General features: G+C 37.1%; 4 long non-coding RNA genes across 9 annotated transcripts; 1 reads left to right on the forward strand and 3 right to left on the reverse strand.

Moving 5' to 3' along the window:
* Positions 1-23,187: 23,187 nt before the first annotated feature.
* On the reverse strand, positions 23,188-60,399 carry LOC125323970. The gene is made up of 3 exons (XR_007202733.1): positions 60,188-60,399; positions 25,667-25,736; positions 23,188-24,036 (listed from the first exon to the last, which is right to left on the reverse strand). It is a non-coding gene; the product is annotated as an uncharacterized LOC125323970 (long non-coding RNA).
* A 24,195-nt stretch (positions 60,400-84,594) lies between these two features.
* On the reverse strand, positions 84,595-227,515 carry LOC125324043. 4 transcript variants are annotated; one of them, XR_007202763.1, is made up of 6 exons: positions 227,322-227,515; positions 148,536-148,621; positions 136,374-136,440; positions 132,436-132,500; positions 87,282-87,467; positions 84,595-85,497 (listed from the first exon to the last, which is right to left on the reverse strand). It is a non-coding gene; the product is annotated as an uncharacterized LOC125324043 (long non-coding RNA). The 4 variants fall into 4 exon arrangements; XR_007202765.1 differs by lacking the exon at positions 136,374-136,440; XR_007202764.1 differs by lacking the exons at positions 84,595-85,497; positions 87,282-87,467 and adding an exon at positions 132,045-132,172.
* Positions 146,150-159,490, forward strand: LOC125324042. Of its 3 annotated transcripts, none has more exons than XR_007202761.1 (6): positions 146,150-146,501; positions 149,310-149,373; positions 151,435-151,514; positions 152,661-152,719; positions 155,776-155,858; positions 156,769-159,490. It is a non-coding gene; the product is annotated as an uncharacterized LOC125324042 (long non-coding RNA). The 3 variants fall into 3 exon arrangements; XR_007202760.1 differs by having other exon boundaries at positions 151,438-151,514; XR_007202762.1 differs by lacking the exons at positions 155,776-155,858; positions 156,769-159,490 and adding an exon at positions 153,028-154,257 and having other exon boundaries at positions 151,438-151,514.
* A 3,017-nt stretch (positions 227,516-230,532) lies between the features above and the next one.
* Positions 230,533-236,694, reverse strand: LOC125323378. The gene is made up of 2 exons (XR_007202508.1): positions 236,663-236,694; positions 230,533-232,895 (listed from the first exon to the last, which is right to left on the reverse strand). It is a non-coding gene; the product is annotated as an uncharacterized LOC125323378 (long non-coding RNA).
* Between the last annotated feature and the right edge of the window lie 18,046 nt (positions 236,695-254,740).

Consider the following 254,740-nt stretch of genomic DNA (forward strand, 5'->3'; position numbering starts at 1 on the left):
TTTGGAGCAAAAGTCCTCATCGCTTCCGTCTCTCCCTGTTCAAACTTCTCATGAAATTACAGCTGCGTCAGCATCTGCCTATCTCAATGCAGGTGCTTTTGCTTACGAGTTGAACACTCCACCCCCCATATCTTCATGAAATTACAACAGGATGCTCTGATATATCATAGCTTCACAACAGAATTTCAGCTTTAAGCATCTCCTCTCTCTCTTCCCTCAGGTTTTCAGCTCTTCACAGCAATAAAAGGGTTAATCTCACCTCAGCCTTGCAGCTTTGCAGCTGGAATGTTGAATTTTTCTTATCGCAGTGGAGAGGGGGGAGCCGAGCCGCTCCGGCTGCCCACGGCAAGGCAGTGGGGGGGGTTCCACGGCTGGAACAGGTCCATCGGCTCCAGGATGGCCGTGGCCCGGCCCGGCCTGGCCCAAGCAGGGCCTGGCCGGGCCCGCTGGCCCCCACACGGGCCCCGCAGCCACCTGTGCCAGCGCCGGAAACGAGAGAGAGCTTGGAGGGGGAGTTTGCCTATTCTTAAATGTGGATCACAGAGGCGGTCACAACTTTAAGTGGCTTAGAGAATTGTCCATATCCAAACTGGCCAGCTGATAGGTTCTATCAGTTCCCAGAGGAAACTGTAAGCACCCCTTAGCAAGGACATCCCTTCCGGGACTATGCTTGCTGACCTATGACACAAATGAGTAAGGCAGCACCAAAACCAAAGAACAATAATGATTCTGCTCGTCTGAGAGCAATGATATTGTCTCAAAAACAAAATACAAGAAAAATACAAGCTGTGGATGCTGCATCCTTGAAAGTGTTCAAGGCCAGACTGGATGGGGCTCTGAGCAACCTGATCTTGTGGAAAGTGTCCCTGCCCATGTCAGAGGGTGTTGGAACCCTGAGTTCAGAGAATTTCAGTCTTTCAGTGCTGACAGGTAATGATCCTCAAAAGCACACCGCACTTGGCCCGAGGCCTTGGGAAAGGCTTCCCTTTTTTGGTGATGGCACTGAGATTGTTGCTGTGTAATTAAAAAGAAATTTGTTATGTCACTGTGTGGAATATGCAGAGATGTAGAAAAATTAGGTTTATGGGCTATAGTAACAATATGGAGGATTTGGGGTGTGGATTAGTCCTTCTTCTTTCCTCCTACTTCTTCACAAATCTGGGTGTTCTGGTATTGGTTCAAAAAACCCACAGTGCGGAACATGAATAATTAGTTATTGGATTATAAGTAAAAATAAATTAGTTGGCATTCCATAATTGGATAGATTGGACTTTAAAAAACCTTGGAAGGTAGCACTCGGGGGCCATTTTCCACCTTGTCAACTTAGAGGCACATTCCGTGAAGCTGTGCTTTAGATAAGAAATAATAAACATCAATTAGAAGAAGAACCCTGCGTCTCTTGCGTTTTAATCTGAACTCTGAGTAAAAGAACTTGTGAAACAGAGGCAAAGAAGAAAAGAAACAAAACAGAGAATTCAATAACAGGGGTTGGAATCTGATGATCTTTAAAGTCACTCTCAACCCGAACTGTTCTATGACTCTATGATGAAAAAGGGTGGGCCACCTGTCACAGCGATGTGCACAACCAGACTTTTGCCTCGGGCCATATCTCTTGTCTACCTGACATAAATAACACAGCTAACTGCTGAGATAAACACATAATGTTCATGCACCATGCAAATAAATAGCAGAAGTTATCCATTTCTATTGAATTATGGCACCAGATATGGAACAGGATTTTTTACTTATTTTACAAGTTTTACTCTTGATGGCTATTTTTCATGGTAAACCCAGAGGTCTTGCTTCCAGTCCCCCCCCAAAATTTTGCATAGCTGTATTATAGATGCTCTGCAGGCAACTGTGTTTTACAGATTTTGAAGACTGACTGTGAAAATACCTGTCAATATTTACTCAAGAAGGTTTTAATTCCAAGGTTTAAGGGTGCTGTGCTGTCTCTCAAGACAAAATCTCTGAGATTTTAGAAGTAATGAGGTGCACATATTTGATAGATAGTCAAATACAAAGAATTTAAGATAAATACGAAAGCACAAAGCAGCATGGATTTATAAAATGGCACTAAAGGTGAAGAGGTAGGGCCTCAAACACGAGCTATGGACTTTGATAAGTGTCTGAATAGTCCTGTGGCATGATCACTAACTGAAAGGTCCCAGAAGAACATCCCTTCATTACAAATAAGACTTTGTGACTGCACAAAACCAGCTCTGCACATGGTTAAAAGGAAACTTGACATGAATGACCTACTTATCTAGGACATCCAATAGCAAAATAATAATAAAACTGTTGTCCTGAGCCAGAGTTATCTGATTTCAATAAATGACAATGTTCCTTTTCCTATTCTCCTGCACAGAAAACATGAGTACTGTCTAAATAATGTAGTGTATGCAACAGTAATGACACAGGAAAAAAAATATATTAGAACCTACCAAGGCAAAAATCAGTAAGTTTAAAAGTTTTGCTGAACATCGGATTTTATTTTTATTTTTGATTTTACATTTAATTTTAATTTTAAATTTCATTTTACATTTAATTTTACCTGGTTAACATCAATTATGAAATAAATTTAGCAGAAATAAATTTATCCAGAAGACATTTTTAGAAAAAGAATGGATGTATTATGGTCTGATCCAATGGCACTAAGGACACTGGCAAATCATCCTTTCAGTTCAGGGATACAGAGTCAGACCTGTGGCAAATGAAAGAAAAAGACACTACCTATTAAAAACTATGTACTTCAGAGTAATTCCATGTTCCTGTAAATGATTTTATAATTACGCAAAGTATCTCCAAAAATAGTTTCACTTGCTGTTTCAGATCCCACCATAAAACCCTTTTTAAAAAGCAAGAAGTCATCAAGAATATATCCAGTACTTTCATAATACTGATTACGTTGTCCTTCAACTTGCAATATATATTTATGTTGTCACCACAACTGAGCAGCTGTTGGAAGAAAATTCCCAGGAATATTACTTCACAATTTATTGAAATATGTTCTACCACATCTATGTCCCTTTCTGTGTTGTATCTTACATATATATCTTACTAAGTAAGAACATTAATACAAATAGAACTTTAATTACTAGCTGTTGCCACAGCTTCTTGTATTTTTAAATTAATAGGCTGCATTGTAGTAACAGGTGCGTGTTCTATAAGTGGCTTTAATTGTTGAATTCTGAGAAAAATAATAAATATATATAAATACAGTTTTTCAAAATATTAAAAAATAAAATTTACAGTCTAGTTGCTACAACAGAGGAGATAATTTTGAAAATGAGGCTTTTATGGGTTTACAAGAAACACACAAGCTTAACCTCTACCACTAAACTTTCTGTTAGCCTCCAACACAGAATGACCAGGTGAACTACTTTTGAAAAGAGTCTCCACACTGAGATAATGCCAAAACAGTGCTTGATATGTATTTGGAGAGTGCTAACTGACTCATGCCAAAACCTTTTAAATAATTTAACCATTTAATGGTTGAACCACTTGAATAATTTAACAATTTAAATGAGAAAGTTCCAGTAGCTGGAGGCATGCCCTGATGGTGTTTAATTTTCCAGAACAGACAGAGACTTTAAGTTTACAAACCTGTTTTCACAGATGATGACCAAAGACCACTACTGTGTGTTACCATCACCTACTTTGCAAGTGTCAAATGCATTTTAAAGTAGATAGAAATGCAGAATTAATATGTTAGCACTTGAAAGCTAAAAAAAAAAGTATAGAAAGGACGATACAGGAGAACCCCCATTAAATATTCACACGCAGAATCATACTGGCCACTCTACACATGGGAGGGTGATCTCCTAAGATATCACATTTATAGACAATTATATCAATTATATAGACAATTATCACAATTATAGACAATCTAAACACTGCTTTATTTTGGAGACCTAGAAGTTACCATGCCTTTAGAATCTGGTTTTAGACTGTTGCTCCTTAAATTAAACTAGAAAACAAGGAAACGAGAGAGAAAATATTCTTGGCTTTGTCCCACCTCTATCAGTCTCTCCCATCCTCTGCTCTTGAATGCAAACACAGAGAGACCAGATTGTTTTAATTTCCAGAACAGAAGTTACCACAACTGCATTTCATTCTAGCATGAGAAAAGTATGAAAATTAAACGGTAAGTTTTGCATCTATATGGACATATCAAGAACAATGACAGTGTCTACAGCAAGAGAAATGGGCATGTGTATGCACTGAAGATCCCACACGAGGGACTGCTGGTGATTGAGGCTGGTCACCTCATCCAGTAGCCTGGTACCTTGACCTAATTATTTATATTCCACTGAGCTGTACACATGTTAAAGGTAAATCCTTGGCACCACCTGTGTTTCTGAACATTTCAGAGGACAACTGCTCATGACTACAGCACACATACACGTCCCTTAATAATGACTAAAATACATGTGTGAGTACTCCTGAGGAAAGGAAAACAAGCAGCCCATGAAATGTTGTGACTAATAACTAAGTTGGCTGTACAGACTCTCAGAAATCAAACTATATCAGTCTGTTTCTAGTGGCCTACAAGGAACTAAAGGTCTGGTGCATGCATGCAGAAGAAATTCTTGACAAGAATACCAATACATTACAGATTTCTTCTTACCAGACTACCTTATTTTTTCTACAGAGGAAGAAATGGCAGGAAGGATGAACCTGAATGTTTTATTCGTTTTTGTCTTCTGAGCTGTATCTGGTTTCTACTCCTGATTCCTCAAAGTAAAGCACTTGTTTGAAACTCAGAGTTGTAGATAGAATTAAGGCTCTTCTAGTGTGGGATAGGAATAATATTTGGAAAAAAAGCATTTTCTTCTGCAACCTTTAAAATGAAGGCTTAAATCTATAGTTTTCTTGAGTCATCTTCAGCCGTGTGTGGTGTTTTTCTGAGCTAACAGTGAAGCATTATGTTCAGCAAAACTCACCGATCTCCTTAGATCCTTCTTTTACTCCTGTACCCTGTTTGAAAACACAAAGAGCAAACTGTGTCCACCCAAAGGTTAAGGTATTAATGTGAAGAAGTTTGAGGCACATTACAGCCATCATAGTTTTTTTCCCAATTCCCTCATTCTGTGCTCCTGGACCTACTTCCAGGAAAGAAAGGTCAATGTAAATTTTGTCAAATGGAGGACTTTTGCTGTTTGCTGCAATAAGTGTTTTAGAGTCTTATCTATAAGACTTATCTATTCTATATTTGTGTGACTGTGTTATGAAATGCTATATATAATACTTCATCTGAAATTTTTTAGTAAATCAAAACTTTAGAAGTAAGAAGTAGCATGGACCTGCTACACAAATACCAAATTTGCTCTTGGTTAATTGTAATCATCAAATGGATTAATATCTTTGCAGACTTGGCAAATCGATTAAATAAAAAAGACAGACAGGAACTTTAAGAAAAGTGTTGATCTTCTATCAATAAAAAGCATATGAGATTAACAATGAAATACTGATTTTAAAGCTTTGTTTGATCTAAGGCAAACTTGACAAAAAAGAGACAGAATAATAGCTTCATTATGAACAGGATCTTGTAGGCAGAATTAGTCTCCTTCTACTTCAGGCATTTATATCTTATCTTTGTATTTGATGGCAATAGATACTTCTGGCATGCAGTTAAGCTGACACATTTCAAACATCTACTTTAGGACATATAAATACATACCCAAATATGATCTGTCTCCTCCACTGCCAATAAAGACAGTCTAAGCTATCTAGATATTTAACATTGACTTCAACTGATTAAATGTAGGCAGTTAAAAGAATTAAGGAAGATCCTAACTTATATATCTGTGGCTAAAAACTATTCAATGAGATTACAAAACATGCGACACTTAAAACATTTCTAGCAATTTCAGGAGTGATTTCAGCATCTTACTGCATTTTGCATTAGGACTTTTATTGTCTCAGATCAGACATCTGTATAATGAGGTGAATCCTGACTTCCTTTCTTTTTCCCAGGGAAAGAAAATTTTTCAGTTGACAAGATGCATATTCAAAATTTGTTTTCATTGTCTTCCAAAGAACTGCAAAACCTCTGGATGACTAGTTATTTGTTATTGAATAATAAGCTAATTTATCAACCTGTGAGAGGTCATTATACTAGCAAACAATCAGAAAAAGAATAATAGGAAAGTAGAATTAGCTAAAAAGGCCCACAGTTTTTAGTATAAACATTTTTTGTTTTGTTTTTTTAACTCATTAATGTTCTCATGAGATACATTTATCCTAATACAGTTGGCTCTGATTATACCTCAAAACAATATTTTACATTAATGATAATATACACAGCAAATATGGTAATACAAGAGTTGATATTATTTTTATGATGCTTTCATTAGTTACCTTATGCATTGACATCAGTATGGAAATCAAAACAGCGAAATAATGTTGATCAGATACTTTATATGAGAGTCATGCTGCCCTTATGCAGAGGAACATTAATGTCAATGCCAAAGCCATACTGCATATAGTATCAATATTGATGTTCCTGTGAACCTTGTTTCTTTTTCATATTGCAAATGGCATGATCAGAAAAAAGTAAAATACTATTTGCAGTGTAAGCATAATGAGTACAAGAAAAAAAAACTATATGAGGATAAGTAACACAGCTGTAACCATGGTAACATTGCAGAGTGAATAATTCACAGCAAATAACATACTTGATGAAGTTAGCCTACTTTTTGCTGCAGTGGAATGACTGCTAGCAGATTGCAATTTTCTCTTCAAATGTGCTTCTAACTCAAAAGTACCTGGGACATACAGGAATATTTTTTATGTGATCTTCAATGTCTTAAAATTAAGTTGTTTGGTAGTTATGACCGGAGACCAGACTCTTTTTTTATGCTGCCTGATCAGATGAGTAGCTATTCCCAGTTTAATCCAAGTTCCATTAAATTCAGAAGAAAGAGATACTTATCACATTGATGTAGAACTGGATCAATAAGGAGTTTGAATGTATGTTTATCATGAATGATTTTTGCTCATAGAATTGAATAACTGGCCATAGAACTGGGGCTTTCTGTTCATGAAAGAACTTACATCTTTTTTTTTTCTGTACATAGACAAGAAAGGATGTTCTGATTCTTTGGCATTGTTAGGAAATGTCTTTTCAACACACCTCTTGATCAACAAGCGAAATGTGAAGGGGATTGGGAATGGTGTGACCAAAATTCCACTGGCTGCTCCTGGCTTACCATGCATGATTTAAGGCATATAAGATTCAGTAGCCAGCAGCACACCAGGTCAGTAAAGAAGCAGTAAAGTTAGCATCACATCCATCTCTCTTTAAGTCCTCAACCCAGGCAGTTGTTCATTTACAGCTGGATCAGCTAAGGTAGTGGGATTTACAGCACTAGCTCACTGCAAAGTCCGCATTCCCATCCATGGATCTTAGCCAGAAGCCTCAAACACTCTGCTATCATGCTATCTCTTTGTTGCAGTGGGGATCCTGCAACACGCATATATCAAACCAGGAGTCCCGTGGAAAGGAAATATATATGGACAGACAGATTCTTGATAGCTGTTTCAGAGAGATGTTTATTTCTCCAGCCGCATGGCCGGAGCTCTGCCGAGGAACTGTTCCAGTCACGGGACCAAGGGTCCTTCTGCCCGCGCAGGGAACACAAACCAACCAATGGGAACGAGGCTGAGCAGGGGCAGGGAAGCCCCGTGTCTGTGCCCTCAGGGCCCCTCTCCCAGGGCTACACAGCGGGGGAGGGACCCCAACACCTCACCCGTTTTATTTTAATAAAAGGAGAATGAAAACAACTGGATAAACATAACAAGAACAGTTTCAAAACAAAACAAGCCACCCTCCTGAGTCTTTAAATGTCCAAACAGATTCTCTGGAACATCTTAGGGCTGACAGAAGGGAGACAGAATTCTCTGAGCATGCTTTGTGGGGAAACTGAGGCAGGAGAGGGTTTAACTTCTTCCCTCCCCCTTTTCATCCCCCACTCGGCATTGGAAAGGGATTTTTGGGGACACAATTGGCAAAAGCATGGTTTTGTGAGGGAAACCATGGGTGAAAAAACGGATTGGGAATACACTGGGGGTAATAGGACATAGGGTAAAAGGGAAAGGTGGGATTAGGAAAGGGAAACTGTAGGGGGGGCTTACAATGGAGATACTGTCTAACATGACTACGATTTTTTGCATATATACTGCCTTTTACAGGAACACCATCAGGCCCAGTGACCTGCGATGCTTGTAACCCTTTTCTCCCTAGTACAATATTAAATTCCACCACCTCTCCATCTCCCAAGCTTGGGATGCATTTTTCAGGGTTATTCTTTTTAATAGCAGTTCTATGCATGAATATGTCTTGCTGGTTGTCACACCTTGTTATAAAACCATAATTTTGCTTAACATTATACCATTTTACTATCCCTAAGGTCTTAGTTGCTATGATCTTTTCCTTTTTCCGAGTGGCTGCTGTTTTCTGTCTCGCTGCGTCTTTGCTCTCTCCTTCGGTCGCTCCCGTGTTGGAATTGTCGGGGCTGCTGGTGCCTGCGCGCTCTTCCCGGGGTCGCGTTCGGGGCTGCGCGGGCCGGGCCGGGCCACGCCGCTCAGTTCTCCGTGCGTCGCCTCCTCTGGTCGCAGCTTCGCTGCCGCTGCCGGGCGCTGCACCCACGTCTCGGCCGGGCCCCCGAGCGACGACTCCCCCGCGCCCCGCTCCAGCGCGCGTCTCGGCTGGGCACGGCTCCGTTCCACCGCCATCGCCGCCAGCCGCTGCCCGCGCGCCGCCCCTCTCGGCCGGGCGTTCACGGGGCTCGCTCCACCACGCACTGCACAGGACCGGGCGGGCACTGCCGGGTCCCGCCGCGTCTCGCTCCGCCACCGACACTGCGGCTCGCGTGGCTCCGCCCGCGCGCGGGAACTGCCTCGCTGCTGCTCTCAGAGCGCTCGGTGCACGTGGCCTGGGCCGCACGGTCCCTGCGCCAGGCTTCCCTTTGCCAGGACACAGCTGACACTGCTCAACAGTCTCGGTAACTAAATAATATTCACGAAAATATTCTTCCATCGGCATATATTTTGACTCTAGTATTAACTGTGTCCAAACGGTTTTCCAAAAGCCCTTGGTAAGAATTAAATCCCAAGAAACATAGAAAAAGTTCTTAAACAACCATGCCAGGAAGTGTTTCAGTTCTTTTTGAGCTTGAATCAAGCTAAAATTTACAAATCGTTGTTCAAGAATCATTTTAAGTTTAAGATAAATGTCCATATGCGGCTCTGAGAGCCAAGAGTCTTCCCACGGTTCCTCCATAGTTTAGATATGGAATAGCAAAGCAAAACCAAGAAGAGGAATCCAAAGTTTCCAGGGTTTACTCACACAAATCAGTCGCTTAGGGATCGGGGATCGTTCTGCTCACAAATCTCCACCATTTGTTGCAGTGGGGATCCTGCAACACGCATATATCAAACCAGGAGTCCCGTGGAAAGGAAATATATACGGACAGACAGATTCTTGATAGCTGTTTCAGAGAGATGTTTATTTCTCCAGCCGCATGGCCGGAGCTCTGCCGAGGAACTGTTCCAGTCACGGGACCAAGGGTCCTTCTGCCCGCGCAGGGAACACAAACCAACCAATGGGAACGAGGCTGAGCAGGGGCAGGAAACCCCGTGTCTGTGCCCTCAGGGCCCCTCTCCCAGGGCTACACAGCGGGGGAGGGACCCCAACATCTCTTCCTTCTTTAATCTGTCTTTTTGGCGTCCCTCAGGGTCTGCACAAAACCTCAGACTCAGTATTTATGTTTTATTTATATTAGAGTAGTCCCTCAGGGCCAGCTCAGAGAGGAAAACTACTTCCCAGGAAAGAGCAGATGAAGTCTTGGCCTGGTTTCATCATCAGTGTCTCTTTGCCCTTCTTTCCTTTCCTCCCTCCTCACACTCCCAGACCTCTAATTTCTCTAACTTGCATCCTCTGCTAGCAACTGGAGAAGAGATTGTGCTTCACTGCGGCCAGTGGGAGAATCTTGCTGAACATTTTGCTCCAGTGTGTGGTGGAGACTTTAAAGATAGAATTTGATGTAAAGCTTTAAGTTTTCTTTGAAGGCAGTTTTCAGTTGGTCATTGAATAATCAATCATTTAAATCCTAATTTAAATTTATATCTTATAGACTTATGATCATAAGTCATTCCACCTGCTTATTTTAAGTTATAACATAATTTTAATGAGTCCTGCACTGAAGTAGGTTCTGAAAAGCAATTACATATGAACAGAATTTTTCAACGCAGAACAACTTTCCCATTGTGTTACATATATCCCCAAAATATTCTGCAAGCACAAATTTAGCCCTGGTTGCAATCAAGGTTTTCTATTTTTTATGGATATTTTTAAAAATTACCCATCAGCAAAAGAAATAACAATTTTTTTAAATGGTGTTTTCTTTGCCCTGAACCAATAATATCACCATCCCTAAAATCTTCAGCTGAATTTGTAGGAAAACAGATAAGGTGGAAAGGATTTCAGGCGTGAGAAATAAAAGCAGGTTTCAGAAAATAAGGCAGAAAAGAAGTTAGGATTTAGCTCTGGCTGTGAAAAGATAGAAGATACAGTTATACAGTAGCAAGGATATTAAAAACAATGGTTAGAGTTTCTAGGCTTGGTCTAGATAGATTTTGGAGTTGCAAAAAATATGCTTAGCAAGATAGATAAGTTTAAGCCTTATAATGGAATATTGTGTATTGTTAAGGCATAACAAGCCAGCATTGTGTTTAACAGTTGTACGTGTGCTGCTGTGGATTGGTTAAGACAGTTGTCTGTAACTTTTGGAAGCATGCTGATTGGCCAAAAAGCATTTAAGAATGCTCTGCGACCAGGAAGGTTTTGGATGCCCTTGATGGCGTGAGCGCTGTACCATCTCTGTCTCAACTCGGTATGTGAGACTGATAATGGAATAAAATGATAAAAGGCTCCTGGAGCGCCTGTCCAGGCTTCCTGTCCCATTTGTTGCCAAAAACGCCGACAGAATTAGCCTGAGTTTTTTTGGAGGCTTGCACCAGCTGTCCCATTGCTTTGCATAGGGCATGGAGAATGCCAAGGAGTAGTAATGCACCTTATCCATGGTAGCGTATGACTTGGGAAGGGGTTCCACTGCCAACCTATACAATTTAATGCTCCTTTGAGAGGACTGCCTTTGTGAGGATCGTAAGAAAAGCAATACCCTCACAACTAAAACTTGACTGGACTGGCACAGAGTTTAAAGGACCTTTATGCCTATTCCTCCTTTTACAAGGATAATACATCTGAGCTCTCAAGTTTGCAACTCCTCTGGTCAGTAAACTCCTGCATCTACCAGGAGGCCAAAGAAAGCTCTGATAGATTGGTGACACCAGCTGGACTGAATAAATCACCAATTTTGAGTCTGGGGTGAGACAGAGCTGTATTTCTAGCTATTTTTGGCTGTGCTTTTAATTAATTTAGCATTTTACCTCATACAGCACTTTGTAAAATTTTCTACTGATCACTGAATATGAACAGATAGATTTAATTTAACCAGCATGTGAGATTTTCAATTTATTTTAGAAACATGATAGTCTGTTTACTGGTTTCATTAGTGACTAAGCTCTTGGCTAGCTTAAGAAAAGACTGTAAAAAATTGATTGACCTAAATTTCTTGCAAGATACATTTTTCATTCTTTCCTATTTGTATGTGCAAAAGGCATTGGAGAATTTTTCATTTGGAAGACTGGATAGTAGCTTATAATTAAACTAAATTTTCCACAAATATATTCTGCTTTCTGTTGCTCTACTATGTGAAATGACTGAATATCACTTACTGTGAGAGAGTTTTTTCTCAGGATAGCCTGAATTTCTAGTAACTAGACATATTTTTTAAAGGCAGATAGCTAGGTTAAAGAAAAGCTTAGCAGAGTATTCCTTTGTTTTGAAATGCTATGCAAAAGTTCATTCATTTCTTTTGCACTTGGGAGCTATACAAACTAACTTTCATTGTATGCAACACCAGTTCTCAGGTGTCATTAGTACCAGTGCTGTTGCTTCATTTTTATCTTCTTTTACAATAATGATAATGATGCTGAAGCTTACAAACATGGATTTACATTAGACATCAAATGAAAGCCTCCAGTGAGTGGATTAACATATCAGGACAGTTGGCTGATCCATTTCAAGCAGCCTCTGAATTATATATGGCCCCCAGTGCCCTTATCATTAGGCAAAGATGTACTTACAGTTCATTGAATGGGACAGGATAAGTGAAATAGGACTGCTTCACTGCATGACTGGTAGAAGGGTGTTACACAGCCAGATGAAATGGATTGTTGATTACATTCTGTTTTAAAGTTCAATAAATTCATCCCCAGAGCCTATATTGGTGTTAAAAAATAATGGATTACTCAGTTGGTGCACTGTCATGGTTGTATTTAATATGGTAGAAGCCTTTATGAGACGTTCAATAGTCATAGATTTATACAGAAAGGGAAAATAGCCTTTCACTTAACGGGAAATACTTAGTCTATGCAGTATTTTAAAACAATCACAAACTTTCTTAGCCTGAATAGATTGCTGATTGCTGAAGGTGCAGTTTACTGGTCCTCTGACAAAAGCAGTGGAACTGTAGATCAATTAAAGCAGAACACTAGGCAGAGAGTTAAAGAGAATGGGCAAAAAATTTAAAACTCATTATATGGCTGTTTGGTGTCTGTTCATGTTTCCTTAGGTAAGATTGAATTTCTTTTGCATTCAATTGGGAATTCAGTCTTTTTGTTTTATATGAAAAATATAATCTTGTCTTTTAGTCTCATATTAAACTTGTGGCACGTACTCTTCTCATATGGAATAAGTTTCCTGAGAACTAGGAATTTAACTTTTCTAAAGTCATTACTTTAAGGTTATTAGAAATATTGCATGATGAATTTGTTTCTGGGGCTCTTGTCCAGTAATTTTATGGTGGTTTTTTACATATAAGGACCTAATTAAACAATTGGAATTAAAATGATGATTCTATATTCCAAGCTTTAAGAGTAAAATCCCAATAGTGTTGCAATTGTTATGAGAAGCTTTTTAAAACCAGGAAATTCAGCTTATGTGCACATAAAAGACATCCAAATGTATCAGCAAGAAGCCCAGACTTAAAGTGTTCTAGTAGCCTTAACACTGCCTTGTGGGACAAGAAGTTCAACATAAAAAAAACAACGGAAGGTAAAAATCTAAAACAATATCTAAGAATCGGTGGGTTACATTGTTTCCTCATGGTATACCTGCAAGGAAAAGATTGTGTAGATATCTCTATATACAAATGCTTTTGGTTTTTATATGAATATACTATATTTTCTCATGTTAATTTTTTGATAAATTCAATATCCTTTTCACATTTCTAGGCCAAGAATGTTGACATACATTTATGTAGAGTAAGGTCAGTAAGGAGATACAATATATTTTGTTAAACAAACCAATACACCTATAAAAATGAACAAGCATGTACAAATATAGATAGGCTTTTGGTAACACTAGAATATCAGCAAGATTTCTGAGTCCAAAAACGAGTTTTCCCCAATAAAAATTAGTTTGTCTATTAGAAAATGTTAATCATTAATAAGCCTTATTTTCCTATACTCTTTAAAAAAAAATTACCTAATTACTATGTATTAGTTATTTCTGTCTTGAAAGAAAATAATTGCATTTATGAAAATCATTGCACTTCAAAGAGACATTCAGCAAACTTAAAATTTATCAAACATAAAATACTGAATATTTTGTTAACAAAGGCAAAATCTTGGCTTCTGCTGATGGAGCTGGGGCAACAAAAGATGCAGTAAGTAGTGATGTCACTGCTGATAAGCAAACGTCCTGACTTTTATGTCCTAACAGAAGATGTGCAGCACTGACTGGAACCACTGCATGGTTGCTGATTGCTGCATATTCTGCAATCTCCAGCTCCATGATCTGCTGTATTTTCAAGAATGACTCACTTAAGACAAGAAATATTAGCAGAATTCTTATGAACAGAAACAACAGATTGTAAGTATATTGTTTTCCATACTGAGCCCAGAGAAAAAAAATTTTTTTTTTTGTGTTAATACTTTCTTCACTCTTTCTTCCTCCTGTTTTCCCTTTGGTAAGAGAGTCAAAAGAAAAGGAACTGACTTCTACAAACTGTCAGCCACTAAATAGGCTGCTAAGCAAGGTGGGGGGAAAGGCAGAGCTATTGTCACTGGTTTTCTCTAACAGTCCAAGAGGTGTTTCAACAAAACACTTGTGTTATAGCTTGTTAAGTATAGAATCTGCACCTTGTGCTTTAGTGGTTCTGCAGACAATAAAAATGGAAGAACGTGAAGCTCCAAACAGAAACCAAGGCCTTCCAATGTTTCTTGCTTGTAGCAGCTTGATTACATGATTCCCCAGTATCTGAGAAATCATCATGTGATTAGGTTATTGCTACTGCAAGAAAGGAAGAGATTTGATATTGCCTGGCTCCCTAGACAAAAGAGACAATTATCCTTGTTATAAGAGTTGTAAGGGTAGCAAAATGCATGAGGTTTTACTGCCTCCTTTCCCTTTGGCATAGCCTGGGAAGCCCAGGGAGCTGCAAACACTACGAGGGTGTTGTAGCTGCAGGGAATGCCAAGAATGGAAAGTGCTGCACTGAACCAAGGCAGCAGTATGGGTCTCCTTTGTCCTTTCCTCTGACAGCAGGAACAGCAAACAGAAGTGATGCTTCTGGTTCTCCTCCTCTCTTTGGTCTTTTCTCTTTCCATGACAGTAACAGTTAAATCCTGGCCTAACTCTCAGCCTTGGAGTGAAAAAATTGACATTTGCCTACATTTTCTTTGTCAGTTTTAGGTAGGCTGTACCATGGGGATAAGTGAAACGTTGTGCATCTGCTTCTACCTATTACATTTATCAGACTAATATTCTGAGTCTCTCCTCCATATCAAAGCCTCTCTCTTACACATTCCTAATAACCTGTGTCCATACACTCAGGTTTTGTACCTATGGTGTGGCTGTGAGCAATCAGGCAGAATGTTCAGAAAAAAAAAGGCTAACCTGAAAATTTTGGATTCACTCTTTCAAGAGTGGATGCATAGTCCTCCCTATCTGCAAGCCTGGTGCTTTAAAGTTGGGCTTAAAATATGCCCATAACTTTAAGATTCCAACAAGCCATAACCTGTATTCTTATAGATTACATTACACATATATAAGAAATATAGGGGGGAAAAAAAAGTTGGAAACATTTACTACAATATAAGTACCAAATTTCATTATTCTTAACAAGAAAAATAATTTTAAAACCCTGAAGCATCCTCCAAAGGTTTTGTATTAATATATTAGCAAGTTGTTAATATAAAGAAACTGTCCGAATAGTCACAACAGACCATAAAGCAACATTCCAAGAAGTTACCAAGCTAATCTTCTGTATAAATGCAGCTCACCCTATTATAGACAAAAATGATTGACCAAACAAAAATATTTCTGATGGATTTTACAGAGAAATGAAAGCAAATTCCAGATAACTTCACGTAGTGAATACAAAAACTATTGCAGATTTTAAAAACCTTATCAAGTACATGACATGGTAAACGAGCTTCTAACCACTGAGAGTTGAATTGAAGAGTGATGATATGATCGGTATGTGCTAATTTTCTTATGACACTCATGCACTGATTACTTGGGTTGCAGTTCCTGAATAATGGTTTCAGGGCATAAAAAGCCTCTTAGCCACATGACATAGAGGGCTGAGTAGGAAGAGTATCAGTCTGGCATATTCATGGTTACTAAAAAAAACAATCAAGGGGTTCATTTAAGTTTAGGTGAACCTAAAGTTCACTTAGTTTTGCCAGGTGGTTAATCTTGCCTCTAATCTGTTTCAATTAGTTGGTCTTCAATTTGCAGTCCCATTTTCTTCCTTCTCAGTACAGCCTTGTAGGACAATGCCCTGCTATGTATTTCCTAATACTCAAAAAGCTGTGGATTTGTTCACATATTCACTACCTTCTGTAACATCAGCTTGTTCCCTGACAACAGCAAGGCAAAACTAGACCCTGATCGAGAGACAGATATCAGGAGCCACCAAGGCTGAAAGTCACATTGTGTTCCTCACAGTTGTGGTCCACAGACTCTCTTCACTACAGATATTACAGACATGCCTGGACCAGAGTGTCTGAAGTGGGAACAGAAATATCTGTGCAAAGAACTCTTGTTGGGAAGTCACAGAACAGTCACTAAAAGGCCATGCAGATATGACACAGACATATTTTTCAAGCACAGTCTGTGAGAAGGCTGGGACCAGGTCTCTACAGTCAGGCTGTTTGTATATGAGATAGAAACAGGACACAGGTTTAGTCACTGTCACAGTCATCCATACTGTCTAATGTTAGCACACTGCCTGACTCATTCTTCAGCCTTTCTTCCTGGAAGGGGTCTGGCAAGGCAACACACACAACTCGGTAACTGTTCCCAGCAAGCATTATGACTAAGATCTCTATGTTTTCTTCCTTTGAGCAAAAAGAATTTAATTCTCTGGGTATGAGCCATGCTGTGACACCTATCGTGAGGATGAGACAGTGAGCCTTGATTAATTTGTCATGAAGAGGGCATCTTGTATCTCATATTCCTATCATGTGGTTAACACCAAAAAAGTTGTTCAAGGTTTTGGAGCAGTAAGGAACCCCTTCAGAGCAAAAGCAAATAGTCCTCAACACCTTAGTATGGAGCTGCAGCTGCAGCTTGGGTACCCACAAGAATTCTGCTTTGTAACTTCCACCCTCTACCATTTCATATCTCTGCATAATTGTATAAATTCTGCACAGTTTTTCCTATCAACTCAGTTCTACTTTCCTATTCTAAAACCAGATGCAGATACTGAACTGGAACATCAAACAGATTTACCTGTTGGGATGAACCCAAGACTATTTTTAGAATATTCTCTTCTTTAATTTACAATATAATAAAAGGAGTACATGCAATCTCACACTGAGAATTTCAAAGTTGACTGTGCATTTATAAATGAAATTTCTACAAAATAAAAGGAAGCTTCTCAATTCTTTGCTGATCCTCAGTGGGCAAGAGTTACATGGTTTCTTCCAGATAGTCAGAGCTCTAACATCTTTCATAATAATGCTTCCAAAATCCCTTGGAAGCAAACCCCAAGTAGTAGCTGCCTGTGCCATATGGGCATGTACTGAGTATTTGTTCTTTTTGACTTGGAAGCAAGAAACTACATATCCCTTAGAATAATTGTTAGCTACAATATTGTTCTAAGGCTCACTTGCTGAAGTTAAATGGTATTTTTGGCACTTATACATCTTTAAAATCCAAGGGACTCATATGATTGGCTGGCTTGACTTCCTGTACAAACAGGCCTATGAGCAGTCCCTGGAAATCTCTACATTAGACCTGTCATTTCTATTTGAACTATACTACATCTTCCATTGATATATTCAGTTATGATGACTTTTTAAAGTTGTGAATTGAACTCATCTCTTGGGAAACTGTTCCAGTTGGTAATTATATTTCTCCACAAAAGCCTGATGGGCTGTGCTCACATTTCACCTAAGGATTTCATATTAGCTTTTATGTTTGTTTTGCCAAATAGGATGTCTATGACTTTAAGACCTGAATTAATTTATTAGACTCTGAATTTTTCTTATGGCTCCTTTAGGACCCACCTCCATTTTTTCAACATTATGTTGTGTGATATCTCTCTTAAATCCTACCTGATATCCTTTTCTATCTCCCAAGACATTCCAAAGAACTGATTTCAAGACAGTCTTTTAGGCTGCATCACACAGCTTATGTGAAGCAATGTCAACACTACTCATACTTGGACATTCAGTGCCATTGCACATTAAAGAACTTTTCCCAAACCAAGTCTAAATCAAATTAGCTTTGTGAGAAGCATTGTATCAAGTATTTCTTACTAAAAATATAAATGCTGATCTGATTTATTAATTAAAATTGTGTAATTTGCCTGTCATTATTACTTATCATTAACTAGTGAATTTTTCAACACCAAGAAAAAAAAATTCAGTAATATTTTTTTCTTCCATATCATTTGTATTGTTTAGAACTAAATACCCCCTTAAACCATGTTTTATTTCAAGAAATTTGCTCTGAGGGATATTTTAGTTTAGCTCAGTTTTTCTTTACAGAATTTCAACAATATTATCCCCAATATGCTGAAAGATACTCATTTTGTATTACAATTAGGCAATGATCACATTCTAAATGAGAGATTATCCTTCCCTATTTACAGTAAATAGATACAAGTCAAAAGAAAATAGAAGCTCTGTTCATGAATGATTTACATGCTGTTTCTCAAGGTTTTGTTTTATTCAAGTCGAAACTTGTACCCAGAATATTAAAGACATATTCTAATTTGGTGTACACAAACAAAGCTGACTGCTTGCAGTAGTTTCTTTTGAATCAATCTTACCATGGCTATAAATTTCCTCACCTCTCTTTGAGGGTCTGATAGAGGAAATCAATAAAACTCCAAAATGCATATCCAAATCAGGTATAATAAGATTAACATTATTTTTGGTAGATATGAACATGCATGGATGTGTATGTTCCAATGGGAAAAACAGTTTCTTTGGTATCTAGAAATTATTTAATTTCCCTATAGCTAAATGAGCAAGTAACTGTGATGGTTGTCTTGTTATTACTTCCTACCTGAGAGCAAATTAGCTTTTTTGAATGTGATTAATAAAAATTTTAAAATTTGTTTTCCACCATTTAAAACAGTCTGTTTTATTGAGAAGTTAACTCAAGGAACTAATTGAAGCTACATTTCAGGAAAAAAGAAAATATTCTGAAAGACACCTTGCAAAACTGGCCATCTGTAAGAAGAAAGGATAACATAGTATTTTTTCAAGGACTTGGAAGCAGAATCAAAGTAATAATGTTTGATACCTTGTCTGTCCCAATAACTTTGTAATCCATTTGTCTGCCCATAAATTACATAAATGCTTACCAAATTAAAAAATATCATGTCATTTGGGTTTTCATCCCACCTCCTCACCCCCATTTTGTGTGCAGAGGAATTAATTACCTTGGCAGAAGGAGAACTGTGTAATAGTGACTCACCAGTGACAGCCACATTGTATTTGTTATCTCAGGAACTTTTAGCTCTCACCCATATTTTGAGAGGAAAGCTTGCAGAAGGACTTGAAATCAGAGAAGAGAATAAAATCTGAATTTCTATTCTCATGTCACTACATTAACCAGTCCTTCACATTTTTTTCACAGTCCAACAACATGTAACAAGATCTCAAGGAACTTCAGTGCCTAATCTGTTCAAAACCTTTTCCCCCAGTAAAGGTCTGAAAATTAAAGGTGAAAAAGAATAACTAATTTTTTTAGAAAACAACCTCAGTAAAATATTTGGGTTGCATTGATCTGATGTTCCACTAGGGTTTTGGAAGTAAATACTTAAAAGAAGGAACAATGTCCTAAGTCATGGACTTCAATTTCTGAAATTTCAGAATTTCTGTACAAGAGGTAGCAGCAGGATCACCCTATGTTAACTAACCAATACTGTGACTCTGAAGGAGCTATTGTGCAGTTACCTTTCCCTAGCTCCTATCTTCACTTCAAATGTGTTTTCTAAGTCTCTAATTTTTAACTGGTGAGTAGGGAAAGTGAATTCAGAGTTAGCATTCAGTTATGCTTTACTGTACAGTCAGAGATTTACTAAAACCTTGAGCTCTCTAACCAGTGATGGGAAAGGTAAATAAACTTGGTTTTGAATAATTTACTGATGTATGAAGCAATAATGTAGAAAAACGGCACAGAATGATCTTTAAGGGTTTGGGGTTTTTTTACTTAGCATTAGAGAAAGCAAAAAAGTAAAAAAAACTGTATAAAAAACTGGAACATATATAGCCCAAGCAAATTTAGTTTTCTTCATGCAACATCTGCCGATTTCTCTTTTTTTATATCCCTAACTAGAAGAATAAATAAATAAATACATAAATAAAGAAATAAGTTAAATAAGGCAGTCTTGTAAGTATTCAGTCTAATAAATTTGACAATATTGATGAAAATATTTATTAACTTCTCAAAACTCCTTACAAGACTCCTACCAAATTCAATAGTTCAGAATTAGTCTCTTGAGTTTTGACTGTACTTTTATTCCAGTATCAGATTAATAGAATTTAGTTAACACAATTTTCCACTAAAGGCACAAAGAGATGCTGGAGATGTGGAGAGAAAAAGAGTAAGCAAGGAAGCAAGAAACCTGCATTATATGGGCATTAAATAAGAAAGTTACAAATGTATTTTGTTTCCCCATATAGCTCCTATTTAGCTCCCTAAACAAATCTTCTAAGAAAAGTCAAGAATATTTTCAATAAAACTGGATAAAAGTAAAAGCAATCCATCTGTTTTGTAACTAAATGCTGACAAACAGAAGAGAATGCATATGTTTCTTTATTGTTAAGTCTCCAGGGCAGATTTTTGGCTACTTAGAGGTTGCTTTGCTCCATGCTCCTAAAATACTCTGGGGCCTGATTTGTTTAACTGACCTTAAAAAGATACTGTCAGGTTAGGAAACCTTCTATAGTCTCAGGGCTACACAAGAGTTCTTTTGATCCTTCACTAATTAGCCTGATTTGGAGTAGCCTTTGTAATGCTCTAATTTAATCTAATGACTTACATGTTTATATGCATTTTTTTGTTTTATGTGTTATGTTTAAAATATTCTTAAGCCCTTCTCACTTGATTTTAGGCAAAACAGTACATAGTATCTCTTTGAACCCATTGACTAAAATCCAGATATTAACATTTTGCAGTTGCCTAAGAATAATAAAGATTAACAATCCACAAAAGATGAAAGGAGAATAAAATGCTGTATTTTTCTGTCATGAAATATTTTGAAATTATCTTCTTTAAACCTTCCTATTTTTAAAAATATATTGTTTCTATCTCTTCTGAAAATATCTGACACCCTGTCCCATAATAATTTAGTGTTTTAAGAATAAAGAATATTTTCATTGTAAAAGTTTTGTCTAAAATAGAATAATTTAATTATGGTTTCATCATAATGATCACCTTAACCAAAAGGAAGGTTATTATTATACAGAACAACACTGTTTGCCTATGGATTCCATACAGAATATTTTGTTTGTGATAGTGAAATATCAAGAGATTTTTGATGTTTCCTCTTGGAAAGAACCTTATTTATTTTATTTTTTTCCTGCTTCAAATTTTGCTAATAAAATGCTAATAAAGTGTTAATAAAATGCATTATATTTAACTAATAATATTGAATATTTTCTGTGAACTGTATGCAATTTGGATAAGTCAATAACTGTATGTAAACTGGAAAACCTCCAACAAGGAAAACATTGAAGATAAATTTTTGGTCATAAAGAAAATGTCACAATCTTCCTCCCAGAACTGTATTTGAAATATCTTTCTAAATGAACTAAAACAGAGAAAAGGATGGAATAACGATGACTGCACATTGCAGCACTCTACTCTGCATATTCTCAAAAGCTTCATAACAACAACTGTTGATAAAGCAATTGTATGCCTGGCTATGAAGACTGAACAGGAGACTGAACACCTTTTTCTGCTTGAAGAATTGAACCTCTATATGCCACATAGGCAAGGAAGTGTCCAACACAACTACCGTAAATAAAAATAGCACTCGTAGTGATATTCATGTGATCAGAAACGCTGACTTGCAGAACATCTCTCAAACTACAGTAACTGAAATTTTTATTCCTGCCTTCCTTCTGAAGCTGTTGTGAAGATTAAGCTGGGGAAGAGCTGAGGACAGTGAGATTTTCCTGTACTATATTATCCTAATTTTATCTCATGACCTTTGAGCTCTCTAGTGTCACCACTGTTTGTATAACATACCTTGGATTGCTCTAATCTGTTTGCCTGAAAGAATTTCCCACAGTGGGATATTGTTTGATTTATTCCCAATGTTTATACTACTGAGAAGTGACCTACGCAGAACTGGAGGCCTGAAGTTGTGTCAGGGGAGGTTTAGGTTGGATATCAGGGAAGGTTCTTCACCCAGAGCACTGGAACAGGCTCCCCAGGGAAGTGGTCACAGCACCAAGCCTGACAGAGTTCAGTAAGTGTTTGGACAATGCTCTCAGGCACATGTGATTTTGGGGCTGCGCTGTGCAGGGCCAGGAGTTGGACTTTGATGATTCTTGTGAGAGCCTTCCAACTCAGCATATTCTATGAGTCTATTTTATTTGGAAGGGAAAAAAGAAAAAAAACCACATAAAAATTCACACTTCTTTACCTGAATATTAGTACAGACCTACACAAGGTCTGATAATCTTACAGTAGCAAATAGAACATGTCAGTGAACTTGATTTTATCCTCACCAGCCATACCAGGCTTATACAATCTATTTTTGTAGTATGTTTCTTCCTCTTCTCTTTTTTCTCCTTATATTTCTATGAAATTAAAAGCCTGTTTTAAACTCCTGGGGTGAATCTGTTTCTTCTGTCAGAATTCTCCTGTCAGAGAAACATCTTCTCAGCTTTAGAGACAAAATAACTCTCAGTAGATATTGTTATGTAAACATAACATATTACTCTTAGAGACCCAATTTACTATATTTTTTTCAATGAATTTTTCTTTTATTAACTGAGTTTGAATTAATTGAATAGGGAAGGCTTCTAGATTTACAAAGACAAGCTACTCAAGATGAGCTACAGTGCAATGGAGTTCCAGAAAAATTAAACAGCTTCTTTGCTGGAAGATTAAAATCACAGTTTTGTTGCGTGGAGGTTCTTTCATTTGACTGTTATCTTCTTATTTATTTTTTACCCAATAATGCTATTAAATTTGGGTGAGCTACATGACACAAGTATAGTATAGGTGAGGTGAGAAGACACCCAATGTAACATAGCAGTCGTGCAAGTAGTTTGTGCACCTTACAAATCAATTTTTACATAAAAATACAAAATTAAAGATATTATCTGATTTTCAGTTATAGATTTGCATGGACAGTATAGCCTGCAAAAGCTACCACCTCTATGGTACTTGTCTTGTTTTCATCAGTAACCCCTTCATTTAAACTGTGTCTAAAGTTTTAACATGATGTTGCTTGCAGTTTGAAAGAAACACATCAAAAACTAAAATTCTATGATTCATCTATTGGATTTTATGCAACCTGATAGGTTAGAATTTGAAAAGAGATCAATATATATATATAAAATGTAAAACAGGAGACAAAGAGTAATGCGTGGTTCAAAACAACTTGCTTTCAGCTTAACTCTGCAAGAAAAAACTTGACCTCAAATTGATCTTGCTGCACATAAAGTGAAAGGGGCCATTATGTGAAAGAGCACAGCTCCAAAAAAAAAATAATTTAAGTGATGAGTTCAACCGGCAGTCATGAATCTTTGCCAAATGAGTGAAAGATGCACTTATCATTCCATCACAGATGAATATCATGCTCAAAATACCGAAATAGAGTCTGAAGAATTTTGACCACTTTAGAATATAGAAATACATATATCCTCCCTAATGCCAGTGGTTGATAGAGATTCTTGCCACATCGTAAATGAAGTTACCAGTTTCTTAGATTACTTTCCTGGATGTCCAATGTTTCCAAAGTCCTGGGTAAAGCATGAGTGGGAAACTTCACGAGGGCTTCTAATTGAAAAGGAAAGAAAACACAGAGAATCTTCATCAGGCTTGGAGGACACAGTTGGATCTTCCAGAAAGTGAGTAGAGATGTGAATTTCCCACATTGTCCAAAATATATGTCTGAAAACCTATACCTTTTTTTTCACATTCTCTCCCATATTCGTTTATTTAAAACTTGTTTCCTTCAGAATTTAGCCCTGAAACAGTGATTGCTTGCTAGGCTGGTCTCCTGAAAGAGAAGAATAACCACGCCTTCAGGGAGAACGTGTTATTATTTTGATTCATTTTCACTATGGTATTCAGAAGTCTTTTGCAGCCAATGAGAGTGTTTAGATGTAAATCACTTCCTTAGTTAATTGTATTAAAGTTTTATGAAAGACGAAACTGGGTAGAGTTGTTGAGATCTGCTCTTCAGTGACATTGTTTTCCTGAAAGGTGTTGAAAAATATGAATATTTAATATTTCTTCACATACAACAAATCTTCTAGCATGAGTAAAGTGCTATAAATAAGTAGGAAATAATTTCAATAAAGTTTTTAATGAAAAAAGAATGTATTTTGGGAAATGTAACATATACACATAAGAAGACCTGCCCACTTATCATCCCATACTTTTAAGGGAATTACTAAAAATACATTTATTAAACTATTAGAAATTATTTTGGAAAATTCAGGAAGGGCTAAGGAGATGATAGGGAAAATTGCAATGATGACATTTGAACAATGCAAACCAGATACTGGTAATTATTATCTTAATGTTTCAACTGAAAAATCCTAGTAAAATAAATCATCTGCCTTTAAGAGAGAAAAATGCAGTGGCACCAAAACCAGTAATGAAACTAATCACTAAACAAAAGAATAAATCTTGCCATTCAATAACTTCTTTGATCAAAATTAAATAATCAATAAGCAAAGTGTAAATTAGTGACTAGAATAGAGGATTTTACTGTGGATGTATATACTTTCAAATTGCAGATCACTTCTGTGTGACACTAGTTATTTAACTTTTTAAGTAATGGTCTTCTCTATCTCCATTCTTATTGTTTTAGAGCCCATTATGTCCCTACCTTTTAGGTGCTTAGTAAAGAAAAAGCTCATTAATGATTACAAGATGCCCAGATAAAACTCTGACAAGGGTCATAAAACTGACCAGAAAGGTTATTAGCAGGGAATGCATTATCACACATTAAAGTTGAATGTAATATTATATGGATACATGTAAACATAATGCCTAATAATAGCCTAATGCTTAATTTTGTCTCTATCTAGGCCTTTTGACAAATTAAAAATGTCTTGTGCAGCAAGCATGAGTAAATATACCTTTGGCCTCTAAAATTTCAAAGTTCTCTGTGAGAGTGGGTTTGGTAATATATTGGTCTTATTGGGAAGAGGAAACAGTACAAAAACAAGTACAAAACAAAGCTTAATTAATCTAGTCTCTAGTTCAGAACATAACACAGTACATTGAACTGTTCAGTTGTATTGCATAGACCCCTTGGTTCAGAAGGAACATTTGTGTAAAGCATAAAGCATTTGTTTAAGAGTAAGATGGAATCAGGGACCCAATTATTAAAGACATCAGGAAAAGAAATGAGTGACATATTTCCTGAACAGACATGTTTTATTCAAAGGTCTTACATGTATTAAATGAGATCACACAAAGGAGAATGGAGCTAAAGAATTTAAAATCAGGATCAAACATAAAAAATTCAACTAATTGCAGGTAATTATAATGATATTTCTTAATCCTGCAAAAATATCTGGGTATGCTAGGCAGCTTAAGTGATATATTTAATTTAATGGGTTACAGAACATGCATATAAAAGTATGGCCTGTTTTGTACAAGGCTACTACATGAGCTTTGAAAATTATTATGAAGCTAAGGTTAACTTTCAGTATCTTTAGGCAAGTCTGATAACATTCAAACATAATTAATTTTCTGTGTTGTTTTTCTTTAAAACAGCACTAAGCCAGTAATCATGAAGCAAAGAGAGGAGAAGATGCAATGTAAGAGATGTAGGTGAAGGGTCACTGATATCATTTCACTTCTTTATACAACCTTTTTTAAGTAGCTGAGTACTCTTTTCCCATGTGTGGTTTCCTGTCATGAATTTAAATTACCGGGGTCCCTGTAATGACAAAGGGATACATGAAAAAAACACAGTTACTGAAATACATGGCTCTCTTATAAACACACACAGATTTAGCTGTATTTCTGATTTTCTCGGTAAATTATCATTGACTTTATTAGTGATTTTTTCCTATATGACCATCAAAACCATGTTTACCATCTTTATCTTTCATATGTTTGGTCTAATTCAGTCTAGTTCTCTTGGTTAAACTAGAATCTTCTGTGTAAGGAGGGGGGATGTTGGGTTTCATTCAGACGAATATCACCTGTTCTATCAATTTTTGACAAGTATGGTCTTAAATTGAAACATCCAGTGCTTTCAGATGCTAGCATGAGAAGTGTGAAGATGTACAACTCTAGGTAAAGGAGATCATTGGGGTCTATTGTAAGCCACAAAATAATTTGGATCCATGACAATAGATAGAAGAGATTATAAGAAAAAGCAGACAAGCACAACAATTTTTGTGGTGCTTCACTGAAGAAGAAGATAAATAACCTGTTTATTTTCTCACAGTTGGCTGCATACTTGAGGTACAGACATTCAGCTCTGACACCATCCACTGAACCTGTCACTGTTCAATGTTCTTCCCTTACCCACAGATGAACAATTGACCCTCTTGTCTGAAATTGGGTGCTGTTTTGCCAAGGAACTGTGGTACCAAATTGCTTCATACCTCCTACTCTTACAAAAGATGTTAAAAATTCCTTTTTCCTCTCATAGTTATGTCTGTGGGAAAGGACAATGAGCCATTGGCAGCATTCTTGCCTTCTTCTATACAGTGGATTTCTTTACACTCTAATCTTCCAATAGCCCATATTTACTGAAGTTAAGGGAAAATTTTTAATGAATATTTTTTGTTTCACTTGGTGTACATGTGTTAAAAAGAACTGCAAAAAATGAAGGTCACTTTAAAGGAATAGGAGGATCTGAATTGCATGATGGATTTCCAAGTGCTTAACTCTGTTTAATTCCATTACACAAACCTTGAGCATTTTCTTGATCATTGCTAATTAGATCACTAAATACTCTGCAAGTAAAGGCAGCCATGTCAATGCAAGCAGAGAAAACACAAATATTGCATATTGGGTTTTTTTCTTCTTGTTCTGCTATTCTCAATCTAAAGCAATAGTCCCCTAAAATTAAAATGTTGATTTTTCTTTGTACTATTTTTGTGCTGAAGTTAAAACAACATCAAAATTTTAAAAAGTAAAGTATGCTAAGTTAAATTGCACCAGGGAAAGTTTCTGTGTGACAAGTCACGAGAAACTTTGGGAAAGCTCAGCTTTTCCTAAGCTACAATGGCATGTATCCTGGAGAGAACATTCAGCAGAGAGCTCAAGATCAAAAGGGCATCAGGGCACTGAGAATGGAAAACATTTCCAGTTTGATCCTATTCAGGGTGACAGGATATTATATTTATGTAAATAAACAAGATTTTGTTTGCTATACAGTTTAACTATAATTTCTTCTTAAAGGCAATCTACAGGAGATAAATTAAGCTTGCTTGTGTCTCCAGAAAAAATGCATATATGTGCAAAGTGGACATATTTCTGTCATTATTCTGCTTGTCCATATTTTCTGAGATGTTCCATATTTATTGGTAAAAAATGCTATTTATTTAAATGTGAAATAGTGACAATTATGGCAGTAAAATTGCGACAACTATGGCAATAAAATTGGGACTTTTTACTAATAAAAGTGAGACAGGTCCATATTATCTATTAAATATTCACACTCAGCCTGGCAGATAAATAGGACTTTTTTTCTGAGAGAAAGGGAAAATGGTAGGATTTCTCAAACTGTCCTAACGAATACAAATGGTATCTAGGAAAAATACAGTACCAATGGAATATGATTTTAATACCCCGAACCAAATGAAAACTAGTATGAGTGGATCACTCTTCTATTACAGTTTTCTCAGAAAAAAAAAAAAAATCAGTATATTCAGACTGCAGTGTCGACTGAAAGATTTAACTCATGTTGTTCCCTAAGGCCACCTTGACATTTTGACTCTGAAAGTTTTCATTAAGATGAAGGTCTGTTTTTAAGACGAGACATTGTCTACCCTCATAACAACTTGCAAAGAAAATGTTTCTAATCAGTACACTAATTTGTTTTGTTGAATTCAGTTATTACAGCACAGAACATAAGGACACTGACTGACATGTCTTATTTGCCTTACATAAACATGAATTAAATGTCAGTTCTCACGATACAAATAGGATGATGCACTTGAACATACTTCTAATTTTCATTAAACAGAGAGTAGCACCAAAAGTACTAGGAAGAGCATTTGTCAAATCTTATGTGGATACTCCTAAGAAGGGAGCTTCATTAAATCTAGTGTTATCATCACAATACCCTCTTCTGAATCATCAAATGCAAGTAGAATTATCTGTGAGGAGCAAATGTAGTCTGACCAAAAATATTATAGTAGTGAAGAACAGCGGTTCACATCTGATTTTATTATATTTCAGAATAATTGCTTCATTTTTATATAAGATTTTTCACTGCAGAGTTGTTTCTTGCTTGTGCACTGCTGCTTGAACAGCTTCTCAGTCCAACATAGAAACACCAGACCCAGAAGTAAGCAAGTTCTGCCATAGTGATGTTTCTAGAAGTTTTGTGTTAGGGGGGAAAGCATATACACAACCTGCATGGAATGCCCCAACAGTACCACCTCAGCAGATAAAAAATGCTCTTGCCTTATCTAGAAGCTAAATAATCTCTGTACTTAAAGAAACCTGAATTGGTGCTTTCTGTATATTCTATCTGCCTCTATATTCTATTCTATTCTATTCTAGTCTAGTCTATTCTAGTCTATTCTAGTCTATTCTATTATAATTTCGTTTCAGATGAAAACAGAAAAAAACCTGATATTTCTTTTTATCCTTCCGTAATTTGTAACAGTCTTGTGAAATGCTCCTTCCAAAACACCTTCTTGTACTAAAAAAGTGTACTCTTGAAATATTGTCTCAGAGAACATAGACATAATAGTGCTGAGCACTGAAGTTACTGACTCCCAAATACCATGCTTTGTCATGACCCCATCAGTCAGGTCAGTTGCAGAACTATTTTGTTTCACCTACTCATGACATTTCAGACTTCTTGTCTGTCTTAATCTGTAGCACCAGCTGTCCCCTCCTATAAAATGACTATCAATGTTATTAGGGACCACCTTGAAGTTCAATGTTGCAGAGTGCCTAGAGAATTGAAATTTCTCTTTTCTTTAATGTATTCACATGCAATAGGTTAAACATGTTTTAAAGCTTTGGAATTAAGTGATCCTGTACCATGGAGGACTGAATCTCTGTGCTAGACTGGGGAAGAGAGATGTGACCAGTATCTTTTTGCTGTCCTTTCTTTTGTGAAAGGACATACTGAATTTTTAGGAGAATGGGAGTTTTTAATTAGATGGTTTAGTTTGTTCGTGTTAACTGAAAGCAAAGAAAACAGAGAGCAACAGAGGGAGTACTTCTAGGATTACAGGTTGATGTGATATAAGCACTACGCTCACAGTAATTAAAGTGCAGTGGGCAAAGGGAGTGAAGTCTGCAGGGGATAGATGCCTGAAAGAGAAGATGGACTAGATGTTACAGAAACACAATCATGAAGTCCCCATCCCTGCCAAGGGACAGGCAGAGGGGTTTTTTTTTCAGGACTTCTATCTATTTTAATCATCAATTTGAACACTTGAATTAAAACAGTTAAATTGGTACAGACAATAGAAAGAGGAATTTTATAAGGTTATATGAGCATAGTTTGTCTTGGTTCCCACCTGGGAATAATTATATCAGTTTCTCTCTAATATATCAACAATAACATTGTTATACCTGTTTAACTAAAACAGGTTTGAGTCCTTGCATTTCAAAATGATCCAACTCTTAGAGCTGAATAAATTTAGCATAACACTACTCCACAGCCATGTAGGTCAAAGGGCACAGTAAGTCATCCTATATATGATAATTCATGAAGTGGCAGTAAATCTGACCAGTTTCACACACATCACCATATCTTTGAAGTGACGTAGCTGTATAATGAGATTGCTCACTTCTGATATATATATAGGTACTTACAACACTCTTTATAAATATCCATAAGTAACGCTGTGCAAGAAACCACAGATGAGAACAAATGGTTGGCAGCTGTGTGAAAAAGTGTCAGTACTTAGAGTTTTAGAATTATAAAAGATGATCCAAAAAAGCTAAATAACTAGACACTGGTAGTGGACAGACAAAGCTCCATTAAAAGCAGAGCAAAGAGAAGAACAGTTGGAACTGAAAAAAAGGCAGAGGTGAGCAGAAATAGAAAAGGCTGCCGATTAAGAAATTAGGTCTCAATCTACTGAGTCAAACTGAAGGCATAATCTCAGAGTACACTAGTAAAATGAAATTAAAACCAAGGAAATGTATATTATACTTCCAGCTTTTCAAAGTACAAACCGTAAAACAACACACTTAAAGCATATATATTTACTACAGCCAGGTCTAAGTATTTTCACCTATTTATAAAGAAAAATTGTATGTATCTTCCAATATATGTGCAAAATCCATATAAGTCTAAAATAATTTTCAGGACAACCCCAAAATCTGATTTTTCACAGCTGAAGATAACATTCCATTTGCATGACAAGAAATCAATTGCTAGCAACCCAGCAACGGTGAGAGCTGCCTTATTCAAAGTGTTACTGTGTAAAAATGCTCAAATGTCACCTGGTTCAAATATTTGGCTTATCAAACACTGAATACCTGGGTTATTTGCTAACACGATAGTGGCCTGGTATTAATGTGCAATGAGTAGCCTGCATGTGAAAACTGGGGTAACTCATGGACACTGAGCTGTCTGCCAGCTCCAGAGAGCAGGAAGGCGCCTGCCAGAAAACAGAGTGTTGGCCCCCTCCAGTGTCACAGCAAACTGAGTGTACCAGCTGAGGTGTGTCAAACCAATGTGCCTGATAGGGACTCACTGTTTCACACTGCCCTGATCTCATGGGGCCACTACAGCAGATAAAAATTCTGATCAGCAGCAGCTATACTTGGAAAAACAAAAAAAATCCATGTTAAAATAGTGGACAACACTCCGTGGTTATTCTACTCTTAGGAATACAACAAATAGTTATACTTCAGGGAACAGATTTAAATGAGAAGCTAGTAAATTACATGCAAGATATGGTCAGGGTTGGAGTAAATCTTTCTGTCCTGTTGTCCTTTTTTGTTTCTATTCTATAATGAAGCATTTTCTCTACATCTGAAAACTTTTTTAAAAGATTATTAAACTTAGTAGAATCCATTCATTTCAGCTGTCTACCTACATGAACACTTCCATACATAATACTACTGCCATTTTCCCCTGTACAGTGAACAAAATACTGAATTAAGAAGAAAGCAGTGAAAATTGTTGTGAAGATACAAAGAGTACACCTTATGAAAGTGCTTGCCTCTTAATCTCTGTCCCAATAAACTAACTTCACATAGTGAAAAATTAGTGGAGCTTACTTTAGAATATCATGCTGCTTCTTGGGCCTTACTGAGAAGGGCACCATTGTGAACTTCAGGCAACTGAACCTGCCCCAGTATGCTGAAATCACCTTCCTGAGCTCAGTGGACCAAGGCTTTGAGAAGAGTTCCTCATAAGAAGTTAAATATGTATCCTTTCTCACTCATTTTTCTCTGCAGTTCTTGCCACAGACTCAGAGGAAATGCTTAAAGAAGACTGCAAATATTAATTAAAATACATGCCTCTTTCTCGAGGTTGGGAAATCCAGAGAGCTTTCCCACTACTTGAAGAAGGGCTGGCAGATCGTGGTGAGCTCCTTTTTACAGTATCTTTCTCTAGAGCTGTCATTGCTGCCTCTACTACCAGCATATGAGGTTTGCATTTCTGGAAGCCATGTCACCCAAATTCAACTGGTTGCACAGCACAGTTTGACAAATGACCTAGGACCATCTCTATCTCTCTACACAACCTAAAACATTTCCCAGAGCTGGAAAATCCTGGCCAACATATACAAAATGGCAATTGCAGAGAACAAGATATGGCTTCCCAAACTCCTCCTAGCATATCTGCTGGCTGACAATAGATTTGGATAGGAGCAATTTCTTCGAAAGGCACACAGTTGTTGTCAAAGATTGGAAAGGACTTCTTTCAAAATGTATTACACTGGTACAGCTTCATGAATAAGTCACCCAATACACTTTTTCCAGAACTAAGACTATGAAAATTTCAAAGGATTTTCATTTAAGTTTACATTCAAGTACCTTGCCTTGCAATTGTCCGTGAAGTCCAGTTGTCAATCTCATTCCAGAGTGAAGAACAAGTTGGATAATTTTCTTCAAAACCCTTCCCACACTTGATGTAATTATATTAATGCAGGCACCTTAACATCAGCAAGATCATTGATCTCTGTTCACTTCCTCTGACAGGTTATAATTATGGCTTTTTGGGTTTTCAATTGCTGATTCAATGCAGGTGTTGGGATGACTTTTGTGACTGCTACTGTGTTGTAATGATACATGAAATGGGGACTCTGTGGCTTTGTCTAAGCTAAATGTTTCTTAAAGGCACCTGCTAGTCCTTCTAGTGCTGTAGTCCTAAATACCAATCAGGTTTTTGTCAGCCAGGAATGGGAGAAGTCAGGGTGTGTTCAGGGTGTTCCAAATCTGTTCTGCTTACAGCTGCAGAATCCTCTGGAACATTTGCAGCTCTTCAAGTGGCCTTGCCTCCCAAAAGGAGCCACCAAAGGAGGGGGCTTTACCAGCTCCTCCCAAAGGAACTGCTGCTAAACCTGGTAGTGGGCAACAAATGAGGTTGCCCAAGGTATTACTATTTTGTTGGTTCAGTTAGTTGGTTTGCTACATATGTTTTAACTCAATAGCAGCATGAGAGGGGAGACTGGTAAGTAAAGCAGCAAAGCTAAAGTCAAGGCCAAACTTCAAAGGCATCAGGCAGCTCTGGTTACTTGAGTTTAGCTGTGGTGATGGGTGCCCAAAGGATTATATTCAAGTGATAAAGATTCCATCCCTCTTCCAATGTTATCTTGTATTTTGGCAAAGGGCATCCCCCTTGGCTGATATTTCCTCTAAATCTGAATGGGTCTTTCTACAGATTTTGCAGAAAGTAATAAAAAGTAGAGAACACACAGCATTTGTCTAGTACAGTTTCCCCTCAAAGGATTTTGTACATAGAGGATGGTAAGAAATAACTGTCTGTTGGAAACAAGGGTTATACTTCACTAAAATTTTGGCAGGTTTTCATTAACTGAACGATAGACTAGGACTGCAGTGTCTTTCAAATGACTACTGCAGCCAGATGGATTCCAGCATTCTAGGCAAAAAAAAAAAAAAAAACGATTAGAAGAAAGACATAATTGGCTGACATCTGCTGGCTGCAACTGTGTATCCCACCACTAATTCTGTCATGTGACAGAGGACATACAGTGGGCTTTCATGGAATATTTATATTTATATATAAGACAATAATATGAAGTACAGAGCCCTTCGGGGAAAGGTAAAATGCTATTATTTTTCTAAACAAGTGTTTTTAATTAATTTAAAATCCTTCCCAAACTAATTCTACCTTCATCGAAACATATAATTGGTTTTATATTTTCTCATTATCCAGTAACTAGTGTTTTTTAAAAGACACTAACAATTTAAGGGAACTATAAAGTACAGACTGGATATAGAAATAGGTTTCTTGGCAGAAATATGCAACTTCTCTAGCACTTGAACTGATTAATTGGCAATAAACTATCCAATAAAACCATGTTATGCCCAATAATAAAAAAAGTGTTCTACACAGAAATGTAAAAAGTATGGGGAAAATGAAAGAGTCATACCTGAAGAGAAGCAAATACATTTTTTAAGAGAGAGGATTTTTTCAGTCTGCTTTCTTTTAATTGATTTATTATTATGCCCAAATAGTTCAACATTATCTAAGTTCCTGTGATAAGAATGCACAGTACATTACATAACTGATTAAACCCATCAAAACATTATGGAATAGGACTATTTTATTATAATACTTTCAATAGATTAGTTGCTCTAATAGTGCTTTGACTTTGGGTTTTTTTGCCAATGGCTCACCGACAACCCATTCACAAAATACATTGAGCCATCATCTAATGAAAAATCCTGCAAACAGTAGGACCACATATCTTATTTAATTCATGAATATTGTGACTATTGCAAAAGATAAAATGAAGACCTTACCTTATGCCTTTAAAATAATTTTACTGTATTTATTGCTGCTATTACTCACTGATGGGTTACTATTATTCAGTGACAGTTAACATGATTTAAGATAACTTCCATTCTTAATAGCATTTCCTAAAAGAACCATTATTACTATTAAAGTCTTAAATAATACTTAGCCAATGCAGTTCTGTTAAGTGAAGTGCTAAAGTGAGTTGGTAAAGGAGTGCTTTAATAGTTGTACAGTTTAAGCCAATCTGTAAGGTAGACATATTGATACCTGACATCAAAACACCTTTTAAGCAGTATCAAAACACATAAAATACTTTGTGACTACGTAAAGAAATCTTTTGAAATTCAGAATCTTGTGGTGATTATGCAACACTTATGTAATTAAGCATACAGTTAACCCTGGACCAGTGTCATATGAGTAATTTAATTTTATATGCCTAAATTTTGCCTGTAATTTCCCAGCCTGTAGTAGATTAATGATACTATGCTTTAAGCTACTTTCCACCAGTGGGTGATTTCAAGGCCATAACAAACATCTTCCACAGGGGTGAAGATAGCATCTGTCTTCAAAAAATAGGAATGTTTATCCGTAAAGTCTATTTTAAAGCAATGAGGCCTTGGTCAATAAAATGTACTTGGAACTTTCTAGCAGGAAATATGCACTGCAAGTATAGAAAGATATGGTGTAATTACAGGATTAACTTCACCTTCTTAATGCCTTTATTTAATATCAGTGGAGGAGAATTATAATAGATATGCAGTATGATTTCTTACGGTTTATAATTATGAACAGACATCCATCTTAGGCTTCAGCCACTGCCTTTTTGCGTTTATTCCTATACAAGGTGCATTGAAAAAACTGCTACTTTTGCTCTCTACAGAGATCTTCTAAGTGGCACATAAGCAGGAAGATGCTTTTTCTGTCAGCCAACTCTTTTACCATTCCAAATATATTTCTCCTGCCATGGTTGGATGGCACCCTGCTTCTCTCCTGCCCCATTATCCCTTGTGACAGAGGCAACTGATTGCTCACTCCCCAGCTGGTGACATCTAGTACAAAAAGTCAGAGAGGGGAAAAAGACAGTCAGGCTGTTCTGCCTCCCAGCAACCACACGATTCTCCACAGCAGAGCTAGACCATGGATCACAGAGGGTGGAAGTCGCTCCCGTCCTGTGGCTGTGCTCTGTTGGGTCAGCCTCAGCCACTGAGAAGCTGCTATCTTAGAGTCCCACAAAAACCACAGTGGAGTTGGAGGTATCAATGGGTTTGCAGATTTTGTTATGCATCGTACATTCCACATCTGTATATTTTGATGACACACAGTGATGACAGAGGACAAGGTGCAGAACTGCTATTTATTTCCCTTAGACAGGTAGCCAGAGGTATGTCTTGGCCTCAAAAACTAAACCATAGGCTGGTATTTCACAGGGTGTTTCAAGGCACCACTATGCATCAGCTTTTAGAAACCAGCTTGTCAAATAGTGGTCTTTACAACTCATTTTGCTTTCTCTTTTTGTTTGTTCTTTTCATGTCATGAAGTCAATATTCATTACTGATGCATTACAGGATTTAAGCATTTCGCTGTTTTCTCTTTCCAGATATAACTTGCTTCAAACACAAATTAAGTGTTTGAGCTAAGTTGTCCTTTCAAATTTGCTATAAGGCAATTTGACACTCTTCTAAATCCAGAATAAAAATAGAACCAAGCTTTTTGTTTCTTGCAGACAGCTTTAAAAAGTCTATTCCAGGCTGAGAGGCATGTGCTGAGAATTCCTGAGTTTTATAGCAGCTTGTGCCAAATCACAGTAGCACCTCAGAAGCAACCTTCCCACTCTTCCTTAGCACGATGTGTTTCACATTAATACAGAATAATCTGCGTGAGAACTGCAACACTGCCAAGAGGAAACAGTGAAGATTGACACAGTGGAGCAAATAAATAATATTTTCATATTAATATATACTTGTTTGCTTGCTTTCTTTGTATGTGATCTGGCTGCAGATAAGTACATCAAGAATAGCTCATAATGAGCTGATAGAGAACAGTCCTAATCACAAAAAAATTGAAAGCATTGATCATTTTCCTTTCATTGTGAGAATTGGATGTAACTTTTAAAGCCTGGACAAAATTACAATCAAGTAAAAAGTGACACTGAGTGCACCAGAATTCCCTTCCATCTAAATTAACTTAATTTTCACGGTTGTCAAATTAGAAAAAAAGTTTTTAGTAAGAAAGTGTTTACAGTTCTCTATTTAAGCTTACTTTCCTGAAATATTGAAGGACAGAGGGGTTTTTTTCCTTATAAAAAGAGGTTATAATTGGTAGTTAAGAGTGGACATATTTAGGAATGGACTATGTATTCAGATAAATAAGTAACAGCTACTTGCAATGTGCACATAAATTTTAGTGAAAGAAATAAAACTGGAAGTCATTTGTCCAAACATATTAATTCATAAAATGTGAAAAATAAATTCTCCTATTTGTAATAACATTCCAAGTACTCTAAACATACTTCTGGATAGATTCATTAGAACAAAGTATATTACTACAAACAAGCAGTTCCAGTATTTGGAAATCAAGGGTGTCATTGCTTTCTTCTTAAATTGTTGGTGATTGACTTGGGAGCTGAGGTCGCTATCCTACCATCAACCCATGTTTTCTAGACAGATGGCAACTACAGATATTTTTGGGGTGAAACAATGCACTGATGTAAGGCATAATGAATATGTGACAAGAATAATAGCGGGTGCCAAGACAATTCACAAGACAGTTCTAGAACTGCTTCTCTAGGGAAAAGAAATTGTCCAAGTAGTTTGAGAGGAGGACTTGCTTTAAATCTTGTCAAAATCCCAGATGGGGTAGCCAAAATAACGTGTGTTTCATTTTAGCTTGTGGGGGAGTTTTCTGCTCAGTCTGCTTCTGAAACCAGGACAAGCTGTGGATATCACAGATGAGATCACAGTAAAATAACATATTTCTGTTTGAAGACAAAGGCCTTTCATCCTATAACTGTCTTTAGGGGTTGCTTCAGTGAACTGAGCTGTCAGTCTGGGGCCAGGGGTTGGGAATGGGTGAATTTGAGGGCTGCAATTCAACAGAATGGCTTTGCTTTACATAGCCATAAACATTTAGTGGTTAGCTTTTTTTCTGTCTCACCCTTTCATAGTCTATATATGTACTATATGTACTGAGGAGTCGCTTCAGTGCTGTAAACACGTTGTACTTTACCACTGTAGCCCCCTGGAGTTTCCCTAAAACTCCTTTATATAAACTCACTATCATTGCTGTAAACCAGGGTGAAATCTAACATGGCCAAATTTGAAGCAACCAGGGAGACGAGCCTTAGGCCTAAAAAATTTAAGATCTTAAAATAAAGGTTAATGTAGTGACAGAAAAACTTAATTCCGACTTATTTATTTTAGTTTATGCATGCCTGGAGGCTAAGCCGTGAGCTAAGGGTGGTACAAAATCTGAGGCTCACTCCTTCTTTGCTTTTGTCTCACTCCGGGGAGGCAATAAATTACTATTTGCACTTCAAAGGCAGAAAGTCAACCTACTCCTTTGGCCAGGAAACAGGAGGTCTATGGATAGAAACAAGGATTATCCCTTTTTTCCTCTGCCTCTTCCCATCCAACTTGACTGTAGTAAGAAACGCATTTAGAGCATCAAGGTACAAGAAAAAGTACTACCCAAACTGTCATCAGTGGGATACAGAGGTAAAGACATCCTGGCTATTTCACTGTTTCTGACTTTCCTCACCTCCAGCAAAGCCATAGTATGCCAGCATATGCTGGCATATACTGGGTGGGCAGCGTACGCTCAAGTGGCAACAACCCAACACAAACATCATGACTGGGAAACAAAGGAATGTGTGGTTCAAAGTATTCTAAGAATTTTCTTTGTTGACCAATGATAATAATAAGAAAATTATAAATAATTTTAAATGCCCAGATGAGTTGGAACACTGATTTGAAATGCCAACCACCATACACTTAGATTTTCAATTATTTAACTTGAATTCAGAACATTTGCAGAATTTTTGGGAAATGGATGGGAAAGGGCATAGTGCTACTGAGACCTTATCTCCATCTAGTGAATTTCTGTCCTTGCTTTGATTGCTGCTGTTGACCTTCAAACATCTTTTATCACATTATATCCATAAGTTTGTTTTATTATCTTCACTTGGTCTAATTACCTGGATGATTCTATACTGTTCCCTACAGGGAAATATACTGCTGAAGTTTGGGTTTTTAAATACTAATTAAAAAATTCATTAGTGTGTGAATTAATTTCCACTCTTTGTATTTTCCTCTCTCTCTTGATAGCCATCAGAATCTGATAGCAGCATAGCTGTTGCCATACTTTAATTATACTGTTAGAATTCCTTTATCCACCTGTAGTATAAGGAAATAAACTTTATTACACCCAGTCTAAATGAAAAGCCATCTAAACTGTAGATCTAAGAGGTCTAAATAAATAAATAAAATTACTTTGCCTTGTACAAATATTTCAACTATGTTCCTAGCGTTTAAATATGTATTTAGTGTGTGGAACAATACTTTAAAATATCCTTCTTATAAGTATTCTCAGGCACTATACTGAAGGCTGGGTCCATAAATCTTATTTGTTGAGATAAATTGTATACAAATACACTGTAAATGAATGTCAAACCACCCCCAGTTCCTTACTCGAGGCTGATGTTCACTCAAGTCTTACATGGTTTGCACCCACTTAGTTTCATGAAAGTGACTTTACATTTGTGGGTACATTAGTTGTGGCTTTTTGTTCCTATAATTGATATGTGCAAGCTAGTGTTCACTGACTGAGTAATTGGCCTGGCTTTAATGACATAAAATTCACACTTGTTATGAAAAAGTACAGGTATTGCATGACCATTGTAAAAACAAAATTAAGAGAGAAACTGTTTTGTAAAATCATATGAAAATACTTTAATAATAACATCCATGCCTACTGAGCCTCAGAAATACCACTATGTCCTAATTGGTTCATGAGGAACACCTATGCATTATATTATTTAAATGCTATTAACTACAAAACCAAGCATCTAATCAGTGATGTGTTCATTTTCCACTCTGCACAGCTTCATTAATTTTGCCTTTTGTTTTTACAGTTGTGAAGTTGAGTGAAAAAAGCAACAGAAGAGTTCCTTTATGATGTATTTCATTCAGATCTCATCCAGCTGATGTCCATCAGACTGTATTTAGCAGAAATTTAAAAAGTAGTTTTTTAGGTTAGGTCATCATTCATAGTCCTCATATTAAAAAGATGGAAATGGGTGTCATAATTCTTGTTCCACTAAGGCTAAATTAATTTTAAATTGCAGCCTTATCCATTGCGGAATAGAAAAGTTTTTCAAAATTCATGTAGGAGGGTGGGATCATATTGGTGCAACAACGGAGTCCAGCAGTAGTAACTCAGGTCCATAGTGTGAACTCTGGGTTGATTGTTTCTGAGTTTGACAGTGGAAAATTGTAGAATTGCTGCTGCTCTTGCTTTTTCTTATTCTGACTCCTGTTTCTTGACTTGGTTTCTGTGCATACACAGAATCTTAGGAAAAGTTAAAGCTGCAGATCCATTGCCCAAGAGTACAAATTAGAGATCTGGAAGGAGGACTAGAGCCTGGAGTTTTGCATTCAAGATGCAAATGACTACTTCATTTGTCAGGATGTTATAGGCATATAATTACAAGAGGGTTTTCCAGGCTGTAAATCCTAGCACAAGCCTCAAAAGAGAAGGGTTCCAGTCACTTACTGGCACCTCTTGTGGGCAGTTTAAGCATATCTTTGCCACTGCCACCTTTTTCAAGTACTGGCTGAATTATCTAGATATGTAAAGAATTTAGAGAAATAATTTGCATTTTAGGCTAAGAACAACCTAGATGAGGGGCTATCTAGATGTTTCAGTGTTATGTGTGATGATACTAAATGTCAACATTCCCAAGTTCCTTTGTTTAACTGACTGTATATCCTTTTGTAGCTGTGCTTCAACCCCCCCAAACAGACTACCTTTTGCAGAATTAAGTAGCTCTGAAGTCTCTCTGGTTTTTCAGAATCTGTATAAACACTTTGTAAAAACTGGCTTCAAGAGGACAATTTGAGTTATTTGGTGACAAATTCAGAAATATCAAGATCACTCTCATTTCTGAAAATCCACAGATACATGTGTATCTTTATACATACACATACATATAGAACTGTACAAACATTTCCCAGTACACACAAATATAACTTCACACACTTAACTCACTCTTCCTAGAAAATAAATTTTCAATGTTTTTTAATGCTGATACATATAATTTGGAAGCTCATGAGGAAACAAAGTGAAATATCAACAGTTAGATCCTGCACACTCTTATTAACAAGTTACTAAATTAAGGTTTCAAAAGACCAGACTGTCGATGATGGTCCTTCTGCTGTTGCCAAAATACAGAAAAAAATTAACTGTAAGAGCATGTTTGCATTCCTTCATATCAAGTTGCATTCTCACTATCACACAAAAGATATGCAATGTCCTCTTATACTGAACACAAACTGGTATGTTTTAGTGATGAATGTATGCAAGTCTAAAGAGAGGATTTCAGCTGGTTGTTGTCTAGCTGGGTCAGGGTTTAGATAGGGAGGCACGAAAGTCAAAAAGAGACAAGCAGCATAGGTGGCCTGTGGATAAAGAGGTTCATTCTTCTGGGCAATCAATCACATGAGCAGAGAAAACAAATATATATATGACTGAGAGGGTGAAACTAGCTTTGAAGAGAGATAGCTACATTTGACTGGGTAGTGGCACACTGGCTTCTTAAACATCCTCTTTAGTCTACAGCACATAAATGCACACTCAAAGGACCATTTAGACTGGTGCTTTTCCACTTTCAGTGAAAAATCCTATTTATAAGTAATTATTATTCAGGAAAAAGCAATTGTATTCTCATAAGACAAAATTAATGGATTTAAAGGCACTAAATGAAACAGAAAATACATTGTTCTATTTGCAAATAATATAGGGTTGGGTGAAAAAAATACAAAATAAATTGACTAGCTAATAGCCAGGTTTTTCCTGGGGCTTGTGCATTCTTCATAAAAGTGCAGCATTGAAACAGATTTCAAAAAACTACTTCTAGTACTAAAATTTTGAAATCTGATTATTCAAAGATAGACCTTGTACTGATGTCCTGACACATGCGTGAACAAGCAAACCCCTTTATTTTCTGCAAGATTGGAGTCGGAGACATCTATTGCATAATCACAGCATAGATGAAGCTGTCAGGGATCTCTGGAGGTCATCTGGCCCAAGCCTCCCTGCTCAAGTAGGACCACACAGAACTGTTTGTCTAGGACCATGTCAAGACATGATTTTTATCTCTAAGGATGGAGACTCCTCAATCTGCCTGGGCAACCTGTGCCAGTGCTGCATCACCCTCACAGTAACAAAGGTCTTCCTGATGTTCAGACAGCAGCTTCTGTGTTTAGGTCTGTGCCCATTGCCACTGGTTCTGTCGCTGGGCAACTCTGGAAAGATCCTGGCTCCCCAGGTCATTGTTTCACAAAGCTGCTTTCTGGATGGGTGGTTCCCAGCATGTGTAATTGTGCCCAGGATTGTTTCACCTCTGTTACAGGACTTTGCACTTCCCTTTGAAGTGCATGAGGGTCTTGTCAGCCCATTTCTCCAACAATGTAGATGAGTGTGAGGACTCATCCCTCTAAAGAAATCTGGGATTAACCAACCCTTCCACCTCACAAAAGCTGAGGAAAAGATGATCCTCCACAAGGAAAGGATTTAGAAAGAGTTGATTTGGGAAGAAGTCACAGAATGAAGAATGTAAATTTATATGTGCATAAAGACCTCGGCACTGGTTTTCAATCAGTAAAAACAAAAATCTCCTTTCATCCTTCCAAAACCAGGAGTCAATTCTGTGCCCAAAGTACTGAGAAGGAAGAAAAGAAAATTCTTCCAGGTTGTCATTATGTATGATTTTCACTGTTTTTAAACATCTGTAGCTCCCACTAAAAATCTGGAGCATCCAGATACAACTCCATTCTCCATAGCTGGGGTTGCCACCATTTTGTTCCACTGCAAGTCTGGAACCCCTGTAAAAATAAAGAAATAAATCACAGAGGATGATGCTTTAACTTCAGAAGTGATTACCAAGCTGTACCATTCATCAGAAAACTTGTGATTATGGTTAAAATGGAAAAAAAAAAAAACCACCAAAAATGGACCGTACGTTTTATTTTTGTCTTCATTGCATTCTGCCTGCAAAGATGCACAAAAGGTCATATATATCTTTGAACAGGAAATGATTGCTCTTGACATAGCAGTCAATATAACTTCTAAAGCATGAGGAGATATAATGTGACACAAAGATCACCCTGAAAGTTTCTCCTCTCAGTTCCTCTCTAAATTTAATTTTCTTACTTTATATCCTTTGCCTATTTGAATGTTAAGATCCTTTAATTAATTTGCCTACCACACTAGAAAGTGTCTTATTTGGTATCTCTAGAGTTTAAAAAACAAAAATAGTGAATCGTAGTTCTGAAATGACAGTCATCAGCATATTTTTTCTTATCAAAATACAAGTAGATTAACTTCATATCCCATCCCAAATGTCATATCTGGGCTGTTTTGGCTACATGTGAAAATACCTGTCTGGACTGAAGAATTCTAATAGCAAAAATTCTGCTGGAATTCCTCTCATATTTATAACAGTGACAATATGCACCTTTCTCAGAGACAAGTGTTAAATGTATATCCTATCTCTTTCACCAAAACTATAAAGAAGAATGAGGGTATATCTAATCTGAAAAGGAAGTGGCATAAAAGTTTATGTGGGTGTCTAAGGTGTAAAAGATGAACAAAACGAAAATTTAATAATACTAAGATTGTCCTCAGTTACTAAGATGAAGACACTTGGAAATTGAATTTTTATGTACGTCAGTGTTAAAGAACAAAGCCAAAAAATGCACTCAAAACTAAAATACTATGTTAAACCTAGAACAAAACTTACTGACAGCAAGTAGAGTTCAAGTAAAATCTTGGCAGCATGAAGGAACAATTTGACAAGGGAGCCACCTTTTCAAGACTATGATCAAATTTCAGAGTGACTTCAAGTGCTGACAGTCTTGGACTGTATTGCACATCGTCTCCTGAATGCTAAAAGGATGGATTTTATGATTGGGAAGTTCAAAATAAACCACTGTTCTGTGCTGGCCTACCAAGGACAGCAAAAAGGATTTTTGATTACTATTTCTGTGAGATGACAATACAATATGCAACACTACCATATCACCTAGAAACAATTGCCAGTGCTTTTATATTGCACACAACACACTAACAGAAGCAGGCCCAGACATAGTCCTTACCAGATTTTCCAGTGTTAATGTAGTTCCATCTATGCTTGGCTCTCCTCTGTGTTCTCATCTAACCATACATCACTACAGCATTCACAGCAGTGCCAGGACAGGGGCATAAGGGCAGATGTTACCAATACACCAAAAGCAACACCATAATAAATAAATAATTTTTTAAATAATGACAGATAAACTCTGTACAGGGTACCATTCAAACTGCAAAATGATGAAGGTCATAAGAAAACACAATTGCAATACGTGAAGTGAAATTTCAGTCTTAGAGTGAACAAGAGAGTCGAAAATACAAACCAGTTTTCTTCTAGATATTTGACTGGTGGTATAAACCGTCATATTATGATTTAAGATTCTGTTTCTACTTCAGTTACACAAAATCCTTTTTCATTGTCTAGTATATATATAAAATGAGGTAATAAAGATAACTATTGCAGGAGGATCCTATCAGCCAGTCATTAAAACACAGAACATCTGAATGATAAACTAAGACCAGGGTTTTTAGTAAAAACAAAAAACACTGTGAAAAAGATCCATGCAGCTATAGAGGGAAACATTTAAATCACTATAAAAGTATTATAATTTGCTTGGTCTGAAGATAGTTAATATTTGATTAGGTAGGTGCTTGGAGTTAATGTCCTTCTTAATTAAATCAGACTCCTCCTTCTCTACCCCAAGAGAAGAAAAAGATTGATCACGCTTTTTTTCAAATGCTAATTAGTATAAGCAGAGAAAGTCTTAAATCAGAATGCTTTATTCAGTCCTGCTGCTTCATCCATTTGGATCCTGCTCAAATTTCCTTGGGAGGCCTGCTCTTTTGTATCTGTGAAAATAAGCACAGATGTTGGCTCCACCTCCCTCAAAGCAAGTTTTGCCTAATGACCATTTTGAATGTATACCACTTGCACCTGTTCAGCATTTTAAAGTAAAATAAAGCACTTGATTGACTCCAAATATCTTGTCCAGATTTTCTTAACTTGATTATGGTGCCATAAAAGACAAGAGATTATTTGAGCAGCAGCCACAGTATCAGCTGGAGTAAGGCCAACTTCATCATTCCTGGAAGCACTTTTTTGTTGCTGTTGAAAGTCTGACTTGGGAGATATTGCAGATTAATTAGAACATTAGATGGCACTACTACAACACTGAGGTACACATAGAAGCAAAGATTACCATATGCAATTATTTATAATGTGCTAAGTACACAGAAATGCTGATATTAAAATGGTCACATTGATCTCAATATGACATTTCTGCAGAATTGTTCTTTTTTTATCAGCAGAATGCACTAGCTATCCTATTTGGTACCTCCTCCTGCCACAGAAACCATCAAGTTTATTTTCATCTATTATACCTCTTTCCTGTTCCATTACAAGTGTCTGAATAGCAAATTGGGGTTTTTTCACGGAATTCACCAAATCCTACCATCATTAAGTTTCTAGTCAGCCTCCCAAGGCTTTCAGCAGTCTGGGAAAAATACTTTCATTTATACTTTCATAAATATGAATAAACTTTTCTGAAATCTATATATCTACTCTGGTTTCACAATACACAGTGAATCTCATAGAATCATAGAATGGTTTAGGTTGCAAAGCACCTGAAAGGTCATCTAGTTCCAAACCCCCTGCTTCACTAGACCAGGCTGACCAAGGCCCTGTCCAGCCTGTCTCAAACCCTTCTAGGGATGAGGCATCCACAGCTTCTCTGGACAACCTGTTCCACTGTCCCACCAACCACACAGTGAAGAATTCCTTCCTAACCTCTAATCTAAACCCACCCACTTCCAGTATTAAGACATTCTGCCTTGTCTTAACTCTACATGCCCCTGTAAATAGTCCCTCTCCAACTCTCCTGTACCCCCTTTAGGTACTAAAAGGTCTCCCTTGAGCCTTCTCTTCTCCAGGATGAGCAATCCTGACTCAGCCTGTCTTCATAGGAGGAGACATGCTCCAGCCCTCTGAGAATCTCTGTGGCCACTTCTGGACTCACTCCAACAAATACACATCATTCTCGTGTTGGGGCACCACAATTTGGTCTTTCCTATCAAGCAATGTATATTACCAAGTCATTATTATCACTATTTAAATTTGCACAAACCCATTGTTTCATAGCAAATGAGACAATTTTTTTTGTTTGATTCCACAGTTTCACAGTTCTGCTTGGAAATTAATTCCTTTTATGAAGTGATGGCAAAAAAGACACATGATGAAATGGAAAAAAATGCAATTTGGTATTTTAAGCACATATGTGACACAACATTTAGGAAATAGAATGAGAAAGCCATGCTGCAAAGAAAGTATTAGCATTTTGTTCAAAAAAAAGTGAGACCAAGATAACTTTTTATTACCAGGAGGCATTTTCTTGACTTTTCTTCTCAGTTATTTTGAAACAATTCAAAATAGTGAAATGTTACAATTTTGAGTATGTCATACTCCTTATTGGAAGATGGTTTTGCAAATCACTGGTGAGGTAACCAGAGTTACAATCTAAAGTTGCTCAACTTTAGATTTTCTATCTAATTAGAAAACTTTGATTGCAGTTGCTTAAAATTTATGATTCATTTTCTTTCTCCACAGCATATCAAATAAAGGAATCTTATATCTCTTTCTTGATTTTGTAATTCCAACTATTTTCTAACAGACTCCTGTCATGTGAACTTTATATTGCACAGTTCTGCATGTATGTACAAATTATATATATGTGTGCGTGCATGTGTGTGCATGTACATTTCAAGGAAAAAATTATTTTATATTGCATCAGATAATAGGGTACAAACTCCTAACATATTCACAGCATAAATTCCTTGGGTTTTTTCTCATGAGAATTGAGTATAATGCAGAATTTCTATGAATTCCTAACTATTGCATAATTTAAATTTTTATCTTATAGCAAGCATACAAGAACAATGAACCCCTTTCATAAAACTTACAGCATTTCCTGATTTGATGCTTTCTTTTGTTTCTTTTAGCATGCTCCCCAAAATAAATTAAATGCCTATTGGTACACATCAGATTTACATAAATTATCTAGGATTTCATAAGCCACCACATATTTGAATTAAGTGCTGACATGTCATTACTAAAAAAAATAGAAAAGGTGCTGTTCTTTAGGTGATAAATGGATAAAGCCTGATACTAGGACATTTCTGTATGCTTCTCTAAATCATCTCACGTCTTAATGCAAGTAAAAATCAAATTATTTACATTACAAAACAATATCATAATGCAAACTATAAGAATTTTAAAAGATTTTTTATTGATGTCAAATTTCTCTTAACCAATGCTATCATTTGTTATTATAAATATATAATATATCTGACCATTACAGTGAATATTTCTACTGAAATTCTCACATATGAAGAAAGACAGAGGATGTGTTGTGATTTGGTCCTCCTGTGACTGTACGTAATTTAAAATTATATCTGCTGAAAAATAGTAATGATCCTATTAAACACAGAATAAATGCATTATACTGGCCAAAAATTATTCAAAACTACACTGACACAGAAATTAAAGTGTCACTGGCCAATTATCAAGCTGCACCTTAAGCAGCCAGTTGAACATAATACTCAGTAACACAGCATGGTATTTCATTCTAGACATTCCTTTAAATTAGATATATTGCATCTTCAGTCTTCTGTTAGCTGACCTGACAATAAATATGATGTATCACTAATAGTACATAAACACAAGATTATTACACAAAATTATTTTCCTTTTATTTTTGTCTTCATAGATGGTTGAACTTATATGGCCACAGACTGCTATAATAAATATCAAAAACCTGAATCAAGATTTTCAAATTATATTTCAAAATTATTTTTGAGTATGATATTTTTTATTCAAAACTGAACTGCAAAAGACTCTAAACAAGAGTGCAACATAATTCATTAAGAGAGAGAGGTTATTTTAAAGCATATGTATGTTACAGGAACCCAACAAATGCAGCCAGACATTTAAAGCCTACGGGTGAAACCCATGTCACACCACCTTTTTTACACAGACGAGCACAGGGCAGCCAGATTCTCAGATGGATTAGTTTGACATAGCTCCACTTTATTCAACAGGAATAAATAGTTTCACACAAGCTAAGGATCAAATGCAGAATATAGGGAATTATTAAGCAAAAAATAATGTAATCATTCCCTTTCTTATCTGCGATGAAGATCAGCTTCCAGAACTGATGCACCTTTTCCATTCTTATGTCATCCCATCCCTCATTTCAGTGCATACCCATTATCTTTTCTGAATGCAGACAGTTTCCTCCACACAAATACAAGTTTTCACAATCATAAAAATGCTTGATAGGCAGGATTACCCCAAAATCAGATCAGGTTATATTCTCAAACAATCTCTCAACTGCAATAGTGAAGACTTCAGCATCAGCCATTTGTGTTCCATGATGCTTTGTCAGCAATTGATCCCTAGAACTACCCAGTTAAACTATACCTTGAAGAAAGTCCTCTTTGGTTAGCTTTTCACCAGATGATGTGTTAGGAAAAGTCTAAAGATGATGAAGCTATTCACACAAAGCAAGCAAAAATTGCATGTACATAGCGGCAGTCAAACGTGCAGCTGGCACAGTCCCTGGATTCTGTTAGCTGGCTGGCATGTCAAATTGCCATCTTAAGGGGATGGTTTTAGAAACATTACTTTGTTTGGTTTTTTGACATTGGGGGTTTTTTTTTGAGATTGTGTTCTGATTACTCATGTTCCTATATTTCATGCAAAGCATGCTAAATTTTCCTAGAAAGGAGTCTTCATGTGTACATGAAAAAAATCTATATCTTTGATGAGAAGAAATCCCTACATATTCTTAGAGGTCATGTGCACAATTTGTTACTGATTTGCATAACTCCATTTCTGCAATTATTCATTTGGATAAACTTTATTACCAGAATCCTGTAAGGGAAAATTTCAGCTGTGATCTCTGAGCTGAAATGCCTTTGAAACAGCATTAGCTGAGAGACCTTGGAAACAAATCATAATTTTCAGCTATTTGAATGATATAAAGATAACTGAAAATACACCATTCTGTTCAGTCTATGGTACTCTTCACAGAAACAGTCAAAAATCTTCCTTTGAGGTTGTACTGAGATGCCTTCTCAAGATAGGAACACGAGTTGCTTATCAGCCTTGACCAACTAGAACAAAAATACAGAAAATTGGTGAATAAATAAATAAATAAATGTAAATTCTTAAAACCTAATGGACCATTCAGTCATCTAGTCTGACTTTTTTATATCACATAAAGATTGAATTTTATCCAGTAATTCCTGCATAACACTTTCTGTTTGTAGAAGTATATATTCCAAGAGGGTATTTGGCTTTAGTTTGAATTATGAATTATAATCTTTGAACTATAATACCATAATTTCTAGTATTTTTTCCTCTGCAATACTTTAAATAAGAACACAAAATTTCATTTTGTGGAATTTATCAAAAGTAGTGAAAAATGTCCATATAATTAAATTATGCAAATATTTTGCACAGATCTTAGAATAAGTGCTCTCTATGACAAAAACAGAAAACTGAGATCTAAAAATGGAAATTATAAGAAAGAAATTGTGTTATTGAGCCAAGAAAATCTTCCAGGAGAGTTTAAGCAAACCATAATTTTCACAGTGTATCTGGTTAGGTGAGTATAAGTATAAAGGAGAAAAAGATTGTGATCTCCCAGAAAACATTACTGTCATCTTTGTCTGCCTTGTCTCTTAAGAGTTCTTTCCCAGAGATTCCTGAATTACAAATCCTAATTATATATGTTATTAATCTTATTCACATGAGAAAAGTTAGATATGTGCACAAATATTTGTTGGATTAGAGCCATAATATGCTTCTGGTAGCCTGTTTGGGGCATAAGATCCTTTTAATTTTCTAATTCATTGAATGCACTCCATTTCATTATTAGAAATCTTTGTTCCTGGTTGGTTTTATGATCTTTTTTTAAGTGTGTTTAGTTTCTTTTTGCCCATGATTCAATTAATATGCAAAATGTTGCCCAGTGATAGTGAAGAAAATAAATTTATGCTGGAACTAAAGTAATGCTGCTAAAACAGATGCGGCTTAATAACTAAGGAAAGGGGTTCAATCATAAGGGCTGAAAAACTTTTGCCTTGTAAAAAAAATAAAGCATCTCCAGGTGAGGGTGGGAGAGTTGAAAAACTAATCTAATACTGATGAGGGTGGGTTTTAATAAAACAAAAATAGTCACGGGTCCTGCACATGTGGAAAGAGTTGCATCTAAACTACTAAAATGCTGAGACTGTTTCTGAATCCCAGTGTGCCTGTTGGCTTCATCCCAAACTGTAACAGGACAAAATCTAAAATACACAGCCACAGGCACACACTGTTGCAGTGAGGATTCTTGCAGCATGTGTATCAGACAGTGAGGCCCATGGAAAAGAATATATGGACCGATTCTTGGTAGATATTTATGTTTAGATGTTTATTTTTCCAGCCGCCTGGTCGGCGACTTGGCCAAGAACTGAACAATCACGGGACCAGAGGGTCCTTCCTGGGCAGGGGAACACAAAACAACCAATGGGGAACGAGGCTGACCAGGGGGCAGGGAAACCCCATAGGCCCTGCCTCTACCCCGGGGCCCCTCTCCCAGGACCACATGGCAGGGGAAGGGACCCCAACAACACACCCTTCATTTCTCTGTGTACTGATTTCCATAGAAATTTAATATTGGAAAGAAACCATGGTGAAGCCCAGTCTCACATCTGGAGAACCAGGAATCAGGATCCAACTGAGAATCTGACATGCTATGAAGTCTAGTTGTATCCAGAGACACCTGCAAACAGAAGCACCTATTTGCTTTTTATAAACCCATGATAGTAAATTGGGAGCTCTGGTACTGCTTCCTAGAATCAAGAAGGTCAGAAATAAATCATTTGTAAATTACTTGTCCTTATTTATACAACATCTCGAGTCCTTTAGCACTCAGCTCTGTTTTCAGACACTTTCCCTTTCCTAGAAGTGGCATATGACTATGTGAACACAGAGATACCATCAACTAAGATCAACTATCAATCTTTGTAATTAACGACCTTTACACTGACTCATATCTGATTTATGAATTTCAGCAAAAATACTAAATTTAAATGCATTTCAAGGCAGCCATTGATTTTTTTTCCCCTTGAGAAATTTGAAATGAGCAATCACAGCTCTTAATGGTTTAAAATAATTATAGCAGACCACAGGAAAGGACTATTCACCAAAGTTCTCATACAAGAAATGTATCCTAAGAACAAGCTAACTTCAATACTCTAACCAACTGAAACAGAAGGGAATGTTTTTCATTTTCTATTTAAGCAGCACTTAATGCTAATGTACATGCAGCAGAAATATTCAAGAGTAATCTAGTTTTTATGTTGACAAGCTATCTCCAACACGTTATTAATTTTTCTTACTACATTTTCCACAGTGGGGAAGGTCTCTAGGCACAGTGCTAAAACAGTAGAATCATAGAATCATGGAATGGTTAGGGTTGGAAGAGGCCTTAAAGGTCATGTAGCTCCAAGCCACCTGCCATGGGCAGAGAACCTTCTACTAGACCAGGTTACTCTGAGCCCCTAATGGGATGGAGAAAACAATAACACAGTGGTTGTTCAGTAGCTTAAATATTGCAAACAATAGTACCAGATGGACCTTTAGAAATTTCACCCACCTTCCTTATTTTCTTCCTTTTAGTTGCCACTTGCTTTGTTCTTTACAGCTGCGATTCCCACAGAAACAACATGGATGGAATTGTGAGCTCTTTTGACATTTGTACCATGGTCAGCACTATCCACTTTCACGATCCACCTCTTCTGCTATCATTTTTTAAAAAGAATTCAGTAAAACCCCTTTAACACATAAAATTTCTGCCCCCCTCAGGCAAGTCTCAAGAAAACAGAAGTTTTGTGATGATTATTTCCATGCTAATGAATATGGTATTCAAACCACAAAGAGTGAAACGCCAAAATATAGACATCAAATGCATGTTGACCGCAGGATTGAAAATGGGTGTAGATAACTTTCTTTATATCCATTATGTATATGTGGACAATTATATGTATGCACATATTCTTCCAATAATGAATGTGAAGAAAAGTTCTTCATATTCAGGATCAAAAGAATGGCTTTTTTTTACAGCAAGACTGCAGAGTCTGGGCTGTAAGAGATTAGATATATATTTGCAAATACACACCCATCATTCCTCATTTTTCTATAAATACAGCCTTCAAGCATTTTTTTGATTAGAAATTATTTTTCACGTTTCTGCATATGAAAAATGGCTCAGGCTTTTTAAACTTGTTAGCATTGTATCATTCCATTTGTTGAAGCAGTATTTTAATTGCTAAATTACTTGTCATTGGTTACACTAAATATATTCTCAATTCCATTATAACCATGAAAGACTTTCAAAGGTTTTATGGAACTTCCTCTATGATAAAGGTATTCACTTTTCAAAGTAAATATTATGTCTGTATATTTCACAGGAGATACAATGTCATACAAGAGAAAACCACTGACTATATCTGACATAAGAAAGCTGATGTATATGACAGAGCAATGCATTCAGCCTGAATTTTGTTTACTGTGTATCTCTCATTCTGATGTTAACTTTCCATATAGCCCCTGGTTTTGCTTCTCTGTTCCTTTCATATTTCTATATCTGCAAATGCATCATGGGGCACAAAACAGAACCAAAACGGAACACCAAATGGATATTTCTGTTTAGATAGAAGTCAGTGCTACAGCCTGAAGAATTTGACGAGAGATGCCCTGACAAGAGCATGGTCATCACATCCTAGACATGGCATGTCAGCTGCTGAAAACAGATTTGGTAGCAGTCTTAATTCTCAGACAGAAGACTGCCAGCATGATTGCAGGCCAACCCTTTCTTAATTGAATTTTCCCTTCACTACTAAAATACCTAAAAAGTGTATAATACTAAAGGAAAATATTTGATTCAGTAAGAGATACAAGGCCCAGACACACAATTTAGATTCAGGTATACTGATATTTCTCACTTTAGTTCTTATTTTTTAAATAACAGTGAAGTTCACATCACCCAGACTGTACAGGGAGGTGCCTGATAGGAAATGATAGATGATAGGAAGTGTTGGGAGCATGAGTTCACTTTCACATGTCTCTTCAGATTAAGTGGTTTATTTAGGTGAATGGAAAGTTCTCCTTCTGGTCAAGGTATTCAGCTCAAATTGTAGGAGGAAGAGCCTATCCTTCCTATTCCAACATGGCCAGAAAATAAGCTTGCTCTTCTCCTGTCCAATTGTTCAATACCTTTGGAGATCTAGCTCAAATTTTTGGCCACACTCAAGGACTTGTAACTTGAATCACCACTCTCAAAGGAAAGTAATTAAATAAGATTATGCAATATATTGAAATGCATGTCAGCAAGTAAAATACCTTGATTGAAGTAATTTTACTTCACGGGAAATAAAGTATTCATGGAAGTAATTTCAAAGCATTTCATTTGTCATACTAGGTTGAATAAAGGGGACTGACATCCACTTAAAACTCTTTCCACAGTCAAGCCTCAGATGAAGTACTTTCTTTGGTTTAGTCAATGCACTTCAAGAAAGATGTTGGATACACACCAGAAGAGAGCAATGGGAACAATCAGAACTCTAGAAAATGCGTGGAGATGCTAAGCCATCTGAGGTTCTTTATGTTAGGAAAAAAAAAAGTAAACAAAAATTGCAATTGTCCAAAAATAATGTGAGAAATATTGGAAAGAAATTATTCCTTGTGGTTACTTTGGATAGAACACATGGTTCAGAAATTTTCAGAAATGTGGACTTACGTAAGATATGAAGGCATAAGAATCAGCTTCTGCTTCACATTCTTACATTTTAGTGATGAAAAACAGGCATCCACACCTCACCTGGGTAGCTAGACTACCATCACATTCAGTGGAACTTAGAGAGCTGTTCATCTTAGCCAAAACTTGACACTAACATGTGCTCAGCTGACTAAGTCCCCAGATGTTACAGTGCGGATACTGTAACACGCGTATCAAACAAGGAGGCCGGTGGAAAAGAAATATATAAGGACCGATTCTTGATAGGTGTTTCAGAGAGATGTTTATTTCTCCAGCCGCATGGCCAGGATCTGCCAAGGAACTGAGGCAATCACGGGACCCGAGGGTCCTTGCCCGCGCAGGGGAACACAAAACAACCAATGGGGAACGAGGCTGACCAGGGGCAGGGAAACCCCGTGCCTCCCCCCTAGGGCCCTTCTGCCAGGACCACATGGCAGGGGAAAAGGGACCCCGACATTTCACCCGTTTATTTTTAACAAAAAAACTTAACATTGAAAACAACAAGGACAGTTTCAAAACAAAACAAACCACCCTCCTGAGTCTTTAAATGTCCAAACAGATTTTCTGGAACATCTTAAGGCTGGCAGAAGGGAGACAGGACTCTCTGAGCATGCTTTGTGGGGAAACTGAAGCAGAAGAGAGTTTAATTTCTTCCCTCCCCCTTTTCATCCCCCCCTCGGCATCGGAGAGGAGTTGTAGGGAAAGGGAATTGTATAGGGAAGCCATGGGGTGAAAAACGGATTAGGAATAAACTGGGGATGGGGTAAATTTAGGAAAGGGTTCATATTGGGTGTAGGGTAAAAGGGGGAAGTAGATTGTGGGTAGGGAAGCTGCTGGGATGGATATTGTTTATAATTTTGTGCATAACGGCTGCCTTTGACTGGAATACCTCCAGGCCCAGTAACATTCGCTGCTTGAAAACCCTTCTTTCCTTGCACTATATCAAATTGTACAACTTCCCCATCTCCTACACTTTGCAGGTAATTTTTAGGGTTATTCCTTTTAATGGCAGTTCCATGGATGAATAAATCTTCCCCTGTATCATCTCGTGCTATAAATCCATAGTTGTTTTTTACATTGTACCATTGCACAGTTCCTGTGATTTTTGTTGCTACAACTCCTCCTATCACGTGCTTGCATGTTTGTCGTGGCTGCCGGTCCCGCGTGGCCGCTGCCTCGCTGACTCCAATGTCTTGGCCAGGCCCCCGCGTTGCGGCTGCTCCGTGCCCTCCGAGCGGCGCTGCTCCGGGTGCGTGTCTGGGCTCCGCATGGCCCCGTGTTGCCATCACCGCTGCCTCCACGCCCTGTGAGCGGTTCTGCTCCGCCAACACCACGCTGCTTTGAGAGCGGCCCCGTTACAGCTCGGCGCTGCGCTGCGCGGCTTCTCGTGTCGCTGTGGAAACCGCCGCTTCTCCCACCACAGGGCTCTCCGAGCCGTGTGCTCAGAGCAGGCTTCCACGCTGACCCCCGGTTCCTGGCTGCTCGTGCGGCCGCTCGTTCCATGCCTGTGGCGTCGCTCCCTCACTCGTGGTTGAGCGGCAGGGGACCCCAGGACAGGGATGGGGTTTGCGATGAGGCGTGCGCTCCCGAGGGGGTCAGGCACATCCAGCGCAGGCACCTCCGCCGGCACGGCTGCAGTCACGCACTCCTGGGATGGCTGCTGCATGGTCTTGGCCACGGGATTATGGCCATCCTCTGCTCTAGGGGTAATGAGACCATACAAATGCTCCTCAAGAGCTTCGCTGATTACAAGGGATGCACGGAGAGGTTCTATCACCAGTGTATGTTTTGTTTGATCCCTTATCTCATTCCAGATGTCATGCCAAAAACACTCGTGATTAATTCCAGTAATTCCAGAGGATTAATATCAAAAAGTAAGTCTCGAGAAATATAAAAGAAATTTTTGAAAAGCCAGTTAAAAAAATGTTCTAGATCTCCCGGAACAAATACTTTCTTGTTTTGTTGTTCAAGGATTCCTTTAACTTCTAGATACATTTCTTTCTGTGATGCAGAGAGCCACATTTCCCACGATTCTTCCACAGTCCAGAGAGAATATCCAAACCAAGGCGAGAAGAGAGAGATCTAGAGTGGTTTTTACTCACGAATTTTCTGTCCTTAGGGATCAGGAATCATTCTGCTCACAATTCTCTACCATTTGTTACAGTGCGGATACTGTAACACACGTATCAAACAAGGAGGCCGGTGGAAAAGAAATATATATGGACTGATTCTTGATAGATGTTTCAGAGAGATGTTTATTTCTCCAGCCGCATGGCCGGGGCTCTGCCGAGGAACTGATGCAATCCCAGGACCCGAGGGTCCTTGCCCGCGCAGGGGAACACAAAACAACCAATGGGGAACGAGGCTGAGCAGGGGCAGGGAAACCCCGTGTCTCCCCCCCAGGGCCCCTCTCCCAGGACCACATGGCAGGGGAAAAGGGACCCCAACACCCGGACTCCACAGACTCTATTGACTAGATTTTCACTGAGTATAACAGCTGCTCACATGCAGATGTCTCCTTTGTGTATACTTAAATAACCATCTGAATTGCAAGATGGACCATGGTGTAAGAAAAACTCTGCAGGTGAGGATGAAGTTCTGGAATAGATTGTCTGTGCAGATTTTCTCAACCAGTAACAGCAGAGTGTGGTTTATGCAGAGTTGACCTTTCCTTGGGGCAAAGGCAAAGCTATTCTGTAAGCAGAATAGCCTAGCTCAATAATACTTGAAATTATAACTTCTGTACTACTGTTAAACAGTGCCTACAGCAAGCTCTGTTCACTGCTTCTTCTCTGGGGAGCCACAGAGCATGTGGCAGAAATCAGAGTTTTTTCCCCTGTGCGTGTCCAAGCAGGGATAAACACAGATGACACTACATTGCCTGTTCCTGGGACTGATTCTATTAACTAGGCAGAAACTCTGTGGGCAAAAGAAAGTATTAAATCAGGTTCCTTCCTACACTTGTCTCTGAAGGGCAGCAACAGCTTTATGTGCAATTTTGTTTGAGCAGAGTCTAGTTCCCAGCTCAGGTAATCCTTAAATTAACCTCTTGTAGATATAGGTAATAGAAAGAGAAGGCTGTGGATCTTGGTAGGGTTTAGGTACATGATTATTAGCAAATTACTCAATACTGTTAGGTTTATTCTTTAATTGATTCATCCACTATATTTATGAAGGTTTTTCAATTTCACACATATTCATATTATTAAGTTTTCCTTATGCAACCCGATGTCTATAGAGTGTTACACATCCACTTCCATGTTCAAACTGCAAACTCATTTTCATTTTGTTAAATCTAAAATCATTTATATCACCTTGGAGGACCATAGTTCAATTCCCAGAGAATAGTGAAATGGCAGACTCAGCCTGAAATGTGAATTTCACCTCATCTAACTTGAGAATATTAGACTAAGAAATCCATTTGGCTTCATCTGTCATCAGTTAAGAGAGACAGGTTCCATATGGATAGGCATCCATATGGAATGTCTAAGACATTAATATGATTACCACCACTGCTTTCTGCAAATGGAGTAGGAAACTCAGTAGATATTGGGAGATAATTTTTCACTGACATTGTTTAAGTGCATACTTCAAATGTACAATCACAGATTAAAAAATTGACAATGGGTTTGGTGAAAATGTGCTCTTTGATTCACTATGGACTGCTGAACAGAAAACTTCAGATAGTTTTTCTTTGATAATGAATGTCAGCCTGTGGTATAATCATTGCTGACTGTGGATGGAATTATAGACACACAGATCTGTGTTATCTCTTGTCTTGTTTATGTTTGTTAATTCAGTCTTTCATATAATTATCATATCACAGACTGCAAGACAAACACAGTTCCCAATATGAGCTGGTGTTGATTCAGAAAAGTACAATGTACAAACAATGACATCAATGCTGTCATCTGTTCTGTAGTGTTACACAGTACCACACGACTTAGACTATGCAAACTTCCTTTTCAACTGACTGAATGGGTTTTAATTAATCTTTCTAAAAATACTTGGGGTAAAGGGAATATGATTTCCTTGGTTAACTTTCAAAATATACTATCAGTTACAAATGGAAACACACATTAGATCCGAGTTCATTAATTGATTCTGTGTAGAATATCTGCAGTTCAGCAAAGTATATCCTGTTGGTTTTACTTCTAAGCTGCTTTTGAAAAAAATGTAGGTAAGTGGGTTAAAATAACATGTTAAATATTGTTAGGTTTCATAAATAGTATTTTAAACAGTTGTCAAAACACATGCTTGAGAAAAAGGATTTGGAGTTTAAAACATTAAGGTTTATTTGGTTTGTAGACTCAATTTGAACAGTCAGAATACCTTTATTAAAATTTTCCTTTCTGTTTATTTTCTTTCTTTGTCCTCAAAATGAATGAAGAAATAAAGCATACAGAAACAGCTGATTTTTTGCAGTAAAACATTCTGTTCCTAAGTTTATTTATGTTGCTTAAAGCACTTTGTTTCGATAGTATTAGAGAAAATGTGGGCTAAATTGACCTTTAAGTAAAGAAAAGGCTTCAACATGTAGTATATTATTACTGGTCCAATGGGCTTTGAGTCACCAATTAGTACTTCTTTTTTTTTTTAAAATTATCATAGGCTTAGTCTATCAGCTGGACAGTAAACAAGACTCTGCCATCTTAGTCTAGTGTCCAGTCTAGTTAAATCATTTTCTAGAAACAACCTGGCCTGAAGGTCACTCATTCCAAGTCTCTAAGTGCGCTACTTGAACTTAACTGGCAAGAAGAAAGATTTTCTGTTAATTTGCTATGTATGGGTGAGTGCACACATCAGTACCACAAAGAGCTCCATTATTGCCATATCAAAGTAAATAACTGAAAAAAAGAGTCAGGCAGATGAATGATGAGTTAAGTGTTAAGCAGACACTGAGTGCAAACAGTAAATATTACACAGTTGCTCTCAGAAGGAATGTGGCATCTCTTAACTCCTTAATTTCCACTGTGATAGATCTGGTTTTCTGCAGACCTTTTTTATCCTGCAGGTCCTTTATTACTCATTTTAAGGAGAATTTGTAAAATGTTTTAATAAATTAATATAGCTTCTGATGTCTGGAAAAAGCTTTCCCACATTAAAACCCATCTTAACCAGGGTGTATTTTTTGCATGTGAGGTTATGTTCATTGCCAGAAGATAATGTTGCTTTGACCAAAACCAGTCTAAGCTCTGAATCTTGTTTGCAGGCTAGCATGGGGCCAACAAGATTTATGCCTCCAGGAACACTTGAGAAATTTATCTCTTCCCACATTCAGGTCTTGGCAAAAAGGAATACCTCACAATTTCCACCTGCACCACCTTTTTACCTACAACCTTCATGACTAGGTGAAATACGGAAGAGAACAGTTTGTCCAAATAGTACAGGTATTACAATTGTTCCGGATATTGCATTGCTTTTTTACTGTATTCCAACATTCTCAGCATTGAAGGGCAAAGAGCAGTCTAGCTCTTCTGACTTTTTTACATCAGAAAATTAAGTAATAAAACTGGAGGTAGTACTCTTTTACTCACATTTCTTAAGAGTGTACTACAGTCAAGGTAAAACAGATGTTAACCTGGTCAAACAAAAAATCTATAGAGTCCTTCGAAAACTTTACATTATTATCCATTGTAACTGCATATGCCCTTGCAGATTTAAACACCACCTAGTTCAGTTACCAAAGCCAGATATTCCACAGTTCATACAAGTGTTTCATTAACAGTAACAATTCTAAAAGAGCGAACTTGCAAAAAAGCAGCAAAGTAATAAATTGCCTTTGAGCAGGTGTATATCTTTCTCTGAGAATATAATTGATCATTGTACAAATTTAGATTTCAAAAAGGTAGCTCTCACATATTTGGATTTTTATAAAATGCCATGTGGGACCCAAAAAACATCAGTTAAATATAAAAGTGTAAGAAACAGAAATTTAATGAAGATAAAGGAACTTCTGCAAAAGAAATGTAAAGTGAGTGAAGAGTAGGATACAGGAAAACTATTTATAAGAACTGAAATGAAACAGTTTTCAGTTAAAGTACTAAAGAACTATTTTTAGGACTTAGCATACTTAATTTTATCATTATTTATCTTTGCAGAAAAAGGAAAATGTACTTAAGAAATGCATTGATAAGCTACAATGTAATTAGAGACGACAGTTAAGTATCATCCAGAGACAAATCTGGTGTTGAGAACTAATATAATAAAAACGTGAGAAATGCACTGTTGTGCATTAGGGAACAGAGATAAAACTGTGTAAAGTAGGGAATTCAATCAGGTGCAAAGGCAGAAGGAATAGCAGACATGAGTGCATGAATTACTCACTGAAAGCACTAATGAAAAAAGATACTTATTGCTATGTTGCATCAAGTGATTTATTTCTTGTCATACCAAGAAAGCAATAGTGTTATTCTACAATGAATGGATAAAAAGTACTCTAGTGTTGTACATATTTGACCACAAATATTGAAGAACCCTTTGTACAAATAAAATTAATAAAAAAAGGACTGCTGAGATAAACACAGAATATAATGTCTGTCGTACAAGATGGACTAAAAGAGCTTGGCTTCTTGAGCCTGCGCAGATAAAGTGGCTGTGACAATCTTCTTCAAGCAGTCAGGATGTGCAATGCAGACACAGGAAAAGAGTGGAAGAGAATATTGCACGAGACAGTAAGCTTCAAGGATAAGGAGTGCAAGCTTATACAAGCACTAGAAAAAATTATTATATAAAATATATTTACATAATAATTAATAAATAAATTTGACCAGTAATTAATAAAGATCTGCAAATATTCCTTAGAAAGCACAAAAACAGTCCAAAAAACCTCCAAGCTGATTCTTTTCAAATAATTAAAAATTGTGTTCTATGGATGTGTGATTTTGGTCTTTAAAACTTTCACTTCAGATAAAGAAAGGGGTTATCAAAAGTGTCTGTTAATACAAAAAGCAGTCCCAGAGGTACAGGATCTCTTAGGGGACAGATGCCAAAAATTAAGAGAGAGAGGAAGATCACAACAAGCAATACCTTATGTACCTGAAGGAGTGATCTACAGATTGCAGCTGGATATGCTGATGCACAGGGTTAACATTGCCAGACAGCTCGTGGGTGCATCAGGCTCTGCTCACATAGCTTTTAGTAAGTCTTTTCAGTTGTTTCCTTTTCCTACTCTGCCACAGTACCAGAAAGTGAATCTGTGACAGTGGGTTGAAATTATACACATCATTGAACTGCAGAATAATTCTCTTTGGAAGGGATCTAAGAATGTCTCTAGCCCAGCCTCATGCTGAAAGCAAAGTCACCTTTGCAATCAGACTTGGTTGCTCAGAGATTTATCCAAGTATGTCTTGGAAAATCTCCAAGGATGGAAACTGCACAACCTCTTTGGGCAACCTGCCCACTGTTTGGCTGTCATGGTGAAAGAGTTTCTCCTTATCTTCAGACTGAACCTCTCTTGTTTCATCTTGGGCCTGATGCCTTTTGTACACTGACACATACTGCTGTGTGAACAGCCTCCGTCTGTTCAGTCGCTGAGCCCCCACAGGCGCTGAGGCTGCTGCTGGGCTTCCCCAAAGCCCTCTCTGCTTCCAGCTGCGTGAGCCCAGCTCCATCAGTCTGTTCTCAGAGGGCAAGTGCTCCAATTCCCCTTGACCATCTTGGTGGCCCTTTGCTGAACTCACTGCAGTTTATCAAGGAGTTTATTGAAGTGGGAGTCCAACATTGCATGTAGCTTCCTAGAAATGGTTTAACAAGTGCTGACCAGAGGGAGCTAATCACTTGGTCCTGATCTCCTGGCCATGCTTCTGCTAACAGAATCCAGGACAATTTTGACTTCCCTGTTGCCAGGTTTTACTTCTGTCACAGGCTCAGTTCACAGCCCACCAGGACCCCCAGAGCTTCTTCAACAGAGCTGCACCCTGCACAGATAGGCTCCCATCTGAATCATTGTCAGGGAGTCTTCCTTCCAGCATGCACAGCTCGGCTTTTGTCCATATTGAATTGTGTGGGGTCCCTGTCAGCCCGTTCCTCCAGCCTCTCCACCACTCTCTGCAAGGTAGGCAGTCTTCAATACATCAGCTGTCCCCCTGCTATTTAATGCCATCTCTAAACTGGAGGAGCAAGCACTCCATCAGGTCCTCCAAGTCATGGATAGACATATTACATAAAGACAAATTCCTGCACTCACACTGGAGTCCACTTTTTTATCAGTCTCCTGGAAAAGTATGATCCACTAACGTGTACTGAAATATATTTTTTTAATTATTTCATTAATTTTTTGGGAAATAAAATCTGTTTCTGAAAGCAAATATAAGCAATTTCCAAAAAACTCGGAAACTTCCAAATGAGAAAGAATCATGTCACAAGTTTAATTCTCTGATCTCTCTAAACTCGGGACTTCAGAAGTATACTTGGAAAAAAAATTTCAGTAAAGAGTTTGCAATCTAGGTTCAAATTTTTAGTCTATTTCAAATTAAAGTTGAATTTGCAATAATTCTCGGATATAGCCACAGAAATAAATTGATGAAAAAATGTGGGTGTGGCTCTTTCACTGAAGCACAGACATAGAAATAAAGGATAAGAAAAGAAGACATTGGATCATTTAGATTAAAACAAAGTATGAGGGAAGAGGAAAATATAGGAACTACCTAGTCTTCATTACGCATATATATAGCAACATCTGAACAAGGCGTCATCTGGGTAAGACTGGCTGTGCCATATTCAGAAGATGTTAAATTAAAAGGTATTCTGAGAGAAAAGGGCAGGTTGGAGACCTGTTCATAAAGGTCAAGCTTGTGTACTCACTGACAATTTGATCTATTGCTAGGTATAACTGTGAAAGCTGGATCCTCAAGGCAGCAAATGTGAAGTTATCGGAGTCCTTTGAGATTCTTTGTGGCTAATATACATTGAAGACATCAGAGCAGCAAAGAAGACAAATGAGCATACATTGCAGCGGTGCAGAAAGAACCATTACTGCTCCCAGAACATCAAGGAGAGCAAGCTGAAATATTTCAGGGACATACCAAGGAGAGATGGAGATCGATCAGTAAAAACAATAGTGTAAGGCAGAGCTGCAGGCAGAACTGGAAGCATGGATTGGGTCAGCCACGAAACAGAAGGAAAATTTCCGCAAGCAATGAGGGGATGTCAGGTCTTGTGAATCATGATGCAAAGGGCCACTGACCTCCAAATTTAAGGCAGAGCTTGATAATGATGGATATAGGTAATTTATCAAACAATAATGTCGGCTGGTAAGCAGCCTGGTTAAAAGACACATGAAATACAGCCTCATGTTTCTGACCCCTCAAACACCATACAAATAAGATGATGTTTGCTTCTAATAGAAGCTGTAGATTTCATATATCAAAATTCTACTTCATGCGAATCCATAAAATATATTTAGACACTCCTTATATATAAACAGACATGACAAACATTCTTATACAATGACAAATATAAAATTATATAAATTAGCTAGAAAATTTTTACAAATTCTGTTTGAATATTCTTATAATCAATAGTTTCATTTTACATGGCAGACTATTGTTGGTTGTTCTACCTGTTTCCTGAGAACTAATGAAATATGGAAATATTCCATTGTTTGTGAAATCCTCACAAATTCTTCAAGAGATCTTTAAAGAATTTATTTATTTTTACTTCACTCTATTATTACATTTTAAAACATCTGTTACTTTTCCCTAAAAGACCTGCTTTGGTCTTTTTCAGCCTAACATTTCAGTGTCTATCTGGACTATGTTCATTTACTTTCCATCTTTCCCATACGTCTGAACTCAGTGTTTCCCTGTGTGACCAAAAATGGGCTTCTTCACACCATCACATGCAGCCTAATAGCTTTAAACAGGATTTAATCCCCCAAAAAACCTTGTAAACCTTAGCCAACACCAAGCTTCTTTCCACACCATGTTACTGTTTCTTTCTGCACCACAGACAACCAACAAGGCATATTCTTATTTTAATCTGTAGAATATCTCCATTGCCAGACTAGTCATTATCTACCAAATTTATGCTTACTCTCCCCTGTAGACTTCTGAATCATTATCACACCCAGCATGAACAAAGATCTAAAACAATAAATTGGGTTATATATGCATCATTTAAATAATCTCCTACAATCAGATTTGTTATACAAAGGTTATGCAGAAAAAAACATAATGAATTGCATTTGATGCAATTGATTAGTTACAGAAAATAAAAATAATGCTTTATCAGGCTTAATAAACTGTGAAAAAGATTTTATATGTGGCTAGTATTTCTTTATCCACAACCTGACATTACCTCTCTGCAAAGCAGTATCAGGTTTATGAAGAAAATAAACTTCTTCCCTCTGCTGTGCTTACTGCAGTGTCTTAAATAGAAAAATACTCTGGGGATGTGCTAGTTTCTCTTTTCACCTAAAAGTGACAAATTAGAGATGCAAAAATTGCTGATGCTCCCAAATATTGTAAATGGGCAGCTGTATATGCCCTTAGTTAAAAGGATCCTGAATAGGAGAGGATAACATTCAGTTCACTGCATTAGCTGCACCAAGCATATTTCTCTATGTACATTGCACTTGATAAATTGCAGCTTCTAAATCTGAATGAACCGCTTAAGCTACCTCTGTCTACATGTCATGACTCCTTGAAAAGCAAGATATATTACTTCAAAGATTTCCGTGTGGTTATAGATCAAAACTAAATAACACTCTCTCATTTAGTTAAATAAAGTGGGTATCTATATAAATCAAGAGTCCTCTCATGCTTTCAGGAGACGAGCTGGCAAGGCATATACAGTCCTTTACAACCAGAGTTTGTAAGTTCATGGCACTTAAAACAGGCATGTCTTGGGAAATAGTCAAACTCCTAGGTATTCTGCTTGAAAAATATTTAGTAGCACAGAAATTTTTCAATGAGAAGCAAATCAAATTTGTGAACAGGTGAAAAAATGTGTTTAATCCATGCTCAGTGTTGATGGCAATAAGTCAATCACTGGAATTTTCTATGCTCAGTTCTAGCCAGCAAGATCTGACTCTCACAACCCTCAGTAACTAAGGCAGCTTTAGCCTTGAGAGCACTTCTAGCCTATTAATTACCAATGCTGCATTTTTAAATCACGTTGCAAAACAAACTTATAAGGAGTTTTGGTTTTCTTTAAAGAAGAATTTGTAACAGAGAATTCTTGGGAGACACATGGCTATACTGCCTCACCTTGCATCACTTCACTGTCAGTATTTTTGAACAGATGAAAAAAGAGTACAACAAAAGTATTCCTAGGTTGGAAAACAGAAGAAAAAGTGGATAAGGTGGAGCAATGTTCATTTATATGAGTGAATGTCTTGCAATAACCTTTGACATGCATTTCCATATTTTATATTTCCACATCTCTAAATTTCTTTTTGTTCTTTACATTGAGTGACATTTGTTTTAATGTAATTTTAACTTATAATTGGCAATGCATATACATAATTACTGTTGGTCTAATCACATAATTAGAGAACATATATTTACATAGTTGCAATACTTTATTAGAAAGTGTAGTTGCAGTCTTAATGGAATTATGCTTAATGTCATCCTAAAAGTCCACATGAATCTATGGGAAAATGACATATGAAAAAAAACTATAAACACAGTTTAAAATTTCCTAACTTAGCCCTCCCTCTCAGTGTTGTATCAGCAAATACACATTAATTTCATTATTATAAATAGAGATTCGCCAAGACTAATAATCATTTTTAGAAGTCCAGAACTGAACTATGGAAATCTGTTATAAAAAAGACTTAAAACCATCTATTTATTTAACTAGGGAATGCTATTTGAAGTGAAAAAGAACAGGAGTCAATCTTTAAATAATATACTTCTAGAAGATTCTGCCCTTAGTATTGCAACAGAAAGCAATAAGACAAATTAAACTCTGCAAACACCTCCTAAGCAGAGGAATCTAATAAACTGGGGACTGCTCAGATGGGTTATATTGATCAAATTTTATTTGAAAGAGGAACCAAAATCCTACTGTAAGTCCTATAATCAGCTCAGTCTTTCTTTCAGTGTTAATAAATATTTGACTTCTCAACTCAGGATACTTTTATAGTAGTTTTGTTCCTCCATTGACTTTAAAGGCAAACAAAACAACCTTTGACTTTTGCCATTGATTGCTCAAAGAGTTCCTAGATGGAGTCACACTAAAAGATTTCTTTCTGTCCTCTCCCTTTCTATTTTTCCTGAAAACACAGTTGTATGAAATGCGTACCTGTCCTGATTGTCAGATAATACACTTGGAAAGAAGATGCCTTAAGACTACAAATAATGGGTGTTTGGCTGTTTTTGGTTTTGGCTTTTTATTTTGTGAGACTTGGTGCTACTGAATTTAATAGTAAGTCATATGAAAAATATATTTTTCCTATACAAATACATGTACAAATATGAATTATATTCAAGCAGAATTTCATGGTTTATTCCTAAACATAAAGCATTAATTTAAAAGAGGCATTATTACAGTAAGTATTTAGATGCTGCCTAAATATTCTTAGGAGAACAGGTTGGGCTGAATGCCCACAAAACATCGTCCTGTATGACAGTACTTTCTATGCTTACATGCCTGTTACAAACATATTAAAAGTTACAGCACTGCAGCATGACTCCTGAGACCTGTTCATTGAAGTGACTATCTGTACATATTCAAGAGAAGTTTATAATTACGGACTTTGTGTTCAAGAAACACTATAATTTGACCCCTCCTTATCTGAAAGATTCTTGTCTTGCCCAATAATGACAAAGATGATCCATTACAGCTATTGTTTCTTTTTTATGCAACTGATGGAAGTGTTCAAGCCATGTTTCAGATCTGGAGAAGATAAAAAGGGAATTTCCTGAGAATACCGTTCCAGTGGCAGGATGGCCATTTCTCCATTTTGTGAGGAAAGACAACTTATGTTCTCAGTTTGTGGGGATGGAGATCTACAGCCTTATTTTCCCTGAAATTCATAAGGGGACAGACTAAAAGTTAGAGAAGGTTATATTGCAGAGTATGTACATGCTCTAAATGCATGCTGAAATTGCAAGTGTATAAGTAGAGGGAGGCTGGCAAATGGGTAGATATGAGACCAGTGTTTCAATTAATGACTTTAGGTCATGTGGACCTAAGCAGTACCACGTAACTGTACAAATATTTACTTAGCAGATTAAATTATTAGATTAAGGCTTTAGAAAATGGTATCTTTTTTGACTACTTGTGCACACTTGCACACAAATCCCACCCAAGCTGTGATTTGAAATGCACCTCTGGCACGCTGAGGTGTTACACCTGTAGCACAAAAATTGGGGTGTTCTGCAGAGTGCCGATGACTACTTAGCAAGTGGTGACACCCGTGAGAATAGGACTGTAGTTTTCCCTTTTCAGATTTGGTATCCCACATTTGAAAGCTGCTTGCAACACTCACCAGGCTCTGTCCCACAGCCCTCAAATGAGGTGAGCAGAGCAGGTCAGCAATGGTCAACCAAGAGCCCAGTGATCTCCAAATAGGTTCATGGTCATGGGGAAAGTCCAAGTCCAGTCAATGAGTCAAGCTGTGCTCAGGACCAGGGAAGTCCAGGTCCAGGCACAGGCATCTGCCCCAGAAAGGACTGTGGGCATGGTAGCATAGGTGAGGACAAAGGATGACGATCTGAGCTGGCACACAGCTCACAGCTCAAAGAGGAAACCCCAGGTGCTTCCAGGACAAGCTACCCTTCTCTTTCCCTGCCCAGTTGTCTTTAAAAGCAAAATAAACATAGTCAGGGCTCAAGTGTGACCATGGCTCACAGTTATCCCTGCTGCTAAATCCCTGAGCTGTACCCAGGCATGATTTTGGCTCAGACCAAACAGCACTGGTGTGCCCCAAACAGCAGATACACACAGTTTAGGGGCAAGTTTAGGGCCACACAGGCTAGTGACCACTCCCACAGCTGCTGATTTAGGGGTCCTACTGGTTTGGGAAGGAAGAATGGGAGTAGGATTTATTTGCATAGACACAAGCTAAGCTGTGGCCATCAGACTCCTAGCCAGAAAACAAGCCTTGTTTTCCTTTCCATCATAGATAAAAATCTGTCTTTTTAAAATTGTTTTTATTTTTTTAATGCTAAGCAGTGACATTTCAGACTACAACATAGGGGTTTGGACCACAGCCTTAGGGGAACGGGTTTGGGTCTTTTGGGGTTTTTTTGTGATATACTTTTGCTAGCAACAAGGGCATAAATCTTACAATTCCTTGTCTCAGTTGCTAAAGGGAGAGTTTACAATGGGATCTAATGGACATAGTCCCAGGAATCTAAGACTGACAGCAGTACACATCCAACTCACCTGCATACAGCAGACCAACTGCTGGCTTGTTCTTCGTCAGGAGTAAACTGATTTTGTGGGACTCAGAGATTTAATAATCTAGGATAGTGTTTAGCTTCTTATTCCATTAAGGAGGACTTGAAGTTTCATCCTTTGAGCCTTACAGAGAGACACAGAGGTTGTCAAACAGAAATTTTACAGTAATGTAAGTGCTTGAGGATTATTCTAGATGTCTCTAAGAAAATTAATTCTGCCAGATATGCAAGAAAATTGCACTTCAACTAGCAGTACAGTGTTATGAGATTTTAATCATTTCTCTGTTGGCAATATGCATAAAAATAAAAGGTATTGCAGGAATTTGCAAGAAAAAATTGCAAAATTTTAGTAGACAGTGCATTAAAAGACACCTGTGCTTCTCTTCAGTATCAGCGTGCTTTGAAGGAAGCCAGTATTTTATAGGGCTTAGAATGTGAGCAGTAACTGCATACAATTGTATACAAATTAATATAAATCATAGACCTGGTCAGTTTTTTGTTGTTGTTTTAAAGCTAGCCATGAAATTGTTCACAATCTCTCAAAGTAAAAATAGTTGTGGAAAATACATGTTTTGACAATTTTTTTGTTCTTTTCCTTCAGAACTCAAAGACATTCACTATTCTGTATGTGGCAACGTGTTGTGAAACTTAAAGGGGTAGTCAAGCAAAAATTAAATCTCTGTGTTTATTTGAACTTAGTATATCTGAGCAGCCTCAATAATGTATTGTTTTGAAAATGTAAAAATCTAATAATTTATAAATGTGAGATTGAAAAGTAAACTTCAGAAGTGTGGTTTTCTCACATGCAAATGTTTGGCATCAGTTATGCTCACAAACAATTTTAAGTTCTTTGTGATATCCTTCCTGACCTTCAGCTACCACACTAAAAATGTGCCACAGGCCTGTCAACTTTGTGCAGAAGCCTGTGAAGTTTAAATGGCATGAGCAGCCTACCTCACCTTACATATCTGTTTTGAAGATTTTTTCACCACTGAAAACTGCACTTTAGGTACTCTCAAGCCCCGGGACTCTAATACATAAATAACCATGAAACTGGAAACGAGATGCAACTTAGAGAGTTTTTTCCCCTGATAATTCTGCATGAATTTTTGCAGTCTAGAAAAGTCAAACATACAAAAGTAATAGAAAATTTTAAAAATATTGAATGGCAGCTTGATTTTGTGGCAAATTTTTTATCTAAAGCAAATTATTAATATTTATGTGCCAAGTGGTATGTGCTCAACCAAGAAAATGGCAGCTCTCAAAAGCTATCTCTTTCACTGAGAAGCAGTCATTCAAAATTACCTCAAAAATAAACTAAAATACTTTAATAGCATTTTATAATAGTTTAAAATTTGCAAATCAAACTTGATATAAGGAGGAGGCATTTAATTTCTTTCTAGATTCAAATCAATAATCTGCAGCCTTTTTTTGCTTTTATCTTTCAAGCAAATTGGATCTTAAATATTGTTTCCTTCCACCCTATAAGAAAAATAATTTAATTTTACAGCAGTACTTTTTAAAAGCCAGCCTCTTTCATCACTTGGCTATAAAAATCCAATATGCTTTTTAAAACATCTCAGTTTATGGTAAGCTCTCCCAAATTAATGAAAATTCTTACAAGTTAATATTTTGGACTGCCTATTTGAACACAAAATTCGTGAAATGTTTAAAAGGATAGAAATGATGCGCCTAATGTTCTTTATGAGTACATTTATTCTGTTATGACATATCAGCTTCTCTAAATTGTCAGATATCACTGCAAGCATACTAGGTACTCAGTATACTACTGTAAAAGATTTTCAAAAATATCTTGAGTTCTCTACTTTTCAACAAAAGAAAAAAGATAATTTGTGTATGCATCATAAAAATCCCATAGAGTACTACAACTAATAATAATAATATGCAACGTATTTCTCCAAATTTGCCAAGCCCCAAGGAGATAAGGGGTTTGAAAGTAATGAAGTCACCCATCTTTAAGGTATTTTGAAGTTAATGTTATAAAAGACAAATAGATATTCATGTGCTGTGCCAGTTTTTGTTGGGGTAGAGTTAATTTTCTTCTCAGTGGCTGGTATGAGGCTGTGTTTTGGACTAGTGCTGAAAAACAGTGTCTATAATTCAGAGATGATTTTGTTACTGCTGAGCAGCACTTACACACCATCAAGGCCTTTTCTGCTTTTACTGCCTGAACAGTGAGGAGGGGATGCACAAGGAGTTGGGAGGGGACACAATTGGGACAACTGACTCCAGCTGACCCAAGGAATATTCCATACCATACGGCATCACTCTCAGCATATAGAACTGGGAAAAGAAGGAGGAAGGGAAGACATTCAGAGTGGTGGTGATTGTCTTCCCAAGTCACTGTTACGTGTGATGGAGCCCTGCTCTCCTGGAGATGGCTGAACACCTGTCTGCCCACTGTAAGTGGTGAATTAATTCCTTGTTTGGCTTAACCAGGTGTGAATTTTGTGTAGTATCTGTACTGTGGATTTCATTGCAGCTCAAGAGCAGACAAAACACATACTCTCTTATCTTCCACTTAGATTACTGCCAGAAAAGAAGATCTATGACAGATAAATTAAGACTTATGAAGAAACATAAGTGCAAAGATGTAAGCAAAAGGATATTTGTATGCTTAAGACATGCATCTAGGACTTTGAAAGTTTGCATTTAAAACCTAGCTCTGCAGCATGCCTCTTGTGTGAGCCTGGGTCACCAACTTTGAACCCAATTTTAAAAGTCATCATCAGAGTTGTAGCACTTCCCCAGAGAATAGGCTGCAAAGCCTGTTGGATATTGTGCTCTTCTGCAAATGAGGTAATAAGCATCAAAATGGAAGATGATAAACATGACACCATGCTCAAAATACCCCCCACGTCATCAGCTCTAGCCATCTGTTAATGAAGACGACCTACAACACAATCTTTTAAATAAATTGTTATAGTTCCACTGAAACAAATGAAGATTTTGCCTTCTTTCTTCTAGAAGACTGTTCCAAATTTTCACAGCATTCACATGAAAATCCCAGGTTTCTCTTAATTTCACATTTAAATTAATTTATGTACTTGTGCCAACACTAATTTAACTCAAATACATCTTCCCTCTTCTGCCCACTGGTGATTAATCACACCTTTTTTCAATCTCCATTTTGCAAGACTAAGCAAGCAAGCCTCCTTTCCAGCCTCTCCTCAAGGAAAAGTTTCCTGGCATTTGACAGTCTTTCTTTCCACCTGTTCCTAATTTTGTAAATGTATCTTTCTCAGTCTTGAACACCAAGACTCAGAGGTCTTATGAGACAAGTACCTGTCTACTACCACTAGAAATGCTTTGCTCAAATGCTCAAAATCTCCTCAGGTAGCATTCATTCTTCTCATGTCTGCTTTTGTCCATATTTTTTATTCTGTCTTGTATAGAAAAAGAACCATTACCATAACAACTTTCAGTCCCTAACTCATGACTACATTCCCTGTCTATTAAAACTCTTTCCTAATAAAACAATTGCTGTCAGTTCTTGTGGTCATTCAGTTTTCCTACCAAATTATATTCTCTTCCTGCTTTTTTTTAAGGTTATTTTGTGACCTTAGTAATTTTTCTAGCATGTGTCTAGTTCTGCCCACTTTATTTATGACAATATTAAACAAAACGGTCTGAAGATGGATCTTTGAGAAACTTCTATGTAATGACTTCCTTCCAACACAACAGTTTCCCTTTCAACTTCATCCAACATAGCCTTTTTTTATCCAGATATGTATACACATAGAACTGCTGTTGAACTAATAACCTCTTGTGAGGCACTACATTCAAAGGCTACATTGTCTTCTAGATAGATGAGATCTGCTGCAGTTCACTTGTCTGGAAAATCAGTTATCTCCTCTTAGGAAAGTATCACATTAGCTTCACTCATTCTGTATTTGTTAAAACCATGTTGTATCTTACCTCATTTTTATTGACTTCCTCATCTGAAGAGCTTCTTCACTTTTGTAACTGTTCTAAAATGTTCTGTATTATTAAGGCTATGCTGCCAAGTCTGTAGCTAGGAAGTCAGTATTATTTTTTGGTTTTCTTAAATGTAAACACATATGCACACTATATTTTTTTCCACTCATACAGACCACTTCCAATTCCACAGACACTATAATATATATTCTTGACAGCAAATAAGCAATTTTACATGGACATTTCTTCAAAGCTCTAGTCTAAAGGCCATCTAGTCCTAGACACAGAAGTATGACTCCAAATCAAGTATGTAAAATAGAAGAGATTTTTCTGCTGATAATCTGACATTGACTACTGATGATGAATACTGTACTCATCTCCAAAATAGTTGTTTCCTCTAAAATAGATTTAATCTATCTATAAACAAGAAAATAGATAATAAAATAAATCCTTTTTTGTCCTACTACATCTCTAAATCTTTCAAGTTCTCATGCATAAAAGATTTTAGAAATATTTCACAAATGGATTCAAAATTATTTTAAGAATATACCTTATAAAAATGGAATTACAAAATTAAATATTATTTTTGTGCATTGTTAACATTAATTGTTACTGTGCATAATTAGAAAAACAAGCAAGCAAACAAAAAAGAAAAACACTGAAAGAAGATCTGATTACAGCATTGAAGTACAGGAAGAATTTCAGACCTTGAAATACTTGAGCAAAGTAAAAAATGGTAGTGACTGAAAGTCAAAGCAAATTGATTTAAATTAGAAACAAGATGCATCTTTTAGCAATGAAGGTGGTTAAGGAATGGACCAAAACCTCAAGAGAAGCAATGAATTTTCTGTCTCCTAATGTCATTAAATTAGAACCCTCGTGGTATGGCAGAACAGAGCAGTTGTGACTTTAACACCACGTGAAAATGATATAGAGTCTCTAATCATGTTAGCATGCTGTTAGCGCCAGAGCTGATGAGTTCTGTCACATTTTGGAGAGCCAGCAAGGAGAACTACAGTGATCAGCACTCTCCAAGAGATGTACTTGCCTAAAAATTTTGCAGTTTGTACTAAAGAACATTTTTCAAGGAAGCCAAAGTAGAAGGAATTTCAGTCTAGGTAGCATAGGAGCATTTCTCCCTTCACTTCTCTAAATACACCTATAGTAAAGTGGCATGTTAATTAAATATACAATAACACACTTATTAAATTTACAAAAGGCTGAAAGATCAGAGATTGCCAGTATCGACTAACAAAATAAAACAAACAAACACAATATCAACTGAGTGTTTCAGAAGCAAAATAATCCAGTAAAGTACAGGTATTCCAGAAAGAACACTATAAAAAATCAAATATTCTTGAAATAAAGCATCAGAGAGCATGCAGGAAATGAGAAAACAGATCTTTATGAAATACAGGTCCTTCACATAGCATAAAATAAAGTTTTTAACAAAGCATTAAAAATTACAGTGTGTATTGGCAATGCCTATCAAGAAGAACGACAATTAGAGCATCGTGTTCTCCAGAGCACAGAGATGTGATGATAAAAGAACCCCATCCATGAATGCATTTCAGCCCAAATGACTACCTGTGTGCATGTAAGATGCTACATCTTTTCTGTTGCATAAGGAGACAAAAGATTACCTGTCAGAATTTTTACCACATTTTAACATGATAAAACCACTGACACCCTGTTTGCTATGGTTGCATGACCATGTGGAAAGGAACGATAGCTCCTGGTTATATCCATACTGAGAAATTAAACAGTGTTGGAGATATCTCCTAGTCATTCATTTTCTTTGCTGTTAAACTGCTGCTACCAGAATTTTGGCCTGTGCTGATATGCTGATATGTGCACACCCAAACAGTTCTTGGACACAGTTTGATAGTTCAGGCCAGGGATATCCCCAGACAGGGACCATTCTCAAAAGATAGGCTGGATGCAAGCAACCTGCTTTGGACCTAAGAGATTTTAACAGTGTGGACACAGACTTTTCTATGCCATTTTTTAACAGCATCTCTTCCTTAGTGGTAAAGGGATACTAATGCTAACAGGATTAGAGATTCTAAATCATTTTAGCATGGTGTTTCAGCCAGAACTGCTGTGCTCTGCCATACCAAGAGGGTGTTGACAATGAAGAACTTTGCTTCATTGTTTCTAATTCATTTTTTGCTAAAAGATAATAAATAGGATTGAGTGAGTGTCACGTATAATATCTTTGAAACACAGAGGGAACATCTGAACTGCAGAGAAATGGCTGTTCTCTAAAGCAAAAAGAAAGTAAATATATAGACACAAGTAATGGAGAACTCAGAAAGAGATTCAATAAGAAATTGCTACATTTTAATATAAATTAATCAAATACAAGTGACATATCTGCAAGAAATAGTGATGAGGATGTAAGACCTAAGATATGTGTGTGTACATTTATGTGAAATGACATAGCAATATAAGGTTTTCAAACTATTGTTGTGCTTTACTTATGCTAAGGGAATGTTAAGTACCCAATGTGCTTAATACCTGGATCAACATCTTGAACACTCAAATGGATGTACTGAAAGTAGTAACAGACTTAGTGATCTTTCTGATGTTATAGCTTAGGTTCCATCTGTCGATCTTCTTCCCTTTGTGACTGCTCTTTTAGTTATTTAAAAAATACACTGAAGTTCAAGTTTGATTCTTTTCAAATCTATTCAGAGGTTGTAATTAGAAGTTAATCACATTAGTCACATACAAAAATATCTTCTTTGTTAAAGCTACACTGTACCTGTGGCAATATCTTAATTCTTTTCGATTGTTGATTATATCACCACAGGTTTTATTCAACGTACAGAGACTTTCCCATGATAGAGTTTATTGTTTGGGCTGGAGAAGACACTACATTGTTGCTAAGACTCTGCTTGGAAGTGATAAAACCCCATTTAATTGCACAGACAGCAGAACACAGCAAGCTTCCCATTTTTTATCCCTGAAAACTACATTTCTGTGTTTCTGTGTCAGCTGCCCAGCTCAGCTTCCTGGGCCGGATGCTGGGATAATGCACAGAGGTTAGCAAGCATGAGCATAGGGCCTCTTCCTGGCAGGGCTCTACTAGCAGTTTCATGTCTCTAATTCAAGGGAGTTTGATGTTGAAGACCTCTAGAACATCAGTAGTACAGTGAACAGTGCATAGATTTGAGCCTTATTTTGCTGTCATCCACACTGTTCAATTGTTAGCAGGCTTCTTCACACTGATGTGGCACATGACATGCCAGGCACGGAGGAACAGCTTGTAAAAGAGCAGGAGCAAAGGGCTCATAAGGGGGCCATTCACAAGGGGTGGAATACGTTAATTCACTCTGGTGGGGGGGGGGGGGGAGGGGAAGATTTTAACCACATAGGTGTAAGCCTGACCACAGCACTTAATCTTAGAGGCAGAGTGAAACCTCTGCCCCACGCTATCGACTAGCTGAAATACAGTCCTACTGCCTTTAGCTGTCCAACAAGAAGGAACAAGTAGCCTCCATGCAAAACGGAAATGTCTCCTGCATCTTTTGATTATGACTGATAAATACAGTTCCATTCACCAATTTGCTGCTGTCCTTCCTGGTGCCAAGGTCTCTGATTGCTAATCTAAGCATAACCACTGTTCATAAAGACATGCTGGCAACATATGAAAGGTGCAATATGATGGGAGAGAACTGGTGCTTCCATTGCTTCAGATCACTCTTTTAGGATAATGCTACTCTGCATGGTCCAGCTGGATGCAGGATTATGATAAACATTATCTTGCTTCAAGTGTATCCAAAGAATTCCCACGCTGGTGCTTGACGTATTCCTCCATGTAAAAGCACTTAACCATCCAAGGCTGCTGAGGAAAGCATGTAAACAGTCACACAAATCAAGACACCTTTGTTATAAAAACCTCTACTGAAAGGAAAACAAAGCAAAAGAGAGAACTGACCTTTTGGTTCCTGCCCCTCCCACTGCAGAAAGACAGAACCAGGCCAGGGATGAATTCTGACACAGCTGGTGGACTAAACAGGATATTCAATACCAAGATCTGGGCAATATTTATTCAAGCATTATAGTGTCAGCCTCTGTCCTCTGCAGCTGTTCTTCAACTCTGGAATTTAATAATTTCCCCCATTGCTCACTTTTAAACTTCTGGTTATGCTGCTGAGATATACTGTATTTATAAAATATTACTGTTCATATCTATGACAATCAGAAATACAGCATAAATACTGTATAACCATTATAAGAATTCACCACTGGTTCTGTATTTGAGTAAGGCAAGCAACAAATTTGATAAGACATGATGTAGATGAGGCATTATTATTTTAATAGCTCTTTAGTTCATTTCTTAGTCATAGACCACAAACTTTTTACATTGGACACTATGAAAATATAAACAAACTGTTGTTACAAAAGCCTTGCATTTTAAATAAAATAAATCATAATAGATAGACCAGCAGTGACAGTGATTCAGAAGAAAAGTCACAGAGATGGTAGCTGAGAAGTCATCTGGTCCCAATACAATCTCCACACAATCCATGTTCTCTTAATTGCAGGAATTGAAACCTGATCTTTATTTATCTGGGTGCTATTTTGAGTAACACTTATAATGTTGGATATTTTACTCAATCTTTGTTTACAACATGTCATAGTCCATAGAGTGGCATGCTTCAAAATCAAAGCTCTTCAAAAAAAGCTCTGATGTTTGAACTAAGAGCTTGTTCTGAAAGGGGCAGTGTAATGAAGAGGGCCTTAACCTTTTCCTCATAGAACTGAAATACAGTGTAGCAAACTTTTTATGCCATTATTTGCAGCTAGTGCTGCCACAATTTATCTATCAATTAAGGCTGGGAAAAAGAGAAGGGCTTAGAAATTAACTTGATCAGTGTTAAGCTCTGACCAGAACTCATTCTTGGAGGATAGCTGCCACTTTATGCCACATTATATGTACTTGCAACATCAAGAAAGCACTTTAACTCTCACTATAATATTATTTTTAAAAATAATAATTTTATTGTATAAATAGATGAACATGCTCTTTACAATACTTCACTGCTCTGTTACGAGATGAAAGGTACTTCCAGGATCATCTTGATTTAGACTATCTTATAGCCATCTGCAATTTTTCTTCAAGACTATGAGACAATAACCAGATGTCTTTAGATAGCTTTTACTTATTTGTCAAGTGCAAGCGTTGAAAATATGTTGACAGAAACAGCCAACTTAAGTTACAGTTTCTGAAAGTATCACATAAGAATTCATGCTAGGTGTTAATTAAATGAATGAGAGAATCTGGATCTTTCCTGAGCTCCTCATGCAGTCTGTTACTAAATAAAATGGTCTAGGGCCCACTGTTTGGCCTGCAGGCAAAGAGCACAGCGTAGCTTGAGCTCTATGCTGTCCTCCTTTCTCTCCTCAGCCACAGAGAGGGTGGCCCATCCTGAGCAAGAACAGCACACTGATAGATAAGTCATAGTGTCAATCATGTGCTAATTATCAAATTTGTGCCTGGTCTTGTTTACTTTTCTAGTCCAGATATAGCTCATATAAAAGTATTACCTTTTTCAGTGGAAAAAAACCCCAAAAGGTTTTGACTTCAAGGCACCTTTTCGGCTAAATGAGCATCTGGTCTTCCTACAGCCTTATGCTTACCTCAACCAGAACAATCCAGTCTTTAGCAAATTATAGAGATATGAAGTGGTAATAAAAACAATACAGCTGGCTCCTCACATGACCATGTCTCTTCAGCATCACAGTCCATTGGAAACTCATCAGACCTCCATTTTGAATTTGTTAGCTGCTACTGGAAACTCCCAGGAGTCAGAAGGCTGACAAAATATTGCGTCATCTCACACTCCTATCTACACACTACCTGAGACTGGGATTTAATCTACTATCACTTTATGTTTCATAAATTTTATAAAACGAAAGAAAGAAAATGAATAATAAAACCAGAAGTAACACATGAATAGTTGCTTCCCTGTCTCAGTCATCCTCTTGCTATTCTTGTACAACTTGAGTGTTTAAACTCCTTATTTCAGATAGAACCCAGACATGGTAGCCTAGCACAAATTGCTACCCATGAGGCCATCAGTCATGTTAGTTCACATGAAAAGACAAACAGCATGGGGCCAAATTAAGTGTGGAGCTTCATAGACTGACTGCACATGTCTGATGTCACCACTGATTTACTTATATGTGCTGTCAATCTATACTGGCAATATATGAGACGTAGGAAAACTTTTGGAGGCAGCTTAATTTACAAGTTTGGTGGTACTCTGTTTACTTAGACACAAATGCACAGTAATGGGATAAGTATGTGCATATTTCCTGTGCTGATTAGCTTCCCATGGGCTTGAATTTCAACTCAAGTCAGTGGGAATCTTTCCGCTTTCTTCAGTGGCAGTTGGCCTACATCCTCAACAAGAAGGATACTGCACTGAGCAGAAGTTGTTCTCCACAAGAAAAATTATTATAGGATTAGAGTCTACAGTGGAAAAATGAGCATAAAATGTCCTACAAGCATGCTGACAAGACAATCGAAGTAAGAAATGAGTCTGAATAAACTGCAAGTCTCATTTGGTAATTTGTAAACGTAGGGAATTCAAATTAACAAAGTAAAACATGTTACTTGTTGCACTGAAAACTTGATAACGCTGTTGGCAAATTTATTCCTTTCGTTTAGATGAAACTTGCCTGTTCCAGTTTAATAGTACCTTCACCTTATTGATCAGGTAGTTTCAGAGTGATTTTTACACACATATCAGTTTTAATAGTGAAATTGATTTTGTCCAACTGGAAGGGATTGGGGATGCACTTTGGGTTGAGCTAAATTGGAACAAATGGGGCTTTTCATCACTGAAACAATTAACTAACAACAATTGTGGCTGGAAGTGGAAGATTAATTTTCACGTGCCTTTAGTTCTCAAATGTTATTTTGGCAATAAATAATTCATGCTCAGAAAAATGCTGACAAAACCTCATTTTTGGTCAATACAATTCACAATATCAAAATTATATGTTCTTCGACAGGTTAATTTTATTAAAATTCTTCCCTCTCTAATCACCACAGATTAATTGCTAATATTTATTTACTCGCCCTGTCTCAAAATTGAAAGGAAAAATCCTGCCATCTACACCAATAAAAGACTACTACGGAAGGCAACAAAAAGTGCAGTGTAGTTCTGTGGTATTCTGAAAATTAGTTTAGAAGAGTTATGTACCCAAGCATGATTAATAAGGAGCAAAATTCAGGTCAGCAGGCAAAACTCTGGGTCTGAAGTTTATGTATGCCATACTACTCCATATATCATGGTATAGAACAGCCACCCAAAAAAAAATATTTGGAAGGCCATCTAGTGTCATCCAAGTGAAATGCAAGATATTTAATTGCTTAAAATGCATGCACCTGTTTGTTCTTTCATACAACTAAAAAATTCACAAGTATTAACTTTTGTTTTAAATTAAACTGATCATCACCATCTCTAGAGCATCACTGACATTTTACAAGGAAAATGTACTCAATTTAACTGTCACAAATATATGAGATTTATATCATAAAATGATGGAAGACAATATTACTAGAAGGAAAATATACACAGAAAGTAAAACAAGTGAAACTTCTGTCATTGTAGAACTTTAACAACTGACATTAAAATTTCAAGATGTAAAGAAATATAACTTTGCAAAATAGGAAATCAGGAAGATGGTGTGATACCAAATCTGTGTGAGGAAAGACAAATTCATCCAACACAGCAACGGGAATGTGTTAACTGCATATATGTTCTGGGCCTGAAAGGGTGTTCATTTTATAGCTGTTCTAAATATGAGTGAATAAAGAAGTAAATAAATACTATCTAATCTATCTTAATTTCTATCCACTGAACTCACATGCACAAATACCCTTACTCATCGTAAGGCCAGAAGGAACTGTTCTGATTACCTGCTCTTACCGTAAAAAAAAAAATACAGGCTGCAGAACTTCAGTGTACTCATCATACATACAGCATGTATAAGAAAATAATGACTTTCACACGTCTTTATCTTTGTTTTGTCTGCATGTGAAAAGACTTTCATACATGTGATAATTTAACTTTCTGTTTTTCAGATAAACCATTTATTCTTAGTAAGAAAATAAACTGAAGAAGTCATTGTAAAGCAGTAAAAACTGTTTCTTTTGCAACATATAGCTCACTTTTTCTGTGATACTGTACACTCTTTACTTCAGAAATGCTGGGAGGCAAAAAAATTACCTTGGTATTTATCTGAGATTATATGCCAGGCTAATGGCTACAGCAGCCATTAAGTTACTTAAATTAAGGATTTAAAGTTTACAGCTCCAGGCCTATGATGGTATATAAAAATTCCTGTTAAAAATTACAACTGCTTTCTCATTTGACTAATGAACTCACAGTGGGATTTAAAGTGTTTGTAAAACTTCTTTTTTCTTCCACATTTATTCATAAGTTATATAAGATAAAAATCAAATACAGCTTCAGTAGTCAGTGCCACAATTTAATATAGTGTCATTTACTTCATTTAACTTTTTCTGTTGAAAATTATCAAATTCACATTGCTGTATCAGTGGCATTGTTCAAGTATGAAAACATCTGAAGACAGGAAGAAGCATTCTGTGATGTTGATGGCATGGTAAGGACTCTTTTCCATTGGTCTGTATCTGTGGAGATCCTTCCCAGATGTACCTTTGTCACAGGACAGACATGGGTCACAATAATCTGGAACCATGCCATTTTCTTATCAGATTCAAAACTAATTAAGTCACTGCTTTTTGGCTCCAGTCTGACAAGTTGAAAATTACATCTGAAGAATTTTACCATTAAGATACAAAAAAAGAGCAGGTAGAAAGTTTTGTACCAAATCTGAGTTTAAGGCCTGATTTCACCTTTAACTCAAACAACATTTTCCTATCTAGATCCACATACTACTGAACTCCTAAACCATTGCACTGGTTTTTGATGAAACTACTACCAAAGCAATAAAAAGGTCAGGGTTCTTCCTTCTGAAGCAATAATAACACAAAGCCTCACTCCCTGTGTGTTCACACCATAGACGAATCCCCAGAGTGACCCCTCCTTTGGAAGAGCCAGGCTTTCCCTGACAGCCACAGTGATGAGCTACCATGCTGGTGCAACAGCCACTCAGGCCAATTATCAACATACACAGCATCCACCTCCCACCCACCCTTTGGCTTACAGGGACAGCTGGCACTCCCAGAAAGGGTCTCCACTGCCATAACCCAAAAACAGGATGCAACAATCAATTCTACATATCACACATGAGTCAAGGGTAACACCAACCATTTGCACCAGGGACTCTGCCCACTTCCACAAGCCTACTTTCCCATCATCTTGACTGCAACCTGCTTCCATATCCCAGTGGATCCTCTGCCTGCTCGGTCCTCTTTGCCCTCTCCCGTCAGCTGTAAAGATCAGACCCATCATTATCACAGCTCTGCTCTCTGATGCACATGAAAGTAGTCACCTACTTATAGAGGCTGAACACCTACAGGAGTGGTTTTATCTAAGTAAAAAATGCTAACTCACATCCATTTTCTCCCCTGTATTTCTCCCCACTAACATCTACACAATTTTCAGCACTATTCTTCATTCTCACCAAGTGTTCATCATCCCAGAGAGTTTTGGCTGTTTGCCACAATCAATACAAAGTTCATAATGAAAAATGAGGTAGGGGTATCAAAAACTTTGCTGTGCAAGAGTGACCTCAGGGCATCAGGACAGAAGAGTCTCCAGGGTACTTGACCAAAGCAGTTTGGGAACAGGCTTAGGACTGGTTTCAGATGAGAAGATCTGCTTCTGTGCTATATAATCCGTGCTATATGCCAAAGTACAGGTGTACACCCAAGTGCTATTTTCAGTAGCTTCCTCACTGCTTCTGAGCAGCAGGGTCCTGCTGGAAGAGCTGCAGCCCTCCAGGGATGCCAATTTAACAACTGCAGCATTTACCAGCCCAGCCCAACTGCTCTAGGGAGGTGCCACAGTGCTCTGGCAACCACCACACCACAGCAAACCCTGAGAGAACTGGAATTGCCCAGAGGTACACACCTCTTCACAGGATATGTCTGAGATTGCTCAGCTTATTGCTATCTAGACTGAGTCTCAGATGAGGGAACCTGGGAATTACCAACCTTTAGACTGACTATCCAGATGACAAGGACTATTTGGTAACATAAAATGTTTGGCTTTGAACTAGCAACACTGGGCCATGTTCTACAATGACTGACTATGTTCAGAATATTTTAGGTTTGCATCATAAACAGAGGCCCCTTGAGTTTTCTACACATCACAGTGGAAAAATGAAGCTGAGCAGTAATATCTTGCCTGACAGATGTGTTTGAGAAGAGCACATACAATATCTCAGAGTATACTCAGATAGTATACTTACTGTGAATAATGACTCTAGCATCTGACATGTATTTCATAATCTTCTGTTGCAGATTATTGTCTCCAGAATTTCTATTGTTATCATGCCTGGGTTGTGAGTTTGATGCCATAAAGATTTTTTGCCTTTTCTTTTATACCCGTTATACCTTTTTACAACTTCTGTATTCCTAGTGCTTTTTCCCTACATTGTTGGACTTGTTTGTCAAGCTAAGAGACTAAACATTTTAGAAGCTTCATAGCTAGGGATCAGTGTGCCCCAGACCCCAAGGTCCTCTCCAGAACACATTCTGTAAACTAAGATAGAACTATCCAGGGGAAGGCTCCTTGGGGAGGGGGGCTCACTTGAGCCTCTCACTGGGGAATCTTTGATAGATATGATAATTAGTAAAACCTATAATGTTACACCCGATCTTTTGGGGATACTCGGCGGGGTGCATTTCGATGCATATGACCTGGATGTGTGTACCTAAGGCTCCTTAAAATAAATACCAAGGTAAAATCCCTTTTCCCTTTCTAACCATGTATGACTCTTGATTTTAAGACCAGGAAAAGTTGCATCAAGTTGAGCACAGAATCTTCCTGACAGGTTTTCTTCCTTACAGGTAAACACACAATTGGACAAGGATGTATCATATAAATAAACTTTGAAGACAGGTAAAATCTACAGAGGTAGATTTCCAAAGATCTTCTGGGCAAATCACAGATGTTCATGTGGTATCATGTACACTTAAATCTGTCTATGCAGACAGGAACACCAAGATTGGGACCCCTCTTACCATTGCCTTAGTGTTGCCCTGTTGCATAATTTCATTGCCCCGTAGGATTGTAAGATAAGACCAGGAACCAAACCACTCATGGTTGATGAAAACTTTCAACACAGAGGGATCCAAGCTGTGTAGCTTTCTAAATTCATAGTACATAGTGTATCATTATATGCAATAAAAGCAAATGGATGTATAATTAGTTCAGCAATATATGTACCATAAACATAATCCATAACTATAGCCTATATTTCTTTCAAAGTTGTAGTGGAATTTTGTTTCCGCCAATAAGCAGAGGTTTGCAGGATGTACATTGGTCTCTTCAACCAGCATACAACATTGCTGCATACAACAACAAATGCACTGTTCAGGTTACAAATATGCTCCATAGTCATTTAAACAGGATTTTGGACATTTGTGTAGTCCTAGCAGCAACCCAAGCAGTAGCTGCCCATGCATACAAGGAGTTATTTCAGTCTCTGGTACCTACCTGTGCAAGACAGGCTTGTGACAACACCGCTAAGTATCCTGACAGCCCCTCAAATCCAGGACTGCAAAGGCTTCATCATGGGATCTCCCACTACACAGGGGGCAGCAGGGATCACAGCTGATTCTTTCCCTGGCTCCAGACTTCTTTGAAGGAAATGAATAACTGAATCCAATTGCTGGCACCACTTCTGAAGTCATGCTATCACCTTCTCTGTGCTATTCATGTATGATGACATTTTTGAGTACTAATGCCTTAGTATTCTGCACTTCCCTTTAATCATGTTAGAATGAAATAATTCCTGTTTTGACATAACTTCTTTATCATCACATTGCCAGAGAGTTAGGAAAAAGCAAAAGTTCCAAAGATGTGGCATATCTCAATGTTCATATATACACAAAAATAGAGAGACTAATAAACCAAAAGTTATGCCTCTGTTATTTGCAAAATAGTAAGTTTTTGTCAGGAACTGTCACACTGAAATCTGTTTCATTCCATCCTTCACTTTAAAGGATGTCTTAGAAATAAAATTTTATTTTGAATACTGACAGGGTTTAGGAAAAGTATTCCCCAATTTAGTGTTCCCACTGAAACACTGAACCGTGCACAGTTTGCCTGCTTCCTGATTTCAAACAACTATGGCCCAGTACCAAACCCTGGGCTCTACCCCTAGTGACCAGCACCCAGCTGGTCTTTGTATCACCAATCATAATCCTTTAAGCCAGCAGTTCAGACAGTTTTCAGCCTGCCTTGCTGTCCTCTTACCAAGTCTATACTTCCATCAGTTTGTCTATGAGGATGTCATGGAGGACAGTGTACAAAGTCTGGTTAAAGTCAAGTTAAATGATATCCCGTTTCTCCCATTTCCAGTGAACTGGTGATTTTGTCATGGAAGATTATCAGGCATGACTTCTCCTTCCTAAACCCCTGCTGACTATTCCCAGCCATTATCTTGTCCTTCATGGTTTGGAAAGTTTTCATCATTATTAATTCCACCACCTTCCCAAGGATCAAAGTTAAATCTGAGAAGCCTGAAGCTCTCCAAATCCTTCTTCTTCAAGCTTGAAATAACACTTAGCTCTCCCAGTCCCTAGGAAGTTCCCCTGGTTATTCCCACTGAGTATTTGTATCTAACTCTGCTGCTGCTGTGATTCCTAAATAATTGACCTTGACCTTAAAAATATCTTGTATTTTAATTCTTTGGCTAAAACACCATGGAGATTAAAAAACACAAGAAGAAAGTTTCAATTACGTACTTAGCAAAATTAATTTTAAGAAACCAGCAGTGTAGAGGCCAAAAAAAAATGAAAGAACAAGTTTTTTAAGTAAGGTTCAAATTCACAGGGTATGAGAAAATTCATCCTGCATTAGAGAACTGTGGCTTGAAAATTTCTGAATCAAACCAGTTTGTAAACATCTGGGAAATAAGATAATAAATGAAAAGACTCAACTATTATGAATAGAGCACAACTTTTATTTTATGGTTTAACTTAGCTGGTGAATGACAGGAAATGAGTGGTTGTGGTATATCTTAACTCTTGAAGAGTTTATGACACCCCATCTTATGACATTATCACAAGTGAGCTAAAGAGGTAAGATCTAGCTTTAATCATCCATGAAAGCATGAAAACGAGAACTTTCTTGCAACAGCTCACAGTTTGATATGTAGCTGCTTCCGATATGTTCCCAATGTCCTTTTTCTGTCAGGTGATGTTGATAGAAGGAAACATCTTATGAGAACCCTCATGAAGGTGATTTTGTGCAGAGATCTGGATCAAAATGGCTCCAAAGAGACATACAGGGGCAATTTGATTCCTAGTCCTTTCAGCACAATTCTTGCTTTGGCTGTTTCTGCAGTTCCCCCTGCTGGCTGAAATCTCTGGCTCGATCCATAATATGGCAGCAGAGATTTAGGCAGAAGTATTTTCAGAGTAAGGTTTTTGTTCACCTCATCAGTGCAGTGGGATTCTAAGGTGACTCATACTGATACAGAAATTTTTTAAATAGGAATCTAAATTATTTCAATATTTAAAATTACCACTATTGACTTTTAAAAATTTTCATTACAGCATATCACTTTATCACTCAAATTGCTCATCCCTGATAAATATAATCTACACTCAGACTTTCAAAATAGCAGGATCTTTCCCCACTCTCACCTTCCTCAAAATTTCTTCCATTGTCCAATCAGCGCATGGATCAGTGTTCTAAGGCAACAACAGATCATGAGTCTTCTCCCTCTTGAACTCAGGTCAACAGACAAGCATCAGTGAGCTTGCCGTTGGGAAGTATTTGTTCAAAGCAGTTGATAGTAAGTGCATAGTTTGCTGAAGCTCTAGGAATTATCTCCAGGACATCTGGCTTCATGCCCAACCTCTCCATGTGAACTTCCCTGAAAACAAAACATCAGAATGTATAAAAATGTATTGACTTGTCTGCAGAAAAGATTTGCAGGCTGTTTGCTTTCTTGTAAAGTAAAAAATAACAAGGTTGATGTGAGCAAACAGACATAAAGAAGCTAAGACCTGTCAATAAAAAGACAAAACATTATTCAGCTGCAAGTCATTCCACTGGGGATTATCTCCAAAAGCAAAATTTGTTTTTGGCATCAGGTTTTATAAAGCTGCTTGAACTTTTCTTAAAAAAATGTGTGATTATTTACAAGACTTTATGAAGCAAAGGATCAGAGAGCATCTCTGATCAATTATTATTTCACTATTTGAAAAATCATCCTGTATTTGTGCATGGGGAAGGACGAAACTTCACACCTGTGATCCTTACATCACTAGGGATCTCAGACTTGAATTGCCCAAGTAACACTAATTTATATTTTCTTATAGTTCCTCTGTTGGGGAAACAAGTTTTACCTTACAAAGAGAGCCAAACAGTGTTTCTGCACCGGGATAATTCTGCTCTGTATTCAGTGCTCCCTCTGCCAAAGATTTTAATCATAAACTATAATTAATATTGCTTAAAAGTAAACCAGTGAAGAAAACCAGTGAAACTACAGTTCTTAGATTGCCTTTACAAAATTTAATTGGATTTCCCCAAGATAATAACTAACAACTTGAAGTGGACCAAGCTATAGCTTTAATTATGTACCTTACTAATTAGTTGCAATTTATATTTCATATGGTAGCCACCTTTCTTTACCTTATGGAATTAGAAAGATCAAAATTATTTAAGTATCAAAATTTTTAAAAACTGGAAAGAAACCAGATACTTCCTGACATGGGTTTGAGTACATGTATATGAGTAAATGCAAAAATACTGCTGGATTCCAGGAATTATCAGGATAGTACAAACTTGATAAAACATCTAACCTTCTCTGTACAAATCAGCAACAAAAACCTATGAAACCCAAAATAAACATCTGAATGATGGAGCTATAGTTCTCACTTAGAGAACTCACTTCTCTTTAGTTTTCAAATTTAGTTCCTAAGAAAAAATCATTTGCCTTAAGATCTCCAGGCTACTGTATAGCTGCTGAGCTTACCATGAGGAAGTGCTACTTAGAAAACAGTGCAGGGAATCTTTTCTTTCTATCTCAAGTTCCAACTTGTTAACTTATTTATCTGTCCCAAAAGGTGTCAAAAGACAATAATGCAGTGTGAAAGCTTCTAGGAGGTGCTGCATGACCTCCATAGCTGCATCTGCCCCTTGTCACATCTTATCTGCAACATCCTGACAGCATTCAGCATCATACCTCTCCTGTGAAAAACTAAAGCTAGGAACAGCTGTAGAACTAGCAGATGCCAAGGTATTAGTACTTTTCATGATAAATAACCAAACCAACAACAAACAAAATGGTCTGATAGACAAGAAAATAACTTGAAACTTTTCTTCCATTTGCACTGAGTATTTTGTGTTTCAAGAGATGCCAGTTCTCTGGTGTGTTTATCTTCAATTTTCAGTCACTACCCTGTTTTCTGGTTTTGATTTTATCAAAAACAAAAAAAAACCAAAAAAACCTGTAGTTAAGGACTTTTAAAGCTTTTGCAATCTTTAAATAAGCTATTGACTAGAAGGCAGAGATCTCATGAGGAAGTAATATCTATTTAACTTCTTGTCTTACTGGCAATAAAGCATGATGAGATAAACAAAAAAAAAAAAAAAGGAATACACATTACCTTAACAATAAACCACTATTTAAGAGCAGATGTATTTTAAACATACCATAGCCCTCATTATGGAATTATAGAATCATAGAAAGTTTTGCTTGGAAGGAACCCTGAAGATCATCTAGTTCCAGCCCCGCTCCATGAGTAGGGCTTCCACCCACTCGTAACTATTAGATCAGGTTGCTCAGGGCACCATCCAGCTTTGCCTTGAACAGTTCCAGGAGTGGGGTATCCACAACCTCTGTGGGAAAATGAAAGGCAAGTAACAATTTTTGTCTTCAAATATTATAAATAGACTATCTGCTGTTATAATTAGTGAATTAACAAGATCATGATTCTCCACAGAATTCGGTCACTATATATAAAGAACTTGGTTGCTCCATTAAGGTCATCTAACTTACAAATGAAATGAAGCACACATAATAGTATATTCACTAACTGTGTGTTATAGTTTGTTGTCAACACATTTATAAAATATATTAATAAACTGTTAGATTATTTTGCATGTTAATAAAAAACTAATTGAGAGTTATCTGTGATTGAATGTAATTAGTATTATCAAGAAACTATTCACATCATTAAGAATGCTATTGTTCTACTATAAATTCAAGATTTCTATTTCATTACAAGTAGAAACCCAAGAAGATATTTTATTCAAAGTAATTACATATATATTAATGCATATCTTCTCCTTGTAAGGACAATTTAAATTCAAGAGACCCCAAATTCAAATTAAGTGAAAAAAAAATATTACCATTTTCACGCAATTTATAGGCACTCTGCACTGCCCAAGAAGTATTCAAATGAGATCTTACAGCTGTACAACAATTTCCAGGAAAACCCTTCACACTCCAGGACACTCCACACTTGTTCCCTTAGTGATTAATTTAACGTCCAGAAGAATGTGACTGTTATTTATGCTTTTAGCTAGCCTGTAACTGTTGCTATTATAAAGTTTAATTTTTGGACTAATAATACCTAAAGGGCAGAAATAGATGTGAGCCCCATCGTAGTCTGAGACATCACAAACAGATAGTTCCTTCTGTTTAAGTCATACAAAAATGAGCTCTTTATTCATAAGAAGATCTTAGAACACAAGTGTGAGCAAGACTTTTTCTGACTGGAAATATGGAAAGGAACCAGTCAGCCATGAAGTTGCATGGAGAGAATTATAAAAATAAAGCTGGCTAAGAAAGAGAGAGTCTGGAAACCAGAGAGGTGACGGGAAAGCAACAATAATAAAAACAACTATCAGTGAGCTTCAAAACAGGGCCAGGGTATGGGAGACATAACCAGGATTGGGAGTAGTGGAAGAAAGTAACACAGTGGAAAGCGAATGGGGCTGAGGAGGGATCAGAGTCAAAAAGAGGAGTAACTGTGATAGTGCAAACAAGATGAACACTGAATAAAAGGGCTTGTAGACAATGATTTTAGAAAGGACTGACCAGCCAGGGAGCAGGACTAGACTGAGATTTATCATCAGGACAGAAACTGGAAAGGAAATGGCAGAACAGCTTTGCAAGAATAGGAGGTGAGGGGTGTTAGGGGATCTCTCTAGGGCAAGGGAGAGAAGCGCAGATGACAAGTTCTTCCTGCCTCTTTTTTAAAAAAGAGGGTCTTCTACAAGGAACCAGACACAATTTTCCCCAAGGTTGTGTGTTTAAAAGATACAGATCTTCCTACTTTATCATCTGTGCAATACCAACACTAGCTGGTACCAGGATTCCCAACGCTCAACTGCAGGAGAAATGACAGGTTTCAAAATTTTCTTACCCAAACAGTATCCTTTCTGGAAGTGAGAGGGAGGAGGTACGAACATGTCTTTGTGCCATCACCGTCTCTTAAGTGTGAGGCACACTTGTGTGACCTGCTTGTAACAGGTCCTTTGTTTTTCCTTCCTACTCTAGGTAATCTCCACTCCCAAGATTTTGATGACAGAACAGAGAAGAGAGTTTCCAACTCTTACAAACTGTTGTCAAACTCACTTCCCTATCATTCTCCTCTTCCTCACTCCTTTACTTCCCTCTCTTTAGTGGACTGTTTTCTGTTTGCTCTCTCCTCTGCTATTCCTTCCCTGTTTCCCCTTGGAAAGATACTTTTATGCCAATAGAAAAGCATTTATATGAGTACATATTATCACCCTTTTTTCAGGAATATTTACATGAATAAAATCCATTTTATCAGCAGATTTTGCATCTGTAGAAGAAAAAATGTTGGACTATCAATACTCTTCTTCCTCTCCTCTTCTTCTCTTTCCTTGTTTTTAATCTCTTCCCTGTGTCTCTCCTTTCAAATACCAATCAAAATACACAAAACCCCCTGTATTTGGGAGTTTTGTTCTACATGGCAGAGGACAGATTAAATTGTTTACTTGTACGAAAATCAGGCTGCCCATCACTAATTCAGGATGAATGAGGGGCAGGACCTATCCAATGGACCTTTGTGAAGAGAACAGACTTGTATGCCAATTACAACCTGGGTTGTGCCTGTTATTGCACTCTTTCCCAGCTTACAGAGATCATACTAACTGGCTGATCTTCCACATTTTTTCAAGTTTTATTTTCCACTTGAAATGTCCCTAACCTAATGCTAATTGTTGCATCCAGATGCAAGACTGACAAAACTGACTGAGTGGCCATTAGGAGGATTTGGGAATAACAGGCTATAAGTAAAACCCAAAAAAAAATGAAGCTTATGAAAAAAATCTCTGCAAAATTTAAGTTTCATCAACCTCATATTTTTAATACTAAAGCAGGATTCATGGTCATGTTACACAGAGTTTTGCCATGCCCTAAACTCTTCCTGGAATTAAGACTGGAATTGTATCCAATAAAAGCAATTATTTATGTACTGATTACATGAAAATACATTAATTAGAACAACTCTGTTAATATTGCAGAGTAAAATACTCCAGGAGATACTAAAACTGAGGACCAGGTTTAACTAACAGTTTTATTTTGAGGTTTTTTGAGGCTTTATACCAGAACTTTTCACATGATCTTAATCTGGATACCTTGATCCGGATTTTATAGAATAGTATAAGTATAGGGTTAGGGTTAGGGTTAAACTTCATGCCACAATTTTAACTCATAGTTTTCTAAGAAAAAAAAGAAAAAAAGAAAAAAAACTACCAGAATGTTTACTTCTCTCAGAATGGTCAGTCCTGCATGTGGCTTCTGACAATTTCTTTCACCAAAAATCTGTCCTGCCAAACTGAAGGCCCTCTTGGGCACTCTGTGCTTACACAAACTAATATACAAAGGTCTGATTCTCAGGAATTTCTAGTCATGACCTTAATTAATATAACTAACCATAGTAGTTCCATGAAACCCAAAAGAATTAGTTTATCTCTCTCTCTAAGAAATGGTAGTTTTCTCCTCTCTCTGTAATGGATGTATGTCACCTTTGTTTTTAGGTGCAAGCTATGAAGTTGTATTCATTTAGATTTTAAAGTATAAATAGATACTAGAATTTGCAAAAAAAAGGGAAGCCCTGGCTCCTGGTCCTTTAAGAATTGCCAACCTTTGTAAAAGAATATTATCCATGAGAGAAAATCACTTCACTATTCTTTGTATTTTCTTGAAATAAATAGCTAGGAATTTTAATTGACTTGTGACATATCAAAATAAGTCAGGAGACTAAGTAATTCAGCCTGTAGCTGATTTAATTAAAGCACACAACTTACACAGTATAGCAAACAAAATACTATAAAGTATAAAATTTTTGATTTATGTATAAGCATTTGTCAAATCACAAAACTTCAGTGGGGGAACACAAAAGCATATCACACCATGGACTTTTTCCCATTCCAGTATTAGCTTACAGTGATCAGCAATTTTATTATTACAGCTAAAATATAAAATTTTGGAAAAAAATTCACACATTAAAGATGCTTTTAAATATTTCTTAAAGCCTGCAAAGGAATCACTTCCGTCCCTTCACCCTCCTTTGTGTTCATCTTTCTGGATGAAACCAAAAAGCAAATCTAAACAGAAAGCTTAAAACCACGAAGATTTAAAATAAGGGGAACCTTTGTGAAACCCAGTAATATAATCTTAAATACAAGAATCAGAACTACAGCCACTACAGGGCATAAAATATTCAGTAACATCACCTATGGTTATCACTAGAGTTCTGATCTGTTTTTTTCTTAATAACAGAAAAATAAAGATTGCCAGGAAGTCAGACACAAAAATTGGGCAGAGGTGTTTTGGGGCGTTTATCGTGCTTTTTTCATTAAGTACTATTTCCCTTAATCAATTAATTCTGTATAATAATGAAGAATACATATACAGAATACAGTATACTCAGGTCAGGCCATTCTCTGTTCAGTTTTTGCTATGGAGTCCATGAGAACTTGCACCTTCCATCAGGATTATCCATCTAGACGAAAATGTGAGAGTAAGGAAGCCTTTGTGGTGAGGTGCCTCACCAAATCCCTTTTGTGGCAGGCAGGTGTAAGTGAGACCATGCAGCTGCTTCCAGCTTAAAACAGATCCCCTCATTCTGCATGGAATTCCCCAGAAGCTTCCACATCCTTATCAGTGCTCACCCTCAGAGTCAAACCCTTCAGCCAGGGGATGACAGATTCTAAAAACAAAGAGATTATATTGTCATACAAATACTGACCCTGTGACAAGCTACGGAATGCTCTGGGATGCATTTTGAAGGGTGGAAGGGAACTGATCAGCAAAATTTTATTCTGGATTCTTGGAGGGGGAGGGGAGGGCTTGAGTTTTTTTGGCCTCCTCTGTTCTTTAACTTACTCTGGCCATCTTATGGTTGGCAAAAGCACATGCTCTACACTTTAACTGCACAGAGCTGCCCTTACTGGTGCCAGCTATTACTGTGTGCTCTGAGCAGTCCTTCTCTAGCTATCCTGACAGACAACACATAATCTTCAGCTAAGGTGTTATTCAATTTGTGCACTTGTGGGAGATTTTTGCCCTGCAGAGGGACAATAGGATGAAGAAAAGCTGTAGATATGGAACAGAAATTGCAATCATAAGATCACCCTAGGAGTGATAAAGTCATCTTTAAAAAGTAAGAACCAATTTTTGAAATATTGGTTTGAAGAAAGTCTCACTATACATTTTCTTTCTTTTTTAATTTCATGTTACAGTTAAACTGTCATCTCACCTGGGTTTTTCAGAGCTTAAACTGAAACAGAATGCTATCACTGGCTAACTTGACCATGACTACGTATTTTGTTCCTGCCTAATACATATTTGATCCTGTCAAATCTCCTAACCACACAAAGAATTTTAAATTGGTTATAAGATCATTTAGAATATCTTTCACAAAAATCATGTATTATTTGAGGTATTTACTACATATTATCTTAGATAGATATTATATGTGTATTTACATAAGATTCTTTTTTCATTTATAGTTTGTAATATTTCTTTTCATTTAGAAGGGGTGCTGCACATTAAATAAGACAAGAAAGGTTGAACTGCAGCAAAAAGGTCTGGTCCCTAATTTAGTAGTAAATGAAAGCTATTTCGTATCAATAATAGGCTTGTGTTGTGCCTCTGGAGAGCTTTCAGGTCATTAGAATTTTTACTTGTCACCAAGAAAAATGACAGATCAGAAATAGCTAAGTACAGCAGTCAAGACTAAAAGTGACTTCACAAATTACAAGGAAAAAATAATTCTATGTTTTTTTCAAATAACTCCTAAAATCTATTGCAGATATTTAAACCTCTACATATTCTGCAATGTCTTTTGGGTTTGAGGTTTTCTCTTTCCTCTGAGAAAATACATTTGAGTGTTTTATATGATAGAGAAGTTTTATAGTGAAAACAATAACTGACACTACCATAAGACTTTAATCTCAAAGTTCTCTATTTTTTAGTGGACTTGGATTCAAACCAGCAGGAAAAATATTTCAAAAATCGATATTTACACGACATAAACAAAAGTTGTTATACTGATCATTTAAATGTTTCCCAAATTTACCATCGTCTCTCTCTTTGCAAGATAGCTATTAAAAATAGCATTTCAATTACTTTTTTACTTGTGAATGAATTTTGCTGAGTTTATTTTACGATTTTATAATTATACAATGAAAAAGTAGTTGTGTTTCTTTTTATATATGTGTAATTCATATAACATCAAACTTTAATTTCAAGGATGTACAGATTATCTTTTTTAGAGTGAGAGGCAAGCACTGAGATATGGACAGTGGCAGAAGAGATGACATCTCTGTACAGACTCTTTCCAGGAAAATTTATGTTTACTGAGTCATACCATATAAATAATAATAAAGGCACATACAAACCAGAAATTAAACATTTTCATATCATTATTTGAAATCAATATAATACAGATATTCAGGGAAACATACTTAACTGCTGGTGAAGATGCAAAAGACATAACAGAAATTTAGTTTCTTATACTCTGGCTTCTGTGTTTTAAGCAAAGAAGAAATTGAAGCTCTGTATTAAAAAGCCACAATATTTGTCATCAAATTTCAGTTATCCAAGTGTACTTCCTTCCCTTATATATCAGAAGTAGCAGTCTTAAAACTCTACTAATTTCTTTCCCCAACTGGTGACTTCATGTATGAAGAGCCCAGTTTGGAAAATTGAAAGGAATCCAAGGACAGCAGTTTATTTTACCATATTGTAGCTTAAACTTCTGCATAAATGTGTGCCAGTTGACAGTATGAAAAAATTACATTATCTATTATCCACTCTAATGGCAAGCCATCTCCTGTTGAATGAGTAATTTCTCGTAAGTAGTCATAGTTTGTACACAGGTGCTTTGATCAAGGCAGAGATGGAGAATTACTGATTCCACACAGCAGCAGGAGACAGACCCTGCCCTTTTTGCTACTCATGTAGTACTTAGAGAATCGCTAAAAAGGCATCAAAAATTACACTTTCTTGTGATATGCAGTATTATCTGCTTCCTAGTTTTATGGTGTGTCAAGGTCTGGTGAAGTTACTTCAATCTATTTCTACTATGCACTGAAGAGAAAAAGAATTGTGAGCATAAGTACTAGAAGGCTGAAAATACAGATATGTCTGAATAAAGGATTGATGTCTAAAATGAAAGCTTCTGTTTATTGATCACAAGCTTCTTTCTGTGACTGTAATAGCTATAGCAGGAGAATATTGGAATGAACTCGGCAAACAATCAACCATTTGGACTAATGTTAATATTTAAGACTGTTAATGGGTGGATAGCTACCAAAACAATATTTCTATATTGAAACCAGGTTTTTTTAAAAGAACAGCATTGTTCAAATTTCATTAGATCACTAGTGAAAGCTGTCCCACTGACCTGAACAATATGCTTTATAAAACCTCTTATTCTGGAAATGTCCCACATAACTGAGATGGAGCCAGAGCTGGCCTACTCATCCCCTACAATTGCTAAAATCTTAAAAATAAAGCAAAACTGCAATACAACAATCCCTCTAACTCTACTGAAACTCATTACCATCTTTTTCTCTTCTAACAGACATCTAACCATGGCCTGCAAATTATGTGTTTCCAAAGAACATCTTTAAAGAATAAAAAAGTCTATAAAATTTCTACATAAACCTGACTTTTTCATTTTAAGCATTAATATGCTGTTTTAATCTCAAACGTATCAGCTAAAACATTAAAGAGAAGGCCATTGAAGAAATAATAATGAGGAAGAACCTGACACATGGGTGTCCTGGTGGTTAGTGCTAGAAGAAAAATACTGTGGGATGCATTACCATTTACATAAACTGTTGGAGTGAAAGCTTCTCTGGACTCAGGCCCAGAGGAAAGCCAAAGCACAGGGGTTGAATTAAAACCTTTGGATAAGCTGAGATACATGAAGTCACACCAAAGTGAAACAGAAATATAGATTTTTAATTTTTAGTAGAAATATATGCTAAGTGCCTTAAACATTAAAAAGCTGCAGCAGAGACCTTAAACACAGTTCTTACTGCAGCAGTGTTACCTTTTCACAGAATTCTTTACTTTAGACAAAATACAGATAGAACTATACTGTTCACATGAACAATAAGAGCTGATAGAAACTGTATTTGCAAATCTGTGTAATACCTATGTAGCACTTGTGTAAGACTTAACGACTGTTAGAATTAGACGAAGATAGGTTAAGAAAAGGAAAACTAGAATCGTGTGTTAATCTTATTGGTCAATTAACAAATATAATCTACACTTCTGTAAGAAAATATATATGGAGCATACAGAGCATATAGGAGAAGAAGAAGCTGGTTTTTGCCTGCTCTTGCTGTTGCTGCTTGGCTTTATCATGCAACCCCCTTTGAACTCTGCCTTCAAGAAAGCTATGAGACTATGAAATAAAGAATTTAGCAGAACAGCAGCCTCCTCTGCTCTTCTACCCTGGCCCGAGAAGGAAGGGTACCCCATCAAAAGCTCAACAATAAACCAATGTCTATATAGATTATGTTCATTTAAAATTGAAGATTCTTTTTTACATGCATTTTTAAAAGAATTAAAGTGATTCCATTTATTGTGCATTACAGGAAGAATGGTCAGGTGACTTAAAATGGATTTGAAGCAGCAGAAAAATTGAAACAAGCTTGGTATGACTCAACAGAAAATTGGTTTATATTTTAATATTCTGGGGGAAGTAATCAACAATTGCTTATTTGCAATATATTCTGCTCTCCTCAGAATCTCAATATATCATACATTTTGCTTAAAACGTCAGTGGAGTCAGACTAAGGTGAATTGATCAAGTAACAACTCAATATCCTTTAATGATTCCAGGTGGGAACTAACAGTCACTTCTGTCAGACTGGATGCACACCATAGGGGCAACCTTTCAGTACAGAAGAAAGAGGGAAGTGGAGAAAAGGGAGCGGAATTCAGCCAAAGTGTCCTCTCCATTAGAAGGTCCAATAAAAGGATATTTTGTATTGGCTACAGAAGCAGTATAAGAACTGGGAGAGTAGTAACTCATTCTGTAAGTCAACAAGATTCTTCTATGCTTGCAAGCCAGCAACCAATTCACCTTTAAAGACATTCAATATGCATTTAATGCTTTATAAATAAGCAGAGTAATAATAGTAATGTACAAGGAAAAGGGTACTACAGATTGTACTGAATATCCTGGTTCTCACTGCTTGACACATATCCCTGACTTTACATCCTATTCAATGATACGTAAAAGGTAATTACTTCAGTCTGGAGCATTTGTAAGTGCTGATCATGCTCCCTATTCTCCACATTTAACCTACTTCACTTCAAGCTAGGCACACTCCTTCAGCTGTATTTATGTACTAGATGCAGGGGGGGTTATAGTGAAAAATGGTTGTATTGTGTGAGAGTGAACAGTCCGGCAATAAACAAAAAATTTCAGGCTATATTCACAACACTGTGGGTTTGATGCTTCAGTTCTCAGTTGGTAGTAACCATTTTATCCAACCATCTCCTTTCATAAGCAAGTGGCTAGTTCAAGTTACTTCTCCAGTGAGTGACTTGAACTTTAACATATTAACAAAAGATAAATTACAGATTACTCAAGCTAACAAAAAAAGAAGTATAGCTACCATCACAACCTATAAACATAGCATCAATGTAGTTCTGAGAAGTACTAAATTTTTTGTACTTTAAAATGTTATTAATTTTTTTGTAAAACTTTGGATTCTATTAATTTCTTGCCCACATAATAGATTACTTAGTAGACCTGAATGATTAGCAAATTCATCCAAATTAAAACATGTTGGTTCAAGTTTTATCATGAATGCATATACACAGACAACATTAAACATAGTGACTTAAGCTGTTCTAATCCAGACATAAAATATATAAAAAAGGTGTCTGCTGAAGAGGCATCAATGTGTGTCATCTCTGATGGCAAAATAGTAATTAAGCCACTTAACTCATCAATAGGCCTGACAAGGGATTAGTATAGAACAGGGTCACTGTAGACATGACATGAAATTTTCTGTAATTTTTCTGGTTTAGAAATTCACAGCTGTTTTCTACAAAAGGGGTAAATACTTGCAAAGCTTATTTAGAATCCTTCAACATTCTAGTGTTTCCCATAAGCCTTCTCTGACATTTGACCTACGTCTCACAGGTCAGGACATTTTATCTGAGTTAGGAATAATTACAACTGACAGCAGCTCATAGCTTTTTTTTCCCTACTCTTAGTTGTAGAGAAAGAAGAACAGAGACAACAGATTAGAGGATTGTTCAGCTATCCAATTTGCGACCTATTAGAGTCTTGAACAATCTTTTATTCTTGCTGGATGGGCTCATTTGTAAGTTTATCTCATGGAAACTTTGGTCACAAGGAAACTCATGTGACAAGAAACTTGATAAACAATTCTTGAAGAATTACTGTCAGAAATCACTTCCATGGAATCTGATGCATTATCAGAGCATTCAGTATCAAGGAATAATGCTGGTACTTTTGCAAGTAGGCATTTTCTAAAGTACTACTAAAAAAAAGACATTGAACTCTTTTGAAGACATTCATTATACCTGTTTTCTTCACAAAGGGTTCGTCTCATCTTCAGAGGGGCCCTGTCACTGTTAATTTAAAATTTATAGTAGATACAAGCCGATTCATTGTCCAGTTACCTCTTATAGCCAGAGTTTAGCATTAGGATTAAGTATGGCCCACATCAAAATAAATTCCTAAGGCCTAGGCATTAAATTAGAAAAATGGGCTGTAACAAAAGTTCACAGTAGTTCTTTAATCCAGAATAGGTCTCCTCCTTTCTGTAAGATTATTTTTTAGTTATTTCTTATTTAGATACTTATATTTGTCCTTAGAAATAGCAGTTAGCATCTTAGTAGTTCAGCATCTTCTAATCCTTGATGGTTTCTTCTAACAGAATTCCTTCATCATTAGATGAAGACATTTAAACAGCATGAGCCACCTCTCAACAGCTATCCTGCATAATTCCCAAATATTTCATTTTCTTGAAGAGGAAACTTTCCCCAGTCTATTGTAGAAGATTGTATTTAAACTATACAAATGTGTAATGGCATGAGGGTCTCTCCAGCACCATCCTCCAGCCTCTCACAGAACTGGTGCAGTAGCTGTGGGGTAGTCACCTCACTCTCTCTCTTCCAACCTCAGTTTTAGTAACGCTTAAGTATCCCACTCAGCCCAGAGAGAAGGCAGGTTCAAAAACTTCCTGCAAACAGAGAAGCCCTGCTGTCTGGCAAGAAGAGGGTCATACTGTAGGAAAACCATCTAAAAGACTGAACATTTATTATTACAGGTATTATCATTCAAGAGTCTGTGTCTCTGTTACTTAGATAAGAAAAGCTGTGCTTTGTCCCACTAACACCATTACCAGCCTCAGTCGTCAGGGTACACTGGCAACAATAAGTGTTGAGAAAAGGACAGGAAGTTACAACAAACTTAATTATGAGTGTGCCTTCAGCCTGAAGCCTGGATTTCCACTGCTGTGGAAATATTACATGTACCTGTGTCTTCCATCTCATTGCACCCATTCCATGTGTGTGCAGGTTTTATGTGGCTTTTCATGCTCTGGCATTCAGTCGCAGTCCAGGACAAAGTAGATAAGTGTGGGATGGCATGAGTTTGGTTTTGTCAACACAATCACTGATCACTGAAGAAAAGACAGTTTTGAGCTTGTGTGAAAGAGGTAGCTGGTTTTGAATCCCCTTGTCAAGTTAAAAATGTGGACTTACTGCCTTAGTTGAGAAAGTGGGAAAGGTAGGTTTTGTTTTGTTTTCAGATAGTACTCTTTTTTCTCTAGATAAAACCCAGGTTAACTGTGTAGCTGCTTTAAAGCTTCCATTTAAGCGTTAAAATTATTCATTCCAACCACAAATAATGAATAAAATGACCACCTTTATTAGAGACAACAGGGTTTTTAGCTGAAAATCTCACTTTGGGAAGCCACACAATTACTGACAAATGACATAGGGCAACTAGAATAAGAATATTGCATAATGTTTTTCTTAGAAGGAGAAAATTATTTAGCTGTGGTGTGAATCAAGCAGAAGCAGATCAAATTGTATGATGCAGTAGAAATAACATTTTCAATTACTGTTCCACTATTATTCTGTAAAATCTCATCTTTCATGGGTACACTCTTTGTGTCTAAATTGTATAGAATAAAATACATAGTAGCATGGCAAGACAGGTCTAAAGAAAGAAGAAGTAATTTCAGTTTGACATTAAGATAGTTTCTTATCATTGTAACAATGCTAACACCATTAAAAATGTTCTCAACACTGATCACAGAACTATTTTTTTAATATCAGAACAATATTTTAACTGTACGTGCAGTTTTATATTGCTTAATACATTTACTATGTCATTTCACCATAGCCCTCACTAAATTTGATTAACAAGATATGTGACCAGTTATTAAAAGGGGAAGTGTTTGCTAAATGGCAGCAAAATAACTGTGACTGAAGAGCTGATGAAGGAGCACAAGGAAAGAAACATCTCACAAAAGCAGAACAATTTGTAAGTCTGTAGTGCATGTTCTATTTATTGAATTTTACTCATTCATCCTATTAAGTGAATGTAAAGAACACCATACTCACTTTCCGTGTATTCTATTGGGGGGAAGGTTTAATATCACTGCTAGCACAGTAGGATACAAATACCTTAGTAATTTTAGAAGAAACCCTGTTTCTTTCTGTCCCTCACCAGGTGAGAAATTACTTGGCTTTTTTTATCTACTGTATGACTGAAGATTTTCTTTGTAGTATTGAAGTTATTGAAGTTTTTGCTGCTCTGATGAAGTGTAGAAAGGAATTCAATGCTGGAATTCAGCACAATCTACATATTCTGGGTAGCACTCACTGAGGCTGGTAACTCCCTTCTCCAGGGAATGATAGGTGTTGATGATGATCACACTCAAGACAGGTGTGCTAGCTTAGGTAGCTGAAGTTGTTTCCATGGAGACCTTTGGAAATCACAGTTAAAGCTTTAAACACGGGCATATTGCGTGCAGAGCAAAACCAAGAGAGCCATCTGAGCTGGGCAGTAGGGACAGCTAAGAATACTAGGGCAAGTTCTTAGACTGCTCTCCTAGCACACTTAGGCAGAAAGAAGCTGACTCCTCAGAGGATTCACAGCTGTGCATCCTCCTTTACAAGCTGACAGCAAGGATATTTCAGGCATTTGCTACAGCAGTGCTATCCTCTCCCCTTCCCAGAGGCCAGCATACAGAGCAATTACAGCACATGTGCAAGACACAGGTCCCCAATTTCCCCCCAGCCAGAACACAGATTTAAAGCAGGAGTCACCCCTCCATAAGTACATTAATACCTTGGGTTATTTTCGGGTTCTTGTGAATCTGCTTTTTCTTACCGAAACTGAGGTCTCCCAGAGGACTGTCTGCAACACCAAGCTTGATTTACTTTTCCTTCTTCAAACCCACAAAAGTCCAGGAGAACTTTGGAATTCTGAATCCAATTCCCTGCTATTCAGTCAACAAACTTTTCAGTAACTTGCCAATTTCTACCTTAACAGTGCTTAAAATTTTACTTCCTCCTACTAGGAGGCAGAATTTGTTGCTCTAAGGAGCTAGAAACCTTCAGATTTCCAGTCTGTGTTTATTCCTGTCTGCTATTTACACTTGGTTGTTCATGTGTCAATGTAGTGTTTCATTCTCTGCCCAGCATATTTATACTTGTCCACCCTATGCCTTCTTAATCCCTGTTCTGTTAGGTCACAAAATGCTGTCTTTCAGGTGAGCACAAGTAGGGTTAAAACAAATGGAAATTCTTCCTCTTCCTCCTTTATTAAAAGCAAAGTAGTAATTCCCTTCCTTTTTCCTGTTCCCACAGCTCCCCCTCCCGTTTCTATTTATTTAGGTCATTGGGAAAAGGCAATAGCACCTGAAACAAACTCCCTTTCCCTGCCACAGTACGGGAGCCAGTATGAAATGCAATCTGTTAGTATGCGGTGAGTTTAGTTATGCTAAAATTCAATTAGGCTCATAAGCAGTTGAGGAGCAAAGACACCAGGACAAACCCAACCGTTTTTTCATCTATGAAACCATCAGGCTAAATTGTTTTCCCACATATGTAAATATTACTCTGGCTGAGAGTTTGCATTTGTACAAGAGCAGATTCACCCTCTGACCCAGCTATGTAGGCTCTCACACCTCTTGCAATTACCTCACATTAGTTCAAAAGAGAACTGACCTATACGTGGGTGAAGGTCTCTGCCAGCTGATGTATTCCCCCAGGAAGAATGTCATGTCATGTCATCTCATCCATCTTATGTCACACTGGTGTGAGACACAGGCACAGGGATGCTTTTATCATAAAATCTGGTGAGCACTGTGTTCTTCAAATTTAGGCTTTACTGTAAAGCCTAAAAATTCCAAGAAGTTGCAAGATGTGTTGATAATTTCAATGTTTAATGCCACAATTTTAAAAGCCATGTATGTTTGCAAGTAAAAGTAGCAAGAACTAGAAGGAAAAAACAAATTTGAAAAATCTCAAGCTAATAGATATTTTAAATGTTATGCTTTTAAATGCTGCAAAAGTACAGGTTTTAAGTGATTGCTGTAAAAACATACATTTATAACATTTGCCCCCAATCCTTACTAGTGGATTTTTGTACCTGTAAGTAAATACAGGTCACTTCATAGCCTGTGAGTTTTGTGCTTTTTACATGCAGCTGTTTGTCACTGTTTTCCATGTCATAGGTGTTCTAGAAATAATTTCTATTCCTACATATAAGGCGCTGTAAGAATGCAATTGCATTTCCCATCTACAGCTCTTCTGCAAACCAGAATCTAAGTATCTATGAACTTGAAAGTTCAAACCTAATTTATTAATGGATAAATTATTATAGAACCCTGATGTGCTACAGACAAAAAAAATGGGGAGAGAACAACACTGTGTGTGATAAATATGATGGATCAGCTGCATTAGTGGACAAGGAAAGGGCTACAGATGTCATTTACTTGGACTTCTATAAGGCCTTTGACAGGTCCCCACAATATCCTTCTCTCTCAACTGGAGAGAGCTGGATTTGATGGGTGGACTCTTTGGTGGATAAGAAATTGATTGGACACCAAGAGGATAGTTGTCAATGGCTCAGTGTCCTGACAGACATCAGTGACAAGAGGTGTCCATCAGGAATCTGTATTGGAACTGGTGCTTAATATCTTCATTAAAAACATTAACGAAGGGATCAGGTGTGTCCTCAGCAATTCTGCATGACACCAAGCTGAGTGGTGTGATTGACACTCCTGAAGGACAGGATGCCATCCAGAGGGACCTGGACAAGCTCAAGAAGTGGTCCATGGGAATCTCATGAGGTTTAAGACCAAGAATAAGGTGTTGCACCTGGGTTGGGGAAACCCCTGGTATCAATCCAAGGCTGGGGGATGAACAGAATGAAAGCAGCCCTGCTGAGAAGGATTTGGGGGTGTTGGCGGATGAGAAGCTGGACATTACCTGGCCATGTGCCCTTGCAGCCCAGAAAGCCAAATGTGTCCTGGGCTGAACTAAAAGTAGTGTGGGCCAGCAGGGCGAGGGAGAGGATTCTGTACCTATGCTCTGCCCTGGTGAGACCCCACCTGGATGTATCCAGGTTTGGGGTCCCCAGAAAGAATGGGGATAACACACCAGGAATGGGATTCTTCTAATCTAGAAGCAGAGAGCCTACTAAGAAATTATTCTGTTCTGGTTTCCTAGGTCCTGCATACAGTCAAGATGGAGAGGCAAGAACATCCATCAAACCATTCAACTCAGATGTCTAATTGCCTTAGACAGACAGGATCTGTGTCCACTGCCTGCAAGAGACAACTGCCCTAGGGATGGTGCACAGGTGACTGGTATCAGGACATGAATCCTATGCTATAGCAGAAGTTTCCTCAAGGCATTGTATGTGCAGTGTAACTAACTCCTATTGAAATCAGTGGACAACCACAAAGACTAAACATATATTTAGCTAAAATAAAGCAGAAGTTATAAAATTGTAACAGCAAATATTGGGAAAGGTTGCTTCAATAAAATCTTTGCTTTACTTGGAAATGCATCTAATGTATCCTATTAGGGAATAACCAATCACAGAAATGTAAAAAACCCTAGATGCATGGTGCAAAAATGTAGACTTCAGAATTTTTTTCTTTTTCCATTTAAACCACTTAACACACATGTATCATAAACAAAAGGCACTTACACATTGCCAATCTTCCAGATGTTCTTGGCTTCCTTTGTGGGCTACTGTTTGCTAAAAAAGACTTCTTGTTCAAGAAAAGCCTTTGGCATACTTAGTTGACAAAAATTCACTGTCCGAAGGGTATCGCCCCTGATGTGTCTGATGGATACTAAGTACAAATGAATAAATTAATTTCTTTCATAAATAAATAGAGCTTGCAAGTAGCAATCACAGATCTAAATGTTAAAGTATGGAAAGATTTTTGTGGTTACAGGGCAATGCTTCTAGGGCATTAAACTCCATCAAAGTTTACTACTAATATTTTACTTCTCAGGTTAAGTAGAATTCATGAAGATGAAGTAATACTAATAGCTTGTTCTCTCAAAAAAGAAGTTTTTGCAAAGAGAAAGAAAAGGAATGTAAAACAGATAGAAAAGACCTTTTGATAATCATCTGTCACTAACTACACATCCAATCTCTAAAAAATAGTAGGTTAATGACGGTAACCCATATAACAAAGATTTCCTCCTACACGTTTGTACACTCTAAGACACCTTTTGACTCCAGTTTCCACCTCAGCATCAGAATATCATATTGCAGATGCCCAGGGAACAGTTGTGAAGCAAGGGAGGAAGCAGTTCTCAGCCTGGTAAAAGCCATTTAACTTGATGTCATTTCAAGAAAAATTTGGATAGCCAAAAGGAAAGATTTGTTCCAAAGAGCCAAGAAAGCTGACAGTCCCATCAGAGGAGCAGCATATAAATGCCAGCAGCATTTCTATGATCTCAGATTATTTGCACTGCCAAAGTAAGAAGCTGCTGATTTAAAACTGTCTCTGCTGATTTAAAACTGTCCTATCCAACATAGGAAGGATTCAGCAGCATCAACAGCACCAGAGCATTTAGTGGTTCCAAATGTACCACAAGCACACAAAATGCCCATCAATCCAGCCTGAAGGAGTGGGAATTAGGCATTATATAATCAACAAGATATTAAAAAAATTATGGGTAAAGTGGGGAAATATTGAGAAGTATTTGTAATTTACCTCTTATAGAGTGCCCAAGTGGGAACAAGCAACTGAAAATCATGAGAGAGAAATCACTGGCAACTTTTCTGACAGTGACATTTGTACAGTTCAGCAACCTCATACTCTCAGAAAAATGGACATAGGATTGACAAGTGACTGGCAGAAATACCCCTGGAATAATTGTGGAAGAGTAGCATAACAGGCATCAAGGAAGGATTTATTGCAGAGTGCTACTTAAAAAAATAGGAAGGCTCCAGTACTGAAAAACTTCATCCCAAATCTGCAGCAAGGTCTGTAATTCTAAGCAGTTTCCAAAATGGGCAACACTTACAGATCCTAGACTCGGAGATTTTAAGACCTCTTAAAATCAGTCTTAATGGACTGTTCTCATCATCTTCTCTGCTTGCCTGCACAGCACAAGCTGTAACATTCCACCTAATGACAACTTGTAGAATTCAAACATATGTAACTATTATAACTTCTTTCACACTTGACTTGACGTGCGGTAGGTGTTTGTAAAGCAATGTGCAATGAGATGAACAGAAAGTGAAGATACAGTCACTAGCAGAGGCTATAGTAGCCACAGTGCCAAGATTTCCACCAAACATGGGGAGTTTAGCTGCTGAATTCTTATACGGGATTTTAATGCATATTATACAAACAAAGAAAAAAGGCACAATGTTCAACTCCTCACAATCATGTGACTGAGTCTTTATATAAAATATAGCGACTAATTTGAAACTCTCTAAAAGAAATGCGACACCTTTTTGTGTTCCAGAGGGATTTTTATCTCTTACTTATATACAATATTACACATAGATATGGATCTTCTAACTGTATTCTCTTACAGATGAACTATTTTCATGAAGAAATATAAAAATTACTATACCAGTAGTAGTAGTAGGAGTAGTACTCTGCACCATCTAGGATTTTATCTGTGAACATAAGAGACATCAGAATCTACCAAGTGAAGGAGCATAAAAATTAATTTTCCATAATGATGAAAAGATAAAATGAATAGACTTGGCCTAAAATCAACTGCCTGCCTTTATGCCATGTAACTATTTTATTACTTGAGAATAACATCTTTCACATGCAAAACTCCACTTTGAGTCACTATACATCACATAGTATTAGTCTTCACATCATTCACCCAGGAAATACAGCACGTACAGCAGAAGTGGTATTCTGTCCCCATACCCTCTTCAATGAAAAAAAATATTAGGGGTTTCCGTGCCACAGGTGGTTTTTCTCCCCTTTTATTTTTCATTGTCTCTAACTACTAGAAATGAAACAATGGATTTTCACACGTTAACGCATCTGAATAGATGTTTAAGATCTAAAAGCACAGATGGTATTGGAGGTGAGCCAACTTTGAGGCTTATTTTGTAGCTTGAAGCTTTTTTTCAGCTGATCTGCATTCGGAAGGCACCATTGGGCCCAAGAAGCAAAAGACCCAGAGTATTCATGGGCATAGGCAGAGATTCTTGTCTCTGTGTAGGCTGACTTAAGATCTATGCTGTAGCTTTGCCAGATTTCCAGCATGTGGTTGGTATGCAATGACACACCTGCTCTGACTGAACGGGAGGGAGGGAGATGCAGAAAATGGCTACTATTTCGAAATCATGCTTTTCTGCAGCAGAATCAGAAACTGCCTGGAACAAGAGATATGAGTTTTAGAGGAAGAATATCTAAGTTAGTGAAGGTAAAAATTAACATTGAAAACGTTTTTACTGTTTGACTTTTATTGAACTTGTGAAATGTGAAACATTTAATTAGAGGAAATTATTTTTCTTTCAGAAATACTCTCCTTTTATTCTATTTAATTTAATTTTCTGACACTTTTACACTGACAATCCCTTAGCCAGCATCTTCAGCACATAGCTGCTATGAGTTCAGCTTTTCCTCAGAGGACATGTAGCACAACCATTAAAAAGATATGGAAAAGTACTAGAAAATCTCCATTTCTGCTTTGTAACTGCCATGAATTCTCTGAGAAATTGAATCTATATAAAATAGTCTTTCTGTGCTCACCTTATTCTTCTGTAAATTTTCTGCAATTTTCATTTCATTTTTAGTGCCTGGAGGGTCAAATAAGATTCTTCCATGCACAGGACAGAAATGCAGAAATAGACAACCTCTGTTCTAAAACTATCATAATATTAACTGATAGAGTACTAAAAATTGTGGGGGAAAATGAAAAAAAAAAAAATCCCAGGGTGCAGGAGCTTATGCAATTTATTCAAGTTAACATAAAAACCTAGCAAATTAATCTAGATGGATCACTTGAAGGCCAGCTGTGTGCCTGTGTCTTATCCACTAATGAATTATAAAACAATATAATTCACTTATAGGGATATTGTGATATTAATGAATCTGTCTTTTAAAAAGCGACAAAAGGAGGCATAGAAATGTTGTAAAGTATGTTAAATTCAACTTTAGTCAAAGACTTGGGATATAAATCTCTGTGTCACAGAATCCCAAAAATTCCACAGAAGGGAAGTTGATGTTTCAATGCCATTGTCTATACAGGAGAAACATGATGGTCCAAATGTTTCCATAGGCAGAACAGCCTTGCTAGTGAAAAAAGGACTCCGAAAAAGTGTGCCCAAGTGGCCAAGACAGCCAACGGCTTTCTGGCCTGTATCAGGAATAGTGTGGCCAGCAGGAGCAGAGAAGCAATTCTTCCCCTGTTCATGGCACTGGTGAGGTCGCACCTTGAATCCTGTGTCGAGTTCTGGGCCTCCCAATTTAGGAAGGATGTTGAACTGCTAGTGCATGTCCAGAAAAGGTAACAAGGCTGGTGAAGGGTCTGGAATACAGGTCCTGTGAGGAGCAACTGAGAGATCTAGGGTTGTTTAGCCTGGAGAAAAAGGAAGGTCAGGGGTGACCTTATCACTCTCTAAAACTACCTAAAGGAGGTTGTAGCCACGTTGGGGTTGACCTCTTCTCCCAGACAGCCAGTGACAGGACAAGAGGACACAGTCTTAAGCTGTACCAGGGGACACTTAGGGTGGACATTAGGAAGAAGTTCTTCACAGAAAGGGTGACTGAGCATTGGAATGGGCTGCTCAGGGAGGTGGTGGAGGTGCTCTCCCTGGAGGTGTTTAAGACTGGATGTTGCACTTAGTGCTATGGTCTAGTTAACAAGGTAGGTCATAGGTTGGATTTGATGATCTCAAAGGTCTTTTCCAAGCTAGTTGATTCTAATACTCTGTGATCAATTTGAGGATTTTGTACTCCCCTTCCAAGCAGATAATGTCCAACATAGTTATATGGTGCCCTAATTCCAGATTTCTGAAGGTCCTACATCATCTAATTTCATCATTTTTAAGCACTAAATTATGAACAAATAAATATACCTCATTGCATAAAGAGAACTGCATTCCTTATTAGTGTGCTAAATACTGAAGCAAATAGAAATTTATGTGGGCCTAGAAACCAAGCTTCATCTCTGATTTTTGTTTCAAAGTAATCCAGTTTGCACACCTAAACGCACAGGATATTTGTGGGGGGAAAAAAAGCAAGGGGTTACAGATTTTGCTCACCATTCAGACATCTCCAATTTTATAAAGTATTATTACAAAGCTACTAAAAACCCTACTATAATTCATCTCATGGATCTAATTACTTATTTCTCCCCATTGAGTCCAAAATTTTCAGTCTTTCTCTGTCATCATGTCTTATCATTTTCGCTTTGATCTAAGAAATAGCTGACTAATATCTCTTTGCAGTTCATCAACTCTCTACTGATTCTTAAATGTTAATTAAATGCATTTTCAGCCTCACCAGAATTTTTCAGCTTCCCTATCAATATAATTTTTTTTCCAGTCTATAGTAATTTAATTTTGGAAGAAATTTTCACATATAATGTTTTTATACAAAAAGCAATTCATTGCATTTCAGTGATATTTAAGAAATACACTACAAATCATCTGTATCTAGCTTACATTTGCTTAAATAACCATATGTCAAATCATTCATTTTTATCTCAACTTCATAAATTTGGAATAATAAAGCAGTTGGAATATATGTTCTTGTATCAACTATACACCAAATAACTTGTTAATCAAATGTACAAAGACAAGGGAATTCAAAGGATGCATTTATTATGTCACTGCAGATCAGTTAATAATGCAGATGTCTAATTATGTAATTAGATTTAGCATTCAGATGCCACACATGATTAACTTAATTACAAAATGAATTTAAAAATCAATCCTGCAAAAGGTAAACTTTTACTATGGGGCTGCTCAATAAATTTTTCAAATATTGCAGACAAAGTTATGAAGTATTTAAGATACCACTAAATGTAAATTAATAGTGAAATAATTTGTATGCGTGTTTCTTCTTAACAGAAACATACTCATACATCAAATTTATAGTCCATTACTTTGTCTAGTAGATAGCAGTAATAATGAAGATAATGCAGAATTCTAATTATATGTGGAATAATATATTAAAAAACCAAACAATTTTGTACTAAATGTAGCCTTCTCTAAAGAAAAGCAAAAATCCCAGTTGGTCAAGAAAACGCTCCACATTTTTGTGATAATGACCTAGAGACTGTGCATAGTGATGCTGATTAAAACATGAAAGAGTTGTTTTAAGTCATGTAATTCAGTCATAACTGAAATCATGATTTGTCTAAACTTCAATAATCATTGAGAAAGCAAAAAGATAAGTTGACAGATTTCCCAGCAGTATTTCAAAATTACCAGGGAAATCTTCAAGCTCTGATCATAGTTTGAACCCAACTCATTACAACAACAGATTGGTGAAATCAAGCATCCACATTTTATTAACAGATAGTGAAAAAAAAGCTTCAAAACTCTTGAGTAAAAATATGCTTCACTGAGAGCAGAATCAAGCGACTCTCTACACACATGATGTAGCAAATCCAAAACCTATTAGAAGTTGCAGAGAAAATTCACCCCGATCTCAGTGTGCTTTGGATCATGTACTATCAGGCTCCCTCAACGACTATAAAACAGTTACTTTAAAATTGTTAGCTTAAAGTAAAAGCACTAGAGCGAATGGTACATTGCTCCAGTATGGGCTCCAGAATGGCACATGGCTCCAGCATGGGCTGTGCAGGACCATGACCTTGGATGAGGCAGTCTGAAATGGTTCCACAAATGTAGCTACTAAAACCACAACTGTTTCCTAGACACATATTTGACTAGTAAAAGAAGAACTACTTTCTTTCTGTCCTTGATCCCAGAATGGGGAATCCAGCGAAATATCACCAGGGACAGGCTCTGTAAAGGATTCTTCATTCTTCTGTTTCCCTGCTTGCTTAAGATAGGCCTCTAAGAAGTTCTCATCATTCATATGGTACATAGCTTAAGGTTGAAAGATGTAGAAACTACCTCTTTTAATTAACGAAAAAAATCATTGAAATTTTAAGGCCTGATCAAATGAAAGTTAAAGATTCCCCATAATTGTGCTGATTTGAAAGGGAATACCTGAACTGCAAGAAGGTTAAGGCAGGTGGATGGCGTATTTATGATGCCACATGAATTGTCCCACATGAATAATACAACGTCTACTCCAAGAAAATTTCACAGTAACAGAAATTGTATTTTTGCTGGAAACGGGACTAATGCTAACACTAAATCTGGCCAACTACAGCCTTGTGTTTGGGGCTACATGCCCTTAAGTTCTCTGGCAGAGGAGTTCAGCAGTGTGCACCTGCAAATCAGAAAGCCAACTTCATTTTGGGCTTCATCAAAAAAACTGAGGTCAGCAGATGAAGGGAGGTGATTTCTTCCTCTACTCTGCCCTCATTAGATGCCACCTGAAGTACTACATCCAGGTCTAAGGGCCCCAAGATAAGAAGGACATGGACCTATCAGAGCAAGTCCAGAGGAGGCCACAGAAGGAAGACAATTCACTTTGCTAAACAGCACAGTGGGGAGAGGGCTCATATGCTTATTCCCATCTCTTGTCGTTGCTGTTAACCACTGCAATCTGGAGTGTAGAGGAAATAGTATTGCAGTTCAGAGTTGTTTACACTCACTTCTGCATGACCCATAGATGGGGATATTTTTTTTCACTGCAAGGGTGTAAAAATCATACGCTCTATGCAAATTCGCAGCAAATTTCAGTCCATTTCAGTACTCCAGTACAAACAGTCTGTTTAATAATAATGTGTTTGTGTTCCAATTGTGGATGCTTCTTTGTTAAATGACATTGTCTTCATTCTTTATGTACTTTACATACCTATTTTTTTCAAATTGCTTGTTTTCTTGTATCTTAAGAAAAAAGAAAAAAAGGAATCTAAATAAACAAAGGGTATCCAAATAGGTAATTGTTGCTGACTGAAAATCCCTCAGCACTACAATTTCCTCCAAAAGCATCAGCTCATGAAGCTTTAATTAAATTTTACTTTTTGGAAGAACCCACTGACTTGACAAAATTTTCAAAGAAAAACTTTGAAATAAAATATTACTGGCATTCCTTTTTGAGGCTAAGTGGTTCATTTCAATCTTTATATTAATCTTAGTAATTACTGTAAGTGTAAAAAAGAATGAAAATAATATGTTTGAAATACCTTTTAACCAATTCAAGAAGTAACACTGTCAAAGAACATGCTGTAAGATCATCAAGCTGAGAGGGGAGTTGAGATTTTTGCTTCCCTTTGATTCATAATGCAATTAATTTTCAGAATGTCAGAATTTCATTCCAAACGGAAATACCAGGTCCTGACCAGATGGGCTGATTAGGGAAACAATATTTATTCCTGTAGTTTGCTGTCTGATTTTACTATCTTTTGAGTGTCAGAGCAAAACATTCAGAATAAATGATCAGTAAAGGTCATTCAAAATGAGTTAATATTTTTTAAAAAAATCCACGAAGTTATAACTGAGAATCTGCTTCTTCTATAGTGACATCAGTTGCATGTTTATCTTGAATTCTGCTCATGCACACCCACACTCCCACCAACATGGAGCAGGACACTTGCCCACAAAAGAAATAAATAAGAGCATAAAAAGACCAGTTACCATTAGGTACACTATAAAAACTGCCAGATATGCACATCCTGCAAATTTATTTCAGCACATAGCTTTTTGCCAAATTTATTAATTTAAAAGAAAACAAACAAAACCCCAAACAAACAAACAAAACCCAAAAAACTGCACACAAAAAAAACCACCTTAACAGAGAAAAGCTTTTTCTGTTGAAAATTAACATCTAATATTAACAATGGCCAGAACTAATGTGGTCTAGTGTGTTAGATGATTTTCCTATGCAGACGTATTCCTAGTAGCAAGAAATGCTGATACAGTTAAAACTCAAAAAGGAAACTCTGTCCCTGCAGCTGAGTACCAGTACTTTCAACACGAAGACACCAACATGTCTTGCACCACTCTGCAGAGATGAGATGGATCTTAAGACCTGCCCAGCTGTATCTACACCACCATCAAAGTGGTGAAATTAATGCCAGCTGTGAGTTGCTCCCTGCTGTTCTCTTTGGAGCACCTGTGTGAACTGGCCTGGTATAACCAGTCCCTGCTGCTGCAAGGGGGCTGGTTTTGGACAAAAATCTGTAAGGATACTAAGGTAACTAATTTAATCCACTCTTCTTTTATCAAAAAATTAGATTAATATAGAAAATGGAAAAATATTGTGTAGATGGCTGTTTAATGAGCCCATGAGAGGGTGTCATACATTTTTTTCTTATGTGCAGACCAGCCCCATCCTAGTACTCCTCCCTTCCAACTACTAACAACAATCTTTTTCTGATCAAAGTTTTTTCATTGTTACCACCAAACAGGATTTTTAAATTCCCCAAACTGTAGTCTTCCTTCGATATGTCAGGATTGCCATGCTATCTAGAACATCCTATCAGCATGTGAAGCTTAAAGTAGTGTTTTGGGAAGCAAGTCATAAATTCCTTCTTCCTTTTCCTCTCCCACAATTCTGCTGCTCCTGCTTGTTCTCTCACAAACTGTCCCAGTCCTCCAGCTCTGGCTCACTCACCAGTGCTCTCTAGTTCCTGCTTAGTGTGGTAGAAATGCTACTCCAGGCAGGCCCCAAGACAGTGGCTGCATGTTCAGCTGACCCCACTGAATTTAGAACCCCTGGCAGAAGCCTGGACAGTTCTTAGCAGCTGATACAAAACCGAGTAACTGTCAAAGCAAACTATCAACTTTTTATCAGAAATAATCCTAAAATCATAGCACAGGGATGACCAAACACTCTGGTTTTATGGATTTACTGGATATCTTCCAGATCTAAACCATCTAAACTGGCACCCTTAGCCTCAGTGAAAAAAAAAAAAAAGCACCCGTCTGTCTCTTGAGGTCTCCTAACCCAGCTCTCCTGAAACTGGCACCTTCTGAGGATCAGTACTTCATAGTGCCATGGTCAAGCTTCCTAATGGAGGTGAAAAATTACACCTTGTGTGGGTGCTTGAAGGTAAAAGCATTTCCCTAAGGTGACAAATAAAAGTATTCTTCAGCTTCAGATGGTTTAGAGCTTATCCTCCCACTCCCATAACCACACACTCAAGGAAAGTATCCTTGAACTTCAGGTTCTATCCTTGATAAGAATGTTCCTCATGTCTCATATTGAAATGACATCAAATTGCAACCAAGAATAAAAGAGGGCACAAGAGAGGACGCGAGTAGGTGATGTTTACATAGCATGATGGAGAGGAAACTGTGTCCAGTTCTGGGCCCCTCAGTCCAGGAAGGACATTGAGACGCTTGAACGCATCCAAAAGAGGGCAAGAAGGCTGGTGAAAGGCTTGGAACACAAGTCCTATGAGGAACAGCTGAGGGAGCTTGAGTTGTTTAGCCTGGAGAAAAGAAGACTCAGAGGTGACCTTATGACTCTCTATAACTTCCTGAAAGGTGGTTGTAGTCAGGTGGGGGTTGGTCTCTTTTTCCAGGCAACAACTGACAGAACAAGAGGACACAGTCTTAATCTGTGCCAAGGGAAATTTAGGTTGGATGTTACGAAAAAAATTTTTACTGAAAGAGTGATAAAGTACTGGAATCGTCTGCCCAGGGAGGTGGTGGAGCCCAAAGGGACTATTTCACAGCCATTTTCCTTGCTTTATGTACAAATGACCTGGGTACAGATATAAAAGCAAACTCCCTCTTTCCAAAAAGTCTGGTACTGAGCTTAGATCTGTTCAAGAAAAGCATTAACTTTTACACTTTTACATGAATTTGTCATTTTTAATTACTGGTGGTTCACTCACAGAAAAAGCTTTTCTCTTCTTTTTAAGTAATGGCTGGGTACAGGAATTATTCGTGGGTTACTGAACACATCTCTAGTCATTAGTCCACCATTCATTTCACAAGAGGTTGATTACACTAACAATCCAACCATCACAAGAGACTTAGACTTTTTTTTTTTCTTAATAAAAACCCACACCACAAAATACAGCAAATGTAAAAACATGCATTCTGCTTTTTTGCACAGGAGTACTATCTTGAAGGATCTCTGAAGACGAATATTTTCCTTAAATTGTGTGAAGGAAAAACATCAAATAATTAGATGTACTTCAACATGCAATCGCTGTAAGCAAATAAATGAAAGGAAAGCCACAGTCACAGTGCAAAGAAACACACAGTGAAATTTGAGACCATTTTATTGATTTGTTTCATACATATCTGTCTTTCTCATTGCTGTTTGGCATCTTGCATACTAAGATAGAAATGTACGTGTCTGCAGCAAGTGTCAAGTTCCACTTCACTGTATGGTTAATTCACCAACCTAAATCCACATAAAAAACACTTATTGATTTCTTATATTAAAGACATAGCTGATATGAATCCTGTACCATGAATCTTGGGATAATCTCACACTCCTGTGCAGCCTTCTCTTCAAGATCTTCACCTCTATCACACTGGGGTTAACACAAGAGGTTATTCTCAACCCTGTATATCACTAACTCCATTCAGCTGTCTTCATGTTGAAATAAATTAAAAACAAGTCCTGTGAAAGCATTAACGAACTGCTACAGTAACTGATAAACTACAGAAATCTGTTCTTTTCTTACAAGCTTCTCCATTCCCCACAATTTCTTCTGAGATGGAATTAGGTCATTAGTAGCACATGAAGATTACATTTTCCCAGATGTCTCTGCTTAAGTACTATCTTTTCAACACATTATGTAAATTGTCATCAGAGTTAATTAATCTATTTGCTGCCAATAACTTGCTGGTTGGATTTGGCACTTTCTCCATTAATGACTCACCCAGGAACCAAAAGTAACATTTATGGATTTCTTATTACATATAATTTTTCATTCTAAGTAGCATGGTTTTCCAAATTTTGTTTTAGTGTTCTTCATTAGCTCATCAGTGTTTTGTAGAATTAGTAACCTTATATAAGATAATATTTTCTTCTAAAATCATGAACAAAGGCAAGAGAATCTCTAGCTTAAAATACCTGTTTAAAATAATTTCTTTAGGGAATATTTACTATAAGTATTGTATAAACAATGAGTTTCCCTGATGCTTAACTTCTTGCTTAGGTCTATAAAAATTGAGATCAATGTATAAGATGAATAAGCACCCTACATATGTTACAGGAAGTTGGAAAGCTGTAATCTAAAATAAATACTGTTTAAAAAAACATAATTTCCTTAATAACCCTTTATAGACACAGACAAAATCTCTTAGAAGATTACTCAGGACTTTTACAGAGAGATCCATGTATATATTTGGCCCTTTGACAAGGAAATAAAATGCTGTATGCCACAGGTATGAAGAAGATAAAGTGTCTGGGGTTTTTTTATGCTGTGAATGGAAGCTGCAGCACAGCTGCTCTCTCAGAAGTTGTGAGATGGTAGGAAGAGCTTGTCCTGGGGCAAAGGGGCATAAGGCAAGCAAAGGGCTATCACAGACCAGCCTCTTCCCTTCCAACATACATGTGATACACCTCTAAAAGGAATAGCTATCTGTTAGATTGAATATGTTGTTAGAGTGACCATCAATTAAATTTTTTAAAAGGCGATACATGTTGACTTACTAGAATAGTAGTTAAAACTGTTTCTGGTTTTTAACCTGTAACCTCCCAGAAGCAAGAGTCTGCCAACCCATTTTTCCCCAGAAGCACCTTAAAGAGTCCACATTGACACAGCAATCAGCTGCACACTTTATTTTTAAAAGATCACGAGAATTATGAGAATGTAACACTAACTTGAGAATTTAACGCTAAAAATAAATTTTACCAAACCACAACAGCCATTCTAACATTGCAATCTGTAATTAATCAAGAAATTTATGCATTAGTAAAAACCTTCATGTTGACCGAGGGAATTTCAGTTTGCCTCTCAGTGGGCTCTCTCTCCAACAAAAAGCAAAAATGTCCACAGCTATTAATGCTGTGTGAGTTACAGCAGACATGCTGCATATACTTTTCACAATCATGCTAACTTTGTTGGGACTGTGAAGAAAGAGAACATTATGTCACAAATAAGAAATTGGATCAAAAATGCACAGACATTTCAATACAGTTTTTCCCTGGGTAGCATGGTTTGAATTAAACAACAGTGTATCTTGTACATATCAAGGTGCAGATTTCCCTGTATCTTTTTGCATTGTGCAAGCTAGACTGATGTTTATTCAACTCTCAATAGCTATCCTCAGAATTGAAGAGAATATTTTATCAGTTTTTACTTCCAAGTTGCTTTATTATTTGTCTTATATAATTGCAGCAAATTTTATTATTGTTGTTATTGTGGCCAAGGTGAGTTACAGAATCAGAGGCCTCTGAACATTACATTTTTTTTTTTTTTTAATGCAAAAAGAAAGGTCATTAGGAGGAGTTTTATCCATGGTTTCACTGCAGCCAAATCACCTTTGAGGAAAGTGAGCTGTGGGTTTAAATTCTTGGCTCCTAGACAGCAGCAAGGTCTGATTCTTGACAGTGTCGAATGAGAAATGAGGTCACTTACAAAGTCTATAAATTTAAAGCTCTGCTTAAGACAAAACTTACAATGTGACTCTTTAAACCAAGGGGAAATAAATACAATTTAGAATCAAGACTCAGCAGGGAAGGTGGTCAGGAAGACTTACTTATCAAAAACCCTAGTATATAATGGAGAACACCTTAAGATACCAGAGTACAGAAGAAACATGCTGCAAAGTAGGATCATATCACTGCATGGAACAAAAAGAAAAGTGGGACTGTAAGCAGACAACAGAAGGCAGCACTCATCATATCTGCTAGCATAAACTGAACTGCCTTAAGAAATAATTCACAGGCATTTATGTTAAATAGTTTTGTATCTCTCTCCTATGATATTATATTAATATACAGAACATAAAACACAGTTTTAAAAATTAAGGTTGCTAAGTTACAGCATACTTTATCAGCTAATTTACCATTTCTAAAGACTCATATAGAAGCAAACAGATAACAGTGGTGCCCCTCTCGCTTTCTGAGCAGATAAAAATTATTCTTCCATGGTGTGAAAAATTAATTTTAAAACAAACTAATGTGTGTGTTTATCCAGCAACAGAAGTGTAGCTGTTCATTTACATGCTGGAAGTTGTATGAATTTAACAGGAAAACACATTGTTAGAAGAGTCTGTCAATAATGAGTTCAGTTCTCTGGATATTTTAAAAAACACATTTAACCTTTTCCATTACTGTTGTTACTACTGGAGCAACAGTATAAGCCACTGTTCTCCTAAAATGCAGATAACTGCTTAGATTTAAATACCTTTAGTTTAGCCTTGTTGGAAGATTTCTAAGTTACAGCTTCTGGGAACAGCACAGCTGCCTTAGGTTTGGTCAAGCTTTATACAGTCACCCAAAGTCACTAATAGCACAAGAGCATTATTTCAGAATATTCCACATGTACAAGATATTTCAGTTCATGCTTCAGCAATGTGAAATCTTCGTATGTATTCCTAAACTCAAAACCAATTGCCTTGGCATGAAACCCAACTGTGGAAAGATGGCTGGCGGTAAAATCACAGGAAACTGACAAGTTATATCCACATCATAACAGATGTTATAACAGTATGGAAATTATAGGGTAAAATGCAGTTGCTGCTCCCTGAATGGAATGTGGTTGGCATGCTCAAAACCTATTCCACGATGATTTCCCACACCCACAATCTGCAACCATAGCACCTGCACTCACTAAGGGGGATGGAATGGAGGGTGGAGCAGAGTGGAGACACCATGGACAGGCTCTCTTGGAATCGTTGCAGGGAGGGAAACTCAATGGTACTTTGCAGCTGATAAACCACATAACACCTGTCAGCCAGGGCAGATAGGGGAGGAGATGTCCTGCTGCTGATCCAATCACTGTGGGAAAATCATTCTCCGCAGATGAACTTCATTCATTGTAGCCTAATTGTAGTATTAATGCACACCTCCATCCCAAAGTTACCCACCTCCATGGAACAACCATCCCTCACTGGGCATATGCTCTATATTTTTTTGACTTTATCTTTAGGAACAAAGCAAGAGAACTTCATTCCAATCAGAAGCAAAAGTATTTATGACTGAAGTCACTCAAGCTACACCTAAATAGTGTAAAACTAGGTTGAGAATGGGAGAAAAGTTAAGACTCCATCACAGTTGCTGGAATCAGTCAATGGACTGAACCTCTCTTCTGTCCCATAGCAACACATATTGGATAAGACCCAGCACTCTGTGCAAGCTGAATACTTTTATTGGGGATTAGAGCTTGTCCATGTATTGCTTTGAATACGTTTTTGTGGTCACATACTATCAGCGACAATCCTCAAACCTTAACCTGCCACAATTTTATATTAATAAAGAGTGTTATTCTGTAAACTCTTGGTGTGAATCCTTCACAGGAGCTGGCAGTTCAAATGAAGAGGAAGATGCCCTGAGGGGTCATAAAGTGAGAATACCTGCTGAGGCACCTCCCTTTTGCTGCTGGTGCATTTCCCTGAACAAGTCAGTCCTGCCCTCCCATCCAGCAGGACTGCTCAGTGAAGGGTCCCCATAACAGGACACTGACAGACTGGCTGGGCACAAGGGTCTCGGCTTCCCTGGGGCACTGTCAGAAAAATCAAACGCTTAGGGTTTGAGTAAATCTTCCCACAGCAAGGGTCAAGGAAAGCTCCCCTTTTCACATGACACCAATTATTTATCTTTTAATTTTATTTGAATTAAAAAAAAATTAAAACACACACACAATTCCTTTTGTTCCAGCTTCCTCCTTCTTGTGAGCACACTATAAAACAAAGTTCAGAATCCTCTGAATCAGGTGCTGCACACAGTTTCTGCTCTGAAGCTTTGCATTTTTCTCCCTCTTCTCAACAGCCATGATTATCTTTCCCGAGCTTCTGAAACGTCTATCCTTCCTCATGTGAAACAATGGCTTTCTCTCTGGCTTAAGTCCCTGGTATCTGAGAATTTTTCCTCAGTTTCTGCCCTGTACATTTCCAAAATCTGATACAGACACTTAAGTTTGTGCCATCTCCAGGAAGTTTGTCTAGGTTCCAACACAAACACAAAAGTTGGAGAAAACTTGTTTCCCTAGGCTTCAGCATGCCAAGGGGTTTCCAGCTCAATAAGATCTTCTGGATTTAATAATTAACCATTATTCCTGCCCTGGGGATTTCATCAGCATGCAATCATATTCTTATCTCTATCCAACACTTTCATGAACATCTCTGCAACGAGGCTAGCCCTTAAATTCACGTAGCAAACAGCACAAAATGGAACCATTATGTTGAGGCATTTATAGCATTTCATTAAAGTTGAAACCTTCAAAGTACATCTCATGGATAACAGCAGCAGGGCAAACCCTGAAGTCTTATTTGATATACTTCTTTGATTTACATCAACTGAAGGTTTTGCCCATAGTTAAACAGTCAAATGAGAGATGGAACAGATAAGCATATTTTTAAAATAAGGACAGGAGCAGAGCTAACCCAGCTAATGCCAAGTAACTAAAATCCATATTCTTCTTGTAGCTTTGAAACAGAGAGAAATAAAAATATCTGTCAGTGGAAGTACACTGGTAGCAATACCTTACCCCAGTCTGTTAGCACAGCTTGTGAAAGGCACTCCTCAGTGAAACCCCACTGACTGTCTCTGATGCATCACTTCAGCATCTTTTCAACTGAATGTGTTCCTGACAACAACAAACATTTTTGTCTGTTTTTTCTTCCTTCAATCAACTTCCATAACGCAAAATTTCATCCAGCTTTCAAATAGTTTCTTATATATTTACCACTCATTCTTTGAAGACTAACTGGTTTCAGTCATTGCTTCTGCATGTTTTCTTCATAATCTAAGTAATGGTAAGTGACTATATACTTTATGAAAAGCTTGAAAAATATTCTGCAAAGATTTTCCCAAGATGGAGGAAACGTTAAAGAAAAGTGAAAGGTCAGGCTAAGATAAATGCTCATCATCTATAATTCAGACACAGTCAGCTGTCTTTGCAAATTTGCCTTGCATTCTCTGCAACCTTCAGGACAGAACTGGCAACTTTCAGGACCACCAAATAGTGCACCATAAACAGATACAAAAACGGGGTTTGAGGGCAGGTGATTCCAGGTTATAATTCTTCATTTTAACTCATTTACAGAAACATCTATGCAAAGGACAGGCAACAAAAGTTTTGTGCCACTAAGAAGCAGTGTAGAGTTTGTATCAGTGCTGAGTTTCACACTATTGTTGGACAACTGCTTTGTCCATGTCTTTACAGAAGAAGGAGTTGGTCGTGAACCTATTGGGAATCAATATCCTTCAGGTCGTTAGAGCAGAAGTATACAGAGAAGAGAATTGGCTGTATGAGGTGTACCTAAAGTAGACAAATCTGCAGGACCACATAATATGCGTCAATAAACATTATCAGATGTTTTCTAGAAAACTGGCGAACCTTTAAATTATATTTATAAAAGTTCAATAGCTTCAAAGGAGATTAAAGAGGAGCCCAATTCCCTTGTTTTTAAAAGCTATAGAAACAACATAAGAAACTAAACAAGGTGATTTAAAATAAGAGCAGTTATACAGAGAAATAATCTTAAGAAACATCTTAGAGAATAAGAAGCTATATCAAAAAGCATAAGAAACTGTGTTAAGGGAATTGAGAAATGGGTATTCATTATTAACTCATGAGTTTGAAAGCTCTAATTGTTTTGGGTTTTGTTTGGGTTTTTTTCACAATACATTGAGGGTTGGTAATCAAGGATAGTGAGGTGAGAGTTACTGGTTTATATCACTCTGGGGCAACCTAATCTCAGCATATTAAAGAGAAACTGCAGGAAGTCCAGGACTTCAGCTCTCCATGATTGGAGGGTTTACTTCTGAGAAGAAAAAAAAGCAAAACACCAAGACATTTCTAATTCAGAGACAAAGTATGTGGTTCAGAGAAAGAAATTGAGACTGCAAGTCCTTCTCTTGCTATCAAGCAAGAAGCTAAACAAGGATGAATGAAGAATGTCTTCCTTCCTGAATCCACTCGGGCTCATGGAAGTGAGCCTCACAGTACTGTGGGAAGGGCTCTGCTTCACCTACTAGAAAGCTACAGAGAGAAGACTTCTTTATTCTTCCATTTTAATAGACGGTTTCAGAACCGATAGAATCTGGCAGACTCAATGTACTGCCACCAACTGTCAAATGTGCAGAAAGAAGCAATGAGTTGAGCACCAGTGTTAGTAGTTTACTTTTACTTCCACATGCTTCATTTGGAGAGTAAAGCCAGTAGATGAGGAGAATCTTATTTCACTTAGAAGATGCCATCAGTTTCAGGAAGACTGGACTGGGAGAAGCAGTAGAAGGAAGTATGAAAAATGCTATCATCAGAACAAAAGGAGAGGACTACAGCCTAAACATAGCTTTTCACATGCAGTGCAGCAAAGACTGATTTTTTCTGACTGATGTTTTAACAAATAAGACTGGTAAGTATAGATCAAAATTTAAGCCTAGTTTATTTCAGATATTAATGCAAAGCACAGAATTAACTGGTAGTAGTAGAATCGCTGGTGACTGGAAGGGAAAGAAGTTTTAGATCAAAAGCATTGCCCCTAAGTTCAAAGGCACACTGTTTATTAATATGACCTGTACCTATCTTGACTTCAACGTAATATTTGTGAAAAAAAATTCAGGCAAAATGGAAAATACATGCATCATAATTGAAACTCCTGGCACTAGATTCAAAAATTTTTATAGGTACTTAAAAAATTCTATTCTGCCTAATTAAAATGTGACTAATATTAATAATAAACTGAATTTTCACTTACAGTTTTATTGGAAGTCAGGCTCAGCTCCAAATTATTTTTCTCTCAACATATTCTTTCCTGCGTTATAAAATAGGAGATACCAAAACCTCTGAATACAATTTCAAGCCTATAAATCATTAACTACTATACCTATACAGTGAGATAAGAAACTGAATATAATGAAATGAAAATATATTTCTCATTATTTCATGTTATTCTATGCTCATTATTTTCAATATATGTTTCTTATAACTAAATACAAACTAAAGTATCTTATTTCTATACACAATATGGAAAAGTCATCACTTCAGAGTGCATGTTGATCCACCTACCCCACAATGAAATGGTACCTGAGGGTTTCTACATCATGCATCATTTAAATCATAAGCATGTCACCAGCATTATCAGGGGTCAAATATTAAAATTTTGCCCATATTCAGTGGTTCCTTAGGCAAATACTACTGACATCAAGTCATGTCATACTGAAATTAACTTTTAACAAAAATACCATTAATATATGGTGTTTTAACACGTACTCATCTTCTGTTTATAAAACATGGAGTATGGTCACATTAGCAAGGTTATAAGCTTAATTTAAAACTTCTTCCAGCTCTTTGATGTTGTAGAATCACCAACTGCTCCTTTGAAATGCAGCAGCAGCTGAACCAAATCACTCTCAATCGACATTAGTGATAACCCATTCAATCTCCTGTCCCACAGCTGACCTCAGTCTGGTTTTGATCAGAACTAGTTTGGGTAAAAGAGCATTCACCTTCACAGCCTGACAAGGAGAGTCAGGTAAATTGAAAGCTATTTTTGTCAGCATTTCAATATTGTATAGCTATTACAAATATCTATATAATCAGCATTACATAAAGTAGATTGTATGCTATCTGAATTTTCAGCTGAAAAGCAGTTGATCAGAGATTAATACTTTAATATACAGCTAAACAAATTCATCAGCATAAAGACTTAACTTTTTTTCATATCTTGGGTTATAAATTGACAGCAGCAGCATCTTTCATGCCAATGGTATCAAATATATGATCAATGCTTGTGAGAAATTCAAAGTGACTTTAGATAGCAATATCCTAAGCTACTTTACTCTGCTGACTGTTACAGGGTTGTGGATTTTGATATGCATTTTAATTTGACCTTTTACAGACACATTATTCTTTCACCAGTGATTTTCATCTTTCCTGTGCCTCCTTTGAATTCTGAAGTAACCCTGTCTAAACTTAGGATTTGGTATCATCCAAATTCACCACTTTTTCCTGGAAGCTAAATGTTTCTTTGATTCTTCTAATCAAAATATGTGATTGTATAACAAAAGAAACAATTCTGTTTCAAACAAATTTGTCTTAGAAAGCTTTAAGAGCCTCAGTTCCAGTAGACTAATGTTGAAACCTGTATTTTTCTGTCTGTGCAAAGCTGGGGGAATTCTAGCCAGGTTCCAAATCCACACAATTTTTTTCTCTGAAACTTTAACATAAATAGCTTTTAATTTATCTGACTATTTAAAACAATATGCTCCAGTTTCGAAGGTCTAAAACTTAGGACAGGAAAACAATGTGTTTTCAGAAACACACCACACAGAACATTTAGTTTTCAATAAATTAATTTTGTCATATGGGATATGGCATTGTAATAGTACTAAATTTTTTCCCTCCATGCCATCCACCAGCAGAAATTAGATTTTAAGGACAAATAAGCAAATCTCAGCCATCAGTTATGGCCATGCATCCCTACTGCCTTTGGATGGAATTGCACTGTTATGATTGGCAGAATTTTGCTAATTTAGTGTAGCTGCAGACAGCTACACTGTCTTAGTGATTACAGGAAGCTTTCCTGCAAATGCAGATTCCAGTTTACATAATACATTTAGAGGCTGTCACAGTCACCTCAAATTGATGTATATAATATATGTTTGGCTGCATTCAAATACTGTAACCAGGAAAAACTGTCAAAAATCAAAACATCTGAAATAATATCTAAAAAGATCCTAACAGATATTTTAATGACCTGTCCCAAGGCCAAATCAGCTGTATCTGTCTCATATCTGGGAGACTTTTGTTTAGCCTTTTCTTAAAGACCACCAAGGTTAAGACTTCAGAGTTCCTTCCAAGCAATATATTGCAGCACTTACTTACCTAACCCTGTTGTTAAAAGGTTATTCCTGATGTCTGATTTAAATCTTTCTTGCTTCAGTTTAAGCCCTTTACTCCTCATCTCTTCCACCTCTGTTTAATCAATGGACAGCTCTTGACTGACAATACTGGTAACACAGCTTGGAGGGAACTGGGCCCAGGAGGAGATGCTGATTTAGAACCAGACCAATTACAGGAAGTGGAGGCAGGAATGGTTTATCTCTGAGGCAGAAGATGACCTTTGTTCTGTCAATCCTGGTAAATGTAAAACAGCCTTGTATGTAACTTTGTTAAATGTGTTTAGAGTGTGAAGTGTGTCTTTCACAATAGTACATTTGTAAATTTGTGCTCTTCTGCCATGAAGAATCTTAAGCACGTATGTACACATTCACATCTATTCCCAAACTAGGAATATATGTACAAATATTTTAATTAGATTATTTAGTTTTTAAAATTCATATAGCAGCCATGTTAATTAGTATTAGAAGTCTTGCAGATGTTGATTTATGAAATCTGCTCCCTGCTCTTTTAATGCAGTAAGTGCTACTCTGCTGTGAAAGGAAAGGTTATTGTCTTAATACACAAATTAAGGCTTAATTTGCCTTACACAAATTTTTACTGCCCCTAATTTTCTGCATTTCTTTCTAGGTTTTTACAGAAACTTTGATTATGTGTGATGGTTGAAGTAATAGTAATTGATCTATTAATTTTTCCACTCCTCGCTTCCTTCTTTCCTTTTGCTGACAGGGGGCACATCTGCCATTTCCTAGCTTTCTAGTACATTAGCTGTCTTATACAAATCCAGTATAACTCCTAATTTTTATGAGACTTTCTCAGTTACTCTCAAATGCCCTAGTAAGAAGTCCTTTAGGTCCAGTGATTCAAAAGTATACAGCTTATTCAATTTCTTTATAACAGCTCTGGAAGAGAAAAAAGCAAAATAGGCTTGGCAGACCACTAGACTAAAAGTAATCTGGAGTGCACAGCAGAATCTTTCCTGTGATTACAAACTAAGAAGCAGTGAGCCACCAGGCACTTTCTGCTTCTAAAAATATTTTGTCAGTATTCTATCACTGAAGTTTCTTTAGAAGCTTCTCAGAAGAATCTAAAGTCCTTAGATTTTCAAGTATTTAAGCCTATATATTCACATCTAATGTTGTGGTATTTCTTAAATGGGATGGCAAAGTGCCCTTAAAGACATCTTAATTGGGGCTAGAAGCAACTAATTATTAGACAGGCTGGTAGGTCCTATGGGAAGGTAGAGAAGCTGAAGTAAGACAGCAGGGGAGCTGGTATTTCTGAAAGTTCTAACATGCAGAATAGTTTATGATTTTTCTGCCACAAACTGTTCTAAGAAAGATTTAAAAAGTGTTATGATGATTACAAGGAACAAAAAGTGATCTTAAAGGTATGAGACACTAGTAATTTCCTTCTCCTTAAAATTTATAAACGCTTATGCTTCATAAACTCTTACGATTAATGTTGTGTGCAAACAGAGTCCTTAAGAGAAAGCAGTAAGGCCACACTGTATTGGCCTAAAAAATAACAGACAGCCAAAGTTCTTTTACCATCCAAAATTATTAGAAATTTTATTTTTTAAAAAATGGTCTCTCCATTTTTCTTTTGAGTTCTACATTTAACAGAAGCAACCCTGATAGATGCAATAAAATTCAAAGTCTTGGAAAGATGCCGTTTCCCAGACATCAGTGAGAAAAATATTCAGGAAATTGTTTAAAATTCCTTACTCCTCTCCCAAGTATCAATAACAAAATGAATACAACATTTCATTTCTGCTTGGCTAGAAGTCCTGGATATTCTAAGAGGCTATTAAACAGATAGCTTTAGCACATGAAAAATGCATGCTAGTCGTTTTGTTCTTATGTCAGTTATTTAGCACATTGTATATAAATCAGCTTGCAAGATATAGAGTTTAATCTTTTCTGGGTTTATTGCTTTACAATTACATTGTACTTATATTGCATTCTGTGAAGATGAAATTTTGATTTAAAATTTTGCATTTGTAGACCTGAGTGTCAATACTGCACACACAACTCAGACAATCACTGTGGTGGGAATCACAACATTAGGCTTTACAGCCAACATCCCCTCTATGGGTTAGTATAATTTGCAGTCCTGAATGAATTCACATTGAGTGTACATACAGGACAGTAGTGCCCTTTGGATGAGAGCTACTTCTTGTTGTGTGTGCAATATCAAGCACAGTGTAGCCTTTATTGTGTTCAGAGCGTCCAGGTGCTATTATATAATTTATGTTCTTTTTTTTTCTCTCTCTGCTGGTAAGAAATAGTAATTTATTCATCAATTTTATAGCTGTGTTATAAGTCCTTTCTTTATGTTCATTTATCTGTTAACACAATGTAGGGACTTCAAATGGAAAAGCTTTCTTGGGGCATGGAGGCCACTGTCCGCCCATTGTAGCCACTGAGCCCCTGAGCCCCCTTCAAAAACAAATCAAACAGGAAAACCCCTTATGCTCCACCTTGCTGGCAGGCATTGACATTTACTCTCACTGTGCTCTTTCCTGTGCTGGTTTTGTTCTGCCTTCCAAGTTCACACTTCCCTTTCCTCTTATCAGTATATACAGGTGTCCCCTTTCCAATTTTTCTTTCCTTCTTTCTTTCTTACTCTCAGCCTTCATCCTTGTTTCTCTCTCCTAGGTGCTTAGAATTATCTTCTTCTCTGTGATTGTCCAAGCACCATCACTTCTCTAATACACAGTGTTTTGTGTTCAGATGCTACAGATTAAGGTTATAAGAGTTAAAAGATCATATCTCATGGGAAAATTTACAATCCCAATTTTTAAATTTCCTGACATGAAGTACCTCCCCCACTGTTAAAGCTTCCAGCCATTCTATTTTGTTTTAATAACTACCAGTTTCTTTACCACACTACATTTTTTTCATACCCTGAAATCAATTTTCTCTTTAATTTGATCTTTGCATTTTTGGATTTATTAAATAAATCATTTCAAACATTTGGTTTTGTTGTATTATTTTTGTGTGTTAGGAGTTGTTATGCACGAGCATATGTTACATTGCATTTAACATAACATTGTTATGTTACATTGCACAAGAGGTCCACGAACTCCTTGGTCTGAGTGACACCGAGAAAAAAGTTGGACCCCATTTCAAGAATGTCTAATTTCCATAACCTGTCTTATTTTTAAACAAAACCTGATCTATCTTTATACACCTAAATGGATGACTTCAGTGAGTAATTTACACATCCTAAATCCCATATGTCAGACATGCTCAGCAGTCCTGAACTGTAACCTCAGTATCAGACAGACCCTCTCTCCTGAATTCTCTGCCAGCTGTCTGAAGCATCCTGCTCCTCCCAATGCACAGTACAAGGAATTTAAATGCCTAACAGCACCATGAATTCTACCCAGCTCTCAGGCTGGCTCTCAGGCTGTTAGATTGCTAAGGATTCTACCTCCCAAGCCTCCTTTACGTTTAGCCTGAAGTGTTTTTTCATAGAGATGTATTTCGTACAGATGGCAAGCCATAAACCTGTTAGAAAGATAATTTATTTTAAAGTATTTCATCAGGAAAAACTCACCAAGATGACTAAGTTCATTTCCAAGGCTATCCCAAGGCAAAATATGTTGGTAGAAAAGTCAAATAAATCACACATGCAAAAAACAATTACAAACAATTGTGATTTTTTTTTTTTGGAAAATAAATTTTTAAAGCTGTTAAATAGGAGCTGAAGTCTTCTAGCATTAAAGATTGTTCATACATTCCAATCCAGAGCAGCTGTTTAGCATGCAAAGCCTATTATCTTTCATAATCATTAGCCTATGCATTGAAACATACTTTTTAGTACTATCAGTTGCCAGATTACCCTTTTATAATTACATGTTGAAATATTAAAAGTGCAAACCCAAATTCTGCTAAGACATGCATGTCTCAGTATTCACCCACAGGAAGGCTGCAGTGACTTCATACAGAATAGATATGTCAAGTATATGATATGTGATCCTTGTGTAGATTAAATAGTTATCAAATGTTCTTCTTCTGTGCCCGCAGCTTACATGCTTTGCCCTTGTACCATGCCATGAGAACTGTTTCTTGGTGAAAGGCACCATATGGAATATATCCAAGAAGAAACAGGTGACTCACAGGAGATGGATGGGCTTAGACAACTGCCTGCCCAGTCATCAGGTATCTCCTAGTTCCATCTTCAGTAAATTCTCCTCAGTTAAACTCTCTGCTCTGTCCCCTGAAATTCCCTGAAAACTTCCTTGCCATGTATACAGACAAGTAAGCATTCCTTACAGGGACATGGCACTGCCTCCAGAGGTAACAGTACAACTCTTAAATGATTGTCTGAACAGAGAGGTACAGGTGTAGTGGTTTGGTCCAAAATACTCATTACTATTTACCTTCTGTGAGATAAGAATTAGGAGAAAGCAAAACAGGCACAAAACTTAAAAGAATATAAAGAAGTTTATTAACAGACCTAAAAAAAGGAAAGGAAAAAAAAAAAATCATACCACACCTTCCGAACTCTTCTCCTCCCCCCACCTTTCTCCCTTCTCCCACTGTAAAAAGACAACCCTTGAGACGTTCAGCCTGTTTACCACTTCCATAATAACCTTGTTCAGTTCATTTAGGGAGAGGAGTCTCTCTTGCTCATGCTATGGAGACATCTCCACAAGAAGTTCTCTCACGGCTTCAGTATCACGAGACAGACGCCCAGGTTGGTTCTCTGCTCGCATGTGAGTCCCTTCCCCCGACTTGCAGCTTTTCCCACAACTGTTTTCGAAGGTCCAATCTTGAGCTACTGGAGTACTGAGCTACTGGTAGCTACTGAGCTACCATTTTAAGGTTGAGCTGTTCAAAAAACGAAAGTTCTCTTCACCCTTCTCTGGGAGCATCTTCATCTCTAAGAATAGAAGCCCTCCCCTTTTCCTGGGAGACAAGGGTCCTCATCATCTTCAACTCTAGGACTATCTCTGGGAGCATCTCTAGGAACTGAGGTCTTCTCCTTCCGATTGGAGCAAGAGTCCTTATCACTTCCATCTCTCCCTGTTCAAACTTCTCATCAAATTACAGCTTCTTCAGCTTTTGCTTATTCCAGCACAGGTGCTTTTGCTCACAAGTAGAAGTTGAATGCTCCACCCCCCCTGCTTTCATGAAATTACAACGGGTACTCTGATATATCATAGTCCATCACCACCATAACTTTACAACAGAATTTAGCTTCTAAGCATCTCTTCTTTCTCCTCCCTCAGGATTTCAGCTCTTCTTTCTTTACTTAATGTCTGCAGCACTTACAGCACTAAAAGGGTTAATCTCACCCAGTCCCACAGCAGGATTTTTGCTTATCGCTGTTGGTCACATGATCTTTGCCGGACAGCAGGGCATCTTCAGCTGAATCTTCGGCCACACTGGAGGCGGGGGGGCTGCACCGTCTGCACGTAGCAGGGCTGGGGGGAGCCACAGGTGGAACAGGGCCCATTGGCTCCAGGATGGCTGTGTCCCTGCCTGGGCCCGGCAGGCCCCGCTGGGCCCCGCACAGGCCCAGCCCAGTTACCTGTCCCCCGGCCGGAAGCAAGAGACAGAGCAGGGTTTGTCCATTCTTAAATGTGGACCACAGAGGCAGTCAAAATTCTAAGTGGCTTAAAAGTTTGTCAATATTCAAACTAGCCAGTTGAAAGGTTCAATCAGGTCATAGAGGAAGCTGTAAGCACCTCTTTGCAAAAGACTCACTTCCGGGGCTATGCTTGCTAACCCATGAAAACAGGGAAAGCTTAGGAGATCACAGCCTTACTCCTTAAAACCATTTCTGTTCCAAGTGAATTTGAATTTATTGCTTCATGATGAGCAGTTTGACACCACACAGTAAGACAGCAGAAGCATCAAGGCTGTAGGTCAAGACAAGTATTCAGAAAAGCTGAAGCCAAGTAGGGAAGGAAAGAAACTAATTTCAGAATAAAGACTGCAGTAACTGGCAAACCTGGAAAGAGCAAGCAATCTGGCCAAAGCATCAATACACCAAAGAGGAGTAATGATGCACAAAGAACTCACATGTGATTATTATCACATAAACAAAAATACCTGGGCTGATGTGGAGAACCTCACTCCTCCTGGCATGCAGTTGGGTATCCATAAGCATGCCCAATAAAGGTAGGCTACTTCTATCGATTTTCTGAGACTTGTCTCAAGACAAGAGACATCCTTGTCTCTCTCCATGGTCACTTGAAAGTAACAGGATTATTTAAAGTATGATTTCTAGTCTATTTTGGTCTCTGTGTTAGAACTATTTGAATCACAGTCTACAATTGCCTATTTCTGCATTCTCTCTAAAGGAAAACTCTGATGAGTAGTTCAGAGCTGAATATTTACACTAGAGACATCTGCATTTGGTGAGATGAATTCAAGCCTTAGAGTTTAAATAGAAAAGAGAAAGAATTCAAGAGCATGAACAAAACATGGCTTGCATCAGCATCTTGCAATACAACCTGAGATTTTTATCTTTGTAGAAAAAGGGATTACTAGAGGGACTTGGCCTTTTTACAACATTATTGGATGCTTGTTTGGTAAGTACAGGGCTAACAGGAAAAGAAAGGAAAGGAAACAGAAGTGAGGGACTAATGAATACAGGACAAGGAAAACAACAGGAGAACATGCATGATTGACATGAGGTCAGCAGTGTGTGGGGCATGAAAAGTTAAAACCAACAACCAGGAATCTTAGGGTTGGCAGTATCCAGCCAGAACTTCAGCGTGGAGCCTGATCACATAATCACTGCCTGATAAGTCCAGATTTGTTATCCTGAAGTTTCACAGATTTTGAATACAAGAAGAGAATGACATGGACTTGAAAGACAATATGTAAATTTTCTGACATTTAAACGCAATAAAACTTACTACATAGTTGTATTTTTGTGAATCTGACAGCATCCTCTTGATTTTTTTGAGCTTTCCTCCGAAACTCGGAGGAGGAGTTAAAGTCATTTCTACAAAAACTCAAGATCTCTGGGGTGCTCTATACAATAATTGAGCTTCTAAGAAAAACATTAAAAATTGTTTTATTTTTGTTAAAAATTCTAGGAATTAACAAAAGACATGTTCTTTCTGAGCATCTTGCATGCCTGTCCTTCTTTATTCAAAATTGTAGGACCTCAGGCTAAAACCTCTCTGACACTTCCTTATTACACAAGTCTGCATGATTTAGTGATTCAAAGCCGTCATATGAACTCTTCTCCTATCACACCCTTGACAGAAATATCTACCATTTAGTTCTTTATTGTGAATGGTCTGAACAGAAAGGAAATTACGTTTCTGGTATTCTCTCATAGTAGCAACAAAAAATCAGCATTATCTGACATAGACAAGAAATAGATGACTTGCAGAACTATTTCCCTTGTTAGGGTTGCTGCCTTTGAATTTTTCCTGTGCTTGAATTGAAGGCTACTTCTGTTGTGCATCTGGGAATGAGATCCCCTAAGCAACATGAAAACTCAGGTGCCTCATGACCACTTTTCCCTTGCAGGCCATTGATACTTGTCCTGAGTCCAAAATCACTACAAATCCTATCTTCTCCTGTGGTTAGCAAAAAACATGCCTAGGTTTCTAACCATGCTCTGTGATCATATTGCAGGGACAAAAGATAAATGGAGGCTGTTGGGATTGCTTAAAAATGCCCATGGCAGGTAAGAGGATACATTAGCGTACAGGGAGTGTTTCAGTACCTGGGTACTTAATTCAGTACCTGAATACCTGAGGTTCACACCATGAGTACTCAAAAAAGCCATCTGGGATGCTTCACAGGAAAGCAGAAGTAATGAATGAATCGGGCCTCCAGCCAAATGTCCTGCCCAGAGTGCAGACCTCATGTGAAAGTTCATAGAATTGAACAAAACAAGGTAGAGCCATAGCTGCAGACACAGGTGCTCTGGACTATGTTAAAAGACAAAAAGTGTCTTGCTCTGTCTGGTATTCAAACTACAGAGCACCTGCCTGCACATCAGTGTCTGTCCCACCTGAGTTACAGAGAATTCTTCGAACAGTGATAGCATTTAGAACAAGTAGCTTAAGAACAGAAAGATGCTTTAAACCCTCAGTGTTCAGGTACAGGTACCACAAATAATAAAATCTTTCTTTGTGGCAGGTCATTTAAATGGTTTTTATTTCTATTGTAGCAACATTTTCTTATATTATCATATGTATTATAAATAAATTATTTGCTTCACTTGGCATTAAAAAATGTTAGTTTCAAAAGGAATAAAAACCCGAAGAATGATTAATTCTTTGTGTTTTGGAAAAGAATTATAAGGAGACATTTAATTTTAATTTTAAAAATTTATTAAGAATTCTCTCAAATGCAATTTACATCCCCTAGTGGGTTGGCTTTTGTTCCATGTTGTTTGTAGAAAATACAGATCTTGGATAACAACACAGCTCTCGTGTAAGCATCCATCTATGCGTCCTATTTTGTCATACACTCTAGGTTAAGTCCTGAAGGAAATAAATGCCACAAAGTTAAAATGATTTACATCAACTGATATGGCAACTTACACCGTGTGATGATTTAGCTTGCCTTAATTATTTTGAATTGCTTCGATTTATCCTGCACATCCACGGAAAATTAAAAATACAGGAAGTGCAACTTCCATTTACAGACCCTTTTGACTCTTCTGTACTACCCTGGTTTGCCTGTAGTGAAGAAGATTGTATCAGACAGGCTAAGGATGGATTAACATGGGCAAACTGACAAATACCTGGAAGTTTCATTCCCATGATGTTTGACAGTTCTGTGTCACATCTTATATTTTTTCCATAGCTCCTGTAAGGAAGCATAAGAGATAACACTTGTGAACCACCAGAAGAAATGAACAGAGCAGATTTTTTTCCTCAAGATCTTCAATATTAAAAAGTGGAATGAAATAAGAATATATTGACTAGTCTCATGTGTTGTGTAGATCACTAAAACCTTTAGTTTTAGTGCTGCCTTTTCAACTTACATCAGCAAATGATTTGGCATTAGAGAGCCTGTAATGCTCTAAACTCATTACATCTCAGTAGTAAAAGTGATACCATTAATTGTCAGCTACATCATTAGAATTTCTGGAAAGCAGCTGGAATAAGAAAGATATTGGTGCCAATTTGCTAAGAGTCTTATTTTCCCACCACAGTGATGCAACAATCTTTGAAAGAGTTTAAAAAAGAAGGCAGCCAACATCCATTTTTAGGTATTTCATAGTATCATAGAATTTCACCTCAGTTGTTTCATAAGCATCAGAACAATATCAAAAGCAAGCTCCCTTCCAAAACCAGAGGAAACTTTACTATAAAAACTCCGCAGCTTTAAGTGCCATGTATATTACAGCATAATTTTGTAACCTCTCTTCAAATATCTCTCTATCCCTAAGGTTTCAAATTCAAAGGCTCAGAAATTGGGGCCACTTAGTCTCCATTAACTTGAAGGATCTTTAAATAAGCCTGAGATCACTGTGAGGTAAGTCTTTTCCAATAGAAACATTTCACACTATACCAAAAAATTCCCAAAGTCAACAGAATTTCAGAAGTGGAGGTTTTGATTTGCTCAGCTTTCATTTCTCTCTCAGAGTGCAGAAAAGAAGCAGAATTTTACCCAAGATTCATATTCATTTCCTGAACATTTGGATATTACCTTCCCCTCTTTCCAAATGTCACTGGGGTGATGAGATGATATGCACGGGTATTTCTAGCACAAATATTTTCATGTGCTACCCCACTACTCATCTTTTTAGAAGCTGAAAAGATCATGCACAATCAGGAGCCTGAACACAGCTGTTCCTTTTAGGTACACAGTCTTCACAACTTGACTATCAAATGGATGTAATCCATTCTGCTCTGATAGAAAATTGTAAACATTATCTCAAAGCCAGTTCCCAAATAATTTTCTCAAAATGAGGACCTCTCTGAAAAAAAATTTCTTCTTTTACAAATTGGAAGAAACATTCTCTCAAAAATCCCTCCAAAAGTTTGTCGACAGCTCACTTAATCTTCCCTGGGACTTCCTTCTCTGAAGGAAACTGAGCATTTCTGATGTCTTAATGTAGGGTTTTAAGAGAAGTGCACTGGGAAGGATGGTCTTTGTTAACAACAAGTCACCAGACTGACAGACACTTCCCACTTACTAATTTCCCCATCATGCTTGCAAGAAAACTCTATGAAAACACTGACTTATTTTCATTGCTCCAATTTTTCTTGTAATCTTAGCCTACTCATTCAGGCAAGATGAAAGCAAACAGCCAGATGGAGGTGGACGTGTTCACTAGGAACAGAATCCATGTAACTCACTTACTCTCCAAGCACTCAAGAGGCTAGACCCTTAAAAACAAATGTGAGTTCTGCACAATAGCATGAGGTGTTTTTTCCCAACACCAATATTAAACTAGTTTAGACGATACAATGTTCCTGTAAGAGAAAAATTGTCAGGGTGGTGTTGATGCTGTTTAATTACTCATTTGGAACCTCTGATCAAAACAGTTCAGAAAACAAATGGCTAATTATGTTCTACATGTAAAATAATTAAACATTCAGAGCATGATATTTAGCAAAGATGTATATTATACTAAATATGATGTTCAATTTTATCTAAAAGGAGAAGGAAGGAAGGCAGGAAGGAAGGAAGGCAGGAAGGACTGATGAGGAAAGAATTTACTAACAAAAGTATTATTCCTGGGATAGTACCAGAGATTCATGGTACTCAGTTATATTTCCCCACGTATACTATCTACCAGTTACTTATCAAGAGTGGATGGTAAAGAAGCAGATGAATATTCATTTCATATTCTGAATGCCCAATCTTCACAGTCATATGGCATTGTTTGACTCTGGCCCACCTCTTCTGAGCAAAGAGAAATTATGCTGGACCAAGAAGATCCTCCCTCATCTCCTTTAGGGCACACTGACGCTACATAAAGCAGAGCAACATAGGAATACCCCAGGTAGCTGTGGTGCACAGTGACAGCAGCATTGGTGCACCACAACATTACTCCAGCTGAGCTGAGCATCTCTGCTAATACAACAATACTCTTGTGGGACTGGAACTTGCTCTTTCAACCTACGCTCAAATTTCCCCAGAGAGTACAGCAGGAGCAAACTCACAGTCTGTACAGCAGCCAACATTTATTATTAGGAGCATCAGAAGCATTTCTGAATACAAGCTGAACAGTGGCCTTATTATGTTGTCCCTATCTCCTATTTCCAACAATCTTAAGTTATTCTTAGGTAACTCCTAAACCCTTCACAGGGCTCCCAGAGTTCAGACTAACCTTGGAATCCACTGGTACTTCATGTAAGTTTGTGCTAGACAACTAAAAAGGCCAGTAGGCAATGCTGCTGGCAGATTATTGACTTTCTTGTGATGTGACCTAACCTTTACAGACAGAGAAAACATGTCACACTGAAAGGGCATAGTTTATGCTTAATTTAAAAGCTCTAAAAAAGACTCTAAGTATTTTTTCCATATTTCTTTTTCCATGTGTTTAGAAGTAAATATATTTGCATACGATGAGGAAGGAGATTTGGGGTTTTACCCAAATTTACATGTATAAGAGACTAAAGGTTTCCTGTGTATTTTGATTCTGCTTAACCGTCACAATATGAATAAGAAATACACAAGTAAAAATCTTCCCAAATAAGGATAAGCAAAAGGAAACAGTCTGGGCAACCTTCATCAGGAAATAACAACCGGGCCAACAACACACTCTGAGTTCTGCAGCAGAATAATGCTGTTAATAATCATTTTTTCTCCTCTGCCCCTTCTGCCATTTCTTTATAGAATAAACAGCAAAGGATTTAAGATCAGATAGGAAATCATCATTTTATCATCAATAGTGGTTAAATCAGTAGTTATCTCTGTGATATGCAGCAATAATTATTTTTTCCTCTTGCCTTTTCTTAATTTATCAAATATTTTTATTAACATAAACATATAACTGTAACATATATATGTCCTTATTTGAAAGTATAATTACAATCTTTTACAGCATCTTAAATTTCTGACTTTTTTTTAAGTTAAGAGAATGGGGTAAACAAGGGAAAGATAATATTGCCCCTAACCACAAATGAAACTTAAAAACTAGGAAAACAAACAGTTACTTTTAATTCTAGATTGAATGAAAAGCACACAGACAGCAAAAAAATTGAAATTCTTAGCCTTCATCTTCTATCTGGCCAAATATTCTTTTTCCATCATTGTATATAAAGGGTGGATATTAATAGAGGCAGCAAAGGTGAGGCCTGAACAAGATATTTCAAATAATTCTGGTTTCATTTATCAATCTGACTACTAGCAATCAGGGAATTTTGTTAAAAACTCCAATGATTTTTATCTTGACAGTGACTCTTTAATAACTAAATGGAATTCATATTAATTATTTATCTCCTTTAAAGTGCGCTGAATAGCTTTGCTGAAAATTACCACATTTATATTTATAGAAGACTAGTACATGTATGGATAGGTTCAAAATTCATTATTCATACAGTGATGCCTTTATTTATAGGAATCAAGTTCAATAATTAGCATCAAGTACAAAATCTCCAGTAGTGATGGTAATATTAATGGAAATAATGCCATTAGGCGTGCTTTGTCACTCCTGAATTTTCAGTGACTGTTTCAGTTCCTTACTCTTCACATTTCTTAATCAGTACAGTTACCTGGGCTTACCTTGTTCCTTTGAAAGAGGTGGATAAGAGCTCAAATTACAGCCAGCCCAGCCCTGTTTTCAGAACTCCTTACATGTAAAGGTACATAAGGATAGCAGTATGAAAAAAAAAAAACCCCATAAGGAGCAATTTCTTCTAGCCATAGCAAAAATACAACCATTCTCCATGTCTGTGAAATTAATGACCTCTCTGTTACATGGGATTTTAGATAATGTTGAAGTTTTGAAAAACTCCAATCAACCTTCACCCTATATTTACAGGTTATATTGAAATTGGCCTGATAAATACAAACCTTAAACATTCAGAAGTTTACAGAGTAAAAGCTTAAGGCTGTAATCCTGTGGCCTTGCACCTAGCAAGACTGAATGCAGTCCACTTTTATTGCCATCATGTAACTAATGCACCATCAATATTTCATGCATGTAATTTCAAATGAGTAAATAGCTTTCTGAAAGTTGCATAATTTGCTCATAATCTCAGTGCATCTTGTTCCATTTAAAGCTAAGTGCTACCATTTTAAAAATGCCCCCGCAGGAATGATCCAGCCTAGCCAAGAATGATTATATCTTACAAAGTCCCCAACCTCACTTCTGCTGTCACCCGTCCTTACTGCCAGGGTGAACAATTTATCCCAATGCAAACACCAAAACAAAGTTCATGCAACAGACCCTACCAAATCTTCAGCATTGCCACTATTTAGTCACTAGGGCAGAGAAAGGAGAGCAAGCAAAAAGTGAAGCTGTGACATATGAGGTGTGATACGTTTAAGGAAGGTAATGAAACCAAGGGCTCAGCCATTAACCTTCAAGGAAGAAAAGCCAGGCCCACTGCTTTAAAAATTGCTGAGACCAATCTTTCACCATGACAAGCATTAGTAATGAATAATTAAGCATTTAATATAATGCTGCTTTGGTGAAAAATGATAATTTTACAATTGATGGCCCCAAATCTATTCAGTGTTATTATGCTGTTGTAAAAGCAGGAAAAGAGTTTTGATGAAATGCTTGTTTTTCAGTGGAGCGGGTTTTTCCCCTTTGTTTTTTTTTTCCTGATGGTTGGACTGAAGCAGTTATGGTTATTAGGTTCAAAATCCTTTCAGAGCTGAACAGTGGCCTGCTGAGAGAATTTCATGAAAAATTTAAAAAGGAAAATTCAACCTGGAACAGTTTCACATCTCATACCAGCCCGCTGGAGGTTGAACTGTGTTTTCCCCCATAATATTAAGCTAATGTCAGGGATATAAATCATTCAACAGATGCAAATGCTGAAACCTTTCTAAAGGAAACCTTAACTCTAGAAGCTATTTCGATTAAGTGACATAGTTATTTAAAACAATCTAACAGATGCTCTCTTAGTTCCTCATAATCAAATGTTTATTGCAAAAGAACTATTCGAGTAGTAAATTATTTGAGCTGTACTCTAAGATCTCTCTTTGCAGTTAAGGAAACTGAAGTAAGCCACAGCTGTTCCTCACAGCCATTTCTATCCTCTTTAGATGCTGATGATGTTAGCAACAATTTTAACTTTAGATTATCAAAAATACACATTTTGGTGGGTTTGGTGAGGCAAAGGCACATTTTGTCATCACACATCTAAATTATGTTGCTCTGCTTTAAATTGGTTCAAACACAACTGCTTTAGAATTCACAACGTGGCGGAATTCAATAAAAAATTACACCTTTTATCCCATTGGTAAGACTTCCCATGGGAAGTCTTTGCTCCTTATAGTCTTTACACTTAGGTATGACATTTGCCAATGACATTCATTGTACATTTGGTTGGACTTCCACTAAATAGGCTCAGGCACTGTGAGTATTCAGTGTATAATGAATTATCCTTGAGAAGAAAAAGGCTAAAAATATGTATCTAGTCCTTCAATAACAAGTTTTGGATTATATTTTCCTCTCAGTGGTGTAGATTATTCTCCTAACCTCACAAAAGCTGAATTACCTCACTTCTAAGATATATCTTTTCTGACTTTTAAAAACACCATGTACTGTGCAGAGTCTGCATATGTGTGCACACACATGTTTAGAGGTACTAGTTCCTGTGAAATAAGCATAAATCAAGAAAGAACATGCAGTTAAACTATTCTCCAGATAGATTTCAGTCTGTAGCAGTTGTGTAGAAATGGCCACTAGCTGGTTGCAATAGCTTCTTTTCGCAGGGTTTAAAAATACATCAGCTACAGGTTACTAAGCAGATTACTGCTGAAATTCAGACCCTAAACAGTCCATAAATGAATGAATTATCCCGGGCTCCTACAAAAAAAAAGAACTACAGGTTTTTCTGAACACCTAGAAAGCTTTCTAGAGTATCTGCAGTAACCAGAGATGGAGCATTATGAGTCTCTGAAACACAACTATTTTTGCTTTCTCTTGATAGTATATACTTCAAATTTAAAAAAAAAAAAAAAAAAAAAAAAACAAACCAACCAACACAAGATGGAGTAGACTTTTCCTGTCTAAGTTTGTTCTTGAAAAGTAGATGCAGTAACTTCGCCATGATTTTAAGTAGATCTCAACTATCGCTGTTCCAGTTTGCAGTAGGTATATGGAGATCCAGAGCTTGGGGTGAAGTTATGAGAGGCACAGCCACCAGTGCTACCTCCTTTCCCCTCAGTCCCAGGTTTCCTGCTTCTTTTGTCATGCAGCATCATCTGTGTATTATTCTCCAAGTTTATCACCACAACACCCCATTCCAACTGCCCACTTTGAAAAGAAACATTTTAGGACTGACTCTGAGTGCATTAATACAAAGCCTAAAAATTTATGCTCTGGATTTAATGGAATTTATACAAATTTTAACCTCATATCAATCAAAATATTAATTCAGTTAGTCATTGCTACAAGACAGTAAGTCATGACCAAGTTCCCCTCTCACAAAAAATCAAATCAAAAAAAATAAAACAGACTGGAGCTAATAGCTGGAGTCTGTTGTCCGCATTTTTCTCTTCAAGTTTGTTTTTCCATAGGTGTTTTTTATCATATAGAATATCTTTATTGACAGAATTCCATAACTTTAGATACATTAAAATGGAAAATCTCATTTTGTTCTCATACACTGATTGTAGTAACCAGAGTAGAGCCACCAAATCCACATATCATATATTTTTTCTACTTTCACTAGTTGAAAGCCATTTTCTGGTGCTGCTTTCCACCTCTTTTTATGAAAGAGGAAGAAGCAATGTTTTAGGGCTGTTTACTGTTATTGTAGGAAAGTACTAGTCAAATATATCCTTTTAAAAAGAGATAAAAATAAGAAATTGTTTATTTATTGTATTTTTACATTGCTTAAAACAATCGATGGAAATATGTGTCCATAGCTAAAGGAAGGCATTGTTAATAGTAAAAGATTATTCCCAAACAATACTTTATTACTTGAGCCTGATCTTTCTTTACAAAATTAAGAATTCTTGACTCCACAGACATTAGTCATTATCCAGGAGTCAGATTTCACAGATATATTACCTTGTATCAGTATATTTAAGTTGTATACACATGGCCAAAAAGTATATTGAAATCCTGCTTTCCATTTTCTAGATCATTCAGTACAAGCCACATTTGCAATCACTGGCACAGCATTGCCTCCAGGCCAATACACAACACCAAGAGACAAAGTATTCCAGTTTACTGAGAGTCAGAAGAAGCTTCTGACTGGTTATGGTCATAGGCTGGGCAAAATGCTCACAAAAGACCAGAGACTAACATGTCACTGGTAACTCCAGGGCTGCACATCTCTCCAGATTCTGATTCTACAACTGTTTAAAATGAGATATTCAGGAATACGTGAATACCGTACTTCACCAGAGTCTGTGCTCTGGCCCTCAGCTTGAAATGCCCATTGACCCTTTCTTCTGAGTTAACCAAGTTCTTAACATGCAGTTTTAGAATACAGCACAACTCAGGATGAAATTAATTGTAGGAAGCTGCCTGTCTTCTTTCAGGAACACAGCTTTGGCAATAAGAAGTACTGAGTTTTCGTCTTCTTACTGAAAATGTCTCATGGAAAATGACTGAAATCTGAAAAACCCAGATAAGAGGGGAGCTCAAAACTGAAGACATTAAATAGTATCCACCCTATTAGAAAACAATACTAAAAAGTACAGAAAACTCTAGGGAGGGAAGGAGAAAGTCAGTTGTGTATAGAAGGAGAGGTTAACTTGTTCCAGATATCAGAAACAGATCAGTTTTTTTCTCCAGAAACACCTTTTTAAGATGTAACAAAGAAATTAAGTTCAGTACTCGTTAACCAAACATGTATATCCAAAGATAACCAAAGAAAAATCTTTAAGAGTACTTCCTCCATGTGCAGAACAATCTCCAATATTTATACACCATCAATGATTTCAAAGAATGAAAACGCAGATGGAAAGCTAACATACATAATAGGGAACGGGAGGGAATATAGGCTCACAGAAATGCAATTCAAAATTCTTTGGAACTGCTTAAATTTTAGGAAACCTGGTAAGTTTCCCATTAAGGCATTTTTCTGGCTTCTTAGCACAGATGACACAAACGGGGTAAGATTACTGCTATTAACACCAGAAATACAGACAGAAATTACAAGGGGGCCTCAGTACCTCACTCTGAAGAAAAAAAAAATTCCATAAATTTCAGCATCACAAGCCTTAGTGAAGGAAAGACAAACCTTGGAGAGAGATTCAGCTGGAGGCCAGAGTCAAATAAAACAACAGTCCCTCAGAGAAGCTCAGCAGCGATCAGAGAGGAAGCAGAAGGCTGAGACAGCCTTCTTCTCCCTTTATTCCTCAGGATTTTTAATTGATTTCTACACAGTCAGTGGGTAGAATGAATAGACAAATTTTACTGAGAAAGCCATTTCTGCACAAGGCAGGGGCTTCATGTTTGATAAATTTTATGGTGCAAATACAAACAGCATCTATCCCTTTACCAGGACACCCTTTCACCCAAATCCAAGCCGACATTTTCAAAACATGTATCTGCATGCTTGTCAGGAAGCCCAGTGTTCTCAACACACAACACACTAGGAACACACCTCTTCTATTAATAGGCAGAGCATTAGTTATCTACCTGTGTTTTTACAAAAAGATCTACACTGTAGCATAAGGCAACACTGCATATTCATAGAATCTAACAATTTATTATGAATATAAGATACAGTTTGACTATCTTCCTTCCACATTTTTTGATAATTTCCACTAGATTCACCTTTTTATCCAGTAACAATTTCATTTCAGAAATGCTAATATACAAAATATAATTTATCTAAGACCATGGGAGATTAGATTACTTGATGGAGGTTTGGACCTCAAATACTTGTGTTTTGGTCTCGTTGTGTTACCTTACCATTACTTTAATCAGTTCCCTGCCAGCAAAACTGGCTACGACATTACTACATAAATTGTTACACTTATTCCAGGGAATCAAAGCCAATGGCAAGTACAGATGGATCAGTTACTTTGATGAATACAAACAAAAAGGTATCAAAAGAGAGTTCCATGATTTCTGGATAAAATTAGAGCATATATATCTCACAGGCAATTTTGGACCTGTTGTTTTATGAATACACTTATGTACACGTATATACATCTACAAAAAAGTAAACGGAATAAATGGTATAAAATACTGAATAAATGGTATGAAACTGTATGAAATGGCAGTCTCTAATATAGAGTTCTAATGCAAATTACAGTCCTCTCCAATCAGAATCTTTTCAATTTATTTACTTTAAGTTGACCATAATAGATCCAATACATGAACAAAGGATCCAAGGAACAGCCACTGAGAATACACCCAGTCTACATGATTCACTGTTTTCAATGAAGCAAAACAGCAGTGTTTTGAGTGTCTTTCTTTTTATCCATATAATTTTCACTGTCCGTTTTATCATGTCTGCAATATCATTGGTAATAGAATCTGCTGGAATTTGTAGGAAATATTTGAGAAATTATTCCTTCCACCAATACCCCTAGAAGAGAAAGAAGAAAAAAAAAAAAGCAAACCAGTTTTGGTGGTCTAGGCATGTGTGAAACAGGGTTCATTGTAGAATGTGCTTAGATTTCACAGGACAAAAGATTTCTGCCTCAATACAGGGACCATCCAACCCTGAGATCCCTGTGGATGAATCAATACCTTGAAGTGTAGCCATGACAACCACAGAGATCAAATAGGCTCAGCCCACACAGTATTCACAGTATTGATTTTTCAGCACAGGACAATACAGGGCTCTCAGTGCCTGAATATGGATGAGGAGTAGCTGACTGGGACAGACTTCTCCCGCTACGTCTGAAGTGATGCTGCTGAGGAGAAAGCAGCACTTCGAGGAATTTCACATCACTATAGTGAGGGTGTCTATTCTCCAGTCATTAAGACAGACTGCAGCCTTTGTGTCCACAGCTCACAGCCCCAGGTTTCTGAATAACTGGTTAGCCATGATCATGAAGAATAAATGTTTAGTGCTCCCTTTTTTTGGAAATAAATATCACTGACATACACTTATGAGAATGGCTTTAGATCTACAACTCCCAGCATTTAAACTATGAAGCTACTGCCCTTTAAATAAATAAATAATATGTATATTTAAAAGAAAACACCACCAGCAGTCCAGAACAGCAGTCCCTCTTCTCAACAGAGGCAAAAGAATGCATCATTGTAGTTTTGGGCTCTATTCTGCTCATGGTGTGTATGGCCTAGATTAAGAGATTTAAAGTTTGCAAACTTCTCTAAAACAACCAATATGACTATGATTTTGAGTGGTCTGGAATGCTGTGTTAATGTAATTAATGGGCACCACACTCCATGATCATGACTTTTAACAGTTAAATTTAATTGGAACAACAGAATGGCAAAATTAAGTGTGTCAGAAAAAAAAGCTCTCAGGAACATGGAACATGTTCATGGAACCATAATCACTGTTAACATGAAAATTTCCTCAGAAAATGTCATTTTCTTGAATTATCAATTAAACACTTATAGCTTATAAACACTTATAAGCCAGGACAATTCTTTTTCCAGAAAACATCAATAAAATTATCTGCTTCCGTCAAAAAAACCCCAAAAACATCAATATATAATATAGAATAATATCAAAAAAAAATCAAGTAAGTTTCAACGAGGGTGCAATAATTTCCAACTGTCTGATTACAATGTTCCTTAAAACATCCTGTTCCTCCACCTCCCTGGTACTTGCTCAATGGCCTTAAATTTCTACCTAAGTCTGTGCCAACACCTACTGAATGATTTTTTTGTAATGCCACACTGAAGGCACAATCTGCCTAACCTGACTGGCAATGAATGTGCTTGTGGGTGTTTCACAGCACAAAGCTCACGAAAATATGTCCATGGTCCTGGGAAGGGACCCAAGCCCAGCTCAGGCTTTTTCCTGCTGTGTAGTGGGAGTGATCCCTGGAATGGACAATCCCCCGAAGCACCCTTCCTAGAGAAAAACTGCTGAAGACCAGACATCTCAAGAGTGAATCGCCCTAGCCACAGTGCAGAGCATCCCACAGGAGGAACTTGCATCAAGAGCCAAGAAGGGAGCTAATATACTTGACAGGACAAATACCTCTTGTTAAAGAATGTTTTCAGATGAACATTTCTGACTAAAAATGTTCTCATTTTACATTGTCATTAATTTGATTTTTTCTGTCAGAATAAAAATATGTTTTTCTTTTGAGTGGAACAGAGTACGTTTACATGCTCACTTTTCAACTTTAGGGCTACACAACCTCTGTGGCTAGACATTGTGGGGGAAAAAAAAAAAAACAACAAACTAAAATACTGTTAATTTCATGTATCAACTAATACAGAAAGAAATTCCACAAAATCTACTGTGTTTCTCACAGAAAGGGTCAGGTTGGAAGGGATCATGGAGGGTCACCTGGTCCAACCTCCTTGCTCAAGCAGGACCATCCCAGAGCACATGGCACAGAATTGTGTCCAGACAGTTCCTGCTTATCTCCAGTGAGGAAGACTCCACAGCCTGTCTGGGAAATCTGTTCCAGTGCTTGGTCACCCACACAGTAAAGTTCTTCCTCATGTTCAAGTGGAACTTCCTGTGCATCAGTTTCTGCTCATTGCCTCCTGTCCTATTGCTTGGCACCACCAAGAAGAGCCTGGTCCATCCTCTTGACACCCTCCCTTCAGATACTGACAGACATTGATGAGGTCCCCTCTCACTCACCTCTTCTTGAGGGTGAACAGGCCCAGCTCCCTCAACCTTTTCTCATCAGAGTGACGCTCCAGTCCTTTAATCATGTTTGTAGGCCTTCATTGGACCCACTCCAGGAACTCCCTGTCTCTCTTGTCCTGAGGAGCCCAGAACTGAGCTCTCTCAACCTGCTGGCAATGCTCTTCCTAATGCACTTTCAACATTCCCTTACCCTGGTCCGCTGCGTCAGAGAATCCTGAGAGCTGGTCTTGTCAGTGAAGACCAATGCAAAGAAGGCGTTCAGGAGCTCTGCCTTCTCTGTGTCCTCTGTTACCTCCATTTAGTAACAGGTTTTTGTTTTGAATTTGTTTTTGAAAACAAATTATCCTTTGTTTTCCTTTTGGTTTTAATGTCTTTTAAGAAGCTGTTCTTTTTGTCCTTGACATCCTTGGACAGGTTAGACCAAGCCAGGGTAGTTATGCCCCCGACAAAAACCAGGGCCTATGGCCATGAGGCTGCTCCAAGCTGCCTGTACAAGACCTTGTCCACTCCCTCCTCCTGATGAGGCAGCCTGTAGCAAACACCCACAAGAGTGTCACCCTTGGTACTCTGCCCTTTTGTCCTAAGCCATAAGCTCTTAACTCACTCATCATCCATCCCAGGATAGAGCTCGATACATTCCAGGTGTTGAATCATACAGAGGGCAACTCCAACACCATGCCTTCCTGGTCTTTCTCTCCTAAACATCATGTAGCCCTTCATGACAACATTCCAGTCATGTGAACTGTCCCACCACATCTCTGTAACTGCAATGAGATCAAAGCCCTGTGACTGCACACAGATCTCTAGTTCCTCCAGTTTGTTCCCCAAACTGTGTGCATTTGTGTACAGGCACTTTATAGAAGTGTTTAAGTATGTCAATATCCCAGTAGAGGTGCAAAGGGAGACTCCAATAGTCCTGTCTCATGGTTACACCTTTGGGTGTTTGTACTCATTGGAGGTATCCCCTCAAGTCTCATTTTGCTACTTGGGTGGTTCCTTCAGTTGTCCCCATTGCATAGCTTATATCTGTCAAGCCTAGCTATATTCCTGTACCACTTCAAATCTAGTTTAAAGCTCCTTAAGCAAGACTGCATTTCAAAATTAAGCTTTTAGAGATCCAAAAAAATTTTAAACTTTCAGCTTGCTTTTCTTCATAATTTGCTCTGCTTTTCTTGAAAGCAACTATTTCCTTTTTCTACAAGTGTATCTTTAAAAAATAAGCCTCTAGAGGAGACGCAGATTTCCCAGAGCAGATTCCTACTCGTTGGCTGCTTATATCAATCACCAGTATCTATCTTACGGCAAAAAGTACAGTAATGATAGCTACTATGAAGTAACTGTTAGTACACAAGTGAACTTTTAGTGAGCCAGCAATAGTTTAAAAAAAAATGCAGATTGTCTAATTACGTTAAGGATGTGTATGGGGTATTTCCTCTCCAGATTCACTATGCATTGTACTGCTGCAAGTCTGCAACTGATATTCATTGCTGCTAATGTTAATCCAGCTCTTTGTTGCCTATGGAATTAGGCCAACTTGAAGCAAGACGGAATCAGGCCAAGCTATTCTGCAGAGGAAGCACTCAAAATGCTAATGGCTAGGACTCCTAGTGTCACATTTAAAAAACCTTCAAATTGCACTTTACCAAGTGCTTCTACTGTAACACTTTATTTCTGTATGGATACTCAAAGAGCAGCAAAAACACATCTGCTATTACAGCTGATGAAATTCCAGCTGTATCTGCTTGCTCTTGGTTAGGGCACACAGGAGGTATGTGTCCTTTCCTCTGTCTTCTCAGTCACTGCCAAAGAAGGGGATGACATTTCCCAGCCTACCCTATGAACCAAATGACCTACTGATAAACCATCCACAAACATCCAAAAGAGCTGGAAGAATTATGTCTAACAGTGAGTTACCATACAGGAAGCCAAGGCTAGGTCCAGAGATACACCTCTAAAGGTAAGTAAGAGCTGCTGGTTAGATATGAACTGATATCTCATATTCTGAAGATACATAGATAGCACATGTTAATATAGAACCCAGTCTGAGTAAAAAAATGCTCAGCAAACTGAAATATTGCCGTATTCCTTACTATATAAAAACAAGCCTATTGCAGTCTTTGGAGAATGAATTGACTTGCTTCTCCACATGCTTCATAATGCACCTGTGATAAGTTTTAATGGTCCGTAACATTTATGCACCTGTTCCCTTGCTGTGAATTTGCATTCCATTATTAAAAATAATGTGATCTTGTTTCTAATTACATGCATCTGTCCACAGTTCAAAGACCTTAATTCTTGCTTATTAACAGATAGCTGGTTATTTAGAGAATCTCTCTGTACAATTCATGAATTTTCTGTAAGATTATGATCTCTGAATATGCCTATGCCAGAATGTAAACTGTTTTATTCAGTGAGTTGCCTTTGCCTGCATATTTTTTATTTCTAGTGTTGCATACTATTCAAAAGGAGCAAATATGGACTAACAGAAGAGGGTTGTTTCCTTAAGTATTCTAGCACTGAAACATTTAGCATAGGGAACAAGTCAGTTACCGCCAAAACTGGGTCTCTGAAAGGTGGTCATGCACACAGTGTTACCTGGCTGTGTTTGTTATGACCTTAGGGAAATTGATCCAAGCAATACCTGATTAAGGCTTTGGAGAGTAATACAAGGACAAAGTCAGCTGCTGTCCTTCACTTGGTTTTAGTCACTAAAACCACAGGGAGTCTGCCCTGAGAACCTGGTGAAGTGGAGGAAACACTTATATTCTAGCATGCAGACCTCCCACAAGTTCCAATGAAAGGATTAATCAGAACAAGGAGGTTCATTGCTTCTTTTTTCCTAAAGCAGTATCAACTCTTGTAATTTTTCTTCTAGAAAGTAAAAATATAATAAAAAACTGCTGAATCCCCCATTCAGTTTTTCATGTGTTTTTCATATCCCATGCTCAAAAATACATCAATGAAACACCACAAAAACATTCCAATATCTGTAGAGACTGAAAAAAGGGTGCTTAAGATGTCTTCTCAATTATAAGGCAAGACACCAGGAACATTACAAACCCACTGAATGTTATCTGAAGGAGCGTACAGCTATGCCTCTATTTATACCTAGCAGTTTTGCAGGGGACAATGTTTGCAACAGCTATCAGCTTGGATTCAGTCTTGTGGATCACTAACCTTCCCTAGAATCCTTTCCACTTTTTCTAGTCTGTATTTGTCCACTTGATAAACCTTTGCCATAAATAGTACTTGACATTTGTTCTGATTAAGCAGCAATTTTCCTTCAAATTCATATAGTTCACTTAGGTCAAGATAATTATGAATGTTAATTCTAAATTCCAAAATGCTGAAAAATGTTTTACTGAGAAGTTTCTAACAAATTCATAAGTGAATTCCTGCAGATTATTTACTTTGCACATACTTCTTGTATAAAAGATATATAAGTATAGAATCATAAAATTGTTTGGGTAGGGACATTAAAGCTTCTCTAGTTTCAAACCAGTAGATGATGTACATAATGTAACATAGTAAACTAGAACTCAAAGAAATAATTAAAAATAATGCATTTTCCAATATAATGTGATAGCAGTAGCGCTCAATCTGCTTAAGAGACTACGCAGCCTGTGATGACCAGTGACAGCTTTTCAGTCCTTTTAGCAGTGGAACTCGATAAATGTAAAGACAGAACTGGTAATCCAAGTGTGAAATATAGATGCCAGAACACTGACACGTTTTTGCCAACTGAAAAAGAAAAAACAGAACAGTTTCTTAAAATGTTTCTAAGTCACATGTTCTCTCCTGGAAGATGACAAGCTTTAGTCTAGAAAATTACTGACTTGCAGACTGGTCTGTTTGACTCTATTTGCCTGCAAGAGGGCTACCAAGGGATAAATTCTATGTAGCGTTTATGAAAGGACTTCTGTGTGGAAGAAAAGCAATTAATTGGCAACAGCAAGGAAAATGTTTTCAAGGATTTATAGGCAAAACTCACCATTTATTTTGCTGATCAGGAAGATGCCTAGAAAGTACTTTTCTAACATCATCCAGCGGTGGAGGTTCCCACAGCAATAAAAGTACCTGTTACAAATAACAAAGCAAATACAGCTTAGAATAACAAAGACTTCTTTAAGTAATTAATTTATTCCCTCCATTTTAAAGTTCTTTGCCCATTTTAGAGGCCCTGAGGCCACTAAGGAGGAGTTTTTTTACAAAAATAACTCACATGTTCTAACACAAACTGACTTTCACATTTTGCCAAATGCACCAGAGTTCATTTGAAAACTTAGATCAGAAACTTTGGCCTGGATTTTTAGTTTTAATCCAGTAAATCCTTACCATCATTTTTACTATTTTGATATATGGTGTACACATTTTCTGAGTCTTTGATCAAAGAATTTTTGGGCAGAGAAAAACTGTAAATGTTAAAATAAACAAAGACTCTTAGTGCCTGGGAGCAGGTGTCCCAGCTATTTGATAAGATTTGCAGGCTCAAAATATATTACTTGCTCTTATCCCAAATGTCAGATGTGTGTTACAGTAGGCATATATTTAGTAGAGCAGCTTAATCCTTCTTGCTCCATCAGTGCTGAAGCTGCAAACACTTCTGGCTTATACCAGTGCAAAGTCAATTTAAGGGATACCAAATACTGATGAACCAACTACAGCAGCTGGAGAGCAGTAGTAAACCATCCGTAACAGCTTCTGACAAACTGCTGAGCCTTGGAAAATTATGAAAATTAATTCTCAATTTTTTTAACGTTTTCAGGTTTCCCAGGCACTCTTGGCTATAACTCTAATTGCAGCACAGAAAAGTTTTAACAGTATGACAGGTAAGGTGAGAAAGAAAGAAATCACAAAACTGTTTAGAAAATGGCTTTAAGTTTTATATAAAAGTGGACATGGACAACAGGCATTTCTGCCAGCAGCCTTTGCACATCTTTGCTTGCATAAATCATACAGGAACAGCAAGGTCTAGCTGAAGTGCCTTGAGGGCACTAATAAGTCTTATTGGCCCCACCAATGATGGGTCTGTCTCTGATCCTGGTTATCCTCACCAGGCCGGATCCAGACCTGTGATCTGATCTCCCAGCCTGACATGCCTCATCACCAAGAACCTGCTGCTGCTCTGCACTCTCAGTCCAACATGTGGTCTCTGCATCTACTCTGCTCCCTTGCTCATGTGCACCTGGGTCCCTGCTGGCCAGGTCCCCACGCTGCTGGCTCTGTTACGCTCTGAGAAACTAACGGCGTATGCAGCGTGCTAGCAAAAAGAGAGCCCAGAGGTCTAGCACAGTCCCATCCACTTCTACAGCAATCCTGAAATGCTCACACAAAACAGGCAGGCCCTCACCCAAGGGAGCTTCTCCCTGAGCTGGTTGAGATGGCATGCAAGCAGAGGCAAAGAAGTAAAGAGAAGGGACTCTCCGTTTGTGCTCCACACAGAAGTTTATTCAGGTAAACTAACAGGGGCAAAGAGCCAAGGATCTGAGGGTTACCAGGGATTTTATAGTGGGGATGGGGAAAGGCGGGGAAGGGATCTCAGCCAATTAGATAGGAGCAAGTAGGTGGGGTTGACAGTAAGGGAACCAATGGGAGTAACACATAGGAGGGACTTAGGGAAGGATCCAATGGGGCATTGAGGAACAAAGAACTTTCTGGAAACTGATACATATTAAACAAGGGCAACGAATATACATAACATTATACATAAAACTGGGAGGGGAAAACATTAACCTATCAGGGGAAAACATGCAGATAACAGGACAAAGGAATCATGGGTTCTCACCGTAACTGCAAGTTAAATGCTGAACTTGGGTTGCTGACCACCACACCTGATTGTTTGCGTTTTCCTTGGGAGACAGTGTGGTTGGAGCCACTTGCATGACAAGAAACCATCTCTGTCTCAACTGGTCTTTGCTACTCCTCTCAGCTGACTCAATCAAATTAGACTCAAGTGAATAAAACAGAAATAATCTACATTTCTTTGTACCTATTATTCCACATTTAGATTCCATATAATAGCAAGCATTTTTAAAGACCTGTCAGAATGTCTCAGTTGCCCTTTACAGTGGAGGAAAGGATTTTCAAAATCATTTTATATTCTCTTGCAATTTTCTTCAAACAGTTTTGAAAAGTTATTTAATTTATACCCTTCACCTGGTGCTTGGCCAGAATGCCTGCTAAAACATAAATTTGGGGTTGAAACTTCATTTTCTGTAACCTTGGAAAGAAACCCACATCAATGAGATACCATGGAAAGAGTCACTGTAATGACAACAGGAATTTCTAAAGACTGGGAAACCAGGCAGGGTGACAGCCATGACTTAGTGTGACTTGCCTTGTTGCACAAATCCCTATTCAGTCCCATGTGACAGTTGTAGGAGTAGCAGCTCTCAAGGTCTAATATTCTACTTACAAGAGGAAGCTAAGATAGGTTGGTTCAATTAATTTTTGAAAATTATATATTCAATTCATTTTCTTATGTTCCTAATACTTACGAAAGCATGTTTTGTTATTTGTCCCAAAGGTTTTTTCCTAGAAAAAACCTGCCTGACCTATGCTTCCTTGACTCACCTTTTTCATTCTCAAAGTAGAATATGATGCATCCCTTCACTTTTCTGTCAGGTATCTTTCACAAAATAACCAATAAGAGTCATTATTCTTTTTGTAACTAGCCTATGAGGAAGCTTGTCAAAGAGTTGATAAGAACATATCTGCTTCATCTATCCACACTGTACTGTGGTTTTGCTCTTTCAACAATTTGTGGTAATATTTGTACTAAAGAGCTTTTCACCATGTAACTATTAATTTCTTTTTGTGAAAACCAATAGAAAAAGCAACCATTAAATACTGCTATTTTATTAATACTGCTACTTTTTTTTTTTTTTAAGTAGAATTAATACTGATACTTTTCAGCATCATCAATCATCAGTGAGAAGGAGCAGATCTTCCCCAAAAATCTATTTTCCTGGTAATAGAGTTAAATAACTATTTCCTCTACACTTGATGTCTACTGCTAGTTGTCCTATATATATCCTCTTATAATTTCCTTATACATATCCTTAACAATTTGACTTAGTTTATATTTTTCACCTACTTCTTATCCTTTGATGTCAGTAAGGAGTTTGTGATTTTGCCAAGTCAGTCTCTATTTACTCTTCTTACTTTCTCCATAACTAGTACTGTACTTCTGAAAATTAAGGGCTTTTCCTCACTTTTTTATGTAACATTTGCTTGTAAGATCTCACCCAATTCGCTCAATTTAATTACTTCAGACTGGTTTTAGTTTGGTTTTTTTTTACCTTTGTAAGGATTCCAAAATTAAGCATACCTTTCTTTAGCCACACTGCTTTTCTCCTTCAATCAATCTCTTCCTTTTGAGTAAAAACTGTAGAGTTTGCTTTTTGGGCTAAGGAAAATGAAGGGGATGTTAACTCATTGTTTATCAGTTATTATGCCTCCAGTGATACTCTTCTGTTTGAAATAATTCAAGAAATTTCATGCAATAAGGAGTCTTTGACATTAGCCGTTGAAATCAATAAAGAAGTGGCATATAGACCCACAATATACTTAATTTTAGAACACACTGGGAAGTATCTTGTATCATACTCAGACGTGCAGTTCTTTACTAAGAAACCAGTGAAAACCTCTATCTATATATATATGGTAATTTCTGTCTAAGGTACAATCTATATTACATAAATTTTAAATTTACATGTACAGGAGTGAATGACGATGGTGTTGGATGTCAGCTCTGATTTTGGTCCAGGATCTGCAATTTAAATATAGGCAGCAGAACCTACCACACAGTCAGTAAGAACAAAGAGAGTCACCAGGCAAAGCGTGACAGATGGCAAAACCAACAAATGGTAGAATACTTGAACAAACAGAAAAGACTGATAAAATACCCCTAGGCCTGGCATCTGCCATGACATCTCCTAAGTCTGTTGTACCTGGCCTTCAATCAACTGAACAGCATTCCACTGATAGAGGGAGAGGATGGGACAGGAGACCCTCAGGTCAGGCATAACTACTGTTCTAGCAGGGGAATACCCAGGGCAAGTATTGGTCTGGTGAAGAAGTGCATATGGATTACAGCAGTGTTTCTCTTTTTCAGAAGCACATTTTGGAAGTGATTTTGTCCTCTGACATAAGAAATAAAAAGCACAACATAAGGTAAAAAAGCTGGTTTCCATCCAAACTGAAATGGTAAAAATATAAAACAGCTTGGCTTTAAAAGGATGTCCATCTGTTAGTAAACTAGTGATCATACCATACCCACAATGGTCTAGCAAACTAACAGCCAAAAAATTTATTGTCCACACCCACAGCTCAATAAATATTTAGGGCTGTTTTTTTTTTTTTTTTGTCTAGAGCAAGACCATTTTAAGTGATTAAATGAAAGGTTTCCCATTTTAATATGTCTTTAAACTTTCTAAGTCTTACAAAAGTATGTTACTGAAAAATGTTCCCTCTCCTTACAGGTTCTAGTGGGAACACAGCAAACCAATTCTTTCACCTTGGTAGGAGAATCTTGATCTGAATTCTGATAATAGGATTTAATATTCAATGCAAGAGCTTGTGGAGTCTTCCATAGAGGTGTACTTGGCTAGAAACGGCATTCTTGACTAACTTATTGGAACACAAATTTAATAGCTGCACTACTAATTTCAGCAGATTGAAGATTGCCTGATTAGCAAACACATGCCAAGGCCACTTCAGTACTTACCACATCTGAGCCAGCTAGATCTAAAGCTAATTTGGACACAGTATCCAAGCTGAAATCATGTTCCTAGTATATACAAGCCCTTCAAGGCCTTATGTCTAATGGCACTTCAAGAAACTTTACACCATTAAAGAAATGGAACCAGAGACTGATGGTACTTCAGTTTTTACTGAGGTTTCAGCATCTCCTGCTGGTTCAACCAGAGCTGTGTTTGCAAATGAACAAAGCTGAAGTCGCAGATAAAGGGGTGTTTACACTTGCTGTACTTCATCCAGCACTGGCCCAGCACTGATACACCATACAAGGAGATGAATGCAACACGTGTAGAGCTGTTTGGCTGAAATGTCACCATGAGAACCTGCTCCTACTCCTTCATATTATGAGCCTGAATTTCACAAGGCTAGAAATGAAGCAACTTTCAGTAGAGTGCAAGCAGCAATATTTATTAAAATTACTTACTTGGTATATTTTTGTTCGACTCTCCATTTATCAATGTTTTTAAAAAATGTATGAAGCATATAATAGTATAAGCCTTGTATTACACACACAGAGAATCTTCCTCTTGGAATGGTTCTAATGATTTACTAGTTTAAATTTGGTGCAATAACAATCTGCTAGGATCTACAGAACTATAATTCTACTGTCACTGTCTGCTTGGTAAACACAATCCCATATAAATTAAAATGTCTTCTTTGCCTGGCCCAAGAATGTGAATGACCATTCTGGAAAACAAAAAATTTACAATACCAATCCAGAATGAATTGCTAATAACATAACCTTTGACTTTTGAAACAACACTGAAAAATGCAACAAATTCAGAAAGATTAATTCATAGATATATATATATATAGCCTATTAACCCTCTTTTGTGAGAGTCATTTCAGACGCCTTCAGCTAAGCCAGGTATATACTACAGTACATACTACAATAAAGCTGGTCATACACAGCATAGTCTAAATTACAGAATCATAGTTACTTGGGTTGGACCTCAAAGATCCTGGGCAGGGACACCTTTCACTACATCAGGTTGCTCAAAGCCCCATCCAACCTGGCCTTGAACACTTTCAGGAATGGGGTATCCACAGCTTCTCTGGGCAGCCTGTTCCAGGCCCTCAACATCCTCTAAATAAAGAATTTCTCCCTAATATATAATGTAAATGTACCCTCTTTCAATTCAAACACATTATCTCGTCCTGTCACATTTCCCCCATTCTGGCTGCCTGAGCCAGGACAAGACAGCTGGCATTCAAGTGTAACAGGAGCCTGCAGGGTTTTCCTACCTGCTGCTAACAGCCCACCCGGAAGAGGGAAGGCAGAGTCCTTGGACATCTCTTGATGTACTTTTTAAAACTGGTGCTGTTTTAAATGTTATATAGTGACCTTCTAAATGGTACCTATTTTTAGGGAAATGCTTTATGGTATTAATTTATAGAAACAGGAGTCTAGAAGGAACCTGCGTCATCATGTCTAATCCTCTGCTATTACAAGCAGTCACGTCACATAATCCTTTTAATAAACTGAAGTGTACTTGGATACCATGGTGATGAGTACTTCATAAATATGGATATTTGTAGCCGTGCAGAAAATAAAATTATAAAAAAGTGCAGTGGAAGAACAGAAGGATTATGAGTGACAAAGGTGAGCATAGCACAGCTCCAAGGATATTATGGTTTGGGTTTTTTCCCAAAAGACTAATGGAAACATTACTGAAGCCTTCACACCTCTGAAGTAAGAGTTATGTTAGCTAGCAAAGAGGTCAATTTCACACAGGACATATGAGAAATACAATAGTGGAACAAAGAAAATAAGGATAATAAAGAAAAAAAAAAAGGCCATTGTCAATATAGAAAACTTACTCCATTCTTCACAGTGCATAGTGCAATGGCAATAGCTCAAAAGAGCAAATCCTAAGGCATTTACAGATTTATCCTGAGGTAATTTAATCAGGCACTTCTGTACCTATTGGAAAACCAGGGACTCAAACCAGACCTAATTTAACATTCTTAATCACAATAATTAATTTTATGCATTGTGCACTTCTAGTTTATTTTCATATGCTTGGCTTTCCTGCATTTGCAGGCTATTTCTGGAAGATAATTCCTTTTTTAATGAAGGAATTCTGGTGAAATATATAACCATTTTAATTTTTATTTCAGTAAGGTTGATCAGTTTCAGCATAAAACTGAAATCCTCTTCTATATATCCTCAATTCAATCTCCTTTCATGTAGGATAAACCTTCATTTAGAAGCCACACCTTTATCACACAAGCTACTAGAAAAAGGAATTAAATTTCATAAGATACACCTTCTACTTACAGCCACAGGGAGAAGTAATGAAATTTAATGAAAGCCGTAGCTCTAAATAAAAGCACAGGAACTTCTATCCCTATCCTGCTGAAAATGAGGTTACAGGTTGCACACAATGAGTAACATTCAAACCCTTTGCAACTTCATTGTCCCCAAAAGACTTACAACAGAGATATATTTGGCATATTTTTTATTCCAGACAGAGGAATGGGGAGTACAGGACTAATCATTTTCGTTCTTGCAAGTGCACAAAAGGAAGAATTGGAACAAATGTTATAACAGGTATGATTATGACAGATTAAAAATATTGTATTTCTTTTCCACTTTATTTTTAAAAAATATTAAATACATGGTTAGGTAAAAAAAGCAAAATACTAGGTTATTTGTGATTTTCTAGGAATCCCTAGGAGGAAAAATGAAAGCATTTACTGTGGGAAAGAAACCTTATCTCTTAATTTCCTATCCAGTGTAACTTTTCTGTTGAAAACAAAGAAAGCAAAATAAATTTAAGCTGTGTCAGGTAGGACACCTTCTCTGTTGTGCTACAAAGAACAGGTATACATTCCCTTGAGAAATTTAAGAGATCATTTTGGTGACTCTCCAATAGAGATGGAGGTTTTTTAAAGCCCATGCAACAACTCCTTTAGTTGGCTGTCTTATGAAGTTTTGAAGGTCAAGAAGGGAATATAATCCCTTTAAAAGGGAATTCTCAGTATGGTCACAATACATCAATTAATAGTTTTTTTCAAATCTTCTTTTATGAAATAAAGTTATTTGAGTAGAATAGGACAAATATTTTCTGTTCAAACTATGGGGTTTTTTCAACTAGATAATTTTTGTTGCAAAATTGTTTCATATTTTAGGAGAGTATCAGTTTAGTTCAGCTGAGTCTTCTGAAAACATGAAAATATTGGCAAAAAATTTGCAATGGCTCAGTGTTAACATGATGTCTTATTGTTTACACACCTGTTGCTTGCTCATATGCCCCTCCCTCTCTTGAGCAAGAGCACAATCAGAGTACAGCCTCTGCTACTTGGGGAAACTAGAGGGTTTTGTGAGGTGAGGCTTTCTCTGTCAAGAGCTCAGATGTAGATGTAGCAGAGAAACCTTTACTCTCTGTCAAGAAGGGTCAATAAAAGAAAGGAAAATGTCTGAAAAGTTCTAAATTTCAAAATATGTTTGAATTTGCCAGGTTCTGTGTGGCAAAACCCAACAGTCTGGACAGAGTGTTGAGGCCTCACTACCAGGCTGCATTAACAGAAGTATGATGTGATGGCCACGAACACTCTCATCACTAAATGGGACCTGACTCAAGAGTACTGGATCTTAAAGCATGTTCTTAGCTAAAAGACTGAGACAAGCCCATGAGACAGACTCCATGGCTACAACTATGATAAAAAACTAACGTGGTGGGTTGACCCTGGCTGGAAAACAGGTGCCCAAAAAATCTGCTCCATCACTGCCCTCCTCAGCTGGGCAGGGGAGAGGAAACAAAATGAAAAAACTATTCAAGGTAAGGACGGAGAGAGATTGCTCACCACCAACTGTAGCGGGAAGAACGGACTCAACTTTGGAAAATTAAAGAGAAACAAATCTAAATCTTAAATGTACTTTGCCACCACCCCTCCCTTCTTCCTGGGCTTAAATTTACTCATGATTTTCTCTATCTTCTCCTTCCCAGTGGAAGGGATGGGGATGGGGAATGGGAACCGTGGAGTGTAGGAATCCCCAGTAATTATTGCACAGGATTAGTCCAGTGTTCCACATTCCTCTGATTGCACACATAAGGTATTCCTTGTATTTTGATTAAAGTCTTCTCTGTTCTTTAAGACCATTTTTATGCCATTGTCATGTATTTATACAATTAGATCTAATTTATACTATTAGACCTAATTACTTAATTGTTGTAGCATGCATGATGAAATAATGAGAATGTGTAATTTAGATGTGCAATTACATAATTACAATGTGTAATGACATTAGGCATAAATATCCCAAAATGTTATGGGAAAAATATACTGTTGAAATAGAAGAATTTTTTTTAGGTACTGCATCGGTTTTAAACAAAGCAAACCAAACTATGAAATCATTCCTCAAGGCTTAAGAATGTTCTTCTTATTTTTAGGTCCCCACTTAAAGCACTGACCATTTTTAGCAGGAAAATTTATGTTTCATACAATTAAAAAGGGTAGGGAACTGCATGGAAAAAATATATATGTACTGGGATAACTGAGGTTATCTTTATTTGCTGTATTTTAGAACATCAGGGTCCAATTTCCGTGTGTCTTTTTTTATAATCTGGAGAAAAACTGCAAATTTAACTGTTGTATACAAACCACATATCAACTTTAGAACTTAGTGTGGCTGTACAACATGGAGCCAATTAACTAACAAGGTAATAAATGAAATAACTAATTCCAGCCTTTATCTGAACCCTGGTATCAACTTCTCACAAAAATACAAAACCAGAAAAATATCATGCCCTCAGGAACCTCCTAAAGTACCTGTTTGATCTTCCCAAGGTTTGGGACCTCCCCACTGCCTCCTCCTACCCTGCCCCTGAGAGATCCCATAGCTGCCCCCTGAAGTTTCCTATAGGTCCCTAGGAAGACCTCCTACTGCATTCTCAATGGTGTATCACAAAAGGTGAGATGTCTCACTTGAAACCTGTTTACTTATTAAAATTAGATTTAATTCCTGTGAGCATTTTAAACCCCAGAGATACAGAAGGGTGAGATGGATTCCATGGTATCTGGGGCAACTTCATTGCTGTTGGTAACATACAAGCATCCCAGACCAACCCTGAGCTCCTAATGGAGCCAGCAAGTAGAGCAGTAAGAATTTTACAATCAAAATAATCAATAGTGATTAGAATTTTTCTTTTCTTTAGAGAAAATATATCTTGACAGAAGATTTTTTTCTAGGTAAATTTAAACTTCCCAAACACTTATTTTGGCTATATTCCCACTCTGAAAATTCAAAACAAAAAGTTATTTTCACCTGTCAGTTCAGAATGTTACTTCCTGTTGATTTAAAAAGCCTTTCATTATAATATATCAGTACTGATGTCTTTTCAATTTCTTCTCTGGGAAGTTTTATTTTCAGGTACCTTTATGTTAACCTTTAATTTCACTAGAAGAAGGAAGGGGAGGGAAAAGAACAGCATAAATAAAAGTTTGGTAAAGTTGTCACGGCCAAAATACTGATGTTAAAACTGACTGAATGCTGTATGTGAATTCCTACCACCAGTATCTGAAGTATAATATCTGAAGAGAATTTGAAGTGATAGAAAGGTAGATATTATTTCTCCATAAGGAAAACAAAGAGGAATCCCAAACAGCTGAAGTGGGTGGCCAAGAAAGGATAAAAGGATCAATGGAAGTAGGAGGACAGGGAATACTTTACTTGCAGTGCTAATTTCTAGACCTCCAGCCCCAAGACATGGGGAGCCCATACCATACTGCCAGAGCTACGGAGGTGCATTTCACTCCCTCCCAGGTGGGTGGTCTCTGTGGAGGAGATGTTGCACAGGTAATTAGGCTGGTGATTTGAACCTCGCAGCATCTGTCAGTTGCAGTTGCTGCTGAGGCAACAAAGCTTCTCATGACATACCAGTATATGCAACACCTACACGGCAGTGAAATCCCAGCTGACCACATGCCTTGAAGCTTGAGGTTTGTAGGCTTTAAAATTTTGTTCTGAGAAAAACAACTTTAGATGCAGCTTTTACAAATCTTCCATAATGTACCTTTCTTTAAAAAAGGTAATTCTATTTCAAAACAAGTTATAAAGTAACATAATTTTCCCTTATTAAAGAGTTCTCAGATAATAGCACACTATAGTTAGGCTTCTCAAAATGTTCTTCTTCCTTTCTGAATATTTCAACCTCCAGTGTCAGACCTGAAGGCCTGTCTGAAACCTGAAGATACTTCTGTAACAAGTAAAGTGTGTACTTCAGATTTAAAAGATTATCTATTGTGCTAGTTCAAACTTGGCTTGTCTGATACTTCTCCATTCCTTGTATGGCTGCACATCTTAATATCAGACACATATAAACGTAACACTCCCTCAACGTTTTAAATTTAAACACTTTTCATGATTGAGATTATGCTGGCAGAATAGCTATAAAAATGGGATCCTGACAGGAAATGTATGGTTGCCAAATTTTCTCTCCATTTTTTTCCATTTCCTGACAGAAAAATCCTTTATTAAAAAAGGACATGAGGAAGAAATATTTATCTTGTTTTAATAATTTCCTTGAAAATCCTAGAAATACTAACAGAAACAAAGACATTTTGTCTCTTGACATTTAAAAAAGACTAACTTTTTATATTTGCCAACATTGTCAAATGATAAAGCTACTTTTTGTGTCAGCTGATCAGAAATTTTCTCATAGGGTAGGTTTGCATTTAACATCAGATTACATTATCCTGATAAGTCTTTCTCCTTTTATTGTTTTGCCATTTATGATAACATTTGTTATAAAATGAAAATTAAAATGAAAAATAGTTTTTGCCTGAGAAATGTGTGGGCAAACATAATTACTACCTCAAATGTGATAAAGCCATATAAACCACCTGCTCATAAATCCTGCATTGTAATCCTCTAAAATCTGTCACTGGTCTTTATTACAACCTTTCTGTTGTACAGTCTTTCACCTGATATGAGGCTCGTGGAATTACAAAAAATATATCAGCAGTAAAACACTGTTCATGAAACCTGGCAGGGTATGTAAAAGTTAACTGCACTGTGTATTTTACCCTGTAGTTGGTTTACAACAAAGCCAATCATGTTCTGAATACTGTGGTGGAAAAGAATACATCTTTCATCCACTTAAGCTATTATATGGATGCTTGGGACCACATGGACTGCGCCCTGGAAAGCAATCACACTGCTCCCAAAGAGAGGATTTAGCTGGTCATGTTTATACAGTGAGTTCATATAGCCTGAGTTCTTGGGGCTGCTCTGGCCTCGTTTTCACCCCTGAGCTGAGCCAACTGTCAAAACCTAGCAGGTCATTCTGTTTTACATGCTTCCTGTTGAGCACCTTTGAAGGAAAATCTGAAAATTGAGCTAAAAATCTGTTCCTAGAGATGGTTTGGTGAGTTGGAGTTACTACATAAGTGTCCCACTTGAGCTTTTAAACAAGACCTGAAACACTCATAAGGAGAATTCACTGTTCACAAAACAAGGGGAAAGATGAAAACTTATAGTCTTGCTTGAAGAGACATAACATACAAACAAAATTTGCCTCTTGAATGTCAGCCTCCCGTGATGTGGACACAGCCAGGACAACTGACCTCAAGAGATCAAAGAGATCCCATTCTATATGTTGTCATGCTCAGGATATAAAGGCAGGGGGGAGAAAAAGGAAGGGTGGACACATTCCAAGTTGTGGTGTTTTGTCTTTCTGAGTCACCAGTATGTGTGATGGAGCCCTGCTTTACTGGGAATGGCTGAACACTTGGCTGCCCATGGAAAGTGGTGAATTAACTCCTTGTTTTGCACTGCTTATGTGAGCAGCTTTCGCTTTCCCTATTAAATTTTCTTTATCTCAGCCCACAAGCTGTCTCACTTCTACCCTTCTGATTCTCTTCCCCAATGGGAGCAGACAAGAAGTGAGCAAGTGGCTGCATGGGGCTGAGCTGAGGTAAAACCTTCAGCTCTGAGGTTGCACATTCACAGATACAGTCCATCTTAAATCCCTCTAGATCAAAAATGCTGCAGCACTGCTTTCGTCCTTGTTCATAAGCACACCTTATCAAACGCTTCATCTTATTAAAATTAATCAAATCAGCTGCTTGGAGGAGCTGATCCAGTCAAAATGAAACCCAGCACAAGAAGTTCTTTCCATCCCTTTTAGTCAGATAATGGTAGAGCCAACACAAGGAGGCTGGGAATACAGGACCAATGCTTTCATTTTAAGACACTTGTGAGACAGAAGAGTAAGGTGAAGAGACAGTAAGGGCTAAAGACACACGTGCAACATTTGGAGCCTCTGACAGCAGGGAGTTCTTCTAAATGCTGATCAGCATTTTACAGTACCAGCAGTCTGTGGAAATACTGCAGAATTGGGCTGTTATTTAACATTTACAAATTAATACTGCACTCGAGATAATGAATGGATTGAGCACACATGCTTTCACACACCACCTGTCCATTCCCCTCTCACTTCTGTTGTTTCTTCTCACTCTGAAGATAGCTTGCTAATTGCAATGCTTTTATGTAATGTGACATGGCCACAGGGAATGGAGCAATGGGAGGGGAGGCAGTGAGAGAGAGAGAGAGAGAAAGAACTTGTGCTTTGAGTAACTCCTTCATCTTGTCTCTGGTGGTAAGAGTTTATTGTTCTAACCCCTTGGTCACCTCTTAAGATGTATGAAAGGGCAGTGACAACAGTTCTTAGACCCTGCTGTGGCAGACCTGTGATATAGCTACACACCAACCTCAGTTTTATCCAGTCAATTGCTCCCTTCACTGGCATTCACAACTGAAACAACTAAATGTGTCTATTAGCACCCATCAGATGAGTACTTAATCAGTAACCAGTGAGACCCATGTGTTATAAAACGGCATGAGAGTTCTGGATAACAACTTAAGAAATAAGTTGCCATCATCCGAAGGAAGAAATTATCTAAACCCAGGCTTTTGCAATAAGATGCAGTAGCCAGATGGAAGATAATATGTTATCAATAGTGATTTTTGAAATACCCAGAGTGCTTTTTGGAAAACTGCAAAATTTCTAGGGAAATTTATAAGTACAGACTTTTAAGAAGTGTATATTCTAAACGGTAATGCTGTATGTGACATTTATTTCCAAAAGAAAGCACATTAATGTTTCTGCTTCATTGATAATAATGATGACAAACTCTTCTGCTACTTTCAGACTGAAACATTTTTCATTAAAATACTGCCATTTCCATGATCTGATGCTTTTCTTTCAATCTTAACAGTGAAAAAGTATGCAACATAAAAAATATTAAGTCACTTTTAAGCTATTTGATCAGGAAATATCCCCAGGCAAGAGTATTTGTTTTGAAATTATGTTCTGTTAAGAGCACACTTCAATCTCTGTCACAAGAAGATATTTCCATCTCAAAACATCTGCTTAAATCAAAATATCTGATTTACGTCAAAGATAAGTTTACATAACTTTGTATTTTGTCAGCTGGGACCTAAGCATTCTTCCGGTTGCAGGAAACAGAGCATGGGCAGTATCAAAATAAAAAGGTGCCCTGAGCACACACCCTAAGTTAACCATGACTACCACATTAAATGGGTGGTACTTTTATTTATTGCCCCAAGTGTTCCCTGTACAGCCTTAACACAGTACTTAGAGCACTCCCTGATCCATGCTCTCTGTAACAGGACAGGATATATTTTAACAGGTCTCAGGAATACTGAACAACACAAGCACTTAGTCCTTACTTGCACACTAAAACTCACACTTTCTTGCACTGAGGCAAGCTAAAACTCTAGTAATGGGTATATAAACTGAAATATATGCCTTCTGTGTATGCTGCACAGGTATTGAACACGTAAGTTATAACTAGCAAAAACAATAGAAAAATTTAACTGTTTCTGTGTGAACACTTTTTTCTTGCAAGCTGGATTTAATTTCATATGGGTACTAAATAGCGAATCCAGCTGAGGCTATTAAAATCAGGAAATCTCTCTGTTGTATCTGTAACATTAATTACATATTTGGATCCTGATTTTTTCCTGTATGGAGTTATTGTTTCCTCCCGCAATAAAAATGACAGTTAGTAGAGTTTTCCCTTTCTGTCTCCACGTGAATATCTGCTGGCACTCCAAAACCATTAACACAGCAACATATTTCCTGTACTTTTATAGGAGACTGGAGACCAGAAAGATCAGTATTACAATTTTATGCTGCTGCTTGCTTTACCACTTGTGTGCTAACCTGATTAAGATAGTAAATGTCAATTTGTCCTTCAGACATGATATACCCATGTTCTTTAGGAAAAATTTTCACAGAGATGTTCAATTTCTATATTCAGCGTTCTTAAAGTTTTAAGATGTTACTTTTTACAAACTATATAAGAAATGGTAACAAGCAGAAAACCTCATGCTTGGTGCATTTATTTGTGTTTTTCTGTGATACTTTCTCACTCAAATAAATGAATGAATTTATCTCTGTAATATCCTTGTGAGTTAAACACTGCCATTTCCATTTTTCTCTGTATCAATGCAGACGCTTGAAGCTTTTTTTCTTGGTTTGGGAGAGTAGGGGGAGGTATTCATTTGCTGAGTGGATTTCAATTTCTGTATAAAGCAGTTGGAGAGCAACCTATATTTTAAAGCAAGGGAAAGCCCAGGGAAATGTACCACACTTAAATTTCAATATATCAAAGCTGACAGTAAGCAGGCTCCCGTCATTCTCCACCACCTCCTTGTTCTGTTCTACACCCCTCTTATGCATCCTTTAGTTGTAATTCTCTTTATTACTTATTATCTATGCTGCTCAAAAATATGCTAGGCATTTTTGGAGACAACCCTTGCCCTGAACAGCATAATGCAATAATAACTGTGTAGTTCCAGAATGCCATTTCTCCTTCATTTTTGCCCTATTACTGTTCTATCTGAGCAGCTCTGAATTTAATGTATTTCTCCTCATCTCCCTGTGCCCCAGGGAAGGACCACCATCTCCACTGTACAGATGGGAAACCAAATAGATCTATAGTATATGCTGAGTAGAGCTCTCAAGCCAGTTTTTCTAGTCTTTGGTCTCATTCTGACATGATGCACTTGGAAACAGGCTGCTACTAACATACATTCCACCTACCTTAGCAGTAATACTGTGTCATCCTCAGATAATTTTTACAAGGTTCCTGGTGCCACCTGTCTAAAGGGCATGAGTTCTCATAGAAAAGTTGATTTGTGGTTGCTCTCTTAAATAATTGGATGATTAAGCCACAAACATCCTGCAGCTGCTTAGGGTCTGAGCAAGTTAAAAGAGAGTCAGAGTCCAGCTCCTACAGACATTGTGTCTGTCCCCAGAGGTTAATGGACAGATTCTTGGGGAATTAGGGTTAGATATCTATCTATCTATCTATCTCTCTAATTTATCTATTTCCTTTGAAGGCTTAACATAAATGACTTGGGAAGTCACTGGATGAAAAGTAGCAGGGGATTTCAAAGCCTGCCTTACAAGACCTAGGTAAACTAGTAAGTCAATGAACTATCCCAATCTCAAGTCTGTAGGACACCCAAACACAGGGATCAACTCTGCAGAGTTCTAATACTTAAACCTATTTGCACAGGCCACCTTTCTTTCCCCATTCTCCCCTAGGCAGTAACACCTTTGGTCATGCACTATACAGCCACAAAACTGAGGCAATCCATGGAACAGCTGCCTTTCAAATTTTTCCTCCCTAAATATGTTTCTCTGCCGCTGGAGTCTGAAAGTGTTGCTTTTGATTATAAACACCTCCTACATCCCTGCTGAGCAGATTGCCATTCTCCCTCCCAGACTACCTCCACAAGTACACTGGGAAATCTGCCAGCACACAGAGTTCCCCTTCCTCCTTCGCTGAGAAAACTGTATCCTGAAAATATGGTACAGGTGCAGCTTTCACAAGAAACAGCCCCAACAGTCAACTAAAATTGCTTTAGTCAGGATAAATTGGAGACTTTTTGGGGATTTTCCCTTATTTCCTAAAACCTTAGTAACTGTACGCAAATAAATAAAGTTCCAACCATTCCGTCTGTGATAAATGAACATATAATAACTCTGAGTAAAAATGATTCTATAAAAAAGATTTTTATTAATAACATCTTATATAACAGTATTTACCCTCTTTTACATACCAGTTGCCTTCAAATTAGTGGGAAAAAGAAGAGGAGGATGGAGGAAATAAATAAAGTACAGGAAAAATTATTGGCAGTTTACTGGGATCTGTTTTTCCAAATATCATCACATTCATCATTAAAAATGCTATCTTTCAACAAGACAGATCTGTGTGGTCACATTCCTGTAAACTCAGTTCTCACATACTTTATTCTCTCATTTGTCTATCTGACATTCATGTGGATTCATACTGCCAAGCCTCATGCAGTGAACATGATAATAAAACCAATAATGTCTCCTACACTCCAGCTTAGCTGAAAGTGGTTTCCATATGCATGTGACACCAGTGTCTCTCTCCCATACAAATGTGAAAACAATTCTTTTTTCTGCTCCACAGCCATCTCTCACAGGCAATGGATTTAGCAGGGCAATGTGACCCACTGTCCGGATGTATCCAGGGTGAGGTGAGGTTGCAGAATAAGGACAGGACTATGACACTGCTCTACAGCCAAGAACATTTTCTTGAGCAAGAAACCAAATACAAGGAGCTCAGCTGGACAATGTAATGTCCAGAACAGTCGTTGCCACCAAGGTTCAAACCTCCTGCAACAGCCTCTGCAATACTTGCAGCTAATATTCCATATGGAACAAAAGTCCATGCTGCAGCCCAACAATACAGTTCTTCCACAGGATAGTGATCTAATGTTCAAGAGAGGTCTAGAATAAAATACAACAGCAGATGACATAAAATAAGTGTTGATATTGGAGAGAAGTTGAACATAATACAAGCAGAAACAAAATCAGCAACTGGCACCAGCTCTCTGGACTTAAAAAATTGTTATCAGCTCTTGGAGCCACCACTTCCAGCCATTTTTTTCCACCTGTTCTAGCAATGTGCACTCATTCATATTATGGCACTATCTCTCATAGAATAAAACTGCCCCAGTTCACTCTGCTTCCTCCATATAAATAAATACATATATCCCATTAGAAAGCATAATCAGTTACTACACAGTATGAAATAGCACATACAACTGTGTGTTGCAGGCAGAAGACTCCTGACTCAGGGAACTTCACTTAATTTTAGTAACTGAGAATTTTTAACATTAAATTCTAATTACTGATGCTGGTATTGGGAAAAAAAAAAAAAAAGCAAACAATTAAGTCAACACTTTGCCTCCCCCTTCCTCAGACTCAATTTAAATATATCTCTCTTCCACCTTCCCAGTCTCACCTTCCTCTGTTTTGCCAAACCCTTCAGTGCGGTGTGGGTGGGCACAGGAGCTCCAGGTCAGCATCAATTTCTTCTGCCCTTTGCTTCTTGCTGTTTTTCTTCCACTGCTCCTTGGCTCTTACTGCTCCTCTGCCCTAGTGCAGGACTCTCCATCCCTTCAGGGAAGTTCTTCCCCAGTGTGAGGGTCTCCAGCTGTGATTCCAGCACTGTTCCCTTCCACACTGCTCCCCCACTTTGCCTCCCTTTTCTCCTCGTAGGTCTATTCACGTTTTTCTTCCTGTGTCCCCTCCCAGCATGGCCTCCTCCCAACAGGGCACTGTGCTACCAAACCCTGTTGCTGCTGCTCCATGAACAGTGCTGTGAAATTAAACAATTTCATTACCAGTTCCACTTGTTATATCTTCTAAATATTTCACATTCCAAGAATGTTCAGTAGCATTGGAAGTTTCATTGAAGTCAACAAGACTATTAACATGACGAAATGCTCTGGCCTGTGTTCCCAAAGACCGGTTTACCTATTTCCACCATTTGAAGAAAAAGGCAGTACATTTTTTTCAGGAATTTTGTGATTGTTAACCATACAAAAATGAAGAGTCGGAATCATGGAGGACTGGAGATGTGCAAGAAAATTTTGGGATTTGCTGGTATGGTTTGAAATTAAATTCTGAGCTGCCAGTGATGGTGAACAGGATCTGCTGCAACAGGATCTAACTTCCTATTATCATTGAAGTAGATGTGGTGCTTAGGGACATGGCTTGGTGCTGGACCTGGCAGTGTTAGGTTCGTGGTTATACTCAATGACCTCAGAGGTCTTTTCCAACCTTAATGTTACTATGATTCTATGAAACAATTCACTACCTTAGTCTGCTCTGAATTTATGTGTTGCATACCAAAGTATTTATTACATCAAAAAGACATGTAAGAAATGACAGCTAAACAGCTCATCCTACTAAAGTATCTGCTGAAATCACATTAGTGCTTTGGTTATTAAGCCCAAATAAATATACTGCCTGGCTTTGTCGGGGGAATTTTTGAGGCTGACACTGCAGGACCAGTGACAATTTCCATCTCTCTGTTACCATGGTTACAGTAAAAAACACTGTGAACTCCTGAAAAGATAGGTCTCGAACATTGACTGTCCCACTTATGGCCCACACCTATTCTAGTTCTTGATTAGTTTAGATATATGTAATATATTTCTTTAATCCTGGATTGTAACCCTACTGCAAAATGAAAGATTCCTTTTTCAGAGTGAAAAAGGAGTTTGTCTTTTTCATCACTGAAAAAAAGCATTTTTCACCATTTGAAAGAAATTTTTCATTTCTTTGCTCTAATTATTTGACTAGCATAAAAACATGGCAAAAAATTTGAAAGAGATCTCTGTTTACTTTAAATCTCTCAAAAATTAATTTGGACAAGGTCACATTACATACTGTGAGGAGAGATTGCTGTATTCTTTCTGAAATAAATATGCCCGAATGGTGTTCTGCACCTGAGCTACTTTTAAGAGACATTTACTAATAACATGTATGTTTAAATTAACTTTGTATAAAGCATGAACATGAACTTAGTAGTTTTAACATTAGATTTATGATACTATAATGAACGGAAAGTATATAGTCAGGCACAAGAATAAAGGAAAATAAGTTACTATACCTTAGGCTATGTTTCTAGAAGCCAAAACTTCTGATAATTATTTTTAATGAAGCCTTTATTTTAACAGTTAATACCACAGTGAAATACTAGATTCATTTCTATATGCAAGTTCATTGCATTCAAGCATTTGAAGGATAAACAGGACAAAATTGTCAAATTTAAGATAGGTGTATTGGTGTCCAGGCTTTGGTAGCAAGATGGTTACAGGGCTGGCTTCTGTGAGAAGATCCCAGAAACTTCCCCCATGTCCAACAGAGCCAATAGCAGCCAGCTCCAAGGTGGACCTGCCACTGGACAAGGCTGAGTCCATCAGCAGTGGGTAACACCTCTGGGATAATATAGTTAGGAACAAGGAAAAAAAAAAAAACTGTGCAGCAGCATCCAGAGAGAAAAGTGACAATGGGTGAGAGAATCAGCTCTGCAGACACCAAGGTCAGGGAAGAAGATGAAGCGGGAGGTGCTTCAGACACCCAAGCAGAGATTCCCCTGCAGTCTGCAGTGCAGCCCATGGAGGTCCATGGTGGAGCAGAGATCCACCTGCAGCCCAAGTAGGACCCCATGTCAGAACAGGTGGATGCCCAAAGGAGACTGCAATCCTATGGGAAGCCCACTCCCAGCAGGACCTGTGTTCCTGTAGAGAGACAAGCCCACGCTGGAGCAGTTTGCTGCCAGAACTTGTGACCCCATGGGGCACAGAGAACATGTGATGAACTGACAGCAGCCTCCATTCCCCTGCAGTGCTGAGGGGGAAGAGGTAGGGAAAATCAGGAGTAAAGTTGAGATGGGGAAGAAGGGAAGGGTGAGGGGAAGGTGTTTTTAAGATTAAGTTTTATTTCTCATTATCTTACTCTGATTTGATTGGCAATAAATCAAGTTAATTTCCCCAAGGGGAGACTGTTTCACCCATGACAGTAATTGTGGAGTGATCTCTCCCTGCTCCTATTTCAAGCCTTTCATTACATTTTCTTTCCCTTGCCCAGCTGAGGAGGGGAGTTATAGAGTGGCTTTGGTGAGCACCTGGAATCCATCCAAGGCCAACCCACCACAACAGGACAAAGAAAATATGATGAGGACTAAAAGCATACAGTTAGAGAAAAGAAAATACGTATCTGGGGTCAAATCAAATATAAAATATTGAGTCCAATCAGATGATAAAAGGAATTGGAAAAATTCTGTCCCAAGACTCGGCTGGAACAGGAATAATCAAAACATTTGATACTTCACTTTGTACAACAGTCCTGAGCTAACAACAGAAGGATCAAGATGTTCTGAGAAGCCTTAGCATCTGCTAAGAGATAATAACTCTCTTCAATGAAAGGCCAGTATGATATTCCTAACTCCTCCAAGTGAATGTAGTTCAACAAATCTTCTGACAGGCTGAAGAAGTGTGAACATAACACCTGTGGTGTTTAAGTACACATGTGCTATAGCTGTAGCAGCCCACTAAACAGGGCCTGAGCACAAGCTCAGCTGCAGCTGGTTCCCACTTATAGGAGCACTTAATCAGCTTTCATGCTCCCAAACACCTAGGCATAGCTTTGAACAAAGAATAACACAAAGAGCGCTTCAAAGAGACATCCTACTTTGGGTGGGAAGAAAGTTTAGGTATCAGGATACAAGCTGTGCCTCCTAGTTACCCAGAGGGCCAAAATGTTGCTCCTATTCCATTTTATTTACCAGGATGCATTTAGTGATGAAGTTTCAGAGCAGTAAGGCACAGAAGAAAATCTGTGCCCTTCTATTGAAATCCATTGCAAATGGTTTGAAATTCATGAGGCTTTTCTATTTTGCTAAGGAGCAATGACATGAAAAAACACTCAAAAGCAAAGAAAAAAGAGCACTGTTTTTTTTTTTTTTAATAAAAAGCTTAAAATTTACTAAGAATGTGTGGCACATCCCTCAGGAATCACTTGCCTGATTTTTTGTTCACTTATGCTGATGTTTAATTCTGTGCAATGCTTTCTGAGAAGACAGAATTTTATTCAGCCTGTGCTTTAGTGAGGACATTAATTTAGTGGAAGAAGGGGATTTTAACAGTTATATTCAGTTAACTTTGTATAGGAAATACTGCCATAATACCAGGAGCTTCAGGAGAGATGCAGGCAAGGAAGACCTGTTGATTTATATGTACTGTAAAAGCAGATTGTAATGAGTCATTTTCAGACTAGCTGGACAAAATTTGTCACTAGATTTACACATAAAACTACCTGAGTAACTTCACTGACACAACAGCACTTTGAGCCAGTCACATATTGGCATAGCTCACAAAGTGGTCCACAGGACCCTGTGAATATCCCAGCTTAACAGTAGGAATGGCAGTTTCCTCTAGCCCTGCCACTGGCTGCGTAGTTAACCCTAGACAAAACATTTAATCTTGCTTCATGGGTCCATTGCTGAAAGTGGATTTCAGTCCTTAACTACCTGAAAGCTATGTATATATATCTGCAATTATATAGCAAATATGTGTTATAATATAGAAAATATTACTATAGCAAAACATGCAATGAAAAACCCCTTTTGCTTGTTAACTTAGGGATAGGTCAGAATACTCATGCAATGAGTTTCTGTTATTATGCTTACTTTACAACAAATCAACACCAAAGCTTTCAATACTCCAAAACCTTGAGGAAAAGCATGGACCAGTTTGACCAGATCTGAGCTTTGCTGGTCTGTATTTACATTTAAAAAAGGACTCAGCTGACCAATTGCAGCCCTCCTCTAATATGCATTAACCTAAAGCTAAACGGCTGCCAACATGAGCTCTGTAAAGCTTCACTGCATTCCCTGCTAAGTCTTCATTTTGTCACTTTATAGTATTTGTAGATCAAAAACAGCTCTCCAGCCCCGCCTTAAGCACTGGATAAAGCAATTTCCTTTAAGAGTTTTAGGGTATTACACCCAAGTGCATTTCTGAAAAGTCTCAAATGGAGCAGATAAAAGGGCAAGCAATGGATATAAAAAGAAATAATCTCAATTTGATACCTGGCAAAAGGGGGTGATTTTTGTGTCTGTTGATTTCACAAATCATTAAGCTTAAGAGCAAACATAAAATGAATGTTTTCTGCCCATTTTTTAAATGTGGAGGCGTACGGGCACTTGTAATGTTCCCCTATGTGAGTGGCCATTAGGTTGAGCATTGCATGGAGGGCAACGGCATAAGTGCTCTCACAGTGTCATCCTCAGACACCAGATGTGGTTGTTGTAGCCCCAGGGGCAGAAAACACAAGTACGTATTGTGATTGCAGTCAAAGGTCTTATCTGTGTCCAGGTTATTCTTTTCTTCTCCAGAAGAAAGCATCAGTGATTCAGCTTCACTTAAACCATAAAATGCTTATATAGAAGACTATGTCACTCACTTTCTCTGCATTTATTTCAGGATATCTCTCTTTTATGCACTCCTCTGCTTTACTATGCCACTCCTCAGCTGATACAAGGAGCTGCAGCACAGGGTGCCTTTTTCAGCTGACTCCAGTTAGCCTGTTACACTAACTGACAGGGAGCTATTTTTCCAGATGTTTTTCCAATAACTTTCTTTTCTCTGAGAGTAGCCTTCACCAACAGTGTAGTACAGATGTTGCAGTAAAGACCTTCCTCAGGCTGTACTTCAACAAGGCAGACAAAGTAATGAAGAACGGGTCCTGGATTCAACAGCCCACATTTAAGAATACCCAACCATGACAGTGCACTGTATTATTGCAGTGAGGTTTGAGCCTCATGCCCAAAACTGGCCTGAGCACCTCGCCCTCTAGGCATCCGCGGTACAGACACTGGGTTTCTCATATTTGTAGCTTCAGGTGTTTGTCATGATGATTCAATCAACACTGAGGAGGAACACCATTGTTTCTTACAGTATCAGCTGCAATGCTTCCAAAAAAGGTGCAACTAAAACAGAAACTAAAATTATATTAAAATAGGAAAAGACAGGATACAAGAGTTTGGACTCCTCTATAGAATCACATCGTAATGAATTTAAAGTTGAGTCCCACCTTTGATACTTTTTATTAGGACATAATAATTTCCCCATGTGCTTGAGTAAATACAGGCCAGACAAATCAGGACCATCATGTTGGTTCTAAGAGAGAAATATCTTTTTTCCTGAGGACCAAAAATTGATTTTTTTTCAACATTTTGCACTTATACCAAATCAATCAGTAATAAAAATTAATATTAAAAAAATATTAAAAGCTATTTTTAGAAGGCAAAATCTCTTTATTCTCTTTATCCTTGATAGTTTTGCATTTCTTGGCAGTCTTCCAGATTTATATTTCCTGCTCTTCTATGAGGATCTTCTGACAAGAATAGTTTTGACAGACTGAATAATAGAAAACAGTGTATGCTGACAATCAGACTTGAACTAATGGACAAGTATTTGTATTTAAAGCTTAGTTTTAATACTAGCTCAGACTCGTGTTACAGCAGTGAAATATTAAATCACTGTGGACAGGAACAGAAAGTGTGCACATTGCTATCACATCTTTGCATAAGCTCTAACACTTCTGTTAATTTGCTCTTTTATGAACTATCAAGATCCTGTGTGTGGTATTTCAGTAATTAAGATCATGTTTCATGAAAAAATTCCCTCCTATTATGGTGATCATACCATAAGGTACTTTTGAACTTCATTTGTGATTCAAAAAAAAAAGGGCAAGAAGGGACGTGCTAGAAAGTACTGACTGCCCTGAGTTAGACATTGTAAGACCATACTCTGAAACCACTGAGTACTCTTTAAACTTGAATCACTGTAGTGAAGAGAAGCAGATATACTCATGAGTTTTTGATTCAGAACTTGTAATTCAGCTTTTGTTCAGTACTTGATTGGGAAAAACTATTCCTGAGACCAATCCAGAGAGAAGCTAAGTTTTACAGACAACCTCATAACTCACCATAACATTTGTACTAATGTCAGTGACAATTTGTGGTGTGAATTCTGCTCAGGATCACTTAAAATATGATGCAGCAATTCTCATTGGGAGCCCCAAATGCCAATGTCCTTTCACAACACAATCTACTGATTTCCCAGGATTTGGCCCATTAAAAACCGACTAAGAAATTAATAAGCTCTATCTCAAAGTGCACATTTTCATTTTTTACTTCCACTAAGATGATATAAGAGAGACAGACCTTAAGATCAACCCTGTCTCAGGTAGCAGTACTGCACACAAGGGGTATCAGACAGTGCGGCTGTTACATGTCTCAGAACTGGGCAGAAGCAGTAAGAAATAAGCAGTACCTTGCATCTGACAAGCTAAGGAGCACTTGAAAGACATCACAAGCTTTTCTCTTCCTTCAGCAGCAGTCAGACCAGTGCCCCTAACCCCAGGAAGGTCACAAACTGATAAGTTACAAACTACTGACCAGCCTCCATCACTAATTGAGCTGGCGACAGGTTTCGTTGATTTGCACTCATAATCATGCAGGCTGCTATATGGCACTAGTAATATGAGAACTAATGAAGCAGCAGTTGCTTTGCTCAAATTATTCCCCATCCTTTCCTTCCAGTGGTTGCCTGACTTAAAAAGAGAGGCCCTGAAGGCACAGAACATGCTGGATTCCCAAGGAATACATATCAGGACATCGCTTATGCAGCCGTCATCCCTCTCTAACTCTTGCTGCAACATCCAGCAAAGAGCACAGCTACTCCTGAACTATTTTGACATATCACTGCCTGTACAATACATCTTAGATTTCAAGCACAGCTTTTAAGCACAGGTTGATTTATAGGCATGCAGGCGTATTTTTTTTCTGCCAAAAAGGAAATAACTTGATTTCTTTATTAATCAGTCTTTCCAAAGATGTTGTTGCAATGTAACTAAATAATTCAATACATTATCAGGGAGTAAGAGAGTACTGAAGGACTGGAGGCCTCTTTTCTAAAAGAAAACAGCAGCTAGGACCAGAGGCATTGGACATAAATTTAATACTTATTTTGATAACTTGAAGGCAAATAAGGTTTCCTTTGCAAATACTGGCTTACCAAATAGGCATGCAAATACTCTAGGGTAAACACTTGGTACAGCACACGGAAAGTATGAGTTATGAATATACTACAAAATAGAAGGAGTACATGTGAATCTCTGGTGTGTTCATTGGAACAGTGAGCCTTCTGACTGTGGACATGCAGCCACTTGGACATTTTTGGTATGTGTTTACACCCCTGGAAAAGCACAGAGGGAAAGAAAGGATGGCAAGTCAGTGCACAAGGATGAGACAAATGATGCCATGAGCATCAAATACCCATGTGCACCAGGAAAAAATGCTTACAGCCTGACGGGGAGGTACAGGCCGGCATAGTTTCCAGACTAAAGCAGAGGTTATACCACACAGACCAATGAGTGAAAAGCAGAGCAGCAAAGCAAGACATCAAACTGTTCTGTGCTGTCTCACAAAGAATCATAGAATCATTAAGGTTGGAAAAGACATCTAAGATCATTGAGTCCAACCATTAATGCAGCAGCACCGTGTTCACCACTAAACCATAGTCCCAAGTGCCACATTCACACGCCTTTTGAATCATCTGTGTATGTCTTATACCATCATCCATTTCACCTCTGAATTCGGGCCTCTGTCTGTGACCTTGGGCCGGACAACAACTCTTAGACTAAAAGACCAGGAGGTGCACTTCTTCTTGTAAACCACACAATAACCCCAGATTTAGTAATTCCCTCCTCTGCCCAAATAACTTGGGAATAAATTTGACTCACAATATTTTTGACTAACACAAAACATGCCAACTAAAATCTCACACAAGTCTCTTAAAAAGCCAGTTATCCTGGAAGTAGTAACCCTGTAAGTCCTCTGATCACCTAGCTAGCAAAGTCCTCCCACACGCACACCCACACCCACACCCACACTACCTTTCAACAAGCTTGATTGCATGCAGAACCCTCATATATATAATACATATCATATATAATATATTACATATATATATTGTGTTTGTATATATATATTACACACACACATATATATACATACATCTAAAGGGAAGGTGCAAAGAGGGCACGGCAAGGCTCTTTTGAGTGGTACGCAGTGCCAGGATCAGAAGCAATGGGCACAAAATGTAATGCAGGAGCCTCTGTCTGAACAGCAGGGAACACTTTGTCACTGTGGGGGTGGCCTAACACTGGCACAGATTGACCAGAGAAGTTGTGAAGTCTCCATCCTTGGCAATCCTTGGCCCTGACTGAGCTGGGGAAGCTGTATAAACTGACCTCCAGAGGTCCATTTCCATCTCAGCCATTCTGTGGTTCTATAATTCTGTGGTTTGTTTATATGCTAAATAGTGATATAATGAAAGGCAGGGTCTTGCAAGTATACTGGAGGAAGTATTTGGAGAGAAAACAGTTTTCTAGAAAAATGCAGAGCTGAATGAGCTTACAAAATTCAGGGAATGAAATTCCTTAACACCTGTTAGTTTAAAAATATATGATTGAGTTTATGCAATAGATAATCTGAAATTGAGCAGAGAACTAACATATATATGCACTTGCCTTTATGAATTTTAAAGGAATATACTAATGACAGAGGATCAGTATTACCTGAAGAAAACAACAACAAAAAAAACAGTGCAATGTCAATTTTTAAAGTGAAAAAAATACATACAGCTGTTGTTCCTTAAATATAAAATAGCGCTAACAAAATAAAATGATATTTTTAAAATTTATGGAAGAGAAATCTCCCAAATGAAAGTAAGGATGGAGTGAAGGGCAGTGAGAGGTATCCCTTCCAAAGCCATAAACAAAAGGAAGGGGTAAATGCTTTTGTTGTACTTTAATAACTTATCAAGAGATTTAGAATCCTTTGTTTTGAAGCATTTTCTTCTTCCTGTGATTAATGTTGACTGCAATGCTTCTGTGAGGTTTTTACACTTGTTTATAACTTTGTCTGATTTTAAAATTTTGGGGCTTTCATCTCCAAATATTTATTTTAAAGCATTTGCAAACTGATCAGTAATGCACTTTGCTGAACATTCTGGGAACAATATATTACATATATATATAATTACATAATTAATATAAAACCTTGACTCTAATGTAAAAGTGTGATACTTCAGAGACCCACTTCCAACTGCCTTTATTGTACTCAGGTAGCTGACATCCATTCTGTCCACCTCCACACTGGTATTCTTAGATTTGGTAATCTTGTCCATGTTTCCTTATGCCATTTCTTGCTGGTATTTCTAGGCTCCATTATGCTGATTTGTGAACAGTGTTTTCCAGTGCTCATTTGTTGGACTGGGCTGAAAATGACCCTCCTGTCTCCTCAGTTCAGAACACACAGGTTGTGGGGCTGATGCAGGTGGACTCTGCTTTCTGTTGGTGAAGCTCCCCTGCCTCTGTCCTCACTGTCCTGTTCTGCAGCACAGTGACTGGTGGGACTTTGCAGGCAGCTGCACAATCCTATGATGCCAATATAAAATACATACTGAAAGCTATGGAGTGGCTCCTGTTAGGGTTGATGTGTTTGTTTTGCCAGGTGATTCACATTTGTGGCATTAACTGAACATTGGGAAGACGCAAACTTAACCTTCTGGGAAATCATGCAAGAAGGAGCACTTTTTCTCATCTTGAACTTTCCACTGTAATAATGTTTTTTCTCATTTACCACAGAAAGTTCAGAACCAACTGGGAGAAGTTTTTAAGATGTTTGTCTTGTCAGAATAAATTTCTTCAGTGAGTTTATAACCAGTGCTGCACTGGAGTATTATGAGCAATATAAGCTTACCTTTGACTGGCACCTCAAATTTGATACAATTTTTTAAAATCAAGATATTTCACATGTTTTGCCATAAAAGGCATCTTATTTTCTTTTTCAGATTAAAAATATTTAAACTAAACAAACATTTGTAAAAAGGATACCAAATTTGACTTTGCATTATCGCAAACAAAACAACAACAGTGTCCATTCGTTCTGAGATGCTTTACAGTTCAAGGAAATAAAGTAAATTTTTCCTGTTTTCAGACTTAAATTGTGATAGCGCTGCTCAGCCCGAGACCAAAACCTAGGCCTCAGCGTTAAATAAATTAAAAAAAAAAAAAAAAAAAGAAAGAAAAAAAGAAAGAAAAAAGTCAGAAATAATCAGTGTAGCTGTTTCTGAAGGTACAAGCACGTTTAGTGTTTTTGCCACGAGCTGGAAGCGGTTTGCTGACGGGAGCCGGACACGCCTCCCGTCTGCCAGAGCATCTCTGCGGAGAAACAGCGGCCCCGAGCGGCCACACAAGGCAACCGCGTCCTGCGGGGATCCCCAAAACCACCTGCTGACGTCATTTAACAGTTCTCAGTCGGTCGCCAAAAACAAAAACAAAACAAAAAAATCTTTACCTTCAAACCACCACTTTATAGAAACACCTCATTCTGATTCTCTATTCAGACCTCTGAGAAAGTTCCACGTTAGGTTCAAAAGTGCAGATGTGCATTTGGTACCTAGTTTGGGAAAACACGTGGAAGCCTGGAAATTTAAACCTGAATCCAGCAGAAGGCAAAGGAAATTAATTATGTGTGCACATACAAAAGATCTGGAAATAGCACTGCTTACCCGGTCATTTTAATATCTTTGTTTTCATAGGGCTTTGTTACATGGCTCACTACAGTGCACCACTCCCACGGCTAAGGGAAAGTATTCTGCACCTCTTGCTAGTTTTTCTTAGAAAAACTACTTCTTTACCCCTGCTCAGTTTTTCTGTTACCCAACTGTTCTGTTGAGTGAGGTCTCAGAACTTGCTCATGGAAGCTGAAGTCCTCATTGACAAATTGCATTTTTTGACAGAACGAAGCTTGCCAGGCTGTCAGACTGAGACAGCTGGAGTGAGGGATTTTTCAAAACGTTAAGGAATTATAGACAAATTATCTCAAGAAATAACATTATATTGAGGCATATCATTATGATATAAAAATTCTCATGAAATTACAACAGTGCAAGCTTTCTTGCCTGAGAACAGTCTTCACAATTTTAAATCTACCCCAGACTGGAAACTAAATAGATTTGGTTGCAATTCAGTTTTATCTTCTGATGGATTCTGCATCATAATCGGAAAGTCACACAGAAAATGTCTGGATTCCTATAAAACAATGCTTTATATAACATAGAAAAAGTCCTTTACAATGTTTCACATGCTTAGCAATCACACACAGAGCAGAGTTCACTGAAGGAGCTTTTTACAATCCCTCATAAACAGAGAAGGAAATTAAATATTTTAATGCTGTTATATGAAGTGATTATCCTTCATCATCTGGGAAAATGCTCTCAGTTCAGGTCATCTAATTCCATTAGATACAGCAGAATTTAATAGAAGTCTTTATAGAAATTGGGATATTCCAAGAAATCAGACTTATAAAACAGCAAATTATTTCACAGATCCATGCTAAAACTAAAGGTTAAATTCCATCACAACAGGTAACAGTATTCTAAAACCTGTTTGGCACAGTTGGAACTCATACAACACAAACTACAAACGTAAGTTTTTAGAAAGGATCTTATATAGGTTAAGGAATGTAGAGGACCACCATATAATGGCCCCTTCTCTGGGGCTCATTTCTCATTATACAACATCAAAGGGAAATTGGTGACATCAAAATGCAAAACAAAGGTAAAGGGATTGTTTCAGCTGAAATAATATTACTCTGAGTGCTAAAACCTTGAACACAGTGCATAGGCACCTTACTCAGACTGGGAGGAAGACATTTCCCCATGAACAAATCTTTAGAGAGTACTGGCATTTTCAACTGAACTCTCTGGCACCAGACACTGCTGAAACAGGACACCAAATCTCAGGTTTGACACAGTATAGCCGTTCCTACATTCCTAAAATTCCTGTTTAGTCTGTGCAAGCTGGATCTAACCGAATTCTCCTGCTGGGCTTACAAAAATAAGGATAAAGTCTAAATTAGGCAACACAGTTTGGCTGCTGTATTTAAAGCTGAGCTATGTGTAAGCTCAAAGAAAAATTCTGCAAGACAGTGGTGCTGCTACTGTCTTGGAAGACCACATACAGCTACAATGGTCAGTGTAGGCACAGCTACAGAATTCTGTGAAATTGTTTATCAATGCAGCCCCAAATTTAGAAAAAAGAAGTTCATACCATTTACTCTATAAAATTCCATGTAGTGTTAAAAATGGAATTCAGTAACTATTTGTACTATCTATACATTTCTTGATGCATACAGAGTTTAAAAGTTGCCTTAACAATCTAGCCCATAACTTCAAGCCACTAGAAATTAAAACCATGAATCAATAAATGATAATGGATTATACAAAGAAGATTGAGACCTGTCATGTCAATACCTGTATCTACTATCTGGGTCCTCAGAGAATGAAGAGATACTTGAAAGACAAACCGCAAAAACTTATATGGAGTACAAAACTCCATTTTTTGTCAAACTTAAATAAGTTCAAATGTGAATGAAATCTTATGGTATACAGGCTGTGTCTGAATCAGACAGAACGAGACTGTCTGTGTTACAGTTCACACCATGATTCAAGGAAAGAGTCATCCAGGTTAGTACTACATCCATACAATTTTTTGACTTTTGTTAGTTATTCAGCTGGCAAGTAAATAATATAATGGATCTGTTCGCCATTCCCGCCTTGTAGAAAATCTGGCTCATATAATAATATTTTTTAGTATGAATATAAATATAGTGTGGGCAGGAAATTCTCCCTCTGTTAATAGTTATTATTTCAATATTGGATTAAGAGATTCTTCCTTTTTATTTGTACTGTGATGTACCTACAAATCTTACTATTGGTCATTATACCAGGTATTGTACAACTTAAAAATTGCAAGGCAGCTTCTGACCCAAAGTTTTTACTGCTGAAGACTGAAATTTAAAATAAAAACATTATTAGGGTTAACTTCATTATGTATCTCCAAAGCATCTTTAGGTCATACATAAAAAGAAGAAACAAAAAACAAAGCATCATGTTTTGTAACTATCAAAACAATAAACATTTTTATACATTTAATAAATGTAAAAGAGAAGTCTGCAGTACAGTTTTGAACTGCCTGAGACATACTTTTCTTTTCCATTTGTATCAGTTTTCCTTACCTGTAAAGTGGGAAAACTTTATCAAAACTGGCAAACCCATCTTTGACTCATATTATTCTTTCTGAAGCATTTTGATAAGATTAAGCAAACATCAGTGTGGGCTAAAATTAAGCATTTGTTGTTTTCTTCATTTTTTTAAATGAATATTTAATGTGAAGGTACAAGATTTTCCACTAAAAAAAAGCAGATGGTAAATGCAGAGAGAGAGAAATAGCAAAGAGATGGATAGCTACATGATTCTCAGATATCTTAGAATTTACTTATAGAAACTGAAGCCTGAGAGTTAAAGCTTTACATAAATATGCCAATTAAACTCTGAAATAATTTCTCCAAACAATCAACAAATATGTCAAAAGATTTTATAAATACGTATGCACAACAGCTCCATTACAGGTACCATGTGATTTCCAAAACAGATTATTTTGCATGTGCTCATAACCAGGAGAACAGACTGGTGCCATGTTTCCATTTTCCTAATGCTCTTTTATCAACTTTTGCAGGTAATTTTTTCCATGTTCCCTGAACAACAGTCTTTTTTTCCTAGTTAAAAGACCAATTTTAAACCCCAAGACATTAAAGCACTGGAAGGAAAATAAAATGGTATGAAAATGTCTTCTAAAATCCTTTTAAATTTCAATTCCAAGCTTAGATATAGCTTTTCCATATTTCATCAAAAGCATTCAGGTGTCCGCTCTCAGAGAATTTAGCGGAGAATCGCATTCCTACTATCAGCAAGTTGCAGTCCTTCCAAGTGCTTTGTGCAGTGACCTTAACAACTCAGAGTGCTGAGGAATTGAGGATTCTGATTGAAGCAGGCTCTGACTTCATGAAGCATGGTCTGAATTCTCAAATTATTTAAACCAGCACTTGCTAACTGCAAGGTAGTGAGCACCATTACACTCCACTATTTCTGAATTTAATTTTTCCTTTCCTTTTTTCAAATAGAATTGAATATAATCAGTTGAAAGGATATTATCAAAGGAGGCATCACAGAGTAACATTTTTTTAAATAAACACTATTAACTTGTCATAGCTTGGTGTTAATAAAAGAATCAGACTATTACGGTGTAGAAAATACGGAGAAAATGTGAAGTAGATATGGAGAGGAAATATGTTGGAAATTTACTTTGAATATAAAGGTAAATAGTATTAGGAAGATCATGTTCAGGAAAGAATATCTATTGCATCATGAAGCTTTTTGTTTTGTATGGCTCTTTTATTACAAAGTGCAATATGCAAGCAGAAAAATAACCCCTAATTAAAATATTTGTAGTTGTAATTGCATTTATCTGAAAGTATCCCTGTATATTGTAAGGACTCCCTTCGAGTGCCAAAAATAGGCATTTACTGCTATTTGAAACAGCTTATTATTTTTAAGATATCCACATGGATCTAGCAGATTTGACACACACCTTCCTGGGACAACAGTTGGAGGCCAGATAGGACAGCATTTTGGAAGCTTGAGACCATGCATATTAAATGTCACTATTTATCTATATTTGGTCACTTGATTCAAAGCGTAAGTCACACATCAAATAATTGAGAATAATTACCAACTGAAGTTTCTCAATCAGGCAATAAGGAAGCAATTCTATGTACATAAATGAATAACAAACCATTATAAAGAGGGTTGTAATTAAAGATGATACTGCATCAAGTTTGAAAGTCTAATTAGGAGTCTAAAATTATTTCCTGATAAATGTGTGAGTTCCATTCCATCCCCAATTAGTCAAAAATTTTCAGTCAAACCACCTCTGTTGATTTTTAAGCCTATAATTGAAGACTCTCATCAGCAAATTTCCAGCTTTAACCAGTAAGCAACAGCACCTCTTCACTCTTGCATTCAAGGTAACTGTCCATAAGAGTAAGGATGGTTGGATATTAGGAAAAGGTTCTTCACCCAGAGGGTGGTTGGGCACTGGAACAGGCTCCCCAGGGAAGTGGTCACAGCACCAAGCCTGACAGAGCTCAAGAAGTCTTTGGACAATGCTCTTGGGCCCATTGTGTGACTCTTGGGGATGGTGCTGTGAAGGGCTATGATTTGGACTTCAGTGATCCTCGTGGGTGCCTTCTAACTCAGCATATTCTGTGAAGCTAAAAGCAATCCAACTCAAATTAAAGTATAATTTAACAAACATTAATTCTTTAAAGGCAAGCTTTTGTCTCCACGCAATTAGCCAGTCTGCCTCCCATTCTTGTAGCCTTACATGCTTACTATTCCAGTTACATCCTGCAGGTACTGGAAAAGATGCGTGAGACATGAGGTTACCTGGTGTGCATTTCACCATAATGAAACACTTACGTATAGTTTTGGAGCAATTTGTAATAGTAATCCTGGTTCCCATCAGCAGAGAGAAACATTCTAGGACGTGGCACATCTAATCTATCACAGACATAAGATTAGAAGAATCACATCTTTTCTTCAGTAGACTAGCTCTAATGAAGAAAACTGAGTTACAGATTATAGAATCATAGAATGCTTTGTATAGGAGAAAGTTTCACGAAGGATGTCTGGACTTCAGGCGGCTCTCTTGAAAGCTGTTTATTGCATAGGCAAAGTTACAGCATTTCAGGGAGTGGGTATCCAGAGCCAGCCCTACAGCTGCCAGCTCCAGCTGTAGGCATACCTGAAGCCCTTTTCTGTTCAAGTTACAAAGCATTATATACTTTTCTTTGCAGAGTATCTTAACACATAGCAACCAATAAGCACCATACACAATACCTTTACATTTGCCTATAGCCTATCATAGCTACTACCATCAACATATTATAGTCATTATTATCCAATCACAAGAGTAAGTAAGTTACAATTTAAGCTTACAGTGGAAAATTCTCAGACCTTTCTTCTTCTTGCTACATCAACATTTCTTGTTTGCCTGCCATATCTCTCTTTTTGGTAAAGACATGTTTTCTATTTACTTATGCTCTTCTTGAGACTTATTTACTTGGTGAAAAACATGTCTTTGTTTGTAATCACATACCTTTGTCCTGCTCCTAAAAATCTCCTTCCAACTCATCTCCAACCTTTGCCTTCTCAGTTACTCAGCGATCACTGTTTCAGCAAAACATCTTTTATTCTATATCAAAACTTGCTTTCATTTCTACCTCATCCCCAGCTTCTACATTCACAGACCTTTCTGCCAAGCCTACATACCTTACAAAACTTTCATCCTCCCCAACAGCTTTGTGTTGGAAGGGAGCTTAAAGATCATCTAGTTCCAACACATCTGCCATGGATAGGCAACCTTCCACTAGACCAGGTTGCCCAGGACCCCATTCAACCTGGCCTTGAACACTTCCAGGATTGGGGTGTCCACAACTTCTTCAGAAAACCTGTTCCAGAGCCTCACCACTCTCACAGGGAAAAATACCATTACATCATTTACTCAAATAAATCTTACCTCTGCTACCAAAAGATGTTTTAAACTGCTACAGTGAAAATTTTGCTGTTGACACATTCCTGGTTGCAGCTCTGAAGAGGACAAATGTTGATTTACAAGGATGAATAAAACAAACTGCAACACATCTGAGGCAACTGCTGTTTTCCCTTCAGCTAAAGGATATATTATTTTCTGTTGTATTTAAGGACCCTAGCTGTATCTATACGGCATACTGAAGTAAAACCCTTTGGAGTTATTACATTCTATCAGGTAGCTCATATGTCTTTTAAAAATACTCTAAATGTGTTTACAGGCTAGAGACTAACAATCTGTCAAGTAATTCATGTTTCTGAAGTCTCTAATATGGTACATACATTTGGTAGGATTTCTTTTTCCCCAAGGAAAAAAGCAGTGGCAGTCCTGATTACATCATGCTAGAAAAATTGCCTCTACAGCTTCTTGGCTGCATTAAACAAATGAAACTACTGTACATTATGTAAACACTTGTAAAAATGTCATTGGAAATTAAACAAGTTTTTTCAACATCTTGAGGAAGATTTCTGCCAGTATTTCTCAATATAAAGTATTAGGGCTGCCTAGAGAACCACCACGCTCACAATTTGCAAAGTCTGATTCCTTTCTGCACTGAAATGAGCTGAATAAAATGAAATCGTGTAGGGAAAAAATCACTTAGGGGGCAGGTATCTGCTCAGCTCTCTCCCTACATCATTCTTATGCTCTCTACAAGAGCCAAACACTCTATACCAGAAATCCTCCTTTGTCAGAATGTGACACAAATTAAAGGCTTTGACATAAGCTGGAACATGACTGGGAGCAAAAAGATAATGGTATGGAACTTAGAAGGAAAAATACAGTTGCTACTCCCTGGATGGAACACTGTTGGGATATCCAACCTCCCCTACATGATACAATTTAAAGCACCTAAATGAAGGATGGAGCAGAGTGGAGACACCAAGGCCAGGCTCTGTCAAAACCCTTGCAGAAGAGGGAACTCAGTGGTACTTTCCAGCTGATAAGCCACACAGCAGCTGAAAACCATGGGACATGAAGGAAGATGTCCTTCTTTTGAACCAGCAATGATGACAAAATCACTCCTTGGACTGACGCACGTCCCCAGTCCCAAGGTTATCTCAGGTACTATATTGAGATATCTGCCCCCAGGGTATGAGCACCCCTCACTGAGTAAGATGTAGGAGTAAAGCCACTCAAGCTCCACCTAAAACATTGAGAAATGGTAACAAAAGTTAGTTAAGAATGGGGAGAAGTTGGAAGAAGACTCCATCAGAGCTTCAGGGAACAGCTGAACATGTCTCCCCCATAGGAACACCTATTTGGTAAGAACTATGTTCTCTGCATGCTGGATGATTACCTCAAACTAGTTTTCATTGGGGAATAGAGCTCGTCTGTATAGTGCTTTGAATTAGTATACTGCTTTGAATATATTTTTGCAGACAGATACTATCACTGGCAATCCTCAAACATTCACCTGTCACGATTTTATTAATGAAGAGTATTATTCTGTAAACTGTTAATGTGAGTCCTTCAAAGGGGCTAGCAGTCCCTGGCAGTAGGTAAATGTGTGAGACTCAGGAGGGGTTTTCTCTTTTTGGCATGTGACCCTGAATAAGTCAGTGAAACCACCCTCTGTTCCAGCAAGACTGCTTAGTGAAGGGTCCCACAAAATGCCTCAAAGGGACACCAATGGGTCAGATGGGTCAGACACAAGGGTCTCAGCTTTCCTGGGGCACTGACAGACAAATCAAACACTGAGGGTTTGAGTCAGTCTCCCCTTTTCATATGACAACATACCAGCAATCTGCGCCAACAAGGAATACCTGAGCAAGCCCAATACACTATATCTCTTGAAAACAGAGTATTCAACACAGGCCCAGAAATCAGAAATTCTCATATCTTTGGTCTATAACCTCCCATTTAGGATATGCATCCATATTCTTTTCTCAAGAAGGAGAGTTATTCACAACATCTCCACCATCCTCATGATTCACTCTCATCTGCTGCTAGTTTAGTAGGACAGCAGACAAAACTAAAAATTTTTAATTTTTTTCACAGTTTTAGATACCAGGGAGGGGAAGGAAAGATAATTTGTGGTGGTATTTTTACAGACCCAGGTTGTTACAATGAACCATTGTGCTGTGCAGGCACTAGCGGAGGGTAGAAAATATTTTTGCTAGCTTTGCAAGAAAAGAAAGTATTATGTGGAACAAATTGCCCTACTACAACCATGGTTTGGACCATATAACTTAATCCTTGTACCTATGTTTTCCTGCAAGTGACATAGAGTGAATAATTCAATATTAAAATAGTAGCTACAAAGAAGTCAGAGACTTCCTTTTTTACAAGGGATCCCATGGAAAAGATAAGGGGTAACAGGTACAAGTTAATCCTGGGGAGATTCTATTGTGGTGGCCAACAGCTGGCCTGAAGGCCTCACAATTATAATTAATACCCGTGTTATAACTGAAAGGTAACTAATTTTATAAGTACCTTGATTATATAACTTGACCAGGGTGGACTGTTGGAGAGAAGGCCTACACCATTGAGGAAGCGAGCAGCCATTGGCTGATTGGCCGGGTGGCAACTGGTTCACCAACAGGGATTGACCATGCAGACCTTCAGATCTGTATAAGGGGAAGAAGACTAAATAAAAGTTGGCTGTTGTGCATGAACCCAGTGTCTTGTCGCTTGTCTGTCTCTGAAACTGCGACAAGATTCCATTTGAACACAAGAAAATTTCTCACAATGAGAAAACTCATCCATTGGAATACTCTTCCCAGGAAAGTGGTGGATTCCCCAACACAGGACATTCTCAAAATTCAGCTGGACAGGGTGCTGGGCCATCTTATCTAGACTGTGCTTTTACCAGGAAAAGTTGGACCAGAAGATCCTTGAGGTCCCTTCTAACCTAGTATTCTGTGATTCTATGATTTTCAGGTAATGATGGATCTGGGTATTAAAGATCCCTAAATAATCAAGAAACACTTCTGAACACATATTTTTAAAATATTTTTTTTTTAAGTAGCTTTAGCTGTTCTTAGTATAATTGTTTTTGAAATTGAAGTTGTTATCTCTTTGGAATTTTGTAATTTCACCCTCAAACCAAGCATCTAGACATTCACAGCACTCCAAAGACCTATGAATTCTCTCCATAAAAACTGCCACTGCTGTCCAGGCTAATTTAAATTATGCCTTTTTCCTCTTAGGAGATCTTCTGAAATTAGAATCTTGTCAGTTGATTGGCAATTGGCATTAATCCAGGATATAATTCTCTGGTATGCACCATTAAACCTCACAGTGAGGATTAATTAGTACTGCAAAAGCACTTTGGAAATGAAATGTGCTGTGTACTAAATAATTATTATTTTTATTACTATAACATTGTAAGAAAATTAGCAAGTGACTAAAAGATAGTTTACAAGACCTCCCACTGAAAAATACATTAAGTGGCCTATTTCTGAGAGATAATCCCAATAAAAGTATCCACCTCTATATACATCTAAATCTGTTTCTGTAAGATGTCATAATGGGTCAGCACTGGTAATATAGCTGGGTTTGGATATAGGATCAGTGAAGAAAAAGAAATTTGCCACGTAATTCACAAGACATTGTTAGGATAGGTTTTTATGCCAATTATCTTCTCTAGCCATATATATGCATGTGTGGGCAAACATAATTTTCATGTTTTTTCATGATTTCCATGGAAAATAAGCTGCAGAACTCACTTTGATTAGTCACTTGTCTTTAATAACTAAATCAGGAGTTTATTCCCAAAATTTTCCTTGCAACATCTAGTACAATATGTGCTCAGATCTCACAGGTTTCATACAAAAACCAGATTTTTCTTCATACTGACAAAAACCAGATTTCCCATGCTTCAGACAATACCTCTCTCCTCAAAGGCTAAATGACTTGCCTTAGGTTTTCATGAATAATATGAACTGATTTACAGCCATCTTCATTATCCAAAATAAGTCCTTAGATGCATACATGAAGACTGTTGATAGCCTCACAAGCTTTAAAATATATTTTTAAAAAAAAAAAAAGTAATCTTCCTGTTTTCCACCAATTTAAACTTAAGTTTGACTAGGCTAATCGTATTTTGTTAAAGTATCATAGATGCCAACCACTGACCACCTGACACCCCTGCTGGGACAGGGATGATCTTTCTTTCCAGAGAAAAAACTAAGCGCATAAAGAAACCTAGTTAAGCACCTTAGCAGATGAGGTGACCTGCTCATTCCCAGTATTGGTACATGTGTACAAATGCAATCGTTTGCAAATTGGAGGTAAGGTATTGGCCTCTCTGCAAAAGCAGAATGTGTGATTTCATAATTGATGCTCAGCTATCACTTTGAAGACTTGCTTCATAATTGTGGAAGCTAGGAACCAACTTTTCCAAGAGTGAAAACTGAGGCTTTGGATAAGAATCATCAGAATACTTTTGCCTACACTCCTTCAGCTAATCCTTTCCTTGTTTCCTTGCTCAGCAAAAGGAAAGGTAGGAAACTCTAGTGCAATCAATGGCAGTGAGACATGAATAAATTCACACAGTGGGACACAGTAGAATCTTGAACATAATCTGCATGAGAAATGCAGTTTTGAGGCTCTGATTCAGGCAGATATTGTCCCATATATTTTTCTTCATATTCTTCAAACTGTGTGGCTATGCGAAAAAAAAGGCAGAATGGCCCAATTTATCTTTCCATTGCATAATCTAAGCCTTAGCTCCAGCAAGGACTGGTATTTTCTCATTAAACAAGTATGCATAAAGTTCTGCTTAGGCTTTTGTTTGGCTTCTGCTTTCTAACAGACAGGATGCTTTCTAAGGTATGCATTGTAAATTAATGGGAACAGTAGTCCAGTTATTTTTAGACACCATTAGTCAGTTCCCTGGTTAAACAGGGGCACTTGCATGTACAACAAAGAAGTCTGTGATGGGAGTTAGGAAGCACATTCAGCACACTCTGTGGAAGAAAATATGAGTGGCTATCTATCAAAAGCCACACAAAATGCAGCTCTGGATCTATGACAGTATGTGAAATTTGTTAGTGATAATGTATAGTCACAGAGCATGGAAAAGATCAAATGGAATGCTATTCATACATTATTTATATTAATTTTGAGGACTAGCAGGCAGACTGCTGCTCTTCAGAGATGCATGCTGTTCATCCAGGTTAAGTCTTGGTGAAAAAATGTACACAACCTCTGGCTCATACCTTTCCCGCCCCTAAAAGCTTCTTGAGAAATGAAAAGATTACTCATCACTGACTTTATTGTGATCTAGAGAGAGAGAGGTTTATACACACTTGATATAACCACAAGAGAATTTCTAGAATAATTTGGAATAGAGTAAACCCTTGGTGGGTCATTAATATGTTCATTTCTTCCATACTATCAGTGATAATTAAACTAAGCATTTAACCATTCCAAAAAGAAGATTCCTAACCTTGCCCATCTGTCCCATCCTCATTAAATTGCTTGTTAGATTTAATTTCTATCAACGTCTTACATACTATTTATCCTATATATTTCCTCTGTAGTTTTAAAACAATTCTTCTTCAACCTTCATTTGCTAATGGGAATAATTGATCCTTGTCTTCTTCTGAGCATTTCTTCATGGATTTGTGACAGGTTTTTTTCTTCCCTGGTTATTTATTTAATTTGAGGTTCAAAGTGCATAACTAGTAGAATATCCTGGCATGGAATATTAAGCCAAACACTGTGGAAATCCTGACTAAAATCTCAGTGTTGCAAGGTGCTAAATGACTTCCACAATGGGAAAAGGGCTCTCAGGTCTTTTTCCAGAGTCTAAAAAGACTTGGAAATGTCCTGCATCAAAGATATTTTTGTTGTATTTGGGTGTTTTTCATACATCAGTCCTGCATGAGGGAGATTTTTCTTAGGTTAGGCCCAAAGACATACAGAAAATTTGGGGGCAGAGTAATGGATTCAGATAGATGAAAGACATCTGTAACAACTGATATCAATAATAATGAAATAAAAATTAAACTCCCTTGACCTTCATTAAGCTACGTAATTCTTTTGTTTATGAAGTTTTTAAAGCAAAATATTTTCACAGAAAAAAAGCTGGGATAATATCAATCCTTGAAAAATAATTGTCATTGCAACTTCTGTAACAATCATTTTCATTCCTAAACAATCTGAATTTTAAGAAATCAAAGAAAATAATTTTAAAAGTAAAAATTATATCTGTTAATTCTAAAAGACTAATTCAAAATTAATACTGTATTCAATTTTTAAGAACAGTTTTGAAGAAGTTTGATCATTATATGTAAAAACTCTTAGAATGTATCAAAAAAAACCATTTTTCTCTGTGGCACTCCTTTTAAAAACCAAATATTGTCAGCTAGACACAATTCCTATTGCAATATTCAGATCAAGACGTCACCTCTGAGATAAGGTGCTCCAAAAGAATGTGGTAAGTTTTTTAAGATGGCATAAGGACCATAATATATATTATCCATATGTCATATAAACAACTCCACAAACTAGTTTCCAAGCTGTTTAAAAACAGCCTAACTTGTGAGATTATTTGCATTTTAGTTCATTTGCTAGACCACTGAAAAATTCTTAGGCCACTGAATCATTCCATATCAAAATTTAAAATGGTTGCTGAACAGTTGGGAGTACAGTATTGACCCTGTCATGTCTTCTTGTGCTTATGCTCTGACTGTGGCAATTCATAACTGCTTATTAACATTAGCAATTCCATCTTTCAGTACTGGTGTAAATGAGTCCAGCCTACACTGCTGTGCTGCACAGTCCATGAGGGGACTGTATCAGCCATGTGCACTGATTAACAGCAGAGATGAAGTTAGCATGCTGATATAACCACAAGCAATGACCATACTCACAGGTTACAAACGCACTACTTCTTGAAATCCATTTCACAAAGCAGAAAGTTGTGCAATTATTTGGGTTATAAGGAAGTTTGGAAGGCCCTCTGGTCCAATCCTCAGTCAAAGAAATAATTTGGCTTCTGTCTCTCAGAAAGGCATGGAAGAAGATGGCAAAGCTTTGTAAAATGAATCAACCCATTGTATTTTATCCCAGCTACTGAAGAGTAGGGAAGGAACCTAAAAATTCTATAACTCTACGTCATGAGAGAATATTGGCAGAATGGGAGTGGTGGAATCAAGCCAGTCTACCCAAAGAACACACTCCCTTCAATGGGACTTTCTGCACCTTGAAACTCATCCAGAAGAATTGACCCTTCAGCTGGCAAAATAGGCAGGCTGAAAGACAGATTTCTGCAAACTAACCTCAAAATATTTTGTTCTTAATGCTGACAATTTAACAGGAATTAACATACAGATTTCCCCAAAAGGCATAAGAAAATTTTTATTAGTTTAAATTATCCTCTAGAAAAGTACATACTTCCTTCACAATTTCACAAATATTTTCTCATTTTCCAGACATTTCGGGTCCACCAGGACTTAATGTATCTTTCTGTTAGTGAACAACTCTCAGTGCAGTACTTCTACAGCAGCCTCCAAGATTATCCCTGTGCCATGACAGTAACCCCATGAGAGTGATTGTCATTGCTTCAACTCTAGACCATCCCAGACTGTGACTGCAGAATCATATTTACCCTCTCCTCTATAAACCCAGCCAAGCTTCCCTGTGTAAACCTGTTTCAACAGCATTCAACAGTGCAAATTTCCTCATGATTTATGTAGTTAAATTATTGGAGGGAAAATAAAATCTTCCATAGCACCTTCACTTTCACTCTCCTGCCTGAATTTTTCTTCCTGGATAAAACAGGCAGTATGTCTACAGAAGCTGAAAGGAGGAAATAACACTGTGGTAAACCAGTGCAAATAAATGACTGATTTGAATCCTTATATATGTAAAGAATCAAAGAGCCCATCATGCACACCAAGCTTCCCCTACACATTTAGCTTTTGTTATTAGATCTTGTATTCCAAATGCATCCTAGACACTGACTGAAAACCCTGGGTTGATCTTTACTGCAGGGGAATCAAGACATCTGGATTGATTTGCATCAGGTAAAAAAAATGTTTTTCCTTTTTAAATAATCTGGGATGTATTGCAATGGTACTGTGATATGTATGCTTTACTGTTGAGTTACTTCCATGAATAACTACCAAAGTAATTTCATAAGATATAAATTATTACTAACCCCAGGCTACAGTAATTCATGAATTCCAAAGCTTTTTAATTTAATATGCATATTTTATGTATTTGAGGATGAAAAGCACACTTTTTAGACTCACTCTGTTTTGATTTACACCCTTAGCACCATGACTGAGAAATGTTATTTCACACACAGAGGGAGGGAGATTATCACTGTATAACATAAATATTGTATATATTGATGTGCAGAAAATAGATTGTTTCTTTCCACATATTATCAATGCCTCTCAGTGCACAGCTTTGGAGATTTGAGATAAAAAAGGAAAACTACTAATTGAAAAAAATGAAAGAAAACATGGTTATGGGAGTTTGAGATATGCTGCTTATACAAAATGACTGTGACTAAGCACCAGGGGTACCTAATTACCTTCATAATTTGACTGTATGCTATTGCTAAATATGCGTAAAAATGCCTTCAAATCAGACCATGATTGTATATGACACTGATGTTGGGAAAAATACTCCATTTACACCAGATCAATTCATCAGTGGTCATTCGGATCACCACAAAATGATTTGGCTACAACTACGGTTTGTGAAGAAATAGAGCTTTCTGCCATGAGAAAAATTGTACTCCAGGCCAGTATTTAATAAGTCTTCTTTTAAGTATTTAGAAGCAATTTTTTTTAAATCTAAAAAATTTGCAGGGTTTTATTTAAATGAACACGAAAATCCACAGTTTTACAATTAATATCACCCAAGTTCTTTGAATCAAAGATCTGAAAAAAATTAAGTTTTATCAAGACAGGATGCAAATTGACATTTCATTTTTAAGTGTCAGTTTAAAGTAAAAATTTTGTAAAATTTTTACTTTGTGCTTCCTTCTCTCTAAATTAACATTTTCTGATGCAGGCTTCCTATAAATTTCTATCATAGTAAGAACTAAATGAAGTTTGGGGATCTTTCCTGATGGACAGGAAATAGAATACTGCTTCACACCAAGCAGAGGCCAGGGAACAAACTGACGATGCCGGCCTATGGTGGTTGGTGGGTTTAACTTCAGTTAGAAGTCAAAACTCACCCTTTCACTTACTATCCAGCTCTACAGCTAAATGAAACAGATTATGAACAAAAGCTTGTAACTGCCAGTTCAGAGCACAAATGAAAGGATGGCATCTGGAGACTGCAGTGCTGGGAGGCACCTGTTGCTTAGTCCTCAACTACAGCAGTAACAGCAGCAGCTTCTATTTAAAAGTGGGGAAAACCACTTGGGAGAGTCACCTGTTACCTGTCAAGAGTGAGCAGCATCAACGGGAACTGTCCAAGTACAGACTATAAGCACCCGCAGAGAGAATACATTCTCATCTTCCTCCTTATTAGGGAATTAATTCCATCATGCCTCTAGCCAACTACACTGGTCAGATAGCAAGGAACAGAAACAGAAAATCTCCCTCTTCATGGTCCATTTGCCAGCAGGAAAAAAGTGTGTTTTCTTTTCGCTGTTGTCAGAGAGACAACCTCAGCAGGTTCAAGTCAGTCAGATTGATCAGTCAGGAATGACCAACCTTGTACCTTGAACTGTCAGCAATTTTTAGCTGAAAGACACGTGTAAGTGACCACTTTCACCAATATTACTCCCTACAAGGAGGCAGAGAGCCTAAGGGCAGGGTTATCCTAAGTAACTGTAACTTTGGCATTCTCAGCATCAGATGGACATTGTGTTAGTTCATATGTAGCTACACAAGCCACTTGATAAGTTGTGGGAATTTGAATGGCACAACAGAAAGGGAGCAGAAACCAGAGCTGAAGCTATTTTTTCACTGAAAGAGACTATACAGCATAGATTTACTAGATAATACTAATTCTTTTGTTAACTCTTTATTCACACATATTTCTTCTCTTTTTGCTAGTTTTACTTTGCTTAGCTCTATAGAATTAAGATTTGCTTAAGGAAAATATACTGGCTTTGAAAATATTTTTATGTGAATACCAGAGATAAAACACAGAAAACTAAGTCTTAGCATGCATTTGTATATGCACAGGGACACTGTGGCCACCTCTGGTCAGTGAAGAAGAGAAAAAGAGAGATATGATCTTTGTTCATTAGCATGAATGACATCCAGAGGATGGCTTGGGAATTTAGAGTGGAGGCACTAACAGAAACACTTTTCTAGTTTAAAGTTCAGTAGAAGAAATGTGTGCTTATGGGGCAGCAAGTCTTTGCCAACCCAAAAGTCTGAATCACAGATATCAGGATCTCTTACTTGATGTCTTCATAGACTTTTAGTTTGATTAATAATTTAGAGCACACCTAGAGGTCTCTGGCAGTCATGAGCCTCCAGAGCTGTAAGTATAAAACTGCTCCTTTTTCAGGTAAACAGATAAGAACTAGAGTTACAAAGCTGGACACATGAATTATATTTACACTTGAAAATTAAGCACATCTGGGATCATGCCTGGGACAATCATGGTATTACCCAGCTGAATTTACAGCTTCTAAAGCCAGATAATTCCTTGGTCACAAATTACCATCACTGAGCAGTTACAATTTGAATTTCTCCTTCAATGCAAACTTCCAAATGGGAACAGTTCTGTGCCAATTCCCACACTACATGCAGGAACAGGTCCTGGCTGACATAGTCTGAAACCATGGTCAGTGACTTCTCAACCAGCTGATCAAACTCAACTGCTCAAGTACATTCCCTCACACTGTTGAAGCTACTGGTACAGATATAGCCAGAGGGGGACACATGTATCACTTGATCAGTGGTTGCAATTACTCCATCTTCTGCTGGGCCAGCCTGAAATATTTCTTTTTTTCACTCTTCTGCAGTGGTAGTATTGACTTATTCCCTGCCCACTTCTGGAATGTGCAAGGCAGATCACTGAGACTCCACAGATCTCATGTACAAGAAATTGCCCTGCAGTGTTTTAAAAGTTCTCTGGTTTTTATATCCTGCCCTTCTACACCCCTTTTTTCCTCTCCACCTCCTGTCAGTGAACGATGAACCAACAAGAAGAGGCAGAAGCTGAGACACTCTGCCAGAACAACATCTTCAACAGGAGCTGCTCAAGAGTGAACTGCTGGCTGAGCTAGAGATGAGAAAAGGAGTATAGGCTGAGCAAGGTAATCCAGGAACCCCAGAGATATATCTTACATGTGGGCTGAGCTCCCACTTCTTCCAGTTCTTCCTCAGCACCCAAGAAGAATTCTGTATGATGCTGACATATTTTTCTCTCTAGTCATCAGATGTAGCAATCATTTTTTTTTCCACTGTGCAGGGCTGTATTTTCATAGCAGTTTTTGCCATGATTTGTTACTTCAGTGAGAGCAATAAAAGTATCTTTCCTAACAGAATGACATATGCATGCATTTCTCGTAAAGTGAATTAATGACTTTGTTTATGGCTACTGTTTTTAAGCTCTCCAGTCACAAATATACTATTTTTATAATTTCCTCACCTCTGTTTACCTATGGATTATAATAGCTTTAGTCATCACATCCAGTCATCAGAGAGAAAAAGAAGAAAAGGAGCATTGCCTGTCAAGTTTTGACAAAATAAAATTATTTATTGCAAAAGTGCTTCCAATAATTTCATTCTTTTTCTCAATAATGGCAAATGTATCATGTCAATGTTCTACACACTGCTAAAATAACAATGGATGATACAACCCATAAAGTGGAAAAAGAAACATTAGGGGTTAGATAATATTAATTCAGACATAAGCACACATAAAAATGTCCTGGTATTCTGCAGTTTCGCAAATCATTAGCTTGCTGGAATAAGGACTGTGCCTTTGCTTTGTTTTTCACACAGCATAATGGCACACTGACACTGATGGAGGCTTCCAGGCAGTCCCAAAATGTAAATAAAATCACAATTAAAATTATGATGGCAATGTCTTTCGCTTTTTGAGTATACAGCTGAAATGAGCTCTATTCTTTACCTAACAAAGGATAACAACAGTTTGTTTGATGTAACATTTTTTATGATCACTGCCCAGGATCTTGGTGTTTCTGGTGGTAGAAATGAAGTCTTTATCGTTTAAACAATATCAAAGACATAAATGCAACATTAGCATATATCACAAAAGGAAGGAGGTTAGGATGGCCCCTTGAATTTGTAAACAAATTAAGGCATATACAGGGTAGTTAGTGCCCAAGTATTCTTCAGAGACTTAGGATTCAACTGAAAGATTTGTGACTCTGCTATCAGCTGTGGTGACTACTTCTACTGAAACCACCAAGGCTTGTTCAGCACAGTTCAAAAGCTCTGGTTCAATTAATGCTCCTGCCAGACTACTGCAGTGCACAGCAGGCCCAGGATCAGAGATAGAAGCCCCTATATCTTGGTATGAAATACCCTAAGGAGGGGAAAAGCACAAACCATAGAATCCTAGAATAGCTTGGGTTGGAAGGAGCCTTTAAAGGCCATCTAGTCCAAGGGGCCTGGAATGGGCAAGGACATCTTCAAACAAATCTGTTGGCTTAGAGCTCTGTCCACCCTCATCTGGAATGTTTCCAGGGATGGGGCATCTACCACCTCTCTGGGCTACCTGTGCCAGTGTCTCATCACCTTCGTGTAAGAAACCCCTTCCTCACATTTAATCTAAATCAACCATCCTTTAATTTAAACTATTACTCCTTGTCCTGTAACAACAGACCCGGCAAAAAACTCTGTTGCCATTTTTCTTATAGGTCTCCTTTAGGTACTGGAAGGTGCTATAAAGTCTCCCCAGAGCCTCCTCTTGTCCAGGCAGAATAATTACAACTCTCAGCTTTTCCTCATACAAGGGGTTTTCCAGCACTGTGATCACCTTCATGGGAGTGCAAAAAGTGGACAATCACTGTGAGTGTCAACAAGAACCTCCAAAGGCTCACTGCAGGTTGAAGGTCTACCCACAAAGCAGTTAGCACATTGAGGCTGTACTGCTAAATACCATAACATTGCATGAGAGAAAAACACTTCCTGCAAACACTAAACCTCCCAAGCCCTAGTCTACAATGAGCTCTGTCTCATAATCAGCTGGCTGTTCAGTGGAAGTACACAAAATCTGAGGCATGAACTTATTATACAACGAAGAATCTATGTCAAAAACAATATTTAATGGAGGCATGAATGTGTTGACACATAATGAAAGAGTCAAGTCCAACTGAAGCTTTCCCAGTATAGGATTTGCAATATTTCTCTCTGATGTCAAATAAATACAAGATCCTGCTGCATTCTTTTAGTCAGTATTAGACTCTCACAGACAGATTTTCTCTCTGACCATCAAAATTTGTAGGAATTTATTGTCTCTGAACCATACCATCCCATTTGCTTGAAATTAGCCATTGAGTAAGGAAGCAGAGGCAAAGGGACAGATATGGAGACACTACAATCCCATACATTTTGTTTCCCAAGAAAATGAGGCTAACAATCATAATTGTTATGAAAATGGTTTGGGGTTTTTGGTGTAGATAATTGCATTTTCCTGGTGTATATCTTTCCATCATTATTGTTTAATGTAAATCACTCTCTTATCTACCCAGCATGATTTATTGACAGGATGTTTAAAAGGGAAAAGTAAAAGCCTGAGTCACTATGCAATGGATAAAATTTATTTCAAATAATTTTAAGTGTATTGATTTTGCTTTTGAAATTGAAAAACATAATTTAGGAAGGCATGTATATTAATTTGAATTTAGAGATAAGAAATATGTCTCATAATTCCCTACTCCTACAAAATAAATTATAACCATGAATTTCTGAGATGTATTGTTTTATATGATGAATTGTTCCACCAGCCATCTACTTAGGAAATCTTATGAAAGCCTCCTAACAAAGAGTAACCTACAGATTTAATAGGATAGTAAACTTTACAGGGCAAGAAAATTAAAAAATTACAAGACAGTTATAATCTGACATTACTTTTCTGTAACATGGTTCACCACACAGAATCTGTCTTTGCAGCCTGGTTAACAATCTCCATTCGTTTCACCACACAAAATAAAACTAAACATGTAAAGAGCAGTCTAATAAAAAAAGCTGGGGAAAAAAAGTTTCTTTTAAGCTGGAAGAGCTCGTAGTTTTCAGAACTGATTGATTTCCCAAAAGTTCCCATAATTAAAGGGAAAGCAAACAGTCATGTAGATTACTTAAAAGGTCATTACTTTTGAGGGTTGATTAACATAAATTATAAATATAAATGATATTAATATAAAGTATAAAGAGTTCTCTTTTCCACAAATCATAAACATCTTTCAAAAGCAAATGGGGTGAAACCTAAAGCTGGACATACAACTACTCATAGTAATAATGGTTCCCAAAAAGTTCAATGAAGATGTGTCTACATCTAGCCAAAGTAGCAAGCAATAAAGTCAAGCACAGAAAATTCTCCTCTGCATTCTTGCTAAGAGAATGATGTAAAACTGCTTTAAGCAAAGGGTATTTTGTTTGTGCAAATTAGTGAGGAATGGTAGACCAGGTATTAAAGCAATTTAGCTAAACATTCTTATACTCAGCAGTACTTTCTTATTAATGCCTTTTCCATGACAGAAGGCTGTTCCAGTGCTAATATCTCATGTTCTTTGAAAGATACTTAGGATTGATGACCCTAGAAGTCTGAGTTTACCCTTACAGATATGAGTGAGGCAGAAGGATTGATACTACTGCATACATTCAGTGGAGTGCAGGTCAGGCAAAAAGTCTTTTCTCAGATGTTCAACTAAAAATTGGCAGTAAATTGGTTACTCTCGCACTTTACAATTTTCCAGAATAACACAAAAATTCTTCAAGACTCTGACAGGTTTGGTCGTTGTTGTGGTTTTGGTTTTTTTTCTTCAGCAGCATTATGGTCAGCCCTAATGTATACTGTTTGTTTTGCCTATGACTGAGCAAGACATCTTGTTATAAGTGTGCAGTGATAAATCTGTCCCTAATCTCAAACTGACAGGGTTATCAGTCACAAAGTACCCCATATTCGAACTGAGTTGAAACAAAATACACATCACTGAGCAAGACCTCTTGTATGTTGCACTTTACTGGTTTTACCATTCTTGAGATTATTTGACCATTTATTGAATTCAGTGTAATAAATTAAAATATCTCTGGTTTCCCTACTTTTTCTGTATACCAGTATCTTCAGTTTAACTAGGCAATTGGTGACTTATATGCTTATTGTCTCTCTTCACTAATTTAATCTTATTAGAATGTGACCTTCTTGACAGCTCTGAGGAATACATCCATTTATCACTTGTAATGTGAAAAACGTTCCCGCTTTCTATCCCTACCTTTTGTTAATAGGTCTCCAAGTTCATACGAAATTGCTGTCCAATATGTTTTGTGTCATTGGCAAGCTGTTAAATGAGAAACTTTCTCACTGAATTTTGTGAGAATAAAGAAGACAATTACCTCTAATCTTTTCTGTCAAGTTTCTGCTTCAAAATATCTCCAGCCCCTGAGGACGGATAGTTTCCTGTTAATGCTTTCAATCAACTGGACACATCTCTTTCATTCCTAGGCTCTACAATGCACTGGACTTTCAAAATGAAACTTCTGGTTCAGTTCTAACCCATCCTTAGCTTCAGTGATAACCACATGCCAGCATTTCAAATACAGATAATATAATGGGGAAAGATGAGGCTACATTAAAAACCATTGCCTTAATTACAGTCCATAGATTCAGATTAAAAACTGCAAACATTAAGAAATCATAGAAGTAAGGACCCCCAGAAGCATTCATATTCCTCAAATACAAAACCAGGATTTTTGCTAAATAAATTTAAAGAAAGACCTCATAGTTGCTACACTGAAATACATAAGACAGGTAGTTCTGTGAATGAAGAATGCCCACTACAGTCGAGGTCACTATCTTTCTCTACTTGAGTAGATGCTCAAGGAATAATTTCCTCTGATACTGAATGCAAAGTAAAATGCAAATTAATTACCTACTGATTTGATCTTTGAATTAAGTTGTGATGATACGGCTGAGATTTCTGGGCTTAAACTATGTTGGGACCCTGCGTTCAGAGAATTTCAGTCTTTCAGTGCTGACAGGCAGTAATCCTCAAAAGCCCCTGCATTTGACCTGAGGCCTTGGGAAAGGCTTCCCAAATTGTGTGGTAGCACTGAGATTGTTGCTGTGTAATTAAAAAAGAAGTTTGTTGTATCACTGGGTGGAATATGTAGAGATGCAGAAAACTTAGGTTTCTGGGATATAGTAATATACATGTAACAAGATGGAGGATTTGGGGTGTAGGTTAATTCTTCTTCTTTCTTCTTCCTTCTTCTTCACAAGCCTGGGTGATCTGGTATTGGTTCAAAAAACCCGCAGTGCAGAACATGAATTATTATAAGTAAAATAAATAAGTAAGTAAAAATAAATTAGTTGGAATTCCATAATTGGGTAATTTGGGCTTTAAAAGACATTGGAAGGTAGAACTCTGGGGCCATTTTCACCTTGTTAACTTAGAGGCACATTCTGTGCAGCTGTACTATAGATAAGAAATAATAAACATCTGAGTCCAAAGAAAAACTCCGCGTCTGTTGTGTTTCAATCCAAACTCTGAGTAAAAGAACCAAATGACAGGCAGAGAAAGAAAAGAACAAACCAGAAAATTTAATAACACTAAACTTATCCTACAAGAGGAATCCAGATAAAGCAATGATTTGCACCTATTCACTTCAAAGTTAATGCTAAAGTTAGACTTAGACACACTATGGATAAAAAAACAAATTTGTGATGTCTAATGAGATAAAATCTAAAATGCCCTATAATTAACAAGATTAACAAGATTCAGGACATCACACAGACAACTCAGTCTAATTCTATTCTTAGAAATACTCTTCTTTCATCTTCCTGCCAGCTGATCAATCATAGCAACAAGGGCCAGACCAGAGCCATTCTTAATTAAGAATCTATAGTAAAAAAATCAGCAACCCTAAAAAACGGAGAAATATAAATGCCACTCCCAAGATGATGGATAATCCTGTCCATAGAAACTGCTAGAATTTATAAAAACAAGAAGATTTTTAGTTATTAAAAGAGTACTAATTTTTTTTTTTTTTTTAAATCATGGAAGTAAATGCTTCAACAAATAACATAGTACCTTGCCTTACAATACCTTTAGCAGTTGTCTATCTTACTGGCATGATTCTATCTTACTTTCTTCCCTAGCAGCAGTATCTTAATCACAATACCTTGTTAGACAATTTAATCAGCTACCAGTAAGATGGTAAATCAACAAATAATATTATCACTCTTTGCTGTTCTGGCTCCATGCAGTCTTCAGAATTAGTTACATGAAGAGATAGGTGCTCACGGACCAAGTGGTTTAGCTTTATTGACAGGTTTGGCTCTCTTCTAGAAGAGTTCTTTTACATAATCTTTCTACACACACTCTCCTTGTCCCCACTCAAAAAAAAAAAAAAAAGATCTTAAGCTATTTCATCAATAGCTGCAGTAAATTAGGAGTAAACTTACATGAACTACAATATTTTAGCAATCTACTTGCCTCACCACAAGAACTTTCCCTCATTTAATTTGTTTGTGATACAGACACTTCTAGAGTGTGCCTTACTTCATCTTAAAGAATTCCCATAGAATGAAACCTTCACCCTAAAACAAAACACAAAAAAAGGATTAGAGAACTGTGAGCTGAAGTATACCTAGTGGACTACAAAGGAAACCTACCATAACTTTCTTTTTATTGCCTTAGATGAAGTTTAGTACTAGATGAGAGGAATCCCAACCCAGCTGTCACCAGAGTGCTCACTTTCCAGTAGCCTACCAAAATCAGAATCCCTGTTGCAAATATTTCTGCCTTCTCACTAAAAAAACAAGCCCATTTACTACTAGAATTTCTGCTTGAGGGAGATTCCATTTCATTCCCATGAACACCATAAGAAAGCTTTCAAACACTGATAACCCCAAGCACACATGAGATTTGGATTTCATTTACCTGCATATTCATAGGTATGAAGAGAAACAGACTAATCTCTTGCAAATGTAAGGCTCTTCTTGTACAAAAGCTCTTTGAAGAGATATGACTTCAGCTGTATTCAAGTTCTGCACACACACAGAAAGCTCCTTATGCCCTTCTGCTGTTTTTTCTTTTAAAATTTATTCTGCTTTCAACAGTTCATGTTTTTTCACTATGGTCAAGATTCTTTCAAAGGTCTTCTTGTGAATTCATTATAGTATAAAGTATATTTTTCAAACCCTACATGCCATTTCCTTCAGCGCCACTGTCCAGCTGTGTTTTCTTCCCAGAATCTTCTTTCATTCAATAAACATGAAGTAGTTAGCAAGACATTCCTTGTTACAAGGATTAGCAAGAGCAGACCCACGGACTTAGAAAAACAAACAAGCAAGCAAACAAACAAAAACCAAACTGAACCAAAAGAGAAACACCAAAGCAAAGGGTTTCAAATTAAATAATTTCTGAAACATTCAAACCTATCAGAAAAATCAATTTACAGTTCTTTGGCACTTTATGTCACCAGGCCTAAGTATTTCATTCTGGAGAAATAACCCAAGCAGTGTATATATTCATAACAAGGCATCTATATTCTGTGTACCATGTGGCATCTCCAGTTTACAGGAGCTGCCATTCTTTCCTCCAGAGAGATTCAATCTCTTCTAACATTCTATTCTGTAAGTCACACTCCTAAAAGACCACCTCTCCACACTGACATTCACTTAAAAACAGTAGGAGAAGTCCAATCTCTGTACAAAAATATGAGTCTGCAGGTTTTGCCTGAACCTGTGCAAAGTTGCCATTCTTATTACCTTTTTTTGACAAAGATGTTACAAGAGTTATAGAGCATCCAAAGTCAAAACATTATAGCATCATTATGGGTTTTAGATGTAACTTCATTCACACATAAAAGAGATTGATAGATTCAGAAATATAACAGAACTTTCCTATTTTAATGAAAACTTCCTGATATTTCTAGAGGCATAATGAAACCAACCCAACACAGAAATAGAAAATTTACACTTCTCCATGCCTCAAGACGTATGTCAGGATCCTTCTGCATAAATTTTGGTGAAGGGGACCAGAACAAGCGAGTACTCCATGCACTATTTTTTTTTAATTTCAAATTGGAGTCACTGACAGCTGGGAAATTTACTGCTGTCACTTTCCCTTGACCTACACTACTGCAATATGGTAATAAATGCAATAATAAGTTTTTTAATCTTATTTTTTTAAGATAGAAACATAGATATATTTATATTCTAGTTCTTTAGGCATCATCTTCTGGATTTATGGATCTTAAACTCAAGGAACGTCCAAAACATTCTTAATCTATTCACCTGCATACCAAAGACCTCGAAAGTTTTATCTGATATTCCAAGAAAAGAAAAGAAAAGAAAAGAAAAGAAAAGAAAAGAAAAGAAAAGAAAAGAAAAGAAAAGAAAGAAGAGAGGAGAAGAAGAGAAGAGAAGAGAAGAGAAGAGAAGAGAAGAGAAGAGAAGAGAAGAGAAGAGAAGAGAAGAGAAGAGAAGAGACAAGAGGATTCTAATTTTTAATGAAATTCATTGCTCTGAATGAAGCAGGAAATAAAATAACTGGTTCCTGTATTTATTTCATATATATACAAATGTATATAAATTACATATAACCTGACAACATGCCTTCAGTGACTTATATTCGCTAAACCTTTGGCTATCCACATATGATTCTGTATTAAAATATGACTACTGAATCATTCTTTTAAGCAAAGCTGCATGGCACTCAACATATTAATTCTGTCCATTTATTCAGGGTTTTTTTTTTCCTTCACATCCCCCAGTATTCCTCAGAAATATCATACAAAACCTCTTCTGAGACTCAGCATCAAAGAACACCAGTCATAGAAAGTTCCAACTCCAATTTCCATTTTAAAAATCACAGGGAGTTGTTCTAATAGATTATTTATTTTGGAAGGATAGTTTTCTTTCTGAAATTCTTCTACCAAGATTTAGCAATCACTGAACTGAGGTAAAAATGACTACTTGGACCAGAGGAATTTGCTACCATGCACGTCAGTCTTGGTGACAATCTATACTATAAGCACTTTTTGAGAAATTTCTCATGAAATGTCAGCCATGCGTGCCAAAGACTAATTTTCTTCTCCTTTTTTTGTGATTTGTGGCTCAATTTGCATGATCTTGCATTCAATCTATAGTGCAAGTTGTCAAATAGAAGCTGTAACTCAGAATTAGCACTCTGAAGAGCTCAGATTCATCGGAAAACCTGCAAAATCTATTTAAGGTGCCATTCTCATAAAAGCTGAAGTTTACCTCTCAAAATGAGCTCCACTAAATCCAGAAAAACTTAATTTTACATCTTTTAATACTGGTATTTCGTAATATATACCTAGACGGATGTTTGGCCTACTTATACTCGAGTATCTATTACTTATAAAGCAAAGTCTTACTTGTCTTAAAAATGTGGGGATTTTGTAAATATTACAGCATCCATGCCGGGGGGGATTGGGGGGAGGGGAGGGGAGTCAGAACTAAATGGTCCTTAAGGTCCCTTCCAACCAAGTCCACCTCCTGCTGATATGAACAGCAGCCTGTAAATTTATTTCTGATCAAGTCCAGTAATTAACTTTAGTAGTAAGTATGGGGTTTGATCAATTTTAAGAGCTTTTTCCAACCTCAGTGATTTACATTATGTTGAACCTAGACCAGGACCAATATTTTTTTTAATTTAAAAAGGTGAAATTTTTGTATTTTCTGTAAGAATATATCTTATTTAGGATTCCTCAAATTTCATACCATATAGTCTGACTTGAAATATATGATTTTTTTTCTAAAAATACTCTCTGTTTTTATGAAGGTCATCAAAGCACAACAAAGGATGAGTATGTCATCTTGGTTGGGTATGTGAATGTTATTGCTTTATTCTACGTAATTTAATCATCAAACTTATTCATCTCATGAGACCGTAATTTTCTTTCAAGTGCAATTATATTTCACAGCATGCCTGCTGATTAGGCAGAAACAGAAATAATTCATCAGAAAATTACAAAAAGAATTAATCATCACCAACATGTGAAGTAAAAATACGATATTCAGCAGCCAATAAATAATTAAATCCCTTCTTTCCAAATCCACCAAATCTTAATAGGAGGCATGTATATATGTGCCAATAAAGAAAAAAGATCATGTAACCACCCATTAGAGTTTTCCATTTTGAATTGTGCAAGAAAGATGGATAATTTGTTGCTTGTTTCTTTACAAAGCACTATTTTAATAGATTAGGTAGAAGACAGCCCCTTGCAATATAAATATGTATTTTATTGCAAATTTTGTCTCAATCTGCAACACTAAAGTCCTAAAATGGAAAAATTAAAAGACATTATTAAAATATGAATTACTCTTCTTACATCCCATGTTACAGTCCCACAGAATACCAAAGTCCCAAACAATTCTTTAGAAAATTGTAGCCTGATCTTGTAAATACATGCACACATGTACATGTCTATTAGTTTCTGTTAGGCTACTCAAAAAGAGGCTCAAAAACCTTTGCAGAAGCCAGGCTTAAAGCTCTGTGTCTCCAAGTCATTACGTCACTTAGATGCAGAAATTATTTCGCTCATGTCAAACAGTTTATAAATTAGAAAAGTCCACCAGGATATTCAAAGTCCCTGTAAGAGAGAGCAAGCAAAATGCCATCTACAAGACACTGAAGAGTTCATTTAGATTATGAACTAAAATGTCAGATTCCTAGAAGTTTGTCTTTCAGAACAATACGTAAACTGAGATGTCTTCAGGCATCTTGAGGTTCATCACAGCCTTGATTCTGTTGTTCTAGGTGAAGTCACATAACCAGCAGATACAACACAGAAGTAAGGATAATAATATACTCAGAAACAATTCATGACACAAGGTTACATTAAAATCTTGCAAATGGTCACTAACAATGATGGAAATCAAGAATATACATGTGCTGTTGAACTGAGGGCCTGTTCAGACTCTGGAGGAGATGATGGCAAAGGAACAGTGCAGCAGCAATAGAACTCCCCATCATAGGTTGCCAATACTTAAAAATAAATGAGATGTACAAAGGAACTATGTCAAGTAGCTAAAAATACTGTGGAGAACGACAGAAAAATGATAGAAGTACCAACTCAGAGGTAGTAATGGCTTTTTTACAAAAATACACAATATTTTCGTTGAACTCTGGAGACTTAATAAACCAGAACTCAGGAATAATGTGGAATGAGCCTGAAAGCACATGCTGGAAAAGGGGTAAGATTTTTATCAACAGCAGCAAACATATATCTTATACATATTTTACTTATATGTATAACCTATTTCCATCTGATCTATCCATTAAGCCCTGTGTAGTAAATAAATGTTTACATATATATCATATCTCTCAATTTCCTCATAAACAGATATTAGCTTAAGTTTTCCTTCTTGACAAAGTCCTTAAAAGCCCCAAAAGTAACAAAAATAGTAATTCCCAAGAACGAGTAAAGCAGTAAAGCAGTATAGGCTCATCTCACACTGATTAGATAGTATTAGCTAAAATTAATCCCAGTATTGGAAAAATCACACAGAGGGGATTAGCTAAATAAAAAAAACCAGCAAGTTATGTCTCAAAAGAAATAAAATAATATTTTTACTTATGAAGGAAATTTTAAGCTTTTGACTTTGTAAATAAATGTATAAATGTTCTTAAAATCATTATATGTTACAAGTTATAGTTTCCAGTGTAAAAATGTCATAAATCAGTCTAGACTTCTCTATGATTAAAAGTTACAGAACAATTTTAAAACAAAAGTGGTTTCTATTTACAGATCTACCAGCACACAACACTTTTGTACAAAATCTGTGTATTTACAAATGGTGTAAATAAATTTGAGACTGAATCAAGCATTTCAAATAACAAGAGATATTTTTACTGGAAATATGCATTATATTTACAAAAATGCAGTACAATTAATAACATTTTCTGTATCAATCATTATTTTTGTACTTCATTTCAATGCTTCATTAGCATTTTTAACAATAAAATATCAAAATTTATTATAAATTTGCACATATAAGAAAAAGACAAGCAGCATCCACTGCTACAGTATGAATTAGAATATATGCAAAATATTAAAAGACTGATATAAATCTAATGTGATGTGGCTGTAGGTACTTGGAAACATATAAATCAGGCTATAATTCGGAAATTCACTTCAAATATATTTATTTCATCTCCAGCACCACGAGTCAAGCACAAGTTTTGCACTGTTAAGAAAGGGTCTTAAATATCACTAGTACTGGTTAGAGTAATAGAACTGGATCATACCCAATGGAAATGTCAGAGAAGATTAAGCCACATCCTGTAGATAAAAACACAATAGCCGCAGAATCTATAGATTCAGAATGGTTTGTAAGGACTGTAAAAAAAGTAATCTAAAATCTTTCAACAAGTAAAGGGCATGCAGATCTCACAAATTATTAAATAAAAAGCATGAAGTTCTGTCACATTTAGCACTACAAAAGATACTATTTAATTCATATCATCTGCTGCAGGTATCCAAAATAAAAACCCACCCTGTATGTAGCTATCACAACCCATATCGTAAAATGGGAACATGGAACTTTTCTACACTGTATAGCAAATGTGTGTAATACACAGTTATGAAAGAACTAATGCTCCATCCTCAAATTCCTTCCTGATTTAACCCTTTAGAAGTGAAGAAGTAGTAACACTGCTGCCTAAACTGGGCCTTATGAAAGTTAGCCTAAGCTACTTGGCACAGCTCCTTCTATACACAGAGGAGATACGCGGGAGTTTGTCAGATTGAATCAATCTCATGAGAGATTTATCTCCTTATGTCTTTTACTAAAGTGTTCACAACAGAAATATGGTTTCTGCTATGAAAGTAATAGATACACCATGCAAAAAACAAATTTTCTGGATGACATTAAACTTTTCACTAGTGATATTTGTGTTTGAAAAAGAAAATAGAAAGCATATGAAGGACTTTGACATTGGGAAAAGCGACACTGGGTCTGATTCTGATCTCATTAACAACTCCTGTAGATAAAGTCCAAATTGTAAGATTAAAACTTGTGTCTTATAAAAAGTTGCACGATTCCTTAATATAGATTTGGAATTATTAGTCAGTCTTTGTATCCCAGGCTTCTGTTGATTTCTCTGCATAACAAAACCTCTTAGAAAAGAATAAAACCATTTCTTCTGCACCCAGCACACTTCATAGCTACATTGCACTATAGCAAATGTACATTCCTGTTATTAATCTGACTTACACTATCCAGAAAGAAGTGGGAAGGAAAGTCGAAGTGCAATACATTTCAGCCATGTAACAAGAAAAAAGAATAAAAAAGGAATAACAGAATTTATTTGACTTTAATTGGGGTTTTTTCCTCCACCACGGAAGTGGCTATAAAATTAGACAGTATTTAAATAACATCAGAGCTAACTCAAACTTTCAAAATACTAAAAAGTCAACAGAAATGTCAAGGCAATCAGTCCCTTCATGAGCTTCACTGATCACTTAGCTATTTTTTCAGTATCTGTTGCATCCAAATGCCTATCTGACTTACTTAAATAATCATCAACAATTAGGAAGATAACCTATATTAAATCTGAAAGGGCATTCAAAACAAATTGCGTTTTTTCCTGGTGTCTAAATGAGATATTTTTGTCAGTCTGAAAAATCATATGAAAGTATGACTTTTAGTTATTTTTTGATAGTGAAAAGAGTTTTATTGTAACTAATTTAAATCATCAAAATACCCTTCATTGATATTAACTTACTTAATTTGTGAAATCAGCATAAACTACACCTAAAAAAAAAGCACCATAGACTTCTGCTTGTATAAGCCTTGCTACAATTGGGGTGTGTCTAATACAAATATTGTGACCAAGAAATACAGCATCCAACACTTCCTAGAACAGACAATACAAATTTGTTTCAAGTTAATTTTAAAACCCTCAACACTTTGAATTATCAACCTGCTACCTGTGATCTTAGAACTATTGGATACGTTTTCAAAAATACTCATCTGCAGATGTAAAGAGGGATAAAGGGCTCTGTTGACCTGTCTGCACTTACTATTATTGTACAAAAAAATAACTGGTAGGAGCACTCATGTACAAAATTCCCAATGCATTCTTTGTTTTATGTTTTTAATGGATTTGAATAAAGTCTACTACTTCTATACCAGAACTTAAATTGAACATATGGTGTTACGCATTTCTGTATGAAAGGAGCTATAAACTGAAGAAGTAGAACCTAAAACACGTCTTTCTCTATACCATTTAATCAGTCTGCAAGTTATACCACCCATTGTGTTACTTCCTTACATGAAAATAATTAAAATTACAGTGCTACAACTTCAACTAATTGCATTAATATGTAACAGCCTGAACCAGAGTCTCGAGCTACATCTATACTTCAAAAAGGGCATCCAGGAGGACTCAAGGCACTACAGGCTGTTCACTCTAAGCCCCTGGGATGGTTAAGCAGCAAACCCTCCAAGAAGGTATTTCAACAGACATGAAAGACATTTATTGTTTACACTAGAACTATGTTTGACCTCTTTTGAAGTCCCACAACCCATAATATTAATAGCAATGAAATAAGAATTTATTCAAGGTTTTACTGAACTTTTATCTTTGTATTAAAGATAACTAGAAATTCATTTATATATAAAGATACAGTTTAACTTACTTTTTTTGTTATATTAAATTTTTAGTTATTAATATATTTTATTAAAAAAATGTGTGGCTCAAGAAGTATACATAAATATATTTCTTGATTGTTCAGCTTACTTAAAGTTGATTAAGCTTTAGACGCCTTACCAGAAAGTAGAACAATTTAGTTATCGAAAGGGCCAGTGCTCACCAAAGTGTAAACTGTGCTCTTTGTGTACTGATTTAGACTGACTGCACCTGTGTGGATGAAATTAATCAGATTTATAATTGAACTGAATTATCCAAGGTAGTTTATCTTACAGTGACGTTTTAGCAGGTGGTGGTTTGTTAACATTGCTTTCTCAGATACAGTTTACAATCTGTTCATTAGAGTCAGAACATCAAGCAGGTGCACTTCATTTGCTTGGTTTGTCTGAAAATGTATTCTGATAGTTCAGCAACATGGTCATGAGACAAGTTCTGCCCAAGTGATATTATACATGCAACAAATGAAGATGAAAATCTCTTTGCAAGGCTGCCAGTTATCACCAGGAAGCAAATTACCTCACTGGAGGTAAGAGAAAAACATAGTCCAGCTTCTTGCTTGTACATGTCTGCAGTGTTTTATCCAAAATATTTTAGATTTTTTTTACTTGATAGAACTTAAAGTGTTTCTTCAGAATATTTATTGTGCTTTTCTTACTAACCATAAGCTTTTTATTTTGTACAGCCTTCCACAGGTTCACTCTATACTAAATTGTATCTTTCACTATTCTTGTAATTGGAAGAAAAGATACAGAGGACCCTTAAAAAAGCTACCAATCCACACAGCTTGTACAGATTAGAAAACTAATTATATTCCTTGAAGAATAGGATAGACATATAGCGGATGATCCCTATGATAAACTAGGGGAAAGCTATTCCTTACTTCTTTCAAATTCCTTGCCATGTGATCCCAGATCCACTACAAAAACTTGAGGTAGAGCAGGGAATCACAAATGAAAAATGACCCCATTTGATCTGATTCAAGTGGCTGATGTGCAAGAGCATTATGGCCACAAGCCAGGCAAGATTGAAGTCCAGGAAGAGGAATCCTATCAATGCATACATAATAACTGCCCGTATATTGAGATCCCAGTTGGTTGTCATCGACAATTATTAACATTTTAATAGATATGGGAGGACAATGTCCAATATTAATGCAGCAGGATGCTGAGAACCTGAATGTATGACCTGGATGACAGAGTTAACATCACTTGAGAAAATGGAGCAAGTATTATATGCCAAACTGCTAAGGTTAACTTTTGGCCCCTGGATGATAAGCAGATAAGCAGACTATTCACTTTGCAGTTAAAGATCACAATAAAAACAATTTGGGTTTCGATGTCCTGAAGAATCAAACCTGATGTCTGGTCAGCAGTGTGTGGTCCTTTGGTTAGAACATTTACCCTGTTCCTAAAAGATCACCTACTGCAATGAGCTTCCTTCGTGTGTCACCTGCATGCCCGGAATAGAGAAGAAATGTCTCAGCCTAGAATGGTCCAGTCATTATCACCAGCTACTAGTTTTCCCACTGGGTACTGATGGAGTCCTAAGAAGGCTGCAATCAAGAGGAACCTCGGGACCTCGGGATCTGGAGCACAAGCTGTGTTCTCTTCTGTCCTGCCAGTTGCAGGGAATGATGGGGCAAGAAATAGGAAAATCATTCAGATTAATACCTGGCTTTGAGACTGGTGTCACTAGCAGAATTTGAGGGGTTTGATCATCGGTCAGTGTCTATGATGCTGAGCCTGATGGCTACACACAGGGTCCATGTGTCTCAAAGGGACAAAAGATCTTAGCTCTGGACTTAGCAGGGCTCATTGAGAGAGCTTTAATCTAGATTTGAAAGGGGAGAGGGACATAGCCGGTCTTGACAGACATGAGGTGTGGGAAGGGGAGAACTATTGCGACCTCCCAAGTAGCAAAATGAGGCTTAAAGGGGGGACACCTCCAACAAGCACAAGTACCCAAAGGCATAACAAGAATGGACTGTGGGGCATCCCTTTGTACTCTCACTGGGATACTAACACAATCAAATACTGCTATAAAGTCTGTGTACACAAAAGCACACAGTATGGGGAACAAACAGGAGGAACTAGAGATCTGTGTGCAATCATAGGCCTTTGACCTCATTGCAATTACAGAGACATTGTGGGACAGCTCACATGACTGGAACATTGTCATGAACAGCTGTAAGCTGTTTGGGAAAGACAGACTGGGAAAGCACAGTGGTGGAGTTTCCCTTTATGTGAGACAACAGTTGGAATGTATCAGGTTCTGTCTTGGTGTGGATGATGAGCAATGAGAGCTTATGAGTTAGGATATAAGGGCAGAGTAGCAAGGCTGACACTGTTGTGGGTGTTTGCTACAGGCTCCTGGTCGGGAGCAGGGAGTGAATGAGGCTTTGTACAGGCAGCTCGGAGCAGCCTCATGGTCACAGGCCCTGGTTCTTGTGGGGGACTTCAACCACCCTGGCACTGCTGGAGAAGCAACAAGTGAAGCACAAACAGCCCAGGAGGATGCTGGAAAGCATTGATGGTAACTGTCTGACACAGATAGCAGAGGTTCCCACAAGGAATGGTGTGCTCCTTGACCTGTCACTAAAAAACCGGGAAGGCCATGTTGGAAATGGGTCTGACATATACTAGCAAAGCTGACCTACCAACCGTAGTCTTAACCAACAGAGTTCCCTATTTTACCAGGTATTAAGCATACCAGGTATGCTTATTACCTGCTAAAAGTGAGAATGTATTATATCTTTATTTTAATTGGTAATGCAGAGATAGTACAACTATAAAAATGATCCACATTTGATTATTGCTCATAAATCATCGACGGAAACTCTCACTAAGGGCCTCTTCCCACCAATGTTATCTACCTCATACAAGGTAAAATGAGAAAATCTGTCCCTGAGTTCAGACAGTGATGGTAAAAACAGAATTAAAGGATACCATATTTTCAAAGTCACTCTAAAATACAGCAGTTCCTTTAACATGTCATTGTTTTAGCTTCTGATTTCTAGATATTACTAGGAAAAGAATTTTTGTCTCAATACTAATTTCAGTATTTTTAATTTAATTTATGTTCTGATTGAAAAAGGAAAATCAAACTATTGGAAAAATTCATAGGGGTATAAAAAGGTTTGAATCCAAAATGACCCAATTCCTGATTGAAAAAGAAAAATGGTCAATTGAAACTCACTCTCCACACTAGAAAAGTGTGATTGTTAGTCACATTACATTTTCTCATACATTTTCCCCATTTTTCACATAAAATATTACCACTAAACCTACTTGTTGCTCTGCATATTACTGTTCATGAGTATGACATTGTATTTATCACCATATGCAATTTTCAAAATCTTTCTAGAGGCATTTCTTGCAGGCTTTCATATAGGTTGGGAGCTTTAAAATTCCAAATATGTCAATACCCCCATACACAGCCTACAAAGTAAGAAAGAACTGTATCCCAAAGGCATTACTTACTAAGTATATGCTCATAACAATAGTCCAGGTTTACTTATGATGGATATGTAATAGCACTTTCTGTACTGTTTTTTTCTAGATGAACTTATGCTTATACTTAAATATGCATTTACTTACCCCAAATTTGCAGTACTTCTTTTAGCCTGCTGCCCAGAATTCTTCTGTTCAGAAAACAGTATCTGTGTTTTTAATTAAAACTTTTCCTAAATATACTCAGAGTATCCCCTTCAACCTATGCCAAAAAGTGTATAGCTGTTAATCCACTGAATATTTAATTGAAATCCTACTATCAGCATTTTCAACATTGGTTTCACTTGGAATTTTACACATTGAAAATGCATGAATAAGTAATATTTACTTTCACATATGCAACTACTGCAATCGCAAATCTTTTAAGTAACTCATACATTTTTTAAAGGATTTTAATTATTTCTATGCCATTCCTACCACTTTTTCTAAGAGTTACAGAAATACACCAAGTGAAGTGCCAGTAATGTATGTCTTGATATGCTGAATCATATCTGAAATTTTTGCTATAAATATATGTGGTTGTATCTGCATTTGTGCATGAATATGCACACATACCACACAAATACAGAGTGCCAAATTCCATCTTCGGATTCAAGTTTGAGATCAAGACTGAAGATTTGCTGGAATCTATCTTGTAAGTACAAGGAAATACAATAAGTGGCTTTGTCTTTTCTCATGAGAGAAGATACAATCCCCGCAAGTTCAGCTTGTAGCAACAGTGGTAGGCATGGTGGTCTGCAGGGAAAGACATCAAATAGAAGATTGTCTTGGTGTCCAGTAGTCAGATCCCAGTCTGAGGGACCATTATGTTGTATTTCCTGCTACAGTGGGCATTTACTTAATCATGCAATGAGAACAAAATTTCAGTTAAAAGCACATAGAAGAGACTCATGACCAACTCCCACAACTCAGTGTCTTAGGATAACGTCATAAAGCCTGAATTTAAATCCATTCATACTGAGGGACAGGACTTGTAACACCCATCCTGCTCTTATCAGTTCAGATGACATACACCTGGAATCCAGGCTTTTGTGGATCACAGTCTGAGATTCCCTATTTTCCACATGCATTCTACAGGAAGTTTAAGTGACCATGCTGAGATTACAAATGTGACTGAATAACACCATGCTTAAAAAGTACATGCTATGATTATGACCATAAGTCTTCTTTGTGAATCCTAATTTTTTCAAGTCATTGAGCAAACGATTAAATTGCCTCAGCGTCAATTGGCACCAGCCCTCCCTAGATTTCAGTCTCAACATTCATTTGCTGCAGGTATAATCATGTTCACATAGTCAAAACAGTGACAGTGCTGTCTATAAAATTAGACCTGCTTCTTTTCCTCAATTCATTGACTTAAGTGTACCTAGAATCAGTGTAGGCATTCTTTTAAGCGTAAGTAACACACAGACAAATGATTAATGACAGAGAAATTCTGACCTAGCAGCTCTGCTTTTCAGATTAATCTTTATCTCATAAAACATATATGTGGTACATAAAATTACTAAAGTCAATTATAAAGCACACACTATTTTTGGTGAAGCCAAATTTTCTGCCAGGGAATTCATCACATGACCCTTAAGAAGTGCCTTTTCTCTTCCAATACTGTTAAGGAATTAGTCATGTCTAAGTCGAGTTAGTAAAAGACAAATTACTATTTAAGGTAGAATGAAAATAAATATATTCTGATAAAAGGACACACATAAATAGACTTATTTCAATTGCTTCCATAAGTATTCACAAGAAAATCTGTGGTTGTATTGCATTTTCATTTTTGGTTGCAAAAGGAAAAAGGAGTGTTGTTTGTATACACTAGTTAAGTCAAATGAATTTAAATTTTCAGTTGAAACTAATTTAGTGATGTTGGAATTTCATCAGTTACTACTGTAATAATGACAAAAAATTTGATTACTGAATCCTACAGGACTCCCATCATCATTTAATCATACCAATATCCTAGGTAAATGGTTCATTGAAATTTCTGCCACATCAGAACTAAGCAAAAAACCTCATGCAAGTCACACTTCCACCCATTAATCAAAACTACATTAAATGGTTTCATGTTCAGAATCAAATGCAAAATGCTTTACATTCTGCATGAAAAATCCAGCTTGCATTTAAAATATGCAAACATATTTTAAAAACAAGGAAATCTAACATCAGTCACAGTACTGCTGGTATGTGCTGTAATTTCTACTTGCACATTCTTAGATGGAACCTACATACATAAAAGCCAATCTAGTTCTTCCTTGAAGAGTTTGTATACTAGTCATTTAAACTTTCCTCATTCTAGTTTCATTCTAACTTTTATCATTAAATTAATCTTAACTTTCTTCCTTCATTTTAAATTGTATTCAGTGGTAACATACAAAGAATTAAATACTAGTTCTTTAACATATGAATCAAAATATCTACAAAATAAGTTATTTACATATGTATTATTAAACAAAAGATCTGATCTGAAGGGCTTATTCAAGTCAAAACTCTGCTTCAGGCATAGGTATACACTTCAGCAAGGTTTTTGCTTAAATAAGAGCTGGAGGATCTGGCTTAAAGTAGTAAAATAATGAATTATGCTAATTTCATATTCACAAAGACATTCAGCTCTTATAAATAATTTAGCCGAATCAAAATTACTGTTGGTGTATGAAAGTGAATTAGAACAAGCATAGGGGACAAAAGTATCACAATTACAATACTAAAACCATTATAACCTTATTCCACTAAAGACTATCATTTATCTTATAAGATTATTGAGAAAATACTTATTTTAAAGAAACAAAGCATCATAATGTAATATTCAATCTTTTTAAAATTTAAATGACTTTAAACAAGCATCTTCAGCAATGAAAACACAGATAACACATTTTGTGCATTTTTATAAGATTTCAACAAAATCAATAGTTCTTGCTTGCTCCACTCCTGACACATAGGCTAAATATGTTGGGCCACATTCAGTTCATATCCTTTAACATGCAGTCATTGCAGCTGCATTTTGACTAACAGAGGACAATAAGCCATAGGTTTTGATCCACTGTCCAAATGCTTAATTTCCCTTTGAATAGAGTAATAAACTCTTATCTATGAAAATACAGAAGTTTTACTTTTCAAAGTCAAATGCAAATGTGTTGGATTTGATAAAAAGGGTTTACACACAAACATTCATCAAACACGTTGAGTTAAAAAGGATAAGAAGAAAAGAAAAATTAACTAGAAGGCTTTGTTTGAGAAGAATGCTGCAATATTTAGAGAAAAGTACAGGAATTTTATTAATTAAATTAATAAAATATATATTTGGAAACTACTCAACTTAATACATTCCAAGAAAAATATCATTAAAAGAAAAGATATACATCCTAGCAGTGCAAAGTAGCTTTTCTGAAAGATTGATCTTATGCATATTGGTTCTCCAAGCAAAGAAAAATATTGATATAGCCCCATGGCTGTAATGAAGAAAAATTAGCATCATAATTGTTTATAACTAGTATACTACAAAAATGAGCACATTTTTACATAAATATTTATTGTGCCCTCATATACATACTTAACATTCTCTGCTTCTTGTTTTACTTGTTTCTATTTTTTCTTTTTTTGTCTAATATTTTTTTTCCATTTCTGAATTCTCCTAATGTCTCCAGCTCTTTTTCCATTTCTATGTTCTGCATCTGCCTATCCCATGCTTCACCAAATGATACCAAATGATACTTTCCTCCTTTCTTATTCTTCTTCTCTTTCTATGATCCATCTTTTCCTACTTTACCATCAAGTGTAATATACTGCTGTCCAGCTTTGCAGTTCTATCTCGCAATAGATACTGTGGTAAAGATCATCTCAAAAAGAACCAGTGGCAAACTGGAAGTATGTAAAATGGCAGCACATAATCTCAGTTGACCTTACACAATGGGTAGTCGAGCAGAAGACATAAACAGATTGAAAATAGCTTCATATACACAAAAGACTAAAGTAGGAAACTAAACTATAAAAACTGATAAACCTGGTGCTGTTGTTAGTTGTAGTAGGCAACTATCTTCTAGACTTTGCTGTGGTTTTTAAAATTATGACCTGCAAAATCAATTATGAAGCAAGTGTACTTTAATGCTAAAGCCTGTGTGAACTTTCTAGTAAAATCTTCAGTGCTGATGTCATTTGATGAGCAGTATCTCTTCAGTGAATAAACAGACAACTTCACCTTTCTGTACTGTCAGTCTGGCACCTTTTACAAGGTTTGAGTCCCCTTTAAAATACAAAAATAAAGATTTCACTGTCAAAACAGGTTTGACCTGATAGATGAATTGAGTGAGAGATTTCAGAGATGAAGATAGTTCATTGCCCTTCAGCAATTTCTCTCATCTGGGGTGAAACTGAAAGACAGTAGTATATTTAATCGGATGGTTTTTTTTAAAAAAAAGAAACATAAAAGTAATCTTTTATCTCAATCCCTTCCAAATGTAAATAAAATACTACTGTATCCTGATTTGTACATTTTCCATTTTTCCCCCTATTTTAAAAGTATCTACTACTCTGACTTATATGTTTCAGCAGCTTATCAAGTATACTAACACTAAGGAGATCTTTTATATAAAATAAAATTGCTATTTTTTAGATATTTTAACCAACACGGATATAGTGCTATAAAATTATGCAATAGCTCTTTCTTTATTGTAACTGTTATAAAAATGCCGAAGATGTTAAAAAATCCATGCATATAAAAGCCCTATTAATTAAACTAAATATAAGAAAGAATTAATATAATAAATCAATTTAATGAATTAATGATTTAATGACTTAACATAATGATCATGAGCTAACAGTAGATGCAATCATAATTTTTCATATGTGGTCTCCACTATTGGCTTTTTAAACTATACATTGTTGCTGCGTGCCCCTGAGGTGCAGCCCAGCCCAAGGCTGCGCAGGTACGCCCTGACTTGCTTAAACCACGTGCTCTGAAACCTCCTTGGTTCCCGGCGAGGGTAAAAGTTGAAAAAAGCGCTGACTCTCCGGAGCAGTGTCTGACTGGCCAGCTACCCCGGGTCCGCCCCCTGCCTTCCCCCCTCTGCCTTCCCCCGGATAAAAGAGAGCGCTCGCAGTGGGCCTGCCCTCCCTTGCTCTGGCTGCCCTTCTGCTGGCGGCTTGTGTGTGTCTGTGTCTCGGACCGAGAGCAATCTGCTGGCGGGATTAAAGCATAGAGCGAGGGCTGTATTTCTCCCTCTTTGCTTCGGCTTGTGGTATCAGCTTTGCAGCTACCACTTGCCGCTTTTGGAGCTGCTGAAGTGCTCGATCGCCCGTGCAGTCTCTCCAGGCAGCTCAGGGCTTTCCGAAGCACTGAACTGAGAGCCTAGCCGGCCAAGTGTACTGTGAGTATATACACAATATATGTTCCTGTTTATTATTGAGGAAAATTATATGCTTTTAATGATCACTAATATAATTTCTGATTTGCCAGGATAGATAGAATCAGTTCAGCTTTTTTTAGTGACAGGGCTCGAGGTTCTATTAAAAATGTATATACATCCATTCAGCATAGCACAAAAATTCAGCACAGCACATTCCAACCCTGCCAGAGAGGAAGCAAAAGAAAACCTAAGTATTCTCTCAGGCTCACTTTTGAGCATCTGTCCGGTATATACAATTCTGCTTTTTCTCTACCATTATATTAACATTCAAAAACCAAATAAATCAAAACAAATGTTGTATGAGTTCACGGGTGAGTGGCCCTGGTTTGATTCCACTATTTTATTAAGAGTTTAAAGGAGTAGTGAAGACATACATCACTCTGGTAGAGACTCAGCATATTCTCCCACATTAGCCAACTAGCCTACCTGGCTGTTTGAGCAAAGACAATCCAAGATATTGGTCTGACTTTTCCCCAGGGAGGAGCAAAATCACACTGTCTTTCCCAGCAACTTTCCAGTGTAGATTATGGGAACCTTATCTCCTCCACCAGTATGTAGTTAGATGATCCTCTGGTGTTAATCAGCCAAGTGACTTCTGTTAAATTTGCATACCAGTATTTCCATGCCCCAGCATGGAAGAGTTTCAGCAGACTTTAGCAGTCCATCATATCATTCAGTCTTTACAGATAATAGCAAACGGGATATTGTAAATATAATTTTTTTTCTTTACATTCTAAAAACACATTAAATCTTGGAAGAAGGACAATAAGTACTTCAAGATAAATAAAAATTTAGGAAAGTTAAGAATGACTAAATTATTTTTAAATGTGTTTCTGAAAAACAAATTTTATGTTCTTTACCTTCTAGTAACATCAGATACTTCTGATATTTGGAGTTGTGCCATACTGTGGCACTAGGTGGTACTACGTATATTCTCTTCATAAAGGTAGGAAGAGAATGGAGGATATCTCTATTATTTCTGAGATCTAGAGAGATCCAGCTGTGCAGCATATACAGAAAAAAAATTCTATATTAAAAGCTTAGCATTAGAAGAGATTACCCACGTATTTAAACACTATTTCCTGTAACGGGTTCATTAAACTGCAGTTAACACTATCCTAAAGAAATAGTTCTACCTTATTTTGCCATCCCACATAGTTGGGTATTTGTATAAGAGAGTAGTTCTGACAAGCACAAGACTGAATAATATTCACTCCACAGTACTTCATCTCAGAATTTATTTATATTGCCTTAAGTCATCACCTATATGTTATCTTGGGTTACCTTTTTCCATAAAAGTCTGGGTTTCATTTTTCAACTGCTATTTTTAATGGATTTTTTACTGTATTTTTAATGGATTTTCCTTGAGGTCTACTGGAAGGTTCCTGGTACTTGGCTTTGCTGACTAATGAAACATAAACAAAAAGTGTCAAAATAGAGACCAAGCAGTTTTGGTATAATGATAATTATGCCAAAATAATTTGTTTCCAATTGTATTTAGTGTAGCTAATAGCAATGTTCAGATTTATTACATCCATAACCTTTTTTACTTTCGTTTCTAAAGTTATTTTGGCTTTGCAAAAATGAAAAAGTAAGCAGCTCTTATGCCTATATTCTCATATTTCAGTCACTGTGTAAAATCACTAACTGCAGGTAAAATGAACAGATCACATTAAGAAATGTTAAATTATTCTTGGTACTTTTAAGAAAAATTAAATCATTTCATACAAAACTACAATTTGTTCTTTCAATTTCAAAGAAGAAGCCATTCACAACTTGTTATCGCTCCTTTCAAAATGCAGGTAACATACAGACCACATAGTATTTTTACATGCTATTCAGTTGGACATGATCTAGTTTAAAAGGACAACATAGAATGTTCCCAAATTGCCGTTGTGGCCCTATTTACCTCACCAGTGAGGGGTTATTCCCCTCTGGGTTCCTGTTCCCATTTCTGAAATTATTTCAGTCCTCACACAATAGTAAATATCAGAACACAATAGTATACATCAGTACTGTAAACAATTTTGAATACCTACAACTTTCTTTTACTAGAAGATTGGATATGGCACTCAGTTCCATGGTCTGGGTGACAAGGTGGTGTTAGGTTGGATTCGATGATCTCAAAGGTCTTTTCCAACCTAATTGATTCTCTGTGATACTGCAAGATTTGCTGTGACTATATTTAGACTGGTTAGTTGTTAGCAATGCAAGAATTGCATCAGGCCAGGATTTAGATTTAGTGTCCCAATGGATTACAAGTAGCCAAAGCTTGTATAATATCAGTGCAGTGATATTTCTAGTATTACGATTAACACATATGAAACCGTCATATATACTAGCAGAAAACAAGAGAAAAAAAAATTGAGAAAAAGTCAATTGTATAATAATAGAAAAGATGGATATAAAAATCCCATTGAAAGTAAAATTTAAACTAATTTTCATCATGAAACTATATCTTTATTTTTATAATGTGATCTTTCACATGTAGACAAATTTTAGAGAATGTTGCTATGAATTCAGGTATGATACAAAAAACAAAAGCAGGATTGTAATAAAAGCCTATAAAGTATTAAGTGAACCACAGATGGCATTCATCTTAATTGAGGAGCAGCAGAATAATCAATAAAATTACAACATAGATAGAAATAAATGAAATTTTTATTACATGACAGATACTTTCCATGTAGTTCTTACTGTTTAAAAAACTAATATCTTGGTGACATTTAGAGAACAATTGCATTTATGCACAGCCACATTAACCTATTAACTAAAAAATTTATGAGATTAATCCAGCATAGAAATCAAACTTTGACAACATTAAAGGAAACATTCCCTTATGGGTAGTACTAAGCTCCCTCCATGAAGACCCAGCTCTCCCTAGATGACAGGAAGATGGTTCTAGGGTCCAGGTACTCTATGGCCTCCTCACTTTTCACTAAAATGCATCCTGTGGGTTTGAAACCAATTAAGCTAAAAAAAGATTAGGAACTCAGGAATCCCATTTTCCAAGGCCTTAGACAGCTAAATAGTTTATGAAAATACTTCTCTCTGAGTGCCTTCCTCATGTTTTCTGAAACAGGAGAGTGGTCCAGTTCCCTATACCCAAATGGTAATGGGACATAGACTCTGAAGAAAGTATTACACCATAAGTCTCCATTTCTCGGAGGTGACTATTTCAAGGTTTCATGTCAGCACCCAACTCTAAGAAAGTGACAATATTTCCAATATGCTCCTTTTATGAGCATTCTCTAGCTGGTTTATGCAGCATTCCATGACGTGTCAGCTATTGTAAGTCCCATTATGCAAAGCCCAGAAATTTCCTTACATGTCCTTCTCCAGCAATAGTTGCTCTGGTTGCAGTGGATAGTCCTGTACTACAAAGAGACTCAGCCAGTAGAGTTAAGAAGGTAACTAGTCCAGGGGCACAAACCAGCAACAGGAGCAGGCTTGAGGTAGAAGACTCTTCAGTGCCATTGCTACAGAGAATGACTAATGCTCTGACCTAGGTGTGACTTACAGCTTCCAAGCCAGGTCCAGATGAGTTCACTGGCCATGTCCCAGCTCCATGCCACCATATGATCCAGACACATGTAACTTGAAAAATGCATGTGTACCTTGCCCTGGTTGCGTTATGAAAGGGGACTGAACAGACTTCATTTAGAGGACAACCAGCTGATCAAGACACAAAATGTATCCACTATTTAGATGCAGCATCTCAAGTGTAACTCTCCACAATGAGCAAAGAAAATACAATATGTAATTTTTAATTTAGTTCCATTATGTGGTCTCCCAAATTGATTTGCTGTCTTGATTTTCCTCTTAGTGTCTCTGTCTCTGAGTTTATGCCAGAGTCTTTTCTATAAATCTCATGATACCTGTAAGAAAGCAGGAGACCAGGAATCTAGAAACTTTGTAATCAGTGTATTTTACCCATGACTTCCTTACAAGCATAACAAGAAATTTAAAAGTGGAATAGTCTTTTCCTTTATCCTGAAAGTCCCAAATGAATGAAATATTTTTTTGTCTTCTAAACATGAATATTAAATCACTTATTTTACCAGTGCAGATCAGAAAAGTAATAAATTCAACATGAGAAAACTAAGCACTATGAGAATTTGGTGAAGAGGATAAATGCAAAAATAGTATGAAAAATACACTCAGTTACTTTCAGATTCAAAGCATGTACATACATTTTCATAACTTTTTACATTTTATTCACTTAAAATGCAAATAATGAAATCCACTTAATCTGAATTCAAGCATAAATTACAACAGATTCATTATGTTGCCAGATATTTTTGTAATATTATAGTATTACATAGCTCTGACAATATATTTTTTTATAAAATACCTGAAACATACCCTAGCGACATCTTTAAAATGTATATTTAAAATTCATTTTTTAACTACCTCTTGCCTTTTTTAACTTAGGTCCTCTGGAAGTTGCTTATAATAATCCTAAAAGGGAAATTTTAAATAATTAAAATTACAAGTAATTTCTGGAACACTCTCCACTTTTAGTAATTATAAGTAATTGTAAAATAGATCAAGACTAGCCCAGGGGAGAAAGACTTGGGAGTATTCATGGACAAAACTCAACACGGCAACACATGTTTGCAGCCCAGAAGGCCAGTTGTATCCTGGGCTGCATCCAGAGCAGTGTGGGCAGCAGGGCGAGGGAGGGGATTCTGCCCCTCTGCTCTGCTCTGGTGAGACCCCACCTGCAGTGCTGCATCCAGCTCTGGGACTTCCAACACAAGACAGACATGGACCTGTTGGAGTGAGTCCAGAAGAGAGACGATCAAAGGGCTGGAGCACCGCTCATATGAAGACAGGCTGAGCGAATTGGGGCTGCTCAGCCTAGAGAGCAGAAGGCTTTGGGGAAACCTTAGATCACCTTCCAATACCTAAAGGGACTACGAAAGCTGGAGAGGGATTTTTCACAAGGGTCTGTAGTGATAGAACAAGGGGGAATGGCCTTAAACTGCATGTGGGTAGATTTAGATTAGATACAAGGAAGAAATTCTTTACTGTGAGGGTAGTGAGGAACTGGAACAGGTTGCCAAGAGAGGCTGTGGACTCTCCATCCCTGAAAGTGCTCAAGGTCAGGCTGGAAAGGGCTCTGAGTGACCTGGTCTAGTGGAAGATGTCCCTGTCCATGGCGGGCCTTGGAGCCAGATGATCTGTAAGGTCCCTTCCAACCGAAACCGTTCTATGATTCTATGATTCTCATTTGACAATTGTGAGTGACAAGTGTTACAATGAAGGTCCATTTTTTTAAATAACTTTAAATAAAAGTAAAAATGCTAATAAAGTCTTCCTTCCACCCATTGAAGAGATTCAACCAAGTTAAAGTATTTATAACATCATAAGAGATTATGTTGACATGGAACTTAAATTTTAGATGCACTTTGATGGTTTCCCTGCTATATGAGCTATTGCCTCCTGCAAGTGGCATATACTAAATAACTTCTAATTGATTGGTTTATAAAGTTAAAAAATAGATCTCTAATTAGAACCCTAAATCCTACTCATTTAAATCTGAATTACACCTATGGTATAGTTAATGCAGTTACTATAGGCAGCTCTATACATTTTGTCTCATTTTTTTCCATATACCGTAATTTTTTAAGTAAAGGTTCTCCCACAAAACAACCAGCATAATTTTACCCAAGTAGTGGCAATATAATACATGTCATCATGATGAAACTGATGCCTTTTACAGTCAAATTTTGAAGAAGTCATAGAAATTTCAGTTAAATCAGCAGGATGTCTTCTGAAGTACCTAGACACTGCTGTGAAACATTTTCATAAAGTATTTATACACTGACAAATGGTGTGAAACCATCAATTCACTTGACTTAGAACCCTGAAAGACTTCCAAATGGTAGTCATTTTTGCCTACCATAAGTCTTGTCCGAATTCATATTCCTGGTGTACAAGTAAGAGGCTGAAGTGCTGTAGCACAAATTGTTCTGAATTACCAATATTCAATAATTATGTGAATTCATTTCATAAACTCATAAACTAGACATCAGTTTTAAAATACACTCAAATGATACTTAACACAGTCTAATAAAATAGTTATAAAAAAAATTAGGTTATTTATGCATTAGTTCTGAACCCAAAGGAATACAATTATCTTATAAGCTGTTTTAAATCTAACTCTAAGCAATGTAAATCATAATGTTTTTCAGTCATTCAAGTAAGCACTGACAAATAGGTAATTATGTTTGCACAGTCCATTTTTTTATACCACAGGTATCTGTGTTTAATTTTCTTAGTTCTCATATTTTTTTGGGAAGCTCTTTTAGGAAGAATATATAATGTTATGTTAGTATCATGAATTGGAGGTATGTTAAGAAAGACTAGGAAGATTCATAGATAAATGAACACCTAGTTTATCATTTTTCAATGAATTCAAACAGTTCACAAATTTAGAAATTTATTTGTTAGAGGATTTACTATTTGCAATATGGCCAATTACAATACAGATAAAAGAGTACTGTAAAAACAAACCTGACTTTCCAAAGAAAAAATATTAGGAGAGCTGAAAAGAATTATTATTTACAAATGGAAAGTTTAGTAGGCTGAGCAAAAATGCCAATACAAATTAAAAATGCAATCAAACTTTAAAGGTAAAACATATGCCAACCCACAAAGATATCTGCTCTCAGTAACTGTGAAAGCAGTTACAATATTGTGCCAAATCACACTATAGAAGCAATGACACCTCATGCAGGTAATAAAAATAATATTGCAAAAGGTAAAAGCATGTTGCTCTTCATAAAATAAAAATACTGCCTGAAAAAAGCTTTCAAACAGAAAGGCAAGTTGTAATGTGAGTTCATCAATATATCATAATCATAAGTCTTAATCTTTTCAGAAACTATCATAATAAACTATATCAATAGTAAATATAAAATCCAAACTAAATGCTTTTGAAAAATAACTAGATAGGCCAGCTTGAAAGCTCCTCTGTAATGACCTACCAAAACCACAACTAACTGTAGCCATGTCTGATCCAAGAAATCTGAAGTCTTTATTAGATTCATTCCTTTTTGACTGGTATCACTTTTTTTTTCTTTTTTTTTTTTGGACTCCCAAACTGGATCTCTCACTGTTGGCAGTCCAATGCACTGTGCATGAAAGTGGATCCTTCAGTCTGTCTCCAAATCTGTCTTAGCTCCTATGACGAGAGTACATGTAGATACCCAATATGGGTATGCAATATGAAAGCAAGGATAGAAATCACAGAAGTGGGTGTCTTTCTGTTGCTTTGGACTATTTTTTAAATTCAAGCCAGTCTACCAAAAACTTCAGCTCATCTATTTTCATGCTATCTCCTAGATGCAAATTTTGCAATAGCCAACATTTGTTTGGTTCCTCTCAGAGGAAGAGTGAAAGTGGTTTGTAATTGTTAGCTGCTGCAGCTAGTTAAGGATGTTTGTAAATCCTGGTTCATATAAACAAGTAATTGGCTTCACTTCTCTGCCTCCCATCTATAAGATACTAACAATTTCTGAACAATCTGAATTCTTTTGTGTACCCTAAAAGGTCAGTGTTCTAGGAAAAAAAATTATCTGGTGTTTCAACACTTGCACGACAAATTAATCAGGATAATGTCACATCAACAAATATAAATCTCTCTGCCTTCTCTCATCTCACATTAACAAGTTTTCAAGGGCTAAGTTGGTGAGTGTGCCTGTTCCAGGCCTACTTCCATCCCAATACTTACAAAAGGTAAATTCCCTGCCAATGGAATCACCAGTATTGGACCTGTCCCTTCACTGTCTCAAAAATTACTGCATTCACAAAGAGTCTACTACAGATAGATCCTGATGAGGTGCTAAGGTGCCCCCTCACTGAAACTACATTATTGCAAAAGGGAATCTCTGCTATTTCCTTTAGAATGAATCTCTCCAAGCGAAAGATAAGTTGCATTCTCTAATTGGCTGAAAAAATCTAGGTCATTCTTTATCATCTACTATTATTTTGTAACTAAGAAAGTAATCACTGAACCATTTAATTTGGAAAAGACCTCTAAGGTCACAAAGTTCGATTTTTAACCTAGCACAACCATGTTAACCCCTAAGCCATAATCCCAAGTGCCACATCCACATGTTTTTCGAACACTTCTAGAGTCAGTGACTCCACCACTTCCCTGGACAGCCTATTCCAATGCCTGACCACCCCTTCAGTGAAGAAATATTTCCTAATATCTGCTCTGAAACTCCCCTAGTGCAACTTCTGGCCATTTTTTAATGAAAAAAAAATCCTAACATCTTATAAGAATTGCTAATATTGCAATCTGTGTCTGTTGCCTCTTCTCCTTTCACCAGGTATCTCAATTAACAACCAGGATCCATCTTCTCCCTTATTAGGTAATTGAAAAGCAATGGTGTTACCCCTAAGCCTTTGTTTTTTAAGGCTAAGCAAACCCTGTTGTCACTGTCTGTTTTTGCACATCATGACATCCAACTCCCAAATCATAGTATCATAATAAACTGAGATATCTTCCCAGTTCTCAGAAAAGATAATCAGAACAAGACAGGACCTATTTGCTTACTTATTCTTAGAGAGCACTCTTTCATAATCATGCCCTTGACTTTACCTCATGAACCCAAATGGGAACAATGGGATTTGTGAAAAACCTATTTCTTGTCAGTGTAACAGCAAAAAAGTTCATTTATTACCCACTTTATGACAAATATTCTCCCTAACAAAATTCAACTAAGGAATCAACGCTAGCAGAACACTTTTTTTCAAAAAATGGAAATCATGTAACATGTTTGTATCAGTAAATTATTAAATTGTTACAGCAGTTGAACCAAAAGGCATAAGAAGTGAGCTTGTATCACGTACTTACTAACTTTCTTGTCCTTCAGAACGAAGACAAAGGTTGCTTCTTTAAAGAAGACCTTGCATTTGGTTCTCCATCTTGCTACTGTAATGCTCCCCACCCGCACAGTCATATGAATTGCAAACGAAATGCATTAATTGGGTGCACAGCAAGACACTGTAAACTGTGGAGGATTGCTTTAGATTTAAATTATGTCAAGGAACTTATAAAAAAGTGGCTAATAACAAAGAAAAGTGATTCAGTAGTTACAAAATCAATTTTTAAAAATATTTAGCATATTTCATATTCCAGTTTGGCCATAGTATTAAATTTGATCAATTGATCCAATATAAATTTTTATTAACATTTTAAATAAAATAAGAAAGAAAGAGCCAAACCATAAAGTAACTATGAGAAATACTGTTAAAACTAAAAGATAGTATTATCACCAAAACAATTGTATACCAGCATATCCATGACAAAATGTAGGCTGAAAATCATTTTATTAAACACTAAATTAATAAAAATCTGGAATCAAAGGAGCAGAGTAAAAGTAATTTCTTAAAATTTCTCTAAAATGGATCTTAGTTGATTATTTCACAGAAAAGATTCTTATCTCATGGTTTTATATGACAGTAGAGAACTGGTAACACTTGTCAACATCAGTCAGCAGCTGAATATCTTCCCACTTGCTTCTGCTGAGATGTTAAGTCTATTTTTGAAAGTTTTGTTTAACATAGAGAAAAAGCAATATCTCCTGGTTCTGTCCATGCACCTTATTCAATCTTACAAATATAAAAAACACTTAAAGAACTATGTACTTTGAGAATTAAATAATTATGTTGCTAAGAAAATATTTTTAATGATAGATATGAAAAGCCAGTACACTGCAATGTTCCTTCCAACAGCATTTTCATAAGTGTTTCTGCTTTAGGCAAAGCATATCATCACTGAAGACTTTCATATGCTTAGTTCAAGAAAATCTAGGTTTTAGAAGTAGTGGTTTGAACCACTACAATAATTGCATGTCCTTTAGGAGAAAGCCTAGCTGGGCTATATCCATGTATCATCTTGCTAAAGAGTATCAGATGGTTCATATGTTTTGGAAGAATAAAAAAGTTTTGCTCAATAGATATGTCTGCTCAATATACAGAAAATGCAGAAGAAAGCTGTCATGGGCTAGCAAGCATAGTCCCGGGAGTGATGTTCTTGCAAAGGGGTGCTTACAGCTTCCTCTATGACATGACAGAACCTATCAGCTGGCCAGTTTGAATATGGACAATTCTTTAAGCCACTTAAAATTGCGACCGCCTCTGTGATCCACACTTAAGAAAAGACAAACTCCCCCCCAAGCTCTCTCTCGTTTCCGGTGCTGGCACAGGTGGCTGTGGGCCCCGAGTGGGGGCCAGCGGGCCCGGCCCAGGTCCTGCTCGGGCCAGGCCGGGCCGGGCCACGGCCATCCTGGAGCCAGTGGGCCCTGCTCCACCTGCGGAAGCCCCCCACAGCCCTGCTATGTTGCAGCCGGAGCGGCTCGGCTCCCCCTTTCCAGTGCAGCCAAGATTCAGCTGAACCTGCCCTGCTGTCCGGCAAAAAATCATGCGACCAACAGCGATAAGCAACATTCCAGCTGCAAGGCCTAGGTGAGATTAACCCTTTTAGTGCTGTGAAGAGCTGAAAACCTGAGGGAAGAGAAAGAGGAGATGCTTAAAGCTGAAATTCTGTTGTGAAGCTATGATATATCAGAGTAGCTGTTGTAATTTCATGCAGGCATGGGGGGTGGAGCGTTCAACTTGTACTTGTGAGCAAAAGCACCTGCGCTGAGATAGGCAGATGCTGACACAGCTGTAATTTCATGAGAAGTTTGAACAGGGAGAGATGGAAGCGATGGACTTTTGCTCCAAATGGAAAAGGAGAAGACCTCAGTTCCTAGAGATGCTCCCAGAGATAGTCCTAGAGATGAAGATGAGGAAGACCCTTTGCTCCCAGGGAAGGAGGACGGCCTCTGTTCTTAGAGATGAAATGCTCCCAGAGATGGGTGAAGAGAACTTTTGTTTCTGAAAAGCTCAACCTTAAAATTTTACCCCAGTAATTCAAGAGTGGACCCTCGAAAGCAGTTGTGGGAAAAGCTGCAAGTTGTGGGAAGGGACTCACATGCGAGCAGAGAACAAACCCGGGCAGCTGTCTCGTTGTGATAATGTTTTCATAGCATGGGCAAGAGAGACTCCTCTTCCTAAATGGACTGAACATCTCAAGGGTTTTTACATTGTCACTGGGAGAAGGGAGAAAGGTGGGGAGGGGAGGAGAAGTGTTCTGAAAGTGTGGTATGATTTTTTTTTTTCTTCTTTTAGGTCTGTTAATAAACTTTTTTATATTCTTTCAAGTTTGGTGCCTGCTTTGCATTTCTCCTAATTCTTATCTCACAGAAGATAAACAGTAATGAGTATTTTTGGACCAAACCACTATACTAAATTGGTGTTTCTGCCTGGTTACAAACCAAACCCACTACAAAAGCAACTGTAGAAAACTCTTAAACATGGGGGCATATAACTCTGAAATACGCAGATCTGTAGGGGAGTTTTACTAGACTAGCATATAACTATTTCACTTCACTCATGGTATCATACCGAAAGAAATATGTGACTGAAACTAGATTTAGCATGGGTAAGAAAAATAGCCATTTTTACAACGGTAAGTTGCTTCACTATGGCTTCACTCTAACAAATGCCTCTGACCACAAATTTTCAGAATTGTTTCCAAATTTAGGATTCTAAAGAAAGTAATATTTCTGTATTTGTGGACAGAAATATTATACCTTATCTTCAATTGGACAAAATATTGAGTATTTTCATAAAAATCTAGTATTTAAAGGGCTATCCATGTATCTGGCCAGATCAGTAAAATACCTAAACAGTAGTTTTTCCACAGTCATTCAGAAACCTTGCCTAGAGCAAAACATACCAGCTTATCTTTTCTAAACGTATTACATCTGTGATTCCCTATTCTGTGATGCATGGCAATTCAACGTGATAAGCACTTTTACGCAGGCTAAATTTAACATTACTACTACCCAATTACAGTATTTGTATAAAAATCAAGCAGCTCCAAGAATTGCTAATAGAACTTCAAAAACAGCAGAGAGAAGAATATTAATTTATCTGCTACACTTAAGTCCAACATTACACTCAGATCCATGAACTAATCAGCACATTTTTTTTTAGATCAGAGAGAGTCTAAATGTTATTATTATGAGATGCTGAGACAATTCCAGCCCTTAAGTTACGAAACATATGAATGAGAGAACTCTCCTGTTTGGTGGTATTGAAATTACCCATCATTAAGTGAACAACTTATAAATATTACTCACTCTACATGTATATTTCTTATTATGATTACCTTAATTTATCATTTAACTGATTTTTTGGAGACATGCTTACAGTATTGATTACATAATTTCCCTCTGAGGAAATAATCAGGACCTTCATCAACTAATAAATACATGTATATTTCTCATAAACACAATATCAGAACCCAAGGACTTTATTATTTTGTGAGTTCTAATACTGTAAAACATACAAAAATTTTAAAGAAAAGCTTAACATTAAACTAATGAAGACCTAAAACTAGACTGTAATATGATGACATAATGATGTCTCAAACAATTGCCAAAATATAAAACATTACTAAGATAACAAAGGCAGGGTACAAAGAAAAAAAATTCATGCTGACAACCAGAAATGTCCTAAATATTTCCAAATGAACAGTCAACTACTGTAATATGAGACCATTCAACCATTCCAACAGAAAAAATTTGGTGTTTAACACGACAATTCCCAAAGATGTCTGGTTTAAGATGGATTCAAACATCAAAATAAATTTTGTAATGTAGACTCTTTTGCTGTCCATGTCAACAACTAGTGAATTTCAACTACAGATTGTAAAAAAAAGTAAATATAAATTGTTCTGTCACTTGCACAGAACTTGTACTATTGTTCTTGTTCTGCCACTTGTACTGTTGTATCTGTGCTTGTTTCTTCACATTACAATACTGAACACATTACAAAGTAGCACACTCTAGTAGGTTTTCTTCTGACACTTAAATTTGTCATTTACGTATTACTGAGAGAAAGTCGGATATGAACATGCCAACTGAAAACATCTTTTCCTGTATCAAAGCTACATTAATTCTTTCATGCTCATTAGTTAATTTAAATGAGCAATCAGAAGTCATGCACTTTCGGTTAATTAGCCATTAAAAAAAATAATCGCGGAACTGTGTGCAAAGTATGAAAGTTAAAAGTAAGCTGAAAAACTAAGGGAGGCTAGAAGGAAAAGGGTCATTTTGCCCAATGTAATTTAAACAGTCCTATAATATATATTAAAAATATTGATACTTTTGTTTTCTTCCCACCACAACCAAAATTCAACATGAAAAAAGCAATATGCATTTTGAAAATACACAAATATTATCTATCCAATGCTGCAGATATATTTTCATAATGGAATCGGTTTGGACTACTCAACAGTACACAGTAGCAAGACTTCATCATGAGTGTTAATTACAGTAGCTTCTAAGACACAGAAACAGTCATTCACCACAAATTAGAAAAAATATGCTTAAAATGGCAACAAAGAAAGAAGAACAAAAGTTAAATTATAATCAAAGACAGGAACTTTTTGATAAAATTAATGTCAGTGATATAGTATGCAAGATGAGAAATAGAAGGCAGTATACTAAACATAGGAAAAGAATAAAATTAATAAATTCTTTTTCAATCGGAAGGAGCACATTGTCTAGGGTTTTTCCATTAGGAAAATTAACATTCAATTTAAGTACTACTATGGCATCAGATTTTTTATCTAGCAGGAAAATTCTTGTAATATTTTTCATAAACCTACCAGTTGCAGAATGTGACCACAAAAAAGTAAAATAACCATCAGATTAATTCTGACTAATAAAAAAGTCCAGATTCAATAAATAATGTAGCATGACAGGCAGACAAGTTAATCACTGTGTCATAAGGAATGCTTTCAACCTTGACTATTTAGATTGAATGCTGTCATTTGTAAGGATGCATCCAATCATAGAAGATCCATCTTCTTTCAGCTCTCAGAGCCATCAAACATCCAAGCCATGATATGAAAAGAACTGAGATTTCAGTGTTGAAACTGGTTCACATTATACAATTTCTAAAAAATCACTGTCTTCAAAGGTAGGGCAAGTTTCTGTTGATTCTAATGGCTGCAATGTGGGATTAAAGAGCTGTCGTATACTTCTGTAAGGATGCCCAGTGCTTGCTTTAACTCCCAAGTCCTCTTTCAGTGTGGACAGTTGAAGGGAAACATCTGACAGAAACATGATGAGAATAAGTCTCTTGAAAGTCCGCATATGTAAGCTAATTTCTCTTAAGAAGATATGTTGTTTTGAAAAGCGTGCAGATTTCTAAAATACAGAATGGAACTCCAAGTTTGATCTTTCCATATCCAGCAAGTATCTCTAGTACAACACGTTTCCTGTAAAATCAGTTCTAGAAACTTCCTCCAGAAAAAGATCTTTTTGATCTGCTCATCTGGTGGACTTGCAGTAGTCTGGATTCCATCTATGGGAGACAAAAATACCACAAGAAGAGGCAAAGAGGATTTTGAAAGTGTACAACATTTGTAACAGGTTGTTCTGGCTCAGAAGATCTCCAAAGAAATTCCAGAAGTTACCTACAATCCCAAACACAGGTTTCAGCTGCTTAATCATTGTGCCTAGTGCACTTTCAGATACCTATGGAATCTGAGACACACAACAGGTGGGCTGCATGACTTCTGGAGCCTCGTGTCACTCTGGAGCAGCAGCTGGAGGTCAGGTAGCATAAACCAGAGGATTTCAAACAGCAGTGGATGTCTATATGAATCTCATCTCAGATGTCTATACTGTCAGCAACAACAAACTGTTCTGATAAAATATTCAAGATGTGGAAACATGTCTCAGTAGTGAAGAAATAAATATTAAAGTTTTACACAACTGAAAACACAGAAAAACAGCTTGATTCAGCCAGCTGATTGAGGGGAACTGAAAGGGACGTATAAGCTTTGCCTCTTTTATACTAGCATTAATCCCAGAACAGGTGAAATGCTTGGGGAATGTTGAAACTTCATTCTCCATTACCTGTGTACAAGGAAATCATGACAAGAAAAGTGGAGGTACTACAACTGCTTACATCTAAGAGGGAGTGGTGGATGGCTGACAAAAGGCACTTTGAGGAGTTGTCTTAGCTTGACCACAAACTCAACATGAGCCACAGAAAATATCATTCTGACCCAGCTATGATGTTAAAAATAAATGAGGGGAACTGAGATGCTTTGTTTTTACACTACATGTGTAACATATGGAAGAGATGAAGAAGAAATATGTCTCCACAGCTAAAAGCTCCAAAAATTGCAATTATATTCCTTCTCTCAAAAAAGAAATAAACTGTCTGAGACATATAGAAGTTAGTGTAGCACAAGCATTGGTGGTTTTTCAGTGTTTCACAAAACTGTGGTTCAAAAAACCAAAAGGAATATGTTAACAGGGTTGTAAAAATCAGGTTCCAAACTAAAGAGTTAAACAGGTAATGGTACGTTCTGTGTAAAGCAAGAGAAAGGGAGCACCATATTTAAAGACACACTTAACATGCTAAAATTATAAAATAGTGTCTGTAAATGGGAAAGTAAAATTTTCTGTGGTAATGTGCTAGTTTGCAGTCTGCAAATCTGAACTCTTTAAATATTGTTATCAATTTGAAAGCAAAAAACCTAACAACTTCTCAAGAAACATAGGCTCTGAGAGATATATGGCAAAACAGCAAAACAAATTCCAGTGTAATGTTTTTGGGTTTTTGTAGCTTTTATGAACATTGCTGCTGCCAGACAAACACTTTCAACATATGGATAGATCTGAGCAAAACAGTTGCTTAGAAAGACTGAGAAAGAGTCATTAAGTCATGTTGAAGTTAGAATGAGTGAGAACATTTTTTCTTCTCTCTTCAAGATTTTTTTATTATAAAGGCTTTCCCAAAGACTCTCAAAAGTGTAAAGATTCTGATAATTTAATAATTAGAGGAAGGATGCTAAACATAAAGAAAAAGATATTTTATTATCTCTGACTTAAATTGAAGATTTCACAAAAGAAATAAATTTCCATTAACATCCTGGGAAATTAAGAGCTTTGTCTAAATAAGTAGAACTCTTTTCTTTCATTTTAGTTTATTTCTCTAGTGATACACTACAAGCTCACCAAGTGGCTTACTCTACTTCTTATTTACAAACTGAACAAGATCAAAACCAAACAATAACAAGGAGAAACTGTTGATTCAAGGAGAAAGCTGGCTGAACTTAAACCATCTATCTATTCAAACACAATTTTAAATTTCAATAGTTCATTTTAACCCTAGTGTATTTCATCAAATTTTAAAACTCATTAAAAAAAAAAAAAAAGTGGGATCATATCCTTAATGCCTTTCTGACATATGAGTCAACAGCAAAATACATTGTCCTTCAGACTTCAGCTACATTCTCTTTGTGTTATTCAACAGTTATCATGATTCCTAGCAGAGGCAAGGTAAGCTCATTAAAACAGTAGCAAGACAATAGTTTTGTGCATTGCAGTCCATATTAGATGTTGTGTCCAGTTCTGGGCTCCTCAGCCCAACAGAGAATGTGGGCTTACTGGAGCAAGGCCACAAAGACAAGGAAGGCCTTGGAGCAGGTATTTGATTATGAGGAGAAGCCAAGATAACTTCTGTGTGTGATGTGAAGGCTCAGGGGGATCTTACCAATGTGTATAAATTCCTGACAGAGTGAGCAAAGTAAACAGACTCTGCAGTGGTATCTGGCTACAGGACAATGGGTACAAACTGAAAGATGGGAAATTCCTCTTAAGCGTAAGAAAAAACCTTTTTTACAGTGAGGCTGGTCAAACTCTGGTACTGGTTGCCCAGAGAGATTGCAACGTCTCCATGCTTGGAGATATTCAGAGCCTGACTGGGTATGGGGCTGGGCAACCTGCTCTAGTTGACCTGTCTGTGAATAGGGGTTTGGATGACCTCCAAAAGGGCCCTCCATTTTTAACAATTCTGATTCTATGTGATTTTATATCAATTGTAGGTTCTCAAAACTCATTTCTTCTCTTCTTTCTTTCCCTTTCAACATACACTGTTCTCCTAAATACAGATTAAACTAAATTAATAGAAAAATACTTGGATTTTTTCATATTCTGTGTCAGATACTACAATCTTCTTTCCAAAGTCTGTTTTCTAATTAAAAAAATAAATAATTATGATAAGCCACCTTCCTCAGCCCCTAGCATTACATATCCATTTTCCTTGAAACTCCTCTTCCTATTACTTCCTTCTTTCTGTTATTTCCTATCACGTCTTTGAAACTCCTCTTCTTCCTATTATTCCACAAGTGTACATTTCTTTTGGACCTTCTGAAGATTATCCATAACTCACAACCCCTTCAAACATTAAAATACTTCCTCCCCTTTCCTACACCACTAATGACAGTAATTTTAATACTTAATTTTCACTTATTTTTCATTAATTTTCATTCATTAAACCTTTTCTGTTTTTTGATACTGAAGCTCAACGGAGAATTCCTTTTAGTTTCACCCATTACATTCTTACCAATAAATAATTTCCTAGTGACCTTTTCTATTTTGAATGTATAAATGACATAATGGGTTTATCATCTACTTTGTACCATTCATAACTGTTATCAAGAGTCTTATGTCTAGTCTCTCACCCAGAACAATGATGAATCTTAGAATTTGATCAGACTTAGAAGAACATATGAAAAAAGGAACTGATCTTCTACTATGAGTCCAGTATTTTGCAAGGAGATTGCCTTGTCTTGTAACATGAAAAAGGGAACAGAAAGCAGCATTTATAAATTTACGGCTGAAAACCAGCTCTTCTTTAAAAGGGATTTTGTACTCTAGTCTTAAATCAGCCATTTTACATTGGCAGTGCTGCAAACCTGCTCTAAAATGCTTTAGAAAGTACCTTATGTCTTCTTCCATGACAGAGTAACCTCAAATAAATTGTCTGTGTATATCAAAAAGGAAGCTGAAGCTTCTTGTATGTAACATAAGGAATCTAACATAATTTAGATGGCATAGAGAGTAATTAATAATTTACCAATTTTTTATACTACTGGGATCTAAATGCTTTATATTGAACAGCTCTCTTCCCTACTTTTTTTTATGTGTAATATTATAATGTACTCTGTTGTTCTAAGACCAAGAAAAATGTATGTAAGTGATCTGTTTATCTTGCATATTACAAAATATGACTTTCTATGAAGGTAATAATACTGTGGCAAGAAAAATGCTTACCAGGAACATGTCCTTCTTTTTTCTTTTCTTTTCTTTTCTTTTCTTTTCTTTTCTTTTCTTTTCTTTTCTTTTCTTTTCTTTTCTTTTCTTTTCTTTTCTTTTCTTTTTTCTTTTCTTTTCTTTTCTTTTTTCTTTTCTTTTCTTTTCTCTTTTCTTTTCTTTTCTTTTCTTTTCTTTTCTTTTCTTTTCTTTTCTTTTCTTTTCTTTTTCTTTTCTTTTCTTTTCTTTTCTTTTTTCTTTTCTTTTCTTTTCTCTTTTCTTTTCTCTTTTCTTTTCTTTTCCTTTTCTTTTCTTTTCCTTTCTTTTCTTATAAATAAAGCTGCCTGGGGCAAGTCCTAGCACTCCTATCACAGTGTGTCAAGTTTCAGCCAAGAGCAAATATTTATGTCTGCATACCACATTAAAACATCTTGAAGCAATAAAGCTGCATTGAGAAGACGTTTGGGGCCATCTAGTGGAACTGGAGTGAAGTCAGGCAAAACTTGGGGATCACGGACATGAAATGCAGTCAGTTCAGCGGAAAAGGGAGCAACGTGCTTCATTTTTAGCAGTTTTTTCCTCCAATACATTATGTAACTTAACACAACTTTTGTTATTCAAGTCTAAGAATAAAATAGCTATACAAAAAACTTACTGTTAATATAAAAGTTCAAACCTGCATTTAAACCTCAGAATGCTCTGAGGGTTGATTTAGAAACATCATCCCTAGAAATACATAAATCCAGAGTAACAAGAAAAGTGCACTGCATAGTGCAAGGCACAGAAGCTACAGGAATTAACTAAAATACCTAAATTATTTTCTTTATCTTAAAATTCTGTTGTTTTAATTTGCCAATGGAAGATATACAGTGATCAAGAATTATTCTGTTTAATAAACACACACTTCCTTTCCTTGAAGAAGCAATTCACATCATATGTCAGACATATACTTCAATTTACACTTTTTTAATTAGCTCTTGATTTTGACATTGGAATCATGTGTGATTGCTTGATTACAGAAAAGTTAAATCTTTCAACATTAGCCTCATGGCAAAATGTCCTACATTACATCTGCACACTGAGAATTACCTCCGTTTTGTATTTATTTCTGCATACAATTTAAACATTACTTGCTTTAGTGTGCAAACCTTTCTATAGAATTTATCATTATTATTTCAGCTATCTCATCAACAGAGTTTCAGATAAGATCATACAAAGATTGGGGGTTATCAATGTGCCCTTATATAGAGGGAATACATTCCACCATCAGTGTTGTCTTCAAGGATAGAACAAATGCTACAGTTTTCAGAGTCCAAGTCTATTGTTTTTCAGTTAATGATGAGAACATATTTTGTTTTCCTTCACATAATAGACAAGTTTTTAGGTGGACATAATAGAAAAGGTCATAATACCCACATTAGTTATATAATGACACTGCAAAATCTCCACAGATTTTTGATCTCTCTGTATTTTTGACTTGCTAGAATTACCTAAATGTTCACAATTGTCACAACAATGGCTTGAATTATTAGGAGTTAGGTTGAAATCAAATTAAATATTAGATAAGCAAGTTTTATAAACTTCTTATAGTCCTTTCCCTGATTATATCATTTTTAATGCTCATCACTTTAAATAATAGTTTCTCTCTTAAGTCTTAACATGGAGAATTGGAAAACAGATATTATTATCTTTTCTGCTTCATAACTCCCCCTTTCTTGCACAGTTGAACTTATATGGTCTTGCTACATGGGGAGAATCACAAGTTCAAAGAAGGTGGCTTTGCTTGAATTTTATACACATTACTTGAGTAAGGGGGCTGTTGTTAAGGGCCGTAGCCATAATATACCCCTTTGTACACCCAGGCAGGGTGACAAAAGACATGTGAAAGACAAATGTGAATTATTATTCTGGTTTATTATTAGAATAGTATTATAATATATAGAAAGATTATGTAATATCAGACAGAAATCTATGGGAAATTAGGTTTCATTAGCCGTTCACAGAATTAATTTCTCAAATCCTCTATTCGTAACACACTGCTGCTGTAGAAAACTGTGGTGCTTTGTGATTATGAGATTTTTTCTTAATAGTCCTTGGATTAAGGATCCTTTCATATTATCTATGATGTTTAAACATTGTATTCTATAAATTTTCTAAATATTATATAATGTTGTTTTTTCTTTAAATTTCACTAACATAATATAACTATGCATTGCAGTATATTGTCACTCTCAACTTGTTTCCTTCCTTAGGAATACTTTGGAAAATATAAACCTACTATCATACCATATTCATTTAACTTTAATTCATGGTATCTAAATCAAGAAAATGACCATTCCAAATCCCACCTAATAGAGTTTCACTACAAACATTCAGTCTATAAAGGAACCTAGACATTTGGAAATTTGCATATGTGAGAGTAGAAAACTTAAAACCAAGAAAACAGTCTGATTCATAACATATTTACTTGATATAATGTGACTTATTACAGATAAATTGCCATGTGGAAGGCCCACAGATAGTACTGTGAATTATTGATTTAATCCGCAGAAAAAATAAATCATACATCATTAGCTGATGCAAGATATTTAAAATATTTTCTTCTCAGAAGCATTCCTTAAATATAAACACTAGTCCCACTTTCAAATACTATCTTTGTTCAATGCAATATGTTACTTGTCAGTATTTTAGAAAATCTGTCATACTTGAGGAATTCCAAGGCTTTCACTGTTTCATGTCTTCTATCCTCAAAAACCTGTGTCATATTCTTTCACCATTTTTCCATAAGACTTTTCTGTTTGGAAGTGGCTGACACAATTTAATCAACTAGAGAAGTCACTGTCAAGTGGCCTGATACACTCTCTCCCCTGAGAAAATAAGCTGCCACCACAGCTTTTCTACTATCTGCTAAGCCAAGAAGTGAAAAATTGAGGCTTGGAATCAAAAAGGATTTCCCACACAGGAGTTCAAACCAGAAAAAAAAAACCCAGTTAAATATTTATAGTGGTAGGACGGTAACTCTAAAACCTGCTTTCCTCACCTACTGAAAAAGGCATCATTTTGCTTTAGTTTATGCTATATAAAGTCCTGGTGTCATTAATGATACTGCAGTGATTGTAGACTTCTATGTAACTTCGATCTGTTCATTCAAATGAATTTGTGTTTATTGATGAGGACCCAGTAGAAACAAAGATAGGTTGCTAGTGTAACGGCAAATGTAGGAAAGCATAAATCTTCACTCCAGCATAAAATCTGTCCTTAGATGCAAAAGCTGTGTTACATGAGAAAAAACAAAAAAACAGTGTTAATAATCAGTGAGACAGAGTTCTATACTGATGGGATTCTATCAGCAAATGTATAAGGCAAGGAATTGGTTAGACATAAAAGTCTATGTTCTCTCTTTCAACACCCACATTGTCTTTAGCCTGGCATCAACCTCACTAGCTGTATCTATACAAATAGCTGGGGACAGGATGGTACAAAGCACAGTATTCTATGCTCATATCCATACCTAAACACTCTTCCAAGGATATTCAATTGTCCCCATTGGAATTGTGAATCTCAAACCAAGGACATTGTTTGAAAGAGTGCAAACTGACATTCACCCAAAATGTGTCAGGGACTACACTAACAGATTGGAGATTTCCTTCTATCCCTTGCCAGTCCTTAGGATCATGCTTTGGCCCTGTCCATACAGTATGAAGGTGGACACTGAGTGCTGTTACAGTTCTAGACGGAGCATATGTTAATTGGTTGGCAATTGTGCGTTTTAGGTTTACATTTTAGTCCTTTAATTTCCATTACAGCTACCCTTTTTCTAGCTTTAAAGTATATTTGTGGAGTACCACAAAGCTCCTAAAGTGGGAAAATATTGCAGGACAATTTACAACAAAATCCTGGTCCCTCAAGTTATCCACACAGAACTTGCTCCATTTACACTACTGAACAAAACAGTGACAAAACCTATTCCCCAGTCCCGAAACCACATAGCATCATCTGTCTAATCCATAATATTTACCTAGGTTAGTCTCCAAAATAAAGTTCATGACTATTGAGAATGGTGTTTGGTCCATCCTAACTTCTAGACTGTGAATTGGGGTATGAGCTGGCACAAGCTCATACCATGCATGAGCATGTCACAGTACAGATAATTGAGTTCTGGTATCCCAACACATTCTAGGAGACAGTTTAATAAAGATGCAGCCAGAGGCAAACAGACTGTGGCACTGTGTATTATAGCTATTGTCTAGAGGTCTCTTTCTGACCATGTTCCTGGTACCATTTCAATGGAAGAGAAAGTACAAGGAGGGGAGAAAAAAAACACTAAGGTCACATCATGACATACAGACAAGACACAGCTGGAGTGACCACCCCAGCCCAAGAACTGGTGTTCTCAGATACTCATCCACTCCATAATCACTTAGATCTGGTCTAGACTGCCTTTCAGTCTATTTCCATGAACAAACAGAATTTGGCTCTAAATACAATTCAATAGGGAAAAAATAATAAAATAGATTGTGTCACTTCCAGACTGGTATTTTGTAAATCCTCCCTATTCACAAAGCAGTCTTATAAGGTACGTCACAAACAGCTGCACAAAAATACAACTGTTCAAATTAGACCCAGATGTTTGTTTCATTAAAATAGCTTTTAAAATTCAAATGCAAGAATATAATTTTACTGTTAGGTTTTTATTCATAGTAATTAAAATATTAATTTAAATAGGTGTTACTATGGCATTTTACAAACATGTAGTTTAATAATTGGTATCAAGTAGGTATCAAAATAATAACATGGGTTCCAAGAAATATATTTCTTATTTATATAAGAAATTGGGTAGTTAACTTCATTTGTTAACTTTAATGTTAACTTTATTATTTATTTCTTTTTTTGCTCTCAATAAGAATGGTACTGTTTCAGTGGAGCCAGCAGCCTTGCCCAGTTAATTTTCACTATATTTTGCTATCAAAGCAATAATAGAGGGAGAAAATAACTACTGTAAATCTCTATTTCAGATCAAAATCCAGTTATAATTCAGAACGTAGAAATTTATCAAAGGCCTTTCCCTTTGAGCATTTATGAATCCAATCCAATCCCCCAGTGCCATATGGGAGAATGAGAAGATCCTGTTCAGAATACTAATGACAAGCTGACTGGATAAGCCTGCCCAAAGGAACTCTGTATGTGGTGCAACCCATATCACATTGAGTGAGGCTACACTATACAGCGTATGTGTAGCAACACTGGACTCAAAATCGTATATTCAGTGAGATGGGACACATATCCAGTCACTTGGACTCTGCCTCCTCTTCAGAGGGAGAAGACAGAACAGAGAACAGATTAGACTCATTGTACATAGGTTGGGCTTGATGATCTCAAAAGGTTTTTCCAACCTAGTTATTCTGTGATGTATGAAACAGATTTGCCCTGCAAGCACACACATTACTCAGGGTTTCCTGCAATCTTAAAATAGCCCACCATTTGGTTTGCTTAAATTCCAACATAAGCCAACTTGAACCACTTAGAATACATTTGGAGGATATAAATGGGACTTCAGTAGTGCCAGCCTTCCATATTGTCTGTTATGTCCCTGGCTATAACAAGCTATTATAATGATAAATACGGCAGAGATATCACAATGCAAATGTACACGTGCTAGGTCAAACTGCCAAAAATTACTAAGAAAGGATATATAGTTTAACATTGCATTATCTATATCAATACTGTCATAAAAACTCCCTGTAATCCATACTAGATGAATTACAGATAACTAAAATTTATCTGTTTGAAAAATAAACAGTTAGAAAAATGGGCTCTTATTCTGTGTGACCAAGCCATATATATATAGGTTTATGATCTATAGTACTTACACTCTAATTTTGAATGTTTCTTATCCTCTGTAGCAGTTTAAATGCAAATAAGCTAACTTAACCCCTGTGTGATTTGGTCAGTCTCTTTGACTCCACATAAGCAAAAATATGAGAAAACCTTACTTATCTGGCATCAGTTTCAGCTGAGATGAAAACCATGCAAGATCAGATAAGAAAGAACAACTCTTTTTTTCAGTGAGGGTGGTCAAACACTGGCTGGTTGCCCAGACAGATTGCAGAGTCTCTGTCCTTGGATACATTTAGAACCTAAATGGACATGGCACTGAGCAACCTGCTTTAGTTGTCCCCTGAGTGAGTAGGGGTTTGGACTGGATGACCTCCAGAGGTCCCCTCCAACCTCAACAATGTCAGGACGCTGTGATTAATCACTAAATGTTATCTGTAGTTTACACTGCCTGAACTTCTCCTTCTACACTCTACGGCAAAGAATGTAGAAGGGTAATAATTACTCTTAATTCCTGAAAACATTTATTGCCAGTCAACTGATGTTTAAATAGTTACACAGTAAGGAAAAAGGAAAGTTAGGACAGAGTAACATCTTTGTATGCAAAATTTTACATAATGAATCTCAGATAAATTGATATTATTATCATATCATACTCTTCCCTGAAATAGCATACATTAACAGTTAAACATAAATTATACAAGCATAAAGTAATGAATGGGTATTTTTTCATAGTAATTTAAACAGGCAGTACTCATAATTAAACACTTACTATCATTTCTCTCTTTTTCCCCTCAGGCTTATTAATCCCTATTTCAATGTAATTGTAGAGGAAAAAAAGACACAGTAGATAAAGTATGTTCATTTGTATCCAAATTAAATAGGCAAACTAAAAATACTTTGGCCTCACTGTGAAATCCTTATCTAAGGATTGAGACACAAAAAAAGGATATGGGTAACATCACTTCAACTTACCAGAACTGGAAACTAAATGTAATATATTGTCACCACCACAGAATCCAAAATCCCAACAGGCACAGGGCTCCACACATTTGGAGGCTTTAAGACACTTCCAAAGGGCTGCTCAGAAATCCCACTCTACTAGGAATTGCCTGCAGATAGCCAGAAAGAGACACTAGCCACATATAACAGTATGAAACACAGGTGCACAAACTAATTTACCAAGACAAGGAGGGAGAATGTCCTCTGCCAGCTCTCAGCCCTGAGTCTAAACTCTCCCTGAAGACTGCTGTGCATCTTCTCATGGCTGTAGCTAGTGACAGCACCAGCCGCCTCCAACACAGCAGCACAATGACTAACACACTTGTTCTAAATCACTGTGGTTTAAGTTCTAGCCTACAGTTATTTTTTTGATGTCTACTCTGATACATATATATGTGTATATGTAAGTATAAAGAGTGGGAGTTTCATGGCCAGTTTTATCCAGTTCCAGAAGAGATTTCTGTAAATGGTCAATTAAAATCTGGTTTTTGAAACAGGTTTTGCTGTCTAAAGAGGCTGATCCATGGAGATACTATGTGTATAACAGAAGATAAGCACCATTGTGCAAACGCCAGACTTTATTTCTGCAGTATTCTTTTTCAGTGAAATCTGACCAAAATTTCTGTGCAGTCTTCCACTGAGCTAAGCAACAGCTCATGCTGGATATCTAAACTAGTTAAACTAATTTTACTCAAGTTGAGATCTGCCAGCTAGCTAATCTTTTTCATGAAAAAAGGAATTCCTTAATTTCACAGGGAAATGACTGATTCCACACAAGTGTGGCTTATTGGTCGTTCAGAATTTGAATTCAAATTACTGAATTCTGTTTTGCAGCACTCCATTAGGTCTAGCACTGCTCAAAAAAAAACCAAAGAAAAAAGGCCACTGGATGTTTTTGTTGCTCCCTAAGGCAGTAGCAGCAAAGCATGCATGAAGATTATGAGGCTCTTGACTATTTTTGCTGTACTCTGAGGTTCTTCAGAGCAACAGTAAAACTGAATAAACCTCACTGTTTTGACATGCTTGACAAAACAGAGACCTAACGGAGTCATATGTACATTTGGGAAGATCATTCATTATTTGCACAGAATTTCAGGATAAAAATCCTAAAAGCTCTCGCTCAAATTCACTGCCTGCTGTGAGCACCATCACTCTCACTGGAGAAAAAATCAGTTTTATCTTGCTGCTACTGACAGCCCTGTTGTTGCCTTCTCAGAGCAGGAACAGCTGAACTCTGTTACAGCACTCCACGTGAGAGCAGACAGTTCTAAGATCAGCTCTGAAAAGCTTTGCGGGGTGACAAATTAATTACTGCATTAAAGAAAGAAAAAAACCCCTTTGATCGTTACTATTTCCCAAAGGAGCAGCTTGGCTGAATAAAGGTGTCTTCTCAAGCAGGCAATTTGCCTTTCCACTGTAACACATGGTAGGGAAGAGTATTTCCATACCACCACCACCTCCTCCTCCTTCTCCTCCTCCTCTTTCCTCTCCTTTTTGCATTTTCAAGCAGATTTTAGTTGGTCCACGGTAATTCACAATGACAAAACCCTGGCAATGCTAAAACAGTCTATAAATCATGGGCCAGGGCAGCCCATCAACAGAGACACTTTAACTGGTCAAGGACAAAGGCCTGGAAAGAGCAGTCGCTGGCAGGTTTCATGAAGGTTTTCTCCCCTATCTCACCCCAAGCACTGTGATGGCCCCTTATGACCCCAGTAAGCCCAGGATGGGGACCAGACAGCCCCATCCCTCCCACCGGGGTTCAGCTGGGGCAATCAGAGGCCAGACAATGCCTTCCTGCCTCCTGCTGCCCAGCTGCCCATCCCATGTGCTCCACCCCGAGGAGTTGGACATGCTGGATGGCATGCATGTGTGCCGGGGTCAGACACACAAAGGTGGTGGGAATACTAAAACCTCCTGGGGTTAATTGTTGAACATGCCAAATGTCCTGAATAACACCAGGTTCTGGGGTGGATGTTACAGACTGCTTTGCAGTTAACAGAAAATAAGCTTTTAAAATTGATAAGACCTCCCTGAAATATGAGGCTTTTGTTTCTCTGCACGAGTCATTCCTTTCTCCTATTCCATGTTTCTGTTTCATGACTTTTCCTCTAACAGATGCTGAACTGCCTATGGAGCACTGAGGAGGGCAGCCAGCTTCCTGGAGCTGCAGAGACAGTGAAGAACTGAGGAGTTCAGCTGGGGATTGTGTGGAGGTGCCTTTCCCTTCCCTTTCATCACACATATAGAATGTCACTCATGATGAGCTTCTTATTTTACCTAGATTTCCTCAACAGTTTTACTCCTTTCCAATAGGACAGTCAGCACAGTAAAGGGCTCTAAGGACCAAAAGTCCTTACATGAAAGACAATATCTAAAAAGTGTCATTTGGACTAGTAAAACAAACAGTGACTTACAAAGTTTGTCCTTACACAAACAAAAACGTTATTCTTATTTTATAATCAGTGAAGAAGCATATGATTAAATAGAAACAAAGAAAATGGAAATGCAATAAACCAAAATAAATACTTTTCATGATAGCATTACTCAGTGCTTCACACACACAAACTGCGGCATGAAACAGAAAGGCACAGAAGAACAGCTATGAAAACCGGTGAAAACCAGGTCATTTCTAGCATGAGATACTAAATATCTGTGGTTATTGGGAAGGAATAAAAGTCCTAATGCTAACCTGGCTTGGAAGATGTGGGATCAAATATTGTATTTTCTACAGACTTCCTGTGTACTGTCTATATCACCTTGTTTCTGTCTTATTTCTCTGGATAGATATTCTGGCACTTATCTGTCACACAAAGTATTCTGAGCAGAAATACATTACACATGAGGGCCATGTCACTACTTTAATATTATATTATTTTTAGTTACATGGTTACATAATCTGAAATTAGTATTTTTATATAAATATTCTTATGTATGCAAAAAAGCAAACTGTAGGAGTCACACTTTGTGTCACAATTTATGCTGCCATATACATGCATAGAACCAATCAAACTAGATAACAAACCAGCATTACCAGGATTAATATTTAAATGTATAAAATGGCTAATTCTTCAGTGATGTTTTAGGGTTTTTAAATCTCCATATAATAAACAATTCACAATATACCTTCAGTGGTCATAATCTTCATAGCCTAGTGCTATTTAAAATGCAAGTTTGGAAAACACAATGTCATATGTTACATTGCATTTTTAAGTGAGCACCGTTTTTAAAGGGGATGCTGGTTCAAAATAGTGCAAACACAATAAAGAACTTGCATTCCGTAGTTATCACACGACTAAAGAAGTGATACTGCATCTCATCTGGATGGTCAAAACAGAAAATTACATAGTAACATTGCATATGAAGGTCCATCTGAGGTATTACCTCTAATGGAAAAAAAAAACCTGAGCTAATTCTTTCAAAGCACCGGAGTTCTTTGGTTTTATATTTTCTTAAAAATTAAGTTCCTTTTGCCAGGCACAAAGCACTCCTTGGCAGTGAAGCTGGAGTAGACCTGCCAGGCAAGATGAAGATCTCAGAGGGAGCTGTGGAAAAAAGTGTTGATGGAAAAGCGTGGTGGTACCTGACACTTGTGTGGCCCAGGCTGTGTTCAAGCTGTTACATCTCAGCCATCAGAGGACAAAAGAGATAGAGGCACACAGGCAGATTTGTCCTGCATTCATTCCACAGTCTTCTTCTGAGGGTGGTTCTTCATTTGCTCTTATGGATGCAGCTCAGGAATCCTGTAAGGAAAATGGTTCTCTGTATGGCTGCTGGTTGCTGGCCTTGTATCCCATATGAAGGATTTTTCTTCTTACAGCCAGAAGATACGATCTTCAAAACACCTATTAATGGCAAATCCTGCATAAAATATGTGTTAAAAAGCAATGAAATCAGCTGCTGTTTCTTCCCTCTTCATTCCCACTGCCATTTTGTCCTTGGTAAGACATAGGAATTGCAACACTATTTTTATCCAAATGTCAGGTTTTAAGGAATTACTTACACCAACTATGAATTCTGAAATCCAACTCCTCCTAAAATAGCATGCCTGTGGTCTTAACTATACAATGTAATGATCCAATAGCTCTTTCTCTATGAAGTCTAGGAACTTTTCAGAAACTAGTATTTTACCTTATTTCAAAACTAGTCTTTTATGTTGCTCCAAGCATGGTAGAAGAGGAACACAGTTTCCAACAGAAAAAGGTTTAACTCACAAAAACAGATAAGGCCAGTTGCTCACAGCTGGACTAATCAAAAATGTTATTGGAAAAAGATAGAGAATATAAGTTTTCTTTTGTTTGTAATTAAGATAAAGAGATATGCACAGTCTCTAAACTTAAATGCAGTTAATATTTTTAGCACGTGAAAATGTGGCAACATTGAGTACTATTTACAAATGCAGGTTGTGAAACAAAAATCAAATTATGTGTGCAAAACAATCAAAAACCCCATAATATATCCCAATTTTCTTTCAAAGTATTTGTATGTAATCAAAACCTTGTGAAAATATTTATATTAGATTTATTTATTGCTTAGGGATAGCATTCACTTACTAATTTGGCTTCTAGAAAACCACTAGACTAGGGAAAAGGGGAAGTGGTCGAATTTTCTTTACTTTTAGATATGAAAGGAAAATTTAAATTGAAAAACTCTTGAAAAAAAAGTTTAAAAAGTATATGACTAGCTGAAAATGTAGATATGTATGGTTTAAAACAGAGATTAAGGATACATAGTAAGCATAAAAAAAAACCCAGTGAAATGTCTTCATGGGGATCCAGATCTGCAAAGGAAGGAAGTTGAAGATTTGGTTGGTTTTATCTAGACTTTTGGACCAGTTTATTTTATTAAAAGCACCACTTTGAACATTCATACCAAAATCTAAATTTGGGTAGTAAAACTATTCAGTTGCAGACATTCAGTCTGAATGCACCTGTATTTTGAGATAACTGCTGTGGCCACTGTCAAGCTTAGGAAAATTCTCACTTAATATATTTCAGTGCAGAGTAGGAAAATATGAATATTTCCTGGCTATAGGGACCATTGTAGAATAGACTTGTGGCACCACAACAAGTACTCAGATATACACAAAGCTCTTCACAGCCCAACACAGATTAATTTTACCTACTGGTTAAACAGGAGAGTGTATAAAAGCTGAAGCTCTGCATTTTCAGTGGATGAAAAAAATATACTGCCTAGATATCTTATCACTGCATTTTATAAAAAAAATAAGAACATAAATGTGAAGACTTTTACCAGGTATTTTTTTTAGATTTGGAACTTTTCAGAAATTTCCCCACAGTCATCAGAAAATAATGGATTTGACAGGATCAAAGCATTCCGTGGGGATATGCCAATTCAGTTGCAACCCTTGAGAGAGGAAAATCTACTCATTTGTGGTCACTCTGCCCACTGCCCATCTCCTGGGTACTTGGCTGCTAAAGTCTTTTTTCCAGCCAACTCCTGGCTGCTTAATCTCTTGAGCTCTGTGGGGTTTTTATAAACAGTCTGGTTGGCAGAGTTCTCAGCCACCATCGAAGCTCATAAAGGAGCTGGTAAGGTTTAGCGATTAATTCCCTGGACAGCTGGAAATCAAGATAATACAACAAAGATGAACTCTCCGGAGCTACTGCCTTACTCTGCAGCCAGCTGGCTCCACATGCCACAGACAGCACCAAACATCCTACCTCAGCAGCTTCCCAAGCTCTCTGAGCCACATGGGTAACAAGTTCCTTAGTAACTCAGCTCTCCAGACATTCCCAGTCGCTTCTTTTCTCGGCTCTTCATCTTACTGGCAATACTGTTACAGATGCTCTTTTACAATACGGACAAAAATTGAAAAATGCATTTTAATTTTACCATTTTTGTCTTCTATAAATTATGCCTCATACTAATTGTTGTGCTCCTGGAATTTTGTCCTTGTGTCGGATTTTTAACTGAAAAAGAAAAAAAACGTTTTTGCAAGGGCATGCTGGTCCTCTGGTCAACTGGAGGTTAGCTTTGATCTCGACAATTGTCAAATTTTGTTGTTTCTCTCAATTTTCACCTGCAATTCTGAAAGGTTTGCTGACACTCCAAAATATACTTACCTGTTTTTCTTGTCCAAAGAATCAGAATGCTGCTGAAACATTGTCATTATCAAAAATGAAACAGCATGTTGGAGCAAGAACACAAATATGGTTCAAATAATTAGCACATCCTCTACTGAAGTTTGCTCACCACAGTCTGCTTCATTTGACACTTGAAGTGAGCAGTTGAGGAATGTAAGTTAAATGCTCATAAATTTTCACTCCATCTACAATTTCAAAATCTTGATTGTCACATTGGTCATCATTTTTGTATCTTGTCGATCCACCCTCTAGAATCCTTCATCCTTTATGTATTTAATTGTACCAATTTTCTTTGGGGAACTTTTGTTTCTTGCCATATTGGATGACATCCAGAGGCTTCAAGCTTGCAGTGGAGCTCCAGGACCACACATAATCTTTAGGAGAGGTTGGCAGCTTATCTTACCTCTGCTTATAGTGAATATGCGAAGCTCAACCTGCCTCACCTGGAAAGCTGAGATCCAAGAAAAACAAATATCATAAAAGAACATGAGTAAAAATCCTAACATTTATTGTAGAGTTGACAATTTCTATGTAATACCAGCATGAAACTAGACATACGAACTACCTCTTTGTTTATGCACGTCATGACTACTTGTCTTGCCCACCCCCTTTTTTTTTTTTAATAATATGCAAACTCTCTACTCCTGAGCAAACTGAGCATCAGTCTGCTGTACCTTTAATAGTTCTACTGATGAAGCAAAAATCTCACCTGAAGTAAACAATCTTTATCATGAAAAAAAAGAAATCAGAAATTTAATACTTTGTGAAAACTTGTAAGTAAAACAAATAAACAAAAAGCACCTACACATCAGCTTTCATTTATGACCAATCACTTTTCACTTCAAAAAAAAAATCACTTTTTTGTGCCCTGTGTTCCTACTCTATAAAAGCGAACTAGTCCTGAAGATCACATGAAAAAGACAAGCTCCATTAAATTAGTTTACAGATTAAATATTAATGTTGGCCAGCACACATGCCATGTGTGAAGTTAGCCATGCTTTGAGCAGGAGCTTGGACCAGGTGACCTCCAGAAGTCAGTCCAGCCTCCTCGGCAATTCAGGGCAAGGCAGCACAGGCATGTCTATTATTGCAAAAGCAGCCTGCCAGGTAGCTCGTGAAATGGGGCCACTGCAGGAGCAGGGCAGTGAAATGGCCCCTTATCTCCTGCTGGTGAGGACATTACTAGTCAAGCTCTTCCCCCCTTTCTGACAGAAATTGCTGTCATTATCCTGACAGTAAGAACTGGATTTGTATTTCACTTCAGTCGCCCCATTTCAGTGTTTTAACCCCATCCACTGTGAAGAGAGAATGGTGTCAATATGGAAGGTGTGGCCAGGAGTGGGCACAACCCGTCCCATATTGCCTCTTCTGCTCAGTAGAGGCAAGCTCTGTCAGAGAAATAGGGCAGGCAGGAGAAGCAACATTTGAAATTGCTGCAGCTAAACCTATTAGAGCGTTTTCACAGGATTTGAATACAGATAGGAAGGGTAGTTTCTAGCCTGCAGTCCCAAAGCTGCCTGCGTATTTTCTCAGGGTCACCAGAGAAATACATACAGTTTCTTCTGTATGTGCAATTCCTACTTCTAATAAATTCAGTTATTTCACATGACACTTGCAAAGAGTTCAGTTCCAAGATACACATCTGCCAATAACAGCAGCCACCTGCCACTTCTCTACCAGCTAGTTTTATTTCTCCCCTTTTGATTTTTAATGATTCAGTAATGCACCATAAAAACAATCTTTTAATTACAGATAATTTTAAAGAATAAAAATCTCTCTTCTTTCATGGATATAAGCATGAGATTTCATATACAAAGCAGTTCAACAGGATATTTTTTCATCTTTTCATTAACAATCTCTCTCTTATTGTACATAATTCCATTTACTTCAAAGACACACAAAAAAAGGGGGATTATGCTAGTGACCTATAGTTTATGGTAAAGCATAGGGAGGAGAGTGTTTTGCCAAACAAAAATTAACTTTCTTTTTACGAGCTCTGCTGTAGGCTGTTCGTGCCCATCCTCATAAGACAAGAACCTAATTTCCAAGCTTTAAAATATTCAATATAAATTTCAATGAGTTATATTAGCAGAATTTCAACCTGTACATCTACTAAAATTGCTGAGAACCACTTATTTTAGGAAACAGCTTTAATTAAAGCAAAAGACTATGCTGAAGATTTTCAGAGCTTATTCTGATTTTTATCACAGACTTGCAATGATATGGTTCATAAATCTGATGATTCCTTTGTGCCTTAGTTTCTCCCACATGGAAAATTAGATCATTACCTAATACACAGGGATGTTGAGAACCTTAATTTTTACAGTCTATAAAACACTTTTTGATCTTCACCTAGAAAAAGAAGTTTACTCTTATTTTGTATCTTCTTTCACATATAGGAAGTCAGGTAAACACTGAGTTTTTCTGCTTTGTGATGACCAGACTGTAAAAGATCACTTGTTTTGCATGTCTGCAATTTTTTTCTCTGCCCTTTCAGCAGCCAAGAAAACTGATATGACTGAAATTAGTTGTTAGTTTCAAAAAGCACTTACACATCTACTCAAGATACTGCTTTACTATCTACATGTTTTACAACACACACTACTGAAAAACATAAGAGGCGTGTATTAGGTGACAGAGAATTGTAGAATTCAAGTTTTTAAAAGTGATATTTCCTTCAAGCATGCAAGGTTGATAAATAATCATGTTTTTATTGCAGAGTCATATTATCAAAATATATACTTACCACAGTCATAATTTTTACTGGTAGGGGTGATTCCCAAAGCACTTAACCAGATAGGAAGGACTGTGTTAGAGCCACAGGGCAAAAAGGGGTCTCCATCCATGGCCTGCATACCTTAGACTTTAGGATGGCCCAGCTTTATCCCAGGAAAGGTTTTTGTGCTGGTGTAGGATATAGTCTGCATCAGAGATGAAAGCAATAGATTTAGGGAAATGCTGCGATATTTTTTCAGTCAGAGACTTAGTAATTTACTTCCAGTGTTTTGATCATCAGTTGGCAGAACACAACTTTGGAGAACATAAACTAAAGTGATGAGCACAGGGCAATCCATGTGGAGATTGGGAAGCCCACTGAAACCTTCTAAGAAAAACATACCCTGTATTAACTCTGCCTCTTCTTCTGGCTGAGTCCAACAGTTGATGCCATGCATCACTTACTTCCTGAGCAGGAGGACACATGGTAGTGTGGGAAAAGGAGCAGCACAATGTCAGAGGAAGAAGTGATAGGGTCACACAGTCTTGGAACAGGGAAGCAACATCTGAATAGAGCAGGAAGAGGGATGAGTTACAGTAGAGGTCTGTGGACTTGTGAGAAGCACCCACAGTATGGAAAGGAACATCTTTTCATGGGCTCTTCCCATACAAGTACCAAAAGGTATAGGATAAAGTTAGTTGGAGTCACCCTCAGCAAAAGCAAATGTTGTGAAGGTCCACTTGAAATGTCTACAAGGGTCCTTTGACATTGCTTTAGAAAACAAATATTTAAGTTGAACCATTAATTCTAGTAGAACTACCCTTATATTTCTATGAAATGCAACTTAGCCTCTCAAAAATATTACTTAGAAACCTTAAAATAATAATTACTTTATGCCTGTTGCCACTCTAGTATCTGCTAGAGACTGTCACTTGAGAGATCAAAGTCTAGAAAATATTATGGAGATCCCAAAGGAAAGCTATACCTCTGAGCAGCAAACAATCCCTGGACATAATCTTGACTCTAAAAGGCCAAACATTAAGTTTACATTTCCTTATTTTGGAGTGATATTGTATGTGTGTGCATGTAGTTCTTTTTGCAATATAAACACATATGGCTATTTATATCTTAGCATTGCAGAAGTTAGCCTAACACACTTACAGGAGGAATTCTCCTGGCTGCCTTTGGCCCGTGTTGCACCATGCCAGGAGCACAGCACAGCATTACCAGCCACAGGAGCTCACACTCTTATTACTTGATTTGCCCCTGGTGCTGAGCTGGCCCAAAGGAGCCTGAGCTACAAACGAGAACTGCAAGGGATTTGGGTAGGAAATTCAACAAATTCCTCACAGCTACTAGAAGTCAGCATAATTGTGCATCCTTGATGCTAGTCAGGCAGAGGTAAGCAGCCAGATCAGCACACAGCTGGCTGAGAAGGCTCAAAATCCCTTTTGCACAGTTCTGCTTTGCACTCATTATCAAGCATTGCCACACTTCGCTCTGCCAGTGAAAGAAGCCATAGCATCACGGCACTGGACATATGGGCCTGGAAGGAACCAGATTTGGCTTATCTTGCCTTTATAATAAGGTAAGAAGACTTTTTTGCAAATAATGGCAATACTTCCAGGAAGAACACAGAAGTATGATAGTAATAATAACAATAATAGATAGATAGCACTGATTCACTATAAAACCCGTTTTAGAGTTTAAGTGTCCCTTTTGTTAGATTTTTTCCGGTATCCAAAATATCCTGGTGGCTTCACAACTTATTTTTTTCTGACACACCATGAGCAGACATTGGAAATAATCAGTTATCATAATTATAAAGAGTCTTTACTCTTCATCATCATACACTTGCATCATACACTTCCTTACTTAAGTCTTCTCTAGATCAAATGGAGCTTATTTCACAAGTCACATTTGCCAGCTGTTCATCAGTTTATTGTTTCACCTTTGGATTCCCTACACTTTGTCTGTATCCACTGCTCAGAAGTGAGCCCATTATTCCAGCTGAGACCCCAACTATACAATGGAAAAGAAATTACTCCCTTCCATGTCATTACAAGTATATCCCAGACTGAAATATCTTGATAAACAAAAAAGATCTTTAAATCTTTTATAGTTTAGCACTGACATTAACCCTAAACCTCGTAGCCTCCTTTGTCTTTCACATATTCTGAGGCATCTGGTCACTTTTTCTTATGTACTTTTCCCTTTCTGTTATTGCATTTCATTCATTGATATCTGGCAATTTTCCATACAGTAAAAATCAATTTTAAACATGATACTGTCTCCCACAATTCTTGTAGTCCTCCTTACTCTTTCATTGTCTCATTGAAAACAGCAGCAAAAATACTGAGTAGAATTGTGTTCAGGATAAACCTCACAGAACTCTAACTTCAAATGTCCTCTCGTTTTTACTCCAAAGCACTGACAATA

The sequence above is a fragment of the Corvus hawaiiensis genome, chromosome 3 (assembly GCF_020740725.1).
Source record: "Corvus hawaiiensis isolate bCorHaw1 chromosome 3, bCorHaw1.pri.cur, whole genome shotgun sequence".
Lineage (NCBI taxonomy): Eukaryota > Metazoa > Chordata > Aves > Passeriformes > Corvidae > Corvus > Corvus hawaiiensis.